Source organism: Podarcis cretensis, assembly GCF_951804945.1.
Source record: "Podarcis cretensis genome assembly, chromosome: 6".
Taxonomy (NCBI): domain Eukaryota; kingdom Metazoa; phylum Chordata; class Lepidosauria; order Squamata; family Lacertidae; genus Podarcis; species Podarcis cretensis.
In genome coordinates, this window is record NC_137175.1 from 43,992,431 (window position 1) to 44,280,788 (window position 288,358).

The following is a 288,358-nucleotide window of genomic DNA, read 5'->3' on the forward strand; positions in this document are numbered from 1 at the left end:
GGCCAGCATCAGTGGCATAGCGTGGGTTGTCAGCACCCAGGGCAAGGCAAGTAATTTGCGCCCCCTAACCCGTGGATTTTAGAGAGCTGCGAGTGCGAGCGCCCCCCCCCAGATGTTGTGCCCGGTGAGGCCGGCCCCCTCTGCACCCCCACGCTACGCCACTGGCCAGCATGACTAAGCCGCTTCTGGTGAACCAGAGCAGCACACAGCGATGCCATTTACCTTCCCCCTGGAGCAGTACCTATTTATCTACTTGCACTGCGTGCTTTTGAACTGCTAGCTTGGCAGGTGCAGGGACTGAGCAACAGGAGCTCACCCCGTTGTGGGGATTCGAACGGCCGACCTTCCGATCGGCAAGCCCTAGGCTCTGTGGTTTAACCCATAGCGTGACCATAATCCATTATGGTAATACGCAATTAATGATTAATATGTGATTTATTTGCAGGCAAAATCCATGCACTTGTCCCTGCATTGAGCTCATTTCAGCCATCGCTGTTAGAAGCTGAGGAAACAACCAGTTCTAACAACAGGACGCATCTTCTTGATAAGACAATCAAGATCAAACAAGAGCCATGTCAACTTGAGCGCTTAAACCCATCTCCACAAACTCGGCTGCCTTAACAGATCAACACTGATATGGGGCATCGACAGCAGTCTCTGTTAACAGTCTTAATTCTCCATACTCACACAGTAAAATGTACAAACTGCTTGATAAAGTTCCTGGCCAACCTTCAAGTCCAGAAGGGCAAGAATGCTCAGTGCATTTGTCAATAAGGGGTTTTTGAACTGAGTAGTTGCCTTGCTGTACATATATGATATAGAAAAGACCATTATTCCAGGCTTTGTTGAACTGGCTGAAAGGATGATCAAAGGATGGGGGTCTGTCAACTTACCAGTTAACAAAGGAAGATTTAACTGTGACCTATTATGGCAACAGGCCCACACTGCATCTTCTAGAGAAAACCTAGAAACAACTTGCCATACTGATGACACTAACAGAGACTCAACTTGCACTGGCCTTGTCATGGGTTCTAATACGTGCAGCTAGTAGCTTCTGCTATCTCCACCTAATACTGTACCCTGTCAGACTTTGTATTTCATCTCCAGGATGTTTCAAATGATAATGAAAACCTTGCAAAACAGGTAGCAACTTGACCACACTTTCTGTTAAAGCTAGCAGTTCTTGTTTGGATAAAGAGTTTCACAACTCTTTCCACTGCATCATTTTTATCAGGGTGTTTATTTATCTTTCAGAAACATTTTTTTTAAAGAAAATTCTGGTTGTGCTCATATCTGTCAGTTCAACAATCTTTGTTAACCAATACCTCTTTTCAGCTTTGTTTTCTTTCTGATTTGGCACATATTTTTATTTCGTAGATCCCTCCCCCCAGAGATGTCTCTGTGGTGACCCACCTTCTTGTTTTCTTTTGCATAACCCTGAAATTATGGTAGCGTTTGAAGAAGCTATTCCTGCCTTCTTGGTGTAATCCTAGGTGTGCTTTAGCTTTGCTTAAAGGTAAAGGGACCCCTGACCATTAGGTCCAGTCATGGCCGACTCTGGTGTTGCGGTGCTCATCTCGCTTTATTGGCCGAGGGAGCTGGCGTGCAGCTTCCGAGTCATGTGGCCAACATGACTAAGCCGCTTCTGGCGAATCAGAGCAGCACATGGAAATGCCATTTACCTTCCCGTCGGAGTGGTACCTATTTATCTACTTGCACTTTGACGTGCTTTCAAACTGCTAGGTGGGCAGGAGCAGGGACCGAGCAACGGGAGCTCACCCCATCACAGGGATTCGAACTGCCAACCTTCTGGTTGGCAAGCCCTAGGCTCTGTGGTTTAACCCACAGCACCACCCATGTCCCTTGTCTTAGCTTTGCTTACTCAAAAGTAAATTCCTTTGTGTTCGTTGGTGCCTACTCCTTACTACATATTCAAGATGGCAGCATTTGGCCTTTGCACGAACAGTGTATGGTGTCATCTCATCCCTGGGCTGGAGTCAGCTGACCCCTGGAACAGACACTGGGGCTGGGTCTAGACACATCAAAGAAGCGTTTCACTTTAAAGCGTTGTAAATTTAAACAGGGAAAACAGGTAAAGAAAAGCAGGACTCCACGTCACCATCTGGTGGCACATACAACACACATAAATTGCTTTTTTCCTTTACCAGTCTAGCTGAGTCCTGGCAGTAGTGTGCTGGAAGTTGAGAGGTAACATATAAACTAGTAAAAGGTAAAGGGACCCCTGACCATTAGGTCCAGTCGTGGCTGACTCTGGGGTTGCGGCGCTCATCTCGCTTTATTGGCCAAGGGAGCCGGCGTACAGCTTCCGGGTCATGTGGCCAGCATGACTAAGCTGCTTCTAGCAAACCAGAGCAGCGCACGGAAACGCCGTTTACCTTCCTGCCAGAGTGGTACTTATTTATCTACTTGCACTTTGACGTGCTTTTGAGCTGCTAGGTTGGCAGGAGCAGGGACCGAGCAATGGGAGCTCACCCCGTCGCAGGGATTTGAACCGCCAACCTTCTGATAGGCGAGTCCTAGGCTCTGTGGTTTAAGCCACAGTGCCACCCGCGTCTCATAACATATAAACTAGTTACAGATTAAAACCAGAGAAACGTCCCCCGTATGAGGACTTATTAACCAAAACAGAATACGGGTGGAGGATTAGACCATACGAAGAAATAAAAAATAAGTTGACTGGTTGGATTCAATATCATCAAATAAATTCTATGTGGACGGAAGATAAAAAGATTGGAATAAATGAGAAAAAATCTAGATTCCAGATTGAAATAATAGAAAGTAAAACAAAATTACTATCAAAAATGTATAACCAGTTGCTTGAGTGGGACACCAAGGATGAGGAAGTAAAGGAGGTGATGGTGAGGTGGGCGGTAGATCTAGGGTATAATATAGAGTTTGATAAATGGAAGGCTTTATGGTGTAAAGATATGAACTTTTCAGCATGCACGACACTTAAGGAAAATATGTACAAGATGATGTACAGATGGTACATAACGCCGATAAAATTGCATAAAATTTATAGAACAGGCGACAAACTATGTTGGAAATGTAAGAGTAAAGAGGGCGAATTTATTCACATGTGGTGGACGTGCGAGATTCTCAAAAAATTATGGGAATCTATCTATAATGAATTAAAAAAAATTTTCAAATATACGTTTGTTAAAAAACCTGAAACCTTCCTGCTGGGGATAATTGGCAAAGATATTAAAGAAGAAGATAGAACCCTTCTTCAATACGCAACAGCGGCCGCTAGAACCCTCATAGCACAGTACTGGAAAACAGCAAAAACCCCAACATTAAAGGAGTGGCAATTTAAATTAATGGATTACTTAGAATTGGCAAAATTGACTCAGAAAATAAGAAATCAAAAAAGTACAAAATTTAGTAATGAATGGGATAAATTTAGAATATATATGGAAATAGAGACAAGGGGAAAATCAAAATGTTAATCAGAAATATAGATGTATTTTTTTTAAAAAAAAAAAAATCACAGTAGGCATGAGATAACGCTTACTACGTTATAAATTTTATTTTGGAATAGATACAGCAGAAAGATAATTAAGATAACATTATCCGAAATCGAGATAAAGGGAAGTCGATCAATGTTGTTGTAAAATTAATGTTGTGTTGTTTAAGTTGTAAAATTAATGTTGTGTTGTTAAAGTTGTGTTGTTTATGTTGTACGTATTTTATGTTCTTTTTCTTTTCTTTTTTTCTTTACTTTTTATGTTTATTTCATTTACTTTTGTCTGTTGTATGTCTGTGAAATATAGTTATGCAAAACTTAATAAAAATATTAAAAAAAAAAAACCAGAGAAACGTCCCCCATACTGATGCTAGCCACAATTAAATGCTAGCCTCCTTAAATGAGAATGTCTTCCAACAAATGCTCGAGTCATCACTCTGATGGGCCAGTGTCATCAGCTGCAGGCAGGATGGGACTCACTTCTGCACTGGCTGCATGTGCCAGTTCCCTAAGGAGGGATTAGTGGGGTGGACACTATTTCAGCTTCCCCTTTAATTTGCCTTGGATCTTAGAAAGCACTCCTGACCCACCAAGAGGATTCCTGAAAGGGGTTGTGGTGGCAGTCTATGAAGCTTTGAGCATGACCTGTCTTGAAAGGCAGTCATGGGAAAGAGTGAAAAGGTTCTGTACCTCCTGCCTTCCATTACAGGCCACATCTCACATATTATTATTGATGTCTCCATTCCAGCTCAATTTAGTCTTTACATAAGCCCTGTTCACATCACATGTTTTTCCATATGTACACTAGAAACAAGATGGTGGGGACCCCACACTCTGCTGATCCTGGCCCTGATGCCTGCATGTGGAGGCATACAAAAACAGTTCATATTACTGGGAGCCCAGCACAAGCAGGAGCTTTGATTGCATGGAGTCGCCTACATGTGTACAACAGTATGCACACAGGTACGTTTCCCCAGATATTCCATTCGGTTGGCAGACACTGGGGAGATGTGAACAGCTGGGATATGGCAGGGCCCTGCCCCCTTCCATGTGCATAGTGGGGCTTCAGTTGCACTGAAAACGAGTGCAATAACTTGCATCCTATAGGTTTTAATCAGACATAGTCACACTCATGACTAACACTAGCTGTATCGGTGCATACCAATAATGTGAGAAGCAGGAGTGTTGTGGATTTTCTCCTGAGGAGAAAGCTGTCATCTGCCACAATGAACGGTGGAAGAGAAGTCGTACATCTATCCACTGATGAGATTGGTGGACACAGCTGATCATTACATTTTAACCTTGTATGCTGATGCACTTAGTGGCTCCGTCAGAAAGACACACAAACGTAGAAACCGAACAATTTATTATTTTACTACTTAGTACCAGTACTATTTATATCCCATCTTAAAGGATGCAAATCCTTCCAAGGCAGCTTACAAGTATCATTCAGATCCCTTTAGAAAGTCATAGTAATATTAAAATATAAATTTACTGGGGTACATCTCACAGGGCAGTTGGTGGTATATAGCCCCATGGGTGGGAAAGTCCAGCTGGAGCAGGCCCTGATACATGGCTGTGCTGCCTGCAAAACCCAGTCCAAGCTCCAGCTGAGGCTGTTAGTGATTTAGGAAGAGATCCATGAGTTCAGTATCACAGTGAGCCTCCCAAAGAGCAGACCCTCCCTTGCATCACATATATACCGTCAAGGGATGGTGTTGAAGGGATATCAATAGCTACATACAGGCTTGTTTGTTTTTTCCACTGTTGCATTATGCCTGGGCAGGTAAGATCCACATAAACCCATGAGAATGTAAGGAGAGATATATACTACCTGGGAGGCCTGTCTTTCTTATTGGGTTACACTTTCGAGGGTTCCTTTTGGTTCCAAAACCACAACATCCACAGAGAAAGGACAATTACGCCAAGGGAGCAAAACCCACCTCTCCTGCCTGTCCATAGACAAAAGAGCTGTGCCTGTTTACACTACTACAGAGTTGACCTCAAAGATGGGGGGGGGGAGACAGGATCACTCTCCCCCCCCTCCATCTTTTCTATCTGCAACCATGCAAGGAATATTGTTCAGCATTGCACAAAAAGCATCCCTGAAAATAGAAGCACCAGGGCCGAGCCTGCCAGTGGCTGTGTGAGATAACGTCTACTTGCAAACACTGGTGCCTTTGTGTTGCTGTCACTGTCCCCATTGTTCCGGAGCCTATTGCCTCGGGGATATTGTTCATGTCTTTTGTCTCAGCCAGGCTCCTTTTTGTTTGACTTTACTTACCATTTCATTCCTCTCCTTTGTGCTCAGGTTACCTCTTTTGTCTCTCTCTCTCTCTCTCCTTTCTCTGTGGGATTTGTATTTAGCAATTGTTCCAGGCCCATTGGAAAAAAACAATGCACCCAGGGGCTCCTATTCTCTCTCCATGCCTTACCTATTCAGGTAGGGCAGTCTAGGAGGGAGGGAAAGGGAGAAAGAGGGAGCTCCAGAGCTCCAGGACTGGAAGGCCCACAGAACTGGGAGGGGTGAGGGAGAACCAGCTTTAGAAAACACTAAGAAACCACATGGAACCACCTAATCATGTCTATATGAGAGAGAGAGAGAGAGAGAGAGAGAGAGAGAGAGAGAGAGAGAGAGAGAGAATCCAGTCAGTCCATGCTCTCTCCCACCCTCTTCTCTGATGTGGTGGTTCTTTAACAATTGGAAACAGTATTTTCATATAACTTTCTGCCACCACATAAAGCACAAGTTTTCGGATGCTCAGCGCTACCAGCAAATCTTAAATGAACAGATATTCATGCAGAATTCTTCTGTCTCTGCAGCAAGTAGAATCGCATATGTATTCCAGTCCCTGTTTTACAGATGGAAAAGCTGAGGCACAGAAGCTGAAGCAGAATTGTCTGTCACACAGCCAAGAGCAGAGCTGTAGTTATGAATGGGAATTCCACCTTAGCTCCTTGTGCTACAGATGCATTGCGAGATCAAGACCCATTGATTACTGATTAAGAAGCCTCTATTATAATAACAGATTGCTGAACTACCACCGACCCCCCCCCCCAATTTCCTTAATCTGCAGCCGCAGCAGATGCATCCACGACTTGGGCAATGCACTTTCTAATCAGAATCTAGGACGGAGATTCTCTGCACCTCAGAGATGCTTGCAGTTAGATTAGCTAGATCAGAAACACCTTTCTGAATACCTTGATATGATCTACATCAGTTCTTTGTTGGAACACTTGTTGGCTGTTGTGGGTTGGAATGGCTCATTACTCATGAGAATTTCTCCTATTTCCTGATTGATGCTTCACAAGATATATCCATGCTACAATTTACACCTGCTATGGGAAAACCTTGATGGGTCATCTCCGGGCTGGTATTATGGATTAAAAGAATTGAAGTACATCTAATCATTAGACAAGGACCTGTGAAAACACACACCAATGCACAAATAGCTTACACAGAGAAAGCTGGGTGGTTTTTTGTGTGCATTCACATACTTTTCCTCTGCATTCCATAGGGACCAAAACAATACCAGTCTCCTCTGTGTATTTGCATATGCAAAATCCTCCTGCTATATTACTCAAGCTCCTGCTCTTGGCAGGCCCGGTGTGGTGAACAAGGCCTCATGGTGTGGAGGATGGGGGGGTGTCATGGAGAGAAGACTCACATGCAGGGATCACATTCACTTCCAGAAGCCCTATGCCAGGGATGGGGAACCTGTGGTCCTCAGGGTGTTGTTGGACTACAGCTCCTATCAGCTCCAGCCAGCATGGTCAATGGAGAAAGAAAGCAATCATTGATTTCTAAAATGCATAGGGGCTCAAGATGCCTCCTCCTTAATCTCAGATGTATGGAGGCTGTAAGCTGTTGTCATGAAATAAATTGGCATTGCTGGCAAAGTAGCCTATTTTGCATTGGTGTATAGCAGAGATAGATAACCTGGGGCCCTCCAGATGTTGTTAGACTCCAACTCTCAATTGGCCAGTGGGAGTTAGAGTCCAACGACAATCTTAGAGGGTCACAGGTTAGCCACCCATTTGTCCACCTTTGGTCCCCACCCTGCACTCAGCTCTTGCCTGTGGCTCAGAGAAGCTGTCAGCATGCAACATGGGAAATGGCTTTGAATCACTGGCTGAACCAGGTGAGGGTAGCCAATGGGTCTCAAATCCTTAGTGTGTTAGGGACTTCCCTGCATTTTAATACAGGCTCTGGCAGATGAGATCAATAGTGGGTCCAACATTCAAAAAGGCGGTTTCTGCACATGCTGTAGAGGGAAGTGAGGGGCAGATGGGGCTCATCAATCTGCGAAGGTAGCCCATCTAGAAGAAGGAAAACACTTATCCTAAACCTGCTCTGTCTTGCAGGATCTGTTAGGCAGAAGAAAAGGCTGAGGAGTAAACCCTACACAAATCCTGAGTGGAGTTTGTAAGATGGTTGGATGGCGCCTTGTACACCTCTCTCTGGCAACTTTTGCAGCCAAGTTGGTGCCAGATGTATGGCTCTGCTTTCCTTTGGTTCACATCAGTGAGTATGAGAAGGGGGTTCTTGTTGTCTGGGCAGCCCAGGACATCCATACACACTGCCCAGGCTTGCGCCCCAGAGAGTTCACTTTGGTGCTGCTAATGCAACAAAAACAAGCACTAGGATTCTCCAGTGATTTGACTTCACTTCCAATGGAGGGGGACTCAAGACACATGGATGCCAACAATTATGTAAAGGAATCTCAACCTACTCATGGACATACACATACCTGCAATGCAGTGGATACTCATGAACCAGTGGGTTGTGAATGAAGGGGCCAAGGAAGATACAAGATACAATAACCCCTTTTCACAATCACAAGAATCAGTGTCGGATGTAATCACACTCCTCTGTTTTACATGGTACATTGCTCCAGAGGAATGAATTCCCAAGGACTGGTGGGATTGCTTACATATAGGAGTAGTGGACAATGTACTACTTGCTTAGGACAATGGGGGCAAACAGCTACTGTAGTGCCAGACCTGAGCAAGGCTTCAGAGATGTATGAGCATGTATAGTTTTCTTGTACTGGAATTCTTAGCTCTGTACACATGTGTAGGTTTGGTGTACTAGACCACACACTCTTCCCCTTCTCCAATTTCCCTCTTTTCATACTGCCTACTCTTTGAGTCTCCTCTGTGGTCAAAGAATTGGATTGAAGGCTCTGTTGTTTATGGGCATTCCCACCCCCAGAAAGCACGAAGCAACAGGAAAACTCCATAGACTGTAACCAGAGCAAAACCAAACAATAACCATCCCCAGAGACGACAATGCTCCATTGTCTTGCATGGCCTTTTCAGTCTTTCCTATTCTAATGCCTGAGAAGCCACAGTTAACAAAGCAGCAGCTAGAAGCCACTTCCTCCTCCTGAAGCAGGACACATCCTGCTGGACCGAGAGGGCCGATATGCAGAGAGGCATCTTGATCTAATAACAAGGCTGGTTAATGCTGGCAGTGCAGGGAAAGCCCTCAGGACAGCACTTGGGACACAGTGGCTATGCTACAAAATGGATGAAGTGGCCTGTGGCCTGTTTTCGCATTGTTATGGCTTCGGAGAACAATAAAGCATTGTTGTCTCCAGGGGGTCTGGTTGTTTGAATTCATAGCACAGAACATGGGAGAGGTTCTCCAGAGGGCCAGTAGGTAGACACTCTCTGTGGGAGGTATCAGATAATTAGCAAGGCATAATTTTCTAGGACATGGTGTGTGGTATGTGTTTGGGTACTATTACAAAAGAGAACAAATAGAAGGACAGTCATCAACAGCCAGCACAAGCAGTCAAACTGAATCGCAAGAATGGAGGCAAAACATTTACAGTAGCCAGTGCCTCTGACAAAAACTTGGCTTGAGACATGCTGAAAGCTGCTCACAATTTGCTTCCAGCAAAGAGACACCAAGAAGGAAGGTGTCTTTCTAGAAAGAAAGAAAAAGATTGCAGAAAAATGCAAAGATAAGTGGAGCTCTGTCCCCCACTCCAGTGCTCTTCAGCTTTTCTGGCTGGCATGAGGAAACCAAACTCTGGGTAAACACCTGCAACCCCGAGAATTTCGCACTGCCCAGACACTGGGGTGGTGTGCAAGAGTATTTACTTGGAAAGTCAGTGACATATTTGGTGGGTTCATACTCTGCAAATGCTATAATGTTTGAAAGTCTGGGGGCGGGGGGAAGCCAGTCACTCATTATTTCCTCCACATCTGCCCTCCCCAATGGCAAGTTTTCAAAGCAAATCTAATCAGAATCAAGGTTAAGAAATACATTGGTCAGGACCACAGAGAAAGCCTGTAGGTGGGCACAGATACCCTTGTGGTGAGATTCAGATGATTATGGTATACTGTGAGTGACTGATGTTGAGAAGAGATGCCCCTTTCTCACTGATCCGGCCCCTGTTCATTTAACAGCAGCTTGAGGTTTCCTTCTGCACTTCATCTATTTGCCAGGAGGACTTCACTGCTCGCCATGATGGCTATGTTCTACCTCCACAGTTGGAGGCAGCATGTCTCTGAATACCAGTTGAAGGCAAGCACAGGTGGGAAAAGTGTGCTAGTGCTCAGGTCCTGCTTGCAGGCTTCCCATAGGCATCTGGTTGGCCACTATGAGGACAGGATGCTGGACTGATCCAGCTTGCTTGTTAAATGTCTGTGTCTCAGGATGCTGATGCAGATACAGGAGCTGGGCAAAGAAAAGGTTCCAATCCTATCCTGCAAGGAGTGGCTTCATAGCAGAGCAGTTGTTTGTGACACAGTCAATGCAATCCATATACAGTATGTCAGTGGCTCCCCATTTCCCCCCCTTTCACGGACCTCATGAAAACTGCTCTTTTTTTCAGCCTGTTGCAGCAAGTGTAAAGTGCTGTACTAAATGCTGAATCTCATTGCTTTTTTCTTTGTTCTGCTGTATTTTATTGCAATACAATTTGAATTCCATAAAATATAAATTACAATAATAAATAATGAAGTACAATAAGAGTAATAAAAGAAGATGATTAAAAACCCATATGAGCATTTAATCCTTCCATTCAGTGTCACAGCTTCCACCTAAAAGAAGCTCGCAGACCACAATTTGGGAACTTCTGTTAGAGATCAGCAATCTATGGTTTTAGTGCACTTCTGGAAGTTTTGTGAAATGCCCTTCAGCTCCTTGAACTGGACATTCATTCTAACAACAGGAATTAGTTTCACTGTGGCTTTGACACTTATACTCACCCTGCGATTAATCTACTGTGGTACCTCGGGTTACATATGCTTCAGGTTACAGACTCCGCTAACCCAGAAATAGTACCTCGGGTTAAGAACTTTGCTTCAGGATGAGAACAGAAATCGTGCGGCGGCCGCATGGCAGCAGCAGAAGGCCCCATTAGGTAAAGTGGTGCTTCAGGTTAAGAACAGTTTCAGGTTAAGAACGAATTAAGTATGTAACCACAGGTACCACTGTATACACTTTTAAAGTGCTCATGCATGCCTCTATACCCCTCACTAAACCAGCAATACACATCAAGAAATCTGGAGCTCTCATATTTGTTGGTTCACTTTTTTGAATTTGTTATTTTGTCTTCCTTCTGCATGCAAATGGCAGACAGAATATGAGGATAGAACTACACATTTCCAGGTATACATGGGGTGCTCAACCGCATGCTTGCTTAGTACCACTAAGGCATAGGCAAGTGAGATTGAACATAACACACTAGGTGTGCTTAACCATGCTAAGCGTGCCAGTTCTCCCTTATAAATGATTCCCTCTGGGCATTTTAAATCAGTTTTCCAGCAGCTGGGTTATGATGGAAATGTGCCAAACTAAGGAGGGAGAACCAGGAGCACGTTTGCAGAGGATAATTGATGTGCACTGAACAGGGTACATATTCCCCTTCCCTCTTGCTGATATTCCACTATGAATGCCCTGACTTTCTCCTGCATTTGAAACTATTGTGTTAAATAGTATATACATTTTTAAAAATAATAATAGAATTGGGAGTACACATCTTTTCAGATCTTAGGACATGTTGCAAGCCTAAATGACCAAGGTAGACAGGACCTTCAATATCCCAGGTGTAAACAGACATTAAGAGACTTTCTCTAGGCTACATAGCTAGCACATGAACCAGATCTCAAGCCATCAGTTCAGGGCCTTATAGGAAAGCTGCCCACCCACAGTCCCAAAACCAGCATTGTTCATCACTGCACTGTGCACTTTCAGACAGGAAATGTGATATTATGTCCAAGCCTGCATCTCTCTCCAAAGCCTCATGAACACTAAATCAGGCATCCCTTCTGCCCAAAGGGAGACTAGTTTACCCCAAATATAGTAAAATATTTTGGGATCAGTAAAGAACAGCTCCTGTTGATTGCTTGACAGGGAAGGCATTTACTGAGATTGCTAAGGGCTACTTTATACATGCATAAATGACTTGATCGCTCAGTATTTGATCAACGCAGCCAAATGTGGGAACTGACAGTGAGCAACGGGAAAATTCTGTCTGTGATGATGAAGCGATAATGCAGGGCTGAGCGACTTGCGGCTCTCCAGATGTTGCTGAACTCCAGCTTCCATTATCCCCAACTAGTAGCCATGCTGACGGAGGTTGGAGTCCAACAACATTGGGAAGGCAATTTGTTAACTATGCCTGGGTAGCACTCTGCATGGCAGATGGAAGAAAGTACCAACGTTAAAAATAAACTTCGTGCAATGGCTTGTCCACATGAGGCATCTGATCAAGGCCTGTATTTTAAAATGAGCTTAAAGATATATTTGCAAATGTTTGTATGTTTCATGCCAGGCAGAAACCAGCTGGCTAAGTACTTTGGCAGTTGTTTATCTTCCTGCTCTCCTGAACAAGGGCCCCCCTGATTTACAGCAGTAGCAGGAGACAAGTTTCTCAAAGTTGTAAAAGGGAATTACAGGCTGGGAGCAAATGTTACACTGACCCTACATATTACAGAATACAATCAAGCTGCAAAAACACTAATTAAGAGTTGGTAAATAGTAAGATTTATTGTTTAACAGAAAATAATACCATGTGCCTCTCATCAGACTCTAGCCATATTTTCCTAAGGTTTAAGGTATACTGAAAGAGTTAAAGGGCAATAAATTTTGGGAAGAGCTAATGGGAAAAGCAGCTGGCTGGGAAAAGGGGGGGTGTAAACTGAAGAGGCTTCTTTTGAAGCTGTTTTTTACTGAGTTCCTTTTTACTTTGCAAAGGCCTTTTCTTCTAAAAAGCTATCTATGTTATGTATGAGATTTGTTGGCTTAATGTAATTAGGCAAAGGATTTAGAAAGTAAGAAATGCTAGATTCTTATGTTAGATTCTTATTTCTTTGATGGTGTGTGAGAATGTGAACCCAAGATCTCTGTTTAGATAGAATTTAATACCACGAGCCATCTGTTTTAGCCATTTGTTTTGGAATGCAGGGGCAACAGGGGCAAAAGGTGATCTGGTAATTAAGGTGCCTTGTTGAGGCAAATGTAAGATATATGGCTACTTGTCTGCCATTTATGGATAGAAGGAAATATAGCTCTTTGTCTCCCATAAAAGGTAATAGGAAATGGGTGTATCTTTTATGATTGGTTCTAGCAAACAGCCAATAGGAAATTCAACCAGGCTGATTGGACAGAGACAGCCAAAGGAGGAGCAAGGGGGCTGGGCTGAGGAAATATAAGTGCTGGCCATCAGGGCTGGAAGGGGCAGAGCTTTGGTAACCATATACCACTGTGCCTATCATTTATTTGTCTGACAAATAAATTATTTTAATTTCTCTATTGCTGCGTTGAATATTTCATTCCAGCTAAGCGTTAACCACAAGAAGGGTGCTACACACATATGCTTGTTGCTATTTGGCAATAGTAAGTGACGATCGTGCATTTGTGAATTGGCCCTTCATCGTTCCTATCATGCACCAGCATATTTGGTGGTGAATAGCATTGTTCTCTTGCCAGCTAAAGATCTTGCTCTGGGGTGGCCAAGGTGACATATTGTGGATTTCTCCTAACACCTGCAAATGCTCTGAGCAGTTCCTCACTGCCTGCTTCGTCACAAGGAAGCACAATGCTTGCCTTACCCCACTACAACCAAATACATAAACCGTTTCCAAAGACAATCCAACACCTTCAAGCACCTTTATTGTAGCACAAAGGCCATCAGCAGTCACCAAACTCCAGTCTACTCTGCCATTATCCTGTTTGCCCAACAACCTTCCGCCAAAGCCATTTGCATTGCTCTTTACATAGAATAAAGCTTTTTTAATATAGGAAAGTATGGGAAGCAAACAAAGTGGAAAGCAAGTCTCATCTTCATAGCGTACAAATTCCCCCTCTGAATAAGTGCTTGACAACATCACTCTCAACAGGATCCAGATAACCTTGTGACATCAGGTATAGCAGAAAAGGTTAGGTAGGCACTGATGCACCCTCCCAACAAAATAAGGCTACCAGTGGCTACTAGTCATGCTGACAGTATGCTGCATCCAAGATCAAATGCAAAATGCCCCTGAATACCATTTGTGGGCTTCCCGAGAGGCATCTGGTTGGTGACTTTTAGCAACAGGTTCCAGGATAAAACAGGTATTTGATCCAGTAGGACTCTCTTTACATTCTTACACTGCACCTGCTGAAATCCTTTATTCTTTACACAAATATTAAGGACCCTGTCTGCTGCAATAATGTGTGATGTTCATAGCTGCAGTATGGAAAAGGTGGCATTTCTCCATGAATCTGACTCCTTTTAAAGATAGTTCCCACCAACCTAACTTGTGTCAGTGAATTCCAAAATTTAACTGTGTAGTGGTTCTTCCTTCTGTCTGAATCTCTTGGTGTTGCAGCCAACTAAGTTCTACACAGAGTAGAGCCAATTAAATCAGTGGATTTAAGTTGGCCGTGTCCTTTAATTACAGTGGCTCTGTTCCATCATGTTAGTTGTATGCCCCTAGATTATAATGGAAGGGGAAATCTCATATTCACTTTATCCTCACCTTTTAACTAAAAAGCCCCAAATGTTTTAACTATTCCTCCTTGTCCCTGTACGATATTGACTCTTCTATAGAACTATTAACAGAACAGCAATCTGATCCTCCATTGTTTCCAGCCACCTTAAACCCAACAAATGTTTGGTTTACACATGATTTACCATGTTCTTTCTAAATCTCTTAGATTATATTATTATAGAAAATTTCAAATGCTGTAAAGTAAGTCAATAAACAGAAGGTCCACTTGGGTTGGATAGAAGGGGGAAAATTGCATCTGATAGTTTCTGAGGTCATTGCAATGAGATAGCTATGGCTGATGGTTACTAACTCTCAACCCTTGGCCATTACACTCTTCATCTGCAGATGCAGTTGGTGGTAGAGCAGCTCTGCCTCATTACTTAACATGAAATGTTAATAATTATGACATTGAATATTTTTACTATGCAGAAAAAGCAAATACCGACTATTGACATTTCCCCCCAGCTGCTGACCACAACAGGCAGGTTATCAGACATGTGACGGGCTCCTGACGTAGCATGGTGCGCATAGCTGTCAGAATACGCTGCACAAAAATGTCTCCTCTGACACTTAAAAGCAGAACGAGACTATACACAGATCAGAGGAGACATTTGGAGGCTATTGCTTTTATACCTTATTGTAGGAAACTTCCTTGATGTAGTACTGTGACTTACTTCCATAGTCACATGCAATGAGATAACCTGTCAACAATGGTACCTGCAGTTGATTGAGGTCTGGCCTCTGCTGAGCTTACCTCTCTCAGGACCAGTGTGAGATGTGCAAGGATTCCCACTTTCCACTTAAGAGCAGACCGTCCTTCCTGATAAAGAGTTCCTGCCACATGCACTCCATTTCTATCTCATCCACCCATGCTGTATCTTACTTCATGATTGTCTCTCACTTCCAAGACAGATGGACCAATGGTATGTTGCAACACAAGGCAGTTTAATATGTTCATAGGATTTTCATTACCATCATTGCCACAAAACCATTTCAAGTCTCCCTACTGAAGCTTGGGATCCTTACTGTTAGAAGGTTCAGTCACCATGCAGTGCTGTGAGTGTATTTCAGAGTTGGCAAAACACTAGATACTATGAATTTGATTTTTGCCACAGCATCATAATGCAAATTGCGATTCGGCAACTTCTGCAAGCATCTTTAAAATGGGTTCTTATCAAAGGTTTCTGACATGATGCCATGCTGTGAAGAGACTGCAGTACCTCAAGGAGTTTGAGGTACCCGAGATCAGCAGTCCTAACAATTCTAGCTTCTGTGCAATTGAAATACAGGCCTAACATGTTATGGAACAAGTTGCAAAGCAAACACAACAGGCTTCAGTGAAGCAGAAAGCCAAGCAGACACAGGTTGTTGCTTTTTAATAAAAAAAACTTGGAATTTACCTTATTTGTTCTCGCTGTCACTTAGGAGAACCTCCTCCTCCTCCTCCTTAGCAACAGGAATCTTTCAGGATACAGCAATGTCAGAGATTGCAGAACAATGATTAGAAAGGCAGGCATGCTCTTTTGCTACTGCAGTGGTCAGAAGAGCCTTACACTCTGCAACTCAAATTCATCTTCCTTCCAGGTTGCTGTGGAGCCAATAAAGAAGCAAAAAACCAATGCTGGGAGAAGCATGCTCCAAGCAGCGGATTCTGGCTCTTTACATGAGAACTGGCTGGTTTTGCCAAGTGCAGCTATGCCCTCTGCTGTCCAAGACTGACACTACTTTCTGCATCAAGGTTGTGGTTATAATGCATTTCTTCAGAATAAACACCCAATTTCATTCTTGGAAGAATGGTCAGCAGTGCTTGTCAACACTCTTCTTCCTTTGAAGTTTCTGTCACCTGACGTCATAGGATGTCAGGTGACAGCTGGACAGCCCCACAGAGCTTTCCCATGTATCTTCCTTCCTAGAGCATTCAGATCTTGAGTGCACGCCAGCCTGGCTATCCAGACATCAGTCAGGACCTTTCCTTACAATTAATTGCAGCACCAATTTTCTATACAATTTGCTGTCCATACAGCTAGTGTCAACACAAAAGGGGCTTCACAATTGAGCTGATTAGACTACACTTCCTTCCTTGTACAAATTAACATGAAGATAGAGCATTGATTCTGATAACATCAGAACAATGGAGGAATTAACAAGCAAGAAACAAGAAGAGATAAATGCTGAGAAAAGCATGGTGTTCTTTTTATCGCTCAGCATTTAAGATACTTTCTGTAATTGATTTACAGACATCAAGTTAAGAAATATCTAATCAGCATCTCAAGTCCCTTCCTTAATCCTCCTCAAACTTATTCTATTTGTATTTTATTTTTAACTGAGTTTTCTCAAAATCAAAGTCCTTTAAAGCCCATCTTCCCTACAGCCAAAGCTGCCACAAATACATTTAATTTTCTGACCAATGTAACCATTAGGTGATTCTTTCTATTGTTTCTTTCCATGGGTGGCTGCACTGTTTTGGCTGCTGAAAACGTGAAACAATGCAGCCAGCAGTGAATGAGTAATTTACAATCATGCAGCCACAGAAAATAATGAATTTTATCATTTAAAATCATATACTGCTTAATATTTCAAAAAATCTCCAGGCAGTATAGTCTAAAAAACAATGTGTCATACACTTCCATGATTTTAGGAGTAGAATGTTTTTTCAAGTTACTGTGTCACTGCCCTATATACTGTGCAACAAGCAGAATTTCCCCAGATGATCCAGCCCATCTGTACACAGGCAGGTGAACTTTCAGGTAACCTGGTTGCAAGTTGTTCGGGGCTTTCTACGTTAATACCACCTTGAACATGGCCTGGTAGCTGACTTACAGGTGACACTGTTCCCTTGGCACAGGTGTACTATGTGTACATCCAGGTACTTCACTCAACCTGGCCGCAGTCTTCTGCACCAGCCACAGCTTCTGGACCAATTCCAAGGCAAGCCCCAAAGAGCACATGACACTAGTCTAATCATGAGGTTAGAAATGCATGAACCATAGTGGCTAAGCTATCCTTGTCCAAGATAGGGTATAGCTGGCATACCAGCCAAAGCTGGTAACAGGTGTTCTTCACCACAGGGGTCACCCGAGTCCCCAGTGACAGAGAGGTATCAAAGAGCGCACCCCAAACTACACACATATTCCTTCAGGAGTGCAGCCCCTAATTCCCAGGCCTGGGAACTGTTCACCAAGTCTTCATCTTAGCAGAATTCAGCCTAAGTTTATAAACCCTCATCTAGCCCACTTTTTCTTGAGTCAGATGCTATGGACAAATACAGCTGAGTTTCGCCAGCATATTAAAGGCACTGTGCCTCAAATTTTCTAAATTCAGTGGTTCCGAACTAGCTAAGGAATATGGACCCCATTTTTCAAAGGTCAAGCCATGGACCCCCTATTTTCAAAATCTGGTATTTCTATGGTAGTTTTTAGGGGAGGCGGGTGGCGCTGTGGTGTAAACCACTGAGCCTTGGGCTTGCCGATCGGAAGGTCGGTGTTTCGAATCCCCACACCGGGGTGAGCTCCCGTTGTTCGTTCCCAGTTCCTGCCAACCTAGTAGTTCGAAAGCACGCCATAGTGCAAGTAAATAGGTACCGCTCCGGTGGGAAGGTAAACAGCATTTCCGTGTGCTGCTCTGGTTTCGCCAGATGACCTGGTCATGCTGGCCACATGACCTGGAAGCTGTACGCCAGCTCCCTCAGCCAATAAAGCGTAATGAGCGCTGCAACCCCCAAGTCATCCACGACTGGACCTAATGGTCAGGGGTCCTTTACCTTTTATGGTAGTTTTTGCTTTGTGAATGGTGCCATGGAACCCCTGGATGGGTTACCCCATAGGTCATCAGACCACCAACTGGGAATCAGAGTTCTAAATGAATTGCTCTCAGTGGCTTCATATTGATAGTTGCACACCATCCAAATCTCTGAGCAGTTTCCAGGGGTTCTATGTGCTTGCCCAGGGTTTGTTTCCTTTGGAATGATACAAAGTGGAGACTGTGGTGTCTTTATGATATATGGTTTATTTACACATATATGCAACCCCTACGATGGAGGGGTTCACAGGATTAATACCTGAAGAGGATCTTGCTTCTCCTATGGCCACAGCCTTGGATTCCAGCAGAAATCATGCATAGCACTCTCTCTGGCATCTGTATGCTTTTAGCTTCTAGCTCACAAACCTCAACTCTGCCCTTTGTCTTTCTAACTACCAGACAGCTGAGGGTGGCCAGCCCACCCATTTACCCTCTGGCACAGAGTGACTTCCTCTGTTGCCTTAAGGATCCATACTTAGGGCCTTTATGGCCCTTGCCTGGCTAATTCAGCAATTTGAATCCCTGCTAGATCCAGGAACTAGAAGGGTCTTGGCACATTGCCTAACTTGCCAAACTCGTAACACTACCTACCCACAAGAACCAGACATCTTTTTTAAAAAAGGGAAACAGAGTGGGGTGTACTCTATACTTGCCTGAGAAATGAAGCAACAGCAGGATAAGAGATTTTCACCAGGGGAAGACGACTAAATTAAGGGAGCCAATCAGAAAAGACACTCCCAAATGTTGATGGGAAAGTCGCCAATATCTTCTAATGAAAAGTTTATTGCTAAGGTAACACTGTAATTTGGGCTGAACAGTTTGTTTTCTCCTGTATCATTATAGAACTTTTAACATTTCTACACCAGGTGCTATGGATAATAAGTAACAAAGATGTACTAACAAAAAGTTTTATTTATAAAGAACTACAATTCAACACCAATGTAGAAAAGTTATTGAAAATTATGCAAGCACAAATTAAGTAACTGGCTTCATTCTTCACACTTCAGACACCAACGGTAGAATTGGGAGCGATACCATTAAACCACTGCATGTTTTCTTCTATAGGTTTTAAAGATTAAAATAATAAGCAAAACAGACTCAATAACTATTTCTAGTTAGAAACACTCTGTAGAAGAGTAATATTGTCTCCTTTTAACATGATTCGACCTGCAATGAAAAAAAAGAGTGCCATTAGATCTATGGGAGTAAAAAAGATGCCCCTTTTCTGACAACATTATACCCCCTTTCTATTAACATCTTAAATCCAGTTTTCAGTTCATAGAATCGTAGCATTAGAAAGGGCCACAAGGGCCATCTAGTCCAATTCCCTGCAATGCAGGCTGCACAATATGGAGCTCAAACTTGTGACCCTGAGATTAAAAGTGACATGCTCTACCAACTGACCCATTTCAGTTACATTCGTCATTTATCTACACCAGTCTTTCTCAACCTTGGGTCCCCCAATGTTTTTGGACTACAACTCCCACCATTCCTAGCAAGCATGACCAGTCATTAGGGATGATGGGAGTTGTATTCCAACAACACCTGGGGACCAAAGGTTGAGAAAGGCTGATAACTGTATAATCGGTACTAAAAATATTGGCAAGGGTGGCAAAGTAGAGTACTGTACAGCATTAACCCTTTCTCTTTTCCCTTTCTATGGCCTAACTCTTTCATGCCCTCAATTACAGCATTAATTTGCTATCCAAAAACATTCAAGTAACATCCTAGGATAAGATGAACTGCAAATATAATAAGACTTAGAGTAGGTAATATTTACAGATAAAAAAGCAGCTATTCTTCCTTTTCATGTTATTTTTCTACTACACTTTAATAATAATTTTCATAGCAGTTTCACAGTAGTATTAAAAGGTAATTCTTTACCACTTGTTAAGATCATAATTGGACACTGGAGAAAGAACATGCCCATTTGACAGGCAACAGTCAGCTCTTTTTCATACTTAGTGGTTGAAATCCATCCCACTAGGAAATTTGCAGAAAGCCAATAAAGATCCAGGAACAGCAGGGCAGTGAAAGCCCAGTGGCTAAAACCCATCTGGAAGGGAACATCTGTACTAGATTTAACACTTAAATAGGTTTTTTATTGAAAATATGGAAAGTACAATTGCATTTGCTAATGACAAAAGGGAATGGTGTCCTCAACACTCACCCAGCTGTTTCCTTGATTTTGTCTTGGAGTGAATCTCCTCAGCATCATCCAGAACCAAGTTCATATATTCATCAAATCCCTGTGTAAGCCAAAACAGTTGCCTATGACTTCACATTGTTTTAGGGAAAGCAGAACACATAAGGTAGAAAATAAAGCAATATATCCCAGTAGTGAATTCAGACAGCTTGTTAACATCATCACATGTTGCCTGATTTTATATAAAAAAGTGCATAACCCAATATGCCAAAACAATGACACAAACCTCCAAAACAAGACACAATTAAACTAAAATAAAAGTTCAATGCTGGACATGCAAGACTTTTGTGACAATGCCAGGAATTAATTGTGCTCTTTGGGTCTTCAGTTACATTTTAGTGTTGTTAGCCGCTCTGAGCCCGGCTTCGGCTGGGAAGGGCGGGATATAAATAAATTATTATTATTATTATTATTTAAATTTATTGTTTTATTGCTTCACCATCTTAACTTTTACTGTGTCTTGACAGATACTGTAATAAGGGCATAAAAATGCTGTTACAAATAGAAAGTAAAAGATTTAAAATCATAAAATGAGCAGCGCAAAATTAATAAACTATATAACTCAGAAGCAGCATTAAAAATGTAAAACAGTTTTCAGTTATTGTTATTATTAATTGAATTTATAAACTGCCCTATAACCACATAAAATAGCTTTAACCTGGCATTTAAATTTGGTACCAAATGAACTTGCCATGGTAAGAGAGGCAAGCACAATTATACAACCTTGTGAATCATGCAAAGGCATGATCATTTACAATACCACATACTTCTTGTTAGTAGGTGAAGAAGCTAGAGTTACTTGAAAATTAATTAAGCAGGAATCATTTTCTGGGTGCTTTGCTTCTGATAGTGTGGGTGGGTGTGAAGAAAGAAAAGAGAAACAGTGATGGCAATACTCACAATAATACAGCCTTCTATCCTCATGTTCACCTGTTCATACAGCCACACCTGAATTCTGGACCTCTGCAAAGTAAATAGTAAAGAAGTATTTATAATGGTTCCAAAGAGGCTTTCACAAATTTGGTTGCCTATTGAAGATATCCATGGCTTTCACATGAAGAATAAAGGGCTGCCAAATCATACTTGGCTTTGGAAAAGGTAGAAATTCCAAAACCCAGCATGACATTAGACACACATCCTGTGCATATTCAGAAGGTGTGAGCCTGAATCATGGATTCGTACCAAGCCAATCCAAAATGTATGGATGTCTTAATCCAAACCATGTTTTCGAAGTGCTGAAGCACTACACATTATACTTACTTTGTTTGAAATGTTTATGGTTTATTCAAGACAAAAAGTTTTTCAACACATTTTATAATACGGCATAAATTTCCTAGAGCCTAGGTAATACGTTATACATGTTGCACTGTTTCTAGGCAAGAAACATCAGTTTTTAAAGACCCAATTACATAGGCACTGGTCTTTTTGAAGGCTACTCAATCCTACAGTGCAGTTAAAATGCCATAAACAGAGGCCATGGAAATGGATGGGCAGTGTTCAAATTAGGACATAACCTAGGTTTCAAGGTGCCATTTAGCTCTTAGCTTTCACATCTCAGAACAGCAGGAAAGTGAGGTAAAAGTTTGCCTGCCACATTCGTTTTAAAAGTTCACACCAAGCCCTTGTAATAGACTATATACGCTCCCCTCCAATAAAGCAAAATACAACATCCTGACTATGATTTTATAACACAATAAAAAATTCCAGATCTCCTGGCCATTTGCTCTTCATCTGCAAGTTATACTGAATATCACTACTTGTTCAAATTCATTATTAAGGAGTAAAAATCCCAAATTGTGTTTACTTACATTCTGTAGGTATCTGAAGATGAGGTTCTGCAACAAGTGGCTTAAGGAAAAACACATATACATAATAAAGCAGTACCAAGCGAGCCAATTTTGACAGTGGCATTAGAACCGTGAGCTCCACTTTTCAACATATATTGAGGAAAACAGGTTAGCAACCACAAATTAGTATGCGTTGCCGTTTCTCATCAAAACCATTCCAATTTACTTTGGAAGGTCCTTTTGAACACTTGGCTGCTTTCTGGGTCGAATTTGAGCCGCATTTTATCCACTCCCCACAAGTCTAGTCTGTTTGCCAGCATTTATATTCTGCCCTTCCCCCTCACGCTTTCCAGATGAACGGAGTACAAATAATAATTTTTTATTAAATTTATTATTATTAAAGAGGATTTCAAGGCTACCCACAACAGTGCATGTGTGGCGTCGCTACATACGGCGCATGCGTTATTCTTATTCTTATATTAATATTACTATTACTCAAGAGGATTTTAAGGCAGCCCACATTATTCAACGCCACTCCCAAAAACACAGTGAGGCGGACTAGCTTGAGAGCGTGGAACCGGTCCATTTTTACTGCTAACTGGAAACAACTGGGGATTTGAACCCAAGTCTCCCGTCCAACGACACAAATCAATGTCTTCCCGCCACTCCTGCGCCGAAATTTCCTCACGCGAAACCAAGCGCCTGCTTCTCTCCTCGCCCCTTACGAATCTCAGGACACCTCCCTTGGGCGCCATTGCTTCCCTACCCCCCGCCCGTTACCATCCCCTTCCCACGCCTGGCCTGCTTCGCTTCCCGAAAGCCACGGAAGGATACGATGGGCTGCACCATCACTTTCTGCACCTTCTGGCCTTGCCCGCGGTACGCCATGGCCGGCAGCTGGGCTGGGAACGACCCCCGACAGGACGAGCCGACTTAGGCGGGACGGGGCAGCCAACGGTCAACTCCTCTCAAGCCTCGCTTTATCCCTCGCACGAGCGCGGGCCGACGCTCCACCGACGTAGCTAAGAGAACTTCCGGCGCGGGCAGGAAGCTAAGCGACAGCCGTTCGTTTTTTGCATCACAATGCAGAGGCTGAGAGAGCGGCGCCCGCGTGATCCGAAAAGGACCAATCGTGCAGGCGCCCCCGCCCTCTTCCTCCCCGTCCGCCATGACGCTTGCGGGCAGGGTCGGCCGAACCTGGTGAGAGGCGCCATCTTAGAGGAGGGCAGCGGTGTTGCTGAAGCAGACGCCTCGAGTTCCGTCTGCCGTCCAGAAGAAGAAGACGAGAGAAGGTGACTGGAGGACTGTTGTCCCGACCTCGACAGCGGCTTCTTCTCGGGGTTCGGTAAAGTCCCTGCGCGCGGGTGACAAGGGGCCGGGGTCCCCTTCCCTCAGCCACCGATATAGGTATAAAGGCCGCTTCGTATAGGATTCCCTGGGTTTCCCTGGCCGAGGCGGCTCTCCGTAGGCCCGCCGCCTAGGGCCTCTTTGTTTTCAAATTTACTCTCTTCCTTTTGTTAAAGGCTCGTTCCCAATCCCTATCCGAGACTGCGACAGCTTCCTTATATTTGTTTTATCTTATCTATGGTTGCCCCTAAATTGACTCCATTTTCTGCTTCATTTTGCGTTTCATATAAATGGCGTCCGTACTGCCCCGCTTTATTTATTTATTTATTTCCCGGCCCTCCCACAGCGATTGTTTTCCTGCTCTTCAAGATTTGTTTAGATAATTCGGGTTTCCCTCCCAGTTTCCCAGATCCTTGCGACCATCTAGGAAAGGGCATTTGGATTAACTGGCCTAATCCCAAAGATGGGAAAACTAGGGCAAAGGAAATCCCACAGTGCGGGATTTTCAATAATAGTGGGGTGTTTGTTTGTTTTTTAAATGAAGTAAAATAAAGCCAAGACCTGCCATTTTTAGTGCTATTGATGTAACAGAACTCCCTGGCATTGCAATTCAGTAGGTACACTGAAAAATAGCAAAACCAGGAAGTACAGTAATTCTGGTTGACAAAAAAAGAGTCTCTGATTATCATGGCATTTAGCTGGTGGCATTTGAGGTTCTTTTCCAAAACAGATTGTTGTCATTGGTGCATGCTGCACTCCAAGATTGAGCTGTGCATCTAGTATGTTTTAGGAATATAATGTCATAGGATAAGCAATTTAAAATACAATGAAAAATAGAACTGCCATTGTATACTATTGCTAGGCAGCATAGAGACGACTACTTTAATGAAGATGAGGGTGATCAATGGTTGCAGAGGACATAAAATACCTTTTGTAACCAAAATATCTGCAGTATATCCAGTTTGAAACTAGGTACCAGTTCTTCCCACATTATAAGCAGTTAATTTGCTGCTTATAATGCGTGTATTTGCACAATTCACCCCCAAGGGGATAGTTTGGTTGCCACTAAATGTGGGCTGATTATGGCAAAGAGAGGTATTGTGCATTTGTCAGAATCTTTCTCCTTGCAGAATTGATCATGTGAAGCACCAATATCATTTAGTGCAATCAAGTTTGAATAAATTTAAAAAAACTGGGTGGGAAGAGAATATAATAATGAAAATTAATTGTTGTAGTTATATATATAATTCCCCCTTGTGTAAAATTCATCATGGACTACTATTTCTTTTTCTTTTTAAAAATACTTTCCCCTCTCTATTTTAGAGTTGGGTGAAATACCATGCCAAAATTACCCCCCAAAATATGTTAGCATTTGTGTGAATAAGAGGTTCCAACCTTTCACTCTTCAATTTGAAAGAAGGAATATATACTCAAAATGGCATTGAAAGAGGGATCAACAATTTCTTTTCTTTTGGGTCACTTTGTGACTGAAGATGCATTGGTTGCTATGATGTTGGACCTGCTACATCCTTTCAACCTTATCACTGAAAAACAGTGACTTATGGTGTATCTTTGCAGTGATGTTTGGTGGACTGAGCAAAATTAGGTACAGAAAAAACAAAACAAATTTAACATTTTGACAGCAAAATCAAACAGTTGCCTTGATTTTGTTGCCTGTTGCTTTTTAAACTGCATCATGCCGTTAGTTTCTGCATAAAAATTAATTGGATCCCAATTTGTCTGAAAATTGTTCTTAATACTCTATACATCATGTGTACACCCTATGTCTATGTACCTATTTGTGTGCTTATGTGGGAAACGATTGGTCTGAAATTTGTATGGCAATTTATTTTTAGTTCCCCAAATTCGAAACATTCTGTTGCAAAATTTCAATCTTTAAATTTAACTACCATGCTTGTATATACATTGTTGCATGTATAAACACAAATGTATTTAGGGATACTTATGTGTATATACATATCTGTGTTTATACATACAAGTATTTTTTTTTAACTATACAGTTTAATAAAGAGCGGGGAAGATTTTTCCTTTTTTCCAATAGGTGGAAGAAATCTTGAAGACCAGAAATTGAAAAATATGTTTTAATTAAAAAAAAATTAAAATTTTCCGGCTGTGGAAGATGGATCTTCTTTGCAGCCAGTTTGAAACACAAGTTCATCTTTAAATGAACAATTTATTTTGAAGAGGCAATTAACCTTCACTATCTCCAGTCTTCCTGACCGTTCAAATGGACTTGCTTTCTCCAGTAGTTGTAATTCACCCTGTCTGAATTTTGAATGAGATGTGTTCCTTGGAAATGTGAGGAAGAAAAGTCTTTCTATCCCGTTATTATCAATTCATGGATTGAGTGTTGATTCGACCTACAGGAGAAAAATAACTGGAAGTCTTTGAAGACAGAGTTGCATGCTGAACCTACCAAGGTATCTCAGTGAAAAATGTATTCATTTGGGAAGGTTTAGTGTGTGAACTGTAATTCAACAGGTGCTTAAGATATATCTTAGCAGTTGCTAAAATTTGAAGGGTTATCAAAATGACTAGCTGGCAGCAGTTTTCACCCAGTGGCCAAGGTTTCTGCAATCGCATATGCAAATGTTGTTCTAATTATTCAACTTGGCGCATGTCCCAATCTCAGCATCCCCTCTTGTCAGTTCACCTCATCCATCTGTTTTAAGCAGTCAGCAAAGAAGTGGTGTATAGGAATTGAGCTTCCCAAAATATTAAATGTGTGTTGTCTGCTTGTTGCCAAATATGAAACTTTTATATTTCTGGATTTTGCCCTCCTGATATTGCTGGACAACAGATCTTCTTGTCTCTCACCATTGGCCATGCTGTCCAGAGGTTAATGGGAGTCGTAGTTCAACATCTGCAGGGCACCATGTTGGCTACCCCCGCTTTAGTGTTTCTTACTATGATGTAAAGAAATTGGATGTCAGGAAATTGGAGGGTAAACAGATTTATGTGGTTTGTTTTTAAACTGGGAACCAGTTTTCGTAACATACATAAAAGTAGAATGTGTTTACCTAACCTACTGGGGTTTAGAACTTATTATGTGCCATTGAAATAAAAAAGAGTAGCAACGCTTGTGATTTGTAACATGAATGTTTCTTTTTATTTTCCTTCATCTTTTTCCAAGATTATATTTTAAAGAAGATACCAGTAAATCCAACCTATAGACGGTTTTGCCAGTTAAACCAAACTGATCAGCCATCACTGAGAGAATAGTAAACCTCTGTTCAGCCACCAGTCTCTCCAACATAAGCTGACAATAAAGATTCAGCCGAATATGTCTAACCAAGGAGATGATTGTTACTTTTATTTCTACTCCACATGTACTAAGGTTTGTATTTCCCCTGTCCTCTAGTCTTCTTTATTCATGCTTGCAGTATTATAAGTATAATGTAACCTGATACACCCAATAGACTCCAGCCAAGGCATCCGTCCCTTCCTTTAGTGACTTTATTGGTATCCAGGAAGAGGAATATGCAAAGTTGTAGTAAAACCTTTAAAGTTGCTTTTGTGCATAGGAAATGCAGTTCAATGAAACCTTGGTTATATTAGTCTGATTTTCAATGTATGTATTGCTTACCAAGACCATATTTCATTCTCCAGGGTGACAGTTGCCCCTTCCGTCACTGTGAAGCTGCTCTGGGGAATGAAACTGTGTGTGTGCTTTGGCAAGAGCAGCGATGTTTCAGAAGTGTCTGTCGATTTAGACACATGGAGATTGATGTAAGTATTGTCTCAATATATAGTCTAGCAGTGTGATTACTCTTGATATCTGGGTCTGTAATACAGACACTGTGTGCATTGTTGAAGTGTAGTGTTTTTTGCATAGAACATTTTCCTAAAAACTATAAAAACATAGGCATGATTTAGAGCTATCAAGTTAGTTTGTTAAGTTTAAGTTTGCAAGGGTATTTTGGTAACTCCTGCCTTGCTTTGAAAAAATATATCCACACACATACACTTATAAATGAAGAAACTGTTCATAGTTGTTTGAGATTCCCATGTTTAGACTACCAGCATGAGTTTCTTAGTCTCTAAGCACCTTTCCAGCTTGATTTGAATTTGGGGTGCTATTATTTGGGTTGGTTTATTATATGGTGACTGTGTTTTTTTTACATTAAAGCTACAAAAATGAGAGAAGAAACATGTTAACTCTGTTTTAGATATTTTCCCTTGTCCACCATGTGAGTTGTCCTAGCTTTTTCATAGTATGAGCTAGCTTGTAGAAATGTAATGCATTTAGGCCGCAATTAGTGTCCCACAGTTATTTCTGCCAGTAACCCATTACCTTGTTTGCATACTATGCACACATGAGAATGTTTTTGGGAAGAAACAGGGTGACCTGTGTGGACAAGAAATGTGATAGCAGGACCTACCCTATGGCTATAAAAAATGGAAGTGCAGCACATGCTATTTGGTTTTTAACAATGATCGTTTTAAACAGTGCATACCAAAAGGGTCTGTAATTCCCTATTCTTAAACAATAGTGGGGTAAACATAAAGTTAGTCTATCTCATCAAAAGGTGTGGCAGGCAGTAGGATTTGAAAGGAAAAGAAGATATCATGTAGGATATAGGAAGGTAGAACTGAAATATAATAAGGGCCAGGATCCAAAAAGCCTATGGGTGAGTGAAAAGCAGTTTCACATATGCACTGTATGTGTGTTGCTCAATCTCCCCTCTGCTTCATCTCTTATGCTACATTGCATTTATCTGTACAACATGTATTTCCCAGAAGGGCTGCTTTTCAGGGTATGAGAGAGAGGTTGTTGGCACAGCTTGTGTACATGAGTGGAACTCCACATGCAACCAGTGTTAGAAATTGAGATATGAAAACTAGGAGCTAAATGGCACCTTAAACCTAGGTTACGGGCACAACAACGGAATGTCTGGGCATGCTTTTTTAATAACAAGAATACAAAGTTGAAAATGAATGAACTGCAGCTAAAATATTATGTTCATTTTTCCCATGATCTAGTCCTCACCTGAAGACTGCAAAAAACAAAGCCATGCTTCCCCTGCCCACCCTAATATTCTTAAGACAGTCTCTTCTCCAGTCTTCAGAAAGTGGTTGGAAGTGGGGAAGGCAGAAAAGGATCCCCCTTTCCTTCCACTGTGCAGTCTTAATTTGAAATCTGCACCCAGAGCTCAGAAACTGCTCGTGTTAATGAAATTCCCTGTTGCAAAATGCACCTAGAACAATGGGAGTTTCGAACACTGCAGGCCTTTGGATCCTGGCCATTGTGATTAAGTAGTCTCTTCACAGATGACTGCCTGTCCTAAACGGAATGGGAAATAATATTTGCATTATCAGTTCTTCTCCTGATGAATTATAGGCTGTAAAGGTTATGTTGCTGATACCATCTCAGTGTGTTACTAATTTACATTGTGGACTTGCAGGTTGTTCCTAGTGTACACTTATTGCCTATGTTTTGTCTTCAGAAAAAACGCAGTGAGATCCCATGCTTTTGGGAGAATCAGCCAGTGGGCTGTCAGAAGATGAACTGTGCATTCCACCACAACAAGGGACGTTTTGTGGATGGGCTTTTCTTACCTCCAAGCAAGAGTGAGTTGTAATTTCACCTTTCGGCATGTCTCTTTACCCCTACCTATTTACAAAAGATCTTGCATTCTTTCTTCAGACTTCCACATTTCTGTAGGTTCTGTAAGGAAAGCCATACTTGCCTGACTTCTCCCCCCAGCAGTGCATCAAAAAAATCCAGCAGCAATACAGTAGAGAAAGGTTATGCAGGGACACATTCTTTTTTGCACAAAGGTGGATGCTTCACAACATAGTTTTTGTAGTTGTTAACCCAAATACTACCGAAGGTGTGAGGAACCTTTGACCCTCCATATGTTGCTGGAATGAAACTCACTTTCCTGGCCTTTAGCTACGCCTGCTGGGGCTGATGGGAATTGTAGTTCAGCAACATTTGGAGGGCCAAAGGTTCCCCACACTTGTCCTACTAGCAGCTTGAAGACATCCGTGTGAACACAGCACTCTGAAATGTGGTTTACATAACTTTAACCACAACCCTGCAGCCCTTCCTCTCCCTTTTTAAATTGCTATAACCATCTAGGAAGCTCTTTGAGACAAATAGCTGACTTGTTTGTATTTAACATACAACAGGGCAAATACTTTCACCATCATTTCTTTATGGTTAACTTCCTAGAAGCATTAGGTGACCAGTGTTTCAGAAATCTAGATCTGATCCATAAGAATGGTCTTTAGTGTAGATGTGTGTGTAAGCAAGATGGAATAGGGCCACCACTTACTGGAGATTTTTTTCCAAATTTAAGTATCAGTAAAATTATTATATTAATATTGGTCACAATCCTTTGCAGAATGATTTTGATATTACTGGAGAGATTTTACACACAATGATGTAAAGAACACGAAGGAACATTCTTTCACCTCTGGTGGACCTGTCCTAGAGTGAAGGCCTTCTGGGAAATGATATATAATGAGTTGAAAAAGGTATTTAAGTATACCTTCATTAAGAAACCAGAGGCCTTCCTTCTGGGCATTGTCGGCCAGAAGGTGTTAAAGAAGGACCGAACATTTTTTATGTATGCAACAACGGCAGCAAGGATACTCATCGCTAAGAGCTGGAAAACTCAAGATCTACCCACACTGGAAGAGTGGCAGATGCAGCTGATGGACTATATGCAACTGGCCGAGATGACTGGCAGAATTCGAGACCTGGGAGAAGAGAGGGTTGAAGAAGACTGGAAGAAATTCAAGATTTATTTACAAAAGTATTGTAATTTGGTGGAATGCTAAGAAGGATGCTAGATCATAAATAATTGCCTACCATTGAATTAGATTTGAATTTGATGATAAGTGAGATTGAGGGAAACATAAAATTTTTGGAGATTAGATTAAATTAACGGAATAAGATTCAAGAATATAAATAAGATGATAAATTGCTGGAAAAAAATTTATAATGATGTAAGTGGGAGCGGGAGACGTGAGGGAGTCCAAAGAAGTTCTGAAAAATGTGTTATGATCCATGCTATATTGTTTATTATTTTTGCATTTTGTATCTAAAAAATCTCAATAAATATTTATTAAGAGAGAGAGAGAAAAAAAAAAAGATTAAATGGATTTTACACACAATGGATCAGATACCTATCTATATTACTGATAATGGTTTTCAACTTGTAGTTTATAGATTCTTGTACATTTTTGTTTAAAGCTGTTCTAAACATGCCTGAACCTACGGAAGAGGAGATGAAGGCTACACAGATTTCATTGCAACAGAATAAACTTTCTGTTCAGTCCAATCCATCTCCTCAGCTGCGTGGGGTAATGAAGGTGGAAAGTTCTGAAAATGTACCAAGCCCCACTCATCCACCAGTTGTTATCAATGCTGCAGACGATGATGAAGATGATGATGGTGAGCAAAATATAGTTCCCTAAAGCATGATGCTTCGCCGTTGTTTCAGTGCATATCATTAATGCAGTCATTGCTTCAGTGTATACCCCACCTCATCCTGCAGATCCTCAGAGTGCCTAACAACCTATATAAAAATTAAAGTAAATTAAAATCAAGATGAAAACAACAATAAATACGTCAAAGCAGGTGATAGTATTGGGTATTATCTAGGGTTGCCATACGTCTGGAATTTCCAGAACACACCCCAAATACTGCAACCAAAAGCAGTGTCTGGGTGGAAATTGGCAAAATGTCCAGGGAAATCTGGACTTATGGCTGCTGACAACCATCAGTATTGTTTTTGTCAATGTTCCTCACAAATAGCTCAAAAACGTCCAAGCTCAACAACTTTGCCCTCCCCCCCCAGCTCCGAATTATCACTTTTTCAAATATGGTAACCCTAGCATTATCCCAGTACTATGAAACATTTCTTCCACTGGTGCTTCTTCCAATCCTCTGGAGCATATGGAGTGGGGAGGTTTCCACCCTATAGCATCTGAGAGCAGCAAAACTTAATTGGCAAATCATAGATCTTCTACCTACCTTTTAATTAATTGCGTGTTGTACTGATCTTACTTTACTAAACAGGTGAGACAATCCAAATGAAGTTTTACTTGACTCATAGTTCTAACTTATATATGCCTACTCAGAATTAAGTCTGACATATTTCAGTGGAGCTTGCTTCCAGGTAAATGGGTATAAATCAATGCAGCCTAAGACTTATGCACATTTGGGAATCTGTCTCACTGAACATAGTGGGCTTACTTCTGAATAAATAGGAATGGACTCAAAGTAGCAATGTTACTTCTTTCAGATCAATTATCAGAAGAAGGTGATGAATCTAAAATACCTGTTCAACAACCCTCTGCGGAGGTTTCTAATGGATTGCGGGTTATTTCTACTCGGAAATCAGCAAGTAGCACAAAACAAGGTAAAGGTAGGAACTAATATGCTCAAAATAAACTGAATGGACCCTTAGCAAGGGATTTTGGCCAAGGATACCTACATTCCGCATTTGGGTTGGTTTGTTTATTTGCTTCAGTGTGTGTTTATATTTCAGTTCTTGCAATTGAGGACTTGCAAAGTATGTTTTCATAAATGCTGTTTGTTTGTTTTTAAAGCAAGTATTGGAGAGAAGGACATTAGTGTGCTGGTGCAGGAAGGTAGATGGGGTATAGAGAGTGGAAAGGATATAGGAGCTATGCAGAAAGATGGGAACAAAAAAACCAACAAACATTTTTTGTCCACAGGAAGTGTTGTGGAAAGTTTTCTGGAAATATTTCCTCTGCATATTTAGGGTAATGTGCATCAGAACATGTTCAGTTTGCAACGGAAAATTTGCTGGTGCCCCAGAGAGTGATCTAATTCAGCATATTGATTATACTTGTATAGAGTAAACAAAGCTGAAAACATTGAAATTGCCAAGTTTGCTTGTGGCACCCCAGATGTTTGATTCCAGCTCCCATCATCCTATGCCAGCATGTACAAACAATGATCAGATGTGATGGGCAATGTAGCTCAATAACTTCTGGAGGGCCACAGGTTCTCACCCCTGGAATAAATTTTCACAGGTTATCTAACTTTGAGCTTGTTTGCTGTGCTTTCGTATTTGAGAGAAACTTATCCGCTTACTCAGATTTTCACATTTTGCAGTTGATAATTTGAATTTTGGAATCAAAACCCTTGATGAGATCAAGTCAAAAAAAATGAAGGAAAAATCAAAGAAGCAAGGTGGTAAGTTGACCTTTGTAATTGTGGGGATATTCCACAGCATTATGTTTGGGCACCCTCATTGTTGCAGTGTCTGTTATTAGAAGTCCAGGGTGGGCTGTTGCTTGCTTTTGCTTAGAGCCTTGCAAATGCTAATGTTCGAATCCCTGCGACAGGGTGAGCTCCTGTTGCTCAGTCCCTGCTCCTGCCAATCTAGCAGTTCGAAATCACATCAAAGTGCAAGTAGATAAATAGGTACTGCTCTGGGGGGGGGGGGAGGTAAACGGCTTTTCCGTGCGCTGCTCTGGTTCACCAGAAGCGGCTTAGTCATGCTGGCCAGATGACCCGGAAGCTGTATGCCGGCTCCCTTGGCCAATAAAGCGAGATGAGCGCCACAACCCCAGAGTCGTTCGCAACTGGACCCAACTGTCAGGGGTCCCTTTACCTCTATGTGTAGCCTTGGATGTCCCAGTGATCATTGATTCAGCAGTTTTGTGCCCTACAATTGAAACACAGCAATTAAGTGTTGGGGTGGTGGATAGTAGAGGTTGTTTGATGATTGTTCAAAGAAAAAGGAATTTTGGATTGGACTTATCCTAAGGCACCAATGCATTACAGTTGGCATTGTATAGTAGCCAAGAGTGTGAACTTAGAAGCCTCATATTCAAATTGCATCTCAACCACAAATTCATGAAATGCCAAATAGTGGTGGCAGTGCAGCTTAATATAGCTTTGTCTTGCTCTTCTCAGACAACCCCTCTGAAGTTTCTGCTCAGATTCGGACCCATCCAGGCCCAGAAAAAGAAAATGTACGGACTGTGGTCAGAACTGTAACTTTATCTACAAAGCCAGGTAAGTGTAATTCTGTTTCTATTCAGTTCAGCAGCTCTGGTAGGTGTGGCATTTCTGGAAATGCCGTTCCTCTTTATTGATTAGCATCAATGTTACGATATGTATGTTCATATACACACTGCTGAGAGGTTTAGGATCTTTTGCTGGAGTTATGACGTGCACTTATTTTGGATGTGTGTTAATCCTTAATCTTATTCCTACAAGAAACTCTCACATAGAAATAAAGGAAGCTTAGTTTATTATATAAATCAGGAGTGACAGAATATATATATATATAATGCTGCTTTAGATAGCAAAGTTACACTCTAAGCGAGTAGCAAATCACAATACAAACACACTTTAAAGAGCAGAAAATACCCTATCTATTCTAACACCTACATAAGCAAGGTGACAATTTTGCCATAAACCCACACAAGAAGGGAAGGGGAAAAGGAAAGTATACCTGTCCTTAAAGTGAAGCAGTAGGGTGCAGAGTCCTAGGAAGTGCTGGGTAAGTTCTGTTGTATTGGAGCTGGGAGAGCTAGCTAACCTTTTCATCTAATGGTCTTTTTATACCCTTTTTTGCCAGTGCATTGTGATGGAGAGGGGAGGGACTGTGAAATGAGTGATTCTTACAATTTCTATAATCACTTTAAGAATAGTGAGAAATGGGATAAACTGGCCATCCCATTTGTTTGTTTAACAAGAGGGTTGTCATGTGTAATCTTCCTGCCTCTCTCACCTATGGTCACCCTGTCTGTTTGACAAAAGGTGAAAGACATGTGATAGTGAGCAATTATCTGAATCTAGGCATCTTTGCTTACACCTTACCATTGTGTGTGTGGATCCCCATTGAGGAGTTGAGTATCCTGTATTTAACAACTAAATTTGCATGTGTTAATCTGGTCAAATGCAGCTTCTACTGCAAGTAAATAAACTGCTGTATAAATACTGTTTGTGTATTAGCCAAGAGGCTTTAACAGTTTATCATAGAACAAAAACTACATATTAACACACATATTAAAGCAATTGGTTTACTTCAGACATCTGCTAAAGTTGTTTGCCCTTAATTTTTGTCAGGTGAAGAGCCTCAGATTCGATTGACTGTTGCAGAGAGATTGGGAAAACGGAGATCCTCTACAGGTGAGAACCAGCATGTAGAATTAAAAAACCCTGCTCCTCTATTAACATATCCGCCTTATCCATTCTATTCCATCATAGGCACAAAAGTTCTGATCATGGGTACATTTCCCCCCCTGTTTTTGAATCTTGATGATTTATTAAATTACTGTATTAAAGTATATGCATTTATGGCACAGCATAGGATCTGCGGCAAGGAGGATTTTCATTTTTCTTGACATTTCAGTGGAGAGCTGTGTAAAAACTAGACCGGTATCAGCTCTTATCATCTGCTTCTTGCGCTGCCACAATGTGTGTGCACGTGTATGTATACAGTGGTACCTCGCAAGACGAAATTAATTCGTTCTGTGAGTTTTTTCGTCTTGTGATTTTTTTCGTCTTGCGAAGCACGGATTTTGGAAAAGCTTCAAAAATCACCAAAGTCTTCAAAAACCTCAAAAAAGGCTACCACACCGCGTGCTATGAGTTGCTCCTCGAAGTCAAGTCGCAACTGCACCCCCTGAATGCACAGTTTCAAGAAAAAGGAAACAAACTTGCAAGACAAAGGAAACAAACTTGCAAGACGTTTCCTTCATCTTGCAAGTTTTTTGTCTTACGAGGCATTCGTCTTGCGAGGTACCACTGTATCTCTGCCCTATCTTTCTAGGCAAAATGTTCACTAAATGTGTCTTTCAGTATCATAAGACTGATGTGGATGTAATTGCCACTAAAAGTAGCAAGCATAACTGAAAGCAAAAAAACAAAAGCCTGACAATAATCTTTCTTTCTTCTCTTTTTACTGTTAGTTTCTGAGAGTGGTCTCCCCCTAAAACGTAGCCTTGCTGAAAGACTGGGAAAGAAAGTAGACTCCTTGGAGAATGCAGACAAAATACCAAAGAGAGGTAGGTTTGTTTAAATAGTAAAATGTGTTCTACTTCTTTTATAGTGCAACAAGCCTGTTTAAGTGAAATTGTTCTAAAATGTCAATGAAACTCCTGTTTTTATCAGGGATGAGGAATCAAATGCATATAATGGAAAGGCCATATTAACAGTTGTTTGTTTCAAAAATCTTGTATGCTGTCTCCATGCAGGATGTACACAAAGTATTCCAAATTCCATAGTCAAGGTGATCTGTGCACAGGGCATAAAATGTAATTGCTTTGATAGAGATTTTTAATTTTTTTTTTTTAAGAATAGTAGATCTATTTGCAGTTCATTTGTGGTTCTTTTGAGTTGCAGAAAACATACAGTATTTCATTTCACTTTTAATTTGTATACCACCTTTCTTATATTACTATACAGAAGGCAGTTTACAAGCTGAATAAACAACAAAATAGACAGCAAAGATCATATACCTGATAACAATCTGATCCAATACAAAAAAGTCATAATAAAAACATAACTTTAAAATAAACAACTACTATCAAATTTAAGAATTACTAAACTGTAATCAATAAAAATAATGGCAAATCATGATGCATAAAATGCTACAAAACATACAAAACCATGTAAAAGGATCAAATTTAGAAACAAGGACAGACAAATTATAACATTAATTTTTAAAATACCCTGGAACTCCTCTCTTCCCAGGTGCTTCTGCTGTTTTCAAAGTCATGGTCTGGGAAAGGCTCTTAGGGATGGAGGGTGGGCAAGGCAGGTGGAAAAAGCTATTGCCTGATGGCCAGCGTGAAGTCTTCTTCCCATCACAGTTCTTCATCTGGAAACATCTCTCTTATGAAGACTCCTTGGGCTGGAGGGTGAAGCAAGCCATATGAAACAATTTTCTGTGTGAAGCCATAGGTCAGCTTCCTCAACCTAGTGCCCTTCAGCTTCAGCCAGCATGGCCAATTGTCAGGAATGATGGGAGTTGTAGTCCAAGGCACTAGGAAGATTGCTGTAGGAGAACAAAACAGGAGACTCCTGTGTAACTTCCTTCACCATTTTATTCTTTCTTTCTGCAGTACAAGTTCCCCTGTCACTTAAAGAGAGACTAGGATTACCATCTGAGCAGAACAATATGGAAACAGGTAACAATTGGTTTTATTGGAGTACCTTGGGATATCCTCTTCCGATTTCTTGCAGGTGGATCTTTGCCTTAGTGCAATCCAAACTACTTTACTCAGAAGTAAACCTCACAGAGTTTAATGTGATAATAATATATAAAAAGCTAAAATCTATAAAAGGCCCATGTCACAAAACAGCCTGCAACTGTTCTTTTTTCTTACTTCCTGAATTTAGAGCTCCTTTATGGAATGAGATCTTGCTCTCAGCATTAGTTATTCAGAAATGTTTTACATACTGCTCACTTTTTGACTTGGATAATCGACTTCAGTATGCAAAAAACGGGCAAGGGTTGAACTACGACATGTACATCTTGAGGGAAGCCCATTTAGAATGAGGTTGGGGGATAAGAAGCAGATTGTTAAACTCTCAGAGTGATACCACATCTTTTGGGAGCAAAAGTATATACAGCCTAGAACAGTTGACATTTTGACTAACATAAAAATGCAAACTAATTAATTCTATTGTGCATTTTTTCATTTTGCTTTGTGTTTGTGGTGTAGAGAATGCTGCCCAACCAGTAGGCGAAATTCGTGTGAAAACACTGGAAGAAATTCGTTTGGAGAAGGCTAGCCAAAGAAAGGGAGAAATTCATCCCAAACCCAAGGTTCAAGTAACTTTTACCATTGATGAGCCCAATGCAGTGGCAAAACCGTCGCCTGCCATCAGGATCAAAACCTTTTCAGAGGTCCTGGCTGAGAAGAAGCAGAGGCAAATGGAAGAGGAGCGCATAAAAGCTGAAAAAGGGAGCCTTACTGGACCAAAGCATGAGGGTGAGCCCCAGAAGCAAGGCTCCTTGGGTTCAGCTGTTTCCAGCAGAAGAAAGCTGGAGGAGCCTTCTGACAAAGCTAAGGATTTTAGGGAGGTGCGCATCAAAACTCTAGAGGAAATCAAGCAGGAAAAAGCCCTCCGAATGCAGCAAAGTGGGGAGAACACCTCAAAGACGCAGACGCAACCTGAGCGAACTCTAGTTGGGAAGAGACAGTTGTGCATTACAAAGCCAACAGGTACTATGCATGCCCTGTTTGTAGCACCATTTTACTACTAAATACTCATATTCAGAATGCATGTTGAAGCAGATTTTTTTAAATAAATGATAAAATTGGTATAAATACTCGTGATAGATTTGACTGCTGGAACATAGGGTAGAGCAGTATCAGGAACTTCAGCTGCAGAACATAATGTAGTGTGCTGATGTCCCCCCTTTCCCACACATGGCTCTGAAATGAGCTCAGAGTAAGGGAAGGGAAAAAGCATGAGTAGGGTATTCATAGGAGGAGAGTATTGGCAATGGCAGGAGGCGTTAAGCATTCTTTCTCCTGCCCTTCAAGTGTCCTTCCTGCATTTTTCAGTATTTCAGCAAATGGGATCGCACGTTTTAATTTGACCTTAAATTCAAGTGGGGGTATTCTTTTCAGTTCACGTTGTAGGAGCCTGTAACTAATGCCAGAACAAATATTTCTGGAAAAAAACAAGTATTTTCAGCTGGAAGTAACTTAAATAATCAGCCTGTTGGCATTTTAGTGTATTTTTGGTCTCTGTGGAAGCCACCCAGAGTGGCTGGGGAAACCCAGCCAGATGGGCGGGGTACAAATAATAAATTATTATAATATTATGCACATTTTCTAGTTCAGGACTGGATAGGATGTGTCTGGGCAGGATGTGTTCCTCAAAATTGAGGAACTGAGATGAATCGCCTTGCTTGTAGTGCTTCATGGACCTTGGTGTTGGAAGGTAGCAAGCATTTCAAGCAAGATAGAAGACTGCTGAGTGTGGTGTTCACCCACCTAATTTACCTGTCCTCATAAGGTGGGAAATAGCTGTGCCTCAGGAGAGTTAATTCTCCTTTTAGAATGATCATTGTGGTGTTTTAACAGCTCCTGGAAGAGAAAAAAAACATCTAGAGCTGAAGTCCTCTCCAAGAACTTTTACATCAGATGCCACTGTGAAGGTAAGTCTTCATTTTGGTACACAATACATTCTATGTTCAAAAACAGGCCTTGCTACTGATGCATGTTCATTATCATCTAGCATCTTTGGAAACTGCCTGACATCTATGTCAGGACTGGCTGTCACGTGATACACAAACCCTGCTTTCTCACCCTTCTAGTCCCATTTAGATCCCATTAGCTAATCAGCTCTGGGCCAAAGTTCAGCATAATATATTTTGACAGCCTATTATGAAGGGCACATCATGCCACAAGAAACACAATGGGGCATCATTTTTCTGACAGACAACCCCAGACTATGACTGCATCATAGTTATAAAAAGCCAAAAAAGTAAAAACAAACAGAAGTAAGAAATCCTGAGCACTATCCAGAGCCAGGCCACCCAAGGAAGCATGTCAAGATACTGAAATCTTGGGGGGGGGTGTCTTTCCCTGGGAAGCACCTGTTTTCTCACCCCTTTATTTCTCATTGTCTACTCAGCCTTTGAATGATGGCATGAGCAATTCACATTCTAAAGTCCAGGTGAAGAGCTTGGAGGAGATAAGGAAGGAGAAGCAACTGCTAAAACAGCAGCAAGAGAGGAAGCCCCAGGAGGAGCAAGTGACTGTGCCATCTGCTGGGGAAGAAACTGCAGAAGGGAAGGCCCCAGGGGCGAAAAATCCTGTATCCCCAGTGACAACAGGGAAAAGCCGTCCACTTACGAAGAGATTGCTGGTGAGATCCCAGGAGGCAGCGCCAGAGAACGTGGGGTCAGAGGAGTCGAGACTTTCTGCTCAGCCTGTAGAACGAAAGATTAAAGGTATACAGCAACACCTTGATGGTAATCAAGAGTCAAAGAAAGGTTGGCCTCCTTAAGCTGCTCATAAGAGGTAGAACAAGAAGCTTTTAAATTTCTGCCATCAAGGTTCCTCCTTGTTTTAAGTTTCAGCATTGCCCCGTGAGCTAAGTAACAAGGTGTATATTCTTAAGCATGCTCCCACATTCCACTTACATGTCTTAGGTGCAAAGGGATGGGATGAATATTCTTGCATAATACTGATACACACCTTCCGGAATTGGCAAAACATCTTGAGCTTTCATCTATCTCTTGAGATAGCATGTGTGTTCCCAGTTGCTTCAAAATGTAATCTGGGCAACAGCTGTAACTATTTTAATGCCTATGGAAATCAGAGCCTTTTCTGTCTCATACTATCAACCTGCCTTGCTCATTTAAGCTGTGAGTCACAAATATCCACTGCATCACTCCTGAGACAAAGGCACAAGGATGTATAGTATTAGAGGGACAAATCCAAAGCCCAGAGTTCCTCTGGGAAGTCCTGGCGACTCTGCTTAGCCAGGTAACTGGACCCCTCTTGGTATATGGCATGAAGCTGCACTTGCTCTCTCTTACTTACTGCTAGACAATCTCTGGATGTGGGAGATTTGATAGCATCATATCTGAGCACTGTCCAACATGTCCCAATTGTATGCTTCTGCAGTTGTGGCAAAGACACATTCTTAGTCTCAGTTGCAGTAGCATACCCTCCAACATTTCTCTGATGAAAATAGGGACTTCCCATTTCATGATGATAATTGTACTATTTATATCCCACACATCTTACTGGGTTGGCCCAGCCATGCTGGGCAGCTTCAAACATATATAGAAAATAATAAAGCATTAAACATTAAAAAAAAATCCCTATACAGGATTGCCTTCAGACAGCTCAGGGGTCAGAGAACTCCCTACCCACCAACATGTCTCCAGTGAAAATAGGGACATTCTAAGGAAAAGCAGGGCATTCCAGGATCAAATCAGAAACTGGGACAGCTTCTCTAAATCAGGGAAGTCCCTGGAAAATAGGGACACTTGGAGGGTCTGCAATAGGTCAAAAAGCCCTTTGCAGGATGCTGCATTTTCATGTAGATAGAGAACTGCCATGTGCAAAGAGCACCGAATCTTTTCGTAATTCCATATCTGACATTTCTAAAAAAAGTCTCGTTGGAGGAAGAGAAGTGTTGTTTTTGGTTTTAAAATGTGCTATTCTGGAAAAAAGTGAGGGAGAGAGAAGAATAACATTGCCATTCTGTGTCCACGGACTAACCTTGAGTTGCTTTTTCATATTCTAGCCAAACCAAAAGTGAATGTGAAACCATCTGGGGTGAAGCCCGTGTCTCCAGCAAAGCAGGCACTGAAGCGCAAAGCATCAGAGAGTCAGCCTTCTGTTATTGCTGCAGTGAAGCCTCTGAGTCTCATCCCAAGCGCAAACACAAAGGAGCACCCATCTGAAAACACAGCCCTGGTAAGAAGATTGATTCATGCTGTTGGAGACTACCTGATAGCTGAAAGTATTAGCTTGTGCTGTAACTTTGCACTTTGAGATAAGTAGCGGGTGGATTTTTTTGGAGGAGGGTACATTTACAGTGCTAAGTGACCAGTCATCTTTTGGAAAGTACCAAAGATTAACTTGAGAGAGTCTGATTTCTTATTTTGAATAAGAGGAGAGTAATAAGATGGATGCTCAAGAATTAAAACGGCATAATGATGATGGAGAGAGAAAAACCTTCCACAAACTTTTTCCCCCTCTCTCAGGCAAGTGCTCCTGGTCTTCCAGAAGCCACAGAAGCCGTTGTTCCTGAGAGAGTGCAGCCTAACAGGTAATTATTTTATCTATCATCTATCTATCTATCTAATCTATCTAATCTATCATCACCCTATTATATGTCACTGAGATTGTCCCTTGGAACAGTTGTGCAAGCTGACTTTGAATGTTTATTAGCCATTACTCAAATGAGATCATGTGAAAATTAGGATAAGGTCCTTCAGCTTTATTTCCATGTAGGTTTGCTAGTGGAGGTCCAGGTAACAGGCACTGGTAATAGATTCAATTAAATTTAATGCCATAAGAATCTGGGATATAGTGGAGTTCATATTGAAAATTCCAAGACTGTAGTGGCAGATTCTGAAGAAATACAGTTAGGGCAGTAATAGATGAAGGTACATCATAATACTTGAAGCAGCTTAAAATAAATTAATACAAATTGTGAATATTTTCCATTGTACTAGTTTAAATTTAATCAACAAGATAGAGTCAAATGTTACCAAGATTTCACTCTTCAGATCCTACTGCACTGAGGAGATAGCAGTACTCTGGATGAAGTGTTTAGATATCTCACACTAACGCTGACAAAAATTTGCCTTTTAAAGCCAAATTATGATAATTTAGAAACCAACTGCAACTAGACTAGCAAGATCCCAAATCAACAGGCACTTGTCCTTGGTTTTTAACATGGGTACCAACAACACATTTATTCTGACATAAACTTTTGTAGGTAATGCTGTGTGATTTAGGAAAAGGGTAAAGGGACCCCTGACCGTTAGGTCCAGTCGTGGCCGACTCGGGTTGCGGTGCTCATCTCGCTTTACTGGCCGAGGGAGCCGGCGTACAGCTTCCGGGTCATGTGGCCAGCATGACTAAGCTGCTTCTGGCGAACCAGAGCAGCACACGGAAACGCCATTTACCTTCCCGCCGGAGCGGTACCTATTTATCTACTTGCACTGCGTGCTTTCGAACTGCTAGGTTGGCAGGAGCAGGGACCGAGCAACGGGAGCTCACCCCGTCACAGGGATTTAAACCGCTGACCTTCTGATCAGCAAGCCCTAGGCTCTGGTTTAACCCACAGCGCCACCCACGTCCCAGCTATGTGATTTACTTATTTGCAATTAAATGGTATATAAATGCCATAAAATAAATAAATGGCTAGGACTCTACTTCTGCATCTGAAGTAGAATTTGCTCAATAAAGCTTATGCTGCAGTAAGCTGATTCAGTATTTTAAGTTGTTCAAGACCTTATGCTATTTAAGATGCGGGTGGTGCTGTGCTGTTTGGGCTTGCCAATTGAAAGGTCAGCGGTTCAAATCCCCACGACGGGATGAGCTCCTGTTGTTCGGTCCCAACTCCTGCCAACCTAGCAGTTTGAAAGCACGCAGTGCAAGTAGATAAATAGGTACCACTCCGGCGGGAAGGTAAACAGCATTTCCGTGTGCTGCTCTGGTTCACCAGAAGTGACTTAGTCATGCTGGCCACATGACCCGGAAAAACTGTCTGCGGAAGCAGACAAACACCGGCTCCCTTGGTATCGTTCGCGACTGGACTTAACTGTCAGGGGTCCTTTACCTTTACGGCTACTTAGTGTAAACATGCATACATGAAGAAGTTAGTTTAGTAGCATAGCAGTAATCCAGCTATTTCTTTCTGCTAACCGACTGCTTCCTGACCATATCATAATATGACCTAGATGACACTTCAACATAAGGCTTCTTCAGGCATTTTAGTGTGTGAAGAGGAGAGCAGGCCATGCATAAAAGAGGTTTCTAACCATGCTTAGCTGAATGCAGTTAGAAGCCACTGGTGATAGTGCAAAATTCCCTGTCAGTTCTGATCATGCAAGATCCTTAATTTAGACCTTCCTATATATTGCATGCGGGACGCAGGTGGCGCTGTGGGTTAAAGCCTCAGCGCCTAGGGCTTGCCGATCGAAAGGTCGGCGGTTCGAATCCCTGCGGCGGGGTGCGCTCCCGCTGCTCGGTCCCAGCGCCTGCCAACCTAGCAGTTCGAAAGCACCTCCAGGTGCAAGTAGATAAATAGGGACCGCTTACCAGCGGGAAGGTAAACGGCGTTTCCGTGTGCGGCTCTGGCTCACCAGAGCAGCGATGTCACGCTGGCCACGTGACCCGGAAGTGTCTCCGGACAGCGCTGGCCCCTGGCCTCTTAAGTGAGATGGGCGCACAACCCCAGAGTCTGTCAAGACTGGCCTGTACGGGCAGGGGTACCTTTACCTTTACCTTTACCTTTTATATATTGCATATTGGTGGGAATGTGGCAGCAAGGATGGGCTGGTGCACACCAACTATACATGTTGCCCTGCACAACACCCCCCTCCCAAATGTTGCTTGAATTCCCATATAAGAATATTATCTCTACTCTTTATGTACCTGCATCCTGCCTATTTAAGTTTCAGATTAGTAACTAACTTACGACCTGTCTGCTGCTAGAGGAGAAACTTCCTGCACAGCTTATTAATATCACACCATTCTGCTGGGGCTAAGGGTTCCCCATGCCCAGACAGGATATCTGTCCCCCCCCTTGGAGATGTATCATGTTGTTATCTTTTCCCTCTTTGTGAAGCTCTGAACTGCATATGGAGAACCAGGCAGCCTCCACGTTACAAGCAGAGACAGCAGGCGCAACCTCTTCCCATGCAGCAGTAAAGACACGCAGACTGAGCTCAACAGGACCTGGGAAGACACCCACCTCAGTAGACGATGACTTTGAAAAGCTGATATGGGAAATCTCAGGAGGCAAACTGGAAGCAGAGATTGATCTGGACCCAGGAAAAGATGAGGACGACCTCTTGCTTGAACTTTCTGAAATGATTGACAGCTGATTTCATCCCCATATGGTTTATTGTGAGAGAAAATAAATGTTGTATATTTTGTTGGATAACCAAGATTACCCTTTTCTTGGTGAGAAGTTATGGCAAGTCTTAAAGCACACTTGAACTGATGAAAGAAATTGGCTGCATTTGATTGTCCTGTATTGCCCTGCTGGTCAGAGAGATCTTCCTATATGACTGTCTTGCCCACCTGAAATACTTTGAGAAAACCACGAACATTTCAACTAGGGTCCACTTGTTGACTCAACAACCTTCCTGTATATATTTTTGTTACTTAACTGTCACATTTTGTTTTCCAGCCTTGTGGCAAACCTCAATGTCTGTTTCATGGCTTCTTCATTGTGATTTTTTTGGGGGGTAATTTCTGTATTCCCAAGTTACTGTGTCAGCTCTTTGAGTCATGCAATTATATTTTCAAATTTGATTCTAGAGCCTGGAGTACAGTTTAAAATGTGGAAGAGCAGAAATGTAGTAATCTCCATCTGAACTTACTGCCACATGGCAAGCGTGGCTTTAGGAACAAGGAAAGAATATTGAACATTTGTTTTTTAAATCTTCCTCACTGTTATTCTGTACCATTTAGACTAGGTCCCACTAGCAAGCATAAACTCCATAAGGCAAAAGCTAAGAATTTTTGTGTGTGTACCTATATTCATTAAAAATAATTATTGTTTTTAAAACATGCCCTACAAGGGCATGTGAGGTTATTCTCAGGTTTTGTTCTTTTTTCCTGAACTGATGGCCTTTTTTGCTGATATTGCACCGGTCATTTAAAACAAAGCTTTGGAATGCTGCCTTTTGGCAGGTAAACCAGGTAAACCATATATATGCACTCTTCCCTGCCAAATCCACACAGTTCTCAGCTGTGGTTCTGAAACTGCCCACCTGCAAACTTTTGTACCCATGTTCAGCACTTGAAGCCCTACCAGTGATCTTTATTCGGCAGTGTTCCATGAACTCTGCAGCGTAGCTGTGGAGACTTGGGTGTATTGTATACCCTATCATTCTTACATCCATATTTCATATGATTACATTTTGACTATTGTTATCTGCAGGATCTTTCTGGTTGCGTTCCTAACAAGAATAAAAAAATTGCTTGATTCTGTTGTAAATATATTCACTTTAACTTGGAGAAATCCTGTGCTTTGCAAGTTCACATTGAAATTTTGCCTGTGTAAAATATGGTTGCATACTTGTAAATTTATGTTAAAAGCTGCCCTGCATTAACTGCTAGTTGACACATTACTCCAAAGAAGTGGGAAACCAGAGAACTTCTGACGGTGAACAAAAGTAACAGAGACTGTGAATAGTTTGCAGTAGTTTGTGTCTGCTTATGCAGAACCTTCTGTTTGTTGACATTTTTCTTCATTTTTTTTTGTTTTGTTTTCCCATACAAGAGATTCCTCTCTAGGCTTTTAACTACAGACCCCATTGCTTTCTGTACATCTTTTTGTTTTCTATTTAAATTATTGTATCTGAATCAGATATGTTTGCTATTTCTTTAAACAGTCTGCAGGAGAGAGAAGTATTTGTGTTTTAAATAAAGTTAATGTCGGAAATGTGTTTCAATGTTTTATTTCCAAAACGTTGTGCAGAATAGAATAGGAATTTGCCACCTGTCTTGGCTTCTCAGCTTTTACTTGCCCCAAATTGAGATGGCAACATAAAAGGACTGAAGAGCCAGATTTCTTTTTTTAAAAAAAGTCTTGCACTAAAAATAGGTCATTGGATTATCATAGATAATAGAATCAAATTCTGAGGTTAAGTTTATGATGTGAGATTCTCACTGTCCTTTACATTTTTTATCTGCAGAGTTTGATCATAGCTCTTTTTGCATACTTATGAGTTTTCACCTTTCATAAAATAGGGGTAATCTGCTGCTCTGAGGCGCTTGTACATAGTTGAATAAAAAAATGTATATTTGCATGAGTAACATTTCAGTGTTCATAAACTATTCAGAAATTGTCGGCTCCCTAGTGTCTCATGTTATAGATTATTAATGCTGTATCATCAGTATGCCTGATGCTTTACAGAGTGCAAGAGGTCTCTCAAGTTTACATTCCAGAATCCAACACATGGAAAATAGGAAATGGAGGGTAATACTTGAAAATTATTTCAGGTATATGTGCTTAGGCAAGATAGGGCAGGGCAAAGGTTCTCAAGCTGGTTGAAGCTGCCAAATAATCATGTAGGATGCAGAGTCATAATAAATTTGCTATTTCTATAAATAGGATTCTCCTTAGAACTTTGGGCATTAAGAATAGTATGTCCCCCAGGATGCTTGGAATTAACAAGTTAAATGTCTATTTAATGTTAAAAGTAAAGATAAAGAATGCACGACACCACTGATCTATCATCTAAAAGCCAGCTCAAGAAGAGAGCACTGATGATCAGGCAAATCTCCATGTAAATGGGAATAGTATAAGGGGACAATGCATTTTTGCAGATGTGGCGTTTTGTTATAGCATCTATGGTTTTGTATGCAAATTGTATTTTTTTATCGGGGGGGGGGGTGCTAATAATTATTGGGCTTACAGCAGGCAGAGGGATACTTTAATCCTTTCCTGTGATCCCGAGGAAAATCCCCTTTAAACTAGTATTTTCTTGGGAGAGAAATCCCCCATCGGAAACACTAATTTAAGTCTGCCTGCAGTCTTAAAGTGACTTATTTGAAAGCAGAAAATAACTGGATTAGGTTCATGCCATCTGGGTTTGTTTACAGGGGAATGAAATCTTGCATCAAACAGAATGCAATATAAACTCACCTTTCGAGTTGTACCCTCAAATTTAAAATTAGTGTCCAGCATGTGATGTACTTGTTAAGAGTCATTTACATGTAGATTAGTCTTGTAACAGGGTGGAAAGGTGTTCATAATGCCACCGGTGAAAATGGTTTTGACCTGCTATGCCGCTTCGCTTCATTTGAACACCAACAGCTTGAAAACATCTAGATTGCATTACATTTGGACTCTGGAAATGCTTTTTCATGGCTTCCAACTTAGCTCATCTTGTTGCCCTGGAGAAACTCTGCAAGACTAGCAGCAGACCAACCCAGAGCCAGTGTCGAATGCATAGCTGGCTTTTTGTTGTTATTTCCTTTCTCTAAGATTACTTCCTGTGCTCCCAAGCTCCTGTGCTCCCTATAAAGATCAATGGAGGGGGGAACAGATAAGAGTATTTCTCCTGGCTACAGAAATTTCTCTTGCACAACTCACGGACACATTCCAGTCTAAAGAAAACACTTGGCACACATTTTACTAGGGTTGCCATATTTCAAAAAGGAAAAATCCGGACACAAAAGTTTTTGAGCTTTTTTGACAAAATATTTTTTTTAAATGATATTTTTGAGCTAACTTTATGGAAAATTAGCAAAAACAATACTTTTTTTTGGGGGGGGGATATGTCTGGATTTCCCTGACATTTATCCGATTTCTGCCCCGTCACTGCTTCTGACTGCAGTATTCCAGTTATGTCCTGGAAATTCCGGATGTATGGCAATCCTAATTTTACTCTCCTGTTAAAATCCATCTTAATTTGGGTTGGATCATGTCCATAATTAAATAAGTGCTGCTTGCACTTCAGCTAACCTGGTGCCCTCCAGATTCTGGACTGTAACTCCCGTCAGCCTCAGTGTCAACATGGTATCTGTGACTGATGGAAGTTATAGTTCAAAGCCTCTGCAGTGCACCAGCTTGGCAAAAGCTGCACTGGGCAATATAATCACTCTGCAATTTATCCAGGCAGATAAAAGTCACCATCCCTTACTGTGATTGCAAATAATTGCTATTAGCACAGTAGGCTGATGGAACATGCCTTGGGCATATGATGCATGCCGGAGCTGCTTGAAGCAAAGAGAACATGTGATTGTCCTACCTCAAAAGGGGAGGCTCCAAACAGGCAGCATTAGACTGGGTCTTCTACATCTATGATTGGATTAAAGAGGCCAAATAATTACTAGGTTTTGAGACTATCTAACACCTGACCTTGAATGCTTCACTGATAAGCCCAGTCAGGAAATGAACACTTGTCTTTTAGCAGGATAAATATTGGTCCAAGATGTCCTTCGTGACCTCGTGTTTCCTTCTCCTATTAGCAGGCAAGGCCAATTCAAGGTTTGAAGGGGTCCTTGGCAAAATGTCTTCCCATGATCCTTGCAGCAGCAAGTGCTCTGATGGAGTGGCCACTGTAAATTCTCACAATGCCCCAGCGTTGACACATTATAGGCACTGTGGAAAATTTCAGTGGCAAGTCCAAGACCTCAAATGGGGGCTAGTTTTATGTCCCTGGGTTCTGAGTCTTCTTCCCTTGGTGATTCTCCAGATGGCTTCTCCTACCATTCCTCCACGTCCAACCAGTCCATGACAGCTGGCCACCATTGCTCCAGGAAGAAAAAACTAGGATTGTAATGACAGTGCAGTGCGCTGTGGGGCTCTTGAATCCTTGGGGACGGTCCAGCCCTTTCCCCAGAAGGTGTAAGCTTTCTTTAAAAGAAAGCAAGGCAGCAAACTTAAGCACACTTACCTTGGAGGAAGTACAATTAGGTTCAATTGACAACTCTGGGATGGTGCCACATAACTTTAACCCTTTTACTTGTTGATATTTAAAGGAATTCATGCATTCCCTATTCACTTAATTGTATTAGCCATCAGGCTACCTAGATTTCTCATCTGGCTATTCTGCAATCATTACCTCTCCCACCCCTACTCTACCATACTACCAAGTTTTTGGCTGCAGCATTAGTTGTATGAGGTCAAATGAGCAGAAAATCTCAAGCAATTTACTACATACTGGAGTGGCTCCACTGCCATTTAGCCAGACAATTTCATATGTTAGTCCAAACAGTTGGTTGTGTTCACATCTGCAAATGCACCACCACCACCAACATTGGGTGAGTTAAGAGGGGGCATAAGTGGGGCACTATTTAAGAGCCCACAAGCAAGGCCTCAGGCTTCCCAAACATGGTTCAGTTCTTTGGGACTGCGAGATTTAAGGCCAGAAACTAACCGTGAACAATTCTTCATTTTTACTCCTTTCCACCCTCCTCTCAAAGCTCACAACTTGACACAGCTGGAGACGCAAAACATACCAAGAAGCAGAAGAAATGGGCCACATTTTTGATTCTTTTTATTTACAATTAATTTTTAAAAAATGCTTGCCCATGGACAACGGATGGCCTCACACACGCAGGCTGGATTTGTCAGCGACAGACTGTGGAGGACCACATGACGGCGACAGACACAGAAGACAAGAGGCAGTAAATATTCGGCACTGATATCTATTGAGGCTTTGCTTGGTTTACGCTTTTTAATTGTTTTACTGTATTTCTCCTTTTTCTTTTTGCCAATAGATTGAGGCAGTGATCTGCTGGGTCCAATTTCTCTGTTTACAAGCAGCAAATAGCCTGAGTAAACAATCCCAATCCAGTTTTCTAGAAATCACGAAGCCAACAGACTTGTTCAGAAAGTGGGCAAGGCCCAAAACAGCCAACAAACTAGCCTCCCTAAAGATTTTGGACTGTTTTTTGAAAGGATGGAGGGAGTCTGATTCCACACCCGCTCAGACAAAAAAGTATTGTAGCCAAAATGAATGATAGGATTTAAGGCCAAGGGAAGCAACATTGACTTCACGCAAACTGGCGACACAGAAGGCAGCAACTGCAACTTACACTGGGGATTCACTGTGAAACATTGAGCTGGATGTACTCCTGCCTGCTCATGGGTGCCAGAGGTTTACTTTGAAACTGATCTAGACGCCCCAAAAGCCCAGCTACTTTTCTGCTCAGACTGGGGACTCTTGTATTCACTCTCACTCATCTGGTTCTCTTATGGCTATTCCTCACAAACCTGTTCACTTGAACTAACATGAGATTTATCCCATCAAAACCTGTAATATTTGAGTTTCTAGAAAGAATCCGAAGTCCCCTATGCAGGCTGCTGTGTAACCTCCAAAAGGAACTTCCGGGCTGATCCCATTAAGATGGATAGTCTGCCAAGAATTCCTTTGTCCATCTGAAATTTTCATCTAATTTCAGGCTGTCATCAATTGGCAGTTTGAGAAAACACGAGCCATTGAGTCCTCTAGCTGTTATACCTATAATGCACACCTATGTTGCAACACTAGCAGGGACACATGTATCTGTAACTTGCACTATACTTGCTAATGTTTGATGAAGCCCGTAGCATATAGCCAACTATTGATGCTGTGGCCTTTACTGCAGTCTTGTTTAGGCTTATCTTGTGTGAAAAAGGCAGGGACCTGCTGGCCAACCCTGCTCCTGCAGTCATGTCACCATTCCCAAGAATGCTGAAAAGGTTGGAAAGTGAATTTCTGCAGTGAAGACCACCCTGTGTACATGATTGTTCAGGGTCCTAAATCTCATGCAGAAGCTTCACAAATGCAGGAGACTCCCCGCTGCATGCGTTTGCTCTTCGGCTCATGGAAAGAAGCATGCATGGAAACAGTGACATGACAGAGGGGCAGCATTAAGACTCATGTGCATAATAAACTGAATGCCTGAACAGGGCTTCCTTTTTTGGTCTCTAATAGATCTTGGTCCCAGGATTGCCAATGAAGTATTACTTGGGAGTGGCTGTAACCTGAAATCTCCAAAAGTTCCTCTATCACTCATTTGTCAAGAAACAGCAGCTGCAGATCATCAGGAGATGATGGAACAGGGAGCGTGGGCAGTGGTGGGCTGGTTGAAAGGCACAAAAATGGCAGCTTTCACATCTACCAGGTTATGGCACAAAAGGAGCACAGGTCACATGCTAACAAGAACCACACAGGCCACAGAATTCAGACAATGATCAGGTAAATAATTGATCTGCTCTTTTAAAGGAAAGTCCAACAACCACAAGTAATTTGGCATCATTGTATGGCAGCATAGGAAAAACAACCATAATAGGAAACTGCTCAGCTATAACATCTGTATCTCACTTTCAATTTTGGAAGCAACGATGACCTTCCTGTGACCCTGCAATCATCCTGCTCTCTGCCAAGTGCTTATTTGGCTCAGGTTTTTAATCACAAAGGGATATTATTACAAAGAATTACATACAAAGAAAACCATGGCTCTTTGGAGATTCACAGGCCTGCTTGCTTCTCTCCCCAGCCTGAGATCACACTAACACATTTCCCTATTCTCCAAAACAGCAAACTTCTCCATTAGCATTACTTGACCATTCGTTTTAGCATTATCCTGGTCTGATTTAAATGAGACTTTGTGTGCGCAAAAGCAAAACAACCCTGGGCAGGATTCTATGGTCCTCAGCACATTTAAAACCATGAGCCTACCTGTGAATGCCAGCAGTCTGTGTTGTTGTGTAAATGCTACCCTTGCTGAATCTGTTGCATGGGCTGAGAATCCAAAAAGAGCGCCAGGCTCCCTCATCTTTAATAGTGCTGTTGAAGAGCTAAGCTCATCAGGTGTAACTTATTATGCAAACAGCACCTGATGACATTCCTTCTCTAAAAGGTGCACGAGACTGGCCTTGTTTCCACAATTGACCACCCTAGCAGAGAACTGCTTTCAATAGGCCAACAAGCTATGCGAAGCCCTGCATAGGCAAGGGCTTTTCTCACACACCCAGAGTCTCATTTAAATCACACTGCTGAGAAACCTCAAGAATGGCGCTTGGTAAGCAGGAACCACCAACAAATTGGAAAGTAGCGGGATTATTATAATTTCCCAGACTTAATATAGGAGTAAGGCTTCAGTTCCCTCATTCAAGAAACTGAATTTGAGCAGGTGCTGCCTCCTGTCGCGGTAAGGTGATTAAAGGAGAAACACCTGCTCAACTTTCACTTCTAGGTCACTATTAGAAACAAAATAAACTTTTTGCAGTTGTTCCTTATCCAAATGGAGAGCTTTTGATCAAAGCCCCCTCCATTATCTACACAGAATGTCGACTTAAGAAATGTGTTTTGGAATAAACTGGGGGATTTGCTTCCAACAATATTTTTGGGATGAAAAATGTTTGATCATAAAATACAAATTAAGCGAAACAGACAAGTTTTCTAGCTTGCCTGATCCACTGAATCTTGCACTTTCAGAGCACAATTCTCCTAGATGCAGAAGTCACTCCCTCTTCCAGCATGAGCAGGGTGCAGACTGGATTCTTAAAACATTTATATCCTGTCTCACTAGTTAGGTTTGGAAATGTGGGGGCTTCTTTTGCTACTAACCTATAAGGATTAGCTGCATTGTTGAACCATTGCACTGCACTATGAAGTAATCCTGCTTACACTGAAGGGGAGTACAGCTGCAATCCCTCAATCACTTAGCTGGAAGCAAGTCCCAATGAATTTAATGGCAGAATTGGAGTTACTACTCAGCTGTCATGTATAGAATAGAGAGGAGGGAAGAAAAGCAAGATGTTAAAGTTGCAAATGTTTGCTGTAATAGAGATTTTTTATTCTTCCTATTAAAGAAATGTGGTGGAGCACAATACCCTTCATAGACTGAAGACATTTTGCATCTCATTTTGCTGAATGGTGCAGATTGTTTTAGACACCCCACTTTTAGCAGGTACCCCATGGAAGTTGAAGGACATACATTTATTTCACCATATGTGCATCATGAAAATGTATTGTGGCTCAAGGAGAATGATCAGAACACTTTTTGCCAAGTTGTTTATGATGAAACATAGGGTGTGATAAGTGGATGTATATAGCTCATTCAATGCCTGATTCAAGAACATGCTTTCAAAGTGCTCAAACCACAAGTGTAATATATGAACTGATCTTTTCATCTTACACTCAACAAACCTACTGAAATGGAGCATTATATTTTTGCTCCTGTGGTACTTTCTTGGAAAGGTTAAGAAATGCTAGAAATAACATTGATTTATTATTTGTTTACAGATCTTAACTGCTGTAACTGGAGGAAGTTGCTGCCTTGTGTTAAGAACATTTATTATCCATGTTGTTTCTCCACCTTTGTGGGCTTGTGATTAAAAATCCACCATTTGCAAAGCACTGCATGCTGCCTTTCGCCCATTGAAATAAATTATCATTTGGATTTCTCTCTGTGCTGGCATGCTGCATTGGCTAGTATTTGATGGCTCTTTCTGGACCTTGCAAAGAGGTGACAGAAATGGCAGAGGTTTTGTGCAGCTGTGCACACTGGATATTGAAAACGTCACATCAATTTTAGTTATATATATTTTTTAAAAACTATTTTCACACAACAATTTTGTTCCAAGCCAAACTTTTACATTCCTTCAGGTTCTCCTTCATCTCAGCTTCAGTAGATGATCAGTGACTTCAAAAACTGGTGGGACATATATTGAAGACATCACGGTTACAAGTGGGCACAGTTTATTCTCTCAACGCACTCACGCACTGTTTTTGCTCAACAGCAAAAAATGCTTTATTAGTTCAAAACTTTTATCCCTTTCCCCGCCTGTTGCACCTTTGAAAAAAAAAATTGGCTTGATTTCCCCATCATGGTTCAAATCAGCATTACCTCTGCTTGGAGTTTCAAATGTTCTGGAAGGAGCTCATTGTCAATCATTCCAATCCCTCCCTCCTTACCCCTCCCCCCAAACAAAACAAAAAATTCTTCCCAAGAACCATATAAATACATGCAAAACATTGTACATAGAGATTAAATAATATCAAAATGCAATTACAGATCAGGTGCACTTTAAGCTGGACTCTAGAATATGGCAAACACATCAGGGTACATATTGCTTTGAAACCACCATTTGTTTATGTCATGCATACCACATAATATTCAGTCTTTTGTTTTGTCTTTTTTTTCTTTTTTTATACAAAAATACCAGTGCTTATTATACTAGTTACTGGAAAAAAGGGGGGGAAACGTAAATTCTAATCTGCATGCTTCTTTAGAAAAGCCTTTTCATTCAAATAAATATATACACAAATATCTATTCCAATACTGTATATATATTTATTCATGGGCAGAAAAAAACAAACAAGTAGTCTTAGCCATGGGTTCATCAAAGGGCACATGAATTTGCAGATTTTGCCCCTTTTGGTTAGTAGGGTTATTACCATGACCGCACAGAGTGTGAGAAGGACCGACGTGGAAGCTACATTGCTTCCAATATACGATTGAAGGTGTTCTAAAGGCAGAGTGGACAAGACAAAGAGAGAGAGTTCTCATCGTAGCCATATTCTCTCCTCAGTGGTGCAGGCAGCTTGTCCTTCACTCATCAAGGTGCTCTGCTGAGGAAGAAGAGCCCTTGTCCAGAGTTAACCTTGACCGGTGACCTCTCGAGCAGGTGTGAAGAGAAGATGGTGGTTGGCATTAGGCTTCCAAGACCTCCCTGCTCCTCTTTAAAACTGTGGCTGTGATCAGGCTTGCACCCAAGCATTTGTCTTAACCTCAACCAAAAGGAAGAGTAGACTGGGATGGAGAGGGGAAGATGCTGTAAAGTGGACACAGATCCTCTCGGTGGATGAAGGGGATCTTGGGATGTGGGCCATTTAAAATTAAAGGCATTAGGAGTCTTCAGTGGACTTCAGCTCCATCACCATAGAGCCTTGTGTTGATTTCAAAGAGAAGAGGCAAGTGAAAACACAGGCAGAGAATTCTAGTAATAATTGAAAATTTGCCCTTAAGCAAGACTGATGTCTGCTCATGGCTGCCCATGGCTAAAATTACAATTAGATTTGTTTTCCTTCTGTAGTTGTCTTTTTGTGTTTTAAAATAATATTATCTTAAAACTTATTGCACAAAACTTTTGAAAAAAATTAAGTCAGATCCCTGTGCAACTCAATAAAAATAACCAATTACATAATTCTAACTCCTAAAAATGGATAGTCTTCATTGCACACAGGAAGTGATGTAATGTCTTTGGTACCAATCTGCCAATTTATTTAACAAAAAGAGAATAAATTCCTACGATTAAGAAATGGATGCAAAATTATGTCCAGGGTTTCTTGTTTCTCTCTTATAAAACAACAACAACACAGCATTCCAAGGCAAAGTAACACACATCACAGGATATTACCTCATTTCCTGTCTGGCATGGCACAACCTTGAATTATCCCCACCCCCCAAGGATCACTCGATTGGCAGCAAATATCTTCCCGCCCTTCATGTTATGTTTCAGAGAAATTGCAATCTATCCCCATCCCCGAAAGGCAGATCATACACAGAACTAGGCTTCGGTGCGTGGATTGCCTTACATGGATGCTATCTAAATGCACATAAAAGGATGCCTTGTGGACTTAAAACAACAGCAGCCCTGCACCAGGTGCTGATCTTTGTTGAACTGGTTTTACTTATCTTTCCGCTAAGAGGTGGCTGGTGCAGTCTACCTTTGGCAGTGCTGTTCAACTGTTTGGGGAGGTGGTGGTAGTAGTCTCCCTTGCCCCTCCATCCCCCAAGCAGGTGATCCGTGCCGTGGAAGCCCAAAATGCTGGCCATTCATTTTGGGGTGTGTGTGTGTGTGTGTGTGTGTGTGTGTGTGTGTGTGTATTCCTACATGACTGTGGATTGGGGCTCGTGCCTCATATCTTCAGCACTCTTTCTCGGCCACATGTTTTGTTTGTTTTTATAGTTCCTGAATAACTTAAGCCAGCCAACTGCTGCCAGTTATATCAATGAAACTAAAATAGGAAAGAAAAAACTAAAACCCAACCTATTTTACATTAAGAATGTTATGCACAATAAACACTTATACTTTAAGCAACCAGCCATATCAACATAATTTATATAAAAAACATTTCTGTATAACACAACTGATTTCTTTTTTTTTAAGTACAAAGATGGCTGTTCAGAGAAAAGGAAGCCGACTGGAGTCTGGCCCATCACTAAATTCCAACCGCCAGCCATGTGACTACATTCCACTGCAGTGACATAACTCAGCAGTTCTGTTTCCTTTAAACAAAATACATATGGCTGACTTAAAAATATCTGTTTCTGATCTAAAGAAAACTATATATTTTTTGCATAATATTTATATAATTATTTCCCCACCTGCCCCTCCCTCCCGAGGAAGCTAGACACACAAAAAGAAAAACAATGGACTAAAATGTAGGCCAGACCCCCTTCACCACACCGGTCAATTACAGATCTCTGGGAGTGACTTTGTGAGGGCCACGTTTTCTTCTTCCAAAACATGTTTGAGGTAAGGAAAAATATCAAAGAAACAACAGCAAAAAAATTATCAGTATCCCCTCCCACAAATATTTATGCAAGCGCATAACACCACTTCTTTTTTTTTTTTGCAAGTTTTAAAAATAGAAAAATGACCTTTGAAGCAATGTAATCTTTAGAACGTAACTAAACAAAAGTTTTTCTTAGTCTTGTTTGATAGGTCACGCAGCAAGAGATGGCAGTTTCCCTCTTTAAATTCCTCCCGATGTTCGGATGAATGGAAGTGAATTTATCTGGAAGGAAAACAAGGGTTGTGGGGATGGAATGGTGCCTTATTTGCAATTAAGATGGTCACTGATGGTTATTTCTCCCCACCCCACCCCACCCCCCAAGATATTAGCAGCTCCTTGCGCCTAGCACTGAAGTCCTCTTTACACCAGCATTGGAACAGAAGATCTACGGAGAAGGGGTTTTCACAGGTCTACCTCAAACTTGCAATGGAATTCAGGAATCAACCCACAAGGCGAAGGGGTTTGAGTTTAAAAATGAAACCAAAACACTCAATTAAGTTTCATTTTGCTTGTTTCTTTAAGGAACACTTATCTCTTGGCAAAGTACCGTCTCCCCACGTGGCAGGCGGTGCTTTGGGCAGTGCTTAGACAAGGCACAGGAGTTTCTGCTGTGCGTTCTTCCAAAGGAAAGCTGTACACTTTTGAACGTCGGGATGATGGCCAGAAAGGAGATACAGCTACAAGCAACTAGGCTCTCTAGGCTCTCTCTTTGCTTCCAGGCAGCACTTCCCAGGTTAAGCATTCTGTGGTGACCCATCACACCAAGTTTTGCCCTCGGCTTTTAAAACTGTGGATGCCCATGCTTTACATTCTCTCTCTCTCGTACAAACTGGCCCTCACTGAGATATGCTCTGAAGAGTTTCAGCAAGTGCCCCATATGGCTACGCACTGCAAGGCTGTCGCCCGACCAGCATCTTAATACTAGGAGATGTGTGCTAAGATGAGGATGACGCCACCCTCGTTCAATGCAAGAGCTGATTTACCTTCTCCAGCATTTTTTTTTTTTTAAATATTATTTTTAGGCAGCTTAAGCCGCAACATCAATTTTGGGGAAAGGATGCAGGCCGTTTTCAGTGAAATGAAAAGGGAAGGCACTCCTAATGAGAAATGTGGAGAAGCCGTATTGCTATGCCTCATTCAAATTATAACTGAGGAAGGTGCTTTGTGATGTAACTAGGCCCAACTCCATAGCACCAAGTCATTTGCAATTTCACAAAGGCATTTACATTCCTGTTACACTGTTAACTCTTCAAGACACAAAATGCAAGAGAAGCTGTAGTAATAGCTCATTACTAGAGCTGGCCTGGCCCAACTTCTTTACATTTTGCACTGTCTGAGGAGCTACCCCTCTTCCCATAATAAGCCTTCTGAAAGTATACAGCGACCATGGTCTGGACTTATGCAACGTTATTTGGGATCATTTATTATTATTATTATCAGGCGTGGAATTGGGATGTTGACCTTATAGGGCCAATGACTTCATTAATCTGAGAGTCAAAATAGTAAAACCCTAAAGTCAAATTGAACAGAAATCACCTCAGCTAACACAGAGTGCCTATGTGATCTGCTCTTAATTCATATACAACTCATTTCCCCCAGAGGCCATGTTTCATTCTCTCAGAGAAAATGGTGCTCTCATAACTCCTTGTTGCTTGGCCTTCTTCAAGCCACATTGTTTAGAAGACATTTTTAAGACTTTAAAAGTCACTCTTATCTCTGGTGATTGATACCACCATGGAAACAGAGAGAGAGAGAGAGAGAGAGAGAGAGAATACACAAACAGAAAAATGGTAAAAATCAGGTACCATTCCCTCTCCCCTCCCCCCAATGGAAGACTGGGTTCACTTTCATGTCCAATACCTGATTCAGATCCCCCTCTAATAATGGCATCCTCTTAGTGCCCATCCCTTCTCCCCAAGGGCACAGGGAGGCATCTAAGATTCAGATTCTGCACATAAAATAGAGCTATCCCCACAACTGCACCATCTGATGTTGTACACACAGCTGCTTTAAGAGAATCTGAACCTTGTTTCTTCACGCATGCAATTTCAACAACAAGGGAAAGTGACTGTTACAGACACACGGAACCCAACTTGAAGGAACAAGACGTATCAAAGCTGGCAGTTTCTCTCCTGAGAAACTCTCTCAAATAATGGTTGAGAAAATAATGGTCGAGAAGCAAATCTCTAGCCATGTGGTACTGTGGTTCCTGTGGCTAAATAATCATAAATGGGGGTGGAGGAGGGAGAGAGGGAGGAAATAGGCATATATGTATTAGCACTTAACAGGAAGTGGCTGCAGTGTATGGTCAGATGTTGGTGCCTAAGTTGCATGGAGGGGGCGGAGGGTGGGGAGAAAGAGGAGGATCAAAGTTCAGAGGTCAAACTGATGTTTCCAAGCTGTGTAAAGGGCTTTCTGGCTCCGGAATGGTGTCCTCAGCTGTATCGCTGTCCACTGCATTGTTATTTTTGTTGAGGGGTGAGGACTCGCCTGGGCTCTCCTCACTTTGCTTTTTGAGTTCTTCAGCTTCTGGGTCTTCGTCAGTGCCATCAAGGAATGGGGTCCGAGGCTCGTCTTCCTCCAGGATGAACTCTGGGTGAGTCATGAAGTTATGAATGGAGCTTCTGGATTCGGGTTTCTCGAGGCCTTCATACAAGGAGCTACGGAACGCATTCACCACTTTGATCTGTATCAAAGAGGGATTGGGGAGTAAAACAGACAAACAAGCAAAAACACAAAAGTGAGCGGTGGCCAGAGAGAGCTTTTCAGGACTTCAGGGGGAAGAAGAACTCAACAGGTATAATGAAAAACAAGAACAGCAGCGGCAGCAGCAACAACAACAATAGTAGTTTTCAACAAAAAAAAGGCTAAAATCAATCTTAAAAAGAGGACCTATGGAGAACCAGAATGGCCACATGGGTCAAAGGTCAGGCACTATGCGTGTGATGGGGCAACCAACTATGAGGACGCTTCAGGAGCTGCAAGAAAAGACATGTAACATTTCTAAGACAATAGCTTTGAAATGCATGGACATTCAAAGCACAACCATTCTCAAATGTGTGTCTATGTGTTCAGCAGCAGCAACAACAAATACCCCCAATAAAACAGCTCAAAGTGGCAAGTTAAGACATGTACTCTTGCAAAGTGTGATTTGCTTCAAGGTGAAATTAGGCAAGGAAGCGATGGTGTCACTTTTAAATTTCCAAACCTATAAAGATTAATTAGCTGAATGTGTCTCTCTCCCACAAACAAACACCAAAAAATTGATCAAGACCGTGTACTGCAGCAAATCCAAGCAGAATGCTGATAATGATTAATGTACCAGTGCGCATGCAAGAGTTAACCTGGTGCAGGAGCTCCAGAACCATCTTATGAACCAGTGTGCTTTGCAGTTGGCAGCGATTACTAACTGTAGACCTAGCTCTGAAGGCGTGGGGAACTGTGGCCCTCCAAATGCTATTGGACTACAACTCCCACCATTCCTAACTATTGTCTCTGCTGGATGGGGCTCATGAGAGTTATGAGTTCAGGAATGGCTGGAGGGCCACGGTTCCCCTGCCCATGCTTCGCTAGCATCCAGCTGCTCAGTACAGGAGCCGGTTCAGTGTTCTTAGTTTGTGGAAACTCCCCCACAAAAAAAAAAGCCCAAGGAAAGGACATTCAGTGTGTAGCCATATGGGCAATTTTGGCTGATCACAGACTAGACTATCTCTTCTCCAGCTGACTTTTCTGGTGCAGAGAGTCTTGGTAAGAAAGAAAAACTGAGCTTTTGACTCCCAAACATAGCTAAGAAACTAGGCTTCTACACAGATGGCTCTTTAACAGCAATGTCTGTAGCTCTAAGCACATTTGGTAGCGAAATGTCAATGCTAATTTCCTTTGGCTGCTTAGAAAATCTCAGACTCAAACTCAGGGCATTCCTATCCCTCCAATTCCCATTTCAATCACAGTTTGCTCGGTCACATGAGTAAAGTGCAAATCACATTTCCAGAACAATGGAGTTGAGACATCTTCCCTTTACAGGATGAAGCATATTTTTGTGAAAGTCACGCTTACCCAGACAAACCAACACAAACATGGAAGTGTGATGATCAGAACTTGCTGTTCCCTAGTCTAATCATATAGGTATGAAATATGAATAAGTATATTACTTTCCGCAAAGCATAATGCATAAAATGCATCCCAACAGTATAATATATCACAATGTAATTTGTATTTTATGCAGAGATAGCTCACAATTAGTACCTTAAAAAAAACATTCTAATTAATAACAGGTCCAAAGAACTACCTATTTATCAACCAGGGGGAGGAATCCCCACTTCCTCTTTTAAATACAGTTGTTTGTAACTTTGAATGCAATGGAAGCAACATTTATCTGCTATTAACATGTAGGTTATGCTTCCGGTTCTCACCATCGGATCTCTAAATAAAGGAAGTTTTTACACTATGAAGGGGGGGGGGAAGCTTTGTAGAGTGTTCTCAAACATTTGTCGCAGACCACTGAATTAATACATCTTACATGTGTGAGAGGTCTATACAACAGGAGGTAATGCAACTCGAACTGTGGTTGGAGCTATGCATACCTGAATGCTTTGTGTACTGAAATACTGCTTGTTGCTTCTCCTCTCCTAACTGGTGCCAGGAAGGGGCAGGCTCTAATGGAGGTACAACAGGTAGAACTCACCCTGGCCCACAGCCAGGGTTCTGCACCTCTGCTTAATGAAATACCTGATTGAGATATAGCTGTGGTGGGAAAGGCATTTGCAGGAGTTTTCAACACCGTCCTCCCATATGGTGCTTCGCCATTGCATATTGCTATTTCTCTATTGCACTTTGCTGTGGGGAAGGAGGGGTCAGCACACAAGATATGGCTGGGAAATATGCTGCCCTGAGCCTAGCTACATGGCACCTTTGAACCAAATTGTTTCCTATGTCCCGGTTCGTCTCAAGATGCTAGCCCCCTCTTTAGGCGTTTGAAATAGGTGTGCATGCACCCCTCACACCACCTCTTCTCTTGACCATGTGTTTGGTGCCAAAGATCTAAAGGGCAGTTCTAACAGAGTTGAGCTGAATGCAGTGGAAATCCTCTCTCTGATAAGGAACTCCTACTGTACAGGATGCCCAGTCATGGGGAGCAGTCTAACTGCATTCCGCTCAACCCCTGCACTAACTATGCAAAAGAGAGGAGAGGGCAGGGCAGGGCTGGTACACAGAGGTGTTGGTTCTGGGTTCTGTGCACCCTCATCTGGTTTGACTCCTCACATATTACTTTGAACACCTGAAGAGGCATTTGTTGACCTTCATGAATTTTGTTGCTGCCAACGAATGGAAGGTGATACTCCAACCTTTTTTTATTTTAATGAACTGAATGACTCCTGACAAAATCAAAAGCAGTTTGATCTGCACTGAGTTCAAATATTAGAGATGTTCTATGCAGGTAGAGGAATATTAAGATTTCTCAGACTGGCCTCCTTATTCAGCCAGGATCAGGTTTCCCTACCATTCTTTCTGAACTAAAAGGAACTCAAGTTGACTCCGCTCGTGTTTGCTCATGCTGCCAACTTCATTTTGTATTCATTGCAAAGTTCTGCGTCTTGCCAGAATGGTTCTCTGTGCTATGTTGCAGCTGAATGTTTTGCTTATCACAACAAAATGTCACATTAACTTTGCAACAAGTAACTCTGAATCATGCTATCTGTTGTGCAAAGTGAGTACATAAACCTCTGTGGGAAATAAATGACCAGCAAGGACAGACTGTCTGCTGAGCAAGGTCATGGCCTCAGGATTGCTACTCTGAGTATAAACTGATTTTAAGAACTGCCTTGTAGAATCAGTCCTGATCCAGCATTCAGTCTCCGCTGGAGCAGCATGGCATAGTCTGTGCCAACCATCACCTGTTGACTGTTCTCAAGATCACACAACCAGAGACATATTCTGCTGTCATGGCTCATAATCATCACCACCCTATTAAAAAGTAAGACGACTTTGTTCTTTGGTCACCTGAAGCAGCCATTCCATTCGGCTACTAAGGGGAGAGAAAAAGGAGGCAGGCACACCATCACCTGGCAGCAGCCATTATATATCAGTTTGTAGAAGAGGGAGGAACAGAAGGTTAGCAGGGCCACTCCACTGGTTCAGTTGAGAGATCAGCCACATTTGGCTCCTCTTCTCCTTGAATTGGCTTTGCTCATTATGGGAACACTCGCCTTTTATCCTCCTCTGCCACCTGAAGCAGACCTGGGTCAGTTTCATGGGCAAAGAGCTATAAATATATAACAAAATCCTGACATGTAAAAAGAAAGACAGTACATCTCACCATAGTGGAGAAGACTATCTTCCTAACTCATGAACATTTGTTGAAGCTGAATGTTGGAAGATTGAAGGCAGATAAAAGAAAGCACTTCCTTGCGCTGTGCAGAGTTGAACTATGGAACTTGCTCCAACAGGAAGCAGTGACGGCCACCAACTTGGATGGGCGAGAGAGCATTCATGGAGGGCAAGGCCATGGATAGCTATGTTCCACATCTTCTGTCAGAGGCATGATGTCTTGGAATACCAGTTGCTGGAAACTGCAAGTGGGCAGAGAGCTGTTGCGCTCGTGTCCAGCTTGCAGGCTTCCCACAGGCATCTGGTTGGCCACTGTGAAAACAGGATGTTGGACTAGACGGGCCACTGGCCTGATCCAGGAGGCTCTTTGTATGTTCATGCTCATAGCAAGGATCAAGCAGCTGAAGCCAAACTTAAAAATAGGACTCCTCTAACTCTTTTGATGGTTAAAGGGGGGGGGGCACCAAAACTGCTACAAGCAAAATGACACAGAGCTTGATCAATAGTACCAGAATAATTAAAGTCAATGGTGGCTTTAGTTATTAGATGACTCAGAACCAGGAATGTTGAAGCTGTTGGTTCCTGTAGTTTCAGTTGCACTTCCATTACTTTTGGAGTATAGGTTATTGTAACCAAGACCTCATCTCAACACTCCCATGCATTTTGCATGCAGGCTCCTCTTCTTTTTAATATTATGGGGTGGTGGAGGACACAATGACCTTTTAGAAGTGGTTGGAAAAAACAACCCATTTCTATCCAAGAACTTGAATGAATGATCATAAAGTTAACTTTAGCCAATGCTATTTCTCTAGAAAAAGAGGTGCTGGAACTCATCATGAACGCCTCCTTTGTTCTCTTATAATGGCAATGGTGCCCACCTGAGAGGTGCCGGAACTGAGTTCCGACTGAAAAAAAGGCCTGACTTTAGCCAACATTACAGTAACTTATATAAATTTAGGATCCACAGCCATTGGGATTTCTTTATTTGTTTGCCTTTACATGCTGTCTATTTGAGTCCACCTGCTTGAGTAGTTCTATAATAGTAGAAAGGAAAAGTTCCTCAAGGACAAGAGTTTTCACTTCAGACTGCCTTTCAATTTTTATTTTTATTTTAAAAAAAACACACACCAAATATCCTCACGCAGCTTCATTAGGCTGTCCAGTCAGTTCATGTAGGTAGACTAACTGATATAGAAAAATCTGGGATACTGGCCTAGTACACTTTTAATTTAAAAAAATAAATTGTTTGGTTTTACATAGTTTTCTACATTTTAACTTTAACCATTTCAAACATTAAAATAAAAGGTTCTTACAAACCTTCAGACCTCCTTCCCTCCCTTCATGGGTTCCATATTTAAAATGAAGTATTCTGCATCTTTTACCACTGGCCTAGTACATGTCAGAGGGTAAAGTACTTTACTTCACCTATGGCAAAGGTGTGCATGCTACAGATGAAGAACAGGTAGAAAATTTATCAAATTATTTATTTCCTGCCTTTTGGTCCTAATAGGAACCTCTAAAAAGGCCAGTGCCTTTTTCCTCTAAAAAAATGTTTAGGGGTACTCTCATTTTCCTACTCATATTGAAATACTGCCCCTCAATGAGGCCAAACTTAGATTCACAAAATATTTAGGGGTATGCGTACCGCTGTGTACCCCCAGGGGAAAAAGCACTGAAAAAGGCTAATGGCAAAGCTTCCTGAAAAGAAGTTTTGTATTTTGTAACACATGTAATAATCAGATCCATCACCAAGAGAACAATCAATTAGTGTGATCTATGCTAATTGATTCAGTTCTGCCGCTGTCTGCTCAGGGCTGGGTTATTAACAAACAGGGTGAAAACAGAAGCATTTCCCTCTTTCTTCCGAGTGGAAGGAAATAGGATATATGTTCTTTAGCTACCTTCTGAGCACTTGGCAACCCATAGTTCCTTTAGAATCTTACCTCTTCTTTCTCGAAATGAACCGGGAATCCTTTCACATGGTCTAAAATAAGCAAACCATAGAGATATGGACACACCACCCACCCCTTTCCATGTACTCATGAGCTCTTCCTTTTCTAAACCAATCAGCCTTCACGAACACAGCATTTTGGGACTGGTGACTTTAAACACTGTAGAACTTTCCACCAGGTATTAAGAGAAAGAAGGAGAGGGTGAGAGAGAGATGTAGCTTTAAAGAGTAGCAGAAATCAAGTAGGAAACTGCATAGGTAGTCCAAAAAGGAAAAGGATAGTTTTTGATGCAGTTGTTATAGAACAAGAAACCATGCTATCCACTCAGATGATACGTTTTCTTTTTCCTGTCAAGCCCTCTTCAATCACATAAAAATTAAGAAGTAATGTTTTGTGTGCTGGGGGAAAACCCCACTGTTGGCAGCTTCTTTTGCTGAATGTGATGCATATAACCTGAGCATATTCTTTTTAATAAACTATTACATGGATGCACATATAGATAATTAAATGGCAACAGCTGCGCTTCTTCAGAAACTCTGGTGTATGCATAAAAATAAAAATGTCAATGTTGGCTACGTGCAAAATGTAAATGATTAGGAAAATTCTCCTCCTTGAAACATTGGTCAAAAAGAAAGGAGATTAAAGCAAGCAAATAAATAAATGCTGGAGAGCAATAAATATTGGACAGCACCTCTTAACACGGGAAAACAACAACAAAAAAAGTATTATTCTAAATCAGCTTTCCCCAACCTGGTGCCCTCCAGACTTTTGTTTGGGACTCTGGCTCCCATCAGCCTCAGGTAGCATGGCCAACAGTCAGGTGTGATGGGAGTTGTAGTTCAAAACATTTGGAGAACAGCAGATTGGGGAGGGCTACTCTAGAAGCATAGACTTTTGTGTGTGTGTGTGTGTGTGTATTAAACATAACCTTTCTGGACAATATATGTATATTATTTATAGTACAGCAAAGCACATAAATGACTGCCCCAGATGAATGAGAAAAATTAGTAACTACTGTTTTATGTAAATATTATTTTGTATACCATCTTTTCACACCTGCCATCTCTTTGTGCAGGAAAAGTTAATGTGCTCTTTGACACACCACATTATTGGTTTACCATAAACACACCAATCTGGGTCACTTTGCTCCTCCTTGCTTTCACTTGGAGAAAAAAAAAGCCATGATCCCTGGGTTTAAGAGTTACATCTGAACAAGGAATTGTGGTTTCTTTCACACCCAACAAACCATGGGAGACCAACATTTGTTCTTGGATCAACTATATATATATTTTGTAACAAACCATAATCCCTGGTTTGGACATAATGCTAAGACAGGGTTCATGCCCAGAAAGGTGCATTCATAGGAAATCATTTATGGGTTGCTGCAATATGTGAACTGGACCAATGCCTGCATTTGTAGAAATCCAATTTCTAAACAACTAAGCCACCCAATTTTGTGCACAAAGGCAAAGTCTATTCCAGTGTAGAAGCAGAACACAAAGTTTAGCTTCAATAAAGGACTTAAGTCTGGCTTGGAAGTCTAACTAAAACAGAAGACCCACAGAAGTCTCTGTGAACCAGCAGGCACACTGACATAAACTAAAAGGCTGTGGATTTTACACAGATTACATGATATGCTATAGAGTGCTAATACAAGCTCCCGGTTTTAGATGACTGAGATCCCACCCCAATAATAGCTCAGTGTTGATTACAAGAGATTCCTCCAAATCAAGAGCATCTATGCTATGCTTCATCTGTATGGTGACAGAACATATTATATTTGCACCCCTATTTTTTTTTTTAAGGAATGAGATGTTTGCATAGAAGAGGAGGGCTGATCTATCATTCTCAGAAGTGCCTAAGGACTCAACAGCACCAGCAGACTTTATCAGTCCTACCTGATAATATTGGCCTTGATGCAGAACCAAACAAAATCTTGAAACTGATGGTGCTGAGCCTGCTACCCTGAGACCTTCTCCTGATCTGAATAAGAGTCAGGTGCTAACTGCCTAATCTGAAGCATGTTTATTCCACAGTAATTTCCATTGAGTGCAATAAGGCTTATTACCAAGTAAAGGTGCACAAGATTGTAGCCTAAGCCTTCCAGAACCCTTCAAGGGCAAATGCTGCTTTCAATTAATCCCTGAATATCTCAGTTGACAGAGCATGAGACTCTTAATTTCAGGGTCATGGCTTCAAGCCCCAAGTTGAGTGAAAGATTCCTGCATTGCAGGACATTGGACTAGATGACCCTCATGGTCCCTTCCAACTCTGCAATTCTACTAATTCTATGAAATTACGATTAGAGTAGGAGGAAAATAATATCAGCAGGACCACTTCCTGTTGAAAGCAAGACAGAGTCATTTGCCCATCTCTATATTTAGCTGTGGCTGATAACTAAACTACCCCTCCCCTCTGCTGTCCCCCTAATAAGAGCACCAAACTTTCTGGGTACCCAAATATGGGAGTCATAATTCAGTCCTGCAAGGAGGAGAAAGACAAAAGGTTGCAATAGAGTAGGAGATAAAAACAAACAAACAAACAAACAGAAAAAAGAACCAGAAAGAACTAAAAGTTAAAAGATGCAAGAGCTTAAAAAAAGTTGTATATAATATATAAACAGAATGGCTTTTTCCCGCACTTCCTCCCAATTCTCAAGACAAGAAACCATGAATCAAGTTATGGGTTAAAAGAAAAGGGAAAGAGAACAGGTTTGGTTAGGTATGTGCGAGTGCCCTTTGGTGGTTATTAGGAAGTCATGCATTGAATAGACTATCACTCACTGCCCGCAGGAGGAGATGCAGCAGCAACAGCAGCAGCAGCAGCAGAAGTGGTGGGAGTGGAATTGACGGAGGAAAGAGCTACATGGGTTGGGCTAGAAACATTTTTTACATCGTGGTGTTGGCTCACGATGGAAGGCTGTCTCCTGAGGGCTCCCTGTAAAGAGGAGGCGCCGGTCTGGAATGTGTAAACTACGTCCATCTGCAAAGAATCAGAGAGTAAGATAGCTTTGTCCCACATTCAAAAGAGGAAAAGGAACTGGGAGAGTTGGAATGGGAAACCGGGCAGACAAAGGATACAGATACAAACAGTAAGGAACCAAAGTGGAAGGGGAAAGAGGAAAAACCCAAGACATCCCCGTAAACAGTTTCAGCAGTTCATCCAAAACATAGAGCCCCTCAGCCAAGAGCTCCCAGCCATCTCCTTTCTCTTCCCCAATTATTCCTGTGTTTGCAGCAGGTGCAGTATTTTAGGGTCCAACTACATGTTATGTACAAATGCATATAATGAAACTTTGCAGGTCTACATATTGGTTGCCGTGGAGTGTCGAGATGGAGCAATGTGTAGTGGAGAAATTGCAGGAGGGAAGCCTAACTCCTACTTTTATTCTGGTGTTTATATTCCATCTGTTGGTTTTGTTGTTGTTTTTAAGCCTGGTTCCTGTAGCCTGCCCTGGAATTGTTATTATTTACATGGATGGGCAGCGTATAAATTTGTTAGGTAAGTATTAAAAAACCTCTTCCCTGGCCTCTTACTGTCCTGCCTCAATTCATCCCAAAGCGACTTACCCACCCCCTCTCCAGAGCTCCAGATACACATTTTGCAAAGGATAAATGTGCATCTGCAGAGTAACTGAAGTGGCAGGGGAGAGACAAATTTATTAAGCATATTTATACGCATACCACACCACAACTCTGCTACAAATCACTATTCCTAGGTGTTGCCCGAGTTTCATCACATGCATTTGACTATAACAGGTATGACTCTGACCACTGGCCATGTTGGCTGGGGCTGATGGGAGTCCAATAACATCTGCAAGAACACAAGTTTACCACCTCTGGTGTAGTCAAACCACTTCTGATTTTAAATGTGTAGATGAGACGGCAGGTGGTGGGAATCTTATATAAAGGCAGCGGGAAGAAGGAGCATGAAGGCCGAAGTCTGAATGACCCAAAAGTGCAGCCTGCACATTGACATGTGTGGTGGGTTCTAAATGTCACCAAGGGACACTAAGGGCCAATAGCAGAAAACTCTAACCAGGAGTGGTGTGTGCCAGCCAGGCTTATTGCCAAGGTCCAGGCCCTGAATCAGAGTGGGTCATTTTGTTTGGCCAACATTAGGAAACAAGTCACATAACAACCAAGCTGGAATTAATTGCAGCAGCAGCTTGTCCATTCATCCCAAAGCAGAAAGGGCACAGCAGCATGCAGAGGTATCACAAGAGCAGAAAGTGTTCTTTGTATCATTCCTGGTTTTGGAAAGGGAAGGGCAGAAAAAGCTGCTGCACTGGTACAACTTCCGGTTGCTCTAAGCACTGGCAAATCATTCTATCTCAGCTGGAAATGCCTTTTGCTCAGAAGGGAAGAACTGTGGCTATTGTATCCTGGATGCAGACTGTTTCAGTGGTTAATCATGCAAGCAGTAAAAAGAATCCCCACTGTTTTCCCAAAGGAAGACAGATACAGGAGAATCTGCATTACCAGGAGCTTTGGTTTCCAGGTTCAAGGCTTGTTTGCTTAGATCTACATTACATATCACACATTAAAAAAAACCCCACAACCACTCAAGGTGTCTCACATTTGCATAGTGCTGGCTGTAGCAGGCAGCGTTGTCCATTCAGTGAACATGCAAAACTCCATCAGTGAAACAGCTCTTTCACACACTGGACGTGGTCACTTCTTCCTTATTGGCTTGATGAGGGTTTCTTACAGTTCAGGAAACTTTGCAATACCATATTATGTCTGGTTGTACCTACCATCATCTGCCATGTCTGGAGTACAGAGAGGAGCACTTCTGATACTGAACAACTCTCCCTCTGAAGACTTTGTTGTGGACCAGCACAGGCAACTAAACACAGACACTTCTCCTCAAGTGATGCACAATCTGACCCAGGATGGGTCTTTGCATTCCTTGGAACTCACAGTGAAACATCCTAGGCAGTGAGTGACATGCAACAGTGACCTTGCCCATCTGATACAAGGCAGCATCAGAACTTTAAACAACTAGATGCTGCGTCAAACTGTATGCCCACATGCAGCCTTTGGCAAACTCAGTAGGTTCGGTCTTCATTTCATCCTTTGCATGTGACTTGGGTGTGCAGATGAAAACAATATTTTTAAAACAATGCACAGTACAAAGAACCACATTCCAGGTGGTCACAGATCACAATGGTAAAATACATGTAAAATATAACTCATATCCAGGTCTCATGCAGACATTCACCCGAGATCATTTTGCCTCCTTCAAGGGCTTGGTTTCCTATCATGGAGGCAAGCAACTGGACAAATAGCAAATTTCTGTGACTTTTCAAGGCATACAATGAAAAGGAAAGGGCTGAGCATTAACTTAGGACCTCCATTCCACAAAGCTAAGTCCTCAACTTGCCCTCTGTCCCTTCCTCCTTTGGCTCTATCCTCTCCATCAATCTCTCCTGCTTACTGGGATACACCATACACTAGATTTGGCTTTTAAATACTAGTGCATCCCCTGGCAGGCAGAAGGAAGAAAGCAGTGAAATTAGTGTCGCCTCATCTGTATTTATTAAAATTATATATCGCACCCTTCCTCCCAAAGGAGCCCAGGGTAGTGATTTATAAAAATTATGCGACACTATATCAGCATCTCTAGAATAATGGTAATAACTATCATGCAACAGTGAGTTGTCAAAAGTGGTTAGGAAGGTCCCAAGAATAAACTTTTATCACTGAACTCAGAGTAATGACACAAAAAAAATCCCATCTGCCCTATATATTTATAGCAATATCATACAATTAAAAAAATAATATTGTGGGGGAGGGTGTTATTGTTTTTGTTTATTATTATGGTATGTATTTTATGTTTTTATATTGCAACTGTGGTCTGTGAAGGGTGTGAGCATTGTTAGGAGACTCCTATTACCTTAACAGAGCTACAATATTCAGAGAGGTATTACAGTCAATCCATTATCCTGCGAAACTCTGCGAATTGTAGCTCTCTGAGGAGAATAAGGGTCTTCGAACAACCCTCGGCACCCTTAATGAAACACAGTTCCCAGAATTCTTTGGGGAAAGCCATGGCTGTTTAAAGTGGAATGATACTGATTTAAATGCAGGTGGGGTCTAAGACTGGTAATGATTGCTGGTTGCATGAGGTTGCTTCATTAGGATAGTGCAAGGCCTTGAGATGACTACCGTATTTTTCGCTCTATAACACGCATCTGACGATAACACGCACGTAGTTTTTAGAGGAGGAAAACAAGAAAAAAATATTCTGAACGAAACAGTGGGTGCATGATTTTTATGGTTCATGCTGTGGCCACAGACATGTGATCTGATGGTGAGTTTGGGGTAGCCCAATGCAAAAATCCTGAGGATCCATGTGGATCCGTGCTTTGTAACCACGTTTTAAGTGGGGAGGGAAGGAAAAGCACTCAAGGGACAAGGAGCACGCGTGGAGAAGGAGCTTTTCGGCGAGCTGAGCAGGGAGGAGGGAGGGAAAGAGCACTGTTACTTTAAAGGTATACTTAAGGTACTTGCCCTGTGCCTGGGTTTTTTTCCATTTAACAGTTTGCCGCCTTTTCCTTCCGCTCCTTGTTTTGAGGCAGAATAGATTTGAGCAAGTGAGGAGGACTTGGATTGCAGGGGATTCACCATTAGCTGTGTAAAAGCGCTCCTCCTTGTAGCCTGAGTGATAAGCAGCCACCAGCAGCAATAGAATGGAGCACAAAAAAGTGGTAGGGGCACTAGGACCCAGACAATGCTCGAATCTATCCTGCCTGAAAACAAGCTGCTCCCTCCCAGCGGATCAGCTGAGACGCGGGGATTTGCGAAGTTTTCCCCTCTCCCTCATCCCCAGCCTTTTTTTTTTAACTTCCTGGTTTTCACTGCGTGGCTCAGAGCTCGAGGTTGGTTTTATTTTGCTGCTGGTTGCTTAAATTTTATCTTTCCTGCCGTCCCTCTGCAGCCTCATTGCTCTGTTTAGAGAGCACACGGACCTTTGCTAGCGTCTGTCCCTCCTCCCGTGTAAGCGGCTGCTGCCCGCTTTGCTGCCATGGCTCTCCTTCCCTCCCTCCTCCCCGGCTCCAGGTCGCTTTAAAGCAAGCAAAGCGAGAGCCTCGTAGAGTGTGTAAGCAGCTCCCGCTTTGCTTGACTGACGGCAGCCATGGCTCCGATCCGTGCATTCGCTCCTTAACACGCACAGGCATTTTCCCTTACTTTCTAGGAGCAAAAAAGTGCATGTTTTGGAGCGAAAACTACGGTAATTACCCCAATATGCAAAAACAGCCCAAAAAGTGAGGTCAGAGCCATTTCATTTGAAAGACAGTAGTGGAGCTAACCTTCCTTATATTCTTCTTAAAAGAATATCTTAAAGCAACAATCTAGGCTGGGTTATACAAGCTCAAGAATATGGATGTTGCTGCTGGTATTTTTAAATAATCAGCCAGTCCTTACACCTTATGAAAGTTGATGTATTGTGGATGCAACCTTTGCTAAACATGAAACTTCCTTGAGAAGAATCCAGAATCTAAGAATGTGCTTGGAGTCACAGTGTCTGTGCAACTATTGTAACCTTGTTTTCGGTGAATAGTTGTCAAAACACATTTTATAACTTATGAAGAAAAGGCTCTGGAACTTGGAAAGCCAATGCAAGTTCTTGCAAGATCATGGTCTCTGTGTGTATATATCTGCAAGGAATGGTTAATGTTAACTTCATCTTCATCTGGAATCTTCAGGGGAACCTGCCCCTGAATAAAGTGGCTGAATTTATTTTTACCCACCTGCATTTAAATCAGTATCTGCAGCCTGGTCTGTGTTTGTTGCTCCAGAAGGAGGAAACTCTCTGCTGTGCTGTCAGCCTAAGTCCATGAACGGTAGCGAACACATTCCCCTTGATTTCACAAGGGCCTGCTCTTCCCTTTTGTGGAATCCTCCACAAGTAATGGCTTTATCCAGGTTCACTTTTAAGGGCCATGGCAAAAGCGGCAAAGGATTTAGTGTAAATCAACGGCAAGATGGATTGTCCTTTTTCAAATATTTAGTGGGGCTGCAAAGATCTGGAGGCAAACTGTGGGACCTTGAGCAATGACCACATGCATAGCTCAGCAGGACTGCTATTTTTGTTTGCAAATAATTGCATCACAGAGGCAGGGAGAGAAGTTTGGCATCAAATGCTCCATCTTTTCCTGTGCATGCAGAGACTTGCCTTGGAAGCAAGCACCGATGCTTAGAAAAAGCCCAGGTGAGTGCATCTGCTCAGCTGCATGTACATCAACACCACTAGCTCAGGCCATTGATTCCCAACTCTTCCAACAGTGTGAATGGCACATCCCTTTCCATGGCATGCAGCCCTGATTTCACTGGGAAGGGCTCTGATTATGGCAGGAGAGGACACAGCTATGAGTCGCCAATGGAGGCAGTCAAAAGTCCCTAGCAGAGGAGAAATGAAAACTGTACCTGAGTCTGTATTCTGTTGAGACCCCGGAACCAGAGAATCTGTCCTCGCCGTAGCTCCATTTCAGCATGGTCGATTTCATCTAGACCCTCAGTGAACTCCTCATCATTAATATCCTCCTTGTTAATGCCATGGCCTGCCTCCTTCAGGAACTTCAGCTGATTGGTTGGAATGCTGCTGATCAACTAGAGACATACAGGACACTCAAGGTTAATTCCTCCCTGCTTTGTACAATTTTGGGTCTCAAAAAAACCAGACGCTTATCTGGTCAGCACCATAACTCTGGACAATTTTTCCATGCAATTGGGTCATGCCATCCCAAGCAGTGCTAAGCACTATCATGGCATTAAAAAAATAAAAATCTATTACTTTATTTAATTAATTTATGTTTAATCTTTTGGACAGCGTCAGGACCTCAGCCTGGCTCACAGAATAAACAACATTTTTCATATAGCCTGTGCAATTGATAAAATGACTCTTCACATGTGTGCAATTGCATTTGAAAGGACTTCACTTTCAGAGGAAGGAAACCAGGGAGAAAGGAAGAACAACAACAGTTTGCTTGAGAGAAATAGAGGGTGAGAATGTAAAGCTGGTTTGGAAAAAGGAGTAGATAACATTTCCTTCCCAAGGAAGGAATTCCTTCCCAATGACAGAATTAGAGTTACTAATGTAGATGAATTTATTCTCAATGAAAACTCCCCATGGCAGTAGAAGTGACAATCATGCCTCCTTAATTCACTCAGTTCTGTGGCAGCACAAAACTGACCATTCTCTGCTTTAAAGCCTGGGTCTTGAATTTAGACATCTAAGGTCAGGACTGGGAAAACCTGTGGCTCTCTACTTGTTGTTGGACTCCAACTCCCATCAGTCCCTGCCAGAATGGTCATTGAAAGAGGCAGACTTAACAACATCTGGAAAGCCACAGGTTCCCCATCCTTGATCTAAGCTTAAAGATTGCTATGCTTTTGGAGGTGAGTCTTGTTTTCATAAAGCACTTTCGACTATTAACAGCACCACCAAATTTTGCACCCACATAGCTCCAAAGTGTGTATGTGTGTGTACCATAACTCAGAGGTATGGCGGGTGCTAAGCCTTCCTTTAACAACATAACCATATCTTGTTCAGGCTCACCTGTCCCCAAAGCAGCTCTCCAACACCAATGAAAACACACCAGAACCATTGGCTCAAGGTGAGTCCAGAACAGCTGAAGGGCTTCCCACCAAATTCTACAATGATGATCTGTGGCATAAGAGGAAAAAGAGCATAGTCAGATCAGCTTTGGTTAAAAAAAAAAAAAAAAGAACCATGGAGGTACAGAAAGAATTGTTACCTTCCAAAACAGTACACTTTACATTTTCTTCAGGTAACTCATGGCATGTTACTAGACAAAAACATACAACAACTTGCATGTCACGTTCTAGTTAGCTACATTTGTGCAGGGTGTGCTTTGGACAAAGGACAGAAGGTGGCTTCAAATCATTTTTCAGACCTACTCAAGGGACCCTCCCTTACCTCCCATTCTTGCTTATTCACATCATAAAACTGAAAAAAATCAATTCATTTTAAAATCAATTCAAAATCAAATTAATGGCAGCCATTGGGCTAGAGTTCTGTGAGGATTACAGAAGGAGCGGGTCAGACTGTGCCTTGGCCAAAGGCCTGGTGGGGCAGCTCTGTCTTGCAGGCCCTGCGGAAAGATGTCAAGTCCCGCAGGGCCCTAGTCTCTTGTGACAGAGCATTCCACCAGATCGGAGCCACAGCCGAAAAAGCCCTGGCTCTGGTTGAGGCCAGCCTAACCTCTCTGTGGCCTGGGACCTCCAAGAGGCCAGTCTAACCTCCTGGGACATACCAGGAGAGGCGGTCCCATAGGTACGAGGGTCCTAGGCCCTATAGGGCTTTAAAGGTTAAAACCAGCACCTTAAACCTGATCCTGTACTCCACTGGGAGCCAGTGCAGCTGGTATAGCACCAGGTGAATGTGATCCAATGGCGAGGACCCCATAAGGAGTCTCACCACAGCATTCTGCACCCGCTGGAGTTTCTGGGTCAGTCTCAAGGGCAGCCCCACATAGAGTGAGTTACAGTAATCAAGTCTGGAGGTGACCGTTGCGTGGATAACTCTCGTATCCAATCATCTGTTTTCTGTTTTCACACACACTTGCGAGGTAGGCCTGTCTTGTCAGATCACTAATTCCTCAATATACAATTTATCTTCTGGATGGATTGCCCATACAAGGCTTTACTGTAGTCAGCCTCACAAAGAGCTATATGTTGTTTGGTCAAGGAGCATGCTTCAGACAACAACTTCCGACAGTGTTCCCTTTCATAGTCTCTCCCCTCCGCCTCCAGTTTTATCTCTCCATTTCCTCATGATCCCCTTCCCGCCTTAGCCAATATAATTTACCTGGGCAACAAAGGTTCCTAGCACCACTGAGCAGAAGATGGGGTTCCGGAAAATGGCCTCAAAGACATTCCGCTCACCGTGGATCTTGCGAGCATTGATCTCATTGAAAAGTTGCATCATGACAAAAGTGTTGAAGACGATGGTGTAGTGTTCAGTGGGTGGGGAGTGGAGGGGGACGTTCCGGCCACTGTCAATATCAAAAAATTTCTCACCTAGCAGAAGAAGAATTTGAAGAGAAAATGATAAGAATAACAACAATCCTTCCCTTACACACAGACAACAGAGATTATGATGTGATTATACAACACAGTAGAGAACACAATCCCCAAACCAGGGTTAACTGCAAACATATATTGCGTGCCATTAAGCAACTCATTCTCTGAACAGCACAGGCTCGTTCTTCCAGCACACAAAGTAGCTTCCAGAGAATTCAAGGATAATGCACAACTTGCAGCAAGACTCCCTAGGTAGAAATACACAAGCAACAGAAAGACCCAAAATATGAAAATATGCTATACTGTACTGAAGAACCATATACAGAAGGGAATAAACACTGATATACATAAGACAAAAAGCAATATACACACCCAATGGAACACTGTTTTGCCTAATATTAGACTGTTTTAATGGCCAATAAAGGATCTTGTTGATGCATATGAAGAATTTGGATTCATTCCCTAAGAAGACGGTTGAAAATATTTCTTCCCAAGAACTCAACATTGCTGGGATATGTCTGAAAAAGACTCATTTGGCAAAGCAGGCTAATAACGGGTGTTCGATCAAGAATGTGTATTGCCTATTGTGTGTATCCATTTTCACTTCGTTCTCTATAGGCTTGTTTGGTACATTTTCATATTTGGGGACTTTCTGTTGCTTGTGTATTTCTGTTTTCCTGAGAATTTCACCTTTCATTAAAAAACAAGTCCAAAATCCAAGCTAGGCTTCTAGCCCTCATGAGTGTGGGACAAATATAATGTGACATTAGTGTCTCCAGGAAAACAGGGTATCAAAAGATAGGGACTGCCCATCTGCAGAAGCAACCATGTGGGGTGGCACCATTCTGAGAGAGCCTGCTGCAATTCTGTAAACACCCTGCAGTTACGAAGGAAGTGCACAGAGGCAACACAGTAGCTCATTGGCTGTGTATGCCAAGGGACATGCTCTTCAGCCTTCTTAAACCCGACCAGCCAACTGGAACGTAGACACTAATCATGGAACTAAGAAAATGCATCAAACCATAGTTCAAAATAAACTATGGTTCAATGTGCAAGGGCTCGCTGCTCAAACCATGAGCATAGGTTTAGATGACATGACAACCCAGACTCTGGCTTGTTTTTTCTGTGGCACAGCAGGAACGAGGAATTGAGCGTGGTGGGAATAGTTTTTTTAAAATTATGGTTTAATATGAGGTGCATATCAGGCCAATGAATACAGAAAGTGAGACATCTATTCTTGTCTTGATTCCCTGTCCTTCCACATTACTTGTACTTGCCAAAGTCTGCATTCTGCAAAGTCTCAGATATTGGCAACAGGATGATACAAACCAGACCCATGCACACAAAAAGGACGGTGCAATTTGCATTAACGTCTTCTCAGGGCAGACTGAGGGTTGTATTTGGAATGAGGATTGTCAGTCCTAGATAAGGAGCTGCTGGAAAATTAGACAGCTCCCTTTATGAGACTGAAGCCAAAAGAAGTCCAATTAACTTGTACTTGAACCTGTCCAAATTTAAATACATCACTTGAAGGAAAAACCAATGTAAAACAGCTTTTAAAAGGCAAAAGAAAAGCTAAATTGTGTTGATGAAAGGCATAATTTCCTAGATTAAAGCTCTTCCCTTGGCCAAGGTTTAAATGTATTGGTCATATAGTCTCCAGAGAGGCTCTCTTTTCCTGACAGACTGTGTCAAAGCTGCACAACAGCCAGAAATTCAGCACATGCAATGGTCTTCATTATGACTTTTGCATGGAATTTCTGCCTTTGAACCCTGCAAGATCATACATAGAAGTTGTTCCTGGCACTGGCGTACAAAGGGGGGCAGAGGGAACATGCCACACCAGGTACCATCCCAACCACCCTCCGGGATGCGTGCTGCACCATCTCAGGATATGCACTACGCCCCCGTGGGCAATGTGCCATGCCCCCGCGGGCAACGTGCCATGCCCCCGCGGGCAATGTGCCATGCCCCCGCCTGTGCTCTTCTCTGGGGGCTGCAGCATGTTGCTCCACCACTGGCTCCTGGCAGTCTACATCATAGATGGGAGAGTAGCCAGCTATCAGAATCAGCTGCATGAACAGTTTCATTTTATTGAAAGAGAAGCCTTATTTGAAAACTTTCCTGTATGCTAAGCCACTCAACCAACGGCTACCATAGAATTATTATAAATGATAACTGCCAGCTAAACTGAGGGCCCACAATTTTTTTCGGTGGAGGGAAGAAGGAAAGTATGGCAGGGCAGATATAGGGAAATGAGAACCTTGATTTCCAAGACCCAACATAATGGTTTCATGTCTTGCTAAAGGCTGCAAGTTCCATCTTTGACTCTCACCAGCAAAGAGCAGTGTGAAAATAATGGTGAGCTGGTACACAGCATGCCCTAGGATGTTCTTCATCATGGTGCGGGAAATGAGTGGCTTGTTGCGGCCATATGGCTTGCGCAAGAGCAAGGATTCGGTTGGGGGTTCTGTGGCAAGGGCTAACGAAGCAAAGGTATCCATGATCAAGTTGACCCACAACATCTGGACAGCCTTCAGAGGAGAGTCCTGCAAAGGGAGAAGCATCCATCAGAAAGGAGTGCATTTCATTTCTGGTCCAGGACTATGCCTCCCCACTCCCCCAACTGCTCACCTGGAGCTGACAGGGAACAAGTTCAAACTCTTAACCCACTAGTATAATCATCCAGGGATGGTCAAGTTGGAAGCCCAAGAATACTAATGCTACAACTATAGTGTTATTGTTGCAGAGATGTTTCAGTAGGCAATGACAGCAAATTTTCCAAGTGCTTCCATGCTGCAATAATCTCTACAAATGTATGGAGCTGAGGATGGCAACCTTTTGGTCCTCCAGGACTCCAACTGCCATTAGTCCCAGGCAGCATGGCCAACGTTCAGGGATGATGGGAGTTGTAGTCCAGCAACATCTGTAGGCTGCGGTTTCTCCATCCCTTGGTACTGAGGACAGGTCATTGCTAGCTATGAGCTGCAATAGCCATCTAGATCTTCTGTTTTATGGGTCATTATACCTCTGATTACCAGAAGCTGATGACAAACAAGGGATTGCTCCCTTCATCAGCTTTGAGACCTGCCAGGAGCATCCAGTTGGCCACTGTTGGAAATGCTAGATGGATCTTTGGGCTGGATCCAACAAGGAACTGGCTACCTTTGAAATCTAACCCAACCATCTCTGTAACACAGGTCTTTACACGCTGCCCTGCATCAAGACATTGTGAAATTCAAAGCTCCAAAACAAAAGAGGCCATGCAGAGCTAGGAATGGCATTTAGAATGGCTAGATCCAAGACACCTCAATTGTTCCAAACATTAAGCTATAGTTAAAACCCCTCCCTGTTTGACTGATGTTACCTGCGTGATACAAGCGCCCGTGAAAGCCACAATCACAGCCACCACGTTGACCGTAAGTTGGAACTGCAGAAATTTGGAGATGCTGTCGTACACGTTGCGGCCCCACATCACCGCCTTGACTATGCTTGTAAAGTTGTCATCTGTCAGGATGATATCCGAGGCCTCTTTAGCCACATCTGTGCCAGCAATGCCCTGAGGGAGAGAAAATGAGGAGGAGGAGATCAAGCTGGCAAGAGGTCGTCGTTCTGCTGCTACGACTGGTTCTCCACAGAGATAGGCTTGTGCTCAAAATGGCAGGCACCTTCCAGTTTCAGATGAGGGCCATGAGATTGCAGAAGAATTAGATGGCTAATCCCATAATCCCGCCCCCCCCCAAAAAAAACCATGGATGAGTTAACTGATTGGCCTATAGGAAATACAAGGCCCTTTGAAACATAAAATACTCCCTCTCTTTCTGAAGTTCAGAGTTGAGTGTCAGCTCTTATGTATCAAAAATGGGACCATCCATGCAGAAGAGGAAGGCCTCAGAGAACCTCACAATTGGCAGGGTGTGTGTGTGTATAAACACCTGCTAAGTTTAAGGGAGGGGAGGCTTGAAACAGCCCATGGAGGACTCAGCAATGGGCATATAATTCTATTACAGGCAGGGAAGCACACAAAACTGGGTGGCAGGGGGAAATGGTGGATCATAGAGGAGGGTATGGAACATGGCAACATTTTGCTGCAGATTCCACTGGTGATTTTGATTGTCCCCCTTTGCAACACCAAAAGTGTGATAGAAACCTAGGCAGTAACTCTCTGCTCAGACTCCTCCTGCACCTCAGTGAAGAACCATGGCAGCAGATCAAGCAGGCAATTAGGCTTATTGCAAAACTCCATTACAGACACACGGTGGCAGTCAGTTACTACAGAATCTGCCGCTGCCAGAACAATCCCAGCAAGCTTCAGAAGTATTAAGCAGGTATCCTGTGGTGACCAATTTTTCCTAATGCTTGCCTGCTGTGTCCTACTGAGCCCAGGAATTGTGAGATTCTGTCCTGAGCTGTAACATTCCTGACTTCTGCAAAGTGCAAAAACTGAAACAGAAAATAGAGCAGAATAAAAACAGAGCTTTAACATACACACGGCTTATCAGATCCATTATGCCAAGGCACACACAAGCAAATCACTAACCCCACGTGCTGCTGCATTTGGTTTCCAACACACCAATTAGTCCATACCATAGCAAATCCCACGTCTGCTTTCTTCAAGGCTGGGCCGTCATTGGTGCCATCCCCAGTCACAGCCACCACCTGCCTCCGTTCTCCAACGGTACTGTCAATAATTCCTGAAAGATGGTAGGAACGTCAGTAGAGGGCAGGCACAGAGGGACCCAAACTGGCAGCAAAGCATCCAGCGGCAACGCAACGGGTCATTTTCCAAAAGCAATTTAGGCTGTGGTGGTTACAGCTTAGGGCCAATGATACCAAAAGGGCAGCCTCTTCCCATATGAGGCTATCCACCAAAGATCACCGGGGAGACCCTTTCACACATGCCACTAAGTATAGTTGGCAAGGATATATTTTATTTTGGGGTGCCTAGACTGTGGAACTCTCTGCCTCCAGAAGCTTTGTGTGGCTTCCCCTTTGCCAATGTTTCACTGTCAGCTGAAGACTTTACTGTTTCGGCAAGTGTTCAGTCTGCCTGCTGATGAAGAAAAAGGGGTTTTCTAAGCTCAGCTGGTTAGAGCAGAGCTTTCCAAACTGTGTGCCGCGACACGTTAGTGTGTCGGCTGCAGTGTGTAGGTGTGTTGTGTGAACGCTCCCCGCGCTCCTGGACAGGGGTTAATTTAACCTCTGACTTGCTAGTAAAACGGAATTACTGTGTCGCAAAATGATGCATGCCTAAAAAGTGTGTCATGAGAAGTTTGGAAAAGTCTGGGTTAGAACACTGTATTGATAACGCCAAGGTTGCAGGTTTGAGCCCTGTATGGGACAGCAGCATATTGCAAGGGGTTGGACTAGACAATTCTCAGGGTCCCTTCCAACTCTACAATTCCATGATTCTATTTCTCTTAATTTTTTTAATTGTTATTTAACTACTTTTGGTTGTGAAAGCTGCATTGAGTATTTCTTTCCCAGACTGGAATGGCAGGATATAATTTTCCAAGCAAAGGTCTGATTCACGCATGCAGGTTAAAGGCAAATGCACAGAATGCTGCTATAGGGAGCTGCAAATTCTGGGCTCTGCCCCCTCTATTCTCTTCCCCCTCCCAATTTCTGGAGGACATTTTTTTAGAGGGAAAGTTCTGTCACCTCAGAAGTCCTTACCTTTCACAAGCGTGTGTTTATCTGTGGGTGAAGATCGTGCCAGGACCCGTAGCTTGGGCCAAATCTTATCCAGTTGCTCTTGTTCCACCTGCAAGACAAAACCACAATCTCACCAATTGGCCTGGAACAGGAGCTTGAGAACTGCTTTCCTCTTTCCTCCTACCTGGAAGTTCTGAGAACTCACAAGTGACACTTGCTTATCTAAAGGCAAACTAATATAATTTCACAATCCAAGGGGTTGCATCAGCCATTCATGTGGGTAAAAACCCATTCTGTCCATGCTAACATGGATCTCATATAAAGCATGAGAAGGTTGAGGTTGGATGGCCACCTATCATGGATGCTTCAATTCTCTGATTCTATCCTGAGCAAAACCAGCCAGCTTTCTGTATTTATAAGTGGCTGGAGTCAGCTCTGATGCAAAGCAGGAGGCTGTAGAAAATACCTGTAGTATTAAAAGCAAGCATGGGCAGAGAAAAGCCCTCTCTATAGCTGCATTCTAGCCTTGCCAAGCCTGCACTTCAGAGCTAAGAGTTTCCTTCTCAGGAGCTTGAAAAAGCTCATTATTCCCCAGAGATCACAGAATGAATGTGTTACACAGAATGAGGCACGTTTCAGAAGCTGTCAAGTGGGGAGTGGTCCTCTAAATAAACTGACCGGGCCCCTGAGTGGCTTCTACCCCACCCTGTTCCCTCAATCCCTTATTCCTCTCACCTCTCCTTTCTCATTGCGGATCAGCCGGTTGAATTCCTTCCCTTCCAAGCACAGGAAGTCCTCCCCAGGTAGCAAGATGCCACACTTGGTTGCAATGGCACGGGCTGTGTTGATGTTGTCACCTGTAACCATCCGGACGGTAATACCAGCGCGCTGGCACTTCAGGATTGCATCAGGCACCTGTAGGAAAGCCATGAGATAACAGAGTCAGGAAGCCAGGCATGCATGAGGCAGCGGGAAATCATGGATAAAGCCTGAAGAGGGAGCGGGGATGGTGGGGAACAACAACTATAAGCTAACAGGCAACTCATTACCTGAGTCTAGATCCTTATGTAGTCAAAATGATACATCTGTGCTCAGGAGGGAATCAGCAGGCTCAGGGTGAAAAACCCAGGTTTGCAGAAGTAGGAAAAAATAGGAAGAAACCTTAACTGTGGAAGCCCCACCACCTCAACAACATGGTAATTGTTTTAAGCAGGCTCAGTGGCCACAGAATGCAGACAGTGAGGGGGAATGGAAAATCAGGGGAGGGAGGAGATTGGAATGGAGTATCCTGAAAGACGGGCTAGTGGGTTGGCTGGAATGCTGAACAGGAACACTTCACTCTGCAACATTTTGTTCCAAGTTTCACTTGTGCTTTTATGTCCATATGTTCCAGACAACACTGCAATGCAACTGCTCCAAACATAGGTCATTAAAAAAAAAAGCAACAAATATTTGTTTAAAGATGTATCCTGTTCAAGTCTTTCCACTGGACTTTCAACACAGTAACAGAAAAAGTTACAGAGTTATCTTCAGATTTTGTCTCTAAAAAAGCAGCTCCTTTTGGCTGTAGTCTTGGGGAACCTTCTCCCTGCCTTACAGGCCTCCTCCACCTGGCCTAGGAGGGCAGGGCGCATGAATGGAACCTTGGGTTGGAGTATTACTTAGTTGGGCTTGTTGTTATTATTACCCCAATTATTTAAAATTGTTTGAACTTTATTTATTTTAACAATTTAAAATGGTTTTAACTTTAAATGACCCGATTATGGATGATGAGGCTTCCAATTAGTTTCTGGACCCAATTCAAAGTGTTGGTTTTGACCTATAAACTCTAAACAGCTCAGGGCCGCAATGCCTCAAAGACCACCTCTCTCCATAGGAACCAATCTGGACCCTCCGATCATCATCCGAGGCCCTTCTTTGTGTGACTAAAAATAAGAGATTGCCTTCCACTTAGTCAAAAATAAAAGGAACTAAGAGGAAATTGCCATGAACTGCAAGCTGAAAGTGCTCTGATAAAGGGTTGTCTTCGTACCTTCGTACATGACAGATCCCCTACTGCTGGAACTGTACAAAACCTAAACATAAGCTGTCATTTATTTGTTACTTGAATACATTTAGATCACAACCTTCCTCCCAAAGGAACCCAGGGTGGTCCATGCATGATGACCTTTCTCTCACACAAACATGCATTTCACTGTATGTAGGTACAAATCTGTGTGCTGAGAGTTGGAGCCAATTGTGGCATCTCAGAAAATGCACGGTTCGTAGCCAGGCAACAAGTTTTTTTCTGAGCATTTTCTGGAATAGGCACAATTTCTTGCCTCTAGGGAGACATAAACTTGTTGCGCCACACCCCCCAAATGACGCAGCATCGCTTGGGAACCTCTGGCGCCACAATGTGGGCGGGCGAGAGGGATTTTTTTTACCACTCACCTGCTATGGGACAGCAAAGTAGTGGCAGGCCAGCCTCCCTCCTTGCCCTGCAACACTGATTTCATTGCTGCATCCCTGCTCTAATAGGCTTTATCTTGTACCGAGCAAGCCTGAGCAGGGAGGGAGGGAGGGAGACATTACTAAGGCACCAGCAAATTGAATCACCGCCTCCAGAGCTACTGCACGCAGGGCATCTGCAAAGCCATTTCCAACCCCAGATAATTCAACATCTAATTAAGGAAAGACACATGCAGGGGGCCAGCGCTGAAATGTAATCAAGAGGTAGGCCTGGGATGGTTGATTCTGTTAGGTCAGTTGTCTGCTTGTCACCACCATAGTAAGCTGTGAGAGAAAACAGTGTGTGGGAGGTGGGGAGAAGCAGGCCGAGGAGGCGGGTGCTGGATGCTCAAAAACGTGTCCCTTCCCTCAGCAGCCTTCATTCCCTGTCAGAATCCCTGCAGTTGTTTCTGTGCGGAATTTGTAAATTAAAATTGCCTCATTCAGGATGAGGCAGGGTTCCTGGGCCCTTCTGTAATTGCTTGGAATACAGAATTAAGATATTTGCCACACCTCCCGTAGCACCGTGACTGGAAAAGCAGGGTGTGCCAAAATTCCCTCTTCCAGGCAATTCCTAACTCAGCTGTCAACTTCTGCAACAACTGCACAGTAGGGTAGCATTCAACAGGTGCAGCTTCCCCCCCCCATTAATGTGACTCCGGGGAGGACAAAGCTGTACCTCATGACTTTCTCATTGCTCTGTAGCTGCCAGAATCTCACAGGGACCTTTTCTTCACACTACTAACCTTATTGAAAACACAGCATCCCAGCGGCTTCTGGGCTGTATCCAGAATTCTCTGTGCACTTGCACAACAGAGGATGGGCAAGTTTTGATGTCGAGCAAAAGAGGAATACAGCTGTGCTGGCAGAAATGTGCTGCATAACGAAGTATGCAATCTATTGTTCCACAAAGTTACCAGTAAACTGGTTACCCAGCCTCTTGCACAACAACATTCTGCTGGTGCAAAATATTTTGCCATTGGAAAATGCATGCCACTAAGTGAGTTTAATTTAGCGCTACATTGGATTCAACCCACTGACTGTAAATGGGAAATACAGTTATCTTCAAACTCTGGCAGAGAGTGAGGCAGGACCGTGATGGCAGCAGTCAGAAAGTTTATGGGACTAAGGCACTTAAAAGCAGATGAGCAGGAGCAGATAAATAAGAAGCCAGGTCTGAAGTTCAGTAAATCGGATGGACCCATAAGAAAGCAGTGCACAGGACTCAAGAAAAAGCAGAGCCATGGCAAAGATAGGAAGTGACAGCAGGAAAGAAGAGGGGGCGGAAAGGGCAAAGGAGTCCAATATACTGAAAGTCTGAATTGGTGATTAAAGTAACAGTGACAAATGGGGAAAAGTGGCAAAGTGGATGTTAGAGAAGAGGCCCAGTTTAAAAGTCACTGGTTTGCACAAGACCCATTCAAGGGAACAAGCATCAGAAGAGGAAACAAAGCTGGGTCTGAAGGAAATAAATCTTGAAAACAGCTGGGACCAAATGAGAGTCAACATGACGAAAGAATATGATTCAGGGGAAAGAAGTGATTTGTCTCCTCCTTGCGCTAGGTAAAAATCAAAGAGAGCCATGCTGGTACCTCCGGCCGAACAGGGTCCTCAATGCCAACCACAGTGATGCAGGTAAGGTCAGACAGGATCTCGTTTTCCGTATCCCAGTCAGGCTCAACTCCAGCAGGGAAATCCCGATAGGCCAGGCAAATGGTACGCAGCCCCTGACAAGCCATTGGCTCAATCACTTTCTTCACCATCTCATCCCGATCCTTCACCTTAAATATTCTGGATTCCCCATTCTTGTCCAAGATCTTTGTGCATCTGCATCAGAGGTAGGATGGGGAGAAACAGAAGGAATAATAAGCATATATTCCAGAAGCTGTATTCATGCAAGCAAGGGCAAAGAGCTTTAGGGACGTGGTCCAAAGGGATTGTGCCTTAGTGAGGCATGGATTATACACTATTTTACATACAGGAGTACATTATCTACTTTCTCCTTCCCAGAATAACAATGAGAAGAGTTGTGCTGGAAAGTCTGTACTGCTGCCCATTCCTAACTTGAGCCTTAACCTAGCTTTAACTTACAAGACTGTCCACAAACTAAGGACCTGTTGAACTTCAGCAACTATATTAATGGGACAGAGATACCAAATACATTGTGATGCATATTTTGTTTGTGTAATAAGACACTTTCGTAGCCACCTGGAGAAGACCAAGAGGTCTACATCCATTTGCTGTAGAGGTTGGGGGGAAAGATGGCTCTATTATTTTTATTATTTTATCTATTAAATTTATATCCCCACCCTTCCTCCCAAAGAAGCCTAGGGTAGCAAACAACAAGCGATAAAACAATAAATAAAACAATCCCAGTACAGATGTAGACAAGAAAGAAAGTGAGAGGTGTCTCATGTCTAGAGCAGAGCTGAGTCTTTCTCTTGGAGAATGCCCCCCCACCAGTGGACTGGACCATTGACTGGACAAGTTGGGATAAATAGAAGGGAATTGAGTAGGTGATTTTTAGGCATGCTTTGGGGACCTACAGAGTTTCCAGCACCTCAATCACGGCTACAGGACAATGTGGTGTAGTTTGTGTTGGACCAGGACCTGGGAGATCAGGATTCGAATCCCCATTCAGTCACTGGATGAACTTGGGCCAGCCATTGTCTCTTAGCCTACCTCACAGGGTTGTTGTGAGGAAAAATGAGGAAGGGGAAACCATGTATGCTGCTATCTTGAGCTCCTTGGAAGAAAGGTGGGATAGAAATCAAATAAATAAATAGAATAGAACACAGGCCTCATTCTGCCCCTACATGCATGACTATCCTCTTTTTGAACACAGTGACTTTGACAGGCTATGAATGGGCAGCGGGTATGATCTTCAATGGTAAAAACATGGAAAGGAAATACCATTTTGTGGGCACAATAGGAGAGAGTGAATAACTGTTGGAAAGCAGTTTCTTTTATAACTAGCACGCATCACTGAATATTCCTTAACCCATGAAACTACTTGAATCGTTAGTATCTTGCCACTTCAAAAACCCAGAGGAGGTTCAATGGTTAAGGACTCCACTTATGGCATACTGCTAGGCCGACATAAGCAGCAAAAAGAAAGAGACTATGAAATTATGCAATTGGGTTGGAATAAATGACTCTCATGGTCCCTCCCAACTCTACAGTTCTATGACTCCTTGCAGTGGCATGAGCGAGTAAGAGAGAACCTCTGTTACAAAAACCAAGGAAACATTAAAAAAATAAGGCACCTATAAACTGTGTTGAAATCCAAGTAATTAATGTGTAGCGTGGAACCACAGAGAAGATATCTCCTACTTCAAAACCCATGAGTTTGTTTGATCCTAAGTCAACCTTAATTCTGATGTTCCTTTGATGAAAATGGATACAGATATACGTGTTCTTTTTATTATTCCAGACTGCAGCACCGAATTAACCATTATGACAGGGATGCTCAGTTTTGGGTGTGAGTTTGGTACCTGCTTTATCCTTACCAGTGTTTATGACACTGGCCAACATTTAACACAGAGTAGTAAAGATGGGTGAAATGTGCCCATCTCAGTTTGGACTGGGCTGGGTTTTTTCAAGCTTTTTTTAGCAAAAGAGAATTCTTGGAAAACAGTAGACCATCCTTACGATTCTGTGAAGCTCACCAAGACCTAGCATCTGGGAGAACCTCCATCATCGCCAACTTTCTTTCATCCTCCCCCTCCCTCGTTTGTTAAGATGGGCTGAACATAAGGAGGGAAAACAGCAGCCTAGATAGTTGACTCAAGCTTTTCTTCGAAGCTCAAACCAGACATGATGTCACTCACACAATTATCAGTTCTGTTAATGTGTGAGTGTTGCTTTTTTTAATCAAGTAAGTAGCAGGTGTAGGGGGGCTAATCTGAATCAGGATGCTAGTGTATGTGTATGTAGTGGCTAACCCTGGGACCCTACTGCGGTCCTATTCTGAACGAAGACCTCCTACAGTTTCCAATGGAAAGAGGCCCCAGCTCCAATCTGGGACTGTTGTGGAGGAGAGGAGGGTTACCTTCTGAACTCTAATCTGGATTGGGTCCCCTGCTCTTGCTGTTTACTTTTAAAAAACCCATTCCTGTAACTGTTAATTGTGGGAATGAAATCATGCCTATTTTGGCTTTTAAATGTCCAGCTTTCTGCAATAAAGGCCCCTGAGTCTGCCTAGATATTCCATTGCCAGCGGGAACTCTGGGAACAGTGGTAAAGAAGGGAAATGGAAAACAACAAGAAAAGTCCTATAGAAGCTTAAAGACTAACAAATCTATTACAGCACAAGCTTTCCTGGATGACAGACTCTTTGCTGTTTCTTTGCATGCACAGTTACCCTTCTGGAATATGGCAGAAAGAATCACCAGAGTCCCCAACAGAGCCATTAGGAGAGAAGTTAGTTACTTGCGCAGGAGGATCTCAGAGGCTCCTTTGCTGTACATGCGGAAGCTCCCATCTGGATTCTTCAGCACCGTGCTCATGGATTTGCGGACTGAGTTGAAGGTGTACACCTTGTAGAGTTTTTCCTCTGGCACCTCATTGCGGACAGCTTGATAATCCTGCTTCAGGTCCAGCACAAAACCCAGAAGCGCACATTCTGTCTTGTTTCCAACTTGACGTGGGAGGCCCCCTTCTTTCTCTGGTGGCTAGATTTCCCAAAACAAGTGTCAGGTGATAAACTAATGGCAAATCACATCTAAACAGCCATGGCCACTTGCACCCTATCTGAATCAGGTGACTGGTATGCACAGAACAGGAAGGGAAAGCCAGTGAGGCTTAGTGGGTACAGCACTGGACTTGGACCAGGGAGCTGTGGGTTCAAATCCCTACTCAGTCATGAAGCTGCCTGGGTGAACCTAATCTCGTTGCTGTCCTTGAGCGCAACCACCTCAGAGGGAGAATAAAATTGCAATGTGGGGATTGGGGGAGAGGATTAAATCAAATATATGCAGCTATCATATGAAGAACCCTTTTGGATCAGAATCCCCCCTCTCCAGCCTGGCTGTGATCCTGGTAATTATCAGCCCCTTTAGCTCATGCTATTTGCATTAAACAAAAAACCAAAAACCATGCATGCTAATGCAAAGAGGAGTTTAACTTTCTGTCTGGTTTGGCCCTAACTCCGAGCTCCTTGGAGCAAAGAGGCAACAATATGCAATGAAAAACATTTGGATTTGTCCATGGTGGGTTCCTGTCACTAGAAGAGAATTTCAGAGGTAAAAACGACGAAAATCCAAAGTGAGCTAGCTAGATGGCTGTTATTTTTATCTTTCAGAAGTCAAAGCCTTAATCTCTTTAGGCTTCAGTTTCTATCTGTGAGAAAGGGATATTAGCAGAATTTCCTTACCTGTCAGATTTGTGAAGCAGAGACCTCTTCTGATCTCAGACTGACTGGTGGGTATTCAGATTTCTCCTTGTCAGTCCCAGATCAGAGGAGCCAACTGCACAGTACTTCCCTACCTCACTGGAGAGTTTCGAAGGTTTATGTATATTAGACATTTCAAAAAGAGCTTCATATGCTATTTTTTTTCCAGACACGAAAATTACTTTCATGTTTGAGAAAAAAGTGCATTTTGTTAACACATGAAAGGCACGGTGTGTTTTTCTGCTGCAAGCAGCCAGTACATGTAACAGGGATCCAAGTCTGAGAACAGAGATCCCAGCAGACGTTGCTTTTCCCTACACAGAGATTAATCCTGTTGGAAGTGAGACCGACCGACCGTAAGTTAGTGACAAGTGTCCTGCTCTCCTCCCTACAAACCTATTGAGGCTCTTCTGTTCTTCGGTAAATATGCTGCAGATCAGTGTGACAGCTGATAGTGTTGGTTCACAGATTCACCCAGGTAAAAGAACATTGATGGGGAGAGCATTTGCAGCAGAGGCTGTTGCATCCCTCCATCAAATTAAAAAGCAGGCACAGTCCACTGTGAGCTTGATGCAGCTTGTTCAAGCTCCTCCTCTGTCCATCTGCCACTCAAAAGAACACACTTTGGGGTAGGGATGGGACAGCAGGTGACAGAGGGCTGCCTCAAAGATGAGAGAGCCCTGCCTGCCTCACTCCTTTCCCTGACTGTTTATAAAGTGAAGATGTTTATTTTATTTAGGAAGATTAATAAAACAGCTTTCTAAGCTCTCTTGTAAGACGATGCCAGCATGGTGAAGCTCACAGCATCTTTTCCCACTGTGGGTCAGAGGGATTGCAGTTCAACCTCTGGGATCTTCAGGAGAAAATGGCACTGGTAGCATCATTACACAGAAAGCACCTTCACTTATCAGGAAGGAGAAGAAGCTTGGTTAGGCTTTCCTTTGACAGAGCTGCTTTCTCCATCTGTGGCCCCATCCTGGTTCCCAAAAGAGATCCCCCTCACCTCAGAAACATGGTTGTAGGCAGCAGAAGGAAGTGGGCATTTTCAAGCATTCTTCTGAACACTAAAGATATGCTTGAAGAGAACAGATTTAATTGTGGGACAAGCACAAGAATGCTTGTCCATCTTTTGGTTCTGTGGTGGAAGGAGAGAGCATGTGTGCATCGCTGCATGCGTGTTGCACACAGGCACAAATGGAAAGGAAAAGATAACATCAATGAAGTTCACAAGCGCCTGGGCTTGTGCATGGAGTGCCTGCTGCACACTATGCTTTATACACGTGGGGAAGAAGTGTGTGTGCACCAATCCTTCCACCACAGAATGGCAATCTTCAGGTGGATGAAAGGTCCTACTAAACTCCTCTCCTTGGTGAACTAGATGAAGGGTGGCAATGCTAGCTCCTTCACAAAGCCAGGACTTACCAAGATTTTAGAGGTGTAAGCAGAATTTATTGCAACGCCGTTGATGATGAGGTCCAGAGTCTTGGGCAGGATGGCTTCTGGGTCAGGGATCTGTCTGTAGTGGGTGTCCCCCACATAAGCTTGGACCACAGTCATACGGTTCATGGTGAGAGTACCTGTCTTGTCTGAGCAGATAGCAGTGGCGTTGCCCATTGTCTCGCAAGCATCCAAGTGCCTAACCAGATTGTTATCTTTCATCATTTTCTGTGCAAGGGAAACACAGGAATCACTAAGAAGGGTTATGGAGACTCAATGGCAAAGAGGCCGACTAATGCAAGATGCTGTCCTCTTTCTGCATGGCCTGCAAAATGGAGCTGTTCTGACAGGCCTTTGGTTGGGGCCCAGTCTGACCCCCTCTCTTTTTTTGTTATAATACCCAGTATGTAAGTGGCCTCCCTAACCCTTTCCACCAGCTCATATAAGACCAGCACAAACAGTTGGGCCTGGTGAGCACTCAATGCTCCCATCCTCTATAGTTATAGTTATAATCCATGGGTTGCCATCTGATTTTATTCTGCTCCAAATTTTGTGATTGTGTGATTTATGTTTTTAATGTATCATACTTTGATGTTAGCCTCCCTGAGCCCGGTCCTGGCCAGGGAGGGCGGTGTATAAATGAAATTTATTATTATTATTATTATTAAGCATGAAAGAAATCAAAGTAGGGGAGAGGAAACAAATCTTGCAAATCTACCTCTTTGGGAAATAGTTGTAACTAAACAACCTTGCAGTGATGCGCCGAACAATATTATTCTTAAATGCCACATTAGAGTACAAATGAGAGAGAGATGAACAGACCTCACATCTATCTTAGTTTCTATCTAAGCATTTGGTGTAAGAAGTGGAGGCCGGCTCGAGTTGAGGTCTTTAAGCAGAGGCTTGACATCCATATGTCAGGAGTGCTCTGATGGTGTTTCCTGCTTGGCAGGGGGTTGGACTCGATGGCCCTTGTGGTCTCTTCCAACTCTATGATTCTATGATTCTATGAGTACTGTATTTTTCGCTCCATAAGGCGCACCTGGCCATAAGGCACACCTACTTTTTTTGGGGGGGGGGATTCAAGAAAAAAAATTATTTAAAGGGAGCGCTGAGCAGAGCCTATATGCATCCCAGGCTCTGCTCAGTGCTCCCTTTCATGAGCCGCGAAGAGTGTGTGTGCAGCGCTTGAAGGCTTTTCCCTGAGGAGCCACACACACACTCCGCGCACCTCTTTAAAGGGATAGCCGTGCAAAGCCTCCCCAAGGCTTGTGGGGCTGGTGGGGGAATCCCGGCTCCCCCCCCCAGCCCCAGGGACCACACATTCGCTTCATAAGATGCACAGACATTTCCCCTTAGATTTTAAAAAGGGAAAAATTGCATCTTATGTAGCGAAAAATACGGTAAATGTGCTTCTTATTTTAACAATGTAAAACTGTAAAACTCCAACTCCAAGTGCTTCTAGCCACTCCTTTCATGCACTCCAAAGAAAAAGGCACCTTACTCTCCACTTCCTTGCACAATAAATCTGTTGTGGCAAATCCAGATCTAGCCTTTCCCCCTAAAACTGAAGAAAGCAACCCAACCTCCAGATCCAGCCCCGCCCTGTCTCCCCCAACCTGGCAGCCAATATCAGGTCCAAAATCTCTTCTGGCTTCCAGCCTCTCACCTTCACAGAGTAGGCCAAAGAGATGGTTACAGCCAGAGGCAAGCCTTCAGGCACAGCTACCACAAGCACAGTGACACCAATGATGAAGAACTTGACGAAATACTGGATGTAGATGGGGGTGCAGTCGGCCAGCCATTGCCTTCCTTGAATCCCGAAGGTGTCAATCACAAAATACAGCACCAGGATAATGACTGTGATGGCTGACATAATCAGTCCTGAGGAGGAGGAACAGGAACAGAAAGAGAAGGCAGGTGAGGGCAGACCACCAGAAGATCATAGAGTTGGCTGGACCACGGTGATAATTTTATAGTTGCCAACCTGGACTGAGGGGTACTAATCAAAGCTTACTGATTTCAGGTCTCACATTGGAGAGAACTGAAATGCACCAGTTAACTTGCACAAGAGCACCTCTTCTCTGTGTCATCTCTCTCCTCCAAGAGGTGTAGAGACTACAACAGAGGTCAGTGTGGGGTGCTTGGTTCCCAATGTCAAGCATCACTGTCACTTAGCAAGAGGGAGAGATACAGGGTGCTCAGTGTAGGGGCACGAACAACCGCAAACCCAATCTGACCCTTCTGCCATCGCCTCAGCACCAGGCTGAGCTCCCTACACCTTGCACTCCCCCCTCTCAGTAAGCAGCAGCAACAGCCAGTATCAGGAAGGCAGGGGCGCATGCAAAGTCACTCCCGTCAGTCACTGCCACATGTTACCAATGAGACAATTTTGCCCCGCCTTTGAACTCATTACTCAGGATGAAGCTTCTTTTCTCGGCCTTGTAGTTGCAGAGAAATGGTTGGCATTGCTTGTGCCTGCATCTGCTCTGAGAGCAATTTGCTCAAAGGCAAACAAAAAGGAACAGTCTCTCTAGTGAATTTTATTCATTCAATCTTCCTATTCTCCCCCTTTTTTGAAAAAGTCATGTATCAGGATTTTTCAAAACACTTGGGTTAGCAGGGCTGGCAGGGAGGAAGTCTTGGTTATTTTGGCTAATTGGGGTGCAGTGTCAACTGGAATCTCAGCTGGACCTAGGAAATAGGAAGCTGTCTTCTAGTGAGTCAGACCATTGGTAAACTTCTAGCATAGCACAGTCTACTGGAAGTGACACTCCAGGGTTTCAGGGCAAGAGTCTCCCCGCAGAGGCTGGGAGCAAAGTCTTATCTGCAGAAGCTGGGGATTGAACCTGAGACCTTTTGCATGCTCTACCACTAAGCTATGGCCCTTCCCGTAAGCACTACATGCAAATGATTTTAACAAAACCCAAACAGTATGTATTTTCTTCCTTTACAGAAAAGCTGCTTTGGGAGTTGGAAATTCGGAGCATAGAGGCTGCTCTTGTTTCTCTGCCATAAATGGTTCCTCCTAAAACCAGCTTTCCTCCAAACAATTTCTTATAAAGGTATTTGGGGTGTTGTACATGTTTGCACTTAGGCCCTAAGGCAACAAATTTAATCAAGAGCCATTCTGACATTATTCTGATATGGATCTTTGTACAGTTACAGTGGGAAGGAGGCCACCACACTTTAAAAGAACAAGGAAAATTAAACCCAGCCAGAACTTTAGTTCATCTGGCCCAATATTATTTCCTCTGACAGTCAACAGTTCTTCGAATTCCCAGGCAGCTACCTGAGACCCTTCAGCTAGAAATGGTAGGACTGAATTGGGAACCTTCCATGTACAATGTGTTCACATTACCAGTGAGGAAGCAACAGAGAACGTGGCATTCATACAGATGTTTTCAGATTTAATCCCTGGTTTTCCAGTTAAAAGAATTGCAGATAGCAAGGAGAGAAAAGACCCTGGGGAGGTGTTGCCAATCAGAATAAATACTGAGTATGGGGCTGGGTTGACAGAGCAATCCTATTTACACCTACTCATAAGTAAGTTCTGCTGGCTTCATTCTGGTATGATCCTATTTAAGGGCTTGCCCACACTTCTGCTTGTCCCGTGCCTAGAAAACATGAGTCTGAGTGGTTTTTTGCCTGGCCCATACTTTTAAGGCATGGTCAAAGTGGATTTCCCCTTGTCCTGCTCCTTTTACAGGGAAAACCTACTCTTTAGTGCTAAATCGGAGCAAATGTCAATTCAGAAAAAACCTGAATTGCCATTTGCTCCAATTGAGCAATAAAGAGTGGTTTTCCCCAGGGGAAAGCAGTGGGACAAGAAGAAATATGGATAAGAAGAGTTTGGATTTGATATCCCACTTTATCACTACCTGAAGGAGTCTCAAAGTGGCTAACATTCTCCTTCCCCTTCCTCCCCCACAACAAACACTCTATGAGGTCAGTGGGGCTGAGAGACTTCAAAGAAGTGTGACTGGCCCAAGGTCACCCAGCAGCTGCATGTGGAGGAGCGGGGACGCGAACCCGGTTCCCCAGATTACGAGACTACTGCTCTTAACCACTGCACCACACGCCCTAAATGCACACAGGATTGCAGCCTAAGTCAGATTTTGAACACTTGAGTGGAATTGCACTTGACTTCTTTCATGCTTGATTTGGATCTGCCTTCCTTGCCCATGCACAACAAACAAACTAGGGAGACAGCCTTGAAAGACGGCCAAATCCTGCCTCTATTGACATGCTCACCTGCTTTTCCAATCTGAACTGCCAAACGGGTGAGTTTCCCCTGCAACACTGACTTCTCCTTCTTTGGGACCTTCACCTTCTTCTTCTCCTCCTTCTCCTCGTTTTCCACCCCTTCTTGGCTTTTCAGTGGCTGGATCTCCAGGGCCACACCATCTTGAGTTTTTGCTGGATCCAGGGCGAAACAAACAGTGGCTGAATGAGTGGGAAGAACAGCTGAGAAACACTTTAGGTGCAACAGAAAGAGAAGGAAGGACGGCACAGAGAGGGAGAGAGAATCCCAGTGCACAGGAACCCCAACAACAGACACAGACACTTGGTAAACCTAGACATCCAGGGAGCCCTGTTCCACATCCCTCCGGAACAGATGACTGAAGCAGGTGGCAAAAAAATCCCCCCTCCCAAAGGCCAATACATTTCAACATCTCAGATGACTACACCTGGAAGGAAGGACAGCCTTGCTAGGAAGGCACAGGAGGCACAACTCTGGGGATCTGTTTCCCAGATCGGCTTGCTGATTTGCTGCATGTCCCTGTGCAAGGCATCTCCTCCATGAGCATTTCTGTAAGATGGAGTTATTGGTACTTACCTCACTGAGGTAGCAAGGTGGAAGCAGTGCAAAACCTAACCTGTGAACAGCTATTATACTCAGACTCCCATGGCATGACTAAAGTCCTCTGCTCCGCAGCAGAGGCTGGTACTGGCTATTTTAGAGGCAAGTGCAAGCATCCAGGAGCGCAGATGGACAAAGTGCAAGGAACCTCTGTCCAGGCTCTGGGATGGTTTACAGCTGAAGAACTCAAAAGAGTTCAGCAAGTGATCCGAGCTGCTTGATAGTTAATATTTGCAGGAGGTTCTCCTTATAGAACAGCAGATAAGATTAGCTCTTATTTTAAATCATCACCTGAATAATTGATACAAAACTAGAATTGTTTTTAGCTGGAAAATCTTTCCTCTGATCAGATCCCTTTCATTGATCATTTTAAGGCCTCTGGGAGCTAGTCTTTTTCACTGTACATAACACAACAATTGTGGAGTTGTTGGGTGGGGAGGGAAAGAGGAAGGTTAATTATGAAGGGGCAAGGACTGAGTCAACTAATAGGAAGGGAATCTGTTAGTCTGTTTCCCACCTGTCACTTTTGTGGTCTAGACCACAATGTCTTTGGAACCTCTCCAAAATACAAGAGGCAGATCCTCAACTGGTGCATATCAGCACAACTGCAGCAATCTGTGTCACCTTCCAGAGGCAAGGATTCAATCCCTAAAATCCCTGAAATAAACAAAACAGTTCCCCCACCTTTTTTCTCTTCCCAAAGTGATGCGGGTTCAGATGAATGTGTATGTGGCTGCTTTGTAACTGATCTGCACAGTTAGGATTGAAGGACATGATGGGGGAGTGGGGGCCAATCCCAAAATAACCCGAGAGTTCAGATCAGAAGGAGGGAAAACTCAAAACTGTTGAGAAAAAAGGAAGAGAAAGAGAAAGGAGAAGGTATAGGAAGAGGGAGAACAGACAGGTGCAGAAATGGGCTTCTTCACCATAGCCTGGAAAGAACAGGGGGTGAAACATATCAGAGAATAGACACTCACTTTGATTCAAAAGGCCATGAGAAGAACAGAGTGTAATGACCAGGTGTGCTGGACCCACCTCAGGCCCCTGATTAAAAAGTAATGATTTAGGGGTTTGGAGCAGAATGAGATAATAATTGGGGTGATCCTGGGCATTTATGCAGCTTAGCACAATTCCACCAAGCTAAAATATTGTGGGATCCCACAGGATAAGAAGCTGCAATTTCATTTTCAGCACAACCTCACAAATTTAACTGTGGGGGGGGGGGATTGCTTTCTTATGTTCCTTGACACTTTTTGCATTTTTGTTTACATCTTGCGTACAGCAGCCTATCCTTTCTTCATGAAGAAATGAACAATTTTTGAAACTTAGGGACTGGAGAAAAATATGTATGACTAAAACCCTGTCAGCCCTGAAATGCAATGCTCAGCTAGCAGGGGGTGCTGCAACGCCAGATATGGGAAGCTGCCCAGCAAGGATGGAAGTGGTGGGTGGTTAGCACTGTGTTAATCATTACACCCTCTTCTAGAACAACAAGGCGAGATCCCGCCGTAGCAACAAAGAGCACAGACTCATGGGAAGAAGGAAGGAGGAATGCTCAGTAGTTAGTGTGGTGCTGGTTCAAAGGATGGAGAGGCTGGTTACCTTTGTTGCGATTTTCGGGGGCTCCGGGTTTTTTACCTGTTCAGACAAAGAGAGAAAGGGTGGAGCACTGAGCACACGGTTTGTGACATCGATGTCCCTGTTGGTGGACACCCGTATGCGGGGGCTCAGTGCTCTCTTGGGGAGGCTGTCGGACATGGGAGGAAAGCTATGCACGACACAGCTGCCACCTGGGCTGAGCACCATCACAACAGGGCTGGAGAAGTCCAACGTTCCTCACAACTAAAAAGGCCACTGCAAATCCCCACCTTCCAGCTTTCGCCTTCGCTCTAACGGAAGCAGCAAGCAGCTGCAGAAACAAGCATCGCTTCGAATCAATGGAACTAGCCTTGGGACTAATGGATATCGGGGGAATGATGGTGGGGTTTGGTTCAGCTCCCTGCAACAACAAATGGGGAAGCTTATCCTTGGACTTCCATTCCATGTGGAATTTCTAACCTAGAGACTCCCAAACTCTGGTGCATCAGGCCCTCCCTGGCTCCCAAACCCAAATAAAACATCTTCAAAAGCATTAATATAAGGAACCTCTTTGGCTGCTCAGGTTACATTCCAGAGCAGCTGCCAAATGCTAAATAAAATTCTTTGCTACTCCACTTTCTTCAGGAAGGAGATCTTTGTATAATGGAAGAGCAGTACAGAGCTTGCCCAGAACTGTTCCTACTGAGGAATGAATCATATTGGGAGAGTTGCAGATTGACTCCAATCCTCTCTACAGGACAGTTCATAAACAGTGCTAACAGAAGCAGGCAATTAGAATTCATAATATGCCACAGCCATATAAGTCCATGGCCCACAGTGTGATGTAAACCTGCAAAGATCAGAGAGAGCATCCCCTCCAGCAAAGCAGCTTTGCATCATTTTCTTATGGATTTCAGTCTGCCCTCAGCAGACCTGAATAAAGTTTGGCATGCGGATTTTGCCAGATGCAGCCCTTTTAGTTGAGAGTAATTAATCCAGAATAACTATCACACCCTGATTTCCTACCAACCAGTCAATTTATGAACTTAAAAGAATAGGAAAAATCCATCCTTTTACCACTTATTCACTGCCCCAGTTTGTAAGTATGGAACAGCGGTTCAAAAAAGGAAAAAGGAAAAAAGAGTGCGTTGGGGCAATAAATCTGCATTAAGTGACTAACAGCACACAACCCTACACACACACACTCATGCATAGGTTCCATGGAATTTGATGGGATTTGCACATACATAATTATACAGCCAGACTGAGTGAGGAGTGGAATGGTTATCCTGATGGTAATGTTTTGATTTTTAAATGTTCAGGATTCTTTATTTGTATTTTTCCCCCCCAGAAGAGAGAGAGAACCCCACCTCCACCAACATGACTACTTTCTTTATGCAACTAGGGCACATACTGAATAAGATTGCTCAGTATCTTTGGGTGGGCTGGGCGGGGGAAGGGGGTCTGTTTTTACTATGGCCGATTAACTGGTCTGCTTGATTCAGCAGTAACAGTTTTTGCAGAGCTCTGTGGGTGTAGAAGCTCTACTAAGCCTTGGGGGTGCAGCTCAATTCATTTTGCATCCTCCAGGTACTAAAAGATGTTTTTTGGTGAAGCTAGTAGCTACTACTGCAGGTATTTCAATTTCTTCCAGTTCCGAATTTTCAAAAGGTAGGAAGAAGAGGCAACTCTTGTGCGTACGAATGCACACACACCTGACTCTCCAACCCAGCTTCATCAATATATTTTATTTTTAGTTCAAGACAACAAAACAAAATTCCCTGGAGAGACAGTGTTGACTCCCATCTGGCTACTGGGGGAACAACAGTCTCTTCTCTGCTTCACTCTGTCCCTGTCTGTTTAATGCTTCCGACATTGGCTGTCCATTAGTATTGTTTCAGTGGGGAGGATGCTGGCGATCCCACTGCATGGCTTGTCGGGTTGGGTTAAAAGTACAGGTGCCACTTCTGCTAACTGCAGTGAGCAAGTCAGACCTGTGGGCAGGGTTCTGTTCGTGTAAATGACATGCCAACATGTTTCGGTGGAAAGTGAGAAAGCATCAAAGCCTTTTTTGGAAACCAAACCTACTGTGAAGAACTGGGTGTGAATTAGATTGGCTTATGTGCCAGCATAGTCAAATGCACGCTGACCTGCTCTGATTCAAATTGACTGCTTTGCTATAAACCAGCTCTGATCATGCTTAGCATTTGAAGTACTGGTGTAGAGCCAGCCCTTATCATGCTTAAGAGTATGAAATCAATGGTTAGTTAGGACTGTCTGGACCCAAGCTACTATGGTCCAGTTTGAGTTTATTTTTCTGAAAAATTAGACTAAGAATGACATACCCCACAGTCATCTAGTCTAGCCCCCTGCAATGCAGGAGTCTTTTGCCCAACATGGGGCTCGAACCCCCAACTCTTGAGATTAAGAGTCTCATATTCTGCCAACTGAGCTATCCCTTGGTCTTTCTGGGGATGAACAAGTTAACAAATGTATTTGTAAAATGCTACAGAATGTATTCCTTATTACTAATTTCAGTGATAACATGCTCCAAGCAGTGTTCTTCCATCTCTGGTTCCCCACTAGGTGCTGTTGGACTCTTAGCCAATGGTTAGGGACAATTAGCATTGTAGTCCAAAAATGTTTAGGGACCCAAGGTTGGAAAATACTGCTCTAGTGGACCGTGGGCACCAGCCTGCACAGGTGGCTGGTAGAAAGAACAGAATTCTTTCACAAGACACCTCTCCCAATCAAGTTATCCATGAATGATGGCAGAACATATGCATCCTACTGTTCCCTCTATTCCAACTTCAGTAAGGCAGGGGCTTAATAATTTCAGATTACAACAAAAAACAGAGGAGAAATATGTACTTGGTGGCAACGTCTTAGGGACAAGGAGTTTGGGGAGGACTTTGATCATTCCAATGATGTGTCAACTTCCCTTTCAGGGTTTAGAGAACATGAGGAAAATTCTACTTGATCACACTAAGAGTTCTAAAAGAGAACTCAGACATATGTTTTTGGGAAGCTCAGAAGCAACAATCCTCTGTCCCATTGCTTAACTTCAGCACTGGGTCTTCAGAGGTGTAATGCTATCATGACTAAATAGCCATTGATAGACTATTGACTTGTCTTTATCCTAACTAAACTCATTCTCTAAGTGCCTAACCTTATACAGCCAAAACGGCACCATCCACACACAACAGTGAGGTATCAGCAGACTTGGAGGTTTTTAGATGTGGAACGCTCTCCCAACAGAGATTCAGCAGGCATCTTCCAACTTTTAAGCACCTGCTGAAAATTCTTCTTTTCTGCCAGGCCTATCAAGGCGATACAGTACTTCCACAATGGTTATAGATGCCTGTTTTTAACATGTTAATGTTTTTATTCTATGATATTATGTTTCATGTTTCTATTCTGTAAATTGCTTTGATCTTTTTATGATAAAGTGGTATATAAATATTTCTTATAAATAAATAGCCCAGTGCAAACTGAACATTCTCAGTTCCCATGGAATACTGACCGTTGGCATGGGGGGATGGAACTGGATGTTTGAGAGAATGTCATGGCTGGCTGGTTGCTGCCCTATTTGTTCCACTCCATGCTGCAACGTTTTGTTGAAATTCCCATGTGTCCCTTTTAAGAAAGCTAACTCTGCCAGCTTAAGAAGGTAGCTCAGTGGAGCAAATCCGTGTATTGTTTCTAAAACTAGTTATGGATAGTAGGCCCCAAGGAATCCTGTCCCCACCAACCCCACCCCAACTTTTCAACTTTACTGAGCAGCAGCTGAATAGGGAACAAGAAGAAGTTGCTGGAAATTCACTAGCCTCTTTCATTGGCAATGCCTGTACCGGCTACATCTTGAGTTCCCAGCATTGGACGCAGAACTCCCAACATCTCCTCCTCCTAAAACTCACAGGGTTTCAGTTCAGACACTCACACAAAGGGGAGCATGTGTTCCACTCCAGCCACCAAGTGTCAATACACCTAAGGAACTCTCAGATGATGCTTCCCACAAAAGCCTGGCTCAAGAATCTTCTTACCTTTCTTGACCTTCTTCTCCTCTTCCCCTTCTCCAGCACCCAGTAGAGTAAAAATGATTCCAGTTTGTGAGTTGATACCCACAGCCGAGACCATCATTCGACCAGAGCCCTCCATCACATGAGTCCCTGTTGAAAAGAGAAGGCAAAATGTGGAGAAAGGCAACCAGGAGGAATGGAGAAAGCACAATGAATTCTGCGAGAAAGTGCAGAGAAAAATAGAAGATGGAGCCTCATTTCTAGGTTCACTTGCGATTTCCAGAACTTCATGAGTGCGCTGGCTTTGCCATTCATTTCATGTGTGCACTGGCTTCTCCATTAATTTCAATGAAAGGGGCAACAAAGCATATGCAAATAAGTGCATGCACAGAGCTGGCCTCTCTGGTAAGAAGGAATGGGGAAGCTCTTTCAGATGTGAACTCCATGAGTGAATGAGAGCCCATGTGCCCACAACAGATAGCTGGATAAGGGCAACTCAGTTCTTGAGCTACCCTTGCTTTTTCCTTCCATAGATCCCCATGCCGAAGAAAGGCATCAGGGATGTTACACAGAATGAATTATTTTGTTGGGCAACGAATGGAGCGTCATACTCCAGCACACATCACCATGTGCTTACTGAGAATGAAACAGGAGGAAGAAGCCTGTTATGCTGGCAGTTCAAAGTGTGCATGCTCCTCCAGCAGAGGATCAATCTTTAGGCCTGTCAACATAGCACCTCATTGCTCAGAGTGAAAGAGGATAATCCTGTCTATAACGCCCTAGAGCATCACAACATAACTTCTCTATCACAGAAAAGCTTATGGAATCTCCACTAAGGATGGCCAGCAGGGCATGGATAATTACAAGCAGATGCTCCCAGGATAAAAAGAACTCAAACACAACACCAAATGGGTTAGAGTTCAACTTATTGTCCCTAATGTATACCAGGATCCGAGTTGGCAATCATGACAGACTTACCAGAAAGCAGCATGGGGTCTTTATCCAGAGATTTCTTCACTTGGTCTGACTCCCCAGTCAGAGAGCTCTCATCAATTTTCAGATCATTGCCTTGGATCAGGATCCCGTCTGCTGGCAACAAATCACCTGGAAGAAGCAAAAATCAACATACTCTCAAGAGTTTCCAGCTATTCTCCACCAAACCTGAAGTGACTCCATTTTCACTAATTTCTGAGATCCAGAATCTTGAAAGGGGAGATACACCAAACTCGCATTTCTACAGAAAGACAGGTTATGGGGTTGGTGTGATGCTTGCAGGAAAGAAAGTTCAGAACAGATATAGACAGTATGCGGGTTTTCAGGCAGGCTAATAACTGGGATGCGTTAATATGAGTCTGAAGGAATCTGATGTTTTCATCTTCAACCTTATTTTTTGGCTCAGAAATCTTATTTGCACAACTACTGAATACCCATGAGTGACCTCAGTGCTGGGTTCTTCATACTACACAGCCATTTCCCTCCTCACTTCTTTCTAGAAATGCCCATCTTCCAATTCTGTTGGTCAGAAATAGGAGGGAGAGTTAAGGAGAAAGAGGGCTAATGGATTTTTGGTGTATTGTTGGAAGATGGGCATTTCTCTGACCAACTCTATAATACACCAAAAATCCATTAGCCCTCTTTCTCCTTAACTTACTGTTAGATTCCCCATCCCTGCCGTTTGCCCATAATATCTTCCCACATCATTTTTCACCTCCTACACCATACCAACACAACACTACCCCAGCTGCTCTCATAACTTTCAGGCCTATCACACCCACCTCTATCCTCGGGAATGAAGTTCTCTGATGGATAAGAGACATTTCCACTGCCAGTGCAGAACATTCACATAGCTCAGGGATAATAACGAATGACAAAAACACCGTGACATATGGAAAGAAGGAGCAGATTGTCCGGCCAGTTACTGTATTTCACTCACCATACTTGATCTGAGCAATATCCCCCACCACAATCTCAGCCACGGGGATTTGGATAACCTGCCCCTTCCGGATGACCGTGAACTTCTGTTCCTGTTCGATCCGACTCTGGAGACCCCGGAACTGCTTCTCTTTGCTCCAGTCATTGAAGGCCGTGACCAGCACCACAATAAAGACCGAGAAGAGGATGGCTGCCCCTTCAATCCATCCAGCTTGAGCCTCACCTTCATCCTCTACGCCAGCTGCTGCTTGCCCACACACTGCCATGGGATGACACACACACACACACACAGAGAGAGAGAGAGAGAGAGAGAATGTTTTCAGTAACAAACTTACTTTTACAGCCACTCTCTGCCAGTTGCCCTTCACAAAAAACCATGAAACAGAATTATTTGTTTGTGACACTAGCATAATACTTGCTACCTGCCCATATTATGATGAGCAGGCAGTGAGACGAGGGAAGTAATAATGTTCTCCAAATCATTAATACAAAATAAGGAAGGAACTAGTCTGGGGATTTTTTTGTAACAAGTGCCCTTGGTGAGTCCCTTTGAAAGCAGAGGAAGGCACATTGCACTAGAAGCTAAGAATGACAAAGAGTCGAAAAGGGAGGAATTATTTTTATCCACATAATAAAGGTCACTACATAGCATAGTAACACATTTTCAAAAGCATAAGTCTAAAACCCTCTACACACTGACCAAAAGTGAATCCTGCTGGACACAGCAGGACTTACTTCTGAGGGAAAATGTGTTAAGATTGGGCCTGGAGCCTTGTAGCTGGACAGTGGCAAGGAAAGTCTGTGCACAGTTGATGGAAAACTCCTATTCATTGAAGGAGACATGCTCAGGGACAGCCCATTCACAAAGCATTAAATGTCTTGATGACACCAACCAAGGACATTTAAGAAACATAAAATAACAAAAGTACCACTTGCTCTTTTCTCAATGTCATTCTGGCCCTATTTATTGCCCTTTACTCAGCTATTCCAAACCACCTTGGCTCACAGGTTCAACATTACTCTGTCTCTACAAAACCATTAGGAAAAATGGTTTCCTCTCTTGGTTTTCCTCTCTTGGTTTGACTTGTTACCCCACAAAGCTGTCCCACCCCCAAATTCAGGGGAAACAAGGAAAAGTCCACAAACCAAAGCAAACTGTCAGAAGGTACCACAATGGTTCTCTCTGACCCCCCCAAACCCCAAAGCCATCCCCAACACACACCTTAACTTCTCTCCTCTCCATCCTTCCCATCTTAGGGAAGCAGTAAACAACTGTACCTAGTATCCTAGATCAGTGTTTCCCAACCTTGGGCCTCCAGCTGTTTTTGGATTACAACTCCCATCATCTCTAGCTAGCAAGACCAGTGGTCAGGGATGATGGGAATTGTAGTTCAAAAACAGCTGGAGGCCCAAGGTTGGGAAACACTGTCCTAGATCATGAAGACTGTAATTTCCATGCAGCTGAAAACATGTGAAGGGTCTCAGATGAAAACCTTTGGTGGAATTCAGTGTCGTGTTGATACAATTGTGTCACCAGCACAAGCATTTTTGCTTGGCCAGTGCGGTGATCTCCCCTTCCCATGCCCACCCACACTGTTCTAGGGGTTCTCCTGACCCCATTACAGCAGATTTGGGAGAGGCGTGGGCTGTCTGGGAGGGGCACCCTCTTGTGCTACCAGGAATCTCTGTGCTGGCTTCCACTAGCCTACCAAATTGCTTAAATCTGGCTCTCTGTGTTCGCAGTGACTTCAGATGTGAAGGCTCTATCATTAATGATTGCCTGTTTGTAGGAGCGGATCACTTGATGTTGCTATCACCAAGTAATGAATACGCAAGCATGAGCCAGCCCCTGGGATCTTAAAGTTGGAAGGGACTACTGAGCTATCAGGTTTAGCATCTGCCTGCAAGGCAGAACCAGAAATGGCTGTGGTTCTTTGAAGCTCCCTAAGATACTTGCTAGCAATCCGCCCTGCTTCTTTTGGGATGAAGGCTGAGAGCCATTCTTGTTTAGACAAGGTTTTTTAATATCCCTTAGGACTCGGGTTTTAGCTGGTTTATCTAATGCTTTTGAGGTTGCTATATTTTAACTATGTTTATTACTGCTTTATGTGTATTCTACCATGTTGGAAGCCACCCTGATTTTAAGATGGGTGAGATACAAATAAAAATAAAATCAAGTTACCCATACGTCAGAGTCAAAACAAAATAAAAAAATTCCTTCCAGTAGCATCTTAAAGACCAACTAAGTTAGTTTTTGGTATGAGCTTTCGTGTGCATGCACACTTCTTCAGATAATATGTCAGAGGCAGTGCCAAAAGATGACAGCAGGTGCCTGCAAAGTGGATGGCTCCAGATAATTCAGGCAAGTACCCAGATGTTATAGGGTGGGGCAGAAACCTCCCCAGGGCCACCAGTTAATCCAGTTTGGGGAAGATTTTTTCTCCAAGCCCAAATACGGCTCACAGCAATTACACTGTGTATACATCTGCAACTACACTGGAAAAATCTGGGAATATTTTATTTATTAAGTTGTTTTTTTTTACTCCTTTCCACTTAAAGTAGCACTCATAGCAGCTTACACTTAAAATTGCAATATAAAACCCTTCAAACTATATAAAAACAATAGCCTAACCCAGCTCAACCCAAATGCAACAGCTGTAACACCAGACGATAACAAAAATGGGTGAAGAGGACAGTGTTTGCTGACATATAAAAGAAATTGATGATGGTGACAGGTGAATTTGTCTGGGAAGGGAATTGCACCTCTGGAGCGTCACTACCCAAAACTACTTTCAGGTGGCACTGTTTACAATGGCTTTCGCTAATTAAACAGAATTAATTTTGAGTGTGTTTATTGTGCACAGGAGCCACCTAAAAATAATGCCATCTGAGAAAAGAGCCTGACTATAATCATGGTTGTGGGAAATTTGACTCCCTGCAGGTTCAACATGCAAGAACAGAACGTGGAATGTAGCACAGAATTTGGAATCTTGAGAACTTTCAGGGGGAGTATTAAGGAAGAATACTACGAAACGTATGAAGCCTCTACTCCTGCAATCTGGCATCATCACAAAATGGCCCACAGCAGTATTTCATGTACATATGTACGTACGCACGCACGTACGCACGCACACGCACACACTGCTTCTGATCTCACTGTTTTCTTTAGTGCTGACATTATCAAAACCAGCACTGCACTTTAAAAATCACAGGACTTAGACTGGGCTGCTAAGAACAGCCTGCTTTAGCTAGCGAATTTTTAGGGGAAATATTTAAATTTTATTTCTTTATAAAATTATTTATATACACCACACTGTATTGTAAAAATAGTAGGCCCTTGGCCAGGGTCTTGTTAGTCTGTTAGAAACATCTACATCAAAATGGCCTTGATCTCACTTTTCAGGAAACAAATCAAATCAGGTGAGAGCAAGTCCAAATATCTGTCACTGTTCTGTAACCTTTCTGCAGGCCACCTGAATAGAGCTTGCAGGCCACCATCCGAAAACCTTTGTTCATCAGAGCTCTGTTGATGTGCAGCCCTTTCACTTCTCCATTGTTATGTAAGGAGGAAAATTGGACTAATCTTTACTGGAAACCATGCAGCATGCAGAAGAGGAGAGAATTATTACTAAATTCCCCAAACTGCAGAGATAATATCTTTCTAGACAACAAAAAGACATCCTCTGATCAACTTGCTTTCATCCATGAGCCTGATGGATGCTGCTAAAGGCTTAGCGTAAAGCTTTTTGAAATGTCCATGGAGGTTCGTCCACACAGCAGGCAGTAACTGACGCAATTATAAACACATTAGCTGGTAAAGATAAGCTCTATAAAAAGACCAGCTTGCTGAGTAGCAAGGGCCACACTGGAAATTTGCCGTGAGCCGTGGGCTACATCCAGTTTTCAGATTTTATTTGTGTGGAATGTGAATGGTGGTCATAAATCTTGCAGCAGAAGAGCCACTTAAAATTGTGGGGTTCTTGGTCCCAGACTGCTTAGTGGGCATATTACATGAAAATTTCCACAGAAGTGTAGATGTCTGTTGCACGTTAAAGATGAACAAATTTCACTGTGGCATAAGCACTCTTGAATGGCTCAAGTAATGTAAATGGTGGAGTTAAACGGAACAGAATGCAACAGCAGAGCCTGTGACAATTCTGTTAGAGCATACATGCAGGCCACTTACATGCCACTTCACATCAGTAGTAATTGACCAACCATATTAGTGCAGTTGAGGAAAGCAGCAATTCAACTACAGCTTATCAGTGTGGTTCCATACACACCTATTTAGGAGATATCTCCATTGCATTCAGAGAAACCTACTTCCAGGTGAGTCTAAATGGATGTTAACTAAGCCCAGTGGCCCTTCACAGCAGTAGTGATGAGCAACCTTCTTCCTTATGCACCTGCCCATATACTGAAGCCATCATCAGGGACCAGGGACAAGGTGCTTCTGCTCTCTGAAAATTCTTGGCAACCAATCCTATGTCTTCATGGTGCCAGGTAAAGATAAATTCCATCAAATTGCAATCTAAATTGGCTTTATTCTGCCTCTGTGATATTCTCATGTGTTTTAATCGTGCCTCTGCTATCTTAATATGTTTGGTATGTTGTTTTGATAGGATTTAATTACTCTTATAGATTGTTCGCTGCCCTGAGAGTATAATGCTGAAGGGCACAGCAGACATATTAAAGAAAGTAAAAAATATGTAAATCTTCAGAGAGAGAAAAATCCTGTGCTAAATTTTGTATCCAGAGGAGCAGAATGCTACAACCTCTTCATATGGGTGTACATATGTAAGTTCAACAAATATGCACATAGTTGCTTCTTCGTGTAATTTAATCTTCTTGTGCTGGTCATTAGCAGCAAAGAAATCTGCAATTCACTGAAGCCCTGCCACTTGCTCATTCAAATCCTACTCATCTGAAGTTTCATTAGGCACTGCCCACATACTTTCATTCAAGCCTATTTACACAGTCATAAAATCTAAAAAAAAATAAGCTTTTTTTTTAAAGAAAAAATGAATTCTAGGTCCAGTACCAAATTCTGTGCATGCGCTGAAGCATGGAATAAACAGCAACCTCTCCCATAGCAAATCTCATGTCTAAAAGCATTGTGGGAGAAATGATCATACTCAAATCTACTGGAGCATTGGTTATCCCATGAATTTGAGAGTGGCGAACAGATGGAATGTACAGTTCCCTCCCACATGAAGTCATGGGAGTGATTTGTGGGACCAACCTAGAGTAGACTTCTCTTAGCTGGTGTCCTTTAGGTATTTAAACTACAACTCCCATCAACCCCTATCTTCATGGCCAAGAATGGTGGGAGACTGCAGGCAGGTTAAGACCAAGGCATGCGAACATGACAAATAACATCTGGTGGGTTCCAAGTTGGAGAAGAATGAGTTAATGGAGGTCCTGTGAATTTAATATATATTCATTTATTCAAACAATTTATATATCCCTTAATGGCAATAGTCTCTAAGTGGCTTACAAAGATGCAATGCAAGAAATAAAAATCAGTTAGAATTATAAAATCAGACGTCAATAAAAAAGCCTGCTTGGATGATGATGATTTAAAAACTATTAGGCTCTGGAAGTTAAGCAGAGAGGGGCCTGTTTGACCTCAACTGGAAGGCAGTTCCATAAAATAGAGCCCACATTACTAAATGCGTGGCTACCAGTCATGTACCTGAGCCACGGGAACAACTAACACAGAGTCACCTGAAGTCCTCAGTGATCAGGCAGGGATATAAGGGATTTAACAACTTATGAGAGACTTAACAGAAAAAGCATTTTCATTCCCTTCCCCTATATCCATATGCCAATAAAATATGTCTCTTTATTCTCTCTGGAATTAATTTTTAGATCCCATATAAGATATGTTAACATATAATTTAACATTTCCCTAATTCAATTTTAATAACAGGGCACAATCAGCTACTTTACTGAGGGGCTTTGGAATGCCTCAGGGCTCAGAGATCACTGGATAGAAGGCCCTAAATTAAGAAGTACAGCTGAAAAAGTGGCACATTTTCGGCAATAAATCTAAAGCGCTGTCACAAATTGATCTTTCAATAAGAGGCATTTAAGAGCAAATTGATAAGCTAGACAGCAATAAGTCACACAGAACAGATGGTATTCACTCAAAAGTACCAGAGATCAGAACAATGAAATTACAAAAACTGCTAACTGTATAAAATCAGTTTATGTGGCAGAGGTACAGAAGGCAGCCATTGTAATGCTGCATTCTATGTGTGTATGTGTGTGTCTTAAAGGCTATAAAGTTGTTTGTGGAACTGTAGGACAGTGAGTCACTTTAGTCCCAGAAAAATCAGTGAAAATTGTAGTAGTCAGAAGAGAATTGGTATAGTCCACCCATGGGATGACCTTATAGAGCAGCCACATTAAAAACAGCTCCTGCTAAAAGCACATTTAAGATAAAGGCTCAAGATATGCCTTAGGCGAGCACTAAGGCCTGTAAAAATACACAGGGACCAGGATTCAGGCTGACAACAGGGTCAGGATAGAAACAGACACAGGACCATTTGTCAAAGGGAACACCAACCAAGTGCTGAATAGGATATGGGCCCAGAGAGGAACTTAAGCCAGCACTCAGGCTCCAAGAGATAAAAGACTCAAGAAGAAACTAAGACACATTTGACAAGATGGGAATCACTGGAAGACTCCTCAAATGCCCAGGTGAGCACCAAAGCTTTTGAGCAGCTCCAAAGAAAAATGGTTTTCAAGGAAGGGCAAGTAGGAATATCCTTCAAGGCACAGCTTCCTGGAGCTAGATAAGGTCAAGACAGGAGAAGGAAGACAGCACATGAAAAGATGAAGAACTGAGGGCAGGAGAAATAATCTAGATCCATGGACAATAATAGCAAGAGATGTGTGCAGTGTCTGTCTGTCTTAGTGAATCAGGCTATATTCTGGGATAGCCAAGCATAAATGGAAGTTCTCCAGGACTGAGCTTTGGACCTGGAAACACCATGGATCCTCTGGAATCTCCCCATGTTATTACCCAACTCCTAATACTTCCTCATCACTGCCCTTCTCCCTTGTCTTCTTCCCTCCCGGACAAACCATTTTTCCAGGCTGAGAGAGGGCAGCTTACCGGTAGCTAAGCAACTACCAATGACAAATGGTTAGATCAGCTGCTTGACCACTATGGGGTAAATATCCTGCTTACTAATGTGATGGCCCTGTGGATGTTGCTGTACTCAAGACAGGCAAGATGACCACCTCAAAATATTATGACCCGGGACACGGCCTGGAACATGGCAATAAGAAACAGCAACATGGGCAGCAGGATAAATTCTAGGGAAGAGACATTGTGCCTATCTCTGTCACTACAGCTTCTTAGTGAAGAACCTTCTGGACTGACTCCTCCCAGGGTGGCCATTGGTTCCTCCTGGACAGGAAAGAGTGTAAGAGAGCTTCCTGTTTCAGTGCAACTTTGCTCTGGTGTGTTATGAGTTTCTGGCTTTCAGTCCTGCCTTCTGGTTTGCCCTCTCTCATCCCAATTGCTCTTCAGTCTGGACTCCCAGTTCTTGACTCGCTCCAAATGTCTGCCCACGGCCCAGCCCTGACAGCAGGATGACCACCTACTCTATGTCTAGTCATGTCACAAACTGTGACACTCACCTGGCAAGTGAGGGGAACATATTTCTAGCATTGCAGGCATTGTAAATGATGCTGTAGGATGATAAGGATAGACTGAATGGAACGATTTTACAGAAAAACCAAAATGACTTGGCAGTGAAATGCCAAATGAAATTCAGTGCAATGAGTGCAAAGTAATGCTCACTGGAAACGACTATTTAATGTAAGCATAGAATATCGAGCTCTAAATCACCACTCAGAAAACAGATTTTGGAGTCATTTTTCATTGATAAAATAAACAATGCACCACTGTAGCTATGAAGGTAAGCCAAGAGGTTAGAAACTATTAGGAGAAAAGAAAATGGATGGGGAGAGAACAACACAAGAAAAGGCTAACAATGCCCATATCAAAAATCATTGCTGCTGTGTGCACAACTTGATTCCATGAGCTGTTCTATTATATCACACACAAAAAGAAGACAGAATAGAGCTGGAGGGGAGCAAACTGTTGAGAACAGGGAACAAAAAATATCAGTGCCAAGGATAATTTCCATTATGAGGAAATCCCTTAAAGTCTTAACAGTACTTGTCCTTTGAGGGATGGCATCACGGATGAAAGTAAGACTATGGATCATCCGCAAGGAAAGGGCAGTAAAAGTGAATGAGGAACTTGATTTTTTGTCTGGTTTCTATGATGGTATCTTGCACAGATGGAGATCCATCCCATCATTAGATTTCCCAAGAAAACAAGTAGGGAGCAACTCAATGAAATCAACCACTACCAGCTTTCATGAAAAATTGTTTTTATGTAATGCACTGTTAATCTATAAAACTCTTGTTCACAGGATTTGTGGAGGCTTTTAGAATAACAGAAGAAAAAGATGAAACAGATGAAAAATAAAAATAAAGGACTCCCTTTATTTGTGCCAAAGTGATCATCAAAGCTTTAGAGTATCTCCAAAGATAAAACTTCCAGAGTAGGAATATCATTCAAGGGCTAGATAAGATCCAGACAGGAGAAGCAGAACAAGTGCATGACAAGAAGATTGTTGGCTGCTACCATGACAGTAAGAGTATACAAACTCCCCACTCCCTTAAACCTCAAGCTCTTTCCTGCATTCCGTCTAGTCTCTGTCAGTCACAGGACACTGGATTGAATTAATCATTGGTCTTACTCAACGTGGAATTCTTAACTGATGGGTTCTGTAGGAAACAGGCACTGTGAGGAAGGGTAAGTCAAGACGCCCCGCTGATAACGGTAGTAACCCACAGGTTAGCAAGAAGAGTCATCACAAGCTAGCCAAAATCAGTAAGTCATGGCTCAGTTATTTCCTAACCAGAGGCTACTAAGGTATAGTTTAGGGCTGGGGTTGTTGGGCATTGTGGTCTAAAATATCTGGAGGACACCAGATTGGTGAAGGCTGTTTTAGAGTCAGTGGTCAGCACTCACCTAATCCCAATGTATTTATCACCCTTCCTAGGCTTTTAAAACATCTTTGCTAATGCTGTTACAAAATTATTTCAAGTAAGAATAATTTGTTTTTTTCTTACATGCTCTTAATTTTGGACACAGTATGAGCGAACACCAACAAGTACATTTAATGGCTTTCTTCCCACCTTCCCTTATCTCTGTGAATGAGAAATACTCTGCTCGAGAATGGACTAATTACATATCAGATTGACCATAACAGTGTCTCTTCTCTTGTGCTCGAAACTATTATTGGGCTGTATCTCCTGGGAGGGAGGGAAGGTCTGAGATGAGGTAAATTTATGGAGGGCAAGCCCATCAACAGCTCCTAGCCATGATGGCTAAGCTCTACCTCCACTCTCAGATGCAGCATGCTTTTGAATAACAGCTGCTGAGAATTGCAGGTGGTCAGAGAAGCTTGTAGGCTTTCCACAGGCTTCTGGTTGGCCACTGTGAGAACAAGATGCTAGGCTAGAGAAGCCACTGGCCTGATCCAGCAGGCTCCTCTTATGTTCTTTCAAGTGTTTCAGCTCAGCTGCCCTCATTCCTTGCTCAATACTGTCAACCATCACAGCCTCCTTACTGTCAGGGAAGTGGTTCAATTTGAACTGTCAGCTTACAGCAGCAATACAGACAACAATAAAGACAGAAACAAGTGATATCTCCTTTCCTTTATGAGAGAATTTGGTGGGGGTGGCATTTCAGCCCCATTTTCTCCACTACAGTTTCCATTTCTCAGCCACTGATCTCTACCCAAGTCCATAAAATTATTTGGATACCAGCATAACAAAAATAACTTACGAACAGGATTCCATCTTCTGTTTCTATGCCACTTGGGTAATATTACTGCTTAGGCAGAAATTGCTATAGCATCACTGAAATACCATCTAGCATGTCTACTAGGATTCTGAAATACTGTACAATACAGTGGTACCTCGGGTTAAGAACTTAATTCATTCTGGAGGTCCGTACTTAACCTGAAACTGTTCTTAACCTGAAGCACCACTTTAGCTAATGGGGCCTCCCGCTGCTGCCGCACCACTGGAGCACGATTTCTGTTCTCATCCTGAAGCAAAGTTCGTAACCTGAAGCACTATTTCTGGGTTAGCGGAGTCTGTAACCTGAAGCGTATGTAACCTGAAGTGTATGTAACCCGAGGTACCACTGTATTATAGACAGGAAATTTTAGGGCAGTGGTGGCGCCGGGGGGGGGGGGAGGATCCTGCATCTAAAGCCAATTACACTGAATTCCATTGGTAAAATTGAATTATTCAATTGCTGGGACTTGGCCAGGCCAAAGGATGTAGCTCTCCTTTGAGAATGTTTTGAAGTGATTAGGAGTAGCTCCTTTAATTGACAGAAGTTTTTGGATCAAGCTGTATGTTATTTGTTCATTGCAGTTGGCACTGTTAAGAGGGGAAGGCCTAGGGAGCCGAGACTTGTAAGAGGGTAAGCGAGAAAGTGGGCAGGAAAACACAGCCAGGCTGCCAGCTGGGGAATTTGGGGGGGGGGGAGAGAGAGAGAGAGACTATATTGTGTTTTAACTCTCAATCAGGTAAGGGAACAAAGAAGGGAGAATATAAAATTAAATGTTCAGCTAGGGAAAATTCAGCACAGATTAACAGTTAACATAGATTTACACTCAGTGAAGGTCTGGACCCAGCAACCAAAACAGTCATTTATCGAGAGCACAGATTATTAAGTCTATGAAATGAGAAGGATTTGGTTTATCTTACAAGGCAAGTCACTTGTTCTAAGAAATGTGAAGGATCTACTTTATGTTACAAGATGAGCCATTTTCTAAAGCAGAGATGAGGAATCTGTGGTCCAGCTCCCACCATCCCTGATTTTTGGCTGTGCTGTGGATGATGGGAGTTGGGAGCCCAACAACATCCAAAAGGCCACAGGTTCCCTGTTCTAAAGCAATGGCCCACATGGTGGGAAGCTATATCCCACTTGGGAAGGTGCCCAGTTTGCAGCTCTAGGGCAACACAGGTTTGGCTTTCCCCTACCTCGACACAGCTGGCCTCCTATTCCAGTGGAATCTTATGCAATGGAGCAGAGGGGCAAGAAAAGCAGGTGGACAGACTGCTGTGACAACCAGATAGGAGTGCCGAATGGCTTCATGCCTTGAAGCATCTATTGTTATTATTAGCAGTAGCATAGAATAATAGAATTCATGGAATCATAGAGTTGGAAGGGTCCCAAGGGCCATCTAGTCTGGCCACTGCAGTGCAGGAATCACAACTAAAGAATCCCTGACAGATTCCTTGTAGTAGCAGTATTTATAGGCAACTTCTGGTTTAGGTTTGTCTGAATGATGTGCGATTGCACATGCATGCACAGTGCCGTACTCAGAAGTAGCCCCCAAACATCATAAAGACATCATGAAAGGGGGTGGAACGGGGCAGAGTTGGGCATGAATATTGCCTGTATTAGACTTCTTAGTTATTTGTTATGCAAAAGGTCTCAAAGCAACTAACAACACATTTCGAAACCTAAACATAGATTCATTATAGCACCACACACACACACACTCTAGCAACCATTCATTAAAATATATACTACCTCTCCCCACAACACCCCTCCCTCCCCAAAGGTCTGCCATTTTCCCACAGGGTCTCCCCCATGCTGCCCTGGGAGCCAAGCTACATAAACAGAGAAAGCCCAGTTACTTACTTTCATTATCGCCACCAGGAGGGTGATAGAAAGACAAGCCCAGGGAGATTATGGCTGCAATTTCCAAGATGATTAACGTGACATCCTGAAGTGCTTCCCAGACTAATTGCAGGAAAGTTTTGGCCTTTTTGGGTGGGATGAAGTTCTGGCCAAATGCTTGTCTTCTTTTTTCCAGATCCGCGGGGTTCCCAGAGAGGCCTGCAAGAAAGAGGGTGTGTGGAAGAGAGAGCAAATTAAAGGGGAGTATCAAAAAGCATGATTACTTTGAACCCACTCTTTATGCCCACTTTCCTTCGTCTTCCACAGTACTTTATGTATATTACAAAGTACTTCCCACCCTGTGAACAGTAAAGCTCTCCTGAGGTAGATGTTGTTTGCAAATAAATATTGCAAACATGAAGTTGCTATGTCAAAGAGAATGAATGAGAGGTGGAGAACCACTTGCAGCCCAAGGGCAGGATTCCCTTCTGGAGGACACAAGCCAGCAGTGGGCGGAGCCAGAGGCAAAAGTGGGTGGAGCAACAAATGTAAATGTTACCTTTTTATCATAGGTGAGTTTGCACTCACATACTCCTCTCTATCCTCCATCCAGACTGTGCAACACTACTTTATTTAACAAAATTAACACATCACTTGGCTTAATAAAACCTCTAAGCTGCTTACAAGAAATATAAACCTTATCACAGCAAAGAACAGTTAAAAACAAGTACTGAAAAATATTTAAGAGATAATTAAAATTAACAGTAGAAGATAAACACGTGTCAACATCTATATATCGGGATAGGCTTGCCTAAACAAAAATGTTTTGAGCAGGTGCAGAAAAGAGTACAATGAAGGCATCTGGATGATCAACAGGCAGGGAGTTCCGAAGTGCTACCACCCTAGAAGATTGATTTCTAACAGCTGCAAAGTTCAAGGACACATTCCAGCCAGGCAAAAACTTTCAGGGAGCAAAGCAGGGCCAATCAGGGGTCTGGCCTAGGCAGAATTCTGAGGGTCATACAAAGGCCCCTAGACATTTCATCTCCCACCCCTGCTCTAGACATGTTACAGCCTTGGAGAACTTTGGCATCCTAATAATAGAATACTTTGTATTTATTATCACACAGGCATGGAATCAAATATTTTCTGTGAAAATCCAGAGTACCTCCACACACATCCCCTCATCTGCTCACTTTAACTGACAGTGTACTTAACACACCCACCCACATCCAAAAAGAAAAAGACAGCTGCACAGATTGGTAGTGATCGCTACACCTGTCTTTTGGGTGTCTTTCTTACAGCTGTTTAAAACCACATCCTGCTCCACAGCCGCTTAAGTTCAGGAGAGGGAGAGGAAGATCTACATTTTTTAAAGAAAACTTTGTGCAGAATAAATCAGGAATAGGAGGATTAGTAATTAGGCAAGGGCAAAAAAGAAAATTACTCTGCATAATTCAAGTTAATCGCATAATTGGGATTTTTGAAATGTTAAGTGTACAGAATCCCATTTTAAATGCAAGACAACCAGGGTCCACTTCCCAGATAACAATGTGCATTCAGCTGATCAAAGCAGCAACATAGGAAGGGGCTTAGCTATTGTCTCGCTTGTGGCAAGTATCCAAAAGATGTTGACCACACAGGTCAACAACCCATCCATCCCGCATTAGGATTTTCATCATAGAAGTTATTTTCACATGCATTCTAGGAACAGAAATGTCTGCAAAATAAGAAGAGGCCTTGAAACCCATTCCCACCCATCAGATTGTATTATTTTGCCCAAGCTCTTGCTACTCCTCAGAAACAAAGGAGGAAAGCCAGTTGAGGCTGCACGGCAGCTCTCACTTGAAGAGAGCAAGGTGTCAAGGATGCCGGTGTTCCCACCACCCACCCACCCACCCATAGATTTTCCTGAAGCCTAGATAGTGGGGCGTGAAATACCAAACAGGAGCAGAAGGAGCCCTGTGATCTTGCATGACTAGCTTTGCTCAAATATCAGGTCGGAGGGTTCACTCTGCAATCTACCAGGGTGATCTGGGGAAAGGTGGCATGCCAGCAAGTGATGTGAACTCATTTCACAGTTGCCAATTCTGAGGCAGGCTATTGGGTGTGTGTGTGTGGGGAGACATTCTTGGCACACAATAGAAGGAAGAGGAATTCAAGAATGGATGGGAAGACTCTCATCTCTTCTCCACTTCAAGTCTATGACCATGTTGGTCAAACACCCCATCTTATGACTTCTTAAGTATCTGGCTCCTGCTACCTTTTACATGGACCAGCTAATTAGAAATTAAACCTGAGCTGACTATGCATTGACCAGTCTCTCTGCTGCAGGGCTGCAAAGATCTGCCCAGTGGCTCTCTGGTTGCCCAGTCCCAGGCACGCAGGAGGGCAGAGCCGGCTGGCCACCTCAGCATCTCACTGGCTCAGTTGCCCCCAAACTTGAGGCACAGAGCCACCCACAGCAGAAGAGCCCACTATGGTGCTCCGACAGATGGGCAGAACTCAACTCTTGGGCCCCGGACTATCGGCCTGGCACCCCTGAGAGCCCAGCGCCCGGGTTTCCCACACTCCTAGCACCTATGGGTAAGACGGCCCTGCTCTGCTGCAACTGGGGATAGGAACAGCAGTGTTTCCTGCTGGAGGACTGGGTTTCCTGAATTAGCTGGGTGGGTGGGATGGAGTAGACAGCCCCTGAGATCTCTTTCAGCTCTATGATGCTATGATGACAGCTGCCCAGTGCTGTGCCACTGCCTCAGCTTTAGGGGTTAAAAGGAATCACAAGGCTGTTGGGGGCATTGTATAGATACAACAAGTGTGGAGGGATTTTTCCATTTGAAGAGGCTCATTTTGCTATTTTTAAACCGAGAAGTGACCTGATAATGCGTTTCTTTTCACAAGTGCCTACTATATTTCAAAATAAAATATTCTTTCTGACACATTATTTCTCTCTCTCTCTCTCTCTGACACACACACACACACACACACACAGTCAGCTTACACATTTATTTCTGGATCAAACTGGACACACTAATAAATATATCCTTGAATATATTAATATATATTCTTTTTTTGTTATTATTATGAAATGAACAGCACCTGTGCCGCTGTCCCCCTCCTAGATTGGAATTCTGGGCTGCAGATTCCCTCCCCTTCCCCACAAGCTTTTCACACATCAGTGGGACTTTCAAATCCCCAAAATAATTCATGCCCTGGAAGCACAGATACCAAACAATCCGTACTGCGGGGGGTGGGGGAAATGAACCCCACTGCTGGAGCTAAGCACCTTATAATAATAATTTTTATTACCATAGAGCCTAACATGAAACATCCAATTCGTTTTATGACTAAAGGTGTTTACCAGCGTAGTTATAGCAGATATGAACCAAGTGGCAAAACTGCCTCAATTTATATTGCAAAGAGACAGGATTTTCCTTGGGAGAATGGAATTTATGAAGGAAATGGGATAACATGGCCATGCAACAGCTGCAGAGAGGTTGAATACAATATTTTCATTTTCATCCCATGCTTCCTTCAAGATCTCAGGTTGGTGTACATGACCCTCTTCCATCCCTACTTTATTCTCACAACTCTGTGAGGCTGAAAGATGGTGACTGTCCCCAGATCAGCACTGGGGGTGAGTCAGAATTCGAACTCTGCTTCCCCTGGTTCTAGTCCAACACATGAACCACTATGCCATGCTGGCTTTCCTTCAATGATGTCATCAAGTAGGCTAAATCCAATGAATGACCACGCATGACTAGGTGGATGTGATGCTTCAATACAGCAAATGACCAAGTTTAAATAGTAAAGCCTTGGCAGAGAGAGATTGAGCACATCTTCATTGCTTGCCCGTAGCTCTAACCATGAAGCCCTCTGTGGCCTAGAACTATGAAGACTCCTTCTCCCAGGGACTATCACTCTGGCTTTTAAGGTCTTCTCAAATGTAATAGTTGCCAAAATGTCCGACTGCCACTTAAGGCGCTCAGAGTCTTGGCAGCTCCCACAATGCTTTGCTTGGGCAGGAAAGAACAGAATAATGTCCCTGCGTGGCAACAATCTGGCTGGCGCTTTCTTTGACATATGGGATGCTGCTAGGGGTTCCCAGCAGGCACATAAGCTCCGGAAAACTTGCCACGCTGTCTGACTGGTGACTTACACCTCTCCCTGCGGACGAAGGGGCAGGAAATGGAAAGAAGAAACTTGAGCTTACTGGAGTCTGCTGGCTTAAACAAATGTCCAGAGTGAAGAGAGAAATCAATGTTGCTTTTATCCAAAAGCAAGCAGATCAGAACAGCTGGAAAACAAGGAAGTGCAGCTCCAAGAGAGGAAAGCGGGGAGATCAGGGAGCAGCCAATGCAAGCTGCTTCATCCTCCTAGCTTTGGGAGAGAAGAAAGGATACCCGTCCCTACATTTCCCGAGCCAATTTTTTGTAGAGCTAGGACCTCTGGCTGGACCAGAAATGAGACCTGAGTGGACTTTCAAAGATTTCCAGAGATCAGTGGCTGACTGGGAATGTTCAAGGAAAGTTAAGCCTTCACGGTCAGTCGACTCTTTGTCATGAACTGGCTGGATCAGAGGACCCCAAGGGAACCCCCAAGTGAAGAAGTCTCATAGCCAGGTGAATGGTAGGGGGATGACAATGAGTGGTCAGAGGGAGAGGTGGGGGCAGACTGGGAGGATGAGGAGGTGTTGGGAACTGAAGAGGCAACAGGGTTTAGTGAGCAGGAAGAGGCTATGGCAGAGCGTGGTTTGGACTCAGAGGAAGGAGAGGAAGAGGGCCAGGAGACAAAAATGAAGCGGACTGATGAAGAATCAAGAAGTCTCCCCCTCCTGCTGTGACCAGCTCCCCTTCTCCCTGGTCTACAAGAACGTGCAGAGAAATGGAAGAGGGTGGAACAACAGGAGACAGAACAACAGAACACTAGCATTCTAGGGAAGGAACCAGGTGAGGAGCCTTAAGACAGCTGTGGGAAGGTGGGGACCTTCAGTCCCCACAACTGCCTCATTGGGGCAAGACCTACCGGAAAGAGTTGCTGGGATCACTAGAACTGCACTGTTTTGGTTTCTTTGAATGAAGCATTAACTTCACTGATACCAGCAGGGGCGTAGCCAGGATTTATGTTAGGGGGAGCAGGCTTCATATTAGGGGGGGCAGAACCTCAGAAAGTTAAGTATTTTTATGGATTTACTTGATTGGGGGGGCAGCTGCCCCCCTGCCCTCCTGGCTATGCCCATGGACACTGGTGTTTTTTATTGCTGACCTACTCCTGACTCCAACTCCTGAAATTCTGGGGAAAGATTCCAGAGAGGCTACCATTTCTTCGCCTCCAAACTCCACCTTTGCATGCAATTTAATGAGCATTACTCCAAGGTGGATTGCCTTCCCCAATGGGGCACCCTTCGTATATTTGGAACTACAACTCTCATCATCCCTGATCATTGACAATGCCAGCTGGAGCTAATGGGAGTTGTAGTCCAAGCCATTTGGCATGCACTGGGCATGGAGAAGCTTGGTGTATACCTTAACATTTACTTATACACTATTTTATGTACAGGAGTACATTCCTCTACAAGATGAGGTGTGCTTAGTGAAGAACCGTGGACTATTCTGCAAGCTCTCTCCTTTGTTCTGCTTTCCAGAAAAGAAATAGGCAGAGGCAGCTTGAGAAGAGACAGAGGGCTCAACTCTGGTAACATAACAAGGAGTTCTCACCTTGCTTAAACTCTTCCCCAAGTGAGAACAAAAGCAATATAAGGGTGTGCTACTCAAATAACTTTGTACAAACACAACCCTGAGATTGTGTTCTTTAAGTACCGGTAATTACTCCAATATAACAGCTTCATTCTTGGGAGCGATTTCTTGCAACAGATTCCCATTGGAGGAATTGCACACGGATGTGGAAATCTATGTGGATTTTACTACAAAGGCCTTGGAGCAGGTCCCTATCACCTCCTGTTCAGCACCCACTCTTGGGAAACACATGTTAATGTTTAATGTATGCTCACAGTACACAGAGGCAGCTAGTCCCTGTCACTGTCCATGCAACTCCATTCAAACTACCCCCCCACCCGTTCTAATTCCAGGTCCCTCGTCTTGTATTTTCCAAATCCACACCAGGCAGAGCAGAGGCTGAAGACAAACCCACCCCTTACAGCCACCCTCCCCCAAAGTAAGTGAAATACAATTCACCATAAAAAGCTCATTCCTGGTTTTCTCTAAAGGAGGACAGGAGGCCCACTGGACCAGACTGGATGTGTCTCCATTGAAGTGGGCAAGCTCCATGCTCTGGGTCACTTTGCCTCAAATCAACCTGTCATTCTCCAAAGTAGGCTGGGGACTGATGGTGATGGGTGCCACTGTGGGCCTGGCTTCCCAGCAGCAGTCTTGCCACCATGTCCCAGGATGTTGAAGGGGCAGGCCAGGAGTGAGGCTGGGGTAGTTCAAGCACACCAGAACAGCCAATCTGGTGCAATGAGCTGCTCTTTCTTGGGTATGCTATAGCTGGTCTTATTGACAACACATTTTTCTCCCAGCTACAGTACTCGGTCCTCCCCAGGCTCCTGTATTTCATGCATGCTGCCTTTCTTCTACTGTGTCTGCAAATTATTGGGTTGTTTGGTTGGAGTGTGCTTGTCTGACACCCTCCTCAATCAAGTTCTGGCTTTTGTTTTCTTTTAATCTCTTGCAAGCGCCCTGCATCCACAAAGCCACCAGCTGTTTGGGTGCACAACTGTGCAACCAGCTACTAAGAGGAAAACAAATAAACTGTACACTGTGTGAAAATGGGGCTTCACTGACTGTAGCTGTATAAAAAGTACAGTGGATAAAATAACGACAACAACCAAGCCTTGTGAAGAACGGTTGAAGGAGCTGGGTATGTTTAGCCTGGATAAGAGGCAAATGAGGGGAGATACGATAGCCATCTTCAAATATCTCAAAGGCTGTTACACGGAAGAGGGAACAAGCTTGTTTTCTTCTGCTCTGGAGGGAAGGACTCAAATCAATGCCTTCAAGTTTTAAGAAAGGAGATTCTGACTATGGAAAAACTTGGTGACAGTAAGAACTGTTCGACAGTGGAACAGTCTCCCTCAGGAAGTTGTGGACTCTCCTTCCTTGGAGGTTTTAAAGCAGAAGTTGGACGGTCATCTGTCATGGTCATGGATGCTTTAGCTGAGATTCCTGCATCTTTAAAAAACAACAACCCAGTAGTAAAATAAATTAAAGCGAATTACAGTTAAGAGAATATATGTATTGGGGTCAAAGGCCAGGACAAAGAGGTGAGTCTTCAGCATACAATGAAAACAACATTAAGAAGGTGGCAGATGCACTTCTGTATGGGGAAGGAATTCCACAGCTTAGGAGTTGCCACAGAGAAAGCCCTATGAGCCTGAAATTTACAGAGAGAAAACATTTCGTTTGGTGTTGCTTATGGGTAACATCATGTGAACTACACAGCTTAAATGAGAACACAAACACAAAGTAAACTCCAGAGTGGATAAGCCTTAACACCAATACATACAGTTGTAATATATAACCTTAGAAACAAGCCCATCACAGTTACTAGTCAGCAGTTTTATTTTATTAGCCTGCTAAGGTGAGCAGCCTCTTCCTGTGCAGCTAGCATGGAAATGTAAGCTCCAAGCCACTTAGCAAGTTAGTTGCAGTTTTTATACTGCCTTCTGCCCAGCATGCTGGCAGAAAACAAATGGAGCTGTGTTTTTCCATGCTGGCCAGAAGCCTCTTCCTCTGTGGTCAGCATGGAAACTAAGAAGGCTAGCAGAAGAGGGAAGGAGCCATCCGCCTCTCCGCTGTCAGCACACTCACTTGCCTACACGGAACTTTTTGTTACCCATGCCAACCGGGCAAGTTAGATGTAATATATGCAGTGGTTTGTGGACTAACACCTGGGAAATTGCGGTTCTAGTCCCCCCTTGTCCACGAAGCTCACTAGGTGATCTTGGGCTGCTCACTGTTTCTCAGCCTAATCTGCCTCACAGGGTTGTTGTGAAGATGAAAATGGGGAAGGGGAGAACCATGAATCCCTTAGAGGAAAGGTGGGATAGAACTGCAAATATTAAATAAACACCGCCTGCCAGTTCAGGGTACCTCATGTGAGAGACCCTAATAGCAAAGGACTCATGCTGACAATGGCAGTACAACCACCAGCTGCAGTGGCAGAAAGAGAAAGAACATTGAAATTTAGCTCTTATTTACTGTGTGAGTGCATGCACACACATTTGTGTAGTTACTGAAATGTCCAAGTTAGCTACCCTAATTTCAGGCTATAGGTGTATAGGAAGACATTAGTGCAGGGTAGCCAATGGGTCTTAAACCCTCGGTAAGTTAAGGACTTCCCCTGCATGTGAAGACAGGCTCTGGCAGATTGAGCGGACGAGATCAATAGTGGGTCTAATGGTCAATAAGGCTGTTTCTGCATGTGCTGTAGAGGGGAGTGAGGGGCAGATGGGGATGGTCAACCTGGGATGGTAGCCCATTTGGGAGAAGGAAAGCTCTCATCCTAAATCTCTGTTGCCTTGCAGGATATCTTTGGGAGAAGAAATGGCTGAGAAGTAAACCCTACACAAATCTGGATGGTCCCCAAGATGGTTGGATGGTGCCTTGTACGCCTCCTTCCAGCAACTCCTGCAGCCAAGCTGGTTCCAATATATTGCTCTGAGGCTGAGAGGGGAGTCTTGTTGTCTGGGCAGCCCAGGACCTCTGTACACACTGCCTTGGCTAATGCAACAGTCTGACTCCACCCCCCCCCCCAAGGCACACTCCATTGCCTCTTGAGACAGACAGATGCCAACAAGCGCAGAGGCAGCCTTAAAGTGGAGATTTAGAAAACTCAGTTGTGATGCTTTTGGAAATTTCATCCTGCAGTGCCTCTTCTGACAATAAGGAGAATTTCAGAAGCATTTGCTTTAAAACAAACCACCGTTCCCTGTTATAACTCAGAGAAGCTTTATTTTCGAATTCAGGCTAGTTCACTAACTAGATTTTAAGCCTGTCTGGGTTTCAATTTGCCAAGAAGAAAGGAGAAGTCCTTTCCCTTCTATCCTTTGTCAGCCTTCTTTGGTCAGAAATCACAATTTCCAAAGTCCATGTACTATGTATGTTGATCTCTCAATGGAAACATTGATAAAACAAACATTATCATGAGGAAACTAAAGTTTATTATAAAGACAAAGTGTGTTTGTGGTTTGTGATTTAAAAAGAAGGCTTTATCAGTAGCTAGTCTGGCTCCTATGAGCACGCCTTGAACTCTCTTTTTATCTAGAAAAGGGCAGAAGGAAGTCAACTATAAGTGATAGGAGAGAAGCCTGTGTGCAAGAAATAAATGAAGACTGGGGAGGGGGGCAAAATAGGAAGTTTAAAGGTTATGGGAGGAAGCAAGAGATCTAGAAGAAAACGAATGACTGGTTGTGTATTTCTTTAAGGATAGGGATTTCTTGACACAGTGCATAGCTAAACTTTGAAATTCATTCTCACAAAACATAGCGATGGATGAAGGAGCAGTGGCAATTTCCCACATGCATGACATGGTTTCTAATAATGTAACATTTAAACAAAATGTTTGTAAAATGTAAAAGTCTCAGTACTACTTTGAGAAGGAGGATTAAAAAGTTATATTATTATTATTATTATTATTATTATTATTATTATTATTATTATTATTTTACAGAACAACAACAAAAACTGTGAAGATTCAGAGAAATACCCATGTCCAGCAAGCTCAACAGGGGAAGAGGATGGTTATAACTCAGAGACCCATGTCTCAGCTTCAAAAAGAAAAGTAGCAAAAGAAGGCACACATTATTTTTGTTCTGTGAAAGTATCCAAGTTCAAATTACAAAGGTGACTCAAATTAAGGGGGAGCGCAGGAATATTTAAAGCAAGAGGGATCCTTTAGGAAGCATTCTGCTGGGCACAGAGACCAAAACTCTCTCCATCCCCCAACACAGGGTCTCAGCATACCTTAAAACGAATTCAGTGATCACAGAATGGCCTGAAGATGGCTCTTGAGATGGAAGCAATTCTGAGCCATGAGTTTCTCTGTGATAGTGATAATTAGACAACGCACACTGGGCTACCTTAACCTGAATGGGTTTTCTGGAGACGGGAGATTAATTTGGGTTCTTTTTTGATACAAACTCAAAAGCACGAATGCCAGCTTCAAAAGCTAATACACTGATGAGACTCCCTTTCTTAGATACATCACATTCAATTTGTAGTGCAGGGATGGGGAACATTTCCCTTTCCTCCTGTTGAGAACAACATTACTTGGAGGTAATCTGTCAGGGGCTCCTTGCCAGCAGTGGGTAGAGCCAAATCAAAATATAGGCTTGGCCACCTCTTAATCTTTCTCTTTCTGCCACCACATTTCCCTTTTCTTCCTCACCCATCAGACTGCGAGGGGAGGACCCGATTGCTCTTGCCAGAGTCTGAGCTGTCTGCATGCAGAGGGCTTAGGAAATTAGGCTGAGGGCTGAAGGCTGCTCACCTTTACACTTCTGCAATTAGCTGAGGAGAACCTCAAGCTGCTGAAAATGGCCTTTACGTCAACTAAACACAACTAAATCTGGCACTTGAAATGTTTTGCCTTTGATCCTGAGCACTGCGCTGGTCTCCAAAGGGCTTGTTGCTAAGTAGAGAAGGGCAGATGAAGCAAAACTGGGACTGATGGGAACTGGGCATGCACATTCCTGGCAGCAGGTGCTGCTCTGCTTGGCTGGGATTCAGCAGCACTAGTTGCCCACAGAGTACTCCTATATTTTAATGGAGAAAGACAGATAGTCTCAAGAGACAGCTTGAATCAGCAAAATGGATTCAATAATTTTTTCATTGCTCACAGGAAAGTTTCTGAGCCTGCCATGCAACTCTGCTGAGCTGTGTCCAAATTTGGCATGCAATACTCAAGTTATCCAAACTCTGGGGCTGTGTCCAGAAAGCAGCTTCCCCATGGCAGATTCAATGCTAAAGTCCTACTGCATGAGGGTGTGGCTGGCCTAGTTCCTAGGTAACATGTACATTTTAGGTGCATTGATATTTAAAAGAATCTTGACAGGAAATGCCCAGTGTTTTGCCAGTGCACCTTACTTTAAGACCTATACGGTCAACCCAGTATTTCAGTTGACTTCAGCCTTTTCAGATGTAACATGGGACCACACAGTCTCCACTCCCCAGCTCTTTTGTGAACATAAGAAAACGATCAGAAGCATGTCCTTTAAAACAAACCACAGTTCCCTGTTATATCAAAAACCAAGATGAACTGTGGTTTCAGATCCTGGATTGTGCACAAGATGGATTTTAAACAAACCACTGGCTTATTTATGTAGCAGAATGCCATGGTTTTCCCATTATGTCTGAAGCACGTCTTCATCTGGACAATGGAAAGCATTGTGTAGGAGACTGATCTTAGGGATGGTAAGTCCTGACTCACAACTCGGTATTGTAATCCAACCTAAGGTGGGTCACACCACAACTGTCTCTTTTCAAATGGTTCTTAAGAAAGAGACAAAGAAGGGATGCCAGATGTATGTGGAAAGAGAAGGTGAGAGTAGGAGCGAGAGAGAGGGAGAAATACTACAGAGAAATAAGAAAACACTGAAGAGAGAGCTCAACACAGGGTTTGTTTGTTGGTTTGTTTAAAAATTAGACATATGACCCTTGTTGCTGGTTGAGTTTAAATGTGGGTCCCAAGTCTGAAAAGGTTGGAAACTATCAACAATGGGATTGCTTCGCTCTGGCCTGTAGACTGTTGAAATTCAAGTCAACCTAAATATTTGTTTCCAGCCCACTCTTCACCAAGTTGTACTCTAGGAGGCCCTGGGTTGAGACACTCCACTTTCTCCCATTGTTGTCTACATATTTGCATACAGAATCAAAATGGAAGACAGCATTTTGTGTTTGGTAATTGTTTTTATTCTTTTCAATAAAGTTTGTAAAGGAAAAAATAAAAAGTGGGGAAGCTATGTCTCGGCACCCTAATGGCTGCAAACAGGGCTTAAATTTGAACCAGACAGAGATATCCCAGCTTCACAGTGTATTTTCAGTGCCAGTGTCTATAATGTCTGTCAACAAGAGAGGTGTTGAAGCTTATATCCTTAGCAATAGTAAAGAAATGCCATCAGTGTTATAACTCCTTTTCTGAATGCATTCCCAGCCAGGCATCCACCCTGAAGCCTCAATTTGTAGCAGCTCTGCGGCTGCCAAACCACAGGGAGACTGCATGGGCCTCCCCATCTGATCAGTAGCCTGCTGGGAAGATGTGTGGTGGTGAGAACCATGGAATGAGATATTCATATACCTTCCAGGTGCATGAGAATACATCACAGCAAAGCAGCTCCCACACTGCAAAAGGGGCCTATACCTAATCCAGTTCCTCCCCCTCACCTCCATAGCCTGTAGCCTTCCCTCTCTGCCAATGAATTCTCAAGCAACTCAGGAGGAGTATATTATCTGGATAAATTGAGCAATCTCGCACTTCCACAGGCTTCCACGCAGGTTGCCTACAAATGCACGCTCCTTCGAAAGGAAGAGAAAAGACTCCTGGAGGGAAAGCCAAAAGCTGAAGGCCTGGGGAAATAAGACTGGTGTGTGGGGCGATGTAACAGATTCTTTGCCCAGCCCATGGAAAAAGCCTGTTCCCATCAGGCCACTGATGATGTGGAATGTCTCATTACAGGCAACAAAACCGTCTCAGCCTGCCAAGGTCAAAAAGTAGGACAAAGAAAGAGGGGGCATGTGGAAGGGTAATGGCAGAGGGCAGGAAGCAAGAAAAGGCTTGTGGCATGTGCGATTGTATACTGTTGAGTTGTTTTGCAGCAGCCTCAGATGCACCGAGAGCAGCAATAAACCAAAGTGAGATCATTTCATAGGCTGTGGGGGTGGAGAAAAATACAAGTGTGAGAAGGAGGCAGAGTTGAGGGCCAGAACACTGGTAAAGATATGGCCAGGGAAATGACTAGGCCCAGTCTCTCCCACCCCATGACCCTGCTCAGCCAAAATGCCCCCAACATCCATTGTGGCACAGTAGGTCCCAGGACTGAGTGAGAGGATAAGCATTGACTGTGGCAAACACATTGCGACTCCTTTCTCCCCACTGCTCTAGTCCCAAGGGAGGCCCTAGGCTGGTGTGAAGAGTTCTAGGAGAAAATGGGGGCCCTTCTGGCCATGTTGGAAGAAAGCAACCCACAATGGAGCTACAGAACAGAAACCAGCTGGTAGAGGGGTCACTAAAGAGCTTAGGAACATAGGAGCCCTGCTGAATCAGACTAAAGGGCTACCTGGTCTAGCATCTTGTTTCCCACAAAGCCCAACAAAATGCCTATGGAAAACCCACAGGTAGGACATGAGTGCAACCACCCTCTTCTGCTGTGGCTCCCCAGTGACTGGCATTGAGTAGCATACACAGAGATGCCCCTAAAGATTTCCTCCCCACAGTGCTCATCTGTGCAATGGGAAAGGCCATAGCAAAGTGGGTAGACCATCTGTTTTTGAATGCAGCAAGGTCTGAGGTTCAATCCCAAACCATTCTGAGGAACCCATGATTAAGATTTCAAGAGGCTAGATCAGGCTTCCTCAACCTTGGCCCTCCAGATGTTTTTGGCCTACAACTCCCATGATCCCTAGCTAGCAGGACCAGTGGTCATGGATGATGGGAGCTGTAGTCTCAAAACATCTAGAGGGCCAAGGTTGAGGAAGCCTGGGCTAGACGGCCACATGACAAATGTTTCATGCAGCCCCAGCTAACTACAGATCAGTGTTGGAAGCTACTCATAGGAAGCAGCACACTTCCTTGTGCAGAATCCATCCAGCTCAGTACTGCCTACACTGACTGACAGCAGCTCCCCAGGGTTTCAAGGAGGAGATTTCTTCTCAGCTCCATCTGGAGATGTCAGTGGCTGGATCTGGCATTCTGCATGACAAGCATGTGCTGTACCCAAACGCACCTCCCTCAAATCCCTTCTTGGCAGTAAGCCTTTTACCTGACCTGTTATTTAATCCACCCCTACCCCCCCAATGCTATCTGTGGTTCTGATGACTTGCTGCCTGGCAGATATTCTGGCTACACATGGCCAGAATGCCCTTGCAGGCTCCAGCCTAGAACGGCACCCCTCTGAAGCTGGGATAAGGGGGGCGGGAAACAAATGCAAGTTGATTATTAATTTTAACCAAATCAAAGTGTGCCTAGTTTGCTCCTGTGAGACCATGGCTCACCCAGTGGGCCATCCCCAGCTGTATGCGCTCACCGCTTGGCAGAGGAAACACATGCCTTGGTGATCCAGATTTGGCATTTCCACCAGGACAGCCCCCCTTCTCTAATTACATCTTTAGATTGTCTTTCCCTTGCCACTTCCTGTTCCCAATTGCAGCTGTGAAATATGCTAATCCGCTGCTTACACCATGAGAAACAAGAGAGCTAATAATAACCTGCAAGTTTTCAAAGCACACACACAGAAAAGAGTAGTTTTCAGCATCTCACCCTTCCTAGTGCAGCTGCCATCCCACACTGGCTGACCCCATGCGCTGTGTGACAACTGGCTGGGACCAGCCTGTTTACTTTGTGCTCACTATGGCCTCCCCAACTGGGAATCCTTTAATGCGTGAATGGAAGTGCCCACTCTCTGTTTCAAGAAACACAGTTCAAGGGAGACCGTCCCTCTTCTTTGGACCAGCTGGTGTCGGAAAAATGCAGATCCTATAAAGTTACACAGAACTCTTAGTTAGGCTGTTTGGGATAAATATCAAGGGGGGGGGGGGCAGAAAAAAAATACTCTCTGCCTTTGAGGTGCATCATAGTATAGTGGTACTTCAGGTTAAGAACTTAATTCATTCTGGAGGTCCGTTCTTAACCTGAAACTGTTATTAACCTGAAGCACCACTTTAGCTAATGGGGCCTCCTGCCGGAGCACGATTTCTGTTCTCATCCTGAAGCAAAGTTCTTAACCCAAGGTACTATTTCAGGGTTAGTGGAGTCTGTAACCTGAAGCGAACGTAACCTGAAGTGTATGTAACCCGACGTACCACTGTATTTCTCAATGTAATGCTATGTCTGCATATTATCAGTTTCAGCTTGATGCGGATGGAGCCAGCCAGCACAAGAGATTATGCTGTCTTAAAAGGTGAACCATCACTGCTGCCTTTCCTAGTGAACTGACTTCCACTGCTGTCTCCTCTTGCCCTTCTTTAGTTTTTGCTGCTGTGTGAGCAGAGGCCACTCAGACAGTTCTAGGCACTCTGGGGCCCTTCTCACCCCACAGTACAGTCGTACCTTGGTTTTCGAACAGCTTAGTTCACAAACAACTTGGAACTCGAATGTTGCAAACCTGGAAGTGGGTGCTCCAGTTTGTGAGCTTTGCCTCGGAAGCCAAACGTCCAGCGCGGCTTCTGATTGGCTGCAGGACACTCCTGCAGCCAATTGGAAGCTACACCTTGGTTTCTGAATGTTTCTGAAGTTGAACGGACTTCCGGAACGCATTCTGTTTGAAAACCAAGGTGCGACTGTATGTCTCTTGGAGGAAGGGGCCTTCCTCAGAGTGAGGCACTGTGAATGAGGCAGTTTTGAAGAGTGCATGAGCCACTGCTCTGACGTGGTATCAAAGGTTCCACATTTTACTCTTGGCAATGGCAAATACTATTAAAGTTTAAAGACTTGTAAAATATGGTAGTTTAAACAGGTTCTCTCACAGAGCCAACCACTCAGCCCGATCCAGTGCAATGAGGCAAAGGACTCACCTTGTCTAATAGGAGGGCTGGCCCCATATGTGAAAATCTGTCAAACTCAAAAGCTTGTTTTCATCCATTTCAACCATAGTTAAGTTTCAAAAGAGGTTCTATTGTCTGCACTGCATTCCTTGATCTAGAGGTCTCGTTTAAAAGTATCACTCTTTGCATTTAAGATGTAAGGGAAAGACCTGGCATTTTACTGAAGGGGCTTTAGATCAAGGGAGGAACCCAGCCAGGTCTGGGCATTTATGGGTATCACCTACTTGTGTGATGGTTAAGCCTCAGGTCATTCTTGTGGGTTCTCTCCCTCTTCATTAATTTTCAACATGTTCCCTTGAGGGTTTTGCAGTTGTGTGTTCACTGTGCTAATAGCACCCGCATGCAAATAATCTTGGATTGCACTTTCTATTGTGTCTCACCCTAGTGATCACTTTGAATTTTCACAAGTACACAAAGTAACATCAAAAAGCTGCAACCTGCTCCACAAAGCTCACCTTTAGAACCAAAGTGTGTGTCCGAGTGTATGTGCACCCACACTAAAGTCTCACTAGGCTCCTCCAAAAAACAGATGATCACAATGTCCGATTCACACGATTTTTATCAGAATTTTTTGAGCATGGTAAGTTGGAGCAGGAATTGTATCATTCTTCAGACTAGTACAAATTGCAGTATGTGGTATGCTGCAACATCTGTGTCAACTTCAAGTCAGGTACGGATCAATGGAAGACTCAACTACAGCAGTTATGTACTTTTACTGTAATATATTAGGAGGATAGGAAACATTCCTTTACATTAAAGCTGCACCTGCTATACAGTGAATCAGAGATCATACAGGGTCATTTAAGACCTTTAAGGATCCCCAGATACAGATTTCCTCTGAAGTGTAAAGCAAGGGGATAGATGGAGGCTGTAGGACCTTCCATTGCTTTTTCTAAAAGAACAAGAACAACATTTAGATTGCCAACTCAGAATGGACAGCTTAGAACCCTATACCACACAGATCTGCTGGTGCAACCTAGCCAGATGGGTGGGGTACTACTACTACTACTAATAATAATAATAATTACATATTTGCCTTTGGAGACTGTATGGTCCAGGACTTGAATGCAGCTTGATTAATGAGGAAGCATGAAACACAGGTGCTTTGTGCAAACTATGACTGCACTCCCAACTGCACTCAAATTCTGCAAGCAGGTTGGATAACCCTTACCTCCAACTCTTCTTAATTTGCACCCTCCACTCCAGGGGTCAGCAAAGTTTTTTTGGCTTGGGCCGGTTCACGGTCCTCCAGATGCTGCAGTGGGCAAATGCTATTTCCGGCACTCCTTCCAGTGCGGAGGAGGTGTGCGCAGCTTCCCATTGGCTGCAGGAGCTTCCTGCAGCCAATGGGAAGCCGGCCAGTGTTGTGGAAGGTGGTCCCCACTCTCCTTCACACTGGTTTAGCATGGCGCACGGGAGCCAACAGAACAGGCGTCGGGGGTCCCCAAGTGGGCGGGGGGTTCCATGGGCCAGTTAAACAACCCCCATGGGCTGCTTGTGGCCCATGGGCCTTAGGTTGCTGATGCCTGCTCTACTCTTATGTATTTTACCTTTATATCAACATCAGAAATAATTTAAAACATCAGAGGTATCACTCAGATTGGATATAGGAATCACACCACTCTTTAATGTTTCTGGACCCTGGCCTTCCACATCCATGTTTCCTCCAGATGTTGTTGGACTAGACCTTCCATTAGCCCTTACCATTGACCATGCTGACTGGGACTGATGGGAGTGGTAGTTCAACATCACCTGGAGGGAACCAGGTTGGGGAAGACCATTGCATTTTGCGTGTCCAAGTTTTAATGCCAGGCAAAAGAACTCAAAAGGGCAAGGCATGCAGGCAAAAGAATCCAGCAAAGGGAGATGTGCCAAATTGCCAGCAATGGTGCATGCACCCCTTTGAGACATTACAGAAGTCATATTTTTGATGGTTTCACATCACATCTCAAATAGTGGGATGATCCCAATAAGGAAATTAGGTCAGTGACTGAGATCCAATTCACACTGGATTCACAGCAGCTGCTTTATTAGTTTGGCCTATTGCTGCTCCCTGCTCAAGGTGGCTGGTAGATCTGGAGGGGGTATATTCTCTTAAGCCTCCGAGGTGTATTCTCTTAAAGATTTTACTTCCTGCCCATGGAGAGATGGAAGGAAACAATCCCACACAGGACCACATTTCTTTCCTACAGGAGAACCGACGATTTTGGCGATGAGTCATGCAACCTTTTAACTTCAAACAAGAAGTGGCTGCCATGGACCGAAGAGAAGGGGAGTGAAGCAGTCATCGCAAGTTTGGCGTTTGTGTGGAAGAGCCTTGTTCTTTGTTATCGTGTTGGGAATCTTGATGTACTGTATTTAGAGGGTCTTTTGACACCCATGCTAAAAAAAACAAACCCCAACCTTTTTTTTTTTTTACTTGACAGACATCACACAATGCAAGATCATTTTACATAGAAGAGCCCAGCAGATGATTTCCCTCTCTACCCAACAGTGTGAACCGTATGTCTCTTATGAATTTGTCTAGCAAATTATCTTTGCAACTGGGGGTGGGAGGGTAGCCTTTGCTGCCAAGCTGTCTAATTTGTATGCAGATTATTGGTCCCTGGCAGATGATTTATATACGCAAATCTAACCATGCAGATCCAAGACATTTGAACTTGAACTCCTTATTAACTGACATAGCCACTCAAAACCCAGGAACAGTTTCAAGCAAGAGGCCAGCTTTCTCCAGGCCTCCAGAGGCCACGAGAACAATTATTTCCCCACTGGGGCAATACATCTCCTTACCTTCCACTGGTGAGGTCTTCAATCTCTTGCAAATATTATGTACACCCCCATAGGTGTCGTTTATCCGGTTCACAGCCTCTCCACTGCGAAGTTCCATGAGGTTCCGCAGATCCATAACAGAGCAACCAAAGTCCCCCTCATGGTTGCCCTCAACCACAGAGTTCCCAGGGTGGTGATCAGCAGAGTTGTTCGTCATCTTGACAAAAGCAGAGTTGGTTCAAGCAGAGAGCAGCACGAGAAATGTTGTCTGCAACTTTTTCACTTCTGTGTCTCTTTCCTCAACGGAAACCGAGCAGGTAATGTAAACTCTGAGCTCCACGCAGAAAGCAGCCCAGTTCTGTGGCCTGTATGGCACCAGAAGCAACGCCTCTGGAGGAAACGGAGGATCCTGGGTTAGAGGGAAGGGCTGGCGAGGGGGTGGGGATACCAGCGCTTCTTTTTGCAGTTCCCCAGGTAAAGCTGCTGAGCCTAGCCAAGCCCAACTTCTTCCAATGAAGGTGTAAACAGGATGCACATGTTACCGTGGAAGCAACCTTAGCAACAGCCAGTGTGCATCTCCCAGAGAAAGAGATGGGCTCCCTTGATACTGTCTTCAACCGAAACTGCAAGACAAGGAAACAAAAATTATAAGTTAATAAGAGACCCAAGAGGACAGTTTATATACACATGGGTGCAGCAGAGGCAATGGGAAGTATCCATTCTGGGAATGAAATTGCAAGGGATGCAGCCAAGTTTAAAGATTGTCCCAGATATTGTTCTGCTCTTCAGAGCAGCTCTGAATGCATTTAATGATGTTTTTGCTGCCTTTCCATTCACAAGAGTGCTAAAGGCTGCTGATAATAATAATAATAATAATAATAATAATAATACACAATTATAAATAACAATGTACTGCAAAAAACAAACAAACACCTTTTGGATATCAAATGTACCAAGGCTAGCCTTTTTTTGTTTGTTTGTTGAAGCCCCATAAGATGATGTGCTCAATTCAAACAGATTTGTAAATTCTTGGCCTCAGAGAGGAAAATACAAAGAAGACAAGAAAAGGTTACAAAATGGCAGGGAAGTGATACAAAGGAAGGGAGTTTCTAACTGACTTTTCTGGCTTTTTACATCAAAAGGCTGCAAGCGGATCCTCCAGGGAAATTCCCCACCTTAACAGGGCAAAAGATGCATATGCCATAAAGAACAACCACCTAAGGACACAAAAGCACAATGGCTTCAGCCCTTGTGGCTTCTCAGCAGTGCTGTTGAGCAGAAGAACCAAACTTTAAGGACTGGTGCCTGAGGCTGCTTTTTCCTCTCCTTCCTCCCCATCCCTTTTTCCTAGTGCGTCATGTCTTTTATAAGCCACTCTGGTGGCCTTTTCAGCTAAAGGGTGAGGTTAAGATGCTTTAAATAAATATAATAAAAACTGCTTTGGAAAGTAGTCTCTCCCCACCCTCGCCCTGCCCCGCCCCCAGCCACTATGAAGGGAAAAACCAAGGGCTCAGCCTCCCTTCACCCCTGTTCCACTCTTGCAGGGAGGAATTTACAGCTCCTATGTTGCCAGAGTGGAGGAAATGCCCCCATCCGCAGGAAAGCAGAATTTGAGAAACAGTATGACCAGCTCCCTGTTGCAGGAAGCAGTGGGCTCTCCTTCACTGGATGCATTTAAGCAGAGGTTGGCTAGACGTTTGTCAGGGGTGCTGCATCTTCATCCCGCACTGCAGATCTTGCAAAGAGCATGGGGTTGGGCTTGATGACCTTAGAGGTCCTTCTTAGGGGCTATGATTAACTCTCTGATCTTGCTTTGATGTGCAGGGACGAGCCCAATCTATAGCTGCCAGCAATATTCTTCGACTTGACATGGAAGTGTGCATCCAGACTCCCATCAGATTTTGTGTGTTTGGGCAGGGGTAATAGATCTGTTTTGACCCCCAATAATATGCTACAAGAGTAGAGAGATTTTCTATCAGTAGATGACCTTTCCTACTCTGTGCATACAGATATTGATATACAGATGCTAGGCAGCAGAACTGCATTTTAATGAATGACACAATACTAAATGATGGACAAGAGTGGAAGGAAAATTTGCCGTTCTGTTAATTCCGCAATTCCTTTGGGGCTCTATTTTCTGGACCCAGAGCTATATCTTAATGGAAAACTCTTTAAGGTCACTGGGTTTGGCCTCTCAGGCCTAACTAGCTCGTGTCCTCGCCATACACACTGTACAAAATCAACACAAAAGTCTGCTGCAAGCCAACATCATCCATCGGAGACATTTCTTAACCGTGAATGCCTACTGGACATCTTCCCTCCTTTCACAGAAACAAGGACCCAGCCCTAAGCCTTTCTTTCACTTTAGAAATGCAACCCAAATTGCTGGATGTTAGGAAGCAGCAACAGGGAGAAAACACCTCTGTTTGAAATCCAGCTTTCCAGATGTTGTAAGAGAAAAGTCCTTTACAGAACAGTGCTCACATGCTCCAATCAAGGCTCCAACCCTGCACAGTACATGCGGCAGTCAGAGGGCAGGGCTAGTTGGGGCAGGGCTACACAAGGCAGTCTTGCTTCCCCCTTGTACACTGGGGGAGCTTGTGAACACCACCCCTGAAAAGGCTTCAATGGAATGTAGTAGATCCATTTCTTTAAAACTGGGGTTTACCTCAGCTGCATATAAAGTGGGTTGAGGGTCCAGGTTTTAGAGCAAAAGGGGATAACTTGATTCTGGAGCTGGGAGCTGCAGCTGAAAGAAATTTGACATCCAGACGGGGCTGCAGTGGGTAGGAGGACAGGATTGAGCCCATTGCACCTGCGTGCCCCTTTTGCACTAAAATCTTACTTGATAAGGGATTCTGGCATACCCAAGTTTTTAAAAAACGGGTCTGCTGCTGTCACACACAATTTGGGCCAGAGAAAGTAGATGCACTTTCTGACCCAACTTACTGATTTTCTCCTAATGGAGAAGCAGCTTTCCGTGAAATTGTTTAAATAAGGACTTTGCCCTGGCACTGCATTTTGCACTCTAGCTAAGTCTGACTTTTAGCTAAATTGCCATGGTGTGTGTGTGTGTGTGCGCGCGTGTTCTGGTTTCCCACTGCATGTAATGGGCTTCTCTTCCACTCTGAATGCTTACCATGAACTTAGTGATCAATTTGCCTTGCACAGATTCACATCTGAACCACGGGCAACAAGGACCATGCAACACCAGAGTCTTGATGTTCAATGTGGCAACAGACACTCAGGCTGGGAGTGGCAACCCTTTACACTTTATGGGTTATGTAGCAGGCTGTCTTATACCAAGTGAGACCAAACTGACCCATCTAATTCAGTATGGTGGCTGGCAATGGCTCTCCAGGGTTTCAGGCACGGCTCTTTCTCAGCCCTGTCTGAAGATGCTGGCAGATGATCTACTAATGAGTTACAACCCTTCCCTATTGGTTGTATCCAATGCTAGTTCTACCCAAAGTAGAACCATTGAAATTAATGAGCCTAAGTGAGGCACGCTCATAAACTTCAGTGGGTCTATTCTGAGAAGAACAAGCATCAGATACAACCCTAAGTCTCACTGGTCCCCCAACTCACTTTGACCATCTCTCACTCTTCAAACTGAGGTTGGGAAGGAAATCTGGTTTTCTTAGCTCAGGTTTGTAAATCTCCTGGGTACGCATAATCTACTACAGAACAGACCTTTCCCTGAAGAAACAAGCAACATAAGAAGTCATTAACTTCATTCAAAACATTAAGACCAAAAATAACAACTTCTACAGCCATCTGAGTTAAGGAACGTGTACTGTTATCTTGCAAGAGCCAGAGCCTTACAGTTTGTGATTCTGAACTAGACATCAGGGACATTGCATGAGCTAATAAGCTGCTTCCACCACATACCGGAGCACCCAGTCTTGGCAAATGACAATCTGCCTTAAAGGAAATCGCCAGTTGCATAAGGATAGAAAAAGGAAAACTGTAACAGATGGACATTGCAGGAACCGAGGCGGGGATATGGAAGTGTTCAAAGGACAAACTGTTACGCTCCCTAGTCACATCCTCCTCAGCCTTGATAACAGGGCAAGTTGCATCCTTCGCTGAGAATCTCCAGCTTGAATAAGAGTGAATTCCTCAGCCGATATATATGAGGGGATTTGGCTGTGCTATTCAGCCCCAAAGCATTTTCCTAGGCTGCCAAGTAAAGTTGTGACTACAGTATTCTCAGCCCAAGACCCCACCACCCTGTGACACTAACCATACATTGCACCTGTGTGAACCCAAGGGCCAAACTAGGAGTGATGAAACTGAATGAATGCAGATCTGCTCTCTGAATTTTTGCAACTGCAACAGCAACTGGGGGTGGGGGCGGGGGCATCAGGAAGGTGATCCAGTTCAGGATCCTGGTGCTGGCAAAGAAGGCTCAACCCTTTCCCCATGCTGTTTTCCCAATGCAACCCCCCCCCAGCTGCCACTTGCACCATTAGGGGAAAAAAATGTGTGAACACATGTATGCTTTTCTCCACAGGGCAAATAGCAGCTTTGAGGGGGAAATTTTAACTGGCAAATGGCAAAGTGAATCCAGTCTGGATTGCTTCCTCTAGCTGATGGCTGCTATTTGCAAAGCAGAAAGGGTTTGGTTCACCCCTGAGCCCTAACATTTCCTTTGGAAGAAAGAAATTTAAAACAGAGGTGACTGTTGTACTTTGCTTACTTTTTATTTATTTAAAAAAATGTACAATTATTTACACCCATCAATGTTTCCTTTCTCATGGCAACACAAGCCTTTTGCCACTTGCCATTTCTTTGCTCCCAATTCCATTCCCCGTGTGGCTTTTCCCACTAGGAACATTCCAAACACTTGTTATAAATATTGTGTGTAGCAAGCCAACCCCTTTAATTCTCTGACCCAGTGTGCTCTAGTGGCTAGTGCTGAGCTAAGACTGGAGAGCTCAGAGTTCAAATCTCCAGGTAGCCATGAAAATCACAGGGTGACCTTGGGCTATAAACTCAAACTGCCTCACAGGTTTGCTGTGCAGAGATAAAATTGGTGTGTGTGGGTGTGTGTGGCGGGTGGGGTGGGGTGAAATAGACCCATGCATGCAGGTGGTGGTGGGGGGGAATGTTACAGATAAATAACTATTATGCTAGTGCAGCAGCCAGCAAGACCATTGATCCCTTGTGCTGAGCATATAGTAGCTTATGTTCCAATTTAAACGCAAAGCTGACTGTGTAGCATGTTACACAGGTAAGCAGTTTTAGCTTTCCTTACTGTGGTTTTATAGTTTGTTGCAAGTTGTTCAGAGTGGCTGGGGCAACCCAGTCAGATGGGTGGCATGTTGTTGTTGTTGTTGTTGTTGTTGTTGTTGTTGTTGTTGTTGTTGTTGTTATTAAAATTGGGTCTCAGCTGGCGAGGTGGTGTTTGAGAGGTGGAAATTGAACTGCTGCAATTCCAGATCACAGGAATGCTGTGATGAAGAAAGCTTCACCTGCTGAACTGCTGCCTGCAGTTGACAAGGGCTCATGACTACAGGCAACGCTGAGGCAGTGTGAGGTGGCCAAGTAGATTGTGCCTGTCTCTCCCTAAGATGCAACTATGTTTATTAAGAAAGTTTGTATGGTGAGAGAGGGCATCAGAAAACCTCAAGCACAGGAAACACTGTTGCAGCAGCTGAGAATTCTCTAGACAGCCTGAAAAGGTAATTTTGACATGTGTCATCACAATTCATCTCAGACAAAGCTTCGTCTCCGGGCCTGTTGGAACAATTTCAGTACACATCCGAAAAGGGATACCCAACTTGCAGCTCACCTTGAACCAAAAAGGCAATCTTGGAAAAAACAATGGTTTGGGAAGATCTCTTTAAGGTATGGGGGGAGCACAGTAGACTGATAGCTTGGGAAAGCTAGAAAACCTCTCAAACAGATCCTTGATAAAAACAGGTTCCTGTCTAACCTAGAGCAGCAAATGCATGTTTATTTGTCCATCTGATTCATTGCCTATAAACCTGGGACTGAGAAATTCAGGTAGCAACTGCTCATCTATGTATAAAGACATTCAAGCTTCCCATGGAAGGAGGCTAAGAAGGAAGATCCAATTAAACCAACCCCTGCTGTTTAATAGCATGTTGGGGAGGGGCAGTGGGCGATTATTATTTTTTGCTAATTTTTTATTCTTTAATAGCAAATAACATATTCTGGAAAGAGTTTAGAGGGTAAGAAAAAAGCAACTAATTAATATTGTGATGGCAGAGTCCCTAATTACCCCTCGAGGAGCCTGCAGGGCACCTATCATTATCTTCCCCTTCCAAACAGCAAGATTCCTTTCCTTCTCAGAGCTCGAGCTCCAGGGATTCCTTGCCACAGGTCGAGAGAAGGGAGATTAAAAACAAAAATCTCTTTAGGGAGGAAGGAGAGGTTCTCTGCTCCCGTTCCCTGTCAGGGATACGCTTTACGACCTCTGCACAGATGTCCAAAGTCAAGCATGCTAAGAGACAGAAACTGAAAATGGAGAATTCCAGAAGGATGTTCCCAGCCACATCTCACCATATTGCAGGCTTCCCCAACCTGGTGCCCTCCAGACATTTTGGACTACCTCAGCCCCAAGCAGCCCCCAGCCCCACTGCCAGACATACCAAGTCTGCGGCCTAGGATGTCGCAATATAGCAGGAACAGAATTTGTGACATTACCATGCCTGGAAAAATAATAGCAATTTCACAGATTTGGCTTGAGCCCTCACCATTTAGGACTTGTTTTTTTTTTATAAAGAGGATCAAATGGCCCCACTTCCGATATAATATTTCAGTTAAAAGAAAGCCACCCAGAATGGCACTTACATTTTATCTTATTTCAGTCCCTAAAAGGGCACTGAGCACTCGAGAGCCAGTGCCTTAGACTATAAGCTCATTAGAGGAAAGATAGCATGATGCTGTTAACACGGAACCTGATAAATCAGCAGCACTCCCCTGATCCTAAGGGTTTGCGGCTTAATTATTCCATAAAAGCCAGAGTAATTAATGCAGTGTTTCTGGATTCTGGATACAAGGAGTCAAGGGCCATCACTCCAGTATTAACTTTGAAGGTGCCCAAAGGCTCCTCTTAGCTCAGAGAAAAGCCTCGATTTTGAAAGCCAAAGCTCAATATAAAACCCTACTGTGTTCTCAGCAAGGAAACAAAAGGTCCTATGCCTTAGTTACGGAGCAAGAAGCATCACAAGCATGAAGAAGGTTCAAGGTTCAAATCATGGTATCTCCAGGTTGACACCACCACCCCGCCCTAAACCCCCCTCCCCCCAAAGTAGTTCAGTTCTCCTTGAGGGCTTTTGCCTGACAGAAATGTGTCCTTGAACTGTCATTAATGCCTCTTGCTTGCCTGGGTGGATGACAGAGATTGTGGAGCATGTGTGTGTACCTACCAGTGCTATTTCTTCTAGAAGAGGGGCCAGAACTCACGATGATCACCTCCCTTATTCTCTTATAATGGCAATGGCACCCATGTGAGAGGTGCCGGAACTGAGCTCTGGTGAGTTCCGGCTGAAAAAAAAGCCCTGGTACCTACACCTCTGACGGCACAAGGGCAAGGGCTCACACCTGTTGTTCTGCCCTGCTCACACCTGTTGTCTGACTCGCTCCTTGCATGTGGCCCTTGCAGAATTCCCCACAAAGGAATGTGGCTCTCAGGCTGAAAAAGGTCCCCCACTTCCAGTTCTATATCATGCAGCTGAGGCACTTTTTCCCAGGATACACTCTGTTCACACAAACCCCCCATGTGCCGGACAGACAGACAATTGATGTGGAACCAGCTTCCCTAGGGTGAGGAAGTTTCATATCCACTGTAGTTGCATCTGCAACATGTTGTAGAGGTAAAAGGCATTTACCTCCAAGCACTACGGCAGGCCTCTTAGTCTACTGATAAACACGACAAAGGAGAGCAGGACTGAAACTGAGAGAGGATGCAACCGGCAAAAGGGAAGGGAAAGCAAAGCTTTTAAAGACCAGCTAGTCTGAATGGTTGCTTTAGGGCTCTTTGCAGGTACATCGTGGATTCATTTCAAAGGAGGAAAAATTGCAAGAAGGGAGCCTCACGAAAGACAGGCTCTGCAAGGTTCACGCTCCAAGCATGTTAAGATTGGAAAGGTGAAATTTGAAAAAGTCACGCACGCTAAAAAAAAAAATCACCCTCCTCTCCATCTGCTCACCCAAAGCCTCCTCATTTCTTCTCCTAAGTCCCATCCAGCCTTGCTCGGCATACTCAAGAGTGCAGTCAAAGCCTCTCCCTAACTAGCACGTTCACCCACTCACATTGCACACTCTTCTCCTTACAATTTCTGAGTTTAACCAAGTGAGAAACGAGAGAAGGGGAAGCAAGGAGGGGGTGTCGAGGAGAATGAGCACACAACCAAGGGGTGTGGAGGAGGAGGAGGAGGAGGAGGAGGGGGTAGTGAGCAGAAGATGAAAAATGATGGCTGATGCAGTGCTGCAGACGAACCTGCCCGGAATAATAAACGGCTGCATTACACCTCTGTCCTGCCAGGCGGAGATCATGCATTTGTTGGAACAAGGCAAAGGGCCTTTCTAGCAACATAGGCAGGGCAGCACTAGGCAGCCAGCAGCGCAAATGATAGCGCCTTGGGGCCATCACTTGTCAGTCAACAGACAGCAAGCAGGAGGGGATGGGTGCTTCTGGAGAGAGTCATGGCAGAGAACAGAAGGGGGAAAACAGACATTTTTAGGGCATATCCACAGCAATGGAGGCACTGGAAAAAAGAACTCGGGAGGGGGGCAACATATATTTCTAGGCAGGCACGTTGTGTTCTACATGTGAGGATGTCTGAAAGAGAAAAAAATCACTGTATATGTTAATGACTGGAGTTCAGCTGTAGTGGGGGGAGAGGGGGGAGCTCCTTGTTTATGGGGACCTGCTGGTGCCACCCAACTCACTACACAGATCTGCAAACAGATCTCAGAGTGAAGGGGTGGGAGAATATGCTGATGCAAAAAACTGAACTTATTTTCCTTCAGCACCGTTTGGGTTTGTGCACTTTTCAATGGACATGAACAATATATATATATAAAAAACACAATAAACTTGCTTCCCACAACTCTCCATTCAACTGAAGCTGCAGTGGAGGAGCCATACGGGCATCAGATAACCACAGACCTCTGTAGCTTTCTACAGGGATATGTCTCCAACCATCACTATATTTTTCTATGGGGGACCAAAGATGAAAGTCTGGGAGTCTGCCTTATGTCCCATAAACCCAGGAGTAACAGCTCTGGCTAAAATTCCAAGGAGCAAAATGTTTTAACAATGCAATAGGTCTCTTACTGAAGCAGCCTGGAAAAGCAGGGCCGGGCCTGTGATTAGGTATGTTCACATGGGAAAAAGCAATATTCTTCAGCCTAAGCAAATAGTTCACAGCACTATCCAGAGGTGCTGAAATGCTCTTGCAAGCCAATGTAGCAGAGACACCTTTAGACTGATTAAACTGCGAAGGGAGATCTTTTCTCAGGGATGAAAGCCATTAGGGCAGGCACAGCCTGCGAGAGAGATCAAAGAGCAGAGATCAAGCGCAGGTGATTATTCTATTCACTTTGGCATGTGCAAGGAGTTTACAGGGAAATGTGTCTGGACTTATTCACTAGCCATGCCTAGCACACTTCTCTGGCTCTGGTTGACCAAATCCAAGGAGAGTGGGAACCCAACATCACCTCTCCCTTCGCCACAACAGCCAGCAGTTCAATCCGCCCAGCATCTAAGCCAAATGTTTCTCTCCCGCCTCACCACCAACCACCGCCTATATGCTTAAAGAAGTGAAAGCTGTGATTTGGCAGCTGTCCCAAGGGAGTGGCATGGGCATAGCCAGGGGGGCAGGGAGCAGCTGGCCCCCCATCAAGTAAATAAATAAAAATACTTAACTAACCGATGAACTGCATTGCAGATAACTCAGTTCTGCCCCCCCAAAAAACAAATCCTGGTTACGGCCACAGGGAGTGGGTTCCTATTCTGAACTTACTTTGGCCAGTGAGCATTCCAGAGGGCTGCGAGGGAGATCTTTTTCAACCCCTTTGCTCATGGAAGTCAGAAAACTGAACTGTGGCTACTCTCAGACGATGCAAATGTATCCAATCCAAGATAGGTTGCATGAGCTTTCATGGGGCTGAGTCCATTTCATCAGAACCAAGAAGGGTACCTGATGCATCTGTGAAGTGCACTATATTCCACATCATAATAAAGGTTAGCCTTAAAGGTGCTACAGGACTTCCTGCTGCAATGGAGTAATGAGTCTGGCTGTCCCTCTGGAAATTGCCACAGGGAAGAAGGCTCCCATAAGAAGACCTCTGCCGGATCAGGCCAATGGCCCGTCTAGTGCAACATCCTGGTCTCACAGCAGCCAGCCAGGCAGATGCCTTTAGGAAGCTTGCAACCTGGACACGAGCAGAACAGCACTCTACCCACATGCAGTTCCCAGCAAATGCTAGCAAATGGTATTCAGAGGTGCACTGCCTCTGACAGGGTAGGCAGAACAGAGCTGTTGTGGCTAATAGCCATTGATAGTAGCCGTCCCTCTTTAAATGATATACTGCAAATGTATATACAGTGGTACCTCGGGTTAAGAACTTAATTCATTCTGGAGGTCCGTTCTTAACCTGAAACTGTTCTTAACCTGCGGTACCACTTTAGCTAATGGGCCTCCCGTTGCCACTGCAGAATTTCTGTTCTCATCCTGAAGCAAAGTTCTTAACCTGAGGTACTATTTCTGGCTTAGCGGAGTCTGTAACCTGAAGCGTCTGTAACCCGAGGTCCCACTGTACCATGCACCCATAGCAGTTTAGAACAGAGCAGTCCAACTTTCATACCAAGTGGGTTGCAAGGGTACTTTGACATGGGACCCACAGGCTGCATGCACACTGTATTGTCCTGAGCTGGGGGGAGGGGAGCAGAAGGACAAAAATTGACATCCCTTGCAGCCCTCATGCTGCCTCCCCAAAGCTGGATAAGAGAGGTGCTGGGGTTTAGGAAGGAGGTATGAGGCTCTGGAGCTGAGAAAGTGCTAACTGGGCTTTGGGAAGGAGATTGTAGGAGTCAGGGACTCTGTCGGAGCCCTCACAACCTCTTTCCCAAATTGCCTCACTTACCTGGCTTTGGGAAGGCAACATGAGGCCTCTGTGGTGTCTGTATGTGTGTATGTGTGTGTGTGTGTGTGTGTGTGTGTGTGTGTGTGTGTGTGAGATGTTGCTGAGATCTGCCAAAAAAGACATCAAGGCCTCAGGCCATGTTTTCAACCACCTCGGTCTAAAATAACAAAAGTAGCAACCACAGTGGAAAGCCAACTTTCTCCAAAAGACGCAGGACCCAATAGGACTCTAGCTCCACCGCATCTGGGTAGGGATGCATACAGCCAGCTGACTCGAATCTGGATGAGCATCACCATACTGGTGTGCTTTCAAATCTGCACCAGCTGTGCATGAGGAAGTTCTGCTTCCACAAATAGTTCTGCTTCCACTCTCAATACTGGGGTGATTATGCCTTACTGGGTTTCACAGCCTCCTTAGTTCACTCTGGAGAGTGTTTGTGTGCAGGCAATTTCAAGATCCACAAGTGCATGCAGGGTTGCAGCGCAAGTGCTTTGAGTGTGCCTACAGGCAAAGCAGTTCCTGAATTAAATCCTTAGCACATCAGCACTGCGGGCAATTGCTCAGTAGACCACATGGCCAGACTACAGTTTAACGTTTTCCTTACTAATACTGCATCTCGCTATGTATGAAACCCCAGTATGAAACCAGGTTTGAAAAGGGAGTGGTTAACATGATTAAACAGAGATGGTGCTTCAAGGAGCTCAGAGCACTGCATTTTCATTATTATTTTTTAAAAAATATATTTTTAAAAGACAATTTACAACATGAAAACCTTCCTGACAGGCTTAAGAAAAAAATAATAATAATAAAAAAAATCTGGGTTAATGATACTTTCCTCCCTGGTGCAAATCATTGTGTTTTATTCAGAGTGATTACAAGGCTCCTATCACACCTTTTAATTAGCACTCAGCACCAGGGCATATTTGAGTGCCAAGCAAGGTTGACTCACCTCTGCAGAAGTTATTTTGTCGGAGAAGGGAAAAAGAATTTGGGGGTGGGGGTGGTTAGGAATGAGAAGCCAAGTACCAAAGGCATTGCTGAGGGAAAGAAAGCAGGGAGAGGAGATGTGTTAAGTGCTACCTCTGGGGTTTATTTATGGATACGCGAACACCATGTGGAGACAGCAGCCTTGACTCTGCTGTTCTGGGAGAAGGCATCCAATTCTCACCCTCTCTCGGCTTGCACCCATGCTGAAAAGGAGTGGGGTGCCAAGGGTCTCAAGGTTTATCTGGCTCAGGATTCAGCTATGTATACATTAAGGACCTAAAACAGCAGCAAGGTATTTTCAAGTCATGTTTTTATGTTGCTGTACACACCAGAGAAGAGGCGGTGGGGGGGACCTTCATCCAAAGGGCATTGTATGATTTGTTTCTCCACACCCACAACCCCGCCCCCCAAAAAAACTCCTATTCAATGAAGCTATCATCTGACCATGCCCTTTCATCTGCACATGCTCAATGAATGTCTCAAACGTACACACCTCAGATTAACTGCGGCGTCCCATCTTCAAAAGAGAGGGAAGCTGGTTTCAAGGAAAGCTAACCAAACGCAAGTGTTTCTCAGGAAATTACAGGATGCATATGGATTGTGGCTAATGTCATGTGTTCTCAGCTTCAGGTACCAGAATTGGGACTGCACTGGAGACAGAGTAAATGGCAATGGGTACACAGCCTTGTTCCTGTCCTGGGAGCAGTGGCAATAAACAGAACCTTGAACGTTCATTTTGTGCTAACCCAAAAAACCCCAAAACCTATGAGCAAAGGGATTGTGATGGGATCTTTGCATGTGCGCATGTCAGATTCATGGAGACAGCTTCTCACCAAACCTTACAACGTTTCAACAGCAAAAATTTTAAAAGGCCATACAGTAATTCAGAAACAGAAAAGTATCAGGGAGGCTCCCAATATTATTTTTTATAAGGTATTTTTTCACAAGATATTAAACCTTGGGATTTGAAGAACTCTGTCAGTGTTGCTTCCCTATATTGAAATGCAGGTTAATTTCATGTCTATTTCACTCCAGAGACTAATCGTCCAAGCCTGTGTCAAATACAAAACTGACATGAATAATGATGATGACAAGAAGTTAGCACTCATCTAATTATTTTAAAGCGGCGCTGACAGAAATTCTACAATCCCTCTAGGATAAAGAAAACGTAGCCTGGAGAGAGGCTCTTGGCTGCAACCAGTGCTGGCAACCCAACTGAAGTATTTCTTGACATAATTAGCCTGTGGAATTCATTGCCACAGGTTGTGGCGATACCTTCTAGCATCAATGGCTCTTAAAAGGAATACATCAACATATGACATATACAGATTTCTTGAGCAATGGTAGTTGTGGCAGCCTTCTTGTTCAGAGACAGTAATCTGAGACAACTTGATTGGGAGAACTGTCGAGGAATGGGGAAGGGCCACAGCTTGTCCAAGAACTGTGTTGCTGTCATGACCTGCTTGTGAACTCTCTTGTGGCATCTCATTAGCTCAGAGCATGAGACTCTGGATCCCAGGGTTGCAGGTTCAAACCCCATGTTGGGTGAAAGATTCCTGCATTGCAGGAGGTTGGACTAGATGACCCTTGTATGACCCTTGTGACCCCTTTCAACTCTATGATTCTATTAATTCTGTCTATCTAGCCACCATTCAAAGGCAGAACATGGAGCCAGGTAGAGCATTGGTTTGAACCTACATGCATGCAGATTGTGTATCCCTAACTTCAGTTACTGTCTACGTTTCAAACATTTTGACATCTATAGCAGCGAGTGCAGTGCTGGTTTCCCTCACCTTGCCTTCCCCCATCTCTCTCTCTCTCTCTCTCTCTCACACACACACACACACACACACACACACACAGCACTATGGAGTCAGAGCACAGGTCAGTCACTATGCAAATATCCAGGGTACCAATTCTTATTAATCCAGTCTGATAGGTTAAGGTAAGTGGTGCACCATGCCCAAAACTGTGGCAGTAATTCTTTATCTGCACAATAGCAAGCTGCTTATGGGTTTCCTATAGGCATCTGCTTGGTCACTGTTGGAAATAGGATACTGTGCTAGGTAGTTCCTTGGTTTGACCCAGAAGAGTCCTTCTCATGTTCTTAAATGTTCATTGTAGTGTTTTCTAGTTAAGTATTCCCCTTGCAAAAAGAAGAGGGACACACCCACTGAGAGAGAGAGAGAGAGAGAGAGAGAGAGAGAGAGAGAGAGAGAGATGCCCTAGCTCAATGCCATCACATTTCAAACTCCCCAAGTACTTCATTCAGCATACAATGGCGATTAGCAAAGACAATAATAACACTGCCTGCTACTGCCTTTCTAGCTGAGAATAGGCTGCTGAGACTTCTAAAGACAACAAAACATTATGATATGGGGCATTCACTCCTCTGCACACTCTGAAGCAGGGGTCAGCAAACCTTTTCAGCAGGGGGCCGGTCCACTGTCCCTCAGACCTTGTGCGGGGCTGGACTATATTTTGAAAGGAAAAAATGAACTGATTCCAATACCCCACAAATAACCCAGAGATGCATTTTAAATAAAAGGACACATTCTACTCATGTAAAAACACGCTGATTCCCGGACCGTCCACGGGCCAGACTGAGAAGGCGACTGGGCCGGATCCGGCCCCCGGGCCTTAGTTTGCCAACCCATACTCTGGAGTTTGCCTACCCCAGCTCCAATCACATCTCTGAAACTAGAGAGACAAGGGAGCATCCCCTTCCACATTGTTCAGTGCGCAGGAACCACTGAGAGTCCTATTTCAGCAGAGCTTCCCTGAGTTGGGCACCTCATCTCCTGCTCACAGCCTCCCAAATGTCACTTGTAAGGCAGAGCTGGAATTCTAACATGCGGCTCTTGCAATCGACGGGGTGCCTACATACGTACAGAAATGAAATGAAATAATGAAATGAAATGAATAATAATAATAATAATAATAATAATAATAATAATAAATCAGACACAAAAGCAAGCACAGCTCTAGGAATGTGTGGAAGGGCAGATGGCAAGGCAATGCTTTTCCTGCTCTGGACACCCTTTTCCCTACAGCTTAATAAGAGGCCAGCAAAACCCTGACATATGCAGTTAGTTTATAAAGCTGCATATCAGAGATTACAGCTTTGGACAGACATTTATCTTGGCAGAATAATTGAAAAGGCGGGGGAAGTAGCTGGCTGAGCTATAAAAAAGAGAGAGAGAGAGAAAAGGACGGAGAGGCCTTCCTCTCCTGATCCCTGCCCTCTGCACCACTATATATATATATATATATGGGGGGAGCAAATCCTGATTTATTTAAGTGGCCCAGTGGCAGTGCGTTGGCTGTAACAGCATCCCTCCTGCCCCCAACTACTTCTGATTGTGGGAAGAAGAGGGAGAGAAATGTTGCAAATGGAAACACGTATATGTGTGCACACACACACTATCCAGCCCTTTCACAACTGAAGCTAAAACTGCCCACCTGCAAAACTTTAGACTGGCAGCCCTCCCTGTTCACACCATACTGTGTGCTCATTTTAATAGCAGCCTGTCACATTAGGTTTTCAGAGCACAAAGGTGAGGGAATCAAGGCACAGCAAGGAGGTCCAGCCTCCTCAAAAAGAATCACAATGGGAAGGGGAATGAGAGACACAGCTGGGAAGGAAAGGCACTTCCTGTTCAAATGGAACAACCAGGCAGGTGAGTGGGATGTTTGCCCAAGAGCTTGGAAGTGGTGGGTGAGGTTCTGGAGGGAGGGAAAGAAAAAAAAAGTTTTGAACACCTCCTCCCAAAGTTTCTCACTGCACAGGGAAAGGCAATCCACCTTTCCACCATATACAGAAATGAGAAAAACAGGCTGGTGCAAATAACTCCCAGGACAAGTGTGTCAGTTCAGATTGTAACTCGTGTGCATCGCTAAAGTTAACCCCTGCTAGCTGGCCAACATTGGCACAAGGCGATTAGTAGGAACAGCAAGATCTGTGTTATTTATAACCTGTCAAGAGATGCTAATGGAAGGCGCAGAGAAGGTGAGTCATCACAGCTCCATCCACAGATTCAGAGGGTGGAGCAACATCTGGGCCCTGCTTGGGGGGTTTCCTAAGAGGCGAGGTGGATCATCTTGGACAAGGAAGCAGAGAGAACTGATTGTGCCTCATCTCAAAAAAGAAACAGAGAATGGTGCATCTAGTTCTCATTCTGGGGAGATCTTTTCTCTTTGCTTTCTTCTGACCAAAGGAAGGGAAGAAATGGAGTGGGGAGATCCCAAGACACTCAGAAACTGGGAGAGAGCAATCTGCCTCCTGGAACTTGGTAGAATTGCTGAAGGAGGAGACCATTGCCCCAAAGCCCAAGCACTGATGGGAAGGGAAGGGAGGGAGTGCCAGAATAAAATGGAAAAAAAGGAGCATGGAAGGAGCGAGGGCAGGGAGATTGGAAATAACAGATTTGGACACAGGATTAACAAACAGAGGAAGCAATTTAGGACCAAGAGGAAAGAGATGACAGGGCCTTTTCCACTTTCCTCCTTGTGAGTTAAGTGCCCCAATTTTCCAGACTGCAAATAGTTTGGCCTGATATTTGAAAGCAGGGGTGGGGAACTGAATGTGACCAGAATAACCAGCTCCACCTACCTGTCAATCACTTGACATCCCAATGAAATCCAGTGATTTTCCCCTGTTTTGCCCACAGGCATCTTCAGAAGCCCAATTTAAAGGGCTATCTTGACCCAGACCTTGTGGAGATCCGACCATCAGGACATTGCATAATGAAGGCCCCAGGTCCCCTCTCTCTCCAGGTCAAGGATCAGGTGCAGGGTGGTGGGGAAACCTCTGCCCAAGACCCTTGAAGAGCTGTTGCCAGTCTGGCTGGAGAATACTGGGCTAGGTGAACAAAACCGCCTGACCTGGCACAGAGTTGTTGTTTCCTAATGAAGTGAAACTGTGAGGCTGGTTCTTCTGAAGTAAAACCCTACCACAGGTGATGCCAACTGATCCACGACCCCACTGCCAACAATACTACTCACAAGAGCCAGTGTGGTGTAGTGGTTAAGAGCGGTGGACTCGTAATCTGGTGAACCGGGTTTGATTCCCCGCTCCTCCACATGCAGCTGCTGGGTGACCTTGGGCCAGTCACATTTCTCTGAAGTCTCTCAGCCCCACTCACCTCACAGAGTGTTTGTTGTGGGGGAGAAAGGGAAAGGAGAATGTTAGCCGCTTTGAGACTCCTTCAGGTAGTGATAAAGTGGGATATCAAATCCAAACAACAAGGTAAGTGGCATTTCCAAGGACTGTGACTTTGGCAAGTCTTTCCCGAACGGCTGCTACATGTTCTGAAAAATCACACACCAAAGGAACCTGTAGGGTCCAAACCCATTCTAATCATTATGAATGTTTAGAAAGGACTATGGACAGAGGGGATTTTGGCAGCCGTGTATTCGTAAATTTTGAGGTGCAGGAGCTCATTGTGACAGACCCCACAACCACACCCTCCAAGGAGAGTCCAAAAATGCAGAAAGCTATGTTGATCCATTTTAGGCATGGACATATGCGCACACATACCAGATAGCATCAGTATACTGTATTGCATAATACCCAATTCATTAGGGTCAGCTGATGGCCTAAGGGCAGTAAACTGGCCTCATTATCTGACTTCCTCTATGCTAAAATACCACAAACAATGGTAAACCCTGAAATTCTTGTTATCACCTCATTCACTTGCTGCAGCAAGGCAGGACCCCTGACACTCTGGCAGATGAAATCACAGCAAGAGTTTTGTTTGTTTTTAACTATCAAGTGGCATATAAATTTTATGAAATAAAATAAATAGCTCCTATGCTGGAAAGAAGTCTGGCAGTTGCTTTCCCTCTCCACTATGCCACAGGTTTGGGGACACAAGGCACCTTCTCTTTCTGTGAACCTCACAGCTACAAGCTATGTAGGGAGGGTCCTGTTCCTTGTGTGTCTGAGGGTGAGCAATTGTGAGCTTTGTGGGGTAGGCAGGCAGCTTAAATAGGGGACTGGACGGGGGTCCCTACACAAAGTTCTGTACCTTGGTTCCCCCCTCACATTAGTTCTTCCAGCAATTCTGGTTCAGCAGAAAAACGAGAAGCCATCAGTGAAGAGAGCGACCTAAACCCTTCTGCTGACTTTATCCTCTATCACTCTGGGAGGGATGGCAACCACCAGGTGTGTTAAAACGTTTCACCATGGGTGACAGCAGGGAAATTAATGGAAATTACGTTAACCTCTTTTGATTGCTTCCTTCCCTCTACTTGCAGTGTAATAAAGTCTGCTGTTAACTGCGGCAACGATCACAATGATTAGCATTTTTATAAGGTTTTAAAAGTGGTCAAAGCGCTTACATAAATTATTCTGGATCTCTCACAACAACCCTGTGTGGAGATGAGCCTGAGACAATAATGGCTTGCCTAAGGGCCAAAGTGTTCTTTATATGGTAGCGGCAGGATTGGTGTCCTGATTTATTGGTGGTGATGATAATGATTATTAAAATACAGCTGTGGATCTGACCATAAGCAATAGGGAGGGAGAACATGATTTTCTGGCGCTTTCCTTCCGTGCTATTTTTCAGATGAAAATGGTCACCCCCCCCCAGCAGCACCATTCTGTTTGGTCTACTCCCCCCCCCCCAGTTGTTGGGGGCATCCAAAAATGTGACACAGCATTGCGCACATGTGACATCACACGCACGATATACAGGCACGTCTATGTTACAGTGGCAGGCACCCACAATCCTAAGGGTGAGATGGCGCCTCTGTTAGCCACAGTCTTATACTTAAGACCAGGGGTCAGCAAACTTTTTCAGCAGGGGGCTGGTCCACTGTCCCTCAGACCTTGTAGGGGGCCACACTATATTTTTTTTTTGGGGGGGGGGAAATGAACGAATTCCTGTGCCCCACAAATAACCCAGAGATGCATTTTAAATTAAAGCACATATTCTATTCTACTCATGTAAAAACATGCTGATTCCCGGACCGTCTGCAGGCCGGATTGAGAAGGCGATTGGGCCTGATCCATGATTAAGACAAAACCATTTTGTCCTCTTTTCTGCAAATTGGTCACTGCAGAAGCACTACCTCTCATTTTTTCTCTCTCACACACGTGTGAAAATACAACTCCTTCTGATACCTCCAGTGGGCTGCTGCTTACACCATGTTAAATCTACTCTACCTGCAGCTTATTGGGAAATTTGTGGGTTTCCTTATCCACACACGGAAAGGGGCCTCTCACCCTAACTGCAAGACTCAGGAAAGCAGATGTGTCTGTGCTGCTATCTGGAAAGGCCAAACAGTTCCCTCTCCTCTGCATCTGGTGCTAAAGTGACTCTGCCCTCCACTGCCTTCCTCGTGACTCATCTATTTCTCCTTTCGACCAGTGGGCAAAATACCACACCCTTGGTCCTTGAGGGGAAGAAGAAAGTTCTCTTGCTTCCATACGCCTTGCTTGCCCAAAGAAACGTACATCTGGTATGGGAGCTTCTTAAAATGGCAGAGTTGTGAGAATGTTAGAAATTGAAATATGAAACCTAGGAGCTAAATGGCACCTTAAACTTAGGTTATGGGTGCAACAACAGAATGTCTAGGTGCACTCTTTAAATCACAAGAATACAAAGCTGAAAATGAATGAACTGCAGCTAAAATATTATGTTCATTTTTCACATGGTCTAGTCCTTCTGCTGCCCACCTCCCTAATATTCTTAAGAGGGTCTCTTCTCCAGCCTTCAGAGACTAGCTAGAAGTGGGGAGGCAGAAAAGGGTCCTCTTTTCCTTCCAGCAGTGGCAGTTTTAATTGGAAATCTTAGGCACAGCACAGTGCCCAGAGATCAGAAATTGCTCTCACTAATTAAATTCCCTGTCACAAAAATGTGTCTAGAACAATGGGAGTTTCGAGCACTGAGTTATGGAGCAACAAGGAGGACTCCTGAAGAAGTGTGTGAAAAATGCACCTCTGAAGCATAGTTCTGAATTTTTTTAAAAAGCTAATTGAAGTTTTCCCGAAATCAGTTTGCTTTATACATCTTTGCAAAGAGAAAGAGGGGTGTTAAAGTTATTCTTTTAGCACTGCAAAAAATATTGTTTAAAATGTGAAACTCTGCATCTGTATAATTTTTTTTAAGCCATAAAGTAGCATAGTCTGACGATATTGTTGCTTTTTGGAACCATTCTATCAACTTCTGTGAGGTTAATATCAACAGTAGGGCTGGGCAATATGTGGTTTTCAACATGATGATATACCACCCGCTAAACACTGCGATATACCGATATGTCACAATGTCTGAAATAAGGATGAAGCTATGTAGCAGCACTGGCTGGCTTCATGGTTTCCCCCTTGTTGTGAATTTTGCCAGCGACTGCTTTTGTAATTTGCTGCTCCCTTCAGGAGGCAGGGGAGAGTTGATCCAGCAGTTAACAGGGGCTGCAGGAATCAAGAGAAACATTGGGTGGCTTCCCAATTTTCCTCACATTGTGATTTTTGCACAGCACTCTCACACACAAAATCATGATTTGCGATATATTACAAGGTCAAAAATTATGAAAACAATATGACAATATGTAGAGCTCTCCCCCCCCCCAGCCAGAATCCATTTTGGATTATACAGTCGTACCTTAGTTTTCAAGTGGAAACCATTCCAGAAATCCATTTGACTTCCAAAAACGTTCGAAAACCAAGGCACGATTTCTGATTGGCTGCACTCACTTATGGGTTTGCAGCATTTGGGCAGGGCTGAGAAAGATTCCCTGTCTGGAATAATGGACAATTGCTTCCAAGCAGTAGAGGCAACACTGAGCTCAATGGACCGTTGGTTTGACTTGGTGCAAAGCAGCTTCCCATGTTTCAGTGCAGGAACTGCACTGCCAAGGTACAGTCATGTGTAACAGCGATGCTGTTAATTGCTACCCTCAGGATTTAAGCACACACGACTGAGAGCTGCAGTGCTAGCAACGACTGTAGGAGTGCACGGAGCATTTCTAAAGCAGTCGTACAATGCTGACAACAAGGAGAGATGCTGTATTACAAAACCAATCCCAACTGTTACACCATCTCATGTGAAACAGTGTCTCAGTAGCTAGAACCTCCAGGTTTGTCTGGGAGAGTTGAGAAATCCCCTCTCCTGCTTTCCTTCAAAGCGGGGCCTCCTTCTTTTCCAGCAGGACATAGTTGCACAAGAGGTAGTAGTACAACAGATGCAATCTTTCTTAGCACGTAGGCAAAAGAATAGGAAAGACTCTGCCTTGTGAATAGCTGCAGCTCTTGAAAGCATGGAAGCTCTGCAAAGTGGGGGGAGGGGGTGCAGCCACAGGAAGCATTTGCAAATCAGCCGAGGGATGTGACTTGCCACATGTCAACCTAGGGAACCCCTTGTCCTTTTTATTGGCCCGCTCTCTAGGATCCAATCTTCTGTCTCTCGGTTAACTTCCCACAAGCTACGGAAAACCTGGTCAGCACAGTTTATTTATAAGAATTCTTATAATATCGGAGCGGTTCAGGCAGAGAAGCTGCAGTCCGCAGGCACTGCCTCCCTCTCCCGCCCCAGATGGGAAGCAGCATCGCTTTGGCCTTTCTTTTTTCCTCTGAACCCAAGCGCCTCTCAGACCCGTCATCACCCTCCAGTGCCATGGAAAGCAAGGGAGAGGGATGAACAAAGGCAGTCAGGAAACAGATCAAATTAAAATTCCCAGCCTCCCACGTGGCGCTGACTCCCACACCCCTCCCTGCCAGCCATAAGCTGCTCTGACGAGCTGCAACTTGAGAGGCGGTAACGGAAAGGGTGAGCTGTTACCATAGGAAGCGCACTTTAAGAGCAGCATTAGCTCCATCTAAGAACATTTACTGGCGATGATGGAAAGATGGAAAAAGCAACAGTGCAATGCTCCACCCTTTGCGGACGCTCTTGCCAAGGTCTCCACCAGCAGGCAACCACCACTTCTTTCCCATGAGCCCTCTGGAGCTGGGAGGGGGAGCCGGGCGAGGGTTGTGTGCATGTGCGCTGCTCCCATGCCGAGTCCACACGAATATGTATCCATCACCCAAGATGGAGGTATGCGTACTGGGTCTCCCCTGTGGAATGTGCTGATGAAGGCTTGTGCTCCGAAACAGGAGCATTTGGGCAAGCCTGCTCGGCATTCAGGGTCTGCAGCTGCTCTGCACCAGGGGTCAGCAAGGTTTATCTTGCCTGGGCCGGATCGGTCCGTGGAGATCCCTCCATGGGCCGGATCGCGTGTGCCCGCAATTTTCGGCATCTGTGCAGATGCGATTTCTGGCGCCGCAAAAGTGAGTCCCCACACCACGCCGGTTTAACAAAGTGTGCGAGCAGGCAGCTTGATTCGAGGGCAGCTCGTGGGCCGCTTCTGGCCCATGGGCTTTAGGTTGGTGACCCCTGCTGTACACAAACAGGAAGACACACATTTGCCTTGGATGAAGTGGGCTCCAGTTTGCCAGAGATGATGCCCACAACAAATCTGTTCCGGTTTTAAGGCAGCAAAAGGCACTGCAAAGTTTGTATGCTGCAGGGATGTGCATTCCCTGAAATGGTTTAAAGCTCTTGCACAAAATGCACACTTGCCTTCCCTCTTTCTTACCCAACTTACCAGAGTATTAAAAAAACACCAACCCTATCCTTCTACAATAAGAGGACAACCACATCAGAATCAGTTCTAGCACAGCCTGTGTTAGAGAGCCAGTGTGGCATAGTGGTTAGAATGCTAGACTAAGACCTGGGAGATCAGGGTTCAAATCCCCACTTGGCCAATGGTCCAATAGGTTATTTTTTTTTCCTGGGAAAACCTGCCATTTACTGCTGAATAAGAGCCAATCCCAAATGAGTTTTCAGCAGATTGGTTTTTGTTCTGATTCAGCAGTAAACAGCAGGTTTTTCTGGGAAAAGCAGCAGGACCAAAAAAAGAACCTCTCAGACCCGCCCACGACCAAAAATCAGAGCACAAATGGAAGGAATCAGGGGACAAATGGAAGTGCAGATGAGCTGTCACTGGGTGACTTTGGGCCACTCACTGCCTCTCAGCCTAACCTACCTCGCAGGATTGTTTTGAGGATTAAATGAGGAAGGGTGAACCTTCATGGAGCTCCTTGGAGAAAAGGGTAGAGTATATAAATGCAATGATTAGATAGGTAGGTAGACAGAGAGACAGTATCCAGTACTGACTTCATAAAGCTGAGGTATGGGATGCAACTCCCACTCCCTTTTTGGGTGCAAACAATGCAGCAAGACAACAACACTGACATCACAGCCACAAATACATCAGCATATGCACATGTCAGGCCTAGCACATAGCACTGAGCAGAAGACACTGTTCAGAAGACTTCCAGATTTGTACCACTTCCGATACACCGTACTCCATAGTTCAACTGTAACGTGCTCATTTCTCAGTGTGTAGCTGGAACAAAGGAGGGGAACACACACACACACACAGTCAAATTCCCTTAGGGAGTGGGAAAGCCATCTGTTGCATATCAGTGAATCAGCTTCTACCATTTGCTATCTAACTGGACAGACACAGGAGACCCGCTGTTTAAGGACCGTATAGTCACATGGACAGCCATGTATCCAAGACAAGCAAATCTGGCTAACTAGCTGAAAAGCTGTCTGCAGAGTCTTGCCCTCAACTTCAGTAACTGAATTAAGTTACACAAATGTAACTTCGCTCACCAGATGCTTTTACCAGCCCTTCGCATGAGTCCAAAATTGCATGCTGCATGTTTCTAGCTACATAATACTTACAAACACACACGTTGAGTCCAATTCAACATTATACCTGCTGTCTCCCCCACACAACTGTTTTGAAGGTTCTCCAAACAGCCCCAGAACTGATGGGGGGCACATGGGCAAGGGGGGGGGGATTCCTGTTGCACAAGCAGAAATCCGTGCACAGGATTTCTGCTGAAATCCACCCCTATCGTTCTGCCCAGACACTGAGACCGAGTGCCGAGGGCCTTCTGGCAGTCCCCTCGCTGTGAGAAGCCAAGTTACAGGGAACCAGGCAGAGGGCCTTCTCAGCAGTGGCACCCACCCTGTGGACTGCCCTCCCACCAGATGTCAAAGAGAAAAACAACTACCAGACTTTCAGAAGACATTTGAAGGCAGCCCTGTTTCGGGAAGCTTTTAATGTTTAATAGACTATTGTATTTTAATATTCTGTTGGAAGCCGCCCAGAGTGGCTGGGGAAACCCAACCAGATGGGCAGGGTATAAATAATAAAGTATTATTATGATTATTATTGCACAGGGCTTCTACTGATGGGGCTGGTGGCCCCCACCACTGCCTTGCCCGAGGAAAATATGCCTTTGGGGATACAGGGAGCTGGTTGGTGAGTTGTGGGCAGAGGTTTTTTTCCTGCTGAGCTCTAAGAGGTGTAAACAGAGGAAGGGGGTTAGGATGAGGTGTAACGGGAGGTGGGTTGGCAATAGGTTAGGCGGTTGGTGAGGGTAGTATATACTGGGGTTGGTGAAGAATGCAAGAAGGAGCAGCCCCTGCTCTCTGTGTGTTTATTCACACATACCAAGCTGCATTAAGCACTTCCTTCCACATGGCCACCTTGTCTTCTAATAGGAAGAAAATAAATACTAGGTGGAACTTGCTCCTGGCCTGCTGACCAACTGGGGCTCTGCCATCAAGCAACTCTGCTTTTTCATACAATTTCTGCTTCTTGCAGAAGGAAAAATCTATGACTGGGATGCCCAGAGAGGAAGCAAAAAGGGGAACCTGCAGACCAAGGCTAGCTACATGGGAAGGAGAAAACAAGAACAGCCAGGATGCTAGCAACGCAAGGCTGAAGCTGCAAACAATGCAAAACTTAGAATAGTGGCATGGGTTTGGGGCACCCCAGACGTGCATTTGATGGGGTGGAGATCAAAAACGTAATCGTAGGCATACTGCCAATCAGGAAGATTTGTTAGATAATGGCAAAACACACCATGTTTTCTGCTTAGTGTTGCATTCACAGAGATCCCGATCCAGGAGTACCAACACAATGTCCCATTCACACCAAATATATTGACCCTGCATTCAGACACATAAGACATGGTTTATTGTGACAAGAATAAACTGCAGCGATCCTCAGGCTTGTGCACTCTCCTCTCATCCCATGTCCCTGGGAGGAGGAGCCTGTTAGCTTTGCTTCACCCATAGTTTGTCCAGTCATCGTAAACAATGGCTTGTTTGAAAAACAGCTTCAAGGTGGAGGAGGGGCAAAAGCTTGCTGCAACCCTTTGTGTCTTATTCCCATCACACTAAACCAGGGGCAGCCACTGTAATACCCTCCATAAGTTGTTGGACTCCAACTCTCATCACCCCCTGCCAGCATAGCTAATGGTCAGGGATTATATGAGCTATAGTCCAAGAACATCTAGGGGGCATTAGGTTAGCAACCCCTGTTCTAAAAGATGCATGGAATTGGCCATTGCCTTTTGTTGAAAGCGTGATATAACCTGTTCCACTCTGCAGGATCTGAAGCCCTTCACTAAGCAGCGGTGAGTAACCTATTGACCTCAATATGTTGTTGGGCTACAACTTCTGCCATGCTGGCTGGAGGTCATGGCAACTGGAATTCAAAAGCATCTAAGCCACCTGTGTAGTAAAGGGGCACATGGACACTGCTGCACTTAAGTGGCACAGCAAGAACAGTCTCAATATTTGGAAAAGAAAAACTTTTAGAAACTAGTCACATGATGAAGGGGAATGTTGCACCACTCATCAACAGTGATGCTGGGGAGTGCTGTTGACATTTATGAGACACAAAAGCCAGCTAGCTGGGGAAAGTCATGCCTTTTCCTTACCATATTATGGGTTGAGCGCCTTGAAAACGTGATGTCCCCATAGGCTCCCAAACAACAAATGAGCAGCAAATGCACATCTGTTGCTCAGTAAGTGGATTGCCTGGGAAAGCCCTAAGTTCCGGATTCTAATTCTTATCTTCAGCATGCAATGCAATCTCTACCTCAAATCATGTTCCAATAGTTGTAATCTCTAGTACAAAACAAGTTCCGGTACTTACAGAGCCACAAGATCCCATCTAAAAGGAGAAAGAGATGGACCACTTAGATGCCCCCCCCCCGCCTAATAAACAGCTTCCTGTTTCCTGAGCTAAAGAAACAATTGCTAAGCTAAAGTGCTAAGTAAAGCCACAAGGATATTTGCAGCTTTAAAAAAGAGAGAGGAAAACAAGGCAGGAACTGGAGCCCGATGCATCACCCAACAACACTATGGTTTTATGGAGATATAATGTTCTCGTATTTAGAGAAGGCAGAATGAAAAGAAAAGAAAAGAAGAAATAATGCATTTCTTGGAATCATACCTGTTAAAAGCATCTTGAGAAGCACAGATATGCATACAAAAGAGAAGAAGAAAAACATTGCATTGTGCCAAGATGTTGCACAATGAGAAAGAAGACTATTTTGGAATTTTATTTCTCAAACATATTTTTTCCATAACACATCTTCATGTCCCAACAGAACATAATTTTATTTTTTTAAAAAATAAACCAAGTATCTGATTTTTTTATAGCAGAATTTGCAAGTATTTTCTGGACAGACAAATGCAAATCCACATTCTGCTCATCAATTCAAATGATCCTGTACCAGGGGGAAAACAACAATTCATCTGTAATAAGTTTCCAGCATTCACAAATTGTTCCCCAATTCCAAGGCAATCTTTTTCAACACAGAGATAAAAATGCAAGCATGCTAATGCATTCCACCTGCTGTATTTGAAATTCAGGTGCAGAGAAAACAAACTCTTGGGTGATTATTCTATGGGAATCACTGCTAGCTTTTTTAAGAGTCTTTTTCTTAAGGTATTCTGCCTTTGGCAGCTGCAACATAGGGAAAGAGGAAGAATCGTGTGTGTGTGTGTTAACATGTGCAAGGGAGTTGGGGAAACCTTCTGGTAAGTTGTGAGGGGAAACTTTTCCATCTATGGCATTGGTACGTCTTTCTAAGTATCTGCCATAAATCATCCAAAGCCTCACTCTTGAGACTTCAGTGCTGCTGGGACTAAGAGACAGATTGGGGACAGCACTGCAAAGGAAGCAGGGCCGAAGGGTTAATTTTGTAAACCAAACTCTGAGAGCAAATCAACATTTATTCCCATTCTACCCAAGATTTGGCACCAGCTCAGGTGCAATGCTATGCAGAACGTCCGTCGGGCAAGGGACATGAGCCAAAGAAACAGGAGCTGGGCTGAAATGATGAAGACGGGGGTTCCCATTCCCAACCCTATTACCCAAGGCAAAGCCATTGTTGCACAGCCATAAGTATAAACCGCTTCCCTATCCTTTTACACACACACACACACACACACACACACATACACACACACACACATCCGTGTCTTCACCCAGCACATTTTCTGAAACGGAAACCTCCCTCCCATCTGTGTTTGCACAATGGCTTATTTCTGGGGCCCTTTGGAGGGTTATTGCATTCAAAATAATCCTCTCAGCCTCCTGAATGAGGTAATGCAGAAAAGCATGAATTGGGGCAGGAGGATATATACTCAACACAAACAAATAATGCAGGCTGAGACTTGCCATTCAGCTGTGTGAATTAGTGGCTGTTGCCTCTGCCAAAGCATTGGGGGGAGGGGCATTCCTCATAATTTTATTCCCCCTTTCCCACATAGGCCTGTTTTCAACAAGCATCATTTGGGTTTGCTTCTTTTTTAAGTGTCCCATATTACAGAATATATAAATACATATAAGCTTGAGAAAGAATGTGCTGAAACCAGAAAGGCCCTGCCAAATGTCTCTCTTTTCAAGGTTTACGAGATGCTGTTCTGCTACAATTCAATTGGAGATGCAGCCTGGCTGCCCCCTCCCCACTCAGGGAATGGGCAAGGTAGGATAGCCTTTGCTAACCTGGTGCGGTCTAGGTATTTGGTCCCAGACACCATGGGAGTTTCAGTCCAAGACATCTGGAAAGGGCTAGGTTGCAGGAGGCTGGTGTAGACCTCGTGGAGAGAGTGAACAGATAGATGAGGGAGATGCTTCTGCTTATCCGCATATTCTTGCCTCCGTTTCCCATTGTTTATCAGCCTTTAAGACCAGTTGGGAAACTAAACAAGGAGAAGCTATAAGGGGTACCAGTGAGTAAAGGCTTTCCTATTTGGAAGCCCAGCCCAGCGAGTCTGGAGTGGAGGTGTTTTGCAAGCACAGTGGATATTCAAAGATGCCTCCACACAGAGACAAGATACACATCAAGAGCTGAGCATGTGCAAAGATGATGACAGCTCACTCACACTCTAACTCACCTACTGATGGGGGCAACTTAACTACAAAAATATTTCCACAGCAGAGAGAAAGCTGAATTTTGTTACACACAGAATCCAACAACCCCTAATAATTACATAATTATAACAATTCTCTCTCGCGCGCTTTAAACTTACCTATGGAGATTGGATTTACATTGGTTGGTAGTGTTGAAACACTGCTTTTCTGCAATTAGCTAGAAGAGGAATTAAAAGAGAGGTTCTAAAGAGCCCGTAACATACTGCTATTATCCAGAAATGCCTTTCCCCTTGGCCAATATCGTTCTCTAATGCTTACTCCCTAGTAAGTCATGCTCAGAAAAAGGTCTTTTCCAAAGTTAATTAAAAGTTTCCAGGCGGCAGGTGAAGCTCATGTTATTGCTTTCCTTGGACTGGTTGGGGGATTAGTAATTGCCCATTAATTATTCACCTTCTATTTCCCACAAAAGTGAAGCGCTAATTACTGATTTGCTTTAATTTCCTTGTATTTTGTGGTGAAATAACCCAATTTTGCTGTAAAAGAAAAAGCAGCAATAATGAAATAAAATTAATAATTAGACACTAATTCATCATGACTCCACCAGCTAAGCTGAACAGAGAGCACTGAAATAAGTCAACCTGCAACAGGAAACTTTTGATTAAAGGCATAGAAGCCCTTAAAGTTTCAGCAGCACTTGCATTTTATTGCCCCCTAAAATTGACAAGAGATCAGGCCTACGGTAAAAGCAAGAAAAATAAAATCACATGAAAGCACAACACTGAAAACACTGAAATGGAACGATTTATCAGAGATATAATCTGGATAATAATTCCTGAGAAAAAGTCTTGTGCAGAAACAATCAAAGTCTTATAGCAATAGCAGCCAGTGCTCCAGTACAGATAGCATATGCTGAATGTTTGGTTATGGAAGTTCTGAACAAACCTAACACTGGGAGAGGTAGACTCTCTAGGAAATTATATTTGTAAGCAGAATGTAAACTCTGTTTGGAGGGGATGCACACACAACAACTGCTTACATCAGCCAAGATGCAACCTGCTGTGAAACAACAGTGGCAAAGAAGATGCAGATATGATACATTTGGCCCTTTCTTAGGACAAAATTCAACCCCCCACTCCACACCAGATGCTTAAAGCAGCTTCAGAGGAAAGTAGGGAGGATGATTGGGCCCCAAACCATTCCATAACCAGATTAGGATCCAGCAGATCTCAGACTGGCTCAGCCCCAACCCTTCCCCATCATTGGAACACCCATTGTTAGGGTTTTTTGCTGGGCTCTGCTGGTGAAGCAACTGCAACATGTCTCCCACCCACACATTGGGCAGTCCAGTGTAAATAAAGTTTGAATTGCTCTGTTAGCCTTCCAACCTATAACAACTGCATAACTGGGAAACTTATACTGTGGAAAGAGCAAAGCAGACTCTTAGGGAACAAGATCCGTATCATGCATTATAATGTTTTCCTTGAAGACAAAGTAGAATATTCATTTGCTTGCTCATCTGCTGAAATTCTTGCTGCAGCTCCTGGCCATGGCCCCCAATGAGCTTTCCCAGCCTTGCCTCTGGAGGCTGCTTTTGCAATGGAGATGCTGTTCACTGGGCAACAGCCCAAAGAAATGTTCAATGTAAGGAAGCCAACCACAATTAAGGTGAAAAACCCTGCTACAGATCAATTATGAGCAGGCTGGTCAGATAGGGAGCCAAGATCTATTTTGGTACATTACAGACCCCTTTATGGCAGAAGGAGCAGAGCTAGTCTAACCTGTATCTCAGGCAAGCATTCTTCGTGCTGCATCACTCACAAGCCATCTTTGATGTGAGAGATAACCCTAAGGGGGGGCAAGTGGTCCTAAATTGTAAAGGGGGTAGGGGGTGTATTATAATCAGAAGGAGGCACCAACACTAGCCTAGGAGCTTTAGGTCAGCAGGCTTAGGGAATAGGTCAATGCATAAGAAATGCAGTTCATTAAAACAAATGAAAAGCTTAAAAACAATTATATATAATATATTATAGCAGGTGAGAAATCCAGGGCTATAAACAACAAATCACTCTTCTCCAAATACCTAGGTAAGCAAATGAATCTTCAATAGATGTCAAAATACTGATGCAGTGGGGGAGAAAGTATAGAATGGTAGGTTAGTGGCAGGTGGAATCAAGCAGCAGTTGCTACTCTGGTATATACATCACATTAAACCACAGTTGAAATAAACTATGGTTTAGAAATTGCAGGTGCTTTACTCATAGAACCACGGAATTGTATAGCTGGAAAGGAACCCGGGGCCATATAATCCAATCTCCTGCAATGCAGGGATCTTTTGCCCAACACGGGGCTTGAACCCACAACCTGGTGATTAAGAGTCTCATGCTCGACTGACTGAGCTACAGTATGTTCCTTGACTGGGTCTCCTGATGTTTTCACTTTCATTTAAAAGCAGCTGTGGCAGGCTCTAATTATTATCAGAGTGGTGTCTCTTGGGGAAGGCATTTTGCACCTACTGCCTACTGCCCTGGAGGCTGCAGAACCACAGTGGAAAAGAAACCCTGGTCCCATCATCTCCTTTGGGCAAAGGTACAAGAGGCACCAGGTGCTATTCAAGCGAGAACACATGCAAGGTAAAATCGGCCTAGCCTGGAGCAGATATAAATGTCCTCTTATAAGCTCACCTACTTTAATCTGGCCTTGAAGAACTGTTCTCCCCCCTCTTAACATTCGCCTGCTCTCCTCCCCTTCTGTTCTGTGTCTTGTCTTTTTAGTTTGCAAGCCTGATGGCAGGGCCTCTCTTCTCTCTCTCTTGCTGCCTCTTTTTATTATTATGATTATTATTGATGTGAGCTGCTCTGGGAGGCAATTGTCTGAAAAGCAGGATAAAAATAAAGTCAACTGTCTAAAAAGGAGAATCAAAAAGAATAGGAAATAAATGACAATGTTAACCATTTCTCCAGTTTAAATCCACCACTGTACAAGGTCCTGTTTCCCTATTTAGGATGAAGAAAAGGTACCGCCCACAGTCCACACACAATGTGGCTGCTCTGATAAAAATCGGAGTCCCCACAGCTGCTTCTAAAGTTGGGGGGAGACATCAGGACACCTTATCATGGATCTTCTGTGTTGTGACATTTGGTCCACAAATTACCCATTGATCTATTAGTCCAGAGCTGTCTATTCCTACTTTTCACCAACCTGGTGCTCTCCAGATGTCTTGGACTACAACTCCCATCAGCCCCAGCTGGGTTGGAAAAACATGGTCTACTATTAACTGGCAGCAACTTTCCAAGATCTCAGCTGGGTGAGGCTGTTGGGAGTTGTAGCCCCAAAGATCTGGCAGGCACCAGGTTGGCAGAAGCTGATCTACTCTTAATTGAAAGTAGCTCTCCAAGATCTCAGGACGGCAGCAACTGCTGTCTAGGTCTTATTACATATTGTTTTAAATATGGTTGTGGGATGAGGGGGGGGGGGTAATTTGTTTGCTCTGTTTTTGTTCTTGTTTTTATTACGTACAGTCATACCTCGGGCTAAATATGCTTCATGTTGAGCGCATTCAAGTTGCGCTCTGCGGCAACCCGGAAGTAACGGAGCACATTACTTCCGGGCTTCGCCGCTCATGCATGCGCAGGCGCTCAAAATGACGTCACGCGCATGCACAGAAGCAGTGAAAAGCAACGCGCGCGTGCACAGACGTGCCATCGCTACTTACGTTTGCTTCTGGATGCAAATGGGGCTCTGGAATGGATCCCGTTCACATCCCAAGGTACCACTGTATGTTAAATTTTTATTTTGTATTTTTATGCTGTGATCCACTCTGAGATCTTTGGATGAAGGGTGGCATACACAAAAATATGAAAATATGAAACTGCTAGAGATTCGATCATGGAAATATGGCAATATATGTGGCTTTACCACGAAGCTATTGTTCCTCCCCAAAGTTTCATGCAAGCAACTCTGGGCAAGCGGTTCCTTGGTTTTCTCTCTCTGTCCCAGAGGAAAAGTATGATGCACTCACTCTTTCCATCGCCCTGAAGTCAGGCTAATAATACTGTCCTTCTCCCACCCACTGCAAGCAAGCAAGCAAGCAAGCACGCACACACACACACACACACACACACACACACACAAACAAGCACACTATCAGCTCCACTTGAAGACAGAACACAAAGAGCTCAGCAGGTTGAGTAAACCTAACAATTTTACTTCCAGCAGAAAAGCTGCAGCGAGCCTAAGGGCCTGACTCTGATCTCAGCAGACTAAATTTCATGTGTATCTAAGGCTGAACTGGGCACGGCCATGAGATTATCAGGAACCCCACCCATCTTGCCCGCACTTAAAAACAACTCTAGAAAGACCTTAAAGTGGCAGTTTAGTTCCTCTATCCCTGGCCCCACCCTCAGCCAATTCCTTTCCCAAGCATGCAGAATTAATTGGTGAAGGAGAGAGTACTTTTGCAAGGAGTTTGCTGCAGTCATGCAAGTGACTGTGAGGAAAGGAACAACTTAGTTACGTACTTCTCTTCTGTCTTACCGCACAACAACCTATGATTTAGCCCTAGCATCCTGAACTAAAGTCCATTTTCTACGGTGGTCACCAAGAATGGTTGAGAATGGGGATAGAATAGAGCTGAGTTTTGAGCTAGTACCCATCTGGTTCAACTCTTGACTTGGCAATCAATGCAGTGAAGGTTTTAGGCCTGTCTTCCCCAACCTGGTGCCCACCCCAGATATTCTGGACTATAAACTCCATTATCTGTGACCACTGTCTAGATTGAACATTGGCTGGGTGGAGCCTGTGACTGAAAAGGGAAGTCTGTCTCAAGAGGTAGAGCCATCCTACAGGTTAGTTAGTTCAAGATGGAACTCAGCGTGATAAAGACTGCACTGGCTGTCAGTTCTTTTCTGGGCCCAATTCAGGTTTTGACCTATAAACAGCTTAAGGACTGCAATACCTCAAGGACCGTCTCTCTGCATATGAACCAACCTGGACCCAGCAATCATCATCTAAGGCCCTTCTTTGTGTGCCAGAGAGGTCCAGAGGGCAGCAACACAAGAACGGGCCTTTTCCGTGGTGGCTCCCCGCTTGTGGAATGCTCTGCTCAGGGAGGCCCTCCTGGTGCCTTCATTACCTATCTTTAGGTGCCAGGCAATAACATTCCTCTTCTCCCAGGCCTTTGGCTGATTAAATAATACATGGCCTTTTAAACTGAGGGTTATTCTTTTTGTTTGTTATTGTGGGTTTTTTGGGTATGTTTTTTGTTGTAAATCGCTCTGTTGTCTTCGGATGGAGGGCTGTACAGTGGACACTTGGGTTGCGAATGTGATCCATGCAGGATGCATGTCCGCAACCCGCAGCGGCACGTCTGTGCACGCGCGGATTGCGATTTGGCGCTTCTGCACATGCATGACTGCTGGAACCTGGAAGTAACCTGTATTCGGTACTTCCAGGTTTCGGTGGTCCACAACCCGAAAAAACGCAGCCTGGAGCATCTGGAACCCGAGGTATGACTGTATAGAAATGTAATAAAAAAATAAAATAAAAAATACATAAGGAAATGCAAACCTGGGAGATAGCAAATTACTTGACAGTAAGAATCTTCTGAGACCCTAAATGAGTTGATTTACCTTAAGGACCACCTGCCTCATTCGACCCTGTCCATAATCTTAAGATATGCGTCAGAGTTCCTTCTTGTTTGTCCATTGTTGAAATTGGTTAGGTTGGGAAGCACACTATAATGAATCTTCTGGCTGGTAACTGCTCTTGCAGTTAACTTTTTTCTTCTTGCATTCAAAAAAGCTTTAAAACACACTATTGCCTTTCTTAACAATTCCTTAAGAGGAATTTTGGTGACCTAATTCAACACCTTTCATGCACTGGTTTGTCTGTATTCCTTCAGTGCTTCATGCTGTGTCAGAGGTTCTATTATTTTTATTTCTCCATACAGTGCTTTGTGAGGGTCTGGCCCTAAACTAATAAATAACTGGAATGAATGAATGAATGAATGAATGAATGGTGAGTGTTTGAGAGTTCAAGGTGACACCAGGATTCCAAAGTCCAGGAGCAACAACAACAAAAAAGAAATGCAGCAGACACATAATAGATTGGGGGGGGGGGTAGGAATGCGTCTGACAAAGTGGGCTCCGAGTCCATGAAAGCTTATGCCACCATTAATTTGTCTTTAAGGTGCCAGCCCACAAGTCTCTTTGTTGTGTTTGATGAAAGACGTTAACATGGCTACCACTCTGGAAATGTTTGGAATGGCAGACAGAGAAAGGAACTATAGTTCAGACACAGGCACACATCACTGTCCATTTAACAAAAAGCTAAAGCCAAATCACTTGGCAAGATCTTTTCGTCTTCCTACAAGACAACATCCCAGTAAAAGCAGATAAACACTGGTGGTGTTGACAAGAACTGCACACTTGTTTTATGTGATTTAACAAGAATCCCCCTCCCCTAATGAGTCAGAAATTAAGGACTTAAGCTGTGGATTTAAGGCTGTGTGGAGATAAACTTTCGATCCAAAGCAATGTTTCAAGATGAAGCTGGAAAGCTAAGAGTTTTGGAGTGACGCAGTCAGGAAAAAATGCCGTTCGCCATTTTGTGAGGCATTGTGGGAGCTCTTGGGTCTGGGAGGAGAAAGAGAGAAATAGAGTTGTTTACATATCGTGAATCAACTCCTCGGTGGGACTTAAGAGCGACAAATGCCAAAATTTACGATGGACAAAGTGATGTTATCTACGAAGGAGATATATGGAAACCATCTGGACTTAGTGAAGGAACGGGAAATCCACACAGGATTATTACACTTGCTATCGGCTTAAGGAGACTAACAGAAGAGATCGTAAAGGAAAAAGAGAAATTATACGAACAAGATATGATGTGGCAACACCAAGATAAGACTGGATAGAATTATGAACTTTGTTTGGACTGATTGGGACTGATTTGGACATTAACGCAGTAATAAGAAGATGATCTGAATTCCCCTTTGGATCTTGAAGTATGGGTTCCCCCAACAAAATTTAAAAATTTGGCTTTGTAATTCGGAATTTATATGATGTGATTTAATTTGATGTGATTGGCCAGTTAATAAAAATTATTTTTTTTTAAAAAAAAAAAGAACTGCACACTTGAAGAGGCTTTGACATATAACCCTTTTATCACACAATACAACTCTGTAGAATGGGTCCAAGTCAGAAACAATTTGGCAGTGGAGACCAGACTGTTGTGGTTGAATGAATCACAGGAGATGCTCGATTTAAAATCTATCACAAAGGGTCTTTCAGATGAACAGGAGGCAAGAAAGTACCTCTCCCTTACAAACTAGCAACATTTGCTGCCCAGACCCTGGAGACCACATGGTTATAAGGAACCGACTCATCTATGCAGCTTGGTGTGCTAGAGCAAACAAGGTGCAAAAAAGGTGGTGGATAAGATTAGCATTTGCACAATGTTTCAAAAGTAAAGTACAAGGATTGTTACTGAAGGAAGGCAAATGAAGAAGTCCAGGTGCCATCTCCTTCCTTCTGAAGTTGGTATCTTTTTTAGAAACCTGTTCAAGGCTGCAGAGATTCAAGGAAAGTTATGCAACTTTAATATGGGGGTGGGAAGGGTAATTCTTTAGTTAAGACAACACAGGACTGTTGTGCTCCAGCTCTTGCAGTTTACAGTGTGCTTGCGAAGGTTACCAAGCAGATTTTGAAAAATGGTTTGCAATCTGGCTTGAAAGGTTCTGAAATAAAACATAGGCCCAGGTCAGATCTTTCCTGCAGACAGGTGTCAATATGCTGCACAAGGATCATAACCGCAATCACAATGTGAGCCCATGGAATGTGCCTTCTCCTCGTCCTTTAGAGAAGCCCTTGGTGGAATCTGAAGCCTGTATAGCACCTAACAGAGCCTTATTTGAATGTCTGCCATCTCCTCCCACATTCCATCTGACACTGTGACCAGATGCAGACTCCACTGCTGCACCATCAGCCAGCATTTTTGCTTCTCATCTCCTCACCCCATCTCATGAGGATCCTGGAGAACTCAAGAGTTTGCCCTAATATGCGTTTCGACCTAATATGGATTTTTGAACCTTTTAAGTGTTTCCTTATTCATAGATATCCATAACTGAAAACTAGATGAGATGTATCCATATGCAGCGAGATTTAATTGCATGGTGGGAAAATCCCCGTCCGCCCGCCAGCCAGCATTTCCTCCCTGAAACTTCTTATTGTTATAAGACTTCCTTCCTGATGGGGGATGCTTCCTATCGCAGAGCTGCACATGGAATGAATCGGGCCTAAGGGAAGGGACACATTGGCAAGGAAATTGTTCCTATAGCTTCCCACTCACCTATGTTTTACTTTAAGGAACGCGGGGGGCGCTGTGGTTTAAACCACAGAGCCTAGGGCTTGCAGATCAGAAGGTTGGTTGTTCAAATCCCCGTGACGGGGTGAGCTCCTGTTGCTCTGTCCCTGCTCCTGCCAGCCTAGCAGTTCGAAAGCACGTCAAAGTGCAAGTAGATAAATAGGTACCACTCTGGCGGGAAGGTAAACGGTGTTTCCGTGCACTGCTCTGGTTTGCCAGAAGTGGCTTTGTCATGCTGGCCACATGACCCGGAAGCTGTCTGCAGACAAATGCCGGCTCCCTCGGCCAGTAAAGCAAGATGAGCGCTGCAACCCCAGAGTCGTCCGCAACAGGACTTAACGGTCAGGGGTCCATTTACCTTTACGTTTTGCTATAAAACTCCTGCACACACTCAGAGTTGTACTGCATGATAATCAAAAGAAGATCAGGCTAATGGCCCATCTTGTCCATGACCCTGTTCACCTAGTGGCAAAGCAGGTGCCCATGGCACGTCCGCATGCCAGACCCAAGCAAAACCACCCTCCCCTCTTGCAGTTTCCAGCAGCTGGTATTCAGGAGAACACACCTTCTGACCATGGAGGCAGAGCAGCCATCTTTGTGTCAGGATTTGGCAGTGACCCTGGCATGCCACTGTATTTTGGTCCTACATGGCTCCCAAGCACTTGACAGCAAAACATAATCCCAGTGTTGGGTGCCAGGCTCTTTGAAGCATATAACCAAAAGGAAACAACTTTTGCCAGGGCATCAGCAGTAATAGAAGCCGTCCTGCACCTTTGGCACCAGAGTTTTGTGAAATGCATTTAGAAACCTGGACACAAGCCCTGAAATTATTACTGTTTGTTATTAAATCCCTGTCTCCTAGTCCTATACTCAGCACATGCAGAGAGAGAAGGGGGGGGGATCACAGCCTGGACACTTCCTTTACTTCCTTTTAGAGCAGAAAGATGGAATCCTGTCAAACACAGAGGTGTTCCCTCCTTCTCCCAAAGGGATCCTCACACGGCAAGCTAAGAGATTCCCCCAGCTTGGCAGATGGGTTGTCCCCTACAGAATTTCCGCTGAGCCTCCATGTGGGGCTATCTGCATGCTACTGGCTCACAGGGTGGGAGGATGGGATTGTTTTGAAGAGAGCCTCTCCTCCTTTTGAAGCCAGATCCTGAGGATCTGGGAATGCAAGTGATGCAGCAAAGAGAGATTTCTGGCACACAGTGCCTGCCAGCCAGTTATCACAAGCGAATCAGAGGAAAGGACGCCTGCGAGGACAAACATTAAAAATACATGGGAGGACTGACAACTCAGGGAAGCAGTTTTTCAGCTTGGGGAAAAAAATAATCCTCATCCAGGCATCCCGTGGTCTCTCCTCATGGCAGCATTAATTTGAGTTAGGTAAACCCTTCCCTGGGTTTCCAAAGTCACCAGGGGAAATAACAGATTCAAAGGTGACACTTGCTGCTTCTAGGAATTTCCCACTCACTCTCAACAGACCAGACAACTGTTTCTTGGGTGTAGTTTAAGTTTAGGAATGATTACTGTTGCAGAACACCTCCGTATTTGGACATCTGTAACTTTCTTTTCAAATGTTTACTAATTCCCAAAAGCAGGGAAGAACCTGCAACCCTCTGGCCCCATCCACTACTGAAACATGGCCCCAGGAATTTTGCTGATAAACAAATGTGGCCCTCAAGTTGGAAAATGTTCCTCACCCCTGGTCTAGAAGTTCTTTAGGCCCTTTAGGTCTGAAGCTGCTTTTAGACTACAGTGGTACCTCAGTTTATGAACTTAATCCATTCCAGAGGTCTGTTCTTAAACTGAAACCATTCTTAAACCAAGGTGCGCTTTCCCTAATGAGGCCTCCTGCCACCCTTCCACAGTTCGAATTCTGTTCTTACACCAAGGTAAAGTTCGCAAACTGGGACACTACTTCCGTTTTTGCAGAGTTTGCAAACTGAATAGTTCGTAAACAGGACTGTTCTTAAACTGAGGTACCACTGTAGTGGCTAAGAGATACCGCACAACTGTTCTACTGTTTTCTCCTCCCTTATCTCACTCTTGCACACATCCACAACAGTCCCTTGTCATTCTGAGACTTCAAATCCACACATTTCTCTGAACCAGCTAGTCTGCCACCTCTGGTTAGCCTTATACCTCCACTGTACAGGCACACTAGCAGAAGATAGGATGATGTATGCATTCCTTGAAAAACATATATACACAGTGTAATAATTCCTAGAGAGCTTTTGAAAGCACAATCTCCAACATTCATGGAACGCAGCAAGCTGCCTGGAACCTAGATCAGAACTGGCTCTGCAGGGCTTCAGATGGGTCTCCCTGCCTGCGGATCGCAGGGACGGAACCTGGGACCACACTCAACTACTGCCCTTTGTGGTTCACTGAGATGTTATATGGGGTTTTTTTCCATTGATAAATCTGCCTGTATACTAGGGATGCCTGAAGTTTGGTCACCATTTTTCAACTAACCGACCTGATTTGCACTTCCTGGATTATTTGAAGGGAAGGAGCTAAATTGTCCAGTTTTTGTACTTCTCCAAGCACAGCTCTTGGCTCAGAAGGAAAAAAATAAAAGGAGATACAAAAAAAAGTGAATTTTAAGATTAAACGCTCAAAAACACATACATTAAAATGTGGCTTTTTATTCAATTTAAAAAATAAATTGCAGAATGGTGAGGAAGTGAGATAGAAGTGACTTCTATGAAATGGCACATGCAAAACTGTCCAGTACCAGAAACAAAACTGATTTGTCCTTCCTTACATGTAAGATCTGAGCAGAAGAAACTGGATTGTTGGGAGCCCGACTGGGAGCCCGACTCTGCTCACAGATTCAGGGTTTGCTATTTATTAGATTTCCTGTTGGGTTTGTATCCTGGAAGCTTCCACATAAATGCTCTCATGAAAGCTAACAGCTACATGGCAAGCAAACAATTGCTTAAACAAAACACTACTGCCACAGATAAAAACAATCAATGAAGTTCTGCCTTCCCAGGCCACAACCAGTTCCTGCCAGATGGCTTTTGCTTGCAGTCAGGCTCCACCCTTATTAATCTTACCATTTTGCCCTTCAACATTGGCATGCTAGCAGTCCTGGCATCGTGTCCAACCAATTGAGAGATATCCACATGTACTGGCAAGAAATGGATATGGAAAAGTTGATGCCAACCGTCATGACCCAAACTTCTCACCCTCTCAATCAGGTATTCATAGGGCTGTCTATGGTTTGTGATTATAAATCCAAGGTACGTGACAATAACACCATAGCTCTAGCCTGAAGGAAATTTGTAACTGCATACACGCACATGCGCAGAAACACACACATTTATTTTGCTCCTGTTCTTTGGGAGGGCGGGCAGGAACTATGCAGAAAACTGAACCTTCAGTTTGTGATCACTGGAATCCTGCTCAGCCTGTTCTGGCTTTTGAAATTTCACTGGGTACTGCCCAAAATATTTTCAAACTGATCTTCACAATCATAAGGACTAGAGACTAGAAAAATAGTGACGCTCCATAGACTTCCATGCTTGTATGAGGATGTAATGGAAGCACAAAACTTATCTGGCCCTGACCGTTCAATATATTACATTTCCAATGGATTCTATAACTGGTTCGCATGGGTGTTTGTATCTGAGTTAGCAATGGTACTACACTCCCAAATACATTTAGTTTTAGTTTAATTATCTCACTCAAGCTTCTCCACACCTCTCAGCTAATGTCTGGCAAGCAAACTCACCCTGCAGGGCATCCCTCAAAGTGGAGAAATTAATTCACAGAAGAACATTCATAGAAGGAAAACAAGAACAAGAATCCCAGGGGGGAGAGAATGAATTCTTGGATGGGGTTTCACTGTAACTCCAAAACTGAAACTCCATCTTTCTCAGTAGATGGCAATTCTAAAAAGCTCACTTTAAACAGCCATACTTCGGGTTTCCCACCAGCTCCTTCATTTTTGCAGTTCACACAAATCACCCTCAGTCTGGATTCTATTCCTGTAGTAACCTTAGTGTGAAAACTACTTTGGCGGCATCTCTGTGGAGAATCGTGTCAACATTTTTTACTGCCACTTTCTCTCAGTCAGCTCACAGTGCATGCTTTACACCAGGAAAATAAGTATTTTGGCTACAAACTGCCTAGTAATGACTAGAAAATCCTTATCTAGCTTGCCATTTTCAGGGAAGAAATCGTAAGTAGTTACTCCACATTCCAGATTACCCTTTGAATGCAGTTTTGCCTGACATACTTGGAACTACTTCTGGCCCTTCAAGTTCGACCCCAATGCGTGTTGACTCACAAGGAAGTCCCACTTTGTTCAATAGAATTTCCTTCCAAGTAAGGGCACACAAGATTTCTGCCTGAATCTGTTTTGTACACCTTGCATGTTGCCGTTTACACACACACAAAAGGAGCTGTGCCTCTCCAAACACACAGCAGACACTTGCCAGAGAGATAAGGAAACTACTCGTCTAAAACATACAGTGGTACCTTGGGTTACAAACGCTTCAGGTTACAAACTCCGCTAACCTGGAAGTAGTACCTTGGATTGAGAACTTTGCCCCAGGATGAGAACGGAAATTGCGCACCGGTGTTGCGGCGGCAGCAGTGGGAGGCCCCATTAGCAAAAGTGCACCTCAGGTTAAGAACGGTTTCGGGTTAAGAACAGACCTCTGGGACAAATTAAGTTCATACCCCAAGGTACCATTGTACTGCTCCCTTTCACATATATAGGTGACCAAAAAAACACGAGGCAGCCCTTAAACCAGCAGGTGGGGAACCTGCAGCCCTCTGGGTGCTGCTGGACTACAACTCCCATCACTCCTAACCATTGGGGTGGGCTGACAACATCTGGGGGTTGGACTAATGACCCCTGAGGTATCTTCCAACTCTATTGATTCCATGGAGGGTTGCACCTGACCTTAAAGCTACTGGAGGAGCTCTCTAAAGGCAACTCAGCCTAAAGGGAATTCAAAAGATACCTGCTTGCGCTCTGCTCTGAACCACAGCATAGGCTTAAACAGAGGGATGAGCAAACCGAGAGGAAAAAACACGGTCAGAGAGGCCAACTGTAAAGAGCAGGAAAGACAAGGGATAGTGGTGGAATGCCTATTGCCAGCCTGCAAAGCAATTAAGTTATTTTTGGCAGCAGAGTGAGGGGATTCCTATCTTGAAACTCTCTTAGGAGCTTAAAATAGGCAGCGTTATTTCCTCCCACTAATAGCTGCGACCCTGCAATTGCTGTGGTGGCCAAGAGCTGTCTGGACCCTGGAAGTATTATCAAACCACAGGTCCTTGCTCTCGGCCATGAACTGGTCTGTGCTATCAAACAAACTTTTTAAAAGCTGCTTTTGGGTGAACTAAATAAAGGCTACCAAGAGCTTGTAGGGACTAAGAGGCTTCTACACAACGTTCCCCACCAAACAATGCATTGGTCTTGCTTCCTAGCACACATCAAATACATAACCATGACATACTGTATAGAACACACAGTATTGGCTGGTGGGGCAGAAGAGCTTACCTGACCTCCTGTCACTAGTGTGGCTGTGGCTTACTGGGAGGGAGATTGCAGTGAGGTTGGGATGGTGCAACTGCACTAACAGGAGTGCCAGGTTTGCTCCGCCACTGGGTTTGCACCATGTCAACCTCCCCACTGCCTCGCCTCTTCCAGTACGCTGCAGCAACAACGGTAAGGCCCACAGCCCCACCCTGTTGACTGCTACTGCACACCACACACCATGCCCTCTTGTTTTAGAGCAACTGTTGTACAATATCTGAAAAGAAAGGTCAACTTAAGCATTTTAAAGAAGGAGATGGTCAAAAATAGCTTTATGTGTTGTTGCTTTATGCAAATGAAAACAGCCCTTTGTTCTCTTCTGATCTACTTGCTCTGCTTGGGAAAATGCACCCGTTCCATATCCCTTTCTCTGAAATGCTTTGCTTGATCAAAGGTTTCCCTGGCAATTGCTCTCATAAACTTGAAATGTTTTCCTTCCTAGAAGTAATCAATGTCCAATTATCCTTTTAAACATTCAGTTGGCAAGTCGCACCAACCAAATTCCTACTGAGTGAAACAGGTCACATCCACACCATATGTATAAAGCACATGTCTTCCCTCAAAGAATTGTGGGAACTGTAGTTTAAGGGAGCCGGAATTGTAGTTCTGTAGGGGAGTACACTACAGTTCCCAGGATTCTTTGGGGAATAATAATAATAATGTGTGCTAAATGTACTTTAAAGGTATGGTGTGGGTGTGACCAGTCTTCTGCTGTCTGTCCTCCTTGTCATCCTACACCCAAACCTTACAAGTAACTAAGTAGCCTGAGATCTCTCCCATGTCTCACATGATCTGCACAAGATGCCATTTACTGGTTCAAAAAATAAATATGGACCAATTCTGCCCCAGGCTTTGTGGCTTTTCTTGGTCTTAGTTTTATTTTTCATGCTGTATACTACCTAGATAGATAGAGAGAAGCTGAGCTCAAGTCTTTGTAGGAGTACCTGGTGTCAAACAGAGGCTGCAGGGTTACTTGTCCTGCTAGACTAAAGATATCTGCCAACCTAGGGGAAAATCTATGGTGTTCTAACTAGAAAGGTGGGAGTAGCTGGCAAATGACTCCACTTGCAGCTGTCAGGATGAGGAGGAACTAGAACCCCAATGAACATGAGCCACTTCCTGAACAAGGATGGGTAGGGTGGATGATCTGTTCAGATAGCTCAGTTGGCAGAGCATGAGATACTTAATCTCAGGGTTGTGGGTTCGAGCCCATGTTGGGCAAACATTTCCTCCATTGCAGGGATCTTTGTGGTCCCTTCCAATTCTATGATGCTATGTTGATGGCATTACACATGCTGTCAGTAGAACTGACCAATATGGGAAAGGAACTAGCTAAAGATGTGGTATTCTGGCTTCTATTGTGATCCACCCTATATTTTGCCTCTATTGCCTTTGGTTATTGTCTGAAGAAGGCAGCAGGGTCCTGGGGGTTAGATTACAAAAGGGGTCCTTGGTTTCACACTTAACACTCTGGCTGCACAGCAATCATTTCAGTATAACTGAAAGCACAAAACCTATCTGCAGATCATCAGGTGACATGACTGCACACGTCTTTTTCTCCAAAAGTATGTGGAATGAATCACAGGATGCAGGTGGCGCTGTGGGTTAAAGCCTCAGCGCCTAGGGCTTGCCGATCGAAAGGTCGGCGGTTCGAATCCCTGCGGCGGGGTGCGCTCCCGCTGCTCGGTCCCAGCGCCTGACAACCTAGCAGTTCGAAAGCACCTCCGGGTGCAAGTAGATAAATAGGGACCGCTTACCAGTGGGAAGGTAAACGGCGTTTCCGTGTGCGGCTCTGGCTCTGGCTCTGGCCAGAGCAGCGATGTCACGCTGGCCACGTGACCCGGAAGTGTCTCCGGACAGCGCTGGCCCCTGGCCTCTTAAGTGAGATGGGCGCACAACCCCAGAGTCTGTCAAGACTGGCCCGTACGGGCAGGGGTACCTTTACCTTTACCTTTTATGTGGAATGAAACACAGCGACCGACTTGGGCTTCCCAGTGCAAGTATACCATGTGTACATGCTGTGGAATACATGAAGGTGATCATTGCACATCATTGTCTTCATGTGGGTTTCATGCTTTCCACAGAAGCCTTTTCAGTGAAGGAAAGGAAAAGGCAGCCAATGAAGCAGCCTTCAAACTACTACCAAGAGACGGTCCTGTTTTCACAAATATCAGGCCGCCACCCCCAGGGATCAGCTAGCACAACAATGTCTCTGACAGCCAGCATCAGGGATTTTTAGATCAGATGCAGAGTGTCTCTCTGTGGCTTGTTCTAGACAGCCAGGCTCTCAGGTGGAGTTTGAAGCACTCAGATCTCTTTTCTGCATCCAAAAGGTAAATGCCACATAGCCTGGAGAATTAAAGCTCCTTGAGTTCTGCGTGGCATGCCCACAAAATATTGCCTAAAAAGGTGCAAATCAACAGCCCAGTTGAGGGTGACTTTGGGGCTTCAGTATATTAAAAAACCCCCTAAGAAACAACTTTGCTACTGAAATCCTAAAGTCATAGCACTCCAAATTCCCTGGAGTTTAAAGGTAAAGGTAAAGGTATCCCTGCCCATCTCGCTTAAGAGGCCGGGGGCCAGCGCTTTCGGGAGACACTCCCGGGTCACATGGCCAGCGTGACGAAGCTGCTCTGGTGAGCCGGCACCAGTGCAGCACACGGAAACGCCATTTACCTTCCCGCTATAAAGGGGTACCTATTTATCTACTTGCACTTTGATGTGCTTTCGAACTGCTAGGTGGGCAGGAGCTGGGACCGAACGACGGGAGCTCACCCCGCTGCGGGGATTCGAACCGCTGACCATACAATCGGCAAGTCCTAGGCACTGAGGTTTTACCCACAGCGCCACCCGCGTCCCTGGAGTTTAGTAAGTTTAAATACAGTACATGTGGGCAACTTCAGCTTTTACTTAGCAAACCCCCAGTGGTTATCTAAACAAGGAATGGGGATCATCCTTCACCTCTGTTTGAGCTTGCAGCATCTCCTGAAATTCACCAATATAAGAGAAGCTTGTTTTTTTTAAAAAAATCAAATTGCATTCCATCCAAGCCACATTCAGGGTTAAACAAAATACCAACAACCACAAAAAAAAGTTAAAAAAAGTGAAGGCAATAGGAAAAAGAGTTCTCCTCTCCCAGAGAGAGCCAGCTTGCTGCTGGTCCTGCTTCCCTTCCCAGCAAGCTCTGCTCCTGGGAAAGTGTAGGCTGCTTTCCATATATATCTGCAAACTGTTCCATGCAGTAAGAAGGCTAATTAAAGGGAGGGCGGGAGAGAAAGACGCATGTAGAAGACCGAAAGGCAATAGTTATAAGAAGAATAGTGCCTGGGACGAGGGCTAAATTAGAACCTTATGGAGCTGTGCTTATGATAGCCCTGGAAGATCAGACCCAGGCGAGGGGTGGGGGTGGGGCAATAGTCAGCAGCTGCAAAACTATACAGAAAAGCAATAATAGGAGTGCATGCATTTAAAAAAATAAATGATGAGAAGGAAATTTTAATCTTAGGGTGGGTGTGCGTGCTGTATGCTTTCCTGTCATTTATGCCAAGGCAGATCAGCTTCACTCCTGGGTAGTTGCCAGCTTTGCACTAGGCACAAGGCTTATCTCTCTAGCCCATTCGCCACTAGCTTCTGCCGAATTATCCACTTGCACCACTTGGGACAACATGAAAAGCAAAAGTACAAATATTTTGGGTCCCTCCTCTGGGAAAGCATGGGGAGGGGAGATTCACAGCTTACTTCTGCACACCAGCACCATTTTAGATAGGTATATTATTTGCAAATAAATGTTAGCCGTGCACCTGGCTTGTTTACCTTCTCCTTTCTTCCTTCCTCTCCGCCCCTCCTCTCCCTTTCATCCTGCCCCACAATGCTCTTTCTGCAGCACTCTTTCCAACAGTGGTTGTCAGCCACGCCTAGCCATCAGAAGGAAAGAACATAGATATAATGGTCAGGGTCAAACAAGGTGCACAGACAAGTGAGAGCAATCCCCACTTCTGGCCTGTTGCTCACCAATGGAAACCCAGGTTGCCTTTTATTTTTGTAAACCAGTATATACAGTGGTGCTGTTGCTGAACACCAGATTGGTTAAAATAACTGCAGTCCTGGATTTGATCCTGGATGAAGGTGCCAATGGGTTCCTATCACTGAAAACCAGTTAACTCTGATGCCTTCTGTGCATAAAATGAGAAGAGATTCCTTGTCCCCCATGACCATTTGAACAGACAAAGGGGGAATTTCCAACATCTTCAGCTAAGAATCCAAATTGGCTGTAGATGAATCATCCCCAATTGGTGGGAGTAGAAAATGAAGTATTAGGTTTTGTAGTGAGGTATAGGATGGGACTTGAACCTCACCTTTACCTCAAGGTTAAAAGAGTTCGCATTTGAGCTCCCTGAAAGAATCTGCACTCTCATCTAGGGCATGTTTAGAAGTAGATTTGGACACTCTGCATTTAGCAAATGCAATAAACTTCCCTTGGATCCATCGACAGCTGTGGTCTTCATCTCTTGGTCTGCCTGCACATGAATCAAAGGTCTGGAAGACAGCCAGTCCCCTGCATTGCACTGGCACCGCAGAAGACAATCTAGTTCTACTCATCTGCATATGGAGAGTATGAATGGAAGCTAGGATCCAACATGCCAAGGAACTGAAGCCCCCAACCCCTGCTGCATGTCCTGTCTGTGATGCTTGCGGCCAAGAAAGGACACCGAGACAAGAGCTAGGGAGTCATCCTGGAACTTTTGCAACTATCTTTGTGGGGTGACTGTGTCAGTGGGAGGTCAGTTCCTCCTTCTTGAACAGCTCTACTTCCCACACTGAATGAATGACTACAGTGCCTCAAGAAATCCCCAAGGTGAGGAAACAGAGGTACATCAGTCACCAGAGCTTGCTTCCCTTTAGAATCTTTGTCTACCTCATTTTCTTTGTCTTTGGCTATCTTTGCCTTCCTCATTTCCCTTTACTCAGCTAAGGAGGAACCCTCAGAATAGACGCTGGCTCTCCTGACCTTTTTACTAGAGGAAACGAAACAGAAATCTGAGGTAGAAACCCTTTGTTGTGCAACAAATTCCACACACACCGTGCACAGTCAACACACCTTCCCTCAAGGTTGCACTTCTGCTGAAGGAATATCACATTTTCCAACCCCTTGAAACACTCTCAGAATACCAGTTGCTAGAAATCACAGGAGGGGAAAGTGCTCTTGTGCAGAAATCCTGCTTATCTATTTATAAAAAGATTGATATACCCTTGTATCATAAAATATATCACAGCTGTTTACAACTATATAAAAACATAAAACCTTACAGTAAAATAATAAATTACTACAAACAAGTTAAGATCAAATGAATTAAAAAGAAACATCAACAGACCATTGTGGGTAACAACAACAACAACAACAACAACAACAACTTATTATTTATACCCTGCCCATCTGGCTGGGTTTCCCCAGCCACTCTGGGTGGCTTCCAACAGAATGTTAAAATACAATAATCTATTAAACAATAAAAGCTTCCCTAAACAGGGCTGCCTTCAGATGTCTCTTAATTGCCTGCACAGGTCTGGGGGAATCTAAAAGTTTTCAGCGGGTGTTTAAAAGTTGGCACAGAAGGAGCCCACTGAATCTCTACTGGCAGGATGTTCCACAGGAACAGAGCCAATGATGCTACAGGCTTGGTTTCCCATTGTTGTCAAATGAGCTTGACCAACTTGGAGAACCACCACAGACCAGGATTGTGCTTGAAACCAGCTTGCAGGTTTCCCACAGGTATCTGGTTGGCCACAAAGAGAACCGTCTGCTGGACTAGATGGGTCACTGGCCTGATCCAGCAGGCTCTTATTATGTTCTTATTACATGGGACAGTTCCCTTCCACACAACAGACGCTGGTCTATTAGGGCAAATAGGGGGCTGCCCCACCCCTACCCAGCCTTCATGCCACCCACTGCCTGCCTCCTTACCTGGGAAATTTGAGAAGTATTAGGCAGGGGATGGCTCTGGCTGGCTGCCAGCCTCCTCTGCTCCTTAGTCCCAGTGTTGATCTTGTAGAATTCACCAGGGAGGAGGTTGGGGATAATACCAGAATTAGTTAGCTCTGCCTTTCATTGGTTCTAGCCCTGCCTGCTGAAGCCCCACCAGTCCCCAAAAGCACCAGCCTCCACTGCTCGACCTGCCCACTCACGCCTGAGTTTTATACTTGGCACAAAACAAGGAAGAAAAGTTCAAACCCATTCATCACTCGCCATCACATGCAGACAAGAGAAGGGTATGGTTCGGCTGTCACAGGAGTCTGCAGCTGAACAGATGGACCAAAATAAATGGATTCTTTAAAAGCTTAGTGGACAGAAGACTCGTAGCAAACACAAATAAAAACCAGAACATGAAAAGTCTTTTTTTTTTTTTTGTGGGACACCAAATGGCAGGCAGGTGACAAAGGAGAAATATGAAACACCTTAGGAGGGAAAAGATCTGCAGCGTTTGGCGACGCTCCTACGCTGATCTCAGTTCAAACAGCTGCAGGAAATGGAATGCTCTTTTCTGACACATTCCCCCCATTGCTGCAGCTAATCGAGTGGGAAGGGCAGAGTTTTAGCACAGCACAGCAAGGACTCCAGAACAGCTTCTCAACTGCCGGAAGTATAGATGGAAAAAGAGTGTAACAACACATGCTGTGGAAGTTGTGCTCTCAGATATTCCATGGGAATTTCTAGGAATAAATTGTTCTCAGCATAACACCACTGACTATTTCTTTAGGATGGAAAGCAACACATCTGATGGCTTCTTTGATTAATTAACACGTACATTCAATTTCTGACCCACCTTTGCTCCAAGGAGCTCAAGGTGGCAGCATGCTTGGTTTTCCTCTGCCCCATTTTATCCTTACAACAAACCTGTGAGGCAGGTTAGGCTAAGAGACAGTGACTGGCCCAAAGTCACCCAGTGAGCTTTGTGGCTGAATGGGGATTTGAACCCTGGTCTCCCAGGTCTTAGTCCAACACTCTAACCACTACACCACATTGGCTCTCTACAGAGAGAGAAATCTTCCACAGCCCAATACAGTTTGTGCCTGCCATCTAATAAACATACCACCAAAAATCAGATAACATCTTCACCAGCTGTCATTTTCAGCTTCCCAAGTCTACATAGCCTGCAACTGTAAGTTAAGCTCCTTCAATTGAATTTTGACGTGACCATTCACATTTTCTGTTTCAAGCTCCATTGGTAGGAAGGAATTGTATCTGCAAGCTTTCTACTGAAAATTGGACGTGTAGTCCATCCACCACCGCGACCTCAATAAGCAATTCTCTCCACCATGACAGGCGGAGCCAGAGTTGAGATTACTGGGAAGATGTGGATGATGTGGATTTACCAGGATTCTTAGAGATTCCTAATGCATCTTGCGTGAGCCCCTTGCTTACCTCCCAATTCTTATTTGGAGGCACTCCAGAGCTTACTTTGTAAGGCATGATGCTTCACTCTTTCAAGACTTGCTCATCATTTATGATGCAAGTTGCAACATGTTAGAGCTGACTGTCAAAACTAGTTTGGAGTGTAGCAGCAGCCACTGCCTACATCCAGCAACAATATATCTCTAAAAGTGAATTTCCCACCAATGTTGCCATCATCACATCCACGTGAAAGTCGATCAGAAAACTGTGAGGCTTGTTACATTGTAATGGTTAAACTGTAACCCAAGAAAATGTCAGTTTAAATCTTTACTCAGCTGCGTAATTACTAAGTGACTATCTCTCAATGATGGTAATAATACTATTGAATGATCATATAGGGTTGTTGTAAGAATTAATAAAATAAATATACTGTATTAATATTGGTATGCACATAATCACAGAACAGCTGATGCACAAGTAGAAAAAGAAAGTCATTTTTCCTACGCAAAAATTACCTGCATAAGACACATTCTCTGAGTAATGACAATAGGTGAAAAGTGCCTGTCCAAACTAAAACACACACAAGCAGAAAAGCGTCCATCCCAACATATGTAACTTAAAACAGTAGGATTCATTGTTCCTATAGAATGAACAGAGGAGTGCTATTTTGAGATGGATGCTTTTGTACTTACTAGGTGGGAGCACGACATCTCAGCAATTCACTTCCATTGCTCTTAGTGCTAAGAAACCAAACATCTTCCCACAAACAGAAGCACTTGCTAGGGCAACGTCATCAGGCACCTGTTTACTGAATTAGTAATCACTGTGCCATTCTCTGTGTATGAGCAAGGTTGTCTGGAAAGACCTCCAGTCTGGTCCCACAAGCAACACAGAATTAGCAAATTTCTTCCATTTAATCAGCTGAACAAACTACAGGTAACGGCTTCACACACTGCATGACAACACATTCTGATTTTCCACTGAGCATGCACTTGATAAAGAGCAGCAAAAACTTCCAGCTTCCCAACAAGACTATTCCCCCCATGGCATAAGTTTGTTGCATCCACCGTTTGCATTTTTAGGGGTACTCATAAGATATTTTTTTTTGTATATGTCTAACAAATGAAATGTATGAAACTGCCCTTGGAGGCAAAATTGTTCAGCTCTGGGAGCAAGACACACACGCATCTAGAGCCAAAGCTCAAGAGTTAGTGTTTGCCCGAGTTCATCTACACAACAAAAAAACTTTTACATAGATGCCTTATTCATCTAAAAAGGCACCAGTGCTAACAATATCATTAAAGCCCATTCTTAAAATTCTGGAGCAGCCATGGAGGAGTCTGCCAACTTCTTAAGTATTATAGAACTTCAAAAACTGCATTGAGTCAACCACACAGCAAGTCAGTCTGCATCTGAGGAGGATGAAAGACCATTCTGCTTTGCACACACTTCACCATCTTCCTCCCATCTTCCCTATACATATTTGCATTCCATCCATGACATCTTCCCAGCAAATGGTGAACAGAAGCAAATCAGGATCTATATTCAATGTACACAATGAAGGACTGTGATGTGGAGCTATTCTGGAGTCTCTGAGGGTTCAGCCCCCGTAGGTGGCTCAGGAAGAAGCTAAATAAATGTAATTTGGAAAAGGAGCTCAAGAGACAGGTATTATGATGATCAGAAGCTGATGGGGGAATAGAACCTGCCTGGGATGCGAACGTGTTTTCCCTCGGCTAAAGCACTTGGTGGAAACATTCCAGATTCTAATATGTATTTTCAAATGCACTTTTGAAGCAGTGCAGGGAGGTCTCCAGACAACTACCAAAGCACTGTAGCTGTCTCAGACCTCCCCACTCCCACAGCAGCCATAATCCTGAAACAGAAATGAGAGATGTGAGTCATAGGTTTCCCACAAATCAGGCTGCTGTCTTCAGAGCTACAACATGAAACAGGATCATGGGTGCCTGTGGTAGCAATCTGGTTATCTTTACAGAGAACATTCCCTCTCCAATAACATGCTAAAGGCATCTCCCAATTCTATGCTTTCATGGGTCATTGCCAACTCTCCCTCCCCCCACTTTTTTTTTTACTGCATCACAGATAAGAGCTGTGCCAGGAACTTATGCACTGCAGACCACCGCACTCTACACCATGAAGCTGCACGCTGCAGCATGTCAATGCATTCTGCAGCAATTGGATGCATTACACGTTCAGCTGCAGCACACTGCAGTGACGTCAGGACTGCATAGCTGGCTGTCCTGACAGAGCAGACACACAGCAGCAGCAGGGGGCGGGGTAGGAATGCTAGGAACAGAAGGCATCCATGACCTGCTCCTGGCCCTTTCTTTACGGTGCCTCTCAGTGTTGCTAAATGTGATCCTTTAGCACAAAGTAGCAACACAGGAAACAAGCTAGCATGCAAAGAAACAACCCTACACAAGTCTGATCATCTGCAGATGGCAGGTCAGAATGAAGGATGGAAACTCATTATTAAAAAACAAACAGCAGCAGAAGAATGGAAGTGAATAGAAGGTGGAAGGAGGAGAGATGGGAGGGAAGACAAGGGCTGGCTTGCACATTATGTCTGCTGCACATCATGGCAAATTGCTGGCATGTCATGACTACAAAAATTGGCCAATCCTCACTACTATGCCAGAAACCTACCCCCCCCTCTCTCTGTCATAATGAAAAGCATCCCAATTACCAATGTCAAATGGTGCACTGCAGGTAACAGCTGCTACATGGAATGTTTTACAGCAGCACCCACAAGACAGGGGCTGCAACACATAAACTTGCACCAGCATGGAGCACTCCCATGTATATTGCTTCTGAACATATAGATTCCATAGAGCCATAATGGCTAATAGCTGTCAATAGACCAGTCTTTCATTTTTGTAGCCACACATTTGGAAAGGACACCTGGCTGCAGGTCAGCAAATTCCGCAAGTCAAATTCGCATCTTTCGTGAAGATGTGCTTCCTTCTGCCAATATCAATTCTTGCACAGTGAATCTGTGGCATATTTCTAGCCCTGGTCCAATTAAACCACAGACAATCATATGAAGCTAATTGGGCAATTGCCAGGAAAGAGGCGGCTGGGACCTGAAGACGACCGCCTTTCAAGGGCAGCCCTAATTTTAAAAGATTAGAAAAAAGGAAACAAAATCCAGGTTTCTCCACAGGCCCACAGTCTTCATATGACATCTATCTTGCGCAGAAATAATCTCACTGCATAATGAAAAATGTACAAAATGGTCTGACTCTGATATAACATTAAACCATGGCTTGGTATTACATCAAGAAGCCTTTAAGAACCCTTTGGCTTGTACACTTCCTCTTCCTGTTGCCTCTCCTGTTTGAAGCACACCATAGTTTGCCATTTCACCTAAACAAGCAATCTATGGTTTTTACTTGTCCTGAAAACCAGGATTGGGAACAATGGCTTGATTCCAGCTTCCAATCCTGATTTGCAGCACAAGTGCAAACCATAGTTTACTGGTTCAGGTGAAATCTCAGGGAAAGAGGAGACCACAGCAGAAAGAGAGGAAAAAGCGGAAGGGAAGACAGAAGCCTAAAGATCCTCAAATATTTATTGCTGAATTCAAATTCAGTTCTTTTTTGTGGGGGGCACCTGATGCTAAAGAAGAAAAACAAGCTAACACAACTGTTTTCTTAGGCTGAAATCATTTTTTTGCAGGCAATGGCAAACATATATATCCTGTATTCAAATGGGAGCACTTTAAGTCTTTGTGATGGGAAGATTAAACAGATGACATGAACATCCATGGACAATATTTCAACCATCATTTGTACAATATCAACCCTACCCATATATGACAAGATTTGGGCTGCTTTGACTGTAGGTGGAGACTGAATTTGCAAGGGCTTGCTAAGTGTAGGATATGGACTATCAGCCTCCAGACACCACTTGCTGCATCATAAATAACCCACCAGCGTCCCAAACTGTGGGTATCTTGTGCTGCTTTCTCTTGCTCCCACATTGTCTCTCCATAAGTTTAGGCAAACAAAGTAATTTCTAGCAACTGCAATGAGATCACAGTAAACAAGACCTGTAGACTTGTACAAAAAGCTAGGCTGGCTGAGAAATCAGAATGACAATGATGTGGAAATTATCTTGTTCTTCTGCAGAACATGGGTATTTAGTGGAAGTGCAACTGTTAAACCAACAGCCTCCAAAAGCAGAGGAAGGGCTGCTAAAAGAGAATTGAAAACGTGTGTTAATCTTGACCTCAAATTGCAAAATATTTTTTTTTTTTTTTAAAAAAGGCTGCAGTCTTCCCTTTAATTCTGCAATATACTTTCGGATTGATACCTGCCTTTTATGACTAGTCAGCTATAACTATAAAGCATTACTTCACAGCTTTAAGAGAAAGCCTCCCTCTCCCATCTTCAGCACTGCCAAACGATTATGAATCTGTAATTCTACCGAACCACTTCCTAGGGTGGGACTGACTGGGCTTGCAGCAGCAGGAAATGGGATAAATCCCTTCCTTTAGGAAGAACTGGGCAAATGTTCCTTAGAATTAGTGGAATGGCTCCCACTAGCTTCTCTTCACTTTACACTTTCTTCAGGCCTTACTGTATTTCCTCTGCAATTTGTAAAACATCTATTATTTACAGCTTAAGTCTGTATTTATGCATTGAAGAAACATCTCCCAAGACTCTCATCAGCCCCAGCCAAGCAGGGATGAGGGGAGCAGAACATCTGGAGGGCACCAGGAATGGCAGAGAAACCTTCAGATTTCATGGTCTTTGTATAAAACCTTTAGACTTGTCCTTTAGACTTAAAAGCACCACAAAAAGAAAGTCAGAAAAACAAGCACTGAAGTTAGTATTTGGGAAATAGGATCAACCTCAACCTGATCAATGCAACATGCTTTGCAAGAGACTTAAGAATTTGGAGGGAGGTAAAAGATCAACTTGGTATATAGTTCTCTGGTCCCCAAGCCATTAGTCGTTGCAGCAAGGGAGGGGGACTCTGATGAGAATGCCCCAAGGGAGCAGAGGAGCCAGCTGGCCAAATCAGGGGAGCCTGAGCCAGCTGTGTCGGAAGGAGGGGGAGAGGGAAAGGGCTGGATGCAAGTCCCATCACCAAGGAGGCACCACTGTTGGCACAGGGATGAACAGTCCCAGCTCCCTATGTCCATACATGCACTTGTTTGTGAGTCCAGTCTTCTTGTTTAGGATAAGAGCTATCCAATGATAGCCTTGCAGGAGGGGCATGCCAGGTGTCGTATCTATGTCTATGCTTTGCCTAGCCATGTATCCTAGACTCTACCACTGCACCTTTAAACTGAGATCCTTGGAACCTGAGCTCATGCTGAGACCATGTACTAGCTTCTTTAACAAAACCTTTGGGATTTCCCGAGCCGAGAGTCTGAGTGTTTCATTGGAGGGTGGGAGCCAGGACAAGAGCCACAATATTCTTCATTGTTGTTTTTTCCTTCCACAAAGAAGTCCATTTGGGCAAACACTTGCATGGCCACAAGCCCAGCCATCTGCTCCCATGGACCCAGCTTGAACAGACTGCACAATCCTGTCCACCTGCCTGGAAGTTCCTACGCACCACCCCAACAGCCAATGCCTCCAGGCATGAATACAGTGCCAGCTGCAAGCAGACACACTCCCTCCCAGGCTGAGCTTTGCATGCAAGCAGAGGAGCGAGAGCAACATCAGAGCTGACCAGATGGGAGGATGCAATGGTGAAAAGAACAGGGAAGGAAAGGGGGAAGTGGTTCTGCAAGAAGAATACAGTGGTACCTTGGTTTACAACCATAATCCGTTCCAGAGGTCCAGTTGTAAACCAAAACAGGTTGTAACCCAAGGCGTTCTTTCGCCAGTGGGTCCTCCCCCCCCCCCAAAAAAAATGGGTTGTAATTCAAAAAAAGGGACATGCACTTCTGGGATTGATGTGGTTGTAATCCAAAACAGTTGTAATCCAAAGCGGTTGCAAACCAAGGTACCACTGTACCCTTCACCTGTGCAAAAGCAGGACCAAATGTACAGAGCAGCATATGAAGATCTCTACTGGCTTATGTACTGAACACTGGCCCTTCAGCTTGAGAAAGAACCCAGCTCTTAACAACAATAACAATAACAACATTGCTGTTCCAGAAATGTTTTTAAAAGGCCATCCATTGTTTTGATGCTTCCATGAAGCAGCTACACAAATAATCATCTTTCCCTGATGAATTGTGTAAAGTTCCTTTTGTCTTCCAGCAGATGTCCCAATAATTACAGGTTCCCAGGAGGTACAGTAGCCTGTGGCTTTTAAAAACCTGACCTTCAACAAGTGAGCCAAAAGGCCTCCTCCTTCTACCACCACCGCACAGGTCTCAGATGTCCTGTGTTGCAGAGGACCTTGTGAATTGTAATTCCTAACGGGCAGGTTCAGATCTGCAGGCACCAGATGCTGGGGGAAAGAGCAGCACAAAGACATACTGGATGGGTCATACTTGAGGGTCAGGTGTAGGGCTGACTGGCAAGTCCGGAATCCCCCAAGTAAAAATAAAAGCTGGGAACTATTGCTCTCCATGATGCCCCCTACAGCCTCCCATTTCGAGAAACTTAATCTAAATCCAAACCATGTGGGCCACAGGGTTTCACTTCTTACATTTAGGGATGTCAGAGGGAGAAATTAGCCATCAACACCTGTGGGCTGGCCATGGAAATGACTTATGCAGGTGCCAATGCCCCAGGCAATACCTTGTAGCCCACTTTTTGGCAAGAGATTCGGCAAAGAGATAACGAGGAATTTTTGTTTGGAAAACATTAAGCATCTGCAACCAAATATACTTTCCTCTCTTGATGGCAATAGGGTCCTTTTCTTCTCATGTTGACTCACACTTTTGTCACCTTATTTTGGAAGCAGCTGACAGTAGTGAAAATAGGCAGGCATAGAATACTGGCAAAACATTCCAACAAAATGTTTCACTTCCATTTGTCAATGAGCTCATTCATCGTTGAGTTCAAAGTACCAGCAAACAGTATAACATTTCCAAGAGAATATATAACCCATCTTAATCACCAGCAACTATCTCCTCTGTGAGTATGTATCAAACAATCTGCTTCGGTCCTTCAATGGCTTCCCACACCACATGGGCAAGTACAAATGAATGGATCAAAAAAATAATCCCATGTGGTGTTAGTCCTGGCAACTAGGAAGAAGAAGGAAATGACTCGCCCACAGATGCACAGAAGTGTACTGCAAAATCAGAGAAGGGCGGGCAGTGGATTCAGCATATGAACAAATTTGTTCAGCTAACATTTGTAGCAGTCTCCTTGCAGACCTTACAGTACAACACAACAGTTTTCTAACCCAAAAGCGATAAAAAACAAAAACAAAAATCTTGTACAGTGTATCATAGAACTGCACTCAAATTCACTTTGCACATCCACTGCCCTGGAGAGCTGACTAATATGGAACACAGCACATTCCTGCGACCTCTCCAAGCTATGCTGTATGTTGTCACTAGGGAATGTTTTAAATCACTGGCCAGCTTCAAAAAATTCAATTTTAGTTTTACAACTTAGAGTATGATGAACTCTACTACAGCTCTGTGCAGAACTCTTATGCATATGCAACAGCACTATGTATGCTTACTCAAGAATAAATTCCTCTGTGTTCAGTGAAGGTTACCAGCAAGTAAGTCTGCAGAGAACTGAAGCCAATGGCTGCAGTCCTAAACACATTTAGAACCCCTTTGCTTCTGCCATACCACCAAAATCCATCCAGGCTTTATCACAAATATTGCAGGAGACCAAGAAAACAGAAAGAAGTTTGACAACAGTGTCATTCTGTACATGCTTCCTTTCTTGTGGCACCATCCTTTGGAGCCACAGTAACTAAGTAGTTGCTATTAAGCACCCTTGTCCTGACATCATATTTTCCATCTTTAGCTGTCAGATCTCACAAACATGACTGCTAGTCCAGGGCAGCCATAGAAAGCCTTTTAGGCTGCAGTCCTGTACACACTTACCTATTCAGCTCATGTGACATGAGGTGTGGGGTGTGGCTGGGGGGGAAATAGCATTGTGGACTGAACTCTGCTGCGACTGCAGACTACAACTCCTATGAAACAGTTAAGACTTTGAGTAGCTGTTGGTTAAGCAGCCCATTTGGAGTCTCCTTACCAGTTTGGATGGCCAGGAGAAAAGAAACAAACAGCTACACCTGCTGAAATCCCCTCTCCTAATCAACAAATAAACCACCCACTCAGCAGAGTGTATGATGACCCCCACTCCATGGTGAGAGGTTAATTCTGTCTTCAAAGGCTTTTTGCCCTCTGCAACAAGCCAGGAGTTCCCCCGACAAGTGGTCAACAACCACCAGGCTCATTTCACTTCAGTTTTCCTCCTGCCAAAAGATAACTGGCTCTAAGTGAGTAATGACAAGGGAAAGATTTGAACTGGCAAGCTGAAGGAGCCCCGATGTATTCTGTTCTCACTCTTGGAGGTTTGCAAATTCAAACCCATTTCAGACCTGTTCAACTGTTATAATAATAATGATAATGATAATTATTATTATTATTAAAAATAATAATAATACCCCACCCACCACTCTGGGTGGCTTCCAACAAAGATTGAAAATATATTAAAATATCACACATTAAAAACTTCCCTGAACAGAGCTGCCTTCAGATAATAATAATAATAATTTATTATTTGTACCCCGCCCATCTGGCTGGGTCTCCCCAGCCACTCTGGACGGCTTCCATAAAAACCAAAAATACACTAAAATATCACAGATTAAAAACTTCCCTGAACAGGGCTGCCTTAAGATGTCTTCTGAATGTCAGGTAGTTATTTATTGCTTTGACATCTGATGGGAGGGCGTTCCACAGGGCAGGCGCCACGACCGAGAAGGCCCTCTGCCTGGACCTCAGCGTCCGGGCAGAACGATGGAGGTGGAGACGCTCCTTCAGGTATACTGGGCCGAGGCCGTTTAGGGCTTTAAAGGTCAACACCAACACTTTGAAATGTGCTCGGAAACGTACTGGGAGCCAATGTAGGTCTTTCAAGACCGGTGTTATGTGGTCTCGGCGGCCGCCCCCAGTCACCAGTCTAGCTGCCGCATTCTGGATTAGTTGTAGTTTCCGAGTCACCTTCAAAGGTAGCCCCACGTAGAGCGCATTGCAGTAGTCCAAGCGGGAGATAACTAGAGCATGCACCACTCTGGCGAGACAGTCCACAGGCAGGTAGGGTCTCAGCCTGCGTACCAGGTGGAGTTGGTATTGACCTGCGCCTCCATGGACAGCTGTGAGTCCAAAATGACTCCCAGGCTGCGCACCTGGTCCTTCAGGGGCACAGTTACCCTATTCAGGACCAGGGAGTCCTCCACACCAGCCCGCCCCCTGTCCCCCAAAAACAGTACTTCTGTCTTGTCAGGATTCAACCTCAATCCATTAGCCGCCATCCATCCTCCAACCGCCTCCACGCACTCACACAGGACCTTCACCGCCTTCACTGGTTCTGATTTGAAAGGGAGGTAGAGCTGGGTATCATCTGCATATTGATGAACACCCAGTCCAAACCCCCTGATGATCTCTCCCAGCGGCTTCATATAGATGTTAAAGAGCATGGGGGAGAGGACGGAACCTTGAGGCACCCCACAAGTGAGGGCCCATGGGTCTGAACACTCATCCCCCACCACCACTTTCTGAACACGGCCCAGGAGGAAGGAGCGAAACCACTGTATAACAGTGCCCCCAGCTCCCAGCCCCTCTAGACGGTCCAGAAGGATGTTATGATCGATTGTATCAAAGGCCGCTGTGAGATCCAGCAGAACTAGGAAACAACTCTCACCTTTGTCCCTAGCTCGCCGGAGATCAACAACCAGCGCGACCAAGGCAGTTTCAGTCCCATGATGAGGCCTGAATCCCGATTGGAAGGGATCCAAATGGTCCGCATCCTCCAGGCGTGCCTGGAGTTGTTCAGCAACCACGCGCTCAATCACCTTGCCCAAGAAAGGAAGATTTGAGACTGGGCGATAGTTGGCCATACTGGCCGGGTCAAAAGATGGTTTTTTAAGAAGCGGTTTAATGACCGCCTCTTTCAGCGGATCTGGGAATGTTCCCTCACAGAGGGAAGCATTCACCACCCCGCAGAGCCCATCGCCCAGCCCTTCCCGGCTTGCTTTTATTAGCCAGGATGGGCAAGGATCCAGGAGACAGGTGGTTGGTTTCACGCGTCCAAGCAGCCTGTCCACATCCTCGGGGGTAACGGATTGAAATTGATTCCATGCAACTTGACCAGACAGAGCTCTAGCACTCTCCCGCCCCGGCACTGCTCCCACGGTGGTGTCTAGCTCCTTCCGAATATGAGTGATTTTATCTGCAAAAAACTTTGCAAAATCGTTGCAGGAGATCTTGGGGTCTTTACAAGGCCCCGGTGGTAAAGGTGGTTCTGTTAAATTACGAGTCTCCTGCTACTATTTTCTGCAGATGCAATAGAGGCGGTGAAGAAAGTCTTCTTCGCCGTCGCTATCGCCACTTGGTAGGCTCAACGTTGAGCTCTAACCTGTGTCCGGTCAGATTCGGAGTGAGTTTTTTGCCACCGACGCTCTAGCCGTCTCAGCGATTGTTTCATCGCCCTCAGCTCCGAAGAAAACCACGGAGCTGTCCGGGCTCCATGCAATCGGAGAGGGCGCTTCGGAGCCAGACAGTCGATAGCCCTGGTTAACTCCGCATTCCAGCGGGCCACCAGGGAATCAGCTGAAAGGCCATCAACATGGGATAAAGCATCCCCTACCACTCTCTGGACGCAGGTGGCAGGTGGCGCTGGTGGCGCTGTGGGTTAAAGCCTCAGCGCCTAGGACTTGCCGATCGAAAGGTCGGTGGTTCGAATCCCTGCGGCGGGGTGCGCTCCCGCTGCTCGGTCCCAGCGCCTGCCAACCTAGCAGTTCGAAAGCACCTCCGGGTGCAAGTAGATAAATAGGGACCGCTTACCAGCGGGAAGGTAAACGGCGTTTCCGTGTGCGGCTCTGGCTCGCCAGAGCAGCGATGTCACGCTGGCCACGTGACCCGGAAGTGTTCTCCGGACAGCGCTGGCCCCTGGCCTCTTAAGTGAGATGGGCACACAACCCCAGAGTCTGTCAAGACTGGCCCGTACGGGCAGGGGTACCTTTACCTTTACCTTTACCACTCTCTGGAAACCATTTGGATCCATTAAGTGGCGGGGGCGGACCATCCGAATTGGTCCCACCTCCCTGCAGAGGGGAAGGGTCGCGGAGAAGTCCAGTTGCACCAGGAAGTGATCTGACCATGGCATTTCTTTTGTTTCACTTTTACTTAGTGTCAGATCACCCACGTCACTAGAGGTGAACACCAGGTCTAAGGCATGTCCATGACTATGAGTTGGGCCAAACTTATTCAGGGACAGCCCCATGGAGGCCATGCTTTCCACGAAGTCCCGAGCAGCCCCTTGTAAGGTCGTGTCGGCATGGATGTTAAAATCTCCTAGGACAACCAAACTAGGTGTCTCCAGGAGAAAATCTGCCACGACCTGAAGCAGCTCAGACAGGGAGTCCTTGGTGCAGCGGAGAGGTCGGTACACCAAAAGGAATCCTGTACTGCCCCTATTGCCCAACTTCCAGAACATGCACTCAGAAAGCTGGATCTTCCCAGTAGGACGCCTGGTGCAAGCTAGTGACTTCCTAAAAATCACTGCAACCCCCCCCTCCCCGCCCACATGACCTGGGTTGCTGTGCGTAAGAGAAACCTGGTGGGCAAGCAGCAGCAGCAGATGTCTTCTGAATGTCAGGTAGTTGTTTATCTCTTTGACATCTGATGGGAGGGCATTCCACAGGGCAGGCGCCACTACTGAGAAGGCCCTCTGCCTGGTTCCCTGTAGCTTTGGTTCTCACAACTGTTATGGCTTGCTGCACACAGAAACCTGGGGATGGCAGTTCTATGAAGGGGGCTGTGGATTTTCAGTATTTGTCAGCACCTTCACAAATACCTTGACAAGGCTAAAAGGCCCAGAGTTTCGGGGTGGGGTGGGGGAAAGCCATGAGAGGAAGGGAGTTCAAACTAGGGCCTGCTGAACTCCATTTCAACTCTCTTCAGACTCCAAATCATCTTCTCAGCATGTAGAAACCAAGCAGAAACTGAGGTCATAAATCAGTAGCTTAATTAATATATTTGTTAGGACCAACTGCAAAGTCACAAAGGGTTGAGCAAGCATTTAAGTCCATCAGAAGGGAGTGACAAGCTGGAAACTTTGCTCCCTTCTTTGTCATTTTTCAATGGAGCCTAATAATAGCATGAACAGTAGTGTAATGAAAATAATGCCATTATTATGCCATTGCTCACTGTCCCATGCAGCTTTCCCTCCCACTTCAGAGGGTCCATATGAAAAAGAAGACCTGCAACAACTATTAGATTTTTTGACACACAGACACACCTGCCCTGGGACCCGCAAATTTAATCTCAGGGTGGATGTTGATGTGGGCAGATCCCTGGCTGTGCTCAAGCTACCCTTGTGACCTCTGTGCCTACCTTCTTGGAAGCCTGTTGCTCTTCTACCAACAAAGGCAAACAAGAAATGCCTTCTATCGATGATCCGTCAGGATGACTGAAATACTTACGATTCAGTACCTCCCCTATCAGCAATTCCATCAGAATTTGGAAAGGTCATTTAGCCTGCCCGCCTGCCTCGCATTCTCCCTCACAAATGTACCATATGTAAAACAGGGACAAGAAGCCACCTTCCTTCTCACCGGTTATCTACTTAGATCTGCTCTGACAGACAAGAATTCCCTCCCTCCCTTGTGACTTTGCACAGCACCAAGGCCCTCTGGTCTATATAATAAATACAAATAACCAGCAACAGCAAAGCAAGCCTGGGTTGAGTTACAAAGAGCACTTCAAGGAGAACGCACACTGTGCACATCTCATCACCAAGATCGCATCAGTGGAGGCTGGAGGTGCTCTTTTTTTTTAACACCAGTAAAAAAAATATCTGTCCTGGTCTCTCTTTAAAAGGATGACAAGCCTAAAAGAGAAGATGGGGGGGGGGGGGGGGAATATAAAAGCATCTCATAGATTAAGAATTCAAAAAGCTCCTTACCATTCCTGACAGCTGCTATCATTCTGCCTTTTAATAAGCATACTGTGAACGTCACAGTTTCCACAACCAAGCCTAACTGGCAGACGGCAATGGTGGGTGGGAGGGGGGGGGGAGATACAGCCACGCAGAAAGATAGTTTTGATAAGACTGGTGGGGCTGAAGTGGGATGTTTGTCCTCTGCCTGGAAGGGCAAAAGCACCTTTGCTCTCTCCAGCTTAAAAAGCATAACAAAAAAAAGGAAGATGGGAGGACGGGCAAAGAGGGGACGGCACTGTTTCCTAAACATTCAGACGAGGAAAAGGTATTCTAGTCACAAGGAAGGACTGGTCAGGATGTCACCTCTGGGTGTCACAGAATTTAGGTCCCCCTCCATATGCACAGCCCACAACACAGCAAGGGACTGCTTCCCTAAGAAATTATTCTCCACAGCTGCTGGGGTGAGAGTGAAGAAGTCACATGGGTGTGGTCAATCACATGGGATTTTCCCCCACCCGTCACTCCAGCAGGAATGCTCAGAGAAGATATGCATAGCCCATGCGGCTTTTTATTTTATGTACTTAATAAGAATAAGAATAATTTTATTATCCATACCCCACCCATCCAGCTGGGTCACCCCTTAAGCAGCCACTGTTAAAGCAGATTTATATCCTGCCCTCCTAGCATACAGTCATACCTTGGGTTGAATGTGCTTCAGGTTGAGTGTTTTCAAGTTACGCTCTGTGGCAACCCGGAAGTTACAAAGCATGTTACTTCCGGGTTTCGCCACTGTGCATATGCAGACGCTAAAAATGACGTCACGTGCATGAGCGGAAGTGGCAAAACGCGACCCGTGCACGTGCAGACATGCAGTCACATCTTACGTTCTATTCAGGATGCAAATGGGGCTCCAGAATGGATCCCGTTTACACCCCGAGGTACCACTGTATTTGCAATATGAAGAAAGGGGTAACAACCACCACAGGAGCTGTTCAGAATACAATAACTACAGCAAAAGCAAGAAAACAGGAGCAGGCAGTAGGCAAGGCATTTAAAAAAAAAAATAAATTTATTTTATTTGTTTATTTCATTTCTATACCGCCTGACAAGCATTTAGCCTGCTGTGTTGATGGCATTTTAGCAGAGCATATTAGGTTATTGTATATGCTGCTCCCAGTAACAGCCAGCATGGTATGGCAGCACCATTCACCTGACCTCCTCACAGCTGAGTCGCCTGCTGATTCCCGTGAAGGAGTGGGCGACTGGTGATGCAGCTGGGTGGCTGGCATGGTGCAAACCCACCAACAGGAACTCCAGGTTAGCTCTTTCAGTGGGTTTGCACTGCACCAACCTCCCCACCACCTCGCCCCCCATTCTCCTTTCCAGCAAACAGGAGTGTGCCACTATCTCATCACCTTGTCTGCTATTGGGAGCAACACAAACAAGCAGCCTAAAACAAAGAGACATGCTGCTAAAAGCTGATCAAGCTGGTAGGCCAAATGTCTGCCAGAATTTTAAAAAAATTATTGATAGGCAGAAGGTCAATATGGACCACCCGAGTTCCACCTTTCAGGTGCAGCCACAGAGAAGGCTCTTTCCTATGTTCCAACTGGTCTTGAACAGCCAGGATTCACACATACTTCCCTGCAATGGGGAAATTGCACCATGGGAAAAGTGGGCATCATGCTGCTAGAAGGTGAAATCCAAGACTCTCTCACTTTACATCCTACATGAGTGCCAGCAGGTATCATGATCCCTGAATCCAGAAGCAATTCAGACACAAAGTTGGAGGCTGTAGATGCATTAGCTGAGGAGCTAGATAAAGTTCAGGGCTCTAAGCAGACAGCTGGAGATCAGGGGACAACTATGACTGAGACTGGCTAACAGAAGACCCCGAAGTACCCTCCAGGACCAGAGCCCAGACCCTCATGGGTGCCTTCTTCCAAAGAACCATATGCCTCCCATCACACTTCACCAGTCCAGCAATATCGGGAGTGTAAAGGCAAAGAATCCCTTGACAGTTAAGTCCAGTCAAAGGCGACTGTGGGGTGTGACGCTCATCTCGCTTTTAGGCCGAGGGAGCCAGTGTTTGTCCACAGACAGCTTTACGGGTCATGTGGCCAGCATGACTAAACCACTTCTGGCGTAATGGAACACCGTAACAGAAACCAGAGCACACAGAAATGCAGGGAGTGCACCAGGAGGGAGGTTATGGAATGAAGGAGGAGTGCCTGTCTTCAGACCGGGGGTTGGGTTTTTAAGGCTCTGAAGTTCTCTTTGACAGGGTGGAGCTTAGAGGTCATCTGGTGACAAAAGCTTAAACAGCCTTTGCCTTTGCCCTGCCTTACCACCTTCTCCATGGGATCTGGCATCAGACCAGACCAGGACATCATGCTTGCAAGCCACACAGCAAAATGTCAAAATGGGCTCTGCCTTGTTCATCAAGACTTGCGTGGAAGTCCTCAAAGGCCCACAACTCATTTCTACCAGCCTGCCCATCCACAGTGCTCCTGCGTAAGAACAACCCAGGAGGTGGTCTGGCAAGCCGCTAGCCCCCCTTGTTCCTGGCAGGCATGTGGGGCGAGCCTGAGAAGATGCTCTTATTCAACGCTGCCCTATTATTTCTCACAATAGCAGGGATTAATTCTCAGAACAAACAGAGCTTTGCCTCCATTCTGAAGTGCAGCGATTTGTTAAACCCAATGCGGTAGTGTACACAGCTGCAAAATACATAATTTCTAATTAATGACTTGTTTTATGGCACTGTGCATACATCAGCTGAAAAGCAGTCCCTGCTCTGAAGAATTTATTCAATGCACACAGATAAAGGGCGAGATGGGGCGGGGAGTCTGGGTTTTGAGGGCACCGAGAGGTAAGTGACTTGCTCACTGTAGTGCAGTAATTCACCTTCAAAGCTAGGGAAAAGCACAGAGATATCAAGACTTCAAGGAGATCCTGGCTGCTGATCCACAATCTTCAAACAATCTTCAATGACTGCATTTATGCGGTGACAGAAGTCTTGGCAGCCGATGCCTTCATTCTTTAAGACACACTCAGACTATATAAGGACCTTACAGCTTCAGTCAGTGCCCTCCATCCTTCCTATATAAGGGCCAAAACAGACATGCAATGCAGGAGATCTGTCAAACAGGATCTCTCATGCTTTTAAAAAAGTCTTAATAATACTCAAGGGCCCTACCGATTTGGATTGGAGGGTTAACCTCTCCCGCTGCACCAATTTTCTGATTAAAATCAGCCCCCGAAGTTTCCATTTGGCCCAGGAAGGCGAATATTGTTGTATCTGTTGTTTCACCATCCAGTATCCCTAACAGAAGCTTTGAGTGGGGCTAATCAATGCCAAACTGCGGGAGGCAGTGGAAGACAGGAGTGCCTGGCGTGCTCTGGTCCATGGGGTCACGAAGAGTCGGACATGACTAAACGACTAAACAACAACAAATCAATGCCAATAAAGGATATGATACATGAGATTTGGGTTAACCCACCCCCCTCAGTACTACTGCCTGAATCCAAGTGTGGGTGTGGAGCTGCTTTTAAATAAGGGGTGGGGGACCTTCATGTATTACCCACATGAGGGCTCCACAAGTACACGGGGCTTCACTGCTGGACCTGCCTCCAGGGTTGTAAACTTAGGAAGGTACCTTATACAAAGTCCTTGGTCCAGCCAGCTTAACAATAGCTACACTGACTGGCAGTGGTTCTCCAAAGTTTCAGATATGGAAAGCTCTACCTGGAGATACTGGGGATTGAACCCGAGGCCTTCTGCATGCAAAGATGTTGCTCTTCTCCCAAGTTATTTCTCTTTCCCTGACTGTGCTGGATCAATGTGTGGATTTCTGTGAGATGTACACACAGAGAACATGATACCCATAGACTTCCGTGGCATGGGGGAAATCTGCACTGCTGCAGACTTCAGTGCACAACACATGACATCAGGGGCTGGGCCCCACACCCCTTGTGCTCATGAACATGAAAAACACATGAAAGGGGCTAAGGACACCAGGAGAACCAAGTATTGATCTGTCACACCTAGGTTGGGCTCCAATGCTGCCTCTGCTTGGAAATGACCCATCTGACTGCTACATCACACACCATTTTGCTCAGGGTATTGTGCATCACTTCCCTTTGATTTTATCTGCAGCCCCCCATCTGCATTTTCCAATCCAGTTTAAATTTGATTGTTTAAAATTATTTGGGGTGTTCCAACCAGAAATGGAAAGGTGGGATAGAAATGCACTGATAGCGCAATCACATCTCCCCCAAGCAGCTTTCCAGTGAAGTCCACAAAAGTTATTTTTACTGGCCCACCTCCCAGTGCCTAGTTATGTGATTCATTTCTGGTACATGAGGCCATAATAAAAAAATTTTAATGACTCTTTTTCCTAGTTATTTGGTTTGTTTCACTGGATGCTTGTTTTCCTAGTTGACCTGGAGGGGGTTCTTACTGAAGGTCACCAGGCAAGCCTGCCTTCATGCCTAACCTGAAAGAACAGAAACGTCTCTTAAGCTCCAGAGGAATGCTGCAAGCGCATTGTTGGTTCCGACACTCATTTTAAGTTTGCTGAAGAACAGCAGTGTTTTGTGGCTGTGCACCCTTGAAGCAACCAAGTATAGCAGCAGGCATGCACTTCCTTTCCTTCCCTAGTATCAGTTCAATTCCCAAGGCAAATGTGGGGAAACAAAGACAATGGGAAAACACTCATTTAATTTTATTAATACCAAGCTATTTAAAATATCGAGGCAGTGTACAACAACCAGTATAATAAAACATAACATACCACAAATACAATAATAAAAATGACAGGCTTATCTTGTGGCATATAAAGCTCTCCCTGTTCCATTTAATACTTGCAACAACCCTGTGAGGTGGGTTGGGCTGGGAGAATGTGACTGGCCCAAAGTCACCCAGTGAGCTTCATGATCACGTTAGGACTAGAACCCTGGCTTCCCAAACCTGGGTCTGACACCCTAACCACCATGACACACTACATAAGCCTGTTGGTATACAGTGGTACCTCGGGTTACATAGGTTTTAGGTTACATAATGCTTCAGGTTACAGACTCCGCTAACCCAGAAATAGTGCTTCAGGTTAAGAACTTTGCTTCAGGATGAGAACAGAAATCGTGTTCCGGCGGCGCAGAGGCAGCAGGAGGCCCCATTAGCTAAAGTGGTGCTTCAGGTTAAGAACGGACTTCCGGAACGCATTAAGTATGTAACCTGAGGTACCACTGTAAAAGGGTCTTCAAGAGATGTCTTGAAACTCAATCATGAGGATGCCTGTAGAATCTCTGTGGGAAGAGTGTCCTATGGCATGGAATTAGCTGGGCCTCTGTAACGTGGAGGACCTGCCCTACATCATAACAACCGGTTAGGATTTGGGGACTTGAAATATTCAATGAGGTCATTTCGGCTGCCCCTCTGATATGCCAAGGTCAGCTGGTGTTCCATCTCTGGCTCATCCCCTGATCTGTCAGATGAGCTTGGGCAAACAACACTGCCTTTCTTGCCTTCGTGGGCCTCCTTGCAAACTGGGGGTCATAATGCAGCTGCCCACTGCCATGATGCATGGTTCATGGAAGCGATGGGCTGTGACATCCTCAGGCAGCATCAACATTATTAAAATTTAATCCGGCATCACACAGAACCTTCTTTTCTTCAGACTACACATAGCGAGAGGCCAGACGGTGCCTCTCTCTTTTCCCCTCCAAGCAGAAACAAGAGAAAGGAAAGAAGATTAAAAAAGGAAAATATAGGGAAGGGTTGTAAGCCTATGGAAACTTTGTTATCCGTTGACATTAAAGCCAAAAGCAACTAATTAAACCACCATCAAAGTCAGATGTTTTATTAGCTCAGCTTTGGAAAATCTTGGCAAGGGACAGCGGCAAAGTCATTTCCCATGACCAGCTGGAACACGGCATCTCTACCTGATCAGAACATCACCTGTGGATGTTCAGAAAGCAGAAAAAAGAAGAAAAAAAAGATATGGGCAGCAGTGTTGCAGGGATAATAAGCAATAGCAGCCCAGTCTCGCTGTGGTTAATCCTGATAAATTTTGTTGCAGACTGAGGAGATATAATCTCCTGCTTTAGGGTCTGAACAAGCATTTAATTATTAGGCAGTATTAAGGATGAAACTATTATGGGTGCAGATTATCTCACATATGCCCTCTGCCTCCCTATGGGACATTGATGCTTAGCCACCACCAGAGATATGCTACTTAACAGATCAAAAGTCTCAGGCAGCCTGTAAATTCTTCCTATCCACTAAAAAACCTCCTTCTGCTCACCTCTGCAGCCTGAAACAGCTTGTCATTTCATCTCAAGATGGCCACCTGAACAGTGCCGTCGCTGTACCCATACATCCCCTCTGTTCTGTTCTGACAAAAGCACAGATACCAAAAGCTTTCATCAAGTTGCATAGGTCTCCATTGCTCTGAAAGCCAATGCTCTTGCAACCTGAATATTCATCTGTGACAATCCATGATCAACCCCTAGAAAGGCTTGGGTCAGAGGGCTAGTCTAGACATTTTATATTCTTTCCAGAGAACACCAACCATGCAAGAATAATATTTGAGTTAGAATGCGGAAATCCACATATGTGTACCTAACATTTTTCACAGGTATTTCTTTAGAGGAGGAAAAAATGCTGCCCTGGAAACAACCCCAGTCAGGTGGCAATGAGTAATGGACTACTGTTGTCAAAAAGAAAGAATACAACAATAATGTATTACTGTAACTCTCCAGGGACACATCCATTAAATATCCACTACAACCAATCAGACAAGAGATGGATGAAAGCTGGAACATCTCAGCAAGCAGTGTTATCAGCTGGCAAACTTTGCCAAGACTCCCTGAAAGAAAAAATCTCAGAATGTAAGGCTTGTGCACTAAGAGTCAAATTATACATGATGTGGCAGATCCGATATAATGGATCTCCTGTTGGTTTTGGGTTTACTTTGACACAGTCATATGGGGCTACAAATTTGATCACAGCAGTGGTGCAGCAGAAGGGGATGTTTAACCCTTGTCTGTGCTTCTTCCCTGACAAATACCCCCTCTTGAAGCTGCTGTTAACCCCACAGAGGGGAAACTAGAGGCATCTAACCTTATTGCACCACAACTAAATTCCACTGGTAGATGCGCACAGCAGAACTATGGGAAGGATGACTGCAGCACTGGGTCACAAACTGACACCTTAAAGGAATGAGCAATCTATATCAACCGAGCTTGAAGCACCGAACATTGGTTGATTTTAAAATGAGGGTGTAGTTTGTTAGAACATCTGCCCCGCTTGGGGAATACAGAACACCACAGTTACCATAGCAGATGGTTCTGAGTATCACCTCACCACCACACCCATCAGAGTGAAAGCAATAAAAAAAACTAAATTCCTTTTCACAGTAGTAATGCTGTGCTTCTGAGCATCAACATCAGGCATAAGCAAACTCGGCCCTCCAGATGTTTTGGGACTACAACTCCCATCATCCCTGACCACTGGTCCTGTTAGCTAGGGATGATGGGAGTTGTAGTCCCAAAAAAACATCTGGAGGGCCGAGTTTGCCTATGCCTGATCTATACTACATTGCTGCAGTTTTGGGTGGAGTAGGCCAGGCAGGCTAACCAGTGGCCCCCACACATGTTGTTGCACTGTAACTGACAACAGTCCTTATCAGTGGCCATGCTGGCTCAAGAGGATGGGAGCCGACAGCTTAGCCAACCTTTGAGTAGATAAACTGCCTGAAAAAGGATGTTTGTATCATCTGATAGGCTAGAATATCCCATAAACATCAGTACTGAAGAGTGTTTGTGTCTATATTATAGACAGACACTATGTCAAATTGGGACGCAGGTGGCACTGTGGGTTAAACCACAGAGCCTAGGACTTGCTGAGAAAAATGAAATGACCTTCTGCCAGCAGAAGGTCAGCAGTTCAAATCCCCGCTCCTGCCAACCTAGCAGTTCGAAAGCATGTCAAAGTGCAAGTAGATAAATAGGTACCGCTCCGGCGGGAAGGTAAACGGCGTTTCCGTGCGCTGCTCTGGTTCTCCAGAAGTGGCTTAGTCAAGCTGGCCACATGACCCGGAAGCTGTACGCTGGCTCCCTCGGCCAATAAAGCGAGATGAGCGCCGCAACCCCAGAGTCAGTCACGACTGGACCTAATGATCAGGGGTCCCTTTACCTTAACCTTTTTACTATGTCAAATTAGACAATACAAGAAATGTGTGATTCACATTCTCTTTTCATTTTTAAGAAATGGCAGGCACATGCAGGGGGTGTGGCGGGGATTGTACTCCCATCAGGATTGGGATTTCTTTTCTTAGTACCAGATATATCTTTTTGCTAACTGTGGAACACTATTAACAAAACAGGGTAAGGGAACTGCGATTTTATGCCAGACCAGCATCCCCAGGGCAAAGAAATGATGTGTATCATTGTAGTAAGTTATCATAGTATTTTCTGAGAGTTTAGCAAAGAGCTCTATATTTAATTGTTGATCCTGTGCCCAAAATGGCCTTAGTATCGCCAGCAAGGCCCAGAAGCCAATCTCGCTTCATCCCAGAAAGGTTTTGCTCATGTAGTATTTAAGGGCTTCGTTCATGGCCACTCAGGGCAGAGGAAGAGCGCAGCGGATGGTTGGTATACTATATACAAGTGCTCACTCTCTGAAGCGTAAGGCGGGACAAAGCCTATCCCTTCCTAAACCGTACCTCTCTCCCTTTATCATCTAACCTTGGCAGGCAAATTCCTCCTTAGGTATAGAATGTAGCAGTTTAGGGCTGCTTCCATACTGGGCATTTAGTGTGGCATCACCTTGTATTGTTTGTTTTTTCATTCATTCATCCATCCATCCATCCATCCATCCATCCATAGATAGATATAGATATGACATACATTGGGGGGGGGGGTTTCCACATGACATTGTACTCTACTCTTTTACTTTCAACCCTCATGTATTTTCCCAGTGCTTCTTCCTTTTTCTCTCCTCTCACAACAGAAAATCTGATTTTGAGAAGAATGTTTAGACACGTTATGCCCTTAGTGATGCTGCTCCATCTTTTCAAAGACAGGTAAACCTGTCACATATTCACTGTAGCCTTTCCTATAGTGGGCACCAGTTATATCCCTGCCAACGTTTTAAAAAATTATCTTTGAATTAGCACTAAAATTACTTTCCAGTTATTTTTTAAAAAATAAAAATATTAGCAAAACCCTGCTTACATTATAAAGTGTTATAGCACTATAACACTATAATGCACATTTTAAAAAGACAGAAACCTTTCCAGTCAGCACCAGCAGCATGTCCCCCCCCCCCAATTAAACACTTCCAATCTACACTGCTAATTCAAAATAAACATTAAACATGCTGGGATTTTAGGTTTTGTGTGTGTGTGTGTGTGAGAGAGAGAGAGAAAGAGAGAGAGTTGTAAGGTGCAATCAAGCTTAAATTAATAAGTACTTAGCGTGAAATAAACAATTGATTTTCATTTCATTTTGAAACCCCAAATGGCTGTTCAGGGGCATTGGAACTTCCCCTTCTTCACCCACAGGAGCAATGTGGGGGAAGGGGGGATCTTGTGGGATCAACATACAATAAAGTTCTATATTCTGCATAGTGTGGAAAGTCAATTGCACTTGAATAGTGATTCATTAGCATCCCTCTGAAAGCAGCCTAGGCTTAGACCAGAAAGAAACCAACTTTGGTCAAAGGCTCCTTTTGAGGAGCCCAGCTAAAATATCCAGAATCAACACCGTTCTGTGAGTTGAACACACACTTTTCTGCCCCCTCCCCAATAATTATCCCTACTATGTATGTGGCCATATCAGAATTTGGTACTGCCAGGGTCGGATTTAGGTTTGATGAGACCCTAAGCTACTGAAGGTAATGGGGCCCTTTATATGTCCAGTTGTCCTTTGTCAACACCAATTTGTCACTGTTTTTTTGTGTTGAATGTATGGTAATTTATGGACCTAATGGATAACCAAAGCCATTTGCACATGCAGAAGTATGGCACCCTATATATAGAAATGAGCAAACCAGTGATATTTTAGGGAGCAAGCTAGCAGGCAAGGCCCATTACTTACATCAAAGGAGCCTACACAACACAAAACACTATTGCTATATGCAGGTTTTATTTTATTTGTTTTTTATCTTATATTTTGGAAATGTACATCCAGGTTTTTTTTCCTTTAAATTTCTTTGGGGGGGCCCTAAGAGAGTGGGACCCTAAGCTATAGCTTGTTTAGCTTACATGTAAATCCAGCACTGGGTACTGCACACACAAATGGTGTTGATGCAACAATTCTGAAGCTTCAGTGCAAATGAGAACAAACTGCAGGGAGGAGGGTGGACCAATTGATCTGAGTGCCCTCCCTAGCAGCAGCATTGGTGATAAACTCTGTATGGCTTCATTGTCATCCTATAGTGCCCCAGGGCAGTTCACTAAAGGCTGCTTCACAGCTATTTCTGACAGCATTAAAAACTGGAGCAGGACCCTGGGACAGGGGGAGGTACACTAGCATGCCAAAGGATCTGTGAAAATGTCAACAGGGGAACAGTAATTCTCAAAACATGCACTTACCTGCTGAAGTATGTATGAATCATAATCAAAAGAACCAGGACCTCTGCATTTAAAAGCAGTACCGATATATCTTTTGAAGAACAACTATATAATGAACTGTATGCTATTATTACTGAAACAGTGAGGTAGGGTCATGATTTACATTCTATTTGAAAATTTCATCTATGAACTGCAACAAATATCTGAAAGCTTCTGACCCAGCACAGCTAGAAGGGTAAAAAACCAATTTGTTACAGTGCCATGTGATATATTTAGTGGCACCAAATTTATTACAGGGGCAAGTGAAAGTGCAGTGACAAAGAGGATAAATCCTTGAACCTCAACAAGCCAACAACAGACTTAGTGAGACAAAACAGCAAGCAGGACAGTGAGAGCCCCTCCCCTGAAGAGGGTTCACAGCTACTGTTATCAATAGAAGTAAAGGCATGCCTTTCAACCTTTGGTTAGACCATCTGCCGCCCCCCCCCCCCCCGGTCCTTTAGATACCATGGATGAACAACGTTTGACAAAAACAAAAACAGGAAGAAAGAAAACAACACCACTTGCGGAAAATGTTTTGCTTCACCAGGCATTTTAGACAATCAACTTGACTCAATGGCGGTTCTGTATTTTATGATCTTACAATGTTATGTTTAATTATAGCACCATATTTTGATGGATATTTTTAAAATATTAAGTATAGTTTATAAATAAACTTATAATTAAAATAAATAAATAAACAAAATCTAGCTTGTAACATTGGTGTAACAAAAATTACAAAAAAAGTTTCATAGCCATGTCAAAGGACTCTAAGATACATGCACAGGCCAACACTTTTTGACACGTCATTTTCCCCTTTGCTGTTGTTCCATTATTTATCATCATGCACTTCCATGACACATGATAAAGTGCATCCTTTGCATGCAGAGCAGTGCCAGGTTTTAGGGTGGTATGGACAGTTCTCCCACACAGGGCACCAAGCTGAGGGGTGCAAAATTGTGTACTTGAGAGCATGAGTACAATGAAAGGGGGGGGGCTCTTTGACAAACTTTGTTCCAAAAGGAATTACTGTGAAAATAATAAATACGTAGGTGGTGCGCCATATTTTGTCCTCACTAAAGTTTGCCCCTGTGCAGAAGTTCAGGTTCAATTTCTGGTACTGTTTTGATAAGGTAGCAAAAGACCCCAGCCTGAAATCCTGGTCTGTCACCCTCACAACATATTTGTGCTAGATGAATCAATGGTCTGACTTGGCAGAAGACTATTTTCTATGCTCTCCATGGAAGTAGTTTTCTAAAATAGGAGGTATTTTTTATTGGCTGCACATCCTCAGTATAATACAGAAGCTAGACTTCTGGGCTTCAAAGTGGAAACCTCATTCAAATGCCCCTTAGCTATGATGGTCCTCAGGCAAGTCAGTCAGATTGTTCACTCTCAATTCCATCTTAAGGTTGTGGTGAGGAGTGCTTGTCTGAGGTCCTTGAAAGAAGGATAGGACACCGGTACATAGAATAAAAAGGAAGGATAGGATACATAGAACAAAAATAAGTGATGCATTTGAGGCACTCTGCCCCCCAAAAGAGATGGGAAGGATCAAACTTCAGCTGTGCACAACATTAATTTTTTACTTCAGGAAAACAAAATCCACAAGACATTCCGGGCATTTCCAGACTATCACTATTTTCAGGTGGGACCCAGTTGCAGAATTCTAGTTGACTGGGAGGGCTGGTGCAACAAGCTAGCTTTCCCAAAAGACTGGACTTTCTGCAATGAGGGTTGTGAGAGGGAAATGCGCTAGAGTGTGTGGGGTAACACTTGCTTCAACACAACATTCTCTAACCTCCCCACAAACCAATCAGAATGAAATGTTCAGTAATCAGGGCATCTGGAAGCACCCCATGTGAACAGGTGCTATTTCTCTATAGTTTTTAAAAATAAATGTTTCACTAATTAAAGAGAAAGAATGGGATAAGGAATAAAGCAAGGCTTCCATCCAAGTCAGTCGCTAAAACAGTTCCTGTGCCATTTTGCATCTCATTCATGAGGCACATGCTTTTCTGTGGGAAAATTGGGAAACTGATGATTCAACAGAAAAAAGGGGCGTATTAGGGATTGTGCCTTCTCCTTGCTAATATCAGACTGTACAGTCATACCTTGGGTTACAGATGCTTCAGGTCGCACGTTTTCGTGTTATGGATGCGCCGAAACTCGGAAGTATTGGAATGGGTTACTTCTGGGTTTCGGCAATCACACATGTGCAGAAGCACTAAAATTGCATTTTGCGCATGTGCAGAAGCGCCGAATCGCAGCCCGCACATGCGCAGACACAACGCTGTGGGTTGCGAACGTGCCTCCCGCATGGATCACATTCACAACCCGAGCGTCCACTGTACACAAACAAGACGAAAGCACCAGTGGCTGATGTATGTTCTACAACCCTCGCACAGCCAGCCAGTTAACTATCCCAAAAAATGTGTGAATTGATTTCATAGTGACAGACACCCTACAACCAACTTTGTCAAGTGAATGTATGCATGGCATTTGAAATAGGAGGCCAGCTAAACACTCCATGCTGCACCACTGGCACACGGAAGGTTCAAAGAAAGGTTTTCCAAACTGTAGTGCTTGGTATCTCTCTCACACAGATAGAATTGCAACATACAGTGAAGCTTATTGTTGTGCCACAGATCAAGGCAAAGAGTGCACCATTACATTTGTTCCTGACTCCCTTGACGGCTTAACTCAGATTTCCCACAAAGCAGTGAGAGACTTGAGATCTGAGCAGTTTCCCCAGTTCTTCAAACAGAGGTGGAATCCTTTTTGGAGGGATGTCACACCCTCCTGGAAGAGAGAAAAAGAGGGCATTTGTGTTACCCTCTAGGCTATATCTGGGTGAATTTCAAAGCTCAAGTGTAAAACAGAGGGAAGTAAAATGTTAATCCCAGCTCACCAACACTCCACAGTCCTGGAAACACAGCTTGCTATTGTATTTTCTTCAGAGGACTAAGGAGTTCTAACTTCAAAGCCATCTTATACTTCAGAGAATGACCCACTACCCATAGCGCGGCTGGTGTGTTTCAAACCCAACCTATAAAACCTAAACCAAGGGAACCACAAGTTATATTCCATGCAGGCACTAGATGCAGAAGATATACTTATGCAGATGCCTTTCCATTTCTTCTGAGGAACTGCAGCTCCTGCTAGTTTTCATAGAATCATAAAGTTGGAAGAGACCACAAGGGCCATCGAGTCCAACCCCCTGCCAAGCAGGAAACACCACCAGAGCACTCCTGACATATGGTTGTCAAGCCTCTGCTTAAAGACCTACAAAGAAGGAGACTCCACCACACTCCTTGGCAGCAAATCCCACTGTCGAACAGCTCTTACTGTCAGGAAGTTCTTCCTAATGTTTAGGTGGAATCTTTTTGCTACTACGCTAGGCTATGAATATCCATGGGATCAGGCTGCAACATACAAGGTGCATTCAGATGTGGGGAATACAGTGGTACCTCGGGTTACATACACTTCAGGTTACATGCACTTCAGGTTACAGACTCCGCTAACCCAGAAATAGTACCTTGGGTTAAGAACTTTGCTTCAGGCTGAGAACAGAAATAGTGCTCTGGCGGCACGGCAGCAGGAGGCCCCATTAGCTAAAGTGGTGCTTCAGGTTAAGAACAGTTTCAGGTTAAGAACGGACCTCTGGAATGAATTAAGTACTTAACCCGAGATACCACTGTATTGCATTAGTTTCCCTGGCTATGATGCTAGAGCTCCTGTCCCATTTTCTAATGTTCTTTTTGACTAATATACCAGCAAGGACTGCCTCTCCCCATATGAACCTACCTGGACCCCGAGATCATAATCCAAGGCCCTTCTAAGGAACATAACAGACTGTCTTCTGTTGGCAGCTTGCTGATGGAGAACATTATAAGGTGATGGATTATAGCCAGAAAAAACTTGACTATCAAAATCACTCTAGAGTGGACAGGGTGGCAACACAAGAAGGGGCCTTTTCTGCCGTGGCTGCAGTTTGTGGAATGCTACCCCTAGGGAGGTTCAGGGGCTCCTTCATTACACACCTTTAGACGCTAGACAAATATGTTCCTCTTCAACCAGGCCTTCGGCTGATTAACTTCCAATACCCTTTTAAATGTGTTGTGGGAAGAGGGGTTCTTTGTTCTGGTTTTTATTATTTGTGTGTGTTTGTTATCTTGCATTTTTGTGTTGTGAACCACCCTGGGATCTACAAATGAAGAGTGGCATACAGATTTAAATAATAATAAAACCAGTTGGTGTGGTGTGGCAACATTGAACAATTCCCCCACTCTTCTTGCACATGCATGCTTCCGTTCCTCATGATAACAGCAGGAAAGAACCGTTCGCCAGTATGGAGCCCCAAGTTTTATCACTTTAATCCTGCAATTTGGAAGATTATGGAGGCTGCAAACAGGTATTTTTTTTTCCTGGAGTCAAGTAACATGGAAATGTTACACAAAACATGTGCTATGTTCCATTAGATTTCTTGGAAGTGGCTTTTGTGCCATGTGGAAGTTGAAATATAATGTGGAATTTAACACTTGGGGAAGCTTTGGGGAAATGGAATAAACTGCTATCTGAATGCAGCCAGAATCATCTGTACTCTGAGCATTCCAACTTGCAGGGAGTGGGGAGATTCCTTGCCCTTGGCTTGCTGACAAGTGGCTTTGCAGAAGACTGCTCAAATCCTTTCTGCTCGCTATTTCACACCTTTACTTATGTCTAAAAATAACATTGCATGGAAGGGGTTTGTTTTGCTGTTTTGCATAGTGAATGAAAACAACAAGATGACATTTAGGAGATATTGTGCAGGTGGTGGGGATTCAATCCAGATATTCAACAACGCTCAGACCCAACGCTTTCATAGAGATAGTAAAAGATCATTCCCTCCCCCCCACACAAACATTCATAGGTGTGTGGATGATGGGGCTTAGAGTATGATTCACCCCGATGTTGTGGGTTTCTGCCCCCTCCCTCCCTCCCTTAATATGACAGGCTGGTGCAAACAGGGAAGTAAAATTAATGAAACACATCAAAACCCCATTGAAAAGAAAATCAAGCAGCATTACCCTATAGAGAGCTGCAATTCAACCCTGAGTCATACTTCTCAACTAGACCTTCATATTGCAGAATAGCTTCAGCTCCCCAAGTTCCCTCCAAGCCTTTAAGGCAACCAGCATCCTACACCTGAGTATTCAACAGCTTCAGCTAATCAACCCTTTCTTGGCTCTCCTCCCAGCTCTGTCACTGCACCTCCATTCTAATTTTCTGACTTTTAATAGCCTTCATTTAATTCTAAGGCTAGATTTGCACACACTCTGGCTTGCGACAGCCTTCATTATTCCAGCCTTGCCCCACTGCACTCCAACTTTACCATAGAATTACTGCCCCACTTTGGGAGAGGGCTGTGGTTCCATGATGTGAATTGCAACCTGCGAGAGGCTCCTTCAGTGCCTGAAAACTCCAGTTAAGAGAGCACAGGAAAGCCTGGGCAAGGAAGATCTCTGGAGGCTGGACACACTAACAAGAGGCTCTCGAAAGGCAGCTTTTTGTATTGTGCACACATTACTGCTTTCCCTCCTCTATCCTCCCTGCACAGTGAGTGGTGTTAGGTAGGGCTGAGCTACGCCATGCAAAGCACCATGGCTGCCCGTTACCCTGAATTCACACCAGGCAACAGAAACAGCTAAAAAGTCCTCTTCCTGCACTTTTAGAGAAAGCAGAGATTTATTTTATTTTTTTAGCTGCTGAGCAAAATCATGCTGCAACACTTCTCTTCCCTGGGCTCTACTGAAGGCAGGCACTCCCAAGGCATGGTAAATGCAGCACACAGGTCTGAGATCGCAGCTCTCCAGATCTAACACCCATCAGCTGAAGCTGGCATGACCAATGGACAGGGATGGTGGATGCTGAAAGCCAGCAACACCTATTGGAGGTTCCTCTCGAGCAAGACACACTCGGAAAGGAAATGGGAAGGGAGGCAACAGGAGGAACAAAAACCATTTTTACCCCAGCGACAATTCACTAGCAGATGGGAGTTTCCCCCAAATGAGGTTGTGCTCCCCCCCCCCACCTGTCAGGAGACTGGCAAAAAGTCAAGACAGGATTGCCTTGCCGCTAATGGGGAGGGGGAGAACAGGGTGTGCTTCCATCTGCTACAGCCATTTGGCAGCCCTGATTACCAACTGTGTCAGACTGCAGGGGTTCTGCACAGCTACCCATAGGAGGAGTCCCTGGTGTCAGCTGCTCGGAGGGGGGAGGGAAGAGGAAGAGAAAGGGGAGATCTCTGGGGAGTGCGGAAAACACCATGCAAAGACACACACACACACACCAGGATCCTATGCAAGAGTACTACGAAGTAATCCTAATAAGCTTAATTGGATTTACTTCCAGGTAAACGTGCAAAGGATTGCAGCCTTAAACCTTTTGGGGCGAGGTGAGGGGTGGAATTCTCTTCAATAGTTACTTGTGGCTGCTGCCTCTAAGCCCCCTCCCCAAATCTTTGAATAAAGAAAGATGGGAGGACATTGACTCTAACATGCTTCGTGGGGGACACAGAAAACAGAACGCCACTTGGAAATAAAAAGCTTTGCTATATAAACACCACACACACACACACACACACACACACACACTCTTCCATTTCCTCCTCCACAACACACGCCCGCCCTCCTCTTCTAGATTGCTTAACGCGGATTCCTACAGAACTCTCACAACTAGGGGAGTTAAGGAGTAGGAAAATGTCATGTCACTCCTGCCTACCCCGCTCCCCCCCCCCTTTAACGCATTCTAAAGGGAGACGTGGATTTTCTAATCGATGCGACTCTGAATAATGTGCGTCGGGGAGAGGTGAGTGTTAATTCCTTTCTCTGTGTGTGCGCGCGTCCGCCACACTAGCGGCGGAAAGACAGCCCAGCGTGGTTTGGGGCATGGGATGGGTGTGGAAGGCACATTCCGCTGCCTGCACGGGTGCATCGAGGCAGCGGAACAAGTTACACAAGCGTGCCCTTTCTCCTACTTTCTCTCACCCCCACCGAACCTCACCTGCTGGCGCGCTATGCGGCCATGGCCCCCAACTTGTGTCCCCCCCCCTTCTGGCATGCCCACTAACGCAAGCCCTTCCCGACTCGCCAGAACCACCCGGTGTCCGGTCCTGCTGCCCTTGACCCACCCACGCAGCGTGGGCGGGGAGTCTCCTTCCGCCGCTCCCCCGCACGAAGCCCACCCCCCCTCCTCCTCCTCGGCCGATCTCCGCAGTGGCAAGCAGAACATTCCTCCAGGCGCCCCGCTTTGCAACACCCATTGCCAAACCCTTAGAAAGCCCTCCTCGGCGGGGCGGGCCGGGAAGAGGACCTGCGGTGGGAAGGAGGGGGCGGCCGGGCACGCTCTCCCCGTCCTGCCGCGCCCCTCGGAGGCGACCGATTAGCTGGCATTTTTCGAGCTCCCCCGCTCTCCCTCCTCCTCCTCCTCCTGCATCCGTCCGTCTGGCTTCCAGCAGTCCATTTGTCAGCGCCAAGCAGGCGCCCCCGCCCCGCCAAGCAGCGAGGAGGGGCCCAGCCAACCCGCCCCCCCCCACGCCGCCGTTTTCAAATTAAAACGCCTAAACGGTCGTCGTCGGTGACACACAGACCCAGTATTGTGCTCCCGACCCGGTAAATAATCAGGTTACTGTGCTAAAAGCCCAGGAGGCTGCACAAACACACCACGCAAGCAGGCTACGGGTTCGGATCTGGCATTCTGAACTGCACAGACCGCCCCTCGCGCTTGCTAACTTGCTTGCCATCTTCCCCTGATTTTTCTTTTTTTAAAAAAAGAAATGTTGAACACCCCCCAAGAGAGCGGGATCGGGGCCCCATGTGCAAGGAAGGCGCTGCCCGGGAAGCGCGCGCGCCCTGGCTGCGCGCCCGCTCAACCCCGCGCGCCTTTTACTACGGATTGGCCAAGAGGTCGAGACTTTCGTTTTCTTTTACTCCCCTTCCGCGCCCCCGCGATCCGTTGAATGAGTCTTTCTCTCACACTCCCCTCACACGGGCGAAATTGCTTCAGGAATTCAGCCCTCCTTCCCGCACCTCCCACCCTCCCGCCCGGCCTCTAACCACCACCTTTGCTAACAGAGAAGTGTTGTAATGTTGGGGGTGAATTCCTGAAACGGCGATTCAGGAAGATAAGCCTGTCAGGCGCGGTTACAGCGCCTGCCAACATTTCTGCATGCAACAGTAGTGGTGGAAGGATTTCTCTCTTTTTTTAAGTTCAGTTTCAACATCGCGGGGGAAGAGAGATAAAAGGCTGGGAAACAAGATATTCTGCACTCTTCTTTTTTTAAGGCAGTCTATGAGCAAACCCACAGAGCAACCATGTTACAGTTGTAAGCAAAACAAAATACCCCACCATCTACAGGCACGCAGCTTTATTATAGCTACAGACAAGACGCCGACTATAATCGTTAATGGATTTCCGCAAACGCCCCGTTGCTCCGCACAAGAACACACTCTTAAGAGAAAAGGCAGCAAAACCAACCAACTGACCTCAAGGAGCGCCCCGGATTTTCCATCGCTAAATTATAGGCGGACAAACTGTTGCTTTTATTATGCACTTTGTGCAGCCGGTTTGCATTACGAACCTCCCAGTGATCTCCGTATGAAGGGCGGCGTACAAATTCAATGGAGAAATGAAAATCAACTCTGAAACACTCTGCCACCCCGCTTCCTGGGGGCTGCGCGAGAAACCGACCAGACGGAGGATCTTTCCAAGCCCGATCTCTTCCCGGCGCCTCGCGATTTTCATGCAAAGCGGCGGCTCCGCTCCGCCCCACCCAAATCTGCCTTCCTGCTCCATCTCCTCCCTCCTCCCAAGTTTGCTTCCTGCGGACCGAGCGCACCACGAGCGGGCATGGAAAATATGTTTGCAACACTTTTCCATCCTCTGCCTGTTCCTCCAGTCAGGCTGCCGGGGGGAGGGCTGGCGTCCCCCTCGCCAGGCCCCGGGGGCGAAGCGCAAAAAAGCGGGAGAAGGAGAGATCCGTAGGATCTGGCTTACTTTGGGCGCCCGTCTGTAAGCGAGCAGGCGGCGAGATTGCCGCGCCGGGTGTCTTTCCGAGAGCGGCGGGCTCCGGCCCCCGAGAACCCACCCAGCCGCTCCAAGCGTGGCGGCTTCGGCTTGCTCGCAGCGTCCGCACCCGGATCCGCGACGGCTTTGCGCGGCGCCGGAGACCAAGGCGGCTTCGCAGCTGCCTTTCCTCCGCCTCCAGCCAACCCGCCTTTCCCAGACTGGGAAAACCCCCTGGATTTCCAAGGGAGGGAGGGAGGGAGGGAGGAGGAGATCTGAAAGGGGTGGGGTGGGGGAGAGCCCTGGGAAGCTCGATTCCGGATCCTGCCGGTCTCTCGCTCTTCCCGAAGTTTGGAGCGAGCCGGGATCCACCCCGGAGTGGCGGGAAACGGCCCCAAGTCCAGACTGCGGGGATCCTGACAACGCGGCGCGCTTAGGGCGCAGACACGAACCTGCGGGAAGGCGGCTCCTCGGCGCGGTCTCCGCGCTGCCTCTTCGCCCCTTTTTTAAATCCAGCGTTTTGCGAGCCGAGTCCCTCCTGCTCCGAGCGGCGCGAGCTTAAGAAAATGCTCGTCATGGCAACGCCACTGCCTAGCCCGGCCAGACTCGCGCCCCCTCCCGCCCTTCTCCAAAGGAGGAGGGACTCTCTTAAGGTGGAGCAGGCGAAGCCCGGACGCCTCGGAGCTTTTTAAGGGGGAGGAAGGGAGATGCGGCTCCTTGAAGATCCCTGGAGGGTTTTTGCTCGCCCGCGCGACTGCCCCCCCCCTCCCCGCATGTAGGGAGAGAGATAAAACTCTGAACAGGAGCAATGGAGGGCTAGGGAGGAATGGGGAGAATCGGAGATGCCGGGCTGGTTTGCTTTTTTTTTTTTTTAATTGCACGCTGCTGCAGGCAATTATTAAACACCGCTGCTTTGGAAGAAAAGGCAGCTTTTAGAACAAAGTATCTCTCGATTGCGACTGCTTTCTTTCCGCCCACCATGTTCCTTTCTCCCAGACCAACTTAATCAGTAAACAAAATATCTATATAATGATCGCAAGAACATAACACAAAGGTGCATAGCTACTTTGTTATTTCTGCAAGGCTTTGCAAACAGTGAAGGGGTTCTTAGAACTACTCACGCATCGTAAAGTAGATCAGCCACCTGCGACGTCTAGACTTTGACCCGATTGCCATAGAGCACCTATCAGCCAGATATCCATAGGTCCTAGTTGGAACAGACCCTTTGAAATTAATAGACATTTACTGGCTCATATCCATTAATTTTAATGGCCTTATGTAAGTAGGACTGAGTAGGAGGCAGAGACGTGCTTTTTGTTTCCATTTTGTAGACAATTTTGAAAACCGTTGAATAGTACAGAAATGTAATATCCTAATCAAATAGATTTGAGTTGGGTTGCACTTCTAAATAATGATTCTATGTTTTGAAAGTTACAGAAACTTTTATCCTTTCTATTAATGGGGGGGGGGGGCAAAGGAGGTCCCTGCATTCTTCCCTCCCAGAGTGATATCTTGGTTCTCGAACTTAATCCATTCCGGGACTCTGTTTGACTCCTGAAACCATTTGAAGACCAAGGCACGCCTTCTGATCGGCTGCAGGAGCTTCCTGCACTCAATCGAAAGCTGTGGAAGCCACGTTGGACGTTCTGCTTCCAAAAAACATTCGCAAACCAGAACACTTACTTCTGGGTTTGCAGTGTTCGGGAGCTGATTTGTTCGACAACTAAGCCATTTGGGAACCAAGGTACCACTATAATTATTCTTGCTTGCCTAGGCTCATTACCTAGGACTAACGGTAAAGGTAAAGGGATCCCTGACCATTAGGTTCAGTTGTGGCCGACTCTGGGGTTGCTGCGCTCATCTCGCTTTATTGACCAAGGAAGCCGGCGTACAGCTTCCGGGTCATGTGGCTAGCATGACTAAGCTGCTTCTGGCAAACCAGAACAGTGCACGGAAATGCCGTTTACCTTCCCGCTGGAGTGGTACCTATTTATCTACTTGCACTTTGACATGCTTTCGAACTGCTAGGTTGGCAGGAGCAGGGAGCGAGCAACAGGAGCTCACCCCGTTGCGGGGATTCGAACTGCCGACCTTCTGATCGGCAAGACCTAGGCTCTGTGGTTTAACCCACAGCACCACCCACGTCCCATTACCTAGGACTACTACTGTGCAAAAAGCAGAAGTGGCTTTCTGGTTAAGGTGGAACCTCTATAATAGCTGCCAGGCAAGGGGGTCGCTGTTGCTTACTGGGAGGGAGATGGGAAGAGCAGAAGGCACTAGCAGAGCCAATCTGGTACTCCTGCTGGTGCATTTGCACCATGCTGACCTCCCCTCCACCTTGCCCCTCCATCCAGTCAACTCACTTGCTGGACAGCTAGCCCCACCCAACTCACTTGTAGAGAGATCACCACAGCAGATCCTATGGCAGGGTGGGGAAATTGGGCTTGGGAAATGAATGCAGCCCTCCAGGCCTATCTATGCTTTTTTGGATTATTTCTCAGGCCACACCCCTCTCCACAAACTGCACCAGCCACACCTTCCTTGAGTGCTTTTGCCTGGCTTCAGGATAGATGTGTGTGCATGCGTATAAACCACATAACTGGAATGTGGGCTGTTGAACAAAGATTTGCATCCCATGCTCCACCCACACTTGCCTCTAGCCACACCCACCACTATTATGCAGAGTCTCTAGAAGGTTATCCATGAGGGAATTATGCCCTTGAGCTGAATGAGGTTTCCTCACCCAGTAAAAGGCAAGTTTCTTCTTTTCCACCCCTTGACTCATAACCCCAAGAGCCTTCTATCTTTCCTTATGCACCACCACAAACTCTTAGACTGAAAGCACTCCCCCCACCCCAGACCATCCTTAAATTATGGGTTATAAATTGTGGGTTGCCATCTGATTTATTCTGATTTTAAGCTGTATTTCAGGCGATTGCTGGATTTTATGTTTTAATGTAATCAACTGAAATACAGCTTAAAATCATAATAAATCAGATGGCAACCCACAATTTATAACCCATAACTTAAGGATGGTCTGGAGTGGGGAGTGCTTTCAGTCTAAGAGTTTGTGATGGTGCCAGTGGGAAGGTAAATGGCATTTCCGTGCGCTGCTCTGGTTCACCAGAAGTGGCTTTGTCATGCTGGCCACATGACGCGGAAGCTGTCTGCGGACAAACGCCGGCTCCCTCGGGCAGTAAAGCGAGATTAGCACTACAACCCCAGAGTCATCTGTGACTGGACTCAACGGTCAGGGGTACCTTTACCTTTACCTTTACCTTTACCTTTATATTTTGATGTTAGCCACCCTGAGCCCAGTTTGGCTGGGGAGAGTGGGATATAAATAAAAATTATTATTATTATTATTATTATTATTATTATTATTATTATTATTCCTCCACATTATTATTATTATCCCTCAGACAGGAAAGGCACACATCCTTAGCAAGACCAGGATCTGCAAAACAGAATAGCCAGGCTTTTTTGAAGACTGTGAGAGGCTCAAGTACTGAATATTCATTTGAGTTCCTCCTGCCCTGCTTGCCTATTCTCAAGCTTTCTTCCCACTGCTACACCCAGTGTCGATGTCAATTTTTGCTCAATTGAAATGTACTGCTTGTAAGTGTTGGTGTGTCCCACTCCTTGTGTGAGGCCTGGAGCAATTGCCCTCCATTAATAAAAGTCTGATAACAGTGCAGCAATTATAGGAGGTGATTTTGTTACCCTGAGCTTCCAGAATGGGGTGGCTACAAATTCAAATAAGCTGTTAAATAAAACCTGTTTTGGGGGGGAGGGGCGTGATCATGAGGAACAACTAACAGATTGCTTCAACTCCCAGAACCCCTTCTACTTTTGGTCACTTCTGCCTGCCATTCCTATGCACAAATAACATACAGTCCCAATTGCCATTGTTTCTTGTACTTGCTAAGAGACAGAGTTGTGAATCAGGAAGTCCACAGTGTGAACCTTGCCTATGCCATTAACTCATGAGGTGACCTTGGGCAAGCCATGTTCTCTCAGCCACAGTGTCCCCATCTGCAATATGGGGGTATTTGACTAAACTTATAGAGTTGTTCACTTATTATTTTATTTTATTTTATTTTATTATTTATTTTATTTTATTATTTTATTTTATTTTATTGAGTCATGTTAGGGGAAAATGTGGAGTATAAATTAAAAATAATAACAACAGTAATATTAATAATAATTTATTTACAAATTTATATCTTGCTTTTCATGTAGTTCTTAAAGCAGCTTACAGCAGTAAAATATACAAAATTTAAAACATTACTTAAACCTCCAAAATTTAAAATCTCAAGGAATTAAAATGTAAAAAGAGAGAGAGAAGCATTCAGGGTGCAAAGGCTTCTTGACCAGGCACCTGAAACTCAGTAGGGATGGAATCTGTATAACATCTTGTAGGAGGGATTTCCAGTGGGCCCACAACACTAACAGTTGTAAGGATTACAGCTAGATAATGCAGGTGAAGCACTTTGAACACTTGAAAGCACTGTACAAAGGTTAAGTTTCTTATTATCCTCTCCCTCTTTTAGCCCTCTAAAATTTCCTTTAGATGGCCACTCCTCTCCTGAAGTATATTGTAACCATGGGGTTAGGGAGATTCCTCCTGATAGGGATAGGGATTTGCTTGGCGAGTTCCCGCCCCCCACCAGGATAAATAAAGACACAAGACACCATAATTTAAGGTTAAATGGGCGAATTAGGCCACAACTTTATTGAATTCAGGAATGAGAGGCATTGGCTTAGGCATTGGTCCTATCGACTATCCGGCTCCAGCCCATTTGCTGGAGACATGGGAAGGGTTAACACCATAGAGGGGGAGTCTCCTGATGAGGCACGTCAACTAGGAGCTCCCCTGGGTCACCGCTCGGGGGCGTGCCTTTGGACCACACCTCCATAGGCTTCGGACAGGGCCACGCCCCTGGAGTCCTTTATCGGACCACCCTTCATTCACTGGGGGGAGGTGATGGCGTTCCTCCCCCCCCCCACATCCTCTTAACCCCTTCTTACCAATGCCTAACCGCCAATGCCGAGGAGTTGTGATGAGTTGCTACGAGGTAGGCGAAAAACCAAATGGCTGTAAATTGCCAATTGGGAAAAATTCCTACCATGCCCCTTGCGGTGACAGACTGAAGTCCATAGCAAAGTCAGAGACCTACCTTAGGCTACCCAAAGGGAGGGAGGGTGGGGAAACATGGGGGCTAGCTGGCGAAAAGAGGGCGAGCCCCCTCTGCGCCGACCCTAAATAGGGCAGGCCATGCCCCCCAGCCAGCCAATCGGGGGGGGGGAGAGATGCGGCCGGGATTCCACTACTCTAGCGGGGGCTGAAACCAGCCCCCGCTCATGTGGGGGTGGGCGTGAAGCCCGCAACCCCACCTCCTGGGCAGGCCGGAAGTGGCTTTACTTAAAAAACAATGTGCAACTGCTACTTGCCTGATTATCCTCCTAACTAGTGTGGCCTGAGGGCCCCACAGATCATCATCATTGCTGCCCTGCCTTCTCACTCACACACACACACACACACACACACACACACACACACACACAGATATCTCTCCACAAAAGGGGGTGAGTGGTAGGGCTTCTACAAGTCAACTAAAATGTACTACCACCCTGGTAGGAACAGCTCTGCAGTTCCTCCTCAGCCTATATGCACCATCGGTGCTCATGGCTGAGACGGCGGTGGGTACCATGACCACTGACTCAGGGTCAGAGCTCATTGAAATGCCCAGAGCAACAGTCTTGTTGCCAAGGTGGAGCTTTACAGCTGAGTAAAATCAGGGACTCTCAAAGCCACTTTTGCCTGAGACATTAGGGTGTGCCTGGGTACACCCAGCACACTCTGTATGCATTCCTATTTTTAAAATGGGCCGTGTGAGTTTGAAATCTAGAAGTTACCAGCGCATGGAATACAGTAGCCAAGTCATCTCTGTCCTAAAGGCACCTTAGCTGGAGACCCAGCAGGAATTGGAGACAGGCAAGAAATCCTACAAGTTCCATTCCCCTTCTGCTACATTAACAGATTTAAAGTCCTTGTCTGCCATCCTAGAGTAGGTTTAGATGGGGCGGAGGGGTCCCTTCACCCAGCTTCTGCTGGCAGAGGAGCTCTACTAGCAATGGGGGAGCCCCACTGGCTGGAAAGGGGCACCCCACAGGGGGGTTACCTCGACAGAAGCTGGTGAACCACCATGAGGGCAGGTTGAGGGCAGACCTGAGGAAGATAGCCCAGTTCGTAGGGTAGGAGACTTTTCATCCAAGGATCATGGGTTCGAGCCTGTCAGGAGTGTGTGCAGGAGCCAGGCCCTGTGACCGGTAGGGCTTCGCAGGACTGGGGCTTTCCTAAGTTTGTTCTGGAGTGGCAAGACGCAGCCACACAGGTGAGGCTGATTGGTAACTCACAGCACCTGGTGGCAAGAGCCGGGAAGGGATATAAGGTCAGTATTTGCCTTTGACTCTTTGCCACAGCAACACGCTTCCTGCCTTGGGCTTCTTGACTCATTGATTCCTGATCCTCGGACCCTTGGCTCCTTGACTCCCGGCTCTCTGAACCTCGGACCCTTGGCTTCCTAACTTCTGGCTTCCAGACTCCCATTCCTGCTCCCACCCCGCCGTCTTGCCCCCAGTCCTGACGTCCTCGGCCGGGACTTCAATCGTCTGTAAACCGGACCGTGACAGAGCCTCACATTGGATAGAAGGTTCCTGCATTACAAGGAGTTGGACTAGAGGACCCTGGTGGTCCCCTCTAACTCTACAATTCTATGGTTCTATGATTCTGCCACCACAGGACAGCAATAGGCATAATCCTGGCCTCTTGCTTTGCTGGGAATTGGTGCTGCACAGAGGCATTGTTTTGCTCCATCCCCCCTTCCTCCCTGACTGGTTCAAAAGGTGGTGTTGTAGGCAAGTGGCAGTGGCTACACTGCTCCCTCAAGCCCCACCACTGCTAGCCAGGGGGTTGGGTTATACCAGCAGTAGCTAAGGATTTGCCCTTTCATGACACCTAAAGTCAGATGGCTGAGGCTGTTGCCTCCCTCTGCCTAACGGTAGAGCCGGATTAGCTGAGTATATTTCCATTAGATCAGTCACCTGCTAGTTCACTATATTTAACATACTAGAACTTCCAGTTGATTCACGATATTTCCTGAAAGTTGAAGATGAATATTTCCATGGGAAATAATAGTAAACTTTGGGAAATATTACTTTCCCGAGTAGTGGTCCATGTGGTGGGGCCCTCCTGGCACCAATATTCTTGTAGCTTGCTTGGAGGGTGTGTGTGTGTGTGTGGAGGTGTGGTGGTAGCAAGGTCGGGGCTGCATGGTCACCTCAGTGAGAGGGCCAGATTACTTCTGCTCAGCCCTGACCTCACCACTGCCCTGCACATCCCCAGGCAAGCTCCAGTGATGCTGGTGTTGGGAGGATGGCTCCGCCCACAACACATGGGCCACATTTGTACTTTATGCATCAATAGATTCCATTTTGAGCACCATTTGGTGGAAAGGTAGAATCAGTGGCACTTTAGAGCAAAAAGGGGGGCACGGGTTAGGGCAGGGTAGAAGTGCAACTTCTTAATTTCATCTGCCAAAGTGCCAGGGGAAATGGCGTCAGCTGCTGGAGCACTCAGGTAACTTGGGGGCATATTATGAAAGACACCTAAAATCCAGCTTTTGCTTAGAAGACTGGTAGCCTGTACCTGAGATTCTGTACATATCTTTTGTCATTCTCCATGTTTCTCTTGCTGCTGCCACTTACTCCAAAATACCTCAATTCTCAAGTCAACTTTTTGCCTGGTCTCTTCCCAATTGCCTCAAAACTTCCTTATCAAAAACATTTGTTGCTCCATCTACTTTTGCCTCTTGACCTTTGCACCTCTGGCACACTGCCCTTGGGCTGAAAAGTATTCCCTGTTGTCAGTATTTTTCTATTTTTTATTTTACCATTTTACCATTTTTCTAGAAAAAGAGGTGCCAGAACTCACCACGAACACCTCCCTTGTTCTCTTAGAATGCCAATGTCCCCCACCTGTGAGGTGCTGGAATCCATCTGAGAAGTGCTGGGACTTTCTGCCTGAAAAAAGCCCTGCCTGTAGTAAACTTCCTTGAGGATGTTCTGAAAGACACAAGAAAAAAAAATTGTTCTCTATTCAGATGTGATCTAGAAATATTGGTGTTATTTCCAAGCTGGTTATGCCTTAGATGAGCCTTGCCAGATCTAGTCCAGCCTCTTGTTACCTACAGTGGCCAGTCAAATGCTTCTGAGATGATGTCAAGAAGCGCATGATGACAGCAATAATCATCTACTGCTGTTGTTCCCCAGAGACTGGTATTTAGAGGCATCCTGGAAACAATGCAGCCATCATGACCAGTAGCTATTGGCAGCTTTATCATCTGGGAGCAGCCCAAAACATTTTGCTGCCTGAGGCGAGGAAGCTGCTGGACTTGCAGCTGAATCATACTTCTGAAACGGTGATAGGACAGCATCTTCCACCACACAGGCAGCAGGAGGCTAGCTTGGGATGCCCAACTGCAATGCCTTACCATCACTCCCTGATGTGCACCATCATCCACCTGCCTCACTCTGCTTAATGGTATGCCCTGCCTTTATCCACCACAGGCCATTGAGAAGTCAGGCATATTAGGCCACATTTACAACATACATTTAAAGCACACCACTTCAAGCAGTGATGGCTACCCCCAAAGAATCATGGGAGCTGTAGTTTGCTAAGCATCCTGAGAACTGTTAGAAAGGCCTTACAGTTCTCAGGGTGGTTTAACAATCAAGCCTTCTTCATGGGGACCTGTGGAAATGGTAGCTCTGTGAGGAAAAGAGCAGTCTTCTAACTACTCTCTAATCCCCTTAACAAGCTACAGCTCCCAGAATTCTTTGGGGGAAGCCAGAACTGTTTAAAGTGTTTAAATGCATGGTGCAAATATGGCATCAGTTTTGCACACCACCCATTTTCTGTCCATCGCTGCCCAGGACTTTATTTATTTATTTATTTACTTACTTACTTACTTACTTACTTACTAACTAAAATAGTTATACATTGTTGCATTATTAAAAATAACATCACAGTGGTTTACAACAATATAAAAACATGAAACCAAACAATGACAGCAAAAAATGTTAAAAACAAGTTAAAAGCAAAAAGAAATTGAAAACAAGAAAGTTACTCCAAGAAAGTTACCCGACACTTCCAGAAAGATAAGGGACCATCTTGTCTAATTTGCTAGAGGGCTCCCAAAACTTGGAACTGGACCTCTGTACAGGGGTGGACTTTGGTTTTTCAAATTCCAGTGGTGTCCTGGGTGAGGCCAAAATTTGGCGCCCCCTGCTTCTCACCTTCCATCCTTCTCAGTTCACTACATCACAGTTGCGGTGCCCTGCAGTGCTCCCTAGGTTTGGTGCCCAGTGCAGTGGAACTGGTCGCCCTGCCCTAAATTTGCCTCTGCTTTGTGTGTTTTTAAATGTATATCTTCAGAACATAAGGCGAGCCCTGCTGTATAAAGAGACAAAGGCCCATCTAGTCTAGCATCCTGTCCTCAAGTGGCCAACCAAATGCCTATGGGAAGCCCCCAAACAAGAGCTGAGTGCAATACCACTTTCCCTTCCTGTAGGAAGTGGTATTCAGAAGCAACTGATATTTAAAAGCATTACAGCCTCTGACACTGTAAGTAGAATCTAATTCCAAGGAGGTACTTTGCCTTTAAGTTAAAGATGGTCACAGTGGCTTATGATAAGTATTGCCTCAGGGGAGCCTTGCTTATCCATCAGCCTGTATTGACTTGCTGGTAAACTATCTGCAAAGTTTGCACTGATCAAACTTTCCCAGTCTATCAGAGACTTGCAGTCCCCTTGTTTATTACATGTATGCTCCTGGCAATCAGAATATGCCACCCTGATCCACACATTCCATAGACACTCCTTTGTCCATTCTTCTCCTGATGACTAAGTTCAGGTCACACAGAATGAGAATGGCATCATATGATGTCCGTTTCCATTCAGGCCTTGGGTGTGTGAAGTCTGCGTTACGAGGGATCACAAGATAGCAAAGAGTGGGTGGCCTTGTGTCCTATTGTGTAAGGTTGAGTGATCAGAGGCACAGTTTGAGCCAGCTTTTCCCTTAACAGGCAGTTTTGATTGACAGATGATGCTCCTGAGGCAGGCATCCAGTGTGACTATGCTGAGCACCCTCTGCTAGATCCCAAAGCCGTCCCCACACCAGACCACTTGTAAACTGCTGAGGATCTTAGTGGACTATTCAGTTTTTCTTCTTCTGCCTGTTGTAGCAATTGCAAAGTGCTGTTCTATATCCCATGTGGTTTTTATTTGCATTTTATTGCTTCTTTGATTTCTTACTGCAGAATTTTATAGAATTCAGATGGTAGCTTTCCTTCACAGACAAGCCACGGACCTCCTGAATGAAGATCGTCAACTGCTGGTGATCAGTGGGCCACAGTTTGTGAATCTCTGCCTTAGGATGCTTAACACAGCCTTGCTGGGAAAGACCTCTGCCAAAAAACTGCTGTGTGTATAAATAAAGCAGGTGTTTAAATAGCCTCCTCCCTGACTTTGTCTCTAATCTTCAAAGTACGGCACCACCAGAAGCCTCAAAGGCTCTCCTGCAAGTAATATAAGGGCATTTGGAGGGACAGGTTTGCATTCCTTTCTTGGTCATCCACACTCCTCTTTAATGTTAGAAGGGAGAAATTTATCCATATCCAACAGTGAGGCCCATTTCTTTTGAAAAGTCCTTTTGTGACTTTGATATTTCCCCCCTGAAATTTCCTGGAGCCAGGACCTGCTATTATTATTATTACTAATAATGACTGTCCGCTTGTATAGCAGTCAACACAATGGAGTCTTTTTCTGGGATGAGTCTTTCAGGTATTTACTTGTTTCAAAGGGCAACTTTTGCATTGACACAGAGTATTTTCTGTGAGGATGCTGTGAGGATCCTTTTAAATAAAATAAGAAACAGAGATGGCATGATCTGGCTATTAAGCACTTTTTATGTCATTTAAAGACTCAGCCACATTTTTTGCTTGAGCCATATTTTGATTGTATTCTGTGCTAATTAATTCCCCCAGGTCTGAGAGCTTTTCTCATTCTTTCATGATTATGCCTTGTGAAAATCTGCTCTGACCCATTGAATTGAAGCTTGGTTAGGCAAAATCTCTTTGGATTTTTCACACATCTGATAAGATCTGACTCAGCCTAGAACAGACAAATGGATATCCACAAGTTCTTGGGTGGAGGCGGGGGAACAAATCTGTACACAATACAGTATGATCAAAATACAGCTTTAAGTGAAAGTGTGGACGAGCCCTTTGTTTCACTGGGAGAAATTTAAGCACATGCTTAACTTTATCATCAAAATCAGTGGGACTTATCACTGGCTAGATTGTACCAAAGGGGCCCTAAGGTTCTGGCAACCACCCTGTGGGTCTTATTCTCAAGTAACTATGCAGAGAATACAAAAAAAAAAAAAAGGTTTAAGCCTTCCTATTCCCTTTCAGGGTACTGTTTTTAGGCTAGAAAGGCAAGCCCATTTCAGAAACTAAGCGAGATGCTCCCACTAAGCAGTAGAGCGGGGGTCATCAAACTTTTTCAGCAAGGGGCCGGTCCACTGTCCCTCAGACCTTGTAGTGGGCCGGACTATATTTTGAAAAAATATTTGAACGAATTCCTATGCCCCCCAAATAACCCAGAGATGCGTTTTAAAGAAAAGCACACATTCTACTCATGTAAAAACACCACGCAGGCTGCACAAATAACCCACAGATGCATTTTAAATAGAAAGACACATTCTACTCATGTAAAAACACCCGGACTGTCCATGGGCTGGATCCTTAGTTTGCCTACCCATTCAGTAGAGGCACAGAATACCTTCTCTGTTGCTCCACTCATAGCCGTGGTCCACTTCCCCCACCATCTGCAGTGAGGCAGAGTTTGAAGTCTTGTTTCCCAAAGTGGGTGGGACAGGGGACTTTAGGCAAGGAGGTGCAGCAGGACAGTCAGAATTCAAACAATAAGGGGTTCTTTCCCCAACCCAACCCAGTACAGAGGCATTATGATAAACTTAAGATGGAAATTCAACAAATGATGCCTTTGCCAGAACATCATCACTATCCCATGGCAACAGGTTGCACCTTCTGGATTTCTGCCTGCCATGAAGCTGTTAGAGGTAAAATGGTTGAGATCAAAGGTGGCAAATTGTCCCAGGGACCCATCCCAGCAAACACTGTGAACAGGACCCTCAGCTGCCTGGTGGGAAGAAGAAAAACCTGTTGTGGCCTGCTTAGGTTTTTAACAGCAATTTGCTGGGCAGAAGTCAGCAGATGAAATTTTTCACAGCGCACAGATAAGCATTACAACTTGCTACTGTTGGCAGATCAAGTCTATTTTAAAGGCACAGGACCCGGGATTTCTAAAAACTTGGGGAAGAATCCACCAGCACATGTGGTTTTTCTCCTCAATGAAGCACTGTGATAGGAAAAGTTGGATCTGGAGAAAATTCTCTCTTACCTACATACATGCAACTCTTAAGTGACTTTGTTTGCTTATCATGTTTTGGTTCTTGGTAACTTCCTAATAGCCGGATTTTGATGGAGACAGTAAGATTTAGAGCCTCTCTCCCCAGCTAGCTAATCACTATGGGATTTCTCCATAGCTTTCTGTTTGCCCCGTTGGCCTCTTGGAAAGTACTGGATGGCAGCTGGATATTTACTCGTTTCTTTTGATCAGCCAAGAATGAATTAGGAATCCAAGCATGTGTGCTAAGTACACAGGGCCTGACTACCCTGATCCCTGGCACGTGGCAGCATCAGAGCATCAGATTACAGATTGGGCTGCAGGTGGGGAGGAGAGAAGCTACTCTATGAGCAAACACCTTAGTAGAGTAACAGAGCAAACAGATCACCATGCAGCCTTTACATCCTATGAGTGCAAAGGTGCTGATAAAATGTTGTTTCAAGCTGCTGGATAATAAAGACAGAGAGGCCCTGCCAAGCAACCAGAAAATGGTAAAGAGCATCTTCAGCTTCTTTTCACCTTTGCACAGTACGTTGCACCTGCTGAAATTATTCTGCGGAACCTTTCAGGGAACAAGGAGCAACATCCTGTACTTTGGAAATGAGAGCTAGTGTGGCATTGTGCACTGCTTCAGAACAGGACTGGTGAGATCTGGGTTCAAATTCTTCATTTGGTTATGAAAGTTACTGGGGGACTCTGGACCAGTCACCAACACTCAGCCCAACCTACCTTGTAGGGTTGCTGTGATAAAATAAAAGGGTGGGAGGTGGAAGAAGTGTGTTGAGCAGTTTCAAGCTCCCTGGAGGAAAGATGGTCCATAAACGAAATAACTATAAAATAGATCCTTCTTTGCATTTCGTCAACCCCAGAAAACCTTTGCATCAAAATTCTTCAAATGCTTGAAGAGATCTAGATATCTAGAGTTTAAAAAATCATCATCATCATCATTTTTAATTTGTATACCGTCCTTCTATCTTACAATACTCAAGGTGGTTTACAAGATGAAGAAACAAAAAATGTATATCTTATAACAATCTAATGCAATACAAAAATGTGATAATAAAACATAACTTTAAAATAAGCAACCTACATCAAAAAAGTAACATTCAACAATCATTAGAATAGTATAAAATAATAATATCAGCATATAAAAGTTAAACAGAAATTCACCCTGAACAGTTTTGATAAATAATTTCTAAACTATAATCAATAAAACAATGGCAAGCCACAGTACATAAAATAATACAATAGAAATTGAGAAGCAGAGACTAGAGGTTGGAGCAAGGCAGGTGGAAGAGAGCCTTGCCTGATGAAGTCTCTCCCTTCACAGTTCTTCCTACAGGCACAGCTTCCTTATGAGCATGAAGCTAACTCCAAACTGAGTAACAACAACCCCTGGATCAAACTGGAGCTGCTTACATCCTGCTAGTGGTAAGTATAACATAATGCAATTTTAGGAACCAGGGGGCCTGATTTCAAATTCTGATGTTGGTAGATGATGCTCCTGCCTTTTTGCTGTGCTAAACATGTCATATGTGACGACCTACTGGCTTCCTTGGGTCACTAGGCTTAGCCATATGCCCCTCAGCTGAGAATTTTTGAGAAAGGCAAGTGGCCTCACTTCTCAGCCTGATGAAAAACTGTCTTCTATTCTATCATTCCGTTGTAAGATAATAAATGTGCTAGATGTCACAGCAATCAATTACTTTAAGAGCATTGTTAATTTTCAATTACTGATGCATTACTATGGGGAAGCTGGTAATATAAAAAGGAAATGATGGAGTTTAGATAATTTTTTTGTTATATAGAAACAATTCAGTTCTTCAGAAGTTCGCTGCCAGGATAGCTAGGCTGCTTAAACCCCATTGCCTACAGGGATACATTTGTAAACGTCCTAATGCAAAACATTGGAACTGAATGTAACATTGGCTCTGCACTTTAGAACTCCCAAGAAGCTGCCTTCCCTATATTCTTTTCGGTGCCTACTAAAAAAAATCTTATTTATACCAGCCTACTCAGATGCTTAGGAAGTCTAAGTAATTTTAATCTGTTTTAGCATTTTAACTTTTGTATGTTTTAAAGTACTGTTGCACTATTTATTTATTTGCTTGCTTTATCTTTTTGTAAACCATGCTGAGGTTTGTTTGATGTTCACAATCAAGGGGTGCATGAGTTTTATGAAATAAAATCAATAAATAAACCTTGGCAAGTAAAGTTAAAAACCCAAATTTTATCCCCTCCCCTCTTGCAGCATCTTAAACCTGCCTTGCATCACCTAATGTAGCAACATCGCCTGAGTTACCAGACATTTGTACGCTGCACCTTGCTTGCTCTTTCTCTGTGGCAATTTATGAAGTAAGGAAGGTGGGGTTTTTTTCTACATGATCTAGCAGCATCCTCTCATTTTAAACTCTGGGCAGGATTCTCCCAATGAGCGCTGTCAGCTGCATTCCTGCACAATGACTTCTGCTTGCACAACAGGGCTCCCCCCCCCCAATGTTATCCCTGAAATTGACTTTGGGGGGAGAATGTCAAGGGAACCCTCAGAACAGTGCATGAGTGGGAGGAGAAGGAGAAACATTCTGTCTGGCAAGTTGAAATGTTTGCGCAGATAGAATCATAAAACTGAAGAGTTGGAAGAGACCTCAAGTGTCATCTAGTTCAACATCCTGAAATGCAGGAATGTCATAGCATGGCACTAAATTTTGCACTCCTGACCATTTTGGCCCCCGGGGCAACCGCCCCTGTGGCCCCCGTGTTACACCACAGTTTAGCCAAAGTAAATAGTGAGACAAACCATGTAGGTTTTATCAGAAGCCAAATTGCAGCAGATCAGAAAAAGTGGTGATGGCTACATCCATAGGATGGGCTGGAAATCGCTGCCTCCTTACATCCCTGACTGCGACTTGTGAGGGTTGGATAGTTTAGACCAGGGGTCAGCAAACTTTTTCAGCAGGGGGCCGGTCCACTCTCCATCAGACCTTGTGGGGGGCCGGACTATATTTTGAAGGGGAAAATTCTACTCATGTAAGAAACGCTGATTCCCGGACCATCCGCGGGCCAGATTCAGAAGGCGATGGGGCCGGATCCAGCCCCCGGGCCTTAGTTTGCCTACCCATGGTTTAGCCTTTCTTATCTCCAACAAACCTGTGCTAAGAAGTTCCCAGAACACCCTCACATTTAGTTAGAATCAGTAATGGAAGGAAGTTAAGTGCACCTTCCTGCGTATTCATGAGAATTAAATGTCACCCTTTACTTAAAGTTGCAGACAGTGAGTTGAAAGGAGGGATTTCTGCTCTTGATGTTAATACTTATTTACTTTCAACTCTGATAAGCAGGTTTTGCACTGTTTTAGAAACTTGCAAAGTGTGTTTTGCTAGAGTCTACATGAGACAAAGAAACATGTGCATATATCAAGTGAAGCAAAGCATTTTCTCCGCTATTTTCGTCTCCCTTCAGAATTATTATCTGTCTCCAGCTTAATATGCTTAGATGGCCACCATCAGGAAGCCATCAGTGCATTTTATTCTCATCACAGATAGCTTTTACCATCCCCAGTACACAGATGAAACTCCGAGAAGTGTAATTATTTGCTCAAGGTCACACAAGGAAACTGTGTCAGAGCAGATGGCTGAAATGGAAGAAGGAGCTGTCTGGTTTCAGAGCTTATCCACACCTCCATTTCCCCCCTCCGCTTTCCCCTGGGAACACCCATGTTTTAGCGCTGAATTGGAACAAAAGGCAATCGGGTTTCCCTTGGATTGCTGTTTGTTCTGGTGTAGTGACAAAGAGTGGGTTTTCTGGGAGAAAGCAGCTGGGGAAAGGCATAACTGCTTGGACCTAGAAAGCACAGAGCAAGCAGAAAACCATGTAGACCCATGCTTTCTAGGCATGGGAAAAGCAGGACTGTGGACAAGCCCTAGGTACATGAAGTGCCCATGTAATCCACTGTTTCAGCCTTAATCTAAGGCAGTGTTTCCCAAACTTGGGTCTCTAGCTGTTTTTGGACTACAGTTCCCATAATCGCTGACCACTGGTCCTGCTAGCTAGGGATGATGGGAGTTGTAGTCCAAAAACAGCTGGAGACCCAAGTTTGTGAAACACTGATATAAGACCTAGTTCTCACTGAAGTGGTAAAGCTGTATCTGCACTGCAGGTGGAGGCTAACATGAGAACAAATGTCCCCCCCCCACAAAGCAGTTCCCCAAATATTTATTTATTTCATAATAGCTATATAATGCCAAGGTTAGGGATTGATCCTGCATATGCCTGCAATGCAATGGGTTGGACTAGATGATCCTCAGGGTCCCGTCCAACTGTGCAGTTCTGTGATTCTATATATTGCTTGATGGTTTTTATTTTTAAAAAACCCCTCAAAGCAGTTTACAAAAAAATGATAAAACAATGAAATTATCAGTAAAAAATGTTTAAAAAAGAACGGGTGGCGCTGTGGGTAAAAGCCTCAGCGCCTAGGGCTTGCCGATCGAAAGGTCGGCGGTTCGAATCCCCGCGGCGGGGTGCGCTCCAGCTGCTCGGTCCCAGCGCCTGCCAACCTAGCAGTTCGAAAGCACCCCCGGGTGCAAGTAGATAAATAGGGACCGCTTACTAGCGGGAAGGTAAATGGCGTTTCCGTGTGCGGCTCTGGCTCGCCAGAGCAGCGATGTCACGCTGGCCACGTGACCCGGAAGTGTCTCCGGACAGCGCTGGCCCCCGGCCTCTTGAGTGAGATGGGCGCACAACCCCAGAGTCTGTCAAGACTGGCCCGTACGGGCAGGGGTACCTTTACCTTTACCTTTAAAGCATTAAAAAAAAAAGTAAAATCAACAATAAGCCAAAACTCAGATTAAAACACTTGCCAATATTCCACGTATCTGGACAGGATTGCCTAAACAAATATGTTTTTAAGAGGCGACAAAACAAGCACTGCACAGGTGCCTGCCTGATGTCAATTGTCAGGGAGTTCCACAGTGTGGGTGTTGCCCCTCTAAAATACCAGTTCCTTACAAATGCAGAGCGAGTATTATATGGAACCTTTAACAGTGCCAGTTTCTCAGATTGGCGCATACTCGCAGGAATGTGTTGGGGACAAGTTGGGTGTTCTGATCACTGATGTACCACCACCTCATCCAAACTAATTTGGCATTCATCCTACCAGGGTCTCCAATAGGATGGCTACCATTCTTCAGTTTATTCAGCTGCTGGTTTTTAAAAAAGCACAGAAACAAACCCAGAGACTCTTGAGACACTTGGAAATATACAATAGTAATTAAAGCAAAGTACAACAACAATGCATTTGCTCTGTGTTACCCATCTTCCCCATTGCCCTTGCAGAAATGCGCCTGGCAGCAAAGAAGAGGTTCCTCTTGGTGATGGCATTCATTATATGGTGCGGGCCTAGCATTACACCACCCAAAGGCATCATTAAGAAGTGCAGATGATCGTTTTCTCTGCCTCTCTCCACATGAAGCCCAGACTTAAGAATTCTGCTGTTCCTCCAAGTGCTGAGATTACCCAGGCTTCAACTTCCAGGCTGCCTTTAGACCACCAAATGGTATAATTAAATCACGACCCAGTAGCTTGCTATTATTCCTGCTTCCCAACCAATGGGAATTGACAGAGCTGAACTAGCATCTGAAAAATGCATAAGACTTAAAGGGATTGAAAACCACTACTTATCATACAGTCCAGTATCATCCCATTGTTTCCCGGGGCTCTGCCATCTATCATGTGTTGTTCTTGTCCTACATTCAAACTGTTATCTCTTTGAAGCAGGGAATAGTTTTCTTTTTCTGTGTGCTTAGTATACAGCACAGAGGGAATCAGCGTCACAGCTGGGTCTCTAGAGGTAGATATTACTAAGAAAATGCTTCAGGGTTAAAGCTGTGAAATGTCAGCCATGCTAAGTTTGAAGGACTAATATCATTTCCTCGTTTGCTCCTAAGATTCAGGGTCTCGTCTCATGATCACTTCGGTCCATGGCAACTTGAACAAAGCCTAGTCTCTGCAGACTTTTTGAAATGCTTATGTAAGCACCCACAACCATGCATTGCATTGGCTTCAGTTGATCACAAGAGTTGTAATTAAAGTTCAACAATATCTGGAGGGCCACAGGTTCCCCACCCCTGGTTTTTGATGTGCTGGCGTGTCTGCTGAGCTACATTTGTTTCACACATTTAAGTTTCAGGTTTGCAGCACAATCCTGTGCATGTTTATTTGTAATCTGGTCCCAATGAATTCAATGGGACTTACAACCAAGTCAACATGCATAGGATTACAGCCTTAGTGTGTACTCAACAGGTAGCTGTAGTCAATCCCAATTCGCTGACACATGTACTTCCATTTCACACATGAAGTGGTCCACAGTATGGTTATATTATGCTGGAAGCTAAATCCAGCCTTTTGTGGCAGATGCACCAGTGCTCAAATTATAGGGCGAAAGACATGAAGGACTATTTGTGAAATCTGCAAGACCCAGACCCTGGCTCCCCCAGCTATGCCCTTCCAAAAACAATATACAAAGTATTGTTAGGTTTTGTTAATGTACTAAACTGTTATAGCTGCCCCATAGGCTCTCTGAAAGACTCACAGAACAAATGCAACAATTACAGAGCAATAGAAACTGTTAAAATTAAAAGCACAATTAGAACATGGATTTCAAATTTAAGTCATCCAGGCTATTTTTTAAAATGTATTTTTATTAAAGATTTTCTTGGTTTACAAAAGTATGTGCAATGTCTCTTTCTCTATTTTTTCAAATAACAATTTTTACAGATCAGTTTCATTTGTTGAGACATTAGGAAGAAAAGGGGGAAAGAGGTGGAGGGGGGAAAGGTGAGTGGGGGTGGGATCGGGTGGCAATGTTTCTATTTTACTTAATATTTGTGGGATTTTGTGTCAGCGTCGCTTGTGCAGGTTCTTTGCTATTTACTTATGTTAGTCAAGGTTGTGGTCTTTTTGGCCTTCTTGTTCACCCAGGCTTTTTCAATAGTCATCCAGGCTATTGAAAAAGCCTGGATGAACAAGAAGGCCAAAAAAGACCACAACCCCGGCAACAAGTAAACCTCTTTGGGAAGATGGTTCCCTAAGTGGGGTGCCACTATCAAAAAGCCCCTGCCCCTGGGACTTACCCTGCCTCACCTCATTTGGTGGGGCACTCTGAGCAAGGCTTTAAGCAAGTGCTTAGGTAAAGGTAAAGGGACCCGTGACCATTAGGTCCAGTCGTGGCCGACTCTGGGGTTGCAGCACTCATCTCGCTTTATTGGCCGAGGGAGCCAGCGTACAGCTTCCAGGTCATGTGGCCAGCATGACTAAGCCGCTTCTGGCAAATCACAGCAGCACACAGAAACACAGTTTACCTTCCCACCAGAGCGGTACCAATTTATCTACTTGGACTTTGACATGCTTTTGAACTGCTAGGTTGGCAGGAGCAGCGACCGAGCAACGGGAGCTCACCCCATCACGGGGATTTGAACCGCTGACCTTCTGATCGGCAAGTCCTAGGCTTTGTGGTTTAACCCACAGCGCAACCCGCACCCCACAGTGCCACCTGCAAGTGCTTAACATTGTGCTACTATACCAAAATTGTATTTGGTGTCCTTCAAGAGGAGATGCTTTTCAGTAATATTAGTAGCTCAAGTCCTCTCTGTAAGGAATAGACCTAAATGTTATACCCTGATTTGACTGGATGGACTCATAAATACCAGACTGTTCCTTCTGGTAACAGGAAACATAGTTTCACCCAATGCTGAAGCCTAGGAAGGCAAGTAGCTGCATGATTCCTTTCTCCCTGGCCTCCATTTTCATCTGTCCCTTCCTCTTCAGCCATCATCCCATCATCTTTTCCAAGCCACGCTTGTAGTTTGAAAGGGAAGCTCTGATCAGTTGTCTGGTAGGTCAGATCTTTTCAGTGTGGCAGCACAGAACACTTTCCAGTCACGTTTCTTTTTTAGACGGGTTTCAGCAATACAAAGAAAGAGAGCGATTTGAGCATCCAAAAGAGGCTTGTCGCTTTGATCCTTTGTTCAGAAGTAAACACAACTTACTGCAACTGAATTTATTTCCAAGGAAAGGTGGTTAGGCTTGCAGCATGAGGCTTGACCTATATTAGACTGTAAAGCCAATCAATGAGGCCAGATGTAAGACACAAAGGGTTGCCAGATGCACAACAGGGCTCCAGTGTGCTTTGATAGTTGCATAGGAGGGGAAATTTCGCAGTTGGCAACACATTGCAATTCTGCATTACACGTTAGGAAAAGCTACACATGTGGAGCTCTTAAAGCTCCAGAATCAGGGCCGGCTCCACTATTTGGCAGAGTCAGCCCCTTCAGGTGGCAGATACTAGGAGGTGGGCAGTGGGGGTGAGTTTTGTAGAGCAGAACTGTGTGTGACTTATGGCCTGCCGCGCACTCCTTACGCTAGTCTGCCATCCTCAGGTGTGGTGGCAGATTCTGCCCTACTGCTAGTGGTCCTTCCCAAACATGGATTTGCATGTTAGAATATGTTTTCATATTCAGAAAAAAAAGTTGGCAACCTTTATTATGAAAAAAAGTGACACGTGTGACAAAGCCGAAAATGCGTATTGTGCAACATGTACTAGGCACGGACTGTAAAGAACATGAGGAGGTTTGCAGATGGGGGAAATGGCTTGAAAAGAGGATTCTAACAGGAAGAAATCAAGAAAAAAGAATGCGGGAGAAATGACACTGTAGAGATGCAAAGGGAAGAAAAAGGGCTGTAATGGAGAGATGAGCAAGGAACATAAAATGGTGCAATTAGGGAGGAAAGCCAAACAAGAAATAATGAGAAGATGGGGGAGGGAAACATGGATGATTGGGGGGGGGGTCAGGGGACAGAAATGGGACCCAGAAACTCAGTAGACTAAGGATACTGTGAGACATCAAATACCAAAGCTACATACCCCCCAAAGTCAGTGCTTTATAGGGGTAATCACTATCAATAATGCATGCCTGCAATGTGGCACTTGACGGCAATTAAGAAAGCATTATGCTCCCCCAGCGAAATCTAAATTATTCCTCACAGCCTCACTGCTCACCACATTCTATCAGAGTGCGTCTTCTTGCGTGCACATCAGCTGAGCGCAGGGAGCCAGAGAGAGAGAGAGAGAGAGGCTTAATGTAGGGAATCATGAATGTTTGATGTCACAGAAGGGATGGGGAGACTTGCGTTTGTGAATGTGACTGCACAGGAAGGATGGCGACATAATTATGGAAATGCAGGAAGCTCCTTGGGGGATTTAAAGATGTACAGCAGGCCAAAGTGACCCTTGCCCATCCTGTATGGTGCAGTCTTGCAAAATATCAAGGAAGAAGAGTTTGGATTTGATATCCCGCTTTATCACTACCCTAAGGAGTCTCAAAGCGGCTAACAATCTCCTTTCCCTTCCTCCTCCACAACAAACACTCTGTGAGGTGACTGGGGCTGAGAGACCTCAGAGAAGTATGACTACTAGCCCAAGGTCACCCAGCAGCTGCATGTGAAGGTGCGGGGAATCGAACACAGTTCACCAGATTACGAGTCCACTGCTCTTAACCACTACACCTAAATTGGGCGGGTTTTTAGTCTTTCTCTTACCCTTAGGATATATGGAAATATAGGCTACAATCTTCTGTGCACTTACCTAGAAGCAAGCACCATTAAATTCAATGAGGCTTACTTCTGAGTAGACACATATAGGATTGAACTATTAGAATCAGGCACCCCCTTCAACTGAGTGTTCAAAGAGCCCGCTGGTTCCACCAGATTCTGTGACAGATTCCTAGATCTCTTGAGCACACCAAGCCAAGAGGCCTGGGATGGGGAACCTGTGGCCTCTCAAATGCTGTTGGACTACAACTCCCATCATCCCTGACCATGCTGGCTGGGGCTGATAGACGTGGGGGACCAATATCCCTGCAATAGGCTAAAGGCTTGGAACAGACTTTGTCTCCCTCACCTTGAGCTGCAATCGAGTGATTTATGCCCCAAAGAGCAAACCCTCACCCTGTACAAATCAATTAATGCTATCACTGTGTGCAGGTAAGGCCTGTGATGTGAATGAGGTAATGGTCATAGAGTTTTTGGCTTCTCAGTCTCTCTCACAAGTAAGATTGATTCATTATTAATTTCCTCTGCAGTTCTCCACAACAGGGATCCGCCAAGAATAGCACCCACACTGAAAACAAGGAGAACACTCCTGGCTAGATCTGCAATGGGCAGAGCAGACTCATTTTTCAGAAATTACTGCTTTGTTTATCAGCTGTTCTTTAGCCTATAGGTGATTTATGAGAGAGGTTTGTTTTTTATAGGCTGGAGTGTCTTTAGAAAATGGCAAGGGGGTTTGCCTCCTTGCTAAAGCAACAGGGTCAGGTCACACAGAGAATAAGCAATTAGAGGGAAAATATATTTGTGCATGTGTGGGCGGCTTAATTTCAGTCACACTTAGCATTTTGTCCCTTTGTAGTCACAAGAACTGAATTAGGGAAAAGAAAAAATGACTTCCTAAAATTACCCAGCAGGTTAATAACACAAGACCTAAGTAGTCAGATCATGCCAAGGTGGTGGTAGTGGGGAACATTCTCAAAACCTACCTCTTTAAACCCCAGGTTCATTAACTAATAATACATGCCTCCTCACATTTCTGTTCTCGCAGATTAAAATTACCACTCTATATTTTAGGGCATATTCACGAAACCACTTAACATGGCAGCATGCCATCAAAACAACAGGGAAAGGGTTATTGTGCCCAAGCCTTGCTTGTGAGCTCCCAAAAGGCATCTGATTGGCCCCTGGGGGAAGAAGGATGCTCAACCAGATAGACCCTTGGTCTCTTCTTAGGCTATTAACCCTTCATACTTGTGAACCATGGATTGCACACATAACCATGGCATTTAAAGGATGGCAAAGGATTGGATCTCTTTACACTTTGACTAGAACCTTTTTGTCTGCAGGTCCAGTGTGAATCCAAATGATGCCTGCAAATGAATGTGAAAGGGGTCGCTGCAACTGTCCCACCCACTAGTCAAAGTTGGAGGTGGGGGAATTAGGAATCTGGGCCACCAGTTTAGAGTAGAGGCCATAAGTTTTTGTAGGAACAGCTATATTCTCTGTCACTTGTCATATTCAGCTTACTGACAGTCGGAAGCCCCAGATCAAAATTTCTGGCACTTCAGTCTGATTGCCTCTGGTCAATTTATCTAATTTGTAATGTATCCTGTTCTTCCTTGAAAGAGCTCTAAACAGTATAGTTGATGTTATTTCATTTCATCCTGACTACAGTCCTGAACTCAGGATTGCCCTGAACTCAGCTCCCTAGTCTACCACTGTGCCCCTTGCTACAAGAGTTATTGGGGTGAACTTGCTCCAAGCGTTATCCATCTCAGTGGATAACAACATGTGTTTGTGTGTGTGTTTTCTCTTAGAAAAGGACCAAGGAGTATACCTTTCCTTTGTGAACAAAATATTATGCTATCTGTCCAGGGATATGTCATGGAAACTGATATCCTCTGCTTCATTCTCAGCTTGCTTGCCTAGGGTGTCATTGGGTCTGTTGGAGGCATTGAGCTGCCTGAAAGATAACCCAGGACAAGATGCTAGACAACATATTGGGTACCGGTAAATTGGGAGAGGTCTTGATGCTGGCAGCTAGCATGCACACTTGCATACCCATTTTGCTAAATGCACCTTGCAAAAAGATGGCATTGGCTACCTTCCCTGAGCCCTTCCTTAAGCCAGAGATCTCTGTGTGGTGGTGCAGCATACACTCATTTGCATTCACAACACATGGCAAATACAAGCACAGGAGTCTACAAGTGGAACCATTAGTGTACATGTATGCACCTTACTGTACTATGACTGCTCACAATGCACTAGTAAAAGCAACAAAGGGAATAATGTTTTCTGGGCGAGTGCTTCAGTTTTGACAGGTTTGCAATGAATAAACTTCTGGCCAGTTCCAGTTACCTGGAATAATAATAATAACTTATTATTTATATCCTGCCCATCTGGCTGGGGTTCCCCAGCCACTATGGACAGCTTCCAGCAAAATATTAAAAATACAATAATTCATCAAATATTAAAAGCTTCCCAAAACAGGGCTGCCTTCAGATGTCTTCTAAAAGTCAGATAGTTGTTTATTTCTTTGACATCTGGTGGGAGGGTGTTCCACTGGGAGGAAGCTACTACCGAGAAGGAGAAAGGAGACTCCTTAAAGAAACACCTGGGTAGTGTAGGGGTTGTCCACACACTGGAGTTTAATCTGGATTTGAAGCTGCTTGTTTTTCTATTCCTTTCTCTCATTTTTAACAGCATCCATATGACATCCTCCTTGTCCCAGTGGCAGCCCACACTTCTCCCTGCTAAATTCTGGAGTCAGCACTGCACTTCAGCTCCTTTCAAAGGCTGCATGATTCTGGTAAGAAGAGCCTGCTGGATCAGACCAATGGCCCATCTAGTCCAACATCTTATTCTCACACTGGCCAACCAGATGCCTACAAGAAGCCCACAAGCACTCTCTTCACTTGTGATTTCCAGCAACTGGCATTCAGAGACATACTGTCTCCTGGATCCTTGCCCATCCTGGCTTATAAAAGCTAGCCGGGAAGGACTGGGTGATGGGCTTCGTGGGGTGGTGAATGCTTCCCTCCATGAGGGAGCCTTCCCAGACCCGCTGAAAGAGGCGGTTATTAAACCGCTTCTTAAAAAACCATCTTTAGATGCGGCCACGATGGCCAATTATCGCCCAGTCTCAAATCTTCCATTCTTGGGCAAGGTGATTGAGCGAGTGGTTGCTGAACAACTCCAGGCACGCCTGGAAGAAGCGGACCATTTGGATCCCTTCCAGTCGGGATTCAGGCCTCATCATGGGACTGAAACTGCCTTGGTCGCACTGGTTGATGATCTCCGGCGGGCTAGGGACAAAGGTGAGAGCTGTTTCCTAGTTCTGCTAGATCTCTCAGCGGCGTTTGATACCATCAACCATAACAAACTTTCTGGACCGTCTTGAGGGGCTGGGAGCTGGAGGCACTGTCATACAGTGGTTCCGCTCCTTCCTCCTGGGCCGTGTTCAGAAAGTGGTGGTGGGGGATGAGTGTTCAGACCCCTGGGCTCTCACTTGTGGGGTGCCTCAGGGTTCTGTCTTCTCCCCCATGCTTTTCAACATTTACATGCAGCCACTGGGAGAGATCATCAGGAGGTTTGGGCTGGGTGTTGATCAGTATGCGGATGATACCCAGCTCTACCTCTCTTTTAAATCAGAACCAGTGAAGGCGGTGAAGGTCCTGTGTGAGTGTCTGGAGGCAGTTGGAGGATGGATGGCGGCTAACAGATTGAGGTTGAATCCTGACAAGACAGAAGTACTGTTTTTGGGGGACAGGAGGCGGGCAGGTGTGGAGGATTCCCTGGTCCTGAATGGGGTAACTGTGCCCCTGAAGGACCAGGTGCGCAGCCTGGGAGTCATTTTGGACTCACAGCTGTCCATGGAGGCACAGGTCAAATCTGTATCCAGGGCAGCTGTTTACCAGCTCCATCTGGTACGTAGGCTGAGACCCTATCTGCCTGCAGACTGTCTCGCCAGAGTGGTGCATGCTCTGGTTATCTCCCGCTTGGACTACTGCAATGCGTTCTACGTGGGGCTACCTTTGAAGGTGACCCGGAAACTACAACTAATCCAGAACATGGCAGCTAGACTGGTGACTGGGAGCGGCCGCCGAGACCATATAACACCAGTCTTGAAAGACCTACATTGGCTCCCAGTGCGTTCCGAGCACAATTCAAAGTGTTGGTGCTGACCTTTAAAGCCCTAAACGGCCTCGGTCCAGTATATCTGAAGGAGCGTCTCCTCCCCCATCGTTCTGCCTGGACACTGAGGTCCAGCTCCGAGGGCCTTCTGGCGGTTCCCTCACTGCGAGAGGCCAAGTTACAGGGAACCAGGCAGAGGGCCTTCTTGGTAGTGGCACCCGCCCTGTGGAACACCTTCCCATCAGATGTCAAAGAAATAAACAACTATGTGACATTTAGAAGACATCTGAAGGCAGCCCTTTTTAGGGTTATTATTATTATTATACTGTCTCTGACCTAGTTGTTGTGGCTGGTAGTCTTTCACAGCATCCTCCTCCACGAATCCTCCCAGTACATTTCTGAGCACAATTCAGAGTGTTGGTGCTGACCTTTAAAGCCTTAAATGGCCTCGGCCCAGTATGCCTGAAGGAGTGTCTCCACCCCCATCATTCAGCCTGGACACTGAGGTCCAGCTCCGAGAGCCTTCTGGTGATTCCCTCACTGTGAGAAGTGAAGTTACAAGGATCCAGGCAGAGGGCCTTCTCGGTAGTAGCACCCGCCCTGTGGAACACCTTCCCATCAGATGTCAAAGAAATAAACAACTATGTGACATTTAGAAGACATCTGAAGGCAGCCCTTTTTAGGGTTTTTAATGACTGATGTTTTAATGTATTTATAATATTTTGTTGGAAGCTGCCCAGAGTGGCTGGGGAAACCCAGTCAGATGGGCGGATAATAATAGTAATAGCCATCAAAAGTTGGTGCCCATCATTTCTTCTTGTGGGAACAAATCAGCCACTCACAGATGCTTCATGTAAGAGAGGAGAGTTGTGCTCACAGTGGATCTCTACCTGCTAGGTTGGAGGGGGAGGGGCAAGAGTGTACGGCAAGGATTGAGTTTCATTTGAACAGCATTTTGGACACAGAGAGTATTCTGCCTCCTCGCTGCCAGCGAATGCTACACTGGACCCAGCCTTCTGACCCAGTTAACTCTTATTTCAGGGTGGCAAATGACAAACCATCCATTGTGTCCTCTGAAAAGAAAGCGGCAAATTTGGAGGAGGCTGCGTATTCTGTATTGGCACACGCAATAGTGTTTATTATATCACACTCCAGGAGAAGAACAACACAGCTATTTACACTGTGCGCCACAGTATGCGTTAAAGCCAGCACAGAGAGCAAATAGCAGCTGCTAACCCCTGCTATTACAGCGTAAACACACAGCACCGCTATTAAAGCAACGGCAAATAGAACAAGGACTCCAAATCAAGCTTCTCTCCCCCTCCCCCTTGTCCCTGCACTGCTCCAGCCTGGTAATGTTTTCATTGTTGGCTGTCCTCTTGGAAAGCGGGGTGGGGTGGGGGAGCCACCTTCACTAGCTAGCAGATTGCTGCAGCCACACCTGCTGAGAGGGAGACATGCCACAGGCTGCTGGTTTTGCTGCAGCCCAGCTAACATTGCCTTGTGCACGCAGCTGCTGTTTGGAGGATGATGAGTGAAGAGGGTTTGCATCTAGTTCTGTTATAGTGGAGGGCCATACATACTCTCAGCAAGGAAGGAAAAATAGAGAAGAAGACAGCTGCCCTTTTCTTAGCCACTTTGCACCCATGCTGCATGCATGCAGATCAGATGTGGAGAGGGAGAGAGAGAGAGGGACCCAAATGTTTTCAATGACACTTGCCTGTCAGTTCCTGGAATGTGAGGAGGGCATCTCCTGTTGGTCATAGTGTCCTCTCCCTGTTGGCATGCACAGATGGACTCAGAAAGAGGAGCTGTCAGAAAGGAGAGCTACCAGCCTTGCAGTACAGCCAGCCAGAGCCTAACAGGAGAATGCCATGTGTTTTTGTGTGTGTTTTTTTTGCATAAGGAGAGGAATCCAGGCACCCCTAATAGCAGAATCTGAATGAGGAAACTCTCTGTGTCAGCACCCAGGCTTTCTCCGCAGAAGCAGGGAGTAAACACATGACGCTTGCTTTCACCCCCCAAAATGCTACAAACCCCAGTGAGGGTTGATATTTGCCAAAACATGCCTTGGGAAACATGTTGGTGTACAGATAGATAGATAGATGATAGATAGATAGATGATAGATAGATGGATAGATAGATAGATAGATAGATAGATAGATAGATAGATAGATAGATATATTATATCTTGTCTTCTTTTCTCCTGAAGCAATAAACTTTTGACACCTGTCCAAGACACTATTGCCCTGACCTCCATGGAGTCCTGCTCTAACAACTTTGTTAGGCACTTTAGGGACAAAATTGCTCTGATTTGGACAGAGTTGGATGCCCAGTTAGAATAATTCCAATGGAGGCATCCAGAGCACTGCTTGTTCCCTCTGTACTGGCTTAATTTTGATCATTGTGGCCTGAGGATATGGACAAGCTCTGTCTCACTGTACTATCTGAATCACAGACCCTCCAAGTGTCCCTATTTTTCAGGGATGTCCCTGATTTAAAGAAGGTGTCCCGGTTTCTGAATTGAATCCAGAATGTCCCGCTTTTCCTTAGGATGTTGCTATTTTCATTGGAGAAATGTTGGAGGGTACGGAGTTATCCAACCCCTGAGCAGTCTGAAGGCAATCCTGTATAGGGAATATTTTTTTAAAAAAATGCTTCATGTTTTATTATGTTTTTAAATATGTTGGAAGCTGCCCAGAGTGCTGGGGCAACCCAATAAGACGTGTGGGGTATAAATAGTAAAATGATCATTATGGAATGGGATATCCCTATTTTCATAGGATAAATGTTGGAGGTTATGGAATCAGGAGAGGCAGCTGAAGTGTTAGAATGTTGCTTGGATGTGGTGATGGGTTGAATATGGGCCAATAAACTGAAGGTGAATCTTGAAAAGACAGTGGAGGCTCTGCTATATTATAGACACTTTCTGTTTGTGTGGGAGGGGGGTTATTGGTTTGCTTTGGTTTCTGTTTTATTATGTATTTCGTGTTCTCATTTTATTTTTATATTGTGAACCACCTTGTGATCTTTAGATGAAGAGCATTATTATTATATAAATAATAATGATAACTGAGAAATGAAGTATGCATTGGAAAGAGGGTAGAGTTCAGCAGTTTGTGGGATGAAGTGAGATTGCTTTACAGGCTCTGTATCTGGAATCTCAATATTGCATAAGATTATTGTTATCTTGAGGAGAATGTGGTGGCAGCCAGCAATTACCCTTCTTGTGCCCAGATAATGCCTGGAAATCCTGGGCCTTAAAGTGGTTGCGTCTGACTTTTCCATAAAATAGCACTTAACTCACAGCTATTTATGCTGAAACAGCACTGTGTGGGAACTGTGACCTTCTAGATAAGCTTCCACTGAGGTCCCACATGACACATGCTGTACGGAACATCCACTAGTCTTAAAAAGTATTTATGTTGGCTGCCTGCCAAGAATGAAATAGTCTTTCACTTTAGTATGTATTGCTTAAATACCAACTGTGATTTATGCAATCTCAAGAGCATATAAGCTCCAAGAACATCTCCATTAGTGGGAATTGTGATGCAGTCTAGATCACAGAAAGTGCTCTGTACTAGCCACCCTGTTGATTGAGGGGTTCTCTGACATTAGCAGATTATGACAATGCTGTGTAGCTTTCTTTGGGCTATTTGTGTATTCTTAGTGTTCTCTGTCTGCTAGTGCAAGGGCTCTTGCACTAGCAGAGAAGAGAGTTTGAATGTTGAATAACAGAAGAATCTAGTGCAACAGCTGCACTAGTAAGTCATTGTGCAACAGATTGTGCAATCTATTGTGTGGCAAAATTATTGGTCATCTCCTTATGCCTTCTCTTGCATTTTGCTGGTACAAAGCAGTGGAAGAAGAATACCGCTAAATGACTTTACACTGGATACAACCTAATTTTTGGCCTAGCAGTTGCAAAGAAGAAGCATGGAGAATGGGAAATGTAGCTTTTGTATGCTTCTTGTTCCTTTGCATGATTACATAATGTCCCAAACCTCTCATGTACCCGATCTTATACTTTGAAATAAGTCCCATTGTGTTCAGTGGGACGCACAGGATTTCTGCCTAGATTCAGTAAGATAGTGCAAAAGCAACACACTTTCAAGGCTGATTGTACAAGTACAGACACACACAAACACAGTAATAAAACTTGAATTAAAACAAAACAAAACAAAACAAAAGCTTCATAAACCTGAAATAAATCAGGATGGATCACTTTCACTGCTCTGGTAACTGAACGCTTGTCTTCTTAGCCCATGGTGAGAAGAGTTACTGTATTCTGTCAATTGTTATTTAAGTGCACTGCTTGGAATTCACTACAGGTATTAAAACCCCCTTTTTGTCCTGCTTCTTTAAAAATTAAAGCGTGAGTAAGAAAGAGGCGAGTCATGATAGAGTGTGATGAACCTGCTGGAGTCTGCAAAGCACTGAAGAAAGAAATAGTCTTGTCTATGATGCTGATTAGGATTGGGGTTTTATTACTTTTTTTGGGCTGTGTTCTGGCAGCAGGCCTATGGAAACTGGAGGATAATGTGACAAAGCACAGCGAAGCTCCCAGTGTAGGATGTGTTGGCTGTGGACATGGCTTCTCATAATTTTCTGGGATGGGTGCTGAGGTGCCTTCAGAATGGACTGGCTCCAGGTTTCTGTCAGAGACACTGAGACGTGGTGGCTAGGCACTGGTAGAAATGGGGACCTGGATCCAGAGGAGCCTGTAATAGCCAGAAGGTGATTCATGGGCTATAAAAGGTTCTCTATCTCTGTAGTGAGCTTTGGTCATGGGCCCACTGGTGGACAAAGGTGAGGCGGGGGAGCAGTCTGCCCCAGGTGCCATCCAGGGGGGTGGGTTTGTGACTGTTGGCATGCAGCCAAGGAAACGGGGGCAATTGGCAGGCCCCCAGCTGGCTCCAGCCCACTGGCCAGTGTGCTGGGTGAACTCCAGTCCTTGGTGCAGCATGAATCTGCGGACCAGGCTTCAGAAGACTGAGCACGCTACTCAGCAGAGTAAACGCTGCACAACAGAAGTGGCATGAGAGGCTGTGTGAGCATATTTACAAGCAAGTCTTATTCAGCATACATCAGGACAAAAGGAAACATGTCTGATCTCCTTCGTGTCCAAAGCAAAACAGCAAAAGCTATACACAAACGGAAGTTCCCAGCATACTGTGCTGGAGTGTAAACAGACATGTGACATGCAACAATTCCACATGCCTGTTCCTTAAGGTGGAATGGAACATCCCAACAGTGACATCGCGGCTGCCCCCACCCCCAGGACTCTTGGCATGCATTCCCGGGAAGCTTGGTGCTTGCCACGCACCCCTGGGACGCTCACTGCTCACCCCCCCCCAGGACGTGCACTGCGTGCCACGCACCCCCCAATGCTCACCATGCCCCCTCAGGTGTCGTGCCACGCCTCCTGGGATGTGCGCCAGCCACACCCATGGATGTGCACTGCTCCCGGTGCCAGAGCAGGTAGCTTCACCACTATATGGGCCCACAAGTCTCCTTTCTTTTCCAGATCCCACCGTTAGTTCTAGTTTTCCTTTGCATCTGCTGTTCTTACATATGAGAAGCAGACACTTCATTGCAGCCCCAAGAAAGATCTTCCTGTCTGTGTGGTTCCTGCAGCATAAATGCTTTCCCCTTAACAAAGGAAAGCTGCCTATACTTGCATAAGAACCTCAGAAAATCCTGCTGGAACAGGCCATCTGTCATCTGGTCCGGCATCCTGTTCCTCAAGTAGCCTGTGAGAAACCTGCAAGCAGGACTCAAGCACAAGAGCAATTCCCCCAAAAGGGCTTCCAGCAACTGGTATTCAGAAGCATTACTGCCTCTGACTGTGAAGGAAGAGGATAGTCATCATGGTTACCAGTCACTGATAGTCTTATCCTCCAGGAATTTGTCCAGTCCTCTTTTAAAGGTGTCCAAGGTGATGGCCATCACTGCGTCTTGTGGGAGCAAGTTCCATAGTTTAACTGCACTACATGAAAAAGTATGTACTTTCTTTGATCTCACCCAAATCTTTCAACATGCAGCTCCATTGGATGGCTGTGAGTTCTGTTGTTATGAGAGATGGAGAAAAACTGTTCTCTATCCACTTTCTCTGTGCCATGCATAATTTTATAAACTTCTATCAATGACTACCAGGAAGGCCAGTCCTGGGGTGGAGAAATCAACAAGGGCATGCCATTTACATACTTGCCTCCTAACTCAATGAGCTATCAATTCTGCTTTGCACTGAGTTTCTCTTCTGTTTTCTGTCCCAGGATTTCTTGGAACTTGAGTAACTTAAATCATGGGAAACAATGCAAAACCTGGATAGGCAGCGTGTGCATTGCAGATGGTTTGAAAGACATTGAACACTTTCCTTCCTGAGAAGGAAGCAAAGTGTTAACAGCAATGGTAATCCGCCGAACTCATAATAACTGGTGTCCACTTAAACCATTGAGATGATAGAGAGTCTTAAATGTGCTACTCTTTATAAAGTAGACATAAAAAGATCCTTATGACGGCATATTGCCAACATCAATTCTCCTTCGCTCTGGCTTTTTATATTTGTGCATCCATTCCTGTCTTGCTCAGCCTCTCCATTTTTCAGAAGGTTCCTTAACCTTGATGGAATGACCTGTCCTCTCAATGCTGGAGAGTCCTCCTGTCTCAGGATTCTGTTATGTCTACTGAAGCCTGTGGGTACTTGGAGAAGCAGTAATCATAGCCTGTCTCTAGATTGTGACAGATGCTGCCTTTGTGGAAGGTGATGAGACCCCCCCCCCCCCGCCTTCAGTAATGCTACAAGGTATGAAGGCATAATCTGGTGACCTGTGTAGCTGGAGGCTCTGTCTTGGTTGTGCTGCTGCCCCAAGGGAGCTGTCAGACAGAAGAGTCAGGTGGTTACATGTACTGGAAAAGCTGGAGTAGCAAGATTGGCCTCTAGCTTGATGCTCTTTGACTTTCTTCATTTAGCTGAAGGGGCTTAATCACATGGAAGGACTCTTTTGGCCCAACCACTAATTAAAGTGATTGGACTCAGCTGTCACCATTGCTGCAGCCATCACACTTGGGCCATGTGTCACATCTGTGCACCACACACTGAGCTGTAGACACACATGGAGGTCCATGCTTGCTTTATTTTCCATGAGTTGCTTTGGAAGTTACTTTCCCCTCTTTGCCTCTTAAAGGCAGAAACAACTTCTCTCTGTGCCAACCATTTGTCCTTGTTTTGTAGTCTTTGAACAGACATCATGGATGCTATAGCATCAAGGTCCTTGGGTTTGGACTACTGTGAATTGCTGTATGCAGTGCTGCCCTGGGAAAAGGTTTTGGAAGCTGTAGTTTATTTATATATATCGTATTGAGAGTATTTCAGTCTGACATCTAGACCATTAAGACTAGGAGGAGAAATTTGATTCAGTACACAGTTAAACTGAATCTTTCCGAAACAATGTGAACCAATACTCTTTTTCAAAATTCACACTTTCCTGAATATTCCAACTCAAAAATGTTTTGCAAAAATGCATACACTGGGGAAAGTGGGCATGAAAATGAACAAAAATGCATTATATCAGCATAAAGAAAACACCAACAGGTTTTGCCAAGCAACTAGTCAAGAGGGACATCCTGGGAGGGAGCCAAGATGGCGCCGAGGCAAGTCACGCTCTCCGGCGCTCACTTTTATTCTTTTAAAACCTTATCTTAATTGTCCTCCGGATGCCAATTTCTAACAAAAGGAAAACATTTTAAAGACTCTGAGTACTTTTATAATTCCTGCTGGCTCTGCAAGTTTCAGCCTGCCCCAGCTTGTCTTCAGCTTGTCCTAGCCTGCTCCCTCCCTCCTTATCAGCTGCCCGGTCAAGGTTGTCAGAGAGGAGAGAACGCTGCTGCCTGAACTGAGAGCAGAGAGAGAAGAGGTCTAAAGACAAAACTGAATTGCTTACCTGACCAACGGTGCCTGGAGGAGAGGGTAAGGAGAGACACGACTGTGAGCCCTGCTTTGAGACTGGCCCATAGTCTCCCAGCTTTGCTGAACACAGAGAAAGATAAAGCTTGGAGATTCGGGGGTTAACTGAACTGATTGATTGACCCCCGCCCAGCTGGGGGGCTGTGCGAACTAGCTGGGGACAGCATTCCTGCTTCGCAGCTGAAGAGGAAGTGCATTAGCTGGAAAGACTCTTCATTTTAACAAACTGTTCTGAGGAGACCAGCATTTATACTCTCAGAGACCCCTGGTGAAGGCATCCTGAGGTTTTTTTTATAGGAAGTTTTTAATTTACAAAATACCTCTACAACAGTGTATCGGACAGGATCCTCTGGAGGTTTGGAAAACCGGCTTCAGCAAGATATCGTTCTGTTCCCTGCCTTATGTGGTAGGCCTCTGAAAGACTGCTTAGAAAGACTCTGAAAGACTGCTTAGAAGGAATCAGTGAACCAGCCCACAGAAAGTTTCCCTTCTGGGGCTCTTGGATATCCTTCGTTCAGTATAGGGCGGTGGGAGACGGCCTCTAAAGACTAAGCTAGGGCCCGAAATACAAGGTTATCATAGCTGTACACGAGCTATAGCCAAACTCCGCTATTATCCTTTTCCAGCGGCACATAAATTGCCTAAATAAGGCAATTTTAATTCTAATGTAGTTCTTAGCTGTTTTATTATTGCTGCCCCTTTCGCAGCATTGTTTTATTATCATATTCCGACTAGGTTGCAGCATTTGCGAAACAGCGCTGGTCGCATGATTGAGGTGAAACTATAGGCTTAGGACAATCACCAAGATCTAAAAGCAGAGAACTCAAAACAGAGAAATAGACTGCAGCTGTTGATGAGCACATCAGGAAGCTCCTGCAGAGAGCAGGTGGGAATATAGATTGATATCCCCACTTGCCCCCCAATTTAAGACACTCGCACCTGGGGTAAACTGCCCTCTCTCTATATCAAGACAACTTTTACCATGGTTTTCACTAGAAGAACATATAAGGAGTTGGGTATACTGCCTGACTCGGCAATTAGCCCCCCGGGCCCTGGTAAAAGACGAAGACAAAGCAAAATCACAAATTACTTTCCTAAGATGGAGGAGGGCAAGAGTCCACAAAAAGAGTCAATTCTTGATGAAGTAATACCCCCCTCTCTAACTGTTCTTGACTGGACATCCTATTTTAAAGAGATATATCAAGATACTGGAAATATTAACTCCCCATACAGCCTAGCGAAAGAACTAGCTTTAGCCGAGGAACTCCAGGAAGGAAATACCTCTATTACTAAGGAACAGTTGCCCACGGAAGAAATTACACCAACCCATCAAAACCAGATACCTATTTCAAAATACTCTCAAACAGAATTGAGTGACGGCCACCCTTTGGATTATTCCTTAGCAATAAGTACTGATCTAGCCAACATAAAAAACTATCTAACAATAACAAATGGGCTACTGCTGACGTTAGTAGAAAACTTGACACCTCAATTAAAAGAGACAAAATTAAGTGATATGCCCCAAGAACATAAAACAGTTGAGCTAGTGGGGACGAACAAACCAGTAATAAATAAGAATCTGCAAAGACATAACCCAGGGGTAAAAGTGAAGAAAAGTAAAAATATCAAAACAACAAGGAAAGCCAAGTATACCCGCAGTAATCGAAATATACATTGGCAGAAACTGTTTAAACTTCTTCCCTCGGCCCCAAATAAATCGACCACACGAGGCAGTAAAAAGAAGGGTAAAAAGAGAGAAACAAAGATAGTTACACAGCAACCAGCTACGGAGGACTTGCCAAGGCTGACTCCAGTAGCAAGTGAGAAGGCAGAAGTAATAATTCAGTCCCTGGATAACCAACTATTTAACAAACCTGATGCTGCGGAAGTAGAGGCCTCTACCTATGAAGGCAATAAAACATTTAGCAAATCGAACAGCGGGGAAGAGGAAGCGTTTAGTAGAGATGATACCCCCCTTCAGACCTGGCAAGCCTCTAGTCAGGAAAGAGATTGGAATTTGATCCTAAACCCCTCAAAATTGGTACTCACGAACTTTCCGAAGCCTAAGGGCTTCCTTACAGGGAAACAGCGAATAATGAACTTTGTATCTAGCCTAAATGACATACTGCCAGGAAAGGTTAAGTCTAATGATATCACCTCAGTGGAATATCTACATTATGATGGTCACTCAGTGAGAGCACTGACCACTTTTAGGGACCAGAATCTGGCCAAGTTTATTTTTAGGTCAAGACCTGCCTTTTTAAAAGCCCGGATAACTATACTTAGGCTCTTTGAAAATAAGGCTCCTTTGGGCCCCCTTTTGAAAACTAAGCAGGCAAATCCTAGAAAGGGGAAACAACTCTCAAAATTCTGGCCTGACAAACAGAATCCGCAATGCCTTGTGAGCAAAGGTGAGGATTCCTTTACTATGGAAGAAAATATCCTAATTGACCAATTCTGGATGTTCCCACCATTAATTCAAACTGACATCTTGGGAAGACTAGACAAGCTAAGAGATAAGCTGGCCGAGAGAGCCTCAGGCAACGAGGTTATTAAGGGGGACCAAAAAAAGACCACAACATGTAACCTTCAGATTAAAGCGGAGATTAACTTTCCACCAAGAGAGAATGTGCCACCCTCCAAGGAGAGCATTCCATCACCCCCCCGAAGGAGAAATATCCCTAAGGTGACCCCACCAGACGTATGGGACAAAATGAGATACCTAGATGATACAGAATTGGGCCAAAATCAGGCCGCAACAGAATATCCACAGAAGGAATTTATGCATAATAAAGATCTGGTGTTCACAAACGTGAGCACTTTGCATCCACCTATTGAAATCATAGAGCGGCTGGATAGCCCGCCATACAAAGACGATAGGCGACCGATACACAAAGCGACAAACCCTAAAAGTACGTTAGCTAATAATTGACAAAGACTCGACTGTGATAAAGCTAATCTTAAATTTTTATCATGGAACATTGCTGGTTGGCTCAACAAGGCAACTGACCAATCATTTGTCAATTTTATTCAAGATCATGATATAGTTTTCCTGCAAGAGACATGGCTAACAGGGGATTTAGATGTAAATGGTTTTGCCTCATTTTCGCTCGCAGGTTCACCAAGCAACAAAGGGGGACGAGTTAAGGGTGGGCTAGGCATTCTAATATCCACAAGGCTGAGAGCATCTTTCATCGAGCTGGAGCCTCTGAGTAGTGTGGCCATGGCATTATTAATGAAATGCAGATATTGCACACTTCTATTGATCAATATATATGCCCCTCCCCAAAGAGGCAAGCAGCTTATCAAAAACATCTGGCATAGGCTAGAATCATATGTCGATGAGCTAATGAATCAAACTCCTGCAGCGGCAGTGCTGTTGGCTGGGGATTTAAATGCCAGAATTGGCCAATCAGACGAGGCGTTATATGCCCATTTCCATGACGTACCTCCCATTTCTGAAGAAGCCCATTTTATTCCCCCTAGGCTCTCAAAAGACAAGGGCTGCAACTATGCAGGCCTATGTCTTCTACGTTTTTCCAACAATCTGGATCTGACTGTATTAAATGGTCGTGTCGACAGAGAACCCAGTGGGGAATTTACATTTATATCCAACATGGGAGCCTCCACTATCGATTACGTCCTGGTGTCATCTAACCTCTTGAGCAGAGCACGGGAATACAAAGTGGTGGAGAGGGTTGACAGCGACCATCTACCGCTCTGTTTAATACTGGATATAAGAAAAGATTTATTTTGCTCTGATAAACTTGTAGCCCCATGTTTCGAAAACATGGAGCTAAGATACTCACGTATTAAATGGTCCAGCAAATTGAGTGATGAAATATCGGAAAGACTTCACTCAGATACTTTTCTTGCTAGAAAGGAGAACCTCGTTAATTCCCCAACTCCTGAGGCTAGATTAGACATGTTCCAGGAACTGATTTCGTCCCTACAACCTTATCTGAGCAACAAAAAACCGCCACGGCAATCTCTACACTCTAATAAATCCAAACCTTGGTTTGACCAAGAATGCATGGCTATGAAACGCCTCCTGCTGGATAAGTACAGGAACTATAGATCAGCCAACCTACCTTCGCTACCATTAGACTGGTTTGAGTTAAAACGCAGTTATAAAGCTTTGATTAACAAGAAAAAGCTCCAGGCACAAAGGAAGGAATGGCAGTGCCTAGTGGAGGCCTCCCAAAAGAAAGATTCTGCCACGTTTTGGAAAACAATTGCAAAAAGCTGGAGAGACTCCCCGATTGAAATCGAATACTCTATACCCGCTGGAGCATGGGAGGCCTATTTCCACTCATTATATTCATCAAATCAACTGGCCCCAGTTCTGCTTCCTGCTTCAAGTGAATTTGGCAAGGAATGGCCCCCTGTAACCACAGAAGAAATTACTGGCCTTATTCAATCTCTTAAATCAGGGAAAGCCCCGGGTGCTGACAATATCCCACCAGAAATTCTTAAGGCAAATGTTGAATGGTGGGCCCCTGTGCTAGCCGCCTTGTTCACTAGTATAAATCAAGCGGCTATTATCCCCGAGGACTGGGGTTTAGCCATCATCATTCCAATATTTAAGAAAGGAAACAGAACTGAGCCAGCTAACTATAGACCAATCAGTCTATTAAGCGTTATTAGCAAACTGTACGCTGCTCATTTATGTGATAAATTGGTGGAGTGGATGGAAAGAGAGCATATTCTATCAGAAGCTCAAGCTGGTTTTAGAGCAAAGCGTTCAACTATAGACCAGGCCCTTGTCCTTCAACACCTGGCAGACAAATACTCTAGAAAAGGGGGGTCTTTATATGCAGCTTTTGTCGATTTTAAATCGGCTTTTGATCTAATACCAAGGGACAGACTCTGGGAAAAGCTTGGCGCTACAAACATAGATAAACGCTTATTACGCCTTATCCGTGGTCTATACGAAAACACCAGGGTGAGGGTAAGATGCGATCGGTCAGGCCATCTAACTAAAGAAATTCAAACGCACTATGGGGTTAAACAAGGATGTGTCCTCGCGCCAACGCTATTTAATTTTTATATCAACTCTCTAGCAGTAAATATGGCGAAAGAAAATGCCCACCCTCCCAAATTGGCAGGTGTGCCCCTCCCGGTGCTTCTGTATGCGGACGACGCAGTCCTACTCTCCTTTTCCTGTGTTGGCTTGAGGAAGCTTTTGAGATCACTTGCTGACTATTGTCAAGTGGAACAACTATCAATAAATTACAGCAAATCTAAAATTATGGTGTTCTCAAAAAAAAGAAGGAAACACAAATGGAGAATTAATGGTCAACCTATTGACCAGGTAGCAACTTTCAAATACCTGGGAATAACTTTTCAGGAAAGGGTCTCGTGGCACCAACAGATGAAAAACGCCATTGCCAACGCAGGAAGGGCCAGTAAAGCCCTTACAAGATTCTTTCATGGGAAAGGGGGAAAATACGTTCCGGCGGCCTCCCAGGTTTTTGCTGCAAAAATACTCCCACAACTCACTTATGGATCCCAGGTCTGCAGTTTTAAAAATTTTGCGCCTATGGAGGCATTTCAAACAAAATTCTATCGGTGTTTATTGGGGATCCCCCCTTGTGTATCTAATATAGCTGTCCGCTTAGAAGTTGGACAACCACCCGTTAACGCACGGCTGTGGATTCTAAAGATACACTACTGGTTAAAACTTATTTTTTCCCCGGCCGGTTTGGCTCCCTTAACACTCTTAGACACCTTTCATTCTACCTGGAAAGCTTCCCTGTTTGAAAAGATAAGAAGCTTGGGATTCTCCCCGCAGATCTTAATAGCGGCAGGATATGAGAGTGCCAGAAGTCAAGTGCTCCAACGCATTAGGGACATAGAGCTGCAATGTCATATGGGCAAAATGGATAAACATGCCACAATTAGAGACTTTGGGAGAGGGTTCTCACCCGCAAATTATCTGGCTGATTTACAAATACCTAAGTACAGACACTCCTTTACCCTGGCCAGATTCAACGTTCTGCCCTCTGCCCTGTTGTTAGGCAGATATGAGGGCAAACCATATGAGTCACGTGTTTGCCCATGTGGCTCATCGGAAGTGGAAACAAGTCTGCATGTATTGCTGCACTGTAGTTATTACGAGGACTTACGTCTGACCTTTATTGCCCCAGTTCTACAAAAGCTTAAAAATAAACCAGAACTCCTATGTATGAGAGCCTTGGTAGAAGATAAGGTCCCTGAAATTACGATCAATGTTGCCAAATTCTGTGTAGCTGCTATTAGGCGCAGGAAACAAGAGCTTTCCAATGTCAATATGCAGGTGAAGGCAAATATTTAATTTTATTTATGCTGTCTAATTTTAAATTGTTGTTATGACCTAATCTGTATTGAAATTGTCCTTTGTTCTTCTGGTGTTATCTTTTGCTGACTAGCTGTACGAGTTAATCTGGTCTGTGACCGTTTAATAAACTTTGATTTGATTTATATCAGCATAAATTCCTTGCAAATGTGTACATTAGTCAAAATTGAATATAAAAATGTGTTATTTAGGAGAAATCTGCACTAAAATGCTGATAAATTTTCAGGAGACTTCTTTAAAAATAAAATTGCAAATTGGTGCAAGAGCTGAATTTAAGATGGGAAAAAGCAGAAACAGAGAACCAAAATTGATAGACCATTCCATCCCTATATTTAAGACTTAACTGTAGGTCAGTTTCAGACTTTACAGACACATATGGTCAGTCGTTTTTCTTCCCTTCCCTACTTACAGATCCAATTAGACCAAAGTGACATCTCACACACACTGACAGAAACTTATAGAACCACAGAACTGTAGAGTTGGAAGGGACCCTAAGGGACATCTAGCTCAACTCCCTGTAATGCAGGAATCTCAGCTAAAGCATCCATGACAGATAGCCATCCAACCTCTGCTTAAAAACCTCCAAGGAAGGAGAGTCCACAATTTCCCAAGGGACACTTGTGTGTCTCCAGGCATCAACTGAAGTTCAGTGTGCCTTTGACAGTTAATTAGCAGACGTGCACAGTTTTGCTCCTATGTGGCTGTGTCAGTGTTGCATGGTGGCATTTTTGAGTTTTCAAAGGGACACGGTGGGAGCAAGGGACCATTGACAGATGGCCCTGTAGGATGTGGAGGTGACATAGCCAATCATGTGGAAAAAGACAGCATTCTGTGTGGCTGGTTTCTGCATTTGCCTAATGAGGTATAAGTGTAGTTGGGTGGCTGGAAAGCTTGCACAGTGTGTAATTGATGCGCACATGACTCTGGGCTGATTATTTCTCTGAGAGGACTCTCTGAGCAGACCTATTAAACAAGAGCAGTACCTATGTTCTCATTAAGCGTGCCAGTTACTGGTGTGTACCAAATATGTAAACAGCATCAGAAGGCACCCTTCAGATGTGCTTACCAGCTGCAGGAAACCACAGGAGGGCAGAGTGCTTTGTGCTCAAATCCTGCTTGCAGGTTTCCCATGGGCATCTGGGTGGCCACTATGAGAGCAGGATGGGCCATTGGCCTGATCCAGCAGGCTCTTTTTATGTTCTTATGTGTCAATCTGGCTTGCAGAATATTAGTTTTCTTTTAAAAGGATCCAGCAGCTGATGACCACTGGGTTGGGACCCGCTAGTGGTTTGTGGCCTGATCATTGCAACAAGGGCACTACCACCATGCAAATGTTTGGTAAAAGATTCAGAATTGGGCCCTCAAATGCATGTTTGGGTTAAAAGTCTTGGGTCAGCAAAGGTCGAAGATGCCCAGTGTAGTCAATCCTGAGTTAGATGGGGAAATAGTTTGATAATCCCTGGTAGGAGGTTTCCTTACCTCAGAGAAAGGGTTACTTTTAGACTGGGTGGTAAGGGCGGGGGAAGAGAGATAAAAACACATGTCCTCCTTGCTCCCTGATAGCCTCACTGGCCCTGGGAGTTGTCTTGCTGGGGCAGAACCAGGGCCGGCTCTACCATTTGGCTGAGTGAGGCAATTGCCCCAGGTGGCAGATAGCAGGGAGTCAGCAACAACAGCAAATGCTCCTGATCCCCCTTTCTGTTTGAGATCAGAGCTCTGTGCCCCACACAGCCTTCCATGCACCTCTACATTAGCTTGCTGCTGCCAGTTCCTATGCGGAATGTTGTCCCATTGTTGGTGTTGACGTATGATTTGACAGCCAGTCTAGTCGGCTTCTGTACATGAAATGGGTGTGGGGGAGCCATCTTGCCCTTTGCCTCAGGCAGCAAAATGTCTTGGGCCAGAACTGTGAGGAAGCGAGTCAAGCCAACTCTTGCTGGCAATTGCCACTCAGGCACCCACCCCACCCAGCATGCTAGAAAACCAACACTGCTGAGCCAAAGGGGTCTCAGAATTGTAATGAGGGTGCCCTCCCCTTCAGGGTGGGCGTCTGGAGTTCCTCTGGTGTGGGTTGAATTGCCTGAGGCACTCTGATGGGAGGAAGGAGCATCGTGTGTGTGTGTGTGTGTGGTTCCACCCATCTGTGGGTGAGAGTCTTGGGTGGGAGACAGTAACCTGGGTGAGAGCCAGATTGCTGTCGGGAACAGTACATGTGGGTGATTGACTGGTGGCAATTTGTATTGCTATTTATATGGTTCTGTCAGTGAATGGATTCATTGTCTCTCGGTGTTTTTGCAGTACATTTCTTGTTGAGTGGAAGGAATGACTGGTGATGGTGGCTGGTGACTGAGGGGGAGATATTGGGTAGATGATGTGTTTGTATGTACTGGTGTGTGTGTGGGAGCAGAATGAGATGCGTGATGCTGAGTGAGAGGCAGGTGTCGTATGATTTGTGCTGATATGAGGCAGAAGCTGGGTGTGATGTGCATTTATTAGTGGGGTGGGTGGGTTTGCATCTTTGAGCCTGGATGTGCCTTGGCAAGGGGGAAGCTGGAAAGGGAAGGCATCCATAACTCTAAAGAGTTTCAAAATGTGTGTTTTTGGTTTTGCAGGGATTTTATGCATTGTATTATATTGCAGTTTCTTCATTTCATTGTTTGTTATATGCATATCAGCCGCTTAGACCGTCTTAAGTATTACGTGGTATATAAATATATTAAATAAATGAAATTGGCAATGAAATCTAAGGCAGTTTTCCATGTTCGTAGCATTCAGGAGGGCTGAAAAAGCAGGAGACCTTTATTCCACTTTAACAGCAAAAGCTTCTCTCTAGAATTCTGGGAAGTGTAGTTTGTAATGGAGCTCCATTTCCCAGCACCCTTAACAAACTACAGTTCTCATGAACCTCCAAAGCCAGTGGCGTAGCGTGGGTTGTCAGCACCCGGGGCAAGGCGAGTAATTTGCGCCCCCTAACCCATGGATTTGCGCCCCCTAACCCGTGGATTTGTGCCCCCTAACCCTAACCCCCAGATGTTGCGCCCGGTGCGGCCGCCCCCCCCCCCCGCACCCCCATGCTACGCTACTGTCCAAAGTGGCATAAAGGTGCTTTAAATGTATGGGGTAGATGTGATCTCTATGACTTTAATAGTTGCCTGATAAACAGAAACCAACAGGTGAGGCTTTCTCAATAGATCTGTTGATCTCTGCCTGTTGCTCAGCTGTTAAAACCTGGAGACCAAAGTCCATTAAAAAGTAGCACTTGTGGGTGTTTTGCACAAGTTCTGGAAACAGCAGGAAAGAAGGCAAATGTGCATTTCCTTCTGGGGAATATGTGCACCGTGGGGACCTGGATCTGGAAGGATGAGTCACTCACTGCTTCACCTGCTATGATGGTAGAAAATGCAAAGTGGTTTCTTTCTGCCTACAATTTTAATTAATCTTATAAATTATAAACAAATAGCACTTAGCAGTGTTAGGTTTATTTATAAGTGAATGCAATAAATTTTCTAGTGGAATGGAATTCCAGAGTTGCTGCAGCACCCATTGTCTCTGCTGCACTTGTATTTTGCTCGGTATGTCTTTGCTGTTCTGAGCTAGTGCATAGATGGTGAGCCCAAGGGGACACTCTTGGCTAGTTTATATCAATAGTGACAGAACATTGGAGATGAAGTGGGCTCTTAATTACTTTCAGTCCAAGCTGTTTTCATTTGAGTCCGAGTTGCTTTTCATTGACTGGTCGAGCAAATGCTTTGCCTGCAGAAAGCCCCAGAGTCAGTCTCTGGCACGTACCATTCATGGTAGATGAGGTAGGGGGTAATGGGAAGAACCACTGCCTGAGATCCTGCAGGGTGGGGACACGGTTCAGGAGCAGAATATATGTTTTGCTTTGCAAAAGGTCCCAGGTTGTACCCTCCATAGCAGCAGCAGCAGCAGACAGGACTTTGAAAGACTCTTCTCTGAAGCCCTGAAGAGCTGACATTGGTCAACACAAATCAAACTTGTTCAGCCTGCAGGGCAACATTTCAGGGCCCACATGACAGGTTTTCTTTGTGGGGGGCAGAGGGGAAAGTGGGTCAGACCAGAGAATGATTACCTGAAGAGATTAGTGTGTGCATAAATGGAAGGGGGAATAGACATTAGTGAGACTGCGTGCCTGCAGTTGTGGCATGCTTTCTCTGGAATGACGTTGCATTGGAGGGTGCGTTTCTCGCCATATAAAGCATTTCACATGCACAAGGTGGATTTGCGACAGAGGCGGAGGATGAAAGTGGTGCTGCCATGCAAGCAGGCTACTCTTTCTGGAGCTGTGGAGGTGTGTGCTGGGCAGGAGAGGGAATGCCCTCCTTTACACATGTCTTGGTTCTCCAAGCAAAAGGACTCAAGTGCCTTATTGTCTGCACAATTTGAACATAACCTTTGGGGAGCTGAGTTTTCAGTGCTCTTTGTGGCACTAAATAGCAATCGTTCTGCTCTGTGAAGCTAGAAATTGGCTGCAGATATCATCACCCAACCATTTGGAGTGAAGAATAGACGCTTCTCTTCATCATTAAGTCCCGCAATAGTGACAAAGAAAGGGGTTGGGGGAAGGGAGAATGAGGGTGGGGGATATTAGGCTGGGGATCAGCTCCACGACTAAGCTGGTTGGTAGAAAAACCCCTGGAAAGAAATTCCTGAAGAATATGTCATTGATGGATTGACCACGAAAAAGCACTGTCAGGATAAATGGGTTAGGTTACAACCAGACAGCATCAGCCTCCACGCCTGGCTATAGTATGCGATAAGAGTGCTGCGCAAGAAGAATAACCAGCAAGTCATCCCCCTAAAATAATAATTTATTTGTATGTGATATTTTTATATCAGAAGCATGGCATGGCTGACAGCAGGAACAAGATAAAACAATGCATACAATGATAACACCATGAATAAAACCATGTGTTCACACTCAGATAAACTGTGACAAATATCTGTGGTATCGCTCTCAGAAGAATTAATTGCTGTTTGGAGGCAAAGACCTGCACACTGAAAAATGTAATTAGCCTGGGCTGGGATGGGTGGGGGCCAATCAGATGTCACCTGGGAGGGAGTTCCATAAGTGAGGTGCCACCACCAAGAATGCCCTGTCTTGTGTTGCTGTTCCACTCACTCCCACTGACAGGACTCTGAGCAGGCTGCTACTCCCTGATCGTAAGGTACAGTTTAGATGTGCTTCTCTAAGTGACAATGATAGGCACAGTGGTACCTCAGGTTAAGAACTTAATTCGTTCCAGAGGTCCGTTCTTAACCTGAAACTGTTCTTAACCTGAGGTACCACTTTAGCTAATGGAGCCTCCTGCTGCTGCTGTGATGCAGGCACACGATTTCTGTTCTCATCCTGAAGCCAAGTTCTTAACCCGAGGTACTATTTCTGGGTTAGCAGAGTCTGTAACCTGAAGTGTTTGTAACCTGAAGCATCTGTAACCCGAGATACCACTGTACAAGGTTATGGGATGCCTTTTGCAAAGATTTTCCTGTGAAATTGGCCGGGGAGAGGGAAATACCAAATATGTCACCTTGAGGAAAGGTGAGGAATAAACATACTAAATAACCAATGATGGCATAGTGCCCCCTTCCCAATCCCACGCAGGGAAAGAATTTGGAAACAATCCCCTTCCTAATCCTTTCTTCAAGGCAGTTGTGAAGATTCAGATGATATAGGGCTGCCCTGGGAAGTTCCTTGCAGTCTTATGAGGTCTGCTTTCCCACAAGTGGCGCTGAGAGATGGATGCAAAGCATAACAATGAGACGCTGTGTTGTGGACACTTCCCTGCCAAATAACAGATCAGTAGATGCCGTTTCTGCTGCTTCAAAAGGAGTCAGCACTGCAGAGGGAGTGGAATAATTAAGATTCGGTTTCGCAAAAATGCGGCACACTGGAAAATCTCACCCAGAACTGATGGGGAAGGAGCTAACTTCTGCTTCTTACTTTGGGCTATATTAGTCGATTGGGTGTAGCAGGGAGTGTGATGTGGTTCCTTCTCCTTGGGGTCATGACTAGGCAGTTTCCCATTACAAGCAGAATTTAAATGATGGCATCAACAAAAGCTGCATTTTGAGGATTCACTCTCTCTTTCTCCCAATGCACAGCTTTCTTTCAATCTACAGCACCACCGATACCCCTGCTAAATATTTATGCTCTGCAGAATGCAAAATGCTATAGAGAAGCCCGGAGGACAAAAATGCAGCAGGCACATTTCCTGCTTTTATTCAGGGAACTATTTAATCTGTGAAATAAACCTCATAACCACTGCTGGATAAAAAGGAGAAATATCTTCAATGTCTGCATTAAATCTGCCACAATGAAAAGATATGGAAATAAATGGCTTTGTGTTGTGCATCAGAGCGACGGTGTGAAAGGTGCACTTAGGAATAATTTTGATGGCTGTGCAGTGACACACTGTTTGGGCTGCATTAGGTATTAGATAGACTGCCAACTCATTGAATATCATTCCTTCATGTCTCATATACATGGTGATTATTTGTAGACTGACTTTTTGTTTTGAAGGATAAATAGATTGTAAACAACAGATGACAATCCACGTGGGAGGGGGAGAAAGGGGGAGCGAGAGAAGAATGCAACGTGCCAATGTCTGCTTGTTTGTTTTTAATTTATTCTGAAGAGCTTTAAATTTACTCTGAGTGTGCTTAATAAAATAGGTAGAAAAATGGGCCGATTAGAGGAATGGGGGACCTGGGCTAAATTCAACACTTGCAACCTGCCAATGTGTGTACTTTCTGCATGCATGCATGCATGCATTCACACACACACACACACACACACGAGAGCAGAGAATATTTTGCTCCTCCTGCTGGTCAGACAATCACTCAGCCATGCAAATCTATTGTGCAAAGTAGAGAAATGGCTCTCTCCCTAGGCATGCAGTGGAGGTGGGTAGGTAATGTTTGGACCTCCGGATGTTGTTGAACTACAACTCCCATCAGCCCCCAGCAAGGATAGCCAGTGACCAAGGATGTTGGGAATTGCAGTTCAACCACACCTGAAGAGCCAAAGGTTCCCCACACATGGCTCAGTGCATCATGGTCACTGAAGGGGGGGCATTGGTCAACTGAGTGGTCCAGTTTCCAAAGGGGTAGCCATGTTGGCCTCTTGCAGCAAAAATGGTCAAGGAGCCTTGGGCCATAATAACTTTGCTAGCCACAAGACACTGTTTTGGCTGGTCCACCTCTCTGGAAGGTGAGTCACATACCCATCTGCCAGGATGACCTAAACCACCCTGGTCAGGCAGACACTAATGTGAATCCTCCATTTCGCCAATGAAAATAGGGACTTCCCACTCTATTTTTTATTAATTTTCCACAGTTATGTTTTCACATTTAAAAACAAAAGTTAACTCACATTTCTACCAGATCTAGATTTATACAGATATGTTTTCCCAAACCTTCTCTTTGAGTTTCTTTGAATCTCTAGACTTCCCTCCATATCCTCTTCTGGTTCCTTATATAAACAAAGTTCTGCTGCATTTCCATACTTATACTTTCCCCATTATTATTTCCCTTAATTTTATCTCATTTCCTGCTACTTGCAAGTGTACCAGACTGCTTTGGAACTGTAACAGAACTAGCACATTCTGTGTGCTTGCTTTGGTGTCCCTCTAACGCCTGGTCAATTTATATACTGTACATTGGCTAGTACAGAGATACCATGAATCTCCACAGCTTATTCCTCCAAAGGAAAAAATACAATAGCAAAGCTACCCTAAACTCACTGCTACTGAGGGAAAAAGGAGCATGAAACAATGTTTTATCTGGCAAAATTACCACCCCTCCCCTGTTTTTTTTTACTCAAGGGGAACTAGAACATTATATGATCTTTTGCATTTTTCAAATTGAAGGCATAGAGCAAGACAGGCTGACTTTCTACATTAAGAAATGCTAATTAGACCACTGAAGTCCGCCCCTTGCCGAATTGCAGGGGCCCAGGGGCCCTGGTCTGCAAAGTATTTAGACTACCCTAATATGTAACCCAGTCCTGGATAGAAATAATTATTAAAAAGATCATTATGCTCAGCCCATTAACAATTGATGCAGGAATGCTAGGCCTGGAAGAAACCAGTAGTAAACCTGAATCAAACTGAAACAAAAGCTTTGTAAATGGGAGGCGAAGTCTCTGAGCATCCAGCTCGCTGAGGATCCTTATTTAATCCCACGAAAATAAACAGGCCAACTCATCAACCATAACATCATGTTGCGTAAAGAGATGCTCATGCAGCCTTGTAATGTGTTTTCACACAGCTATTGTCTGACAGCAAAATGACTCTCAGGCAGATCTGAACAAATAATTCTCCCCTCTCCCTTCCCATGTCATTGTTGCTTGAGATGGCTGCTGCATCAGGTAATGATGGTTAGACAAATTCCTCTGATGTGGTGTGAATTAATTCATCATTAATCAATTATGCTCATTATTCCTCCAAACATACGCAAAATTATCACCAAGAAATGCTTAGCGGGCTACAAACACCTTTTCTCTTGTCTAATTATTGTTTCCTTGATTGTGTGTCCAATAATTTGGGTAGGTGATGAGCATCCATAGGCCTGTCATTTCAAAGGACAATTTTACCTAATATTCCTTAAAAAAATAAAAATTCTGATCACTAATTTTGAGGCATCTAATCATAGCCTGCATTTTTATTAAGGCTTGATCAGGGCCTGTATTTTAAAATGAGCTTAAAGATTTTCAAATGTTCATGCCAGGCAGAAGACCAGCTGCCTAAGAACCTTGGCAAGAAGTTTATTCTCCTGGACAAGGGGGCCCCCTGATTTATAGCAGAAAACAATTCTCAAAGTCGTAAAAAGGGAATTACAGGCTGACAGCCAAGGTTACACTGACCCTACATATTACAGAAGATAAAAAAAAGAGATAAACATAATTAAGAGTTGATAAATAGTAAAATAAAACCATGTGCCTCCCATTAAACTTGAGCCATATTTTCCTAAGGTTGAAAGGTCAAGAGCAGTGAAAAAGGCAACTGGCTTGGCTGGAGAAGAGGTTTTCTTTCTATCTTATTTTGAGGCTGGAAACTGTTCCTTCCTTTTTTACTTTGAAAAGGTTTATTCTTCTAAAAAGCTATCTATGTTATGTATTAAATATATTGGCTTAAATGTAATTATGCAAAGGAATTAGAAGCTAAGAAATGTTAAATCCTTATGCTAGATTCTTATTTCATATAATTGGAAGAGATCACAGGGGCCATCAGCCACCAGCCCAGCCCCCCTGCCAAGCAGGAAACATCATTAGAGCACACATATGGTTGTCAGGCCTTTGTTTAAAAGACCTCCTTTCAATGATGATGTGAACTCAAGATCCTTGACATCTGTTTAAGATAAAAATTTAAGATTTAACCATTTGTTTTGGAGGGCAATAGGGCGAGGTGAGCTGGTAATTAAGGTTCCTTGTTGAGACACATGTAAGATATATTACTACTTATTTGTCATTTATAGATAGAAGAATATATAGCTTTTTGTTTCCCATAAAAGGACAAGAGGAAATGGGTGTATCTTTTGTGATTGGTTCTAGCAAACAACCAATAGGAATTTCAACCAGGCTGATTGGACAGAGGCAGCCACAGGAGGAGCAAGGGGGCTGGATTAAGGAAATATAAGTGCTGGCCAGAATGGCAGGAGGCCAGGCCAGAGCTTGGTAACCATATACCACTGTGCCTCATATTTATTTGTCTGACAAATAAATTATTATTTTAATTTCTCTATTGCTGCGTTGAATATTTCATTCCAGCTAAGCGTTAACCACAAGCAGGGTGCTACAATTTTGCAATTGAATGGGGAAGTTGTGTGTCAGTCTTGAGTAATTTGGATGGGGAACACTGATGATATGGAGGAAAAAGTGACTTTCCCCTCCATGTGATATATTGATTGCAAACCAGGAAAAAATAGAAAACTAAATATTGGTCACAGTATAGACTGGTGAAAGGATGTGCAACAGGTTCCTGAAATAAGGCCCATTGATAATGGCTGCAATAGCAGGGAATGAAAGAGTAATACTTGTTGGAAACAACAAGAGGCATTACAAAGGTTCTGGGTGTGTTTCTTTGACATTTATGACTAAAGGATACTCTCCCTTTATTTCACTTTATTATCTAGTTGTCTAATACAAAAATGCCTCCCTTTAAACGAGCACCTTTTTTGTTTCCTCCAAGACAGATGTATTGCATTAATCTTCTGTGTAAACATTATGCAATCTTGGCCACGGCACCACTTTTCAATGTGAGCGTTATATGTTCATCAACTTAGAAAAGTGAAAAAATGCATGATGGAGAATAGCATTGTTCTTCTGTGCTTGTGGTTCAAAGCAGAAGCATCAAATTGGAAGATTCCCACTGAAGGACACCCTTGGGAGCACTCCTAGCCATCTTCATTGAATACTTGCCATTTCCCCCTTTTCCTTTTCTCTTGAGATCAAGCGACCATGAAAATCACAAGGCCAGTCAAATGGACATAGATGCAGTGGGGCCAAAGACATTTTTCTACCTGAAGGAAGCCCACATGCCAGCCCAGCCTGGACCACACTATGAAGATACCAGTTTTTCCCTTCATCTATCCTACCTCAGGGACGCGGGTGGCGCTGTGGGTTAAACCACAGAGCCTAGGACTTGCCGATCAGAAGGTTGGCAGTTCGAATCCCCACAATGGGGTGAGCTCCCGTTGCTCCATCCCAGCTCCTGCCAACCTAGCAGTTCGAAAGCATGTCAAAGTGCAAGTAGATAAATAGGTACCACTCTGGCAGGAAGGTAAACGGCGTTTCCGTGCGTTGCTTTGGTTCGCCAGAAGCGGCTTAATCATGCTGGCCACACAACCCAGAAGCTGTACGCCAGCTCCCTCAGCCAATAAAGCGAGATGAGCGTCGCAACCCCAGAGTCGGACACGACTGGACCTAATGGTCAAGGGTACCTTTACCTTTACATTTATCCTACCTCATAGTGCTTCAGGTTGTTGGGCAGGCCCTGAATAGTTTTACCTTTGTGATTTGTGATAAGTAGAGCAATGCAAAATTGCAGGGACAGAGACAATACTAAATGTGTGCATGAATCCATATGTTGCTTTATTTTTTGTGGGTTTTCTTGGGTGCTGGTTGTCAGGGAACTGCCATCAGTGCCGGAGGGAGAGAGCAAAAGCCAGAGGGATTCCAGAGAGCGTCCAGGGATCGGGAGGAGCAGCCCATCTTCTGGGGAAGAGAATCACCGTAGCACCAGTGGAGAAGGGGAGCAGATGGGGGAAGCGGCGAGGCGGTCCCATGACTCCTTGCCCGGGACCAGCGGGGAGAGTAGGGGTCCTCCGCTGCACACATCCTCCTTGCGCAGAAGGCTTTCGCGCAGAGAGAGTAGGAGGAGACTAGGCGTCAAAGAGCTTCTTTGCTGGAAGAAGTTTAAGAAATGCCCACTGATGGATTCTGCCAGCGACTGAGTCAGCCACGGGTGAGTGGCTGTCCGGACAGAAAAGGTTCACTTAGGCAACCCAGCCAGGTGTTTGCACCCAGCCGGGGAGATACAGCCGGCTTACGCACGAGCAACCCCTAGAACCATTACACTGGTGCTCCTAGGTTTTTTAAAAAACAACAACAACAATGGGGGGGGGATAAAAAAATATGCATCTTCATCATGACACTTGCGCATATTGCAAGAACTCTCAGGGATCCTTGGGTCTGAAGCTGTCAGTGGAAATGGGTTATTATTAGTTTTGAAGGAAGTGAAACTGTTTGCATGTCTGAGCATTAAATATTTCCGAAAATAAAAGTGCTGAAATAAATTAACCCCCATTGCCCCAGAAAAGAGGTAGGACTTCTGATGTGATTGCACCCGCAAAGGCTGCTGGTGCTCTTGTGTGTGTTAAAGAGATGACAGGACTGTATTGGATGGGACGTGAATTTGTCTCTTTGAAGAGATCAGAGGTATGCCATCAGCACCTTGCTAATAATTGCAGATGCTCTGGAAGTCTGTAGGTGGGACCAACACATCTTGAGATTGCTGTGAAGAAACGTTCCATAAATAAGAGCTGTCTGGCATTACCTAAGACGGTGCTAATAATAATATGTAGTATTGTTATATGGCACCTGTGTCAAGGTCATGAAGGCAATAGCCCTCCCCTGCTGTTGCAGCCCTGCCAGGCATTGATATTCAGTTGCATACTGTACATGGAGGTTCTATTGACAGACCTACCGTCCATGAATCTAATCTCCTAAAGCAGAGGTGGGACACCCGTGGCTTAGCAAATGTGGCTGTACTACAGCCCCCATAATCCCTATTCATTGGCTATGCTGCCTGGGAGTGATGGGAGCTGGAGTCCAATAGCACCTGGAGGAGCACAAGTTCCTCCCACGTGCCCTAAGAAAACATGTGCACTAGACACACAGGCTGTATACACACACCGTACAATTAAAACACATTTAAAGCACACACCCCATAACCCCAGGAACTGTCGTTTGTGCTGGGATTTGTAGCTCTCTCGGCGGTAAACTAGAGATCCAGGATTTTCTAGGTGGGAGGAATGTGCTTTAAGTGTATATGCTATACATGTCTTCCCAAAAGTAGGCCCCATTAAGTTTTTTAAGGACTTGCTTCAAAGTAGATGTGTGTTCAACTGCCATCTGATTGCATTGATCCTGAGGTGCAGAACTACCCCTTTTAATCACTTGATGTGGAGAATTCTAAGTGAGGGGCTCTAAAGAGAGAGAGGGGGCTACCCCTCCACATGAAACCTATAAGGAGGGGGCAAACCAGCCCCAAATGTTAATGGGAGGAATTGGACTGGGTGGAAGAAAGGCAGTGGGGTGGGGTGGGGAGGTGGGAGATCACATCTTAAAACAGGGCGGGTGAACCTGTGGACATCCAGATATTGTTGGATTCCAACTCCCAGCAGCCCCAGTCAGCATGGTCAATGGTCAGGGATGATAGAAGTTGTAGTCCAACAAGATCTGGAGATCGTCCCTCCCCCCGTGTTAAAAGGATTATCAGCGTAGTCCAGAGGTTTTCAACATTTTGGTCTCCGTGGCTCCCTTAACCAACTACATTCTGCGGCACCCCTGTGGGGCTCAGGAACCCAGTTATGTCACCCCTTGCCTGCAGAGCTGACAGCCCCTCAGCCCTTTTTGAACACCCTCCATTGTGGAGTGTTCCCTCAGCCTTCTCTCTTCTCACCTCTCCTTGGGAGTCCTCTGGGCAGCCACCCCTGGTTTCTGCACCCCCTGCCCCAAAGAGAGGTGCCTCCTCTCATCACCCCCACAGGGGCCTAGGAAGCACCTCCTGGCTAGCCCCAGAGGCACCATTTGCTTGTAGCCAGGGCTCCTGCAACAAAGAGCTGTGCAAGCCTTTGGGAGACAGAGACACAAGAGGGCATCAGAGGAGGGAGGGAAGGGGGACAGAGGAGAGTGTTGCCCGTGGCACCCCTGACCATTCTTCAAGGCACCTCAGGGTGCCATGGTACACTGGTTGAAAACCATTGGCATAGTCCATTTCCGCTTTGACAATAGGAGAGGATGGGCTCAATATATGGGAACACGGAGGGGGGGGGAGGACATTTTGAGGTACAAATGTAAATGCTGTCAAGTGACACAACACTAAATTGTAAGCAAGGTAACCTGTGGGGTAGATGTGGCCCCTGACAGGTGGGGAAGCAGGAGAATTTAGGTGAGCTCATAATCAGAAGCAGTGTCCTTCACTTCATGAATCACCACAGCATTCAAACCATCCTCTGTGCCACCAGGAAAGGGACTGATCTCAAGCCAGCCCTCTGTTGCCACATCCCAGATGACCCCTATGTGCCCTGCAGGAAAAAGAATTAAGTCGTCCGTTCTGGATTATGGGCTCAATCGATGCATACAGTAACTGCTCCTGGGAACTGGTTTGGGCTGTGGTGATGTAAACATATAATTAAGGCCACGCTCAGTCAATAATTCATCTGAATAACAGGATGAGGCTGCTCTGTAAAGGATGGAGTATGCTAACCTGCCGCCCACTTGGACTCTTGCTGAAGAAGACCCGTTGAAATGAATGGAAGGTGCTTTACTAGCAACACATCCAAAGTGCATTTCATTTTGAAATTCTAGAGATGTTAAAAATTCACAGCCCTTTTGTGATTTTTTTCAAAGGAGCTCTGGCTGTTTAATATTGCATCTCCCCACCCCTCTTTTATATATAATTTGCAGTTGGTTAGTTTTGTTCAAGCAGTAAACAGTCATCTGACAGGAAATCAAGCTCCCACCTCAATTTCTAGTAAGCAGAGTTGTAAGCATAGCAGAGGGAAAGGTTTTTCAATAATGCAAGTAGGAAATCAGATTCAAAGACTTCTTCATGGAAATAATGCTATTTTTTGAAACAACACCAAGAACATTGAATCACCAATGAGGGAGCCTCAGTTTCTTCCTCTCATTGTAAACATATTGTAGATTTTCACAAATATATGCTATGAGTCTTAATATGTTTAGGAGATAATTGCTTGAGGGAGGAGCATTCAAATTGCTTAGTAAAATGTTGTTTCATTGGCCAGGATCCAAACATCTACTTTAGCAGGGCTCAAGGGCATAGGCATGTCCAGTAGGACTTCTGACTTTCACATCTTCTGACAACTGTACCATATCACAAACTGTGTTTTAAAGTGCCCCTGGTAGCAGTCAGTTCAAGAAAAACATGTTAAAAATTCACTTGTGTGTGCAGAACTAGCTACACCTTTATTTTTATTGTATCTTACATAGATATTTAGATCAGATCCATCATTTCTGCTTGTTGCACCTTTGAGCTCGGTTCTTCCAAAATGTGCTTTCCAACCCAAAACACACATGTACACAATCTTCTCCCCTGCAGATGGACACACCTGGCTGCAATCCAAATCTCCCTTGACCGCAGCCCTGTTGTGTACGGCAGCCAGAGGAGGAAGGTGGGATGGCTTGGAGATTGCGAGCAATTAGGATAAGATTGGGCCCAATGCTGTTCAATGACAGTGAGGCCAGCTGTCATGGGCTGGTCAAGTCCAGATGGTTTGCAGTGGAACCTGGGGGAGGTTCCAGCAGGTTGTTTTTTTTTGGGGGGGGGTGTGTCACTGCCTGATCCCTGGGAACTTGATGCTGAGGATCCTGTCTTGTGTCGCTGTTCCACTCAGCTCAGCGGCAGATCATCAGTTTTGCATGCAGAAGGTTCAAGGTTTGATCCCCAGCATCTCCGGGTAGGAACTGAAATCCTGGAGAACAACTTCCAGTCAGTGGAGACAATTCTGAGCTAGAAGGACCAACAGTGTGACTCAGTGTTAAGGCAGCTCCCTATGTTCCTATGATTGGCATGTGGAAAGAGGAATGCTGTACTGATGGAATGATGACATCACTCTGTCGGCAATGGCCAGTGGGAGGCCAGCTTAGTCAAGTCTCAGGAGAGCTGAGCAGAGGGACAACTCTGGCCAATTAAAACTACCCCCACTCTGGCCCAATGCAAGGGGAGTTTGGATTGGTCTGCCCAGGTTGATTAAAAAGTGCCACAAATAGGGATACCTGACGAATCAGTTCTTTATGAATTCTGATATGAACGTATCTAGTTTACTCCTTCCAGACTAATATGTGCCCTGGAATGTATTTACTCTGTGGACTTTGCACTTTTTGAGATGCTTAAAAACACCTCTAACGCCTCTATATCAAAGAAGTTTAGAAAGTTGGATTTTGTGCGAAAATAAGTTCAAAAATACATATTATATTTATCTTTCCATGAAGAATTCCTTTAAAAATCACAGACTAAGAAGAAAACAGGTTGGAACTGATTTATGAACAAACACAAACAAAATTGGCACAGACCCCAAACAGACTGATCCACCCATCTCTAAAAACAATTAGAGACAAGGAAATGGTTTTCCAAAAGTCTGTCAGGATCTGGTGGGGGCAGCTACTGCAAGCAGCCACACCCAATCTTAGAGGTTTCTTCATGCAGGGCCGTTTATCCTGAGCTGCTATTTATCCTCATTCAGTAGCTCTGTTTACACTGCTGCACCCAGAGGCAAACTCTGGGCTGGGTTGCCCTTCCTTCAACAGGCTAGTTCAGCACCTCAGCCTCACCATCACTTCTGTGCTTTGCTCTCTTTGTTTCTGAGGGCCACCTGGCAGGCCCAACTCAAAGCTAGAATACTGTAATGCACTCAGTGAAGGGCTGCCCTTGGGGGCGGGGTGTGACTATGAACTCTGATTTGGTTGACATCCATCTGTCTTGAGAGTTGAAGTAAAACTGTTGGAAGGTTTCAGTGCCTGTTGTGGCTGTAGAGACTGAAACAGGAGAGACATGTTTTGTTGCAGCTGGGGCAGATGAAGGTATCTGGCTGCACTGCTGCAGATGCACCATGACATTTCTTCTCTCTGCGCTCCTTTCAGTGGTCATTCCTTCTCTCATTAAAGTAATCTGTAGAAGGATTTCAAATGTGAAAAATATACATTGTGCATCAAGCTCCCAAAACCCGCCCCCAAGGAAATAAAGACATGATGAAGAGAGAATTTAGTTTAAATTTTAATGGGCAAATTTAAGCCACAAGTTTATTGAATACACAAGTGTGATTGGTATTGGCTTAGGCATTGGTATCAGTGATGATATCTGGCTCCTGCTCCACCCTGCAGGGAGCCTGAAAGGATAAACTACCAGCAGGGGGAGCTCCATCAATGGCTATTGACTGGTGCTCACCCCTGGGGTTCCCAGGGGTCCTGGCATGGCCCTAACCCATCCCTGGGCTTCAGACAAGATCCAGACCCCTGGATTCCTTTAATGGAATACCCTATGAAATGGAGGGGCAGGTGATGGCTGCACCTCCCTCTCCCCCTAAACCAATGCCTAACCGCCAAACCTTACAAAGTGGTGACAATTGCTAAGAGGTAGGCGAAAACCAAGCGGCCAATGCCAATTTGCCACCTTGGAAAAATTCCTACCCGGCCCCCATTCCAAAACAAGCGGCCAACCAAAGTCCAAAGCAAGACCAGACACTGACTTTAAAAATGGGTGGATGGGTGGGTGTTCAGCAGCGCAAAGCAAGAGGAAGTCCCTATGTCACACTGCCGCTTAAATACATTAGCTCCAATCATGCCACAACGCCAATTTTGCTAAAGCAAGCAGCATGATTATGGTTCCACCGGCTGGCATGGGGCTAAGCCCCACCTCCAAGCCAGTTGGGGGGAGTCCCAGGGACAGTGCAACATGGACCCTCTGTAGAGGAGGATCCAACTTATTGAAAAAGAAAATTGCCTTTGACAGAGCCGGTCCACTCATGTGGTAAGGTGAGGCAACTGCCTCAGGTGGCAGAATCCACCAGGGAAACAGATCCTCATGTCAATCTTTCTTCCCTCTCTCTTGTTCCTTATGTAGATCTTCCCTCACCCCTTCTTCCCTGGCAGGGAGGGCCCCCCATTTTGGGGTCTGCCTCAGGTGTCAAAATGTCGTGGGCGTTAGCTTTGCATGTCTGGGTAGGCTTGCCTTAGCAAAGAAGTTTTTAGCGGGTACTGGAAACAATAAAACAAGGAACCTGCCTGATATCAATGGGCCTGATATCTACCCCTTAGACCATGGGTAACATTCCTTCAAGGTATGCTAGAAGGAAAACACAAAGAAATAGCTCACTGAAATGTTTTAAGGCTAAGACTGGGGAAGGAGGCTGTTCTGCTCAAAAGTTCTGTAAAGCATATCTAGCTCATAACCTCTAAAGAAGCCAGGGTTTTCATACAAAGGTGGTCTTTGACCACCAGCTAGCAGCACAAATTCTATGAAGTCCGCCTTAATTACTAACTCAGTTGCATGAGAAAGCTCTCTATCTGTGTTTGTGTGTGTGTGTGTGTGTGTGTGTGTGTGTGAGAGAGAGAGAGAGAGAGAGAGAGAAAGTATATGCACCCTAGTGAAAAAAAGCCCTGATCCAAACAAGAGCAAATCACAAGTTAGCTAATAGAATAATCCCAAAGTGGCAGGAAGGCAGGCCAGATCTTCAAGCAGCGCTTTACCATCTGAAGAGTTGGCATTCATATGTCTCAAGGTGAGCGAGCTAGATAGCATCAAGGAGGCGTTTTCGGCAGTCTCACACTGTCATGAAACCATGTCATGGTATTCAGAATTGTGACTGCTACCCATTAACAAAAAAGCCTTTTTAATTTTTGTTCTGCTCCCGCATTGTTCCTTCTCTGTGTGATGCGTAAATTCTAGTGCTGGTGCAGTTCTTGCTGAACACAAAAGGCAAGACTGGAGCCCAAGTTGCACGAAAGCCTGTTTGACAGCATTTGTCTCCATCTTATTGAGCAAACACCTCCTGTTTCAGACAGATTGTAATTCTCTGTACCATGACATGCTGCCCAACATGCATCTGTTCTATGGAAACGTTATTTTCCTTTTCGATCCAGCTAAAAAGTCAAACATACAAATATTTATCTGGGAATCCAATTTGTTTTCTCCAGGATTTCCTATAGATCTTATTCTCTGTGGCGTGTTCCCTTGTCTTTTGCCCTCCAGATATTTTGGACCACGACAGTCATACTGGCTGGAGTTGATGGACGTTGTAGTCCTAAACATTTGGAGGGCACCAGGTTTTGAAAGGCTGTCATAGCTTATTTCACGCAAAGTGGATAAGATTTGTAAACTCCAGAGGCAAAGTCTGGAAGGAAAGGTAGGTGTCCAAGATGGGTCCTAGGGCTGCACAAATAACTTTCCTTTCACTCCCATTCATTTTTGCATTTCTTTAGCCAAGATTCTGTCTTATTTTCTTCAGATGGTTTTTTTTTTTTAATATTTACCATTTGTCTTTAAAGTTTACAGTTTTAATGTGTGCTGCAGCATGATAAATATAATGAGTTATGCATGAATTTTATATATTAGGACTGTGCATGGCCCTGACCTGGCCCAGGGAACTTGCACAAGTCCAATTATTTAATTCAGATTTTAAACTAATTCAACATGTGGTTGCCATTGGGTGGTGGATAAAGGGAGATGCAGGTAGGGACTCTCACCTGTGTCTCCTCTGCCCACACTGACCAAATGTTTAATCAGGATTTAAAAGCCTAATCAAACATGCGGTTGGTGGTGAGGAGAAGAGGAAAAGGTGTCTGTTCCTGAACCTCTTGCTTTCCTCTTTCTCTTGTTGCTGACCACATGTTTATATAAGGTTTAAAATGCAGGTTAAACCTGCGGCTGCCTGGCTGCCACCTTTCCAGCAGTCCCAGATTACTCCAAATGGACTCAACCCACTCTGGGCAAATCCCAGTTCAATTCAAATCAGCCTGATTCAGCTGCGATCCAGGATTGATTTGAAGCCATGCACAGCTCTAGCATATACAACGCTTTGAATACATGCCAATTTTGGTAGTATGCATGTGTCAAAAATGTAGTTCCATGTTTGCAAGGGTGCAACAAAGGATTTTTTTAAATAGTTGCATGGGCAAAGATAAGGCACCTTGCCATGACTTTCAGGTCCGAATATGCATAGATAAGATCACTAACGTACACCTGTAGCATGATCTTGTCTTATGTAGCCTGTTTGGATAGCTGCACACTGTCACAGTTCAGCGAGGTGGATGAGGTAAGTTGGCCAAAGTTTTATTTCCCTCCTTCTGGCTCTCTACTCCTCTACATGCTTTTTTAAAAATCAGCTGTCTCATGTGCTGGAGTGACAACGCTGCCAGCAGAACCGTATCGATTTTGTGTTGTTGATTCAGCTTGGCATTCTGCAAGTGTTCCAAACTGCCTATTTATTTAGGAATTACCAGTGCAGGGTGGACCATTAGAGGCTCCTGAAATCCTATTACCCTAGCAGTAAGCCTCATGGAACTCAATGGCACTTATGACCATGGATTGCCCTGTAATTCTAACTGGAAACATTGATGGTGCCTAAAGATATGATTAACTTACCCTATAGGCTTTTGGGCCATACTAGATGAGGCAACAGAGATCTGCGGTAGGCTCTTTCATCTCCTTACATTTTGGCAATAACAGCTTCAGGATTATTTTTTTAAATAGTTGCTGCTTAAAAGACCAACCTTTGAGTGTGTGGAATTTTTATAAGGAATATAGTGTGGGGAACCACCCCCCCTTCTCCAGTGTCATGGTTCCAATCCAGCTTACCCCTGGTATTTAGTAAAATGGAAAGAGACAGGATACCTGGCCATGGGTCTCCATAGTCTGAATCAGTTTGGCCCACTAATGGGCCAAAAACATGTTCATAGTACATTCTCAGAGATTGCGATGGGTCCATAGAAGGCACGGTATTCAAAACGCTGGAAATGGCTAAATCTCTCATTCTTACAGGAGCTACAAGGTCATGTTTTGACCCTTACCCCCACTGTCCCCCAGCTCATGAAACTGGAAAGCCAGCCAGATGGGTGGGGTATAAATAATAGAGAAATTATTATTATTATTAATCTACTCACAAGTTCAGCTGCAGCATGGATGGAGCCTTTCCTACTTCTGGAGGCTCCCTATGCAACACAGAACCCTGGACATTCACAACTGGAAAAAGCTGCAGCCAGAAACTAACATCTGATCCACACTATGCAATTAAAGCATATTTGATGCACAATCTATGGACAAGTCTCTATTGGAGCAGCTGTTCTTCTAGATATGCAGACCTCAAATTATATAGTTGAACATAATAATAAAACTTACACATCAACTGCATTCACATGATTAATATAATGTCTCATTTGCCCCCCCCCATTTACACTTTCAGCACACTCGCCTGGTAATTCCCCCTCCCCTGTGCATAACTCAGTGAAATAGACCCAAAGTGTGGCAGTTCCATTCCTCTCAATGGGAACTTGCCCAGGTAATGAAATTTCTTGCAGCCCCAGAAAAGATTCTGAACTGAGTGGCAATGCAGGAGACTGAAGCATTCGAGCAAGAAAGTGATGTGCGCATCTAGACATTCAGGTACAATCAGGCAGATGAAAAGTGAGATGGATAGATGTCAGAGGAAGAAAGCTAAGGCACAATGAAGCCAGCCGGAAAATAGGAGATGCAGGAATGGACTGGTGAGATGATGGATGATGTTTAGGAATGGAAAGACACATATATGGCGGGACATATATAGTTGCCATGGCCTGCAAGACAGATGGTTGAGGGAAAGCCAATAATAAAGTGCAGCAAGTTAAGTGATGGACAGGAAGGCTAACGGTGAAGACGGATTACTGTAAGCAAACAAACAAAGTGCATGCAATTCTGAAGCAGGAATCAAAATAGCTTTTGAAAGCAGGGAACCTCCATCCAGCATGTAGCCAAAGGGTTACTGGAATGGTCCAGGAATATAATTTGCTTTCCCTCTAGAAACATGGCTTCTACTAGGAATATAAATATGAAGCAGTACGATGGGGGGCTGTTTGTTTAGTAGCTGATTCTGAGCCTTTGGTCAGTGAATGCAGGTTAAGGGCACATTTTTGGTCCCAGAGAACTATAAGCCTCTTGTAGCAGTGTGTAGGGATTGAAAAGGAGCTGTTAGCATGATCCTAGCAAAGGCCATGCCAGCAGCTACAGAGAAGGTAGTCCTGAGTGTGAGTCACAGCTGTAGCCACGGATGTGCTGGGTAACAAGACATGTGGCCAAAAGTGGTACTACAAGACAGGGAGTAGAGCAAGATGCAGATGCCTCAGCCAGCAGGGGCAGTGGTCAGGAATGCTAGAGTTGTAGTCCAATAACATTCAGAGGACCACAGGCTTACCATCTCTGCTACACAACTAGTTCAGGAAATGTAAAGGTTTCATGCAATGGACCACAGAATCAACTCAATGGCCCAGAAAAAAGTTCTGTGATCATCAAGCAGGAAATTATTAAAGTACAGAATCTACACCTTTGTTTTGGCCACAGTATAAGGGTTGTAGCCAATGGCTATTCTACTTAGAGTACACCCATTGACATTAATGGACATGACTAACTCGCTTCCTTTAATTTCAATGGGTCTACTCTGCGTGGAATTTAGTGGGTGACAAACCCAAGTGTCTGAGACTTAGGCTGTGTGCACACTATACCTTTATAACACATTCAAAACACATTCTTTCCCCCAGAGAATTATGGGCACTGTAGTCCACCCTTCACAAAGGCCACATTCACACCAAACATTTAAAGCACCATGATATCACTTTAACCAGTCATAGCTTCCCCCTATGAATTCTGGACACATAGTTTGTAAAGGGTGCTGAGAATTGTTAGGAGACTCCTATTCCCCTTCCAGAGCTACAATCTACAGAGTTCCCTGTGAAGAAGGATTAATAATTAAATCACTCTGTGAAGAACTGATAGTTAAACCACTCTGTGCCCTTAACAAGCCACAGCTCCTAGAAATCTTTGAGGGAATCCATGTCTGTTTAAAGTGGTATCATAGTGCTTTAAATGTATGGCGCAAATGTGGCAATGTCTTTTTTCAAGTTACATTTTCTACAGATCAGTTTCATTTGTTGAGACATTAGTGTCACATTAGGAAGAAAAGGGGGAAAGAGGTGGAGGGGGCCATGGTGACAGGGGTGGAGTTGGGTGGCAATGTTTCTATTTTACTTAATGTATGTTTGGGGTTTTGTGTCAGCATCGCTTGTGCTGGTTCTCTTTACTATTTGCTTGTGTTCCTTTAGTGGTGAGATAGGTTGGGGTGTGGTTGTTCGTTTGTGAGCCATACCGGGGTGAAGGCGTCTTCTTCCATTTGTCCCCATGTCAGTTTCAGTTTATTGGTTAGTTTTTCTAATAAGGCTGTTTCCCATACTATTTGGTACCATTGGTCCATGCTTACTCCTGACAGGTCTCTCCAGTGTCTGGCTATGATGTTTCTGGCTTCTGAGAGTAGGTGGGTTATGAGCTCTTTGTGATGTGAGTGGGCATTATTATCTTGGAAGATGTTTAGTAGGGCCAGTTCTGGGGTGACATCTAATACTTGCTTAGTTATTTTGCATATTTCTCATATGGTTGTTGTCCAGAATAGTTGGATTTTGGGGCATTCCCACCACAAGTGGAGGTATGTGCCTATGGAGGTGCATCCTCTCCAGCATTTTGGTGAGGTTCCTGGGTGTATTAGCACTAGTTTCCTAGGTGTTAGATACCACCTGTGAGTTTCAGAGTGAGTTCTTTCCTTTTCGTTGATATGTGTCAGAGCTGCCCAAGGTCCCAGCTCACAGAGGACCAACGCCAGGTCGTCGTTATATACAAAAGTCTTTATTGAAGTTCAGTTTCCATTCCAAAGCCGTAGCGCGCAGCTCTACGTCTTAAACCCTAGACCGCCGAAGTTCCGTCTGAATCTCCTCCCCCCGACACCAGTTTAAGATTCTAGCCCTGCTCCACCTCTTCCTCTGCTCTCTTCTCCTCTGGGTCCTCCTGTCCGCTGGGGCATTCCCCTTTCTGGACTCTTCTGACGCTGAGTCCCCTGACTCCTCCCCCTGTTTCCGGCGGGCTTTAGGACCCGGTTCCCAATCCTCGTTCTCTGCTGCCCTGCGCGCCTGTACTTTTGAACTTGGCTCTCGCGCCAACCCAGTGACCTTCCTCCTGACCGTTACACTGCTTCTGTCACTGCTTCCCTCTTCTGGGATGCTAGCTGGACCTGACCTCCCCTCCGTTGCCTGACTCTCCGATGGAGGCGTGGTCAGCCCTGACTCCTCTTCTCTCCCTGCTGGGGGAGACGCTACCCCCGATACCTGGGACTCTTCCCCCCCACTATGCTCAGGTGGGGAAGCTGGTCCTGATCTCCAACTGCTGCTCTGGGAGTCCCCGCTGGCCCCTTGCTTCTGGAGTGTCCCCCTTGGGACCCCCCTTGCCTTGGCCACCGGCGCCCCCTTCTGTGAATCTTCCGATTCGCTGGAGAGGCTCATGGAATCTCTCGGGCCATTGTCATCTTCCCCTACGCTGCCCTCAGATTCTTCCCCTTCGCTCTCCATCTCCCCTCTTCCCTGTGCTTCTGCTCCTGAGCCCCTGACAATATGGATTTAAAGGGAGGTTTAGGCCACATTCTGGTCCACTGAGTGGGGTTAATCTCATAGCCTATGTCGTCCTCCCATTGGTTTTTTTTATTATGTCTAGGGGGTTGTGGGATTTTGGAGTAGTATTTTGTATATTGTGGATACCATCCCTTTGCCTTGCCCCTTTGTTGTTAGGAGGAGGTTTTCAGAGGTTGTCAGGGGCCTAGTTGCTGCTGGTTATACTACTGGGTTGTTTAAGAGGGCTTGTAATTGGTGATGTGTTAACCAGGGCATTTGGGGGGTCTTCTAGTTTGTCTTGTATTTCTTATGCAGCCTCATATTGAAAGGAGTTTCATTGAATCACAGTTACTGATTGAAAGCTTCCCCTCTTATTTCATTTGATGGCAAGGCACATAGACAGCCCCATTTTCAAAGCGCACCTTTCCAGCTGCTGCATGGGTCCTGATATTTTCCAAACTACAGACCACTTCTCATGAATGAATGAGCAATTCATGGGAACAGCTCGCAGCCAGCCCTGGGAGCTGGAGAGCCACTTCCCCAGTTCATGGATCTGGCTAGGAACTCACTGCTTACATTACTCAGTCAGAGGGAAGAAAAAATTTTGAACAACGAGCACTGCGTTCATTCTTGACAAATAATTTGATGTCGCACGGAAACAGTTAGCAGAATAAACAGCCCTGACCCAAGAATCTGGGTTCACTTCCCTGTTTTGCCACCCAGTTCCTAATTAAGGAAATGGAGACTATCTCCACGGGTTGTTATTTGCTCGAGTACACTTAACCCAACAGTATGAAAGCTCTCTGGTGCTATCTAAATAATCATCCAGCCCGCAGCTGTGTCATGCAGGCAACTCAATTCCATTATCACTTCACTATGGGGCCAAGCTAAGAGTGGCTTTGGATGTGTCTCCAGGTAACAGCTCAAAGCAAAAAATGCAGAAGCAGACAAGGTGGCAGAACGAAAGTGGCAGCAGGCTGGGCAGCAGGGAGAATGCAGCAAAGTGTCTGTGCATCTCTTGGGATCACTTCGTTTCAAGGGCGCCAGGAGCATTGAGAGTCAATAATCAGAGTTTTAGAATAACAGGCAGTTTGCTGACATCAGTTGCCTTTGTCTGCAGATGGGGAATGACAGTCCTTTCGGGTTGCTATGCTTATACGCCCTGTTCCAAAACTGCTGGGGATATATAAGGAATCTCTCTGCCTTCTTTCTCCATCCAGTGAAAAGAGATGTTGTTCGTGGCAATCTAGGTAAAGCACTTGGGAAGATGCACTGTTGCACCTTGTAGTGCATCTACTGGACACCAGCCGCCAGAGAAATTGTGGGAATGTTCAGGGGTGCAGGAGAGGATATATTGTGAGATTATATCCTAATCCAATTTGTGCTAACAAGTTCCCAAAATATCAGCAGAGTTTATGACATTCCCCTTTTAGTTCGCAACGGTAACGTCTGCACAGGTTCGCTAGAACCACTGTAATAATTACTCTGGTAATTTCCCCTTTTGTTCCCTCTTAAAATACAAGACACGACACAGTCTTTATAAAAGTATAAAAGAGTTTACTCATGTTCTGTTCACAATATGATCCCAGAAGGCAGACAGCTTAAAAAAGGTAAATTACACTCAGAATCTATCTTATAGGAAGATAGTACTGTCCTCTCTTGGCTGAGAGCCAAGAGGGCATGTTGCTCCTTCAGAAGATGAAGATGAGAGAGAGACATATGGCTGCCTGCCCTGTGCTTTTATCGTTTACCTGCACAGGTGAGGCCACACCCACCTCTGGTCACATGTGGAGGAAGTCCGTCCCCAGGAAGTTTACCTACTTGCTAGACAGACATCCCTCCCCATGTTCTAACATGTACACTCTAGAAATGTTGTCATTGACTGCTCCTGTGTTTACATCCCACAGAAATGGTATATGTCACCGTGGAAACTTAGTATAGAACCATAGAACTGTAGAATTGGAAGGGACCCAAAGACTCCCCTAGTCCAGCCCCCTGCAATGCTAAAAATCCATGACAGATGGCTATCCAACCCTGTTTAAAAATCTCCAATGAATGAGAGTCCACCACCTACTGAGGTATGAATGAATGAATTTATTAATATGGTCACAGACCAGCATCACACACACAATATCACAGATCATAAAAATATCAGAAATACAAGGGACAATATGAATATAACAAGGCTCTAAATATAAAAATTAAAATTAATTGTTAGCGTGTCCCCAGTAATTAACATTTAGGGGTTTGAACATTATGGGATACCACTTGCTTCCTGCGGTTGATTGCAGACGCACAGAATTTAGCTACATTTAATGTAGTCTTGGGATTCTTGTCCTCTAACAGTAGTTTTAAACTATGGTATTCCAATTCTTTCCTGGACTTTTGCAAAACAGGTGTAATAAAAGTCAAACGTATATCCTCATAAAGACGACAACGTAATAGTACTTGTGAGGCAGTTTCAACTTCCAACGAACCACAAGGACAGACCCGTACTGTGTAAGGTTTACCCTCAAATCTGCCCACCTACTGAGGTAGTTCATTCCACTGTTGAACAAAACGTTATTAATGTTTAATCAGAATCTCCTTTCCTGCAATTTGAATCCATTGGTTCAGGTCCTACCTTCCGGAGCAGCAGAATGAATGTCTGTCAAATGATCCCCAGGACAACCGGCCATTCTAAAATGTTCCCCTCAACCTGAGAGGTTAAAAAATAAAAGGGTGAATACCGAGAGATGAATAACACAATGCAACAAAATGTTCTGTTATGCCTGACAGTGCAGAATGTGACTTGTGGGCGCTTCTGAGTTTTATATTGTGATGAGATTGGGTGCTGGGCTGTATAATGATCTCTCAGCATCACTTCCACCTCAGTGGAAAAAATCTCTTTGCAAAAAAATCTGATTTTTTGCCTCCTAGTTTGCATTCCTTCTAAATATCCAGCTACTGGCACATTAGATGTAAGGGCTTTATCCAAAGCCTGTTGCAATATAAAAGTCAAGGATTTGGCAAACTAGTAATTTAAACAATTCGTCAACAGGGCTGAAGATTGCTTCCCTCTCTGTAAATATTCCTCAAAGAAAAATGTCAAAAAGAATATTTGAAACTTTCAAAATTTTAAAAAGGTAAATTAGTATTCTGAAATGCCAAATTTGTGCAAAATATCAATCCCACATTAGTCTGTAGTTGGAAATGTTGCATCAGTATGAAAACGCCTCATGGATTTTCCCGAAAGTGTCAGCCATTTGATGTGTTACGGGGGGGGGGGGGGAGATTTCCATGGAGCATATGCCCTGGCTCACTGTCTTTGGGTCTGCTTAAGAAGACCTTTGCACCACGAGAGAAGGCAGAAGAGGAACCACCAACCCACCTATGTGGCTGCCCCTCCCCATCAGGGAAGAAGGGAGATGGGGACATCCACCTTAAAAACAGGGGGAGAAGAAAGATTGACATCGGGATTGCCCATCTGAGGGGGCCCTGCATGATGCTACATGTGGCATCTGCAGCAGAGGAGGCAATTGGACTGAAGTCCCCACAGTTTCAGACTGGTATTCTATCAGCAGCCACCTTGGCTGTCTGCTGAGTTTAGCTTATTCCCAGTGCTGACTCCACACACACACACATACAGAGAGAGAGAGAGAGAGAGAGAGAGAGAGAGAGAGAGACTGGTGTGGCATTTCTGCATTTGCTATAATTTATTCTGGCTCAGTTGTTTGTTTTCATGACAGGTGTCCCTAATATTTAGGTGCTTTCTCCATGGTTAGCTGAATATGATTAATAATGTGGAAGGGATGAAGGGAAGGGCAGGCTCGCTAGCTTGACTCTGACCTTGAAAGGCAAGGAAAAGGCAGGAATGGTTACTATGAAAAAGAGAAGCAGTATTCTGAAAGGCCCAATGCAGCTAGCCTATTTCACCAACTGAACAAGTAGAGCAGTTTGTTTTTGCAGGTAGGAGAGAGCGCCTCTCTTCCTCCCTTACCAGAGCTTAAATGCCTCCCCTTTGGGGAGGACATTATCAAGCTGGAGCAGCTTCTCCAGTTGGATGGAAGTGGCTACTGGCACCATCCCCAGAGCAAGTCTGGTGGCTTGGTCTGAATTGCCCTAGGCTGCTTAATCCCTGGCAGAAGCACTTAAGTGGCACTCGGAGGCTTCTTTCCAGGCTAACACTCCCTTCTCTTTGGCAAAACTCACCATGGAGTACGGGATAGCTCAAGGAGGGGGTGAGGTAGAGAGGAGCAGTTTTGGAAGTGGGGATATTGCAGTGCCTGCTTTATACATCAAGAGGAAATACAATGTTTAATATTTCTTCTTCCTCTGGAGCTGGCTGGATGTACCCGTAAGCACAAACAACAGTGGAAAAACAAGAAGGCAATATGACTAGAGAGGTGACTCTTTGCCCTTCATGGCCCTGGGCATGATGATGGCTGACACAATTTCATGCTTATCATCAAAAAGAAGCTCTGAAAATAAATTATTCAAAAACAAAGGTTGTTCTGGGTTTTTGCGTGTGCAAATAATATGAAATGTCGGCAGAAGATGGCAGGAAACACATATTATTACTTATGAATCCTGTGGCACTTTATAGTGTACCAACCCCTTGTTATTCATTCCTAAGTCTGGGAAGAAAGGTCGTAAATATTCCCTTTGGTTGGGATGAGAGATAATGGTCTGTCCAAGGTTACCTAGTGAGTCTAGCAGAGCAGAGTTTCAGAAGAAAGTCTTCAACACTCGAGGCTTCTCCAGGCAACCTGTTTATTCAGCATTTGTCTCAATTTATTTATGTAATGGTGAGACTATGTCTGGTCTTTTTTTTTTTTTTTAGTGTTCATTCTGATTTCCTTATAGGGCAAAAGAACATACATTCTGTTTTGCTTACAAGGTGTCTACATGTCTTCCTGTTCATTATTCATTCATCCCACACTTTTAAGTGCATTTCTCCATCATGTTCTTAACAGCAAAAAGTCCATTTTATATATATATATATATATATATATATATATATATATATATATATATGTTATGCCAGGGGTGACAAAGCTGTTTGATCCACTTTAATTCTGAAAACATAAAGTTCTGCCATTAGTTTGAATCCTTCCCACAAAACAGTGATGGTCTGGAGGTGCTCTTGGTCCACAGCTAAACTATACATGCAGCAGAATCAAGAGATACATTTAAAATAACATTCTGCTCTAACCACCAGTTGCCTTAGGGATGCAGAATTGGAGGAAAGCACACTCTGGTCCCACCCATCAGCCTAAGGGCCACTAGGAGGTTGTGCTCCCTGCACAGAACCAGTAGAAGTCTGAACTCTCTGCCTTCCTGGGTAAACATTATGGCAAAAGAGAGAACAGCTTGACTCTATCCACCAGTCTACAAAGATGCAGCTGTTTGCTTTCCTCCCCCCCCCCTTCCTTTTTCCTTTTGTATCTTGTCTGTTAGATTGTGAAACTTCAGACAGGGACTGTCTTGCCTTTTAACATCTGCACAAATCAATGCTTAGAAAATTTTAGGTGCTTTTGTAAGTGTTAAGCGCATAAATACACACATTTTCACTTCAGGCTGCAGGTGGAGGTGTTGACATTTGGAGTTACCTTTCTGAAATACATTTGGAGTTACGCTTCTGAAATACACTGAATTTCTTTCTTTTTAAATCAGTGTTTGTTTAAAACAAACAAACAAAAACAAACAAACAAACAAACAGATTTTTACTTACTCTTAAAAAAAATTGTTTTGGAAATGTCAACTTTCTTCTTAGCTACAGCACGATGGTTGCAATGATGTGGGCTGTGAGAGGCGCCACAGCGAAGGCGGAGACCCACTAGAAATCACAGGCGGGTGAAGCCTGTGAACGTGGGATTTGGCTGGCACCTTTTGAGCCTCCTCTACTCGTGGGGAAACCCGGTTTCGGGGATCCAGAGCGACGTGGGGTGAGCGGCGCGGTGCTTCGAATTGACTGCTTCTTCCACGGAGCGAAGCCGCATAGCTGTTGCTGGAGAGCGCTGACTTTTTCCTGTGGACAATTTGATCTTAAAGCAACTACCCGTGAGTAGAGCGGAGAACTGGATTTTTAAACGTCTTAATTTGGTGCCGAAACAGGGAGGTCTAAAACAGGAAGTCCGCCTTCCCCTTTTGTAAATAGATTGAAGCAATGAGGATGCAAGCTGAAGTCTCGGAAAGCCTATTGTAAAGGACTAAATTTCCATCAGTAAAAATACTAAACCCCCCTTGGTGGCAGGAGAAGAGGGGGGGAAAGTTTTGGACTGAGTATACCTGCAGGAGAGAGCGAACAGAGTTAATATACTACCGCTCTGATCCTGGAAACGGGCTGCCAACAGGACTGAACGTGATTAGAACGTTCACTGACAGTTAGTTAAATAGAGGAATACATTGTTTCCATGGTCTCCGTCTGCGTTTAAAAAGGAGTAAAAGTAACAGAAAATTGAAACTAACTTTATTGTTTGAATTGAGTTTAAAAGGACTAATACAAATAGAAACTGTTTCCCTCTAGAGGAACTGTTTCCCTCTAGAGGAAGCTTTTGAAACTGTCACAAGAGTTGAGCTGGGGGAATTTCCAGCTGCAAGATAAAAACCTGTGAGATTCTGGGGACCTTGAATCGGTTAAGAATGTTGACAGAAGAGGCCTTAGTGGTTGTATTATGTAAGATAAGTGACTCACTGGAACAGCTTCACAAAAAGGTGGATGTGGTAACTACCAAAATTGACAATTTGGGACAAAAAGTGAACATCAATATAGAAACTATTCAGAAACTGACACAGGAATCTACTTTGACATGGCAAACTGCGGAGAAGGCTAGGGAGAAAGTTATTGCCGTTGAACCTAAAGTAACACAATTGGAGAGAGAGAGAGTCCCAGCCTTACAGATGCAATTTGATGACCATAAGTTGATGCCTGCTATGATTGAATTTAAAGAAAATCAGATTTCGAGGATCAGAGCCCTACCTGAACTGGAGAAGGAAAGTTTGACAGATTTCCTTACACAGGAATTTGATGACTTTTGGGACCGGGACTTGGGTCAAGAAGAGATTAAAACTGTGAGGGCTCTTGGACTTGGAAGAGGAGGGAAAAGAGAGAAGAACAAAATAAGAGACTGTTGGAACTATCAGAGGAACTTAGAAGAAGAACAGTCAAGAGTGGAAATTTTGAAAGACGTCCTGAAATACCTTTCGGATCTTAGATTTAACTACAGAGATTTGGTTGCCCTGTCGAGAAGGCATAAAATCATCTTTAGGTGGGAGTTTCCCTGAGATCTACTCTTTAGCCTCAAAGGAAGGAAAATGAAAATAAGATCAGTGGAAGACAAAGTAAAGTTCATGTATAAATATGAAGAAGACTCGTAGAAGGGACTTGGAAAAGAGTTAAGAGCATCAGACAGAAGATCACCAGGTTGATGGACTATAGGGAATTGGCGGATATGACTGGCAGAATCCGGGACCAGGGAGAAGAGTCGGTGGAAGAAGATTGGAAAAAGTTTAAAGACTATTTATAAAAATATTGTAAAATTAATTAGTGTTAGAAAAATGTTGGAAAGGAGCTATATGGCTTTAGTAGAAATGTTACAAGGAATTAAGTACAAATAGATTATTAGAGTATTAAAGGGAAAATAAAGTTAAAATATGTTAAGATAATTATATATTAAAGGGAAAAATAAGGTTAGAATATGTTAAGATAAATTACAGGACAGAAAACAGAGGAAGTTGGAAAGGAATTGCTGAAACAGTTAATTAAAGTGGAATACAAAAAGGGAGGTGTGAGGAGGTCATTGAAACAAGTAAATGAAAGTTAAGATACTGAACTTATTAGATGTGTTTTAAATTGTATTTGTTTGGTTTTGTTAATTTAATGTTTGGGGGTTGGTGTTGTGTGGTGTTTTTGTTTTTGTTTTTGTATTGTATTGTATTGTTTAATTCTTTGTCTTTCTTTTGCAGTCTTTAAAATGTTAATAAATATTATTTAAAAAATAATAATATTTGTAGCTTTGGTGACTTGTGTGTCCATCAGATTTGTGGGAATTACACAGCACATCTTCAATGGAGGAAATAATTCACAAGGAAGAAAGCCTAGATGTCAATCACAGGCAGACAAGTTTTGCTGGATGTATTTCCATCTTGGCCAATACTTGGTC

At 44.4% G+C, this 288,358-nt stretch overlaps 3 protein-coding genes and 2 long non-coding RNA genes across 18 annotated transcripts; 3 read left to right on the plus strand and 2 right to left on the minus strand.

Moving 5' to 3' along the window:
* Positions 1-19,171: 19,171 nt before the first annotated feature.
* Positions 19,172-23,321, minus strand: SNRPE (small nuclear ribonucleoprotein polypeptide E). Its single transcript, XM_079982387.1, has 5 exons — positions 23,105-23,321; positions 22,292-22,318; positions 21,384-21,446; positions 20,448-20,526; positions 19,172-19,444 (listed from the first exon to the last, which is right to left on the minus strand). Exons 1-5 carry the CDS (start codon positions 23,156-23,158, stop codon positions 19,389-19,391), a joined length of 279 nt encoding a protein of 92 aa, XP_079838513.1. The 5' UTR covers positions 23,159-23,321; the 3' UTR covers positions 19,172-19,388.
* A 140-nt stretch (positions 23,322-23,461) lies between these two features.
* Positions 23,462-45,746, plus strand: ZC3H11A (zinc finger CCCH-type containing 11A). 7 transcript variants are annotated; one of them, XM_079982354.1, is made up of 18 exons: positions 23,462-23,677; positions 25,680-26,058; positions 26,772-26,975; positions 27,248-27,367; positions 29,086-29,209; positions 30,843-31,043; positions 31,897-32,019; positions 32,736-32,816; positions 33,543-33,644; positions 34,704-34,766; positions 35,549-35,644; positions 36,704-36,769; positions 37,307-37,810; positions 38,681-38,754; positions 39,234-39,552; positions 40,860-41,032; positions 41,323-41,387; positions 43,920-45,746. In XM_079982354.1, the coding sequence occupies exons 3-18, from the start codon at positions 26,922-26,924 to the stop codon at positions 44,176-44,178; spliced, it is 2,424 nt and encodes an 807-aa protein (XP_079838480.1). In that variant the 5' UTR covers positions 23,462-23,677; positions 25,680-26,058; positions 26,772-26,921; the 3' UTR covers positions 44,179-45,746. The 7 variants fall into 7 exon arrangements, with proteins under 7 accessions (XP_079838480.1, XP_079838481.1, XP_079838482.1 ...); XM_079982355.1 differs by having other exon boundaries at positions 25,885-26,058; XM_079982356.1 differs by having other exon boundaries at positions 26,005-26,058.
* Positions 45,747-49,294: 3,548 nt separating this feature from the next.
* On the minus strand, positions 49,295-216,290 carry ATP2B4 (ATPase plasma membrane Ca2+ transporting 4). 8 transcript variants are annotated; one of them, XM_079982353.1, is made up of 22 exons: positions 216,140-216,290; positions 133,329-133,930; positions 114,784-114,981; positions 103,027-103,284; positions 102,072-102,197; positions 101,118-101,243; positions 97,099-97,134; positions 94,887-95,051; positions 92,302-92,516; positions 90,618-90,860; positions 88,235-88,476; positions 85,396-85,630; positions 82,049-82,228; positions 81,335-81,422; positions 80,246-80,352; positions 79,026-79,217; positions 77,994-78,207; positions 75,444-75,655; positions 74,172-74,279; positions 73,040-73,222; positions 67,500-67,589; positions 49,295-59,014 (listed from the first exon to the last, which is right to left on the minus strand). In XM_079982353.1, exons 2-22 carry the CDS (start codon positions 133,522-133,524, stop codon positions 58,709-58,711), a joined length of 3,720 nt encoding a protein of 1,239 aa, XP_079838479.1. In that variant the 5' UTR covers positions 133,525-133,930; positions 216,140-216,290; the 3' UTR covers positions 49,295-58,708. The 8 variants fall into 8 exon arrangements, with proteins under 8 accessions (XP_079838479.1, XP_079838472.1, XP_079838473.1 ...); XM_079982351.1 differs by having other exon boundaries at positions 58,851-59,014; positions 67,391-67,589; XM_079982346.1 differs by lacking the exon at positions 67,500-67,589.
* LOC307219294 lies at positions 59,956-66,411 on the plus strand. Its single transcript, XR_013840354.1, has 2 exons — positions 59,956-62,035; positions 62,073-66,411. It is a non-coding gene; the product is annotated as an uncharacterized lncRNA (long non-coding RNA).
* LOC307219293 lies at positions 161,922-187,237 on the plus strand. Its single transcript, XR_013840353.1, has 2 exons — positions 161,922-164,284; positions 186,659-187,237. It is a non-coding gene; the product is annotated as an uncharacterized lncRNA (long non-coding RNA).
* Positions 216,291-288,358: the final 72,068 nt, after the last annotated feature.

Coding starts and splice junctions, on each gene's coding strand:
- ATP2B4 (XM_079982353.1), bottom strand. CDS start 133,524: ATGACGAACAACTCTGCTGATCACCACCCTGGGAACTCTGTGGTTGAG. Junction 114,982..133,328: donor GAAGACCTCACCAGTGGAAG/GTAAGGAGATGT, acceptor TCTTTCTTGCAG/GCCTCTCTGGGAACCCCGCG. Junction 97,135..101,117: donor GGAGAAGAAGGTCAAGAAAG/GTAAGAAGATTC, acceptor TTGTCTGAACAG/GTAAAAAACCCGGAGCCCCC.
- ZC3H11A (XM_079982354.1), top strand. CDS start 26,922: ATGTCTAACCAAGGAGATGATTGTTACTTTTATTTCTACTCCACATGT. Junction 34,767..35,548: donor AAAACGGAGATCCTCTACAG/GTGAGAACCAGC, acceptor TTTTACTGTTAG/TTTCTGAGAGTGGTCTCCCC. Junction 39,553..40,859: donor TGTAGAACGAAAGATTAAAG/GTATACAGCAAC, acceptor TTCATATTCTAG/CCAAACCAAAAGTGAATGTG.
- SNRPE (XM_079982387.1), bottom strand. CDS start 23,158: ATGGCGTACCGCGGGCAAGGCCAGAAGGTGCAGAAAGTGATGGTGCAG. Junction 21,447..22,291: donor TCTTCAGATACCTACAGAAT/GTAAGTAAACAC, acceptor TTTACTTTGCAG/AGGTCCAGAATTCAGGTGTG. Junction 20,527..21,383: donor GGATAGAAGGCTGTATTATT/GTGAGTATTGCC, acceptor TGGCTTACACAG/GGATTTGATGAATATATGAA.